This window comes from Microcaecilia unicolor, chromosome 9, assembly GCF_901765095.1.
Source record: "Microcaecilia unicolor chromosome 9, aMicUni1.1, whole genome shotgun sequence".
NCBI lineage: Eukaryota > Metazoa > Chordata > Amphibia > Gymnophiona > Siphonopidae > Microcaecilia > Microcaecilia unicolor.
In genome coordinates this window covers 199,397,344-199,685,701 of record NC_044039.1, presented here as the reverse complement: position 1 = coordinate 199,685,701, position 288,358 = coordinate 199,397,344, and positions in this window count along the sequence as shown.

The following is a 288,358-nucleotide window of genomic DNA, read 5'->3' as shown; positions in this document are numbered from 1 at the left end:
GGCCTGCCCATGCTCTGTTTCAGTATGCACAGTCCCTCGCAGTTGTGTGCTAAACAACTTTGGCACATATTTGATCGAATAGTAGGTGCTAAGTTATAGAATGAGGGGGTGTGTGCACAAATCTTTAACTCTGACCCATGTCCTCCCAATTAACACCCTCGGAACACTTACACAACAAACCCCAGATTCTATAAACGGTGACTAAAATTCCCCATGCAAATCAGCACACTAGTCAATTTGCGTTCGGAACGTAGGGGATCTTTTACTAGGCATTGGTAGAATTTTCAGCTCGTGGTAGCAATCAGCTGGCAGTAAATGCCGAGATGCCCATAGGAATATAATGGGCTTCTTGGCTTTTACCACCAGCTGATTTCTAGCACGGGCTAAAAACACTACCGCGGCTTAGTAAAGACCCACTTAATTGGTTAGAAAGCCAATCAGTGCCGATAATTGAATGCTAACAAGCAATTAAAGGCACTAATTGGGACTATTAGGATTTACACACTAACTCACTAAGGGCCCCTTTTACCAAGCTGACATCAGTGCGTGTTTTTTATGTGCACCGAGGCCCCCTTTTTCTGCAGCGGGTAAAAGGGAAGTCTCTCTTTTCTGCAGGAAATGACCATGTGACAAGTAAAGCACTTGCTGCGTGGCCATTTTGGGGAGGAGCCCTTACCGCCATCCATTGAGGTTTTGTAGCACCGGATATGATAGCGCGCTAGGGGTGGGAAGTACCACTGGGCTGCTGCGGTAGCCCGATGGTACTTCCTATTTAGCAAGCGGTAAGCCCGCATTGGGCTTACCGCCACTTAGTAAAAGGGGCCCTCAGTGGATTCTATAAAGTGATGCATGTAAATCACACTGCGTGGATCTCAAAAGGGGGTGTGGCCATGGGAGGGGCATGGGTGGATTTGGGGCATTCCTAAAATTTACACACAGTATTATAGAATATGCCCAATCCACGCCTAAACATGTTGTGTGCTTTTACACCAGTATGTAGTTGATTCAAATGACCGCGACTAAATTAAGCGCTACACGTATTCTATAAACCATGCCTAACTTTAGGCGAGGTTTATAGAATAGTGCTAAGCATGTTTTATTTTGTCACCAATTTTTTTGTCACCATAGAATCTACTCCTAACTGTGTAAAAGTAGGTGCTATCTTTCATGCATATCTCTGCCTAATGTTAAAATAACCATTTTCTGCTTTTAAAATATGCTTTACATACAGTGGTGTACCAAGGGCGGGGCAGTGGGGGCGGTCCGCCCCAGGTGCACGCTGCTGGAGGGTGCAGAGAGCAGCCGCGCACCTGTCTGCTCCGCTGGTTCCCTGCTCCCTCTGCCTCGGAACAGGTTACTTCCTGTTCCGGGGCAGAGGGAGCAGGGAGCCAGCGGAGCCGACAGGCGCACAGCTGCTCTCTGCACCCTCCAGCAGCCAAGAATGCACCCGGGGGGGGGGGGGCTTGATGCACCGGGGAGGGGGGTGTCATTGCACCGGGGGAGGGGGGCGTGCTGCACCCTGGGGGGACGGATGCTGCTGCACCCAGGGGGGGGGGTGCACAGCGGCGATCCGCCCCGGGTGGCAGCCGACCTAGGATCGCCACTGTTTACATATGGAAATACTTTGTAAAATCTTCCTGATAAGAAGCATTGCCTTAGCAGAGACATGTTAACATTTTGTCTCTCACTGGAATGTATGTTGTTTTACTTAAACTGTTGTCTATCAGTACAGCGTGCATTAGTTTCTCTTCAGTGTTGGAAGCATTCATATTTATGCTTTTTTTTGTGTGCTTATGAAGAATTGTGGTTTGGACCCCTGACGAAGGCATGAGTGCTGAAACTAGGCCAAGTCGGGTCATTCTTCAATAAACCTATTTGTGGTTGGACCTGTGTTTTTTTTTACTTCTCTGGACTATCTCTGCTTTGTTTTGGGTTGCTTGTTGTGTTGGTGCAGAAGTTTTTGCTCCTGTTTCGGTTGCTCTGATTATGGATGGTCAAGTTGTTAACAACTAGGTTTCATTTGCTAATGGCAGATTTGGCAAATAACAGCCCCCCTCTTCTGGCCTCTCATACTCACAGCATCACGGCTCCCTCCATGCAGCCCTGCTGCCCCGTGCCCATTAGCTCCTACCCTGGCGGTGGTCAGCTTTGGATGCAGCTTTGGCCAGGGCAGGAGCGAATGGGCATTATTGGTGTACCAATAGACCCTCAGCTAGATCACCAAGGATCTAGGTAGGTCTGTAAGCTCTATCAAAAGGGGGGCAGAGAAAGGGTACATGGGGGTGGGCTGCAGGAAAGATGTGTGTGGGGGGGGGAGGGGTTTGCTTTCAGACCAGTGGTAAAGGATGTGGAAAGTTGGTAAGAACATTTTCATTTAGTGTTGTGCGGGAACTCGTTGAACAAAACAAACATTTCCCTAAACAACATGAAATTAAACATTTTTGGCTGCCCAGCCCTAGTTTAGACGGGGTGGATAGGCAATAATCAAACCATCCAGTGTGTTTTTCTTTTGTGACCATTATCAAAGAAAAGTCCAAGGGGAAAACACACAAAAAGAGGACATTAGGATGTCTGGGGGGGGGGGGGGGGGGGGGCACTGCAGTGGACTTCACATAAAAGGTCCCAGGTACACATCTCACTGATACCCCTTTATGTTATATGGGGAGCCCTCCAAAACCCACCAAAAACCTACTGTATCCAACTGTACACCACTACACTAGCCCTTATGGCTGCAGGTGTCACCTATATGTGGGCACAGTAGGTTTTTGGTGAGCTTTGGAGGGCTTATATTTTCTACCACAAGTGTAACAGTTAAAGTGGGATATGGGCCTGGGTCCCCATCTCTACAGTGTACTGCACCCACCACTAGGCTACTCCAAGGACCTGCTTGCTGCTCTAATAGGACTGGCTATAACATCTGAGCCTGTCATAGAGGCTGATATATATACTGTTTCTTTCACATCTTTGAGGGTGGGAGGGGGTCAGTGACTAGTGGGGGAGTAAGGGGGTCATGCCTTTAACCCTCCAGTTATCATCTAGTCATTTAAGGCACCTTTTTCTGACTTATGATTGAAACAGGTCTAGACAAACCATCTAACTTTTAGCCCTGGACGTTTTTGCTTTGTTCCATTGTGGCAAAAAAAAAAAAAAGGTCAAACTTTTGGGAATACCCAAATCCCACCCCAGACATGACCCCTGTGATTTGGACGCACTGCAGACAAATTGCATAGAAAAGTATCTTAGAAATGGGTTTCAAAAATAGCAATTTGGACGTTTCGGCAAAATACCCGTCTATCTGAAACTTTGTGCCGCATTTTGGACGTTTTTTCTGTTTCAAAAATGAGCCGCTTAATAGATCCAAGCAGTTCACAAATTTCAAAATAGAAAAAAAAAAACACAAGATCCACGTTAGATCTGATTTCATGACAGGAAAGACCTATTAACATTCATTCAAGCCCAGTCATTCCTTACTAAATTCTGATGCCCTCTTGACGATGATGATACAAAACATTTCCTAGCCTCTAATTGGAAGTGATGCTTAAGTAAGTTAGAAACATCTTCCAGTCTCTTCTTTCTGTCATTTGACCTGCATTTGACCTGCAGAGGTTTTAACAGAATATCTCCAGTAACATAATAAAGAGTTGGACACACATTGAAAAACAGTACATAGCCAAACAGTGACAACCCTATCATTAGGCCAACTGAGGCAGGAGCCTCAGGTGGACTTCTCCAGAGAGCGGCACTTTCCCCTTCCTTCCTCAACCCTCTTCCCCATATTTGCCTTATTTTTTTTTTCTTTTCCAAAAGGCGACAGTGCCAGCAATTCCCATAAGTTGCTTTACCACCGGCACCGGCTTCTTATCCCTACTGTGGCCTGTCTCTTGACTTCACTTCCTGTTTCCTCAGAGGTGGGATGCAGTAGAGCGAAGAGGTCGGTGCTGGTGGCACTGCGGCAGAGCAGCCTATGGGGATTGCTGCAGCTGCTGCCTTTTGGAAAAAAATAAAATAAGGTAAACGCAGGGCAGAGGGTTCATTTGGGGAAGCGATAGATGCCAGACCAGGCAGGGGCAGGGGCGGCATCTCATCCATGCCTCGGGTGGCAGATTGCCTTGGGCTGCCCCTGTGTGGTAAGTAGTAGCATGTGCTAACCGCAGCTGAAAAGGGTTTACCGTGGGACACGCTGAGGCATCCCATGGTAATTTAGTAATCTGTACATAAGAACAGACATAAGAACATAAGAGTAACCTTACTGGGTCAGATCAATGGTCCATCTAACCCAGTATTCTGTTTTCCAAACAGTGGCCAAGCCAGGTCACAAGTACCTGGCAGAAACCCAAATCGTGGCAACACTCCATACTACAAATCCCAGGGCATGCAGTTGCTTCCCATGTCTGTCTTAATAGCAGACTATGGACTTTTCCTCCAGGAACTTGTCCAAACATTTTTTAAACCTAGATACACTAATCGCTGTTACCACATCCTCCGGCAAAGAGTTCCGGAGCATAACTATTCGTTGAGTGAAAAAAAATGTCCTCCTGTTTGTTTTAGACGTATTTCCATGTAACTTACTTGAGTGTCCCCCAGTCTTTGTACTTTTGGAATGAGTAAAAAATCGATTTACTTCTACTCGTTCTACACCACTCAGGATTTTGAACACCTCAATCATATCTCCCCTCATCCATCTCTTTTCCAAGTTAAAGAGCCCTAACCTCTTTAGCCTTTCCTCATACAAGAGGAGTTCCGTCCCCTTTATCATTTTAGTCACTCTTCTTTGAACCTTTTCTAATTCTGCTATCTCTTTTTTGAGATATGGCGACATGAAAACTCAAGGTGCGGATGCACCATGGAATGATACAAAGGCAATGTAGTATCTTCGCTCTTATTTACCATCCCTTTACTAATAATTCCTAGCATCCTGTTTGCTTTTTAGCCGCCACCACACACCGAGCAGAAGATTTCAGCGTATTATTTATATCGACACCCAGATCTTTTCTTGAGCGCTGACCCCCAAGGTGAACCCTAGCATCAGGTAACTGTGATTCGGATTATTCTGCCTGCTAAAAAAATAAATTTTATTTTACTGCAGAGGGGGCGTGTCTGGGGTGGAGAATAGACGTTTCTGTGCTAATCAGTTAGTGCAGCTACATTGCTGCGTGCTAACTGATTAGTACGGAATTAGTGTGTGAGCCCTCGCCACCTACAAAATGGGTGTTGATAAGGGCTCTTGTGGTAATTTTTAATGATGGCCTTGCACTAATGGCAACATTAACACATGGATAACGAAAATCAAAAATCCCTCTGTCTCTGGTACGAATAAATCAATAGCCTCCACAAAGCCAGGACTACTGCTACGTGATGAGATAGTTCATAATTATTCTAGGCCACACTTCATCAACGGCTGAAGTTTTTATTTAGTGTTTTGTATTACATTGTATAAGAGTACCCTCAGACTTTCCCACTCATTTTTGCATCTAGTTTCACAGCTGCTTGGTGGTATAGCACTTCTTTCATCGGGTTACTCTTCTTTTTTAAATATTTTTCACCATATGCGTGCTAATAATATCGGCTAATAATACATTTTTTTACTTTTTGTATATGTATCAATACTTGCCATGCTCATTCACTAAATGTGAAAAGTTGGCATAATCGAACGGGGCCAGCCATCTATATGGCTGGCCATCTTCAAGGCCTACTACTACTACTACTACTTAACATTTCTAGAGTGCTACTAGGGTTACGCAGCGCTGTACAATTTAACAAAGAGAGACAGTCCCTGCTCAAAGAGCTTACAATCTAATAGATAAGAGTGAGACAAATATAGGACAATCAAGCCATTGTGACATCACTGATGAGGTTGGCTCTTAGGCATTGGTGGAATGAGGCATTATGACATCACAATCTCAGCTCTGGTTAAATCACTGCTATATGTAATACTACTACTACTACTTAACATTTCTAGAGCGCTACTAGGGTTATGCAGCGCTGTACAATTTAACAAAGAAGGGCATAAAGCGGCGTCCTGACCGTATTATCAAAACAAGATAGCCGGCTATCTTTCGTTTCGATAATACGGTCGGAGCCGGCTAAATCTCAACATTTAGAGATGGCCGGCATTGTTTTTCAGCGATAATGGAAACTAATGGTGGCCATCTCAAACCCGGCCAAATCGAAGGCATTTGGTCGTGGGAGGAGCCAGCATTTGTAGTGCACTGGTCCCCCTCACATGCCAGGACACCAACCGGGCACCCTAGGGGGCACTACAGTGGACTTCAAAAATAGCTCTCAGGTGCATACCTCCCTTACCTTGTGTGCTGAGCCCCCCAAATCCCCCCAAAATACCACTCCCCACAACTGTACACCACAACCATGGCACCTACATGTGGGTACAGTGGGTTTTTTTTGGGGGGGGGTGGAGGGCTCCCATTTACCACCACAAGTGTAACAGGTAGGGGGGGGGGGAATGGGTCTGAGTCCACCTGCCTGAAGTGCACTGCACCCACTAAAAACTACTCCAGGGACCTGCATACTGCTGTCATGGAGCTGGGTATGACATTTGAGGCTGGCAAAAAACTTTTTAATTTTAATTTTTTGGGTGGGAGGGGGTTGGTGACCACTGCGGGAGTAAGGGGAGGTGATCCCTGATTCCCTTTGGTGGTCCTCTGGTCAGTTGGGGCACTTTTTGGAGCCTTGGTCCTAAAAATAAATGGACCAAGTGAAGCCGGCCAAGTGCTCTTTAGAGACGGCCTTCTTTTTTCCATTATCGACCGAAGCCGGCCATGTGTTAACCACGCCCCCGTCCCGCCTTCCATACCCTGCCGACATGCCCCCTTAAACTTTGACTGGCCCTGCGACGGAAAGCAGTTGAAGCCGGCCAAAATCGGCTTTCGATTAAACCGATATGGCCAGGTTTAGGAGATGGCCGGCCATCTCCCGATTTGTGTCGGAAGATGGCCGGCCTTCTCGTTCAAAAATAAGCAGGATAGTCATTCATAAAAATTGTACTTATCTTTCTCTCTATATCAGCGTCCACATAAACTGGGGAGTGGAGGAGTGGCCTAGTGATTAGGGTGGTGGACTTTGGTTCTGGGGAACTAAGGAACTGAGTTCGGTTCCCACTTCAGGCACAGGCAGCTCCTTGTGACTCTGGGCAAGTCACTTAACCCTCCATTGCCCCATGTAAGCTGCATTGAGCCTGCCATGAGTGGGAAAGTGTGGGATACAAATGTAACAAAAATAAAATAGATACTATTGGAGATTCTACATGGAATGTTGCTACTATTGGAGATTCTACATGGAATTTTGCTTTTCCACTAGCAACATTCCATGTAGAAGGCTGCGCAGGCTTCTGTTTCTGTTAGTCTGATGTCCTGCACGTGCAGGACGTCAGACTCACAGAAGCAGAAGCCTGCGCAGCCACATTGGTGATCTGCAAGGGGCCGACTTCTACATGGAATGTTGCTAGTGGAATAGCAACATTCCATGTAGAATCCCAAATAGTAGCAACAGTGGAGGAGTGGCCTAGTGGTTAGGGTGGTGGACTTTGGTCCTGAGGAACTGAGTTGGATTCCCACTTCAGGCACAGGCAGCTCCTTGTGACTCTGGGGAAGTCACTTAACCCTCCATTGCCCCATGTAAGCCGCATTGAGCCTGCCATGAGTGGGAAAGCGCGGGGTACAAATGTAACAAAAATAAATAAATAAAATAAACTCGCTGAATCAAAGGGCGGAAGTGTGTGCAAACTTCTGACCGCCTTCCCCTGGATGCCCCTGGAGCATGGCAAGTATTGGTACATATACAAAAAGTAAAAAATGTATTATTAGCCAATACTAATAGCATGCATATGGTGTAAAATATTTAAAAAAGAAGAGAAGTGCTATACCACTGAGCAGCTGTGAAACTGGATGCAAAAATGAGTGGGAAAGTCTGAGGGTACTCTCATACAATGTAATACAAAACACTAAATAAAAATTTCAACCGTTGATGAAGTGTGGCCTAGAATAATTATGAACCATCTCATCAGGTAGCAGTAACATTCGCACATGGCCATTACTTTGGAAAATGAAAAATCAGCCATTTTCTGGCTGTGGTAGAAATGACCTTAGCGTGCAGGAAAGACCCACATTAAAGCACGTTACGGCCACTTTTTACGGCAGCTTTGTAAAAGGAACCCTAAGTAACAAAACAAAAAAGTTGTATAGGAATAGGGTTCATTTTGAAATTAAGAAAGTTAGAATTGTAAAACAAATGAATGTATATTTTTTTTCACTGCCAGGTTATTGATACTCAGAAGTACATATTTCATTTTCCACAATTGCAAGAATAATCTGCTTTTATTGTGCCCTAAAATGCCCCAAGAAAGGTCCACTGTGTGGTTACCCTGCTTTACAGCCAGGGCCTCTTGGGCAGCAGTCATTTTCAATTACAGAGTTGCCATAGAGGCCCGGAGAGCCACAGAGCTAATAGAAACCATGCAGGGAAAGTGAAGCTAAAGCAGGGAATTCATCTAGCTTGGTTCAGCTGTGTGAGGTCTGACTACGGCAGCGTGCACTGCCACAGATTGGAGCTGGTACGCACATACCACTAGACCAGAGGACTTGGCATGCAGTGCAGAAACTGGTTCCAACGCTCTCATGTGAAGTGCACCCAAAGAGGCCACTTTTAAACCAACACAATTCATCTGAAAGACTTGTTTAGCAATTCTGTCCTGGTATTAATAACCACAGTACTCACCCTCCCCCATCTGTTTTCAGGCTTTTTTTTTTTTTTTTTTTTTTAGTCTGCTTAAAATGTGGCTTAAGTGTTTTTGTCTCTTTGATTTGATGAGTGATTTGGTCTGCTGGCAAAGTTTGGCATGCATTTTATTTTTTATCGAGCTGGACAACAAAAACACTGTTATTTTTGTATTTTGTTTTCTTGATGTTGCATAAGTTTGTTCTTCAGGGGGAACCAGCTCAGTCTTGTTGCCATGTAGGATGCCTGAGCTTTACCTTGGCTTCGTAGCAGCTACTAACCAGCAAAAGCAAAAAATGTTTTTCTGGACTCCTTAAAAGGCTGGTCAAAGGGTGTTCTTACAACTTCACCCAGGGCGGCAGCAGCTCGCAAACTGTGAGTCAGCTTTTCAAATGGATCTCAAAATTATCCAGTGGGATAATTAAAGGGCCTCAATGACATTTTTAAGTCAACTACACAGTCATTTCTGCAGGGTGAGTTTTTGAGATGTGCAATCTGGGTGGGACTAGAGAATTAATTATATTAACCAATAAAGCAGACCTTAGTTCTTGTTTCCTGATTGGCCCTGTAGAATCATCTCAGGTTAGACTGGAGAATTTCCACCTTGTCTCTAGGCCTGTTTCCTATTCCTTCAGTGTTGTTCTCCTGAGGCTTGAATATTAGACCAGAGTAAGACAAGAACTAGGATACCTTGAACAATTCTGGTTCTTCTCTTGTTCTAGTCTAGTATTCAAGTCCCAGGAGTTCCTGCTAGGGACACTGTGAGAGAATGAACCAGCCAAAGTAAAGGAACGGAAAAACTGACTTATTCAGAAAAATAAAAAAGTTGACATCATGACCTCCGCCGTGATCCAGCCCCCTTACTTACCCACTGACAGGGACCACCAGCTAAACGCGTGGCTGCTCCAGTGCGTGGTCAAGCTCTCTATCTTGTGAGACTTGAGGCAGCTGTATTGCATGGGTGGGTTCCTATGCTGTGGTAAGCCAGCTGGTCAGCCAGTTCCCCTAGGCATGTGCTCGTCTCCGTGTTCCTTTTCTAGGGGCCAGCTGCTCCTGGGGCTTCCTGGTAATGTACCCAGTTTGGCTATTTAAGGGGGTCAGCCCCCTCCTCTCAGCCTTCGCAATGAGTTTTCCTGCATGTCTAGTTCCTGTGCCATGTTTCCATGTTCCATGTTCTGATTCACCAGACCTGCCCCCAAGGGTTCTTGTATAACACCAACTCCCACAAAAATGGTTCAAAATGGGTAACAAAATTCAAAAATAAAGTGAACAACTGGAAAAGTAGAAAATAAGAATTAACCTAAACATTTCTTGAAAAGATAAGTCTTCAAATTCTTTCAGAAAAGAAAAATAAGAGATGGATGAATGTAAAATAGACTGAAGAGATAACCCAAAATGAGGAGCTTGATAACTGAAAGAATTACAAGTAATTTTTATTGGTTATAACGATATATACAACAGAACATACAACTATTGGAACAGTTGAAGTGAGTAAACGGCAAGGATGCATACAGTTCAAACTCCTCTTATTGACCTATAAGTGCATTCACTCTGCAGCTCCTCAGTACCTCTCCACTCTCATCTCTCCCTACATTCCTCCCCGGGAACTCTGTTCACTGGGTAAATCTCTCTTATCTGCACCCTTCTCCTCCACTGCTAACTCCAGACTCCGTTGCTTTTATCTTGCTGCACCATATGCCTGGAATAAACTTCTTGAGCTGGTACGTCAAGCTCCATCTCTGGCAGTCTTCAAATCTAGGCTAAAAGCCCACCTTTTTGATGCTGCTTTTAACTCCTAACCCTTATTCACTTGTTCAGAACCTTTATTTTATCATCCTCACTTTAATATTCCCTTATCTCTTGTTTGTCCTGTTTGTCTGTCCTAATTAGATTGTAAGCTCTGTCGAGCAGGGACTGTCTCTTCATGTTCAGGTGTACAGCGCTGCGTACGTCTAGTAGCGCTATAGAAACGATGAGTAGTAGTAGTAGTAAAACATGCAATTAGCTCAATGATACTGATGTGTCGGCATTAGCACACTGGCAGCCGCTAGTGCAGCTTTGTAAATAGGGGGGGTAAGTAATCATCTAGTATTTTCCATCTGCACATTTTGATAGAAATATATGGGGGATGGTAAATCATAGATTTGCTCATATTTTTTTGTACAACAATATCCAATTCCACCACATATAGATGTCAAGGATCAAATTATTTTTCCAAGCCACTGTAACCAAAAAGTCAAACAATGATTTTTTTGTTATCTGAGAGGGGAAAAGGAATAGAAACTGACTTCCATAAAATGTACTTAACATGCAAATCAGCCTTAAATTGGCAAACAGCTTGAATTTTCAGTCAAACGTCTGCCCAAAATATGGTTAGATTGGGACATTCAAATATGAGATGCAGAAGCAGTACCAGTAGCAGACTGGCAAGACCAAAAAAAATCAGAAGTGCACGAGCCAGCCAGATAGTTTACATTGTCTGGGTGTCCACAATACCCTGTGATGCAGAAAGAACATGGATTGAGTCAGTGAAGCTAATAACGAGGCCCTGGGGCCTGTTAACCAAACTGTTAACCAGAGGGAGTCAGACAATGACGCACCAAAATCCTTTTCTCAAAAACTCTTTTAAACTTAACACCCCAAAAAGATGGTTAAAAACAAACAAAATGGGTCTCTAGTTCTAATAACACTATGAGCTGAGGGAAATTAAAAGAAAAAAATGAGAATATAAACTGAAACAGAACCTTCAAACATTAGAAATATTATACAAACCAATTTGAACAAACAACGAGCTTGAAATGATAACCAGTGAAGAGAAATGACAGCGACCAAAGCATTATCAGACTTTTTAAGTCCCGGTGTAAGTTTGGCCATTGTGTTCTTGCAAAATCTGAAGCTTTGAATGAAGTTTAACTATGAGAGATAAACGCAGAATGTTACAATAATCAAAGTGAGCTAAGATAATGGATTGAACCAAAGTAGTAAAATGAGCAGAGGGAAGATCCTGCCCTGTTGGTGCCTTCCCTCAAATTGGACACCATTGGGGGGGGGGGAGGCTTGATTGAGAGGATCTTTCTCATGGGTGGCACTGCTTCATGGGAGTCTTAATCGGGAGGGCTGTACTTCAGGGAGTAGATCAAGGTATGTCTTATTCAATGAGCTCTACATTGGGGGCGGCAGATCAAGGGACTGAATTGGGGGGGGGGGGGGTTGTCATGGGGAATCAGGATCAGGGGGACCTGGAAGTCACAGGCAGGATCATCAGGCCACCACTTGGAGGCCCAATGTTCTGGGTCACTAGAATAATGCTGTTTGTGGAGTGGTTCACAAGCAGTGTTATCATTTACTGCATTGGTCAGCAACCTGTGGGACTATTATAGTCAGGGCTTTTTTTAAGGGGGTACTTGGGTTACTGAGTACCAGCACCTTTTCCACCGTCTGCTAAAATTGACCCATGGTTCTCATATTTTAATGAAAGAGCTCAGGTTCTACGTACAAATTCTGCCTTGTCATAGATTCTGTGTCTGGTTGCAGGGGGCCTGGCTATTGTGGGGTGGGTCCCTCAATGATCACTCCATCCCTGAAGGGTGTCCTAGCATTTGAGTACCGGCACCTTTTTTGCTAGACAAAATGCACTGATTATAGTGTAGCTGGTGACTCCCACGGTAAGTCAAGGTGAGGTAAACGCTTGCTTGTTACTGCACCTCGATCACTTCTCCCCTTAGTGTCCTTGTCTCTCCACTTTGGAAAAGTCTTCCTCTAGACATTCACTTCAAGTTATCATTTCCAAAAATGTAAGTCAGCTTTGAAAACCTAGAATTCCAACAGATATAAAGAGGTTATCCCTTGAAGTTGAAGAAGGAAGTAGCAGCTGGTGGCACCCAAGTGATGCTTCTATTCTGTCTTAGTTATAGTTTATGTTATTTAGTTGAATTGTTTAATTTAATTTAGGTTTCAAATATGAATTATGCTCTGTAACCTATGTGGTCTATGGTGGTTAATCCTCTCTTGTTAGTCTCTTCACTATGTCTCATGTATTTTATTGATGTTATTGTAAACTGCTTTGACAATATTCTTTTGATTAGCAGTATATCAAATAACGATGATACTTGATACTTGATTGTAGGGGGTATGATTAAAAGAAGTGATCAACTGGAAGGTAGCCAGGGACAATAAGTTGGTTTTATTGAGTGGACTTGAGAGTTCTACTAGGGCAGTAGGGAATGAGAAGTTGGGAAAGGTAAAGAAAACCCATAAGATCAATTACGGGTGGATAATATTGGCATTGCTGCAGAAGTACCTATATATATGGTGAAGGGATAAAAGAAAAATGGGTGGGGGAAGATATATACTTGATAGGAAGATAATTTAATTATTTTGCAATGTGAGTCTTATAAAGACTTAAGAATTAAACAATTAAAATTAATGAAATTGATGTACTGAATTAATTAATTAACAAATTAATTAGCGAAAAGGGGTAAACAAAATAAGAAGGGATTACTGGGAAGAGATGTTGAGAGGTTTAATAAGGCATCCAAATTAGAATAGAAAGAATGGTGACTTCAAAGGGTATGTAAATTTTGGTTTGTTTTTTAAGGTTGGGGGCAGAGCAAAAGAGCACAAGAAAGTCAGGAAAATTGGCGGACTCCGGGCTGAGGAGAATTGATGGGCGGCAAGGAGGAAAGCTGGTTAAGGGAACTGAAGCAAGAAATTTCACCCCACCCAATCCCTCCTAAAATTTAGAAGAGTGAGGGTTGGAATGTTTAGGGATGTTTAAAGGGGTAGTTTAAGTTGCAGCTGCTGTAATTTAAATGAAAAATTTTCAAACAGCCTTCATTTAAGAACAATGAATTTACTGGCTATATGGATTTTACAGTGCATTTTGGTTGTGCGCAAAACCGCCAGAAGCAGAAGTGAGGCCTTGACGTCACCGCAGGTCTCACTTTACAAGGTGGTTCATGGAGTATTAACAACATCATCATCAGACTTTCCTTCAACGGTACATAAGTACATAAGTACATAAGTAGTGCCATACTGGGAAAGACCAAAGGTCCATCTAGCCCAGCATCCTGTCACCGACAGTGGCCAATCCAGGTCAAGGGCACCTGGCACGCTCCCCAAACGTAAAAACATTCCAGACAAGTTATACCTAAAAATGCAGAATTTTTCCAAGTCCATTTAATAGCGGTCTATGGACTTGTCCTTTAGGAATCTATCTAACCCCTTTTTAAACTCCGTCAAGCTAACCGCCCGTACCACGTTCTCCGGCAACGAATTCCAGAGTCTAATTACACGTTGGGTGAAGAAAAATTTTCTCCGATTCGTTTTAAATTTACCACACTGTAGCTTCAACTCATGCCCTCTAGTCCTAGTATTTTTGGATAGCGTGAACAGTCGCTTCACATCCACCCGATCCATTCCACTCATTATTTTATACACTTCTATCATATCTCCCCTCAGCCGTCTCTTCTCCAAGCTGAAAAGCCCTAGCCTTCTCAGCCTCTCTTCATAGGAAAGTCGTCCCATCCCCACTATCATTTTCGTCGCCCTTCGCTGTACCTTTTCCAATTCTACTATATCTTTTTTGAGATATGGAGACCAGTACTGAACACAATACTCCAGGTGCGGTCGCACCATGGAGCGATACAACGGCATTATAACATCCGCACACCTGGACTCCATACCCTTCCTAATAACACCCAACATTCTATTCGCTTTCCTAGCTAAAATAAAATATAACTAATAGTTACTACAATTATTATATAGATATTTAGAAAGACGTATATACCATAGATATCGGTTTATTTTTTGAGCACAGAAAACAGGACATAATAGATTTAACTGTGTCGGTTTCATGTAACATTTAAACAATGTAAGATATAGAAACATCGAACCTTTTTGAAGTTTTATGATACAGGGGATATACTCATCATTCTTCTTTTATTATACAAAATGTACAAATGAGGCATCTCTTTAGAATTTTAACCATTATATTTTTTTAAATTCTTTTATAAATAGTAATTTGCATAAGTGAATACATAATTTATATGACTCATATAATCAATAACAGAGAACAAAAACTTCTATAGCTTGATTGAAAACATCGCTTGTTACAGTCTAAATATCTCTTCCCTTGCCACATAGATTTGTGTCTAATTTTACACACAGCCTTTCTAAAGGCAGAGTGTTTGCGAAGGCACGTTCAATTGAAAACCCTCCAAGGACTGATACCACCAGATAACATTCATATGGTGTAACAGGTAATTTTAGAAATTCAAATATTAATAATTCTTTTTCTTAAACAAGATTAACAAATCATGATTTAATATAACATTTTTAGTCTCATAACGATCTTTCCCTTTAAAAAAAACATTTTTTCAATAGAGAACAAACAACTTCTTTAGAAATTAAGCAGCACCAATAATCTTGATATACTTCAATATGTGATAAGCTACATTAGTTAAATTTTCTTATGAATAAACATAAGTTACATTTTTTTATGTACAAACATAAGTTGTATCAATATACGACTAGCTTATTCATAATATGTACTTTATCCATTTTTTATATTGTCTTTAGAAATTTTTCTTCTCTATATTATATTTAAAGAATGCATTAGACCAATGATTGTAGTTCATATATATTTTCTTAAAATTTTTTATAGTTAATTATATAATAATTTTTGATTAGAATCTAAGACGTTTGTAGATTATTGTCTATTACTGTTTATATTTTATATTTTAATGTATATAAAAATTTTTTTGTGTTTATAGTTTGATAGATTTACAACCGTTTTGTTTTAAAATTAAACTATATTTGTTTCAATGTAGACTCCTGACGCAGGCCAATTGGGCCGAAACACAGCTGTGTCGAGTCATATCACCTCAATAAATCTACATAGTATTTTTCCATTTTTGCTTGTGTCGTCTTCTATTTTTATTTTTTATTTTTCATTTTTAGTGTCGTGTGTTTTTTCTGTTCTTTTTTTCTTCTTTTTTCACGTCATCTTCGCTGTTTGTGACGGCTCATGGAGTATTAATACATTTGATGTAATAAATATGTGCAGCTAGGACGGCACTGACCAGTGGCTTAGCAAGGAGGGCTGCCACCTGGGGCGGTTCGCCGTTGCACCCCCCCCCCCCGGGTGCAGCACAATGACACCCCCCTCGGCGCATCAACCCCCCCCCCGACCCAGTGCCTACCCTCCTCAGCTCCCTCCAGCTCCAACCAGCTCCTGCACCCTACCTTTAAAGAAATTTCAGAATCCATGGAGAGCGAGGCGCAGCGCCTCGCCCCTGCATGTAAAAGAAGCGTGGATCGTCATCGGGCCTTCCCTCACGCTGTCTGTCCCGCCCTTGCAGAAATAGGAAGTTGCATCAGCGGAGGGTGGGACAGACAGCGTGAGGGAAGGCCCGATGACGATCCATGCTTCTTTTACATGCAGGCGCGAGGCGCTGCGCCTCGCCTCTCCACGGCTTCCGAAATTTCTTTAAAGGTAGGGTGCAGGAGCTGGTTGGAGCCAGAGGGAGCTGAGGAGGGTAGGCACTGGTCGAGGGGGGTGTTGATGCGCCGAGGGGGGGTGTCATCGTGCTGCACTCATGGGGGGAGCTGGCAGGGAGCACCCCCCCCCCCGAGCTGACACCCGGGGCGGACCGCCCCCCCTTGCTACACCACTGGCACTGACTAACTTTATAAAAGGTAATAAGAAAAGTGAAGGTTGCATTTAAATATTGATAATACAACTTTTATTTGTGTTGGTTATGAATTTAATAAAGCTGCGGCCAAAATTATTTCTCCAATTTATAAGGTTGTCATAGTATTCTTTGTTCATGTGTTAGTCAGGAACGAACGAGATGCAAGTGCCAATATTTTGTGGTTCATGTGACGACAGTGTCTTAAAAACAAGCAACAGGATTTTGTAGATAATTCGAAGTGTCAAAAGGCAGCATTTCAAAGAGGTGATTTTCAGCAGAAAACGAGACTCATTGTAAAAACAATGCATTGAAGAGGCCCGTTTACAATGTGTTGGTAAGACCAACATGGGCTTACCGCATGCTAACTTGGAACCACCATATAGTAACATAGTAAATGTCAAGCCTCTTAAGACTTGTTAACTGTAAAGTCTCAGTATCTTGAAGTATAACCTTGGCACACCAGAACACACCTGAAGTCTCTTTCTTTTCTGAAGTTTCTTTTATTGAATAAATACAGATAATTTACTCACAGACAGATGTTCAGAAGTGTTGCCCCAGGGCACAGAGACTCCGTAATTCTGACAGCTGTATCAGTGGTTGGAGGTAGAAATCTGAGGAGAGGCAGCTTTATTGCAGAGGTGAGAAAATAGTTGAACAGGAAGAAGTAGCTCAGAATTGGGTGACTGGAGAGTGCAATATCTCATTAGGAAGATATATTCAAGGTAAAAAAAACCAAGTTCGTTCCAAGGAGTGAAGCAGGACAAGTGCTGTCTGAAGCCTCATGGCAAGAGAGACAGGGAGGTCAAGAAGGCTCACACAGGCCCAGGAAGGAGGTAAAGACAGTGGCGTTCCTAGGGAGGCTGACACCCAGGGCGGATCGCCGATGCGCCCCGCCCCCCGGGTGCAGTGCCCCCCCCCCAGATGCAGCGCGACCCCCCCTGGTGAAAGGACCCCCCCACGAAAGAACCCCCGCCCGGGTGCACGCCGCTGGGGGAGTGCCACGCGCACCTGTCCGTCGTTCGTTCCATGCTCCCTCTGCCCCGGAACAGGAAGTAACCTGTTCTGGGGCAGAGGGAGCATGGAACAAATGATGGACAGGCGCGCGTGGCACCCCCCAGCGGCGTGCACCTGGGGCGGACCGCCCCCACCGCCCCCACCGCCCCCCCCTAGGAATGCCACTGGGTAAAGACCAATGGGGATAGGTGGCAAGGGTGGTCCCAGAGGACAGCCCTCGATTGGAGGGAAAGGTCATACCTGACTGACCTCTCAGGACATAGATAGTAAGAATGACCAGGAAATGATGGCAGGTAGACAAAGGAGCCAAGCTTGGCTAAGAAAGAGAGGAGGTCTGGGCAGCAGCACAAACTAGTGGTAACAGTTCTTATACAGACAAGCAAGTGTGGCTGCATTGCCTGTGAACTACATTACACGCAACGCATTGCTCATGTATCTTTGCAGTGAGAACTGCAGCAATGAAATCCTTAGAAGTGAGAATAACAGTGAAAGCATTAAACACATTTTAGGGTCACATTATAGACTAGTGCAAGGCTGTCAGAGGACAGAACAGTAAATGACGGCAGATAAAGACCTGTACGGTCCATCCAGGCTGCCCAACAAGAACTATCACCGGCACAACACAGCCGCTGTGGTAGTTCTGCCTTAAATGCACGCCATAATTGTTTTTATAGTGTGGCGCTAACCTGGCGGTAATCGGTCATCGCCGCGCACTGCCTGGTTACCACTGGGTTACCATGGGAGCCCTTACCACCACCTCAATGGGTGGTGGTAAGTGCTCCCTCCCCCCCGCATGGCCATGCAGTAAGAGTAAATTTTTTTTTAATATTTATTTATTTATTGAATTTTATAATTTGAGAACAAGAATTACTTGTCTCGGAGATACAGCCATAGTTAAAGGAAACATTTTAAAACTTATTTCCAACAGTCTTATACAAACAAGTTATACATGATCCCAATTTCTAAATAATATAATGGAAAAAGAAGTATATCATGTTTAGAGGCTTCCTTAGACCCCAAAAAGCCTGGGGGGGGGGGGGGGCGTTATAAATGAGAAGACTATTAAGGAAAATCAATATAATAAACAATTAAGAGTAATTTTACCACATGGCAGTGGCATTCCTTGGTCGGCTGCCGCCCAAAGCTTATCGCCGCTGCACCCCCCCCCCAGGTACACCATCATCTGTAGCCCCCCGGGTGCAGCACAACACACACCTCCAGCGCATCACCTCCTAACCCCTCCCCCGGTGCATTCTTCCTACCTGCAGGGAGCAGCCGCGTGGCTGTTGGCTCTGCTGGTTCTCTGCTCCCTCTGCCCCAGAAGAGGAAGTAACAGCAGAGGGAGCAGGGAACCAGCGGAGCCGACAGCCATGTGGCTCGTCCCTGAACCCCTCCTGCTGCGTGCACCCGGGAAGACTGCACCCACTGCCCCGCCCTCGGTATGCCACTGCCACATGGCCATTTTTTTAGTGGCTTTTTACCCACTGGGAAAAAATGGCTCCTGCTACTACTGCAGGGCCCTTTTTCCTGCAGCTTAGTAAAAGGATCCCTGAATAACATAATCTACGCTTCATTTGGGTAATGAAAACTTCTAGTACCTCTTCAGTGTACAGAAACCGTTCAGTGGTATCAGACATACATGGTCTCTAATCCTTTCGGTCACATATTTACTCTGGAAGTGTTCCATGGATGGCTTTGATCCAAACCCACATTCTGTAAAAAAAAAAAAAAAAGAAAAGAAAAGAAAGAAAAAGTATAAAACCTTTATGAGTTAGCAGCCAACAAAAATGTGAGAGGTCTGCTCTGCATGTGGGAACAGCATAAAAGAGACTTTGTCGCTTTGTCTGACAAACATCGGCATATGACACTGATATCAAAATGAAATGGCAGTAATTCCCAGTCATATCTTGGACATGCTGGGAGTGATGTGGGTTAATTAAAGGGGACTGGGTGGTACTGTAAGTTCCTCTGTTCTAAGTTTTTTTTTCTCAGTAATTCAAGTTCAAAGCTGTCCCAGTGAGTAAGTTTCTATTAATATGTATTTCTTACAAATTGAAACAATAAGCCTCCAATTTGTTCACGGTTGACAAATCTTTTGTGCAGTTTTAGACAGTAACATAGCAAGTTCTGCTCGTTGCATATTAAGACAATTAGCATCTGAGTGTAAAGTAAGTTTGAAAAACTACGAAAATCTATGTATGTGAGTATATTATAATAGACTGTACGAGGTCGATATTTAACATGATTTAACTGGTCAGAAACAGCTCCTGGACTGTTAAGACATCTGTTCGGGGCTAATCGGTCATTTTCAGCGGAGATGAATGGGCTCCGTTAATCTCCAACCGCTTCAGAACTGTTTGGATCACATAACGCACTGGCTAAAAGATTATAGTTTAGTCTGGAATCCCCAAAACATGGTGGCCTGTTGGGTTACTGGATCACTAACACCACCAACTGTCACTCCTTATTAGTTTGACAGGCACATAGTTCCCATTCCATCTTTTCAATATCTCGGTGTCATTCTGGATTCAGCTCTTTCCTTTGGCACTCAGATTTCACATGTGGTTAAAACAGGTTTCTTTTTTCTTCCGTAAGTTAAGATCATTTCACAATCTGCTGGATTTTGATGCACTTTGTCCCTGTTTTGTGACTTTCTTCATTCTAGGTATGACTATTGCGATGTTGTTTATGCGGGGATTGCTAAATATAATCTTAAAAGACTTCAGTTGTTGCAAAACACTGCAGCCCGTATACTTTGTCAGGCATCCTGCTTCGATTGCGCTTCACCCCCCTTCAGCGGCTCCACTGGTTACCTATCAATTTCAGGGTCAAATTCAAAATCCTTACTTTAGCTCACATGGTTCTTCACAGTGATTGACTCAAAGAAATATCACATTAATTCATTTACTAATTGCTGTTCAGGTTATGTGATTTATGTGTTGCAGTGCCCCTGTTACAAGATATAAAATCATTGGAACCCAATGGTTTGAATACCACGATTCAATGGGCAACTTTTTTGTAAGGCGGTTTCTTTAAAGGACGCCTGGAGTAAGAGCCCTTTAAATTCTTTAGCCAATAGAAAGGTAGGGGAACAAATGAGCGTCATTATATAGTGGGCGCCATTTTGAAACAACCCGCGAAACAAAGTGAAACCACGCCGAGAGAAAAGTAAGTGTGCATATGTTGATTACCACTTCTTTCCTTTGGAACTCCGTAGTGAGCAATCCTACCCTTGGTTTCGCTTCCTTCTTAAGTCCCACCTTTTCCTCCAGGCTTAAACATGGCTTTCCCTTCCCTTGTCTTAATAACATGGGTCCCATGATGACATAAGGAAGAGAAAACAAACATTTTCTGACTGTATATCCCAAGTACAAAGTACTTTAAAAGAAATAGAAGGGAATATTTTTTTTTCATTGAATGAATAATTAAGCTCTGGAACTTATTGATGGAGGATGTGTAACAGCTGTTAGCATATCCGGGTTTTAAAAAGGGTTGGACAAGTTTCTGGAAGAAAAGTCCATAGTCTGCTATTGAGCTAGACCTTTCATTGTCGGCATAAAAACAAACCACCAAACTTTCAATCAAACAAGTTCAAAGAAGAGAGACCAAAATGATAGAGGGAATGGAACTGCTCCCATATGAGAAAAGGCTATAGGGCACTTCAGCTTGAAAAGAGACGGCTGAGGGGAAATATGATTGAGGTCTACAAAACCATGAGAGGTGTGGAGCGGATGGAAGTGAATTGTTTTTCCACTCTTTCAAAAAGTACAAAGACCAGGGGGCACTCAATGAAAGTGCATGGAAATACTTTTAAAACAAATAAAAGGAAATATTTTTTTTTTCACTCAAAAAATAGTTAAGCTCTGGAACTCGCTGCCAGAGGATGTAGTAACGGCAGTTAGAGTATCTGGGTTTAAAAAAGGTTTGGACAAGTTCCTGGAGGAAAAGTCCATAGTCTGTTATTGAGATGGACGTGGGAGAAGCCACTGCTTGCCCTGGGATTGGTAGCATGGAATGGTGCTACTAATTGGGTTTCTGATAGGTACTTGTGACCTGGATTGTCCACTGTTGAAAGCAGGATACTGGGCTAGATGGACCATTGGTCTGAGCTAATATGGCTATTCTTACGTTCTTAACTGTAGTCAAAAAAAACTTTTTCTATCATATAAATAAAATAAAGTGAACTTATGTAGCCTCCTTCAGCAAGGTATAGCAGTCCCCAGACCGACGATGGCCAGCATTTCACACTGCTGTTTCAAGTTCGGGACTTTTCTTAAATCGTGCTAAAAAAACTTTCCTAGAAGCTACTGACTCTGGAAGTCTACTCCAGGCATACAGAGTAGCAAGACAAAAAAAATGGAGTTGGCAGTGGATGAGAAGGTACAGATAAGAAAGACATCAGATGAATGGCGTTCCCAGGGAAGGGTGTAAGGGAGAGAGATAAGAGAGGACAGATACTGAGAAGCTACAGAATAAATTAATTTGTTAGTCAGTAAGAGGAGTTTGAACTCTATATGGAAATGGATAGGGAGCCAATGAAGTGGTACAACAGAAAAATCTCCTCAAATGCCAACAGCTGAGCCTGTAATTGAAGAAAAACATTCTGTCGTAATTCAGTGGTATGAGCCACATCTAGGAATAGCAATACCTTCTGGCCACAGAATAAGGTACCCTTTGCTTTAAAGTAATACTTACCAAACACACACGTATCATGTCAGAAATAAAGGAAACAAGAAGGGAGATGATTCTAAGAAAGCTGATAGATCTAACCCTCTTTCATCCTGATTTTCTAAATGAACCTTTCCCCATAAATAGAAGGGAAATGGGACTTGATATACTGCTTTTCTGAGGATTTTGCAACTACATTCAAAGTGGTTTACATATATTCAGGCACTTATTTTGTACCAGGGGCAATGGAGGGTTAAGTGACTTGGCCAGAGTCACAAGGAGCTGCAGTGGGAATTGAACTTAGTTCCCCAGGATTAAAGTCCACTGCACAAACCACTAGGCTACGCCTCCACTAGCAACATTCCATTTAGAAGCCCACCTTTGCAGATCAGCAATGCGGCCGCGCAGGCTTCTATTTCTGTGAGTCTGACGTCCTGCACGTATGTGCAGGACGTCAGACTCACAGAAACAGAAGCCTGCGCAGCTGATCTGCAAGGGCAGGCTTCTACATGGAATGTTGCTAGTGGAATAGCAACATTCCATCTAGAATCTCAAACAGTACCAACAGAATCTTAAATAGTAGCAACAGAATCTCAATAGTAGCAACATTCCATCTAGAATCTCCAATAGAGAAATGGGACTTGTTATATTCCTTTCTGAGGTTTTTGCAACTGCATTCAAAGTGGTTTACATATATTCAGGCACTTATTTTGTACCAGGGGCAATGGATGGTTAAGTGACTTGCCCAGAGTCACAAGGAGCTGCTGTGGGAATTGAATCCAGTTCCCCAGGATCAAAGTCCACTGCACTAACCACTAGGCTACTCCTCCACCAATACCCTTAGATTTGGGGATGTGAAGCAACTTGGAAAGAAATGTTTTCAACAAAATCTCAGAGGAAAGCGGCGGCATCACAAAAATCAATTTAGGAATCACAGACTTTTAGATCTGGCCTCATTCCCCATTGCCTCAGGTTTGTGACGTATCATTAAGCTTTCCTTTATACTTGATGCCCCAGTGGCCTGTGATCTAGCTATCTGTGCTTTCATATCTAGAAGATGCTTCTCAATCACAGTGGTTCTCACATCAAGTTCCTGCAACTTGCCAACAGCATCCTTGGTGAAATCACATAATTAAGAGATAGTACTTTTAATAGAACTTCACTTATGGAAACTGCATTCCATATATTCACTAAAAATATGAATATACAAACAAATCTTTTACAGAGAAAGGGGAGCAGTAAGGACTAGAGGACCTGAATTGAGGTTAAGGCCTAAAATTAATAACATTAGGAAATACTTTTTCTGGAGAAGGTGGTGGATGCCTAGAATAACCTCTTGGTGGAGGCTGTGGAGACAAAAAACAGTGGCATCAATAAAAAACACATGGGATAAACATAGACGATCCCTATATAGAATGAGGATGGAATGAAAGCAAAACGTAATGATACAACACTATTCAAGGTTGTTAAAACACATGCGGACTGTGAAATATTGCAGGAAGACCTTAGGAAACTGGAAGACTGGGCATCCAATTGGCAGATGAAATTTAATGTGGACAAATGCAAGGTGATGCACATTGGAAAGAATAATCTGAATCAGTGCATGCTACAATTTTATCTAGAGAACCCCTCCATTTGGAAATAGAGATTACGCAGTTTTTTTATTCTTGATACCATTGTCTTTTGATTACCAACCATATATGAAAACCACACAGTTGGTTTGACGTTGAAGATTACATATAGCCCTTTTTGGGTGAAACATGGCCTGTGTTGGGCTTTTTATTGATTGAGATTCTACAATAAAAAAATACGTTGGACCTTTCACTGATCTGCTGTGCTTATTTCCACATTGGATCTTGCGGATCGTTTGCCTTGTTGCTTCTTGGGACTTTCAAAGCCAATCTACTACTGTTCCTTGGATACCCAAAGAGTATAACCTATCAAGTAAGATCTTTTGATGAATTGTATCAAAAGCAACGGAGACGTCCGAAGATATCATCACATATTCATCACTATGATCAAATCCAGGATGAATCGAATCCAATACAGAAATAAGTAATGTTTCAGCTGTTTTGTTATTTCAATATTCTTCCATGCTATTATGGTATTGTTTGTATTATACTGACATCATATTTATTATGCTTATATTTGGTCATTTTTACTACTGTTATATTGTTAACAAAATTGCAAGTTTTATGTTAAACTGGACCTGCTGTACACCTCCTTGGGTGAATCAGTTCAACAAGTCGGTTAATAAACTCCAATAAATAAATTTTAAACAATGTCTTGATCATAAATTTCCTTTGCAGTTGGCGAATGTGCCCCAGAGGTATGTCATACTCGTGTATCCAGATTGTCATTGTTGTTTAGGTCATACATTTTGTAAATGATTTTTTTTCTTTTTTTTGTTATATCTCTGTAATTTCTGTGAGATTCTGTACTGGGATCTACAAGTGGATTATTATATTGCTTGTTGTTTAGTTTGTGTTCCTTTTTTTTATGTACAATAGAAGGTATTTTCCTTCTTTTTTCCTTTCCTATTTTCTGTACAAGTTGTTAATTTACTTAGGGACCTTTTTACCAAGCTGTGATAAAAGGGACCTTGTGCGAGCATCGCTGATTGCTTTTGCCGCGCGCCAAGGCCCTTTTTACCGCACTTGCCACACAGCCATTTCGTGGGGAGCATTCGCTGCCACCCATTGAAATGGCAGTAAGGGTTCCCGTGCTAACCTGGCAGTAACCGGGTAACACGTGGCGCTGCCCACTTAATGTCAGGTAACCCCCTGAATTAATTTTTCAAAAAGTCTGGCGGCAGCTGAAATGCCACGCACTGGGGGTAGAACTACCACTAGCAGCTGCATTGGGCCAGCAGTAGTTCTGGGTTGCTGCGCGGCAACCCTTTGGTAATAATGTCCCTTGGTTCTAACATGTATAATCTAATAAAAAATACAAATGTTTAAAAAGTCAAATGTATGTGCATAAACTTCCGGAAACTCCTAAAGACTAACCTGTTCGAAAAGGCATACCCCAACGATCCAACCTAATGCCTTAACCCCGCAACGCAACAATATAAAAGTTCATACTGGACATAGCCCAACTCTCCCTCCTTCTTACCCCCAATGTGTCTATCACACTGATCATTACTCTGCCATAACCTCACTTTGTATTTGTTCATACCTGTATTGGCGATCGCCTCTACTGTACTATGTAAGCCACATTGAGCCTGCAAATAGGTGGGAAAATGTGGGATACAAATGTAACAAATAAAATAAATAAATCTTGCCCCAACTGTGCTACAGATAAAGCTACCTTTACAGCAGATATATATGTGCGTGAAACGACACCATGTGCATAGCCAAATATAGACTGCACAGTTTTGTTTAATACATTCTTATTGAGGACTCGTGAATCATTTTAATTTGATTTTAAATACAGTTTACTTCTACAGCCTGTGTCCTGTGATCTGCAAATGGCGAATGACAGGTGAAGCTTCAGCAGCTCCAGTGTTGTAGATCACTTTACTGTGCAGTTCAGGAGGGAAGGGAAGACATCTTGACTGGTAAGTTGATTACTGTCAACAATACTTGAGGACGATAAGTGGTTATAACCAACACTCCATCATGTTTGGCATGATGGTTGGCATGGTGGAGACTTGAAAATCAGAGTTTAAGCAGTGGTGGCTGGTGCCCACGCAGAGTAGCAGGCGTGGCTCTGGTCACCTTGTTGGACAGAATGGATGGTCTTTGTCGCCATTTACTGTGTGTTGCATTTGTAGCATTTTCCATTATGCTGACTCTTGGAATATCTAGTTTCCTTTTTGTTGTCCGCATCAAACTTTTATAGGTATTTACGGAATATAAGAGACAGGATTGTGTTGTATTGTAAAACCCGTTTGTGCTTTTTTTTAACCTGTAGAAATAGCTTTGAAAATTATCTTTGATGTGCAATCTCCAGTTCTATCTTCTATTTCATATAGACTCAGCCTAATAAACCCATAAAAATTGGAATAAGTGGAGAGTGAAAGATAACTATCCTTAGCTTTTAGCAGTCATTTCTTTCCTAGAAGTGAAGCCGTAAGCTGTATTATGTGATGAGCTGCTCTTACAAGCAGTGGGAAGATGACCTATGGTTTCTGTAACAACTATTAAATCTATGGGAAAAATAAAATCAAGACCAGCACAAGTTTTGACACTTGGATAAATTATAAATTATGGAAACATAAAATACCAAGCGACTTGTAAACAACAGTTCTGTTTCTTAGCAACAGGCGAGGGAAAGCAGCTTGTTGATAGGGTCGGAGCAGGCAAGCTTGTTTTACAATGATTACCGCCAAGGAACCAGGAACAACATTATAGCACCTGCCTTAGGGCACTCATGCACCCAGCTATCCATCTCTCCGGAGGCCCACATCACACCTGGGCTTTATGCCAAGGGCTTCTCAGGACGTGAGAAAGACAAAGAATCCCCCCAAGGGGGGGAATGCAAATTTATTGTTTCCAGGCACCTTGCACCCTTTTTGCCTAATTTTTAAATAAAGATAGCTCAAAACGTCTTCCATTAAAGACCAGGTATTGCTGTATTTTACCCTTTCCCTTTTAAGTGTTTTCTTAAATGAACTTGTGATGAATGAATTTACACTGGTGTGGATTTGGCACAAGCAGAGATTTTATGGGAGGAGGGGGAAGGATTTAAGGTTGCCAACTGGCTCCCGATTTGTCTAATGGGTTGATCCAGTCCAGGTTTTACCCCACAGCATTCCGGGACTTGTAGTTATGATTTCTCTATTGCATTCCTTAACAAACGCAGGACTGCCCTTCTCTGCATGCCGTAGGGTAAAGCCATTTGGCAACCTTAGGGGTCCTTTTACAAGGCAGCGGTAAGCCCATCGCAGACTTACCACATGCCAATCCAGAACTACCGTTGGCCCAACACGGGCTTCGGCAATAGTTCCACCCCCCAGTTTACGGCATGTCCAGTGTTAGCGGAAATATTTGAAAAATATTTTCAAAGGGGGCAGTAAGCGCTCCCCCTTCATGGCCATGCGGTAAGTTCAATCGTACCACACGGTCATTTCTTTTTTTTTTCGGCAGCAGAAGAAAAAAGAACAAAAGGGCCTCCACAACTGGAACGATGATACTGTCTTTATTAAAAGTGACCCGACACGGGCCGTGTTTCGGCGCTCTATAGCGCCTGCCTCAGGGGTAAGTATGAGTATCTTAAATTCTATAAAATAATGAGTGGAGTGGAACAGGTAGATGTGAAGCATCTGTTTACGCTTTCCAAAAATACTAGGACTAGGGGGCATGCGATGAAGCTACAATGTAGTAAATTTAAAATGAATTGGAGAAAATTTTTCTTCACTCAATGTGTAATTAAACTCTGGAATTTGTTGCCAGAGAAGGGGAAAGGGAATGGGACTTGTATACTGCCTTTCTGTGTTTTTTCCAACTACATTCAAAGTGGTTTACATATTTTATACAGGTACTTATTTGTACTTGGGACAATGGAGGGTTAAGTGACTTGCCCAGAGTCACAAGGAGCTGCAGTGGGAATTGAACCCAGTTCCCCAAGATCAGAGTCCACTGCATTAACCATTACTGAGGAGTAGCCTAGTGGTTAGTAGTGGTGACCAGATTGTGGTAAAGGTGGTTAGCTTAGCGGAGTTTAAAAAAGATTTGGGCGGCTTCCTAAAGAAAAAGTCCATAGACCGTTATTAAATGGACTTGGAGAAAATCAACTATTTCTGGGATAAGCAGCATAAAATGTTTTGTACTTTTTTGGGATCTTGCCAGGTATATTGTGACCTGGATTGGCCACTGTTGGAAACAGGATGCTGGGCTCGATGGACCTTTGGTCTTTCCCAGTATGGCAACACTTATCTACTTACGTACAGTGCAGAATGATAATTCTGAAAAACTTTGTGTTGTAGTACAGAAGAACCGTTCCACAATCCGAAATGAGCAGTGCTGAACGCACAATCCGAAACTGTGTATTATCATTCTGCACTGTAAGAATTTAAGATACTCATACTGACCCCTGAGGCAGGTGCTATAGGGCGCCGAAACACGGCCCGTGTCGGGTCACTTTTAATAAAGACTGTATCATCGTTCCCGTCCTGGAGGCCCTTTTGTGCTTTTTTTCTTTTGCTCATGTACTTTGTGCACTTCTGGACCTTCTCTTTCTCGCTGTTTTTCATTTCTTTTTTCGAACTTTTTACCCACGGCGGTAAAAAGGGCCTCAGCACGTGACAAAAACAGCTGCCGCTGTACAGGGTCTTTTCTTTTTTTACCTCAACTTAGTAAAAGAGCCCCTTAAAGAGGTTAGAAAAATGCAGCAGTAAACGTGAATGAATGTAAATGCTGATTTGTTTGCCAAGGTTGCCGCGGCAGAAGTGAAATCTTTATCAAAAGTAAACCTTCTCAGAAGGAATACATCAGATTAACTTGACCACCCTTCAGGAAGGCCGTCGAGGAGCATGCCGAGCAGCCGCACATAACATGGCGGCTGCCGCACGGCAGCTCCCCGGCAAGATTGCCAGATGGGAAAAATTTTCCCAACCCCAAATCAGCCCTAAACCCGCCCAAAAAACGCCCAAAGTCAAACCCCGCCTCCCACGTCACCAACCCCGCCCCTCATGTCCCCAGCCCCGCCTTCCATGTAATTAACCCCGCCCCCGGACATCGTTAACCCCGCCCCTGACGCCAACCACGCCCCTGAAAAGCTTCTATTGGACCACATCGGACCAATAGAAGCCCCGGGAAAGCTTCTATTGGACCAAATTGGACCAATAGAAGCCCTGGAAAAAAGCGCACAGCGGCCATAGGAAAAAAGCCCAAACCCGCACCCCGCAGCCGCCAAAAATTTTCCGCAGCTGCTCGCAGAAAACCCGCCCAGTGTTGCGGGAAGACCACAACCCTGGCGACAATGCTCCCCGGCCTGAGCGCCCCTTCCCTTCCGGCTTCCTCACTGACGGTCTGGATGACGCGGCAGGAGGCCCTGCCTGCAGTTGGTTGGGAGGCCGGAAGGGGGCGGGGCTCCAGCGGGAGTCCCAGGCACCGCATAAGAGCTGCCGACGAGGCAGGGAGGGCCCCTTTGTCGGCAGCGAGCGGTGCAGGTGTTTTTTTTTTTTATCCTTAGTAAAGTAAACTGTTACCAACTATGATGCAGCCCCCATTATTCTCTCATCAATTTTGTAATGTGTTTGTAGCAAGCGTCCATCTGGTTGTTTGGTTCACTATATTGATTTTGCTTTTTAAAATGGTTATTCGACTTGGAATTGGTACATTTTTTTCCATCTTAAAACTCAATAAAGAAACCTGGACAAGAAAGAAAGAAAGAAAGAAAGAAAGAAAGAAAGAAAGAAAGAAAGAAAGAAAGAAAGAAAGAAAGATCAAGTATTTAAGGGTCCAGGTTTGTTTCATCAGTGTGCTCACATTGCAAATATTGTCTTTTTATTCTCTTCATTGTCTTTGCATGTGCTTAGGCAACTGATCAGAATTATGTTATTAATTGAGGAGTTAACTGTAGGAGAAACTTCTCTTTAACATTCCTCTAGCTGCTGGCTAGACTTAACCAAAATGAATGAACATTGTCCAAAAAAATGTCTGATGCCTGCTAGCATGTCTTTCCGCTGATTGGGCATACTCGGTGTCCTTAAGGTCAAACATGAGTTGCAACTGTAGCCGTAAACTGTAGCTTCAGCATGAATTATTGAATATGCAATGCCATGTTTACGAATCTGCAAACACCAGTAAAAGTGGGATCTGAATTGCCTTTTTCCTGTGACATGGTAAGGGAGCTGATGGATAGCTGTGCCCTTCAGGAGACTGGTGAGGCTCAGAAGTAGGCTTTTGCCTTTACTTTTCCCCCGTTGGGTGATTGGATGTGAAGTCCTGCTCGCTGCACACCCTTCTGTGAGGGAGCTCAGGCAGAGCTACCCCCAGGCTCTTCCTTCCCACAATGCAACGCAGCCCAGGCTGGCACTGGTTCAGCTGAAGACTAAACATTTGACTCCAGAACAGCAGAGCTGCCAAGAGCTGGCAACAGGAGACTCACGGGGAAGCAGCAGGCTGCTAAACCCTTTCACATTTTTAATTAGCTCCGCACACCCATGTCTTTGAGCTATCATAAATATACAGATGACATGGAGAGTATTGGGGGGGGGGGGGGGGAGGGAGGGGAGCGACGGTGATCAAAACAGGGGAAAAAAAGATGAAAATTGTTGTGTGGTACCTGTTATCTTATTAAAATAATTCACCTACAGCTAATCTTTGGAAACGAGGGAGAAAGGGGCTTCTGTGACATTTTGCTCAGCTAAAAAAAACATTTATCGGAACCCAGGGAATGTGTTCATTGCAAGAAATGCAAGGTCCCAGAAATGGCTGACATGAATACTTAGTTGCAGTAAGGAGAAAGCAGATTTGGCAACGGCAACCACGTCTAATTTCCCAGCAGTGTAATACATTCAAGCCTTAAGTATTCTAAAGTGTAGTTTTTTTTTCTAAAGAAATATTTTGTTGTTGTTGTTGGTTTTTCTTTTTTTTTTTTTTTTTTTGCCTTGTGTGCTTCTCTTCCTGTTACCAGAGAATCCTGATACAGAGCTTTCGGTAGGGGTGGAAAAGGTTGGAGGCAGTGGCATAGCCAAGGGTGGGCCCGGGTGGGCCCAGGCCCACCCACTTTGGGCTCAGGCCCACCCAGTAGCAGCAGCACACCTATGATGTGGCTGGCAGGGATCCTGAAGCCCCACCAGCCGAAAACTCCCAAGAACTGTCCCTCCTGCATACTTTGTAAATAGCAGATCTTTGCCTTCAGCAAGCAGTGACTGATACATACTGTTCGCACCGGCACTACAGCCTTCCCTCTGATGTATTCCCGCCTATGTAGAAACAGGAAATTGCATCAGAGGGAAGACTTTGGGGCCAACATGAGCAGTGTGTATTAGTTGCTGCTCGCTGCCAGTGAAAATCTGCTATTTAAAAGGTGGGGGAAGGGGGGGTGTTTGAGAGACCATATGGCATGCAGGCGTGAGAGGGAGAAACCAAATCACTTGTGGGACAAGGCAGAGTTCTTCTGCTCACCCATCTTGGGCCCAGGCCCACCCAAAATTGGGTGTCTGGCTACGCCTCTGGTTGGAGGCCACACAGGGTTGTAGGACCAGTGGGTATTAATGCGTCCTAGCAAACATGAGGCAAGTTTCCCAGTGCATTGACGTAAATCCTAATAAATAAATAAAATAATTGGAGGCTAACAACCAATTATCGAAGTTAATGGCATTCATAAAAATTTTGCCATTCTATAAGGTCTACTAGCACATAACTCAAAAGGGGCATGACCGTGGGCGTGTCGGTGGCAGTCTGAAAAGTTGCACGTTAGTTACAGAATAGTGTCTCAAGACGCCTAACTTAGGCGCCAGCATTTACGGCAGATTTCAGCAAAGCCCGGCACCTACAGCTATGCGCAGGAATCCTTGCTAAACACAATTCTATTTTTACTACAAAAATAGCAAGCTAGTCCTTATTTTACCCTCCTCGAAGGAAAAGACCTCAGAAGCTCAGCCTGTGGAGTTTGATTTCTGCCTCAGTCGCTGAGCGAACTTCCTCACTGCTCCGTTAACCTTCTTGAAAAAAAGAAAAAGAAAAAATATGTACAAAAAAAAGAAGGTTAACGGAGCAGCGAGGAAGTTCGCTCAGCGACTGAGGCAGAAATCAAACTCCACAGGCTGAGCTTCTGAGGTCTTTCCCTTCGAGGGGTAAAATAAGGACTAGCTTGCTATTTATGTAGTAAAAATATCATTTTGAGCACAGCAGCCAGACAAGTTAGCAATTAAACACGATTCTATAAAGAGCGTGCACCCTTTATGGAATAGCATTTGGCCCTGATTTTTATTTTTTGCAACCCTATTTTGAGTGCCATTTGTAGAATACCCCCCTCCCCCAATATGCACATAAAGATCAGCACCTAGTTTTAAAAATTGTGCTGTTACTTCCCCCCTTACCTTCATGATATTACTAGCCATGAATTCCTAGAGGACAAAGATAGTTCTGACAGCTAGACCTGGAACCTATATAATTGTGTTTGGAGAGTCAAATTACAACGTGTTGCTCCTCATTCTTGCATGTGATGCACAGTTCAAACACTGGGGCTTAGGTTTCTAATTGGTTCAAAGCAGGGGTGTAGCCAGATTTCAGCGGTAGGGGGGTCCACTGCCGAGGTGAGGAGGCACATTTTTGCCTCCCCCCCCCCCCCCGCCGCCGCCGTTGCCGCCATTGGCGACTCCCCCCGCCGCCATTGCCAACGCCGACCCCCTCCCCCCGCCATTGCCGACACCTCCAACACCTTTGACCCCCCCTGCCGACAACCCTCTCGACTCCCCACCGACGCCAGATTCAGAAAACAAACGAAGGAAGAAGACTTCGGCTGGCGGGGGCCCCGCCAGCAAAGGTAGCAGACTGCGACGGCGGGTTGGCGGCAGGAGGGGGGGGTTGAGAGGGTCATCGGCAGGGGGTCCAGGGCCAAATCTACAGGGGCCCAGGCCCCTGTGGCCCCATAGCAGCTACACCCCTGGTTCAAAGGATATTTCTAGGTAGATCATGAACCGATTAGAAGAAAGCAAGGAGACGCCTCTCTCTGTGTGCTGATTGAACAGAATCCAGATCTATGTAGAGCTGGGTATATGTCACGATATTCAGGAATGGAGTTAAACTGGAACTGGAGAGAGAAGTGTACGTTAGCCTTTTACATTTACATTTGTTACATTTCTATCCCACATTTTCCCACCTATTAACAGGCTCAATGTGGCTTACATAGTACCATAGCGGCGATTCGCCGGTTCCGGTCTGAACAAATACAAAGTATACATAAGGACAAGGTGTGGTTGTGGTAGAATGGGGACAATATATGCTAGATACATTGGGGGAACATTAGGTAGGAAGAGGGAGAGTTGGGGTGAGTCCATTTATTGGGGTGAGTCCTTCCCACGTTTAAACTTGTACAGCGCTGCGTAACCCTGGCAGCGCTATAGAAATGCTAAGTAATAGTAGTAGTAGTAGAGTCCATTTCCTTCTTGGTGTTGTTGTATGACAGGTACTCTTGTTTTTATGTTGGGTCGGTGGGGTATGCCTTTTGGAACAGGTTCATTTTTAGTTTTTTTCCGGAACTTTAGGTGGCCTCTGCCTCCACGTCTGATGTTCCAGGTATGTGACAGTATAGAAGAAAATTGACTGGTCCAGAGAAAAGCATTAAGCACATGATGAGGCTCAATGTGGCTTACATCACACCGCAGAGATAGACGCCAATGCAGTAAATTAAAATTAAACTAATACAACATAAAACCTACATAAGAAATAATGGAGAGGATGGGGAAGGAATGAAAGGAACAGGGAAACCAGGGGAGAGGAGGGAAGGGTGGATGAGTCCAAAATTGTCATTAGATTGATGTGTATCAAGCAGTGGAGACACATGCTGAGTCCTTGGGGTAGGCTTTTCCAAATAATAGAGTCTTAAGAGATTTCCTGAAATTTAGATGGTTGTGGATGGTTTTTATAGTTTTTGGCAAAGAATTCCATAGTTGTGAGCTGATGAAGGAGAAGGATGAAGCATATGTGGATTTATACTTAAGCCCATTGCAGTTTGGGTAATGAAGGTTTAGATATGAAAGGGATATTCTTAATGCATTCCTGGGTGATTCGATCCTTGACAGGAAGTCAATGCAATTTCTCTTGGAGGGGTTTGGAACTTTCAAATTTGGATTTTCCATAAAAATATGGCCGCTGTGTTTTGGGTGGTCTGCAGTTTCTTAATAAGTTGCTCTCTACATCCTGCGTAAACTCCATTACAATAATCCAAGTGACATAAAACGATTGACTGTATTAGGTGATGAAATACCTCTCTCGGGAAAAAAGGTTTTATACGTTTTAGTTTCCACAGCGAGATGAATATCTTCTTTGTAGTGGAGTAAATGGGGCAGCAGAGGGTAAAATAGCAGAGACATCGATAGGAAGGCTCAAAGAGATCAGGAGAGGGGCAAAGCAGCACTAGCACTGGATCTAAAACTCCAAAGAACCAGAAGAGGGGTAAAATGGCACCAGCATTTGTAATCGTCTGCCCACACCATACCGGATACCAGAGTGGAAAGTTAATGGATGGATATTGCAGGAACGAGTCACTTTGATGTCGGCATTTATTTAAGAAGCTTATAAAAATAGTGATCGTGTATTGTCACAGGGGGGAATTTTCTGGCTTAATTTTCCTTGCAAATGTGTTGTTAAATTTCAATCAATTAAATATGTTTTCTTTGAGAGTGATCAGTTAGCAAAATTCCTGGACTCCAGACAAGAACCAGCCGTAAACTCTCTTGTGCTTCCTCCATTAGTATCTACTCCGTGATAGGATAAGTGGGAACATGTTCTACTCATTTTTTCCTATGTTAACCAATTTTTGAATTGTGCCTTGCCTATAATTGTGGACTTTAGCAGTAATTATCATTTAATAGATTTTCTTTATAAAATATTTTCTTGTATGGTATGGTGATACTCCTTTTCTGTACAAGTGTATCTTGTAAAATTCATTAAAATTACAAATAAATTAAAAAAAAAAGAAGAAGCTTATAAATTGCTTACCCAGGAGCCAGCCTATTCAATGTAGTTTCCAAAATCAAATACACAACATCAAATCAGTGCAAGAAACAATATGAACAGCCACTTCCAAAAATTACAAAGGTAATCAATTTTTCTGATCTGACGAAGAAGGGCAACCTTCGAAAGCTAATCTAAAAATGTATTAAGTTAGTCTAATAAAAAAGGTATCATCTTATTTTCTTTCCTATGATTTATTTTATTCTAGTTCTGTTGATTACCTTTCTCTTTAACATGGCATACCACAAAAATCAACCAATGTGAATATACACAACTCCCCCACATATAGACAGAACTGTTTTACAATATCTGCTTGTTATATTACTACCATGTCCTATCACTATCATGTTACCAAAAATAACTGCTGTAATATTAATTATCTATTTTCTAATATACTTCCATTATTCACGATGTATTGTAAGCCACATTGAGCCTGCAAAGAGGTGGGAAAATGTGGGATACAAGTGCAATAAATAAATAATAAATAAATAAATAAAAGTGAACTAACATGGCTACCACATCTCTCTACTCAAAAATGACAAAGAATCCCTCTGCCATATCACTTGCCAGCCCAACCTCCTCCCCCAGACTCATAGAGCACGCCACATCTCTTTAAGTGACTTGACTGTCACACACAGATAGCTGCAAAGTTACCTATTTCCAAGAGGGAGATTTTAGGCCAGTCCTAGGTTTCCTTATCAGAGGAGTGGCCTAGTGGTTAGGGTGGTGGACTCTGGTCCTGAGGAACTGAGTTCTGATTCCCACTTCAGGCACAGGCAGCTCCTTGTGACTCTGGGCAAGTCACTTAACCCTCCATTGTCCCATGTAAGCTGCATTGAGCCTGCCATGAGTGGGAAAGCATGGGGTACAAATCTAAAAATAAATACATTATTGGACCCGCAGCACTGATGTCACTGGGTAGAATCGGGGACTACAAAACTTTGTGATTCAGTCAGTTCAAAACCAGGGCTGGCCTAAATGTCTTTCTACTGCAAAAGGGTTAACTTGGCAGCTCTCTGCGCACACCAGCTTTACTGGTGTGTGTTCTGCCTACCCCTGTACCTCACCTCTGTCTCTTTTCTATCAGGCTTCTCAGTGTGGAATCTGTCTGCTCTTCACCACAGAGTCTGAATGTTCTCTGATACACAAACTCAGTCAGTACCTAACCCCTCTGTAACCCTCTGTTCTTCTCCCCGTCTCTAAACCTGATCATTTTTACCCCTTTTCCTTGCAAAGTCTACACCTCCCTAGCACAAACTTCTCTCCCTCTGAAATCAAGAGAGAAATGGCAAAAAAATGGTGCTTCTCTCAGACTCACGATGACATCAGCGGTCATGGGATATGAAAGTGAGGCTGGGATAGACTTATTTGGCTGCTTGTCAGAAATGGTCCCTCAAATAACTCTTACCCTTCCCACTCTGTCTGTCTGGCTCACATGACACTCAGGAGTATCCGCTGGAGACCTACAGTTGAAGTGAAAGGAGCTGCACAGAAAGGATAGAAGTCAGTGTAAAATTATTCTCTGAGCAAGAGAATACTCCCCCCTCCCCCTCCCAAGGAACCCACTAGGACAGCATGAGTTGTGTCCCTGGTTAAAGATCTGGTGCTCCCCGGTCCTAAACAGGCCCGTTTGGAATTAACCTGACACCGTGCATTTTTCTTTGCCGCCCCATTTTCCTGGAATTCTCTCCTGCTTGAAATTCGGGCTGAAGCGTCTTTGGATAAATTTAAAACTGCTTTACAAACCTGGCTTTTCCATCTTGTTTTAAATCCTAACTAGAAGGGCTATTGCCTTTCTGTCACTGGGCCACCAACTCCCACCTCTCCTTTCCTCTTTAACTGCCCCCCTCCCCTCCTAGTTTCTCTTCCCAAGTCTCACTTTTCTCTATCTCCTCTAACTTGTACACAGTTTGTATGATCTTGTATATATGGCTCTCTTTCCTATTCACATTTTTTGTAGTTCCTTTTCAAATTACTTTTGGCTTTTAGACTGTAAACCGCCTTGATTTGCTCGTTAGCAAAGGCGGTATAGCAAAATGAATAAACTAAACGTATACGGCCAAAAGGTATCTGTGGAAGCATGAACAACTTTTTTTTTAAATTAGTATTAATAAATAGCACTGCTACTGACCAAATGAACTCCTGCTGCTCCGATAGCTATGTATTAAAATGTTTTTAATGTCTATTGTGTTAACAAGGTGGCATGTATCTAATTCCATATTAATGTATACTCTTAGATGAATATTTTACTTCATTGTAATTGTAAATTCTCTTCATCCAGTTTAAACTAGCTGTATAGCACCCTAAGTAAATGTCTTCAAAAAGTTGATAAATCTTTGTAAATAAATACAGAAACAATGGCTCTGATCACACCTCTTGTATGATATGATGCAAAAGCCAGGATTTAGCTTAAAGCGAATTATTATTGTTTGAAACATACTCCTGTATGGACTATCTTTACAGTAATAATTTCACCATCCAGAGTACAATAAATTCACCGTGTATAAGAAAGACAAATTTCAAAGTCATTTTCCATGGGTTAATTCTTTTTTACCTGCGTAAATTGGCTTCCTGAAAATTTCTCCACTCAGTGCTGAGGAATAATATCTAATAATATCATTGTTCTACAATGCATCTACTTTTTACTCAGGTTGTCAGGAGGCACTCCCAAGGGTGTATTTAAGCTTTTGGAGGAAAATAACATTTGTAGATTGCATTTTCAAATCTATGCCAATTCATTGGCATTCAAGCTTTCCCCACACACACAAAAAAAGGCATAAATATAACATCTACTTTGTACCCCTAATCGTAAGCCAGAAATTCCAGGGTTGGTGCCAATAACGAAAATAAAATGATTTATCTCAGCCCAATCTCAGGACCCACCCAGCCAGTCAGGTTTTCAGGATACCAGCAATGAATATGCATGAGATAAATTTGCATGCACTACTTCCACTGCATGCTAATCTGTCTCCTGCATATTCATTGCTGGTATCCTGAAAACCTGACTGGCTGGGTGGGTCCTGAGATTGGGCTGAGATAAATCATTTTATTTTCGTTATTGGCACAAACCCTGCAGGTGAAAAGTGCTTACTGGACCTGAATCACAGGCTGATGCTCAGAACTCCCTCGGTAAAGCTAACAGCACAGAATCCATACTGCCAGAATGGTTCCAGTTCTAGTTGCTTTAGCCTTTCCTCATAGAGAATTTGTCCCATCACCTTTATCATTTTCATTGCCCTTCTCGGTAACTTTTCTAATTCCACTATATCTTTTTGAGATGCGGTGACCAGAATTGCACACAGTGTTTGAGGTGCAGTCGTACCACGGAGCAACACAAAGGCATTATAACATTCTCCGCTTTCCATTCCTTTCCTAATAATTCCTAACATTCTATTTGCTTTCTTGTGCCATTGAAGATTACTGAGGTAAATAATGTATGGGAGGCGATGATTTTCACTCGTGATTCTGTAAAAAAACGAAACAAAAACAAGACAACGTGGCAAGGACCAGCAGCGGCCTCCACTTTCCACCCTCACTGCAGAGTGGAATAAGAAGGAATTTTCTGCAATCAGAAAAGCTTCCAGGCCAATGGTCTGGTGTATCCTGTCAGAAAATCGGAAACTATTGTCTTAAAATCAATGTGCTGCCCTAAAGGTGAGGATGCATTGAGAGGTCTTGTAGAATGGCAGCTTGACAGGCCTTGCCTATTGACAGGAGTTGCTTAACGACTTACTAATAATCCAACTGCTAGTGACCGTATGCCTTTATCTGTCAAATTTCATTGGCAATCACCTTCTGTATACAATAGGCAGCCCACACCACATTGAATGGTGAGAAAGGTGAAACAGTAATCAAATGACAAGAACACTGCTATAAAATAACAGAAAAGAGATTACAGAGGTGTGCTAATGGCATATTACCATAGCCTCATAAAATTATCACCCAGAAATAGTACCAGCCTATCCCAAACTTATTTAAATCTGCATTATCCAGACTGCAATGGACTTAGATACAAATCAACTTATGCATCCAGCTTTTCTTACATAAGTACACAACTGTGGAACGCTCTGCCCAAAACCGTGAGATCTATCCAAAACCATCTTAACTTCAGGAAACTACTGAAAACCAACTTGTTTAAGAAGGCCTACCCCCATGACCCAAATTAACTTTCTACTTCCTGCGACACAGCAAAATATGGACCGTACTAGACTTCTATCACCACCCCCTCTTTATTTCTTTGTTATTTTATACTGATGTCTGTTACATGCTTACTACTGTACTATGTATTTGTATTATTGAACCGGAGCCTACCTCTGCGGTATTGTGTAAGCCACATCGAGCCTGCAACTAAGTGGGATAATGTGGGATATAAATGTGTTAAATAAATAAATAAATAAATATTTTATGCTGTAGGCTTAAAATCTATGGGCCTAAAATTCAAAGGGGTCTAATCAGAAGGAGAGGCTCCTGCTTGGTTAAACCTATTAAGCTGCCTGGCTGTTGATATTTAGCAGCACTTAAACCAGGCAGTGCCACTGAATATTTCCACTACCCAACCGTTCCTTAACTGGATAGGGAAGTGGCAGTCGGGGTGGAGTTTGATAAAAGCCACAACTTAGCTGGTTCGCTGCAATATTTGGTCTGCTAACCAGCTAAGTAAGCACATAAAGGGGTCCTTTTACTGAGTCCCGTAGGCGCCTATGCTCACCCAATGTGTGCCATTTCAGAACTGCTGCCTGGCTACCACGTGGCTCGGGCTGTAATTTCATTTTTTATGCGTGCCCACTATGGAAAATTTCTGGCGTGCGGTGCTAACTGGCAGTAATCAGCGTTGTATGCACGCTGACGATTACCACCTGGTTAACACATGAGACCTCACTACTAAGTCAATGGGTGGCGGTAAGGTCTCAGGCCCAAAATGAAAGCGCACCAATTTTCATTTTGCCGCACGTCCATTTTCGGCAAAGCCCCCCCCCCTCCAAAACCCCCTTTTTTGCAGGTGCGCTGAAAAATGATCCTGCGCGCATCCAATACACATGTCTACACCTGCACAGGCCACTTTTCAGCGCGCCTTAGTAAAAGGACTCCAAAGTTAGGACAGCAAAAGTATTGGCTGGTGGGGTCAGCACACATACCCAGAAAACAAGGGCCTCATAGCGAGGACCACAAAAATCATGAACTCCTCTCTTTCTAATGTGCAACTTCCAATAGCATCAGAAAGGGCAGCAATGTGTCCTTTGCTAAAGAACAACCTTGATCGGGACACGCTCAGAATAGAACAGTCTGTGTGCTCAACTCAACAGTTAGCTAGATGATCTTCACAGAATCTGAAACGGGAGATTTACTTCAGAGTGGATTTTTCTGCCGCTTTTGACACCGTGGACCGCAATATCATGTTAGCACGACTGGCAGAAGCAGATATCAGTGGCACAATACTTTGTGTGGGTCAGTCCATACTGACTGGCAGCACTTCGTTATCACCATGAACACTGGTCTGCAGGGTACCACAAAGATCAATACTGTCACCAATTATGTTCAATATCTATATCAAGTCACTAGTCAAGCTGATTTGGTTGATGGATACTCAGTTCTACATCTGTACAGATGACTTGAAGCTATACCCATTTAACAACAAATTTTGTCTGTACCCAAGTAAAATTTAATTTAATTTACACATTTATAGTCTGCTTATTCATCAAGTTCAAGGCAGAGAACAATCGCGCATTATGAGCTCCTAAAGTGCTCACAATCTAAGTTTTTGTACCTGAGGCAATGGAGGGTTAAATGACTTGCCCAAGGTCACAAGGAGCTGCAGTGGGAGTTGAACCCAGGTGGGTCCCTAATACAAGTGGACACATATGACTTCAAAATCTCTTTTGGAGATATGAACTCCCCCTTAAATCATGTCAGAAGCATTGAGGTATAGCGAGCTTTAGCACACTGATTTCCCAAATCCAAGTGGCCTTCAGAAACTATTTCTAGAATCTGTGACATCCAAGACTTCCTGCAATATACCCTCAGTCACCTGATGACATCCCCAACTGCTCTCAACACTGTCATGATCCCCCAATCACAACCCAGCTGCTTACAACACAGCCATGATCCCCAGATAGCATCCCTGACTCCACGATCCCAAAACCTGGCCCCACAGATGAAGTCCAATGCTCCAGCAGAAGACCGTGCCCCTCCCCGGATCCTACCCAACCTCCAACCCTCCCCTCCCCAGAATTACCCAGGAGTTCTGGGCAACATCAATCCTTCTCTGCTGCCACCTGGGTCAGTGCCATAATTCAAAATGGCGCCATTACCCCTAGCAATAATCTCGCAGTACTTCAGTACATAAGTAATGCCATACTGGGAAAAGACCAAGGGTCCATCGAGCCCAGCATCCTGTCCACGACAGCGGCCAATCCAGGCCAAGGGCACCTGGCAAGCTTCCCAAACGTACAAACATTCTATACATGTTATTCCTGGAATTTTGGATTTTTCCAAGTCCGTTTAGTACCTGATGACTATTGCTAAGGGTCATCAACTTCATTTTGGTTTACAGTGCCAACCCAGATGTTGCTGCCACCTGGGATCCCTGAATCACCAATGCTGACCCACTAGTAAGTCCCTGGGGTTGGGGAAGGGTAGGACTCGGAGTGGGGCCATGGTCTTCTACCAAGGGGGTAGGGCTTCATCTGGGGGGGGGGGGTTGGGATTGGGGAGTTGTGGATGCTATCAGGAGATCGTGGCTGTGTTGGTGGCAGACTGAGATGTCATCAGGAGATTGGGGGTTTTGTTGGGGCAGTTGGAGTTAACATCAGGGGGATTGGGAGTGTGATCAGAGAGGATCAGTGAGAGCAGCACCGCAACGCCTCTTCAGCATAGGAGCCAGCTCGGTGGGTCCTGTGGATGCTTGAGCAAACTCTTTGTGTCTGGGAAGGGGTAATTTCCATTGGGTTTAGAACTCGTAGTCATTTTGAAATGCTGGCTCGTATGCTTTTCGGTGTGCTGTGTTAATAAGATGACGGTAGCGCAGCTGTACTTACTGCCTCCTCTTGGCAATCCTGAAAGCGAGCACACAGCAATGACCCATGTCACACCCAGATCCTGCCCAGTCCTGCGTTAGGCAACTAACGCACAATTTTTAATGCAAGGACTCTCCTTTTAGTGCAGTAGACATTAGCGTGAGTTTACGCTACTGTCTACCATGCTGAAAACCCTGTGTTAGTGTTTAACGCAGCTTAGTCAAAGGGCTCCTAAAATTCTTAGTTTTGACATGTGAAAAATAAATGGAACATTTTCTTTTTCCCTCTAGGAAAATGTAGCCTGGTCTGACTATCTAGCCATTTACAGTCAAAAAAAAAATCTGTCATTAGTTCTCAGTGGTCATCGCCAAGGGATGCATATTTCCTTCCATATCACTACCCCTTCTGGGCCTGGACAAGAAGCACGATACTGTAACCTTGGTCATTAGCAGCACTGGGATTAAAATGTATTTACCCAGGAGGCAGAGGTTTAATGAGTTAGTGCATTGATTCAATTAAGCCACCACCTTGGTTTTAGCTTACATAAATTTTAACTTAATCGGTTCAACCATTCTTTAAATGAAATTTCAGTCGGCATTACTTAACAACTGAAATAAATTGGATGAGAAAAATGACTGCCCTAGCTACATTTATTAAGGCTTTTTTTTCCTGCCTAATAAAACAAGCAAAAAAGGAAGTTGTTTTTATATATTTGGTGTCATGTTTCTGGTATGTTATCTCATAGTGCAAGTCCTTCTAAGGGCTTAATAAAAATTGTTACTATTTCTGAAGTGTCATCAAAGTAACCAGCTCTGCACAGAAGATATATGGGGGAGGGGGAGGGTCAATTTTTGTACACCACAGTCAGCATTTTTCAATCACGAACCACAGTATTTTAATTATTCATATATATTTAGCACTATGATTTGTGTAGTCAGGGATGCCAGATCTATGTATGGTCACTGAGTTATAAACATGAAAGGCAATTCTATAAACTAAGCTCTAACATTTATATGTGCATTATATCTGTAAATGTTTAGAATACTAGCATATCTGTCATTTGCTATCCAGACAATATTCAGCTTGTGAGACTACCACTAGAGGTCACCATTTTGAAATCCAATGCTAAAAGAATAGGGGTGACTAGACAACGCACTTTACTAGTCATTCCCCTAGACCACCAGGGAAGGTAGACCCATGGGGGTCTTTGGGGGGGGGGGAGCTGATCTTGAGTGGGTGGGGGTTTAGGAGGGTCTATCTTGAGGGGGGGGGGCTGATGTTGATGGGGCAGAGCTAGAAGGGGGACACTGCCTTAGTCTGGCAGAGGTTAGGAGCTGGGGGTCTATTGTTTGGGGGGGGGGGCAGATCTTGGGTAAAGGGCCAGGAGGGGTGATCGGAGGGAACTGGAACCAGGACAGTGTTGAAGAATTGAAGCGGAGGTGGGGGTGGCAGTGGCAGTGGCAGCAACCCAGAAGTTATGTAGATGTTGGTTGATATTTAGTGCCGTCACCCACATAGCTAAGCAGGTAAAATAAGGATTGCTTTTTGTGTGGTCCTTATGTGCCATTTAGCTATGTGGGCACCAACAATGAATTAACTGCCAGCTCCTCCCCTACTCTGTCACCGAAAAGACCTTTCACTGATTGGATATTACATATACAGTTACCGGGGGGTGTAGCTTGGTCAGCGTCCTGTGAAAATCCTTGAAGTGAGTGCTCCTCTTTTTGGAAGGAAATTTAGCCAGTATATCGGTTCTACTTCCATCGAGCATGAAGAGACTACATATTGAATTTTCACCTTCTCATCTATAGCAACTGCTAAAAATATTAAAGTTGACCAGCTAGGCCTATCATCTATGAGTGGCAAAAGCCCCGGGATACAAGACAGACCTCATAGACCTGCCAACCAGAAATACAACAAGATCAGCACGAACATACCTAAATCTCCATTACCCAAGCTGCAAAGGACTCAAATACAAATCAACGTATGCATCCAGCTTCTCCTATTTAAGCGCACAACTATGGAACACACTGTCAAAAACAGTAAAAACAACGTACGACCACCTAAATTTCCGGAAAGAACTAAAAACAAACCTGTTCAGAAAGGCATATCTCACCGACCCAACATAAGAATCTGAGTACCTGCAACACAACAAAACCAAAGATTGTAATGGACACACCCCAACTCTCCCTCTTCCTCTTTAATGCTCATCCAATGTATCTACCATACATGAACCTTATTCTACCACAATTACACTTTTTATTTGTTCATACTGGAACAGGTGAACGCCATTACAGTACTCACGTAAGCCACATTGAGCCTGCAAATAGGTGGGAAAATGTGGGATACAAATGTAACAAATAAATAAATAAAAGGCCTAAACTTGAGCCAAGCATGCCGGAGAAAATGGCGTAGAAGACATCTGACACTCAGCTAGATCTCCTTGTTGAAGAAATGAGGTCCTTCAAATCTATCACGACAGAGCAAATGGAAGCCACAAAAGCTGTCCGATCTGAGATTGAAGCCTTCAGTGCTCAAATTGCTGAAATAGATAAGCGTATTGATATGAGGGAAATAAAATTGTGCTCCTTTGCTGATAAGATTCCTCTACTGGAGAAGCATGATAGAGATATTCATACTTTGCAAAATGGCTTAGAAGACTTATCAAATCGGAATTGACGTTGTAATATCAGGATTCTTGGCCTCCCTGAAATGGCTGAAGGCCTTGACATCATCGCTTTTCTAACAGATTTGATTCTTAAACTGCTACAACTTAAATTGTCAACCCCACTGGAATTTGAAAGAGCACACAGAGTTCCATCAAGGCCTATAACATCAAAGAAGTATCCTAGGCTTAATATCGCCAAACACCTCAGATAGCAGCATGCTCTCGCAATTCTTACAGCGGCTAAATCTCACCCTCAGCTACTATATCAAGATAAAAGACTTCTTATTGTTCTGAATCTGGCCAAAACCACAGTGACCAGAAGAAAAGAATTTCTACAGGTACGTCAATCATTCAAAGATATCAGAGAAAAATTTGGTCTTCTATACCCTGCCAGGGTGCGTGTAACCTATACCACTTGCACCTTGCACGCATACGTATTTAGACCCCGCTGAACTTAAACTTTTTTGGAATCGATACACATTCAATGGAAGTTTGTTCCTACTCCAATTTGACTCTTTAATGCAGCTCAAGAGAAGCTGAATATTCTCATTGAATACTTGTGATCTCCAACTCTTCATATATATTGCATGTCCGCATTGGAAGTAATTTCCCATATTGTTGTCAACATATCTCCTTCACAGCGATCTCTCGGACCTTGATCCATTATCTCACTTGGCATTTCTACACTTTACCACTTATGTTAGGTTTTCCTCATTATTATTAAGGCATAGTTTTACAGATTTATAGAGGAAATGGTCATTTACTATGTGTCTTGCTTAATAATCCTTTTTATTTCAGATATTCACTACTCTTTAGAAACTGGTTGTGGGGCTCATTGTTATTAATATACGCTAAAGTTATATGGCTAGTTTACATATTATTACATATAATATCAACGGATTAAATCACTTGATTAAAAGGAGGAAAATTTCAAACTACCTTAAATCCTTACACCCTGATATTATCTTTCTACAGGAGACTCACTTGAATATTTCTGAATGTAATAAATGTTCTCTTTCAGGTTACTCACATATCTTTCATTCACCTGCTCTTAACAAAAAAGGAGGTGTAACAACTTTATTTTACTCTACACTTCATGCCCAGATTACAAAATCGCTTTCTGATTCTGGAGGCCGACGGTCTATGGTTTGTGCTAGTATCAACGCGCAATGATATACGTTTCTAATTCTTTATGCACCCGTATCTGACTCTTTTGAAACTGTAAGATCTCTTCACCTACTTCAGCACCAACTGGGTTCTTTAATAATTGCTGGAGACTTTAATCAACCTTTAGATTATTGTTTAGATAGAACCTTAACATGTAGACCTTCTAAGTCTAGAACGTTTTCTGAGTTGAAGAATTTGATTCATAATGCCAGTTGACTAGATACATGGAAATACTCCATCCCACTGACAAAAATTAGACGCATTTCTCTCCTCCACATAACACTTATGCCAGATTAGACTATTTTTTCTTATTTCAGCTAATTTATCCTCTTCATTAGCAAAATCTATCATACATCCCATACACTTACTGGATCATCACTCCATTTAAATACACAATCTTTGAATAAATCAAAAAATGTCCTGGAGATTGAATAATTCTATCGTGTGTAATGAAGATCTTATCAAAAAACTTGCCTAATTCCACACAGAGGTTTTTTTTTTGATAGGAATTCCTCATCAGGTATATCCCCACCCACTTTGTGGGAGGCTTTCAAAGCTACCCTTAGGGGTGAAGTTATAAGTATGATGGTATGGCACAGAAAATATATACAGTTACCCCTATTTCTATAAAAGTTGCCAATAATTGCACATGCAAATTTGGGAATGTACCAAACCTGTGTGTACAATTTAAGAACAAGCTAATTAGCGCCAATAATTGGCTTTCTAACAAGCAATTATTGCCACTAATTAGAATAAATTGAAATCTATGCATATAAATTTAGAAGCAGGATCTGAGGCTAAAATATGCGCACAATGTGAAAAAGGGGGCGTGGAAGTGGGAGAAGCATGGGCGTAACGGGGGGCATTCTTAAAATTAACTTGCATTGTTATAGAATAATGGGGCTTTGTGCCTAATGTAGGCACATATATTTACACCACATTTCAGTTGTTGCAAATGGCCGCACCTAAAATTAAGTATGATTCCTAGGCATAAGCGCTATTCTATAAACCGTGCCTAACTTAAGTGTCATATATAGAATTTACTCCTTAGTGCTGAAGTTAAGCGACCCACCTGATTAAGTACCACTGAGTATTGGCAGCTGATCTGATAAGCACAATTGAAGTGGGCAGGAAATTTTCCTGCCTGCTTAAATCACTTTGAATATTGACACCCATACTTTTAGACCTAGAGTGTTGGAGCTTACTGTAAACACAGGGTCTATCTATATCTACCAATTCCTCAACTGTATATAGCAGCATTTACACGTATAGATTTGCATACACTTGAAATGTAATTTTATAAAGGGAATATTTACAGATAGTGATTAACACCACATTTAATTTACTAGGAGGCATGGGAAGGACATGGGCAGGGAATGGTTTCGGTGGCACTAAATTATCAACATAAGTTCCATATTGATGAACCCCTGGGCATGAGTAAGTGCCTTCTTGAAGGGACACGTGTAAAGGCTGCGGTCAGCTCCCTTAATCAATTTTTACCCCTAATTCCCTCCCCCGTAGCATCAGATGTCCCTATTAATCTCCCTTGACATCTGAATCACCCCTCCCATATCAAGAAACCCTATCTGAGCCCCCACAGCATGAAAAACCACCCTAATCAACTCTCCCATGGCAGAGCCTTGACTCATCCCAACCTTACCAGAGTGCCTGATGTCTATTACAAGCTGGGATGATCCCCAGTTGCTCCTGCTCCTTCGTCTCTGGAGTCCAAAAAGACACTCGTAACCCTTATTGGTAATCTTGCAGCACTAACACTAGGGGTCAGGCTGCCCTGGGTTGGCAGTCAAGATAAACAGAGATTTTCTTTTTTAAGAGGAGAGAACCATCAGCTGTAGATTCAAACAGCAGTGAAAGTTGGAATGTCCAGTTGTCTGCTCCTATCTTCACACAGGAGAAACCTGCTGAGAGAGAGGTGGAGCTTAGGCAGGGAGGTGGTTAAATGCCTGTGGGCAAAACAGGTCAGAGAGGTCCAATGGAAGAGAGGGAGGTCCAGAGTCAAGAGGCCTCCTTGAGGGATGTCATAAGTGAAAGAATCCTCCCAGGGTGTGGGCTGGCCTGCATTACCTGATGAAGATCCCAGGAAGTGAGGAATGGCCTTGGTTCTTAGGTTTGTAGCCGGTGTTAAAAAGTAGATACCCAGGAACTGCATGAGAAAAAACACAAGACTGCCAAGGTAAAAGTTGTCTTTATTTATTTGGGAAGACCTTGGTCCTGGGTGTCCCAGCTGGAACCCAGCCTGGATCTATATGTGTGTAATTTGAACTGTGCTGAAGAAAACTGGCCTACAGAACTATTAAGAGATGTGGAAATAATTATCAAATGTGTTTGTTGTCCAGGTTTGAGCCTGAGTCTGTAAGAGGAACAGACTGTGCTCTTGATTGCTTGTTCAGTAATAAAGTTTTTCTTTTGACTTACACTACACTCTGCCTGTGTCTGAGAGGGATACAGGCCTGTCCAATAGCCAAGCTTCCACAAAGAGTCATAAAAGAACATTTCTATTAAGCGTAGTAAAAATTAATTTCTATCAGGGCAATTTTTAAATAGCCCTTATGCAGATTTTCAATTAGAAACTCCTAATGGAGTGTGGTACAGCAGGGAATCTTTAGCCCACACAGGTTCAGGAAGATACTGAAGTAGATGAATCATTATTTGAGGTATTTTCCAGAAACAGAAGAATATGAATGTTTAGTAGACGAGGAGGCTTTGGATAAGTTAGTTGGTAGCATGGTGGGTGCTGAACAGCCATAGAAGGTAGGAGGTGATACTGCAAAGAGCCAACAGCACCTTCTAGAAAGCAGTATTTTACAGCGCACGAGATTCAGAGTTTTGCAGGATGAATTTTCTGTCAGAAGGCCACCAGTAGGGGAAAGCTATTGAGCCATCTTTCCAACAGTGGAATGCTGTGACATTTGCACAAAACAACACCTGTTAGAGCGGGCTTCAGGGGATGCTAGGCTGGGAACTCTATCCTACACTCTTAGTAGATGCGTTAGGAGAGTCACAGCAAAGATTTACAATTCTATTGTCCTAGAAGCTCTGCTTGGAACTGATCAATAGCAGCTTCTTTGTGACAGGGGAACAGTACAGGTGAAACTCTAGGCTGCAGTCCAATCGTCTTTCAAAGTAGGAGCCCTAAGTCCTTTGTGTCAATTATTGTGCATCTGCAAATTGTGTGGGGCAAAGACTCCTTGCAGCACCATGCTCCACCAGGACTTTCACGTTGAAAATGTGCTTGCTGCCCTTATAGAAATTAATACATTCCACTGTGCTTGATATGAACATCCTGTTTTGTAAGTTTGATAAATACAAACAAAAATGTAAAAGAATATAAAGTGATACTTAATATATTTTTGACTAGTTTGCTTTGGGTTAAAATGTCCTTCTTCAAGTTAGGACAGTATGAGCAAAAGATGACAATGAGATCTATTTGCATTCAGGGCTTCCATTGCATGCATATGGATCTCGTACATGTATATTGCGGAAATCCTGAAAACCAGGCATGGTTGTGGACCTAGAGGACTGAATTTGAGGACCCCTGTTCTAGGGGATGCCTCTGCTCAAGAGGCTGCTGTTGCGATTGGGGGGGGGGGGGGAATGATAGGGGGAGTGTTCATCAGAGGGTTGTGATCAGGGGAGATTGCATGATCACAACATTGATCTCAGGATGGGGGTGGGGAGAGGGGAGAAAGTAATTAGTAAGGTGGTATAGGAGGGCAGGCTCTTACCACACTTTACTGATTCTTTTTTTTTTTTTTTTTAGTTGGTAAGTAATAGATTTTATTCACAGGCGGTATATTTCCAGAGGTAAATTTTAGATTTTCAATCAAATATCTTTTAAATATGTCCCGAAAACTCGGGAATAGACACTTCGTTGTCTCTTCCAACGCTCTTCCCACCTTTGCAACCGGCAGTACTCGACTTCGAGTGTGGATCGTTCACCCCGGAAGTCGGTGAAGGCGCTCCACCGCTGGGCCAGCGAGTTGGGTCCTTAGCCGGGGCTACTCTGACATCTGAGCCGAAGGGCAATGCGGCCCTACAGGAGAGGCCAATAACATCTAAGGCCCCACTTGCGAAGGTAACGCTGGCGATATGGGAGGCGCTCCAGCGTTTGGACAATACTGTGAAGACTTCAACAGGCAAGATTGACATGCTTTCAGAAAATGTACAGAATTTAAATGTTGCATTTACAGCAATGAAAAATGAGGTAAATGAGAAAATAAACCTTTTAAATGTTTAAAATGAAAGAAATAACTGCGAAATTGATACAGGACAATACACTGCTTCATAACAGACTTGAATGTTTTGAAAATTACAATTGAAGATTAAATCTTCGATTGTTAACCTTTCCTCGAACACCAGTGTATTCAACTACTGATTCTTGTCCTGCACTTGTTTGTGCAAAAGTTCAGGTTTACCTCCTGTCATTGTGGACACAGGCATGTATTCTCTAAATTAAATAGGGAATTCAAGTCTAGATTTCACTCCTTCCCTAGCCCTGCCCACAACATGCCCCCATCCAAGATGAACGAGCTTGTCATATGCACAGGTAAAAACCCAGCTTTCTAGGATTTCACACATGTATGCTATATATGCATGTAAGTGCTGGGATCTACACATATGTATCATGAATATGACTTCTAAAATAAGAACCTATAGGGCTCATTTTCGAAACAGAAAAACATCTTTAAAAAATGGCATAAAGCAGCATTGGGCTGTTTGTCTCACCAAAACGTGCAAATTGGTATTTTAGTAACCCATTTTCCAGATGTTTTTTTCAATTCTGTTCGTCTGCAGTGCATCCAAATCTCAAGGGGTATGTTAGGGGCATGTTAAGGGTGGGATTTGGGCATTCTTAAGACTTAGAAGTTTTTCAGGCATAATGGAACCAAATGAAAATATCCAGGACTAAAACTAAGATGTTTTGAGCTAGACCTGTTTTAATAATAACTAAGCCATAAAAAAGTTCCCTAAATGACCAGATGACCACTGGAGGAATAAAGGAATGACCCTCCCCCTTACTCTCCCGGTTGTCACTTACCCCCTCCCACCCCTAAAGATATAAAAGAAACAGTACATACCATCCTCTACGATGGCCTCAGAAGTTATAGCTAGTCCAATTAGAGCAGCAAGCAGGTCCCTGGAGTAGCCTAGTGGTCAGTGCAGTGGACCCAGGACCATAATCCATTCTACATTTTACACTTGTGGAAAATGTAAGCCCTACAAAACTCACCAAAAACCTACTGTACCCAACTATACACCATTACAATAGCCCACATATAGGCGTCACCTGCAGCCATAAGGGCTATTGTAATGGTGTATAGTTGGGTACAGTAGGTTTTTGGTGGGTTTTGAAGGGTTCACTATACAATATAAGGGAACAACGGGAGCAATGCGTACCTGGGACCTTTTGTTGAAGTCTACTACAGTGCCCCCTAGGGTACCCCACTTCTCTGCTTGGATGTCTGTGTGTAAGCCAAACCACCACAAGGGTGGAGGTACACAAATTCCTACGAAAAGTTGAGTCGAGTGTATATTTAAATAAAGAGATTGTTCCTATCTACGTCGCCTACTGGTGTTGTTCAAGAGCCTACTCCTCCTACTCCCCCTTTCCTTGGATGTCTGTGTGGCCAGTCTACTAAGAATGTTGGTTCCTCCTACATCCCAATGGCTTGATTTTATGCATTTTTCACTTGAACATTTTTTTTAGTGAACCAAAAAGATAAATGCACAAAGCACAAAAACACCTAGCCAATGGCCATATTAAAAAAAAAAAAAAGATAAATGTTTTGCTGTTTCAAAAATGTCAATATTTGTTATTCGTATTCTGGACGTTTTGAGCAAAACATCCGAAGTCGGACTTACATAGTAACATAGTAGATGACGACAGAAAAAGACCTGCACGGTCCATCCAGTCTGCCCAAGAAGATAAATTCATGTGTGCTACTTTTTTATTTGTACTGTTCTCTTCAGTGCACAGACCGTATAAGTCTGGCCAGCCCTATCCCCGCCTCCCAACCACCAGCTCTGGCACAGACCTTATAAGTCTGCCCAGCACTATCCCTGCCTCCCGCCACCGGCTCTGGCACAGACCGTATAAGTCTGCCCAGCCCTATCCCTGCCTCGCAACCACCAACCCCGCCTCTCAACCACCAGCTCTGGCACAGACCCTATAAGTCTGCCCAGCACTATCCCTGCCTCCCGCCACCGGCTCTGGCACAGACCGTATAAGTCTGCCCAGCAGTATCCCCGCCGCCCAACCACCAGCCCCGGCATAGACCGTATAAGTCTGCCCAGCACTAGTCCCGCCTCCCAACTACCAGCCCCAGCACAGACCATATATGTCTGCCCAGCACTAGCCCCGCCTCCCAACCACCAGCTAGATGTCATCTCAAAAATGCCCCTCCACATCTGTCCGATTATAAAGTTAATGGCAACGAAACACAGGCTACATATATGAGATGAAAACCTAGCATATTTTCATTGTAATATGTTGCTTTTATTGGTTACAGGGATCATGTCCAGGAGTCCATGCTGTTTCTTTTCTGATAATCTCTCTGTACTTAGATGACTTTTTCGCTCTCTTAATATGCCCGAAGCAAGACTTTTATCTAGACTTTTAGCCAAGAGGCACCTGCTGAAATATTCATCTGCAGAAATTGTGCCAGGGCGCTTTTCCCTCATTTGTCCAAATCCATGTCATTAAAATAATGTTGAGTGGAGTGGAAATATGATTTGACACAGAAGAATGACATTCTCTGAAAACTTTATGTAATAGGTAATTAAACTTTTTTTTTATAAGAGTGAGAATTTGAATACTGAAGGATACAGAATAGTAGGCCCTTGTCAGCTAGTGATCAGTAAGATTTTGAGAATGGAGTTCAGTATTACAATGTCACTGCAGAAGGGAATGAAATGATTAAACAAAGTTGCATACCTGTAACAGGTGTTCTCCCTGGACTGCAGGATCCAACAGACTCACATCTGGTGACATCACCGCTGACGGTGCCACTGTCAGGTGTCACTACCAGAATTCTAATATTGCCAAATACACTCTGCAACCTGCACCTACCCTCAAATCACTCAACCCATCCATTATTGCTCAGTCGTCCTCTACCCCCCCCGAGTGTGTAATCGTGGTTCACTACCTTTCTTCATTTTTGTTTTCAGGTTACCAGCAACAGCTAAAGCACATTTATAAAACTCATCAACAAAAGACATCTGTACAGCGGCCACTTGGTCTCCGTATCTCAAAAAAGATATAGTAGAATTGGAAAAGGTACAGCGAAGGGCGACGAAAATGATAGTGGGGATGGGACGACTTTCCTATGAAGAGAGGCTGAGAAGGCTAGGGCTTTTCAGCTTGGAGAAGAGACGGCTGAGGGGAGATATGATAGAAGTGTATAAAATAATGAGTGGAATGGATCGGGTGGATGTGAAGCGACTGTTCACGCTATCCAAAAATATTAGGACTAGAGGGCATGAGTTGAAGCTACAGTGTGGTAAATTTAAAACGAATCGGAGAAAATTTTTCTTCACCCAACGTGTAATTAGACTCTGGAATTCGTTGCCGGAGAACATGGTACGGGCGGTTAGCTTGACGGAGTTTAAAAAGGGGTTAGATAGATTCCTAAAGGACAAGTCCATAGACCGCTATTAAATGGACTTGGAAAAATTCCGCATTTTTAGGTATAACTTGTCTGGAATGTTTTTACGTTTGGGGAGCGTGCCAGGTGCCCTTGACCTGGATTGGCCACTGTCGGTGACAGGATGCTGGGCTAGATGGACCTTTGGTCTTTCCCAGTATGGCACTACTTATGTACTTATGTACTTATGTACTTATCAATGCATATGTTCCCTATGCATTATTGTTTGGATCAGCCTGAACCCACAAATTTTGGACAGGCAGTTCCAATGAAAACAATAAACGGCAAAGATCTGCCAACAAAACTACAAACAATAAGAAAGCAGATCAAAAAGTAAAAAGATAAAAAAAACAAACAGAAGAAGAGGGTAACAGGAGACGTGGGCGAAACGTGGTCACGCCGGGTATCCGTTGTAATAAACCATTTCTCCTGTTATCCTCTTGTTCTGTTTGGTTTTCTTAATCTTTTTGATCTGCTTTCTTATTGTTTGCAGGCTTAGATTTGTAGTTCTTGAGTTACATTTTTTTTTTAAGGTTTACAAAAATGCTTTGGAGTACTAGCTTCGAAAGGGCAGGTGGTGGTTCCAGAGTGTATTTTTGAACAGTAGAAATCTGGTAGTGACATCTGACAGTGGTGCCGCCAATGGTGACATCACCAAACATGTGGCTCTTTGGATCCTAACTGTCCACAGAGAATGTTTTTTTCTGGTAGAAAGTGACCTAAATACACTATTGTGAGATTTAACTACACTGTGCAGCCTTAATGTCAGAGAAAGAAGCCTTTTGAGGCTTTGTAGTTGGACATGTGGATGGCAGTTTTATAACAGGAAAGCAGTGGAATCAAATGCATTTATTGGAACAATACCCGACGTGGCCACGTTTCGCCCTCAGGCTGCGTCAGGGGTACAAACTATCAGTTGGAAGTAGCAGATAAATGGAACTAGATTTTTGGAACTACTAGTGTGTATGATATATTTACATACACTTTTGATAGTTTGTACCCCTGACGCAGCCTGAGGGCGAAACGTGGCCACGTCGGGTATTGTTCCAATAAATGCATTTGATTCCACTGCTTTGTTGTTTTTTATCTACTGTTTTGTAAGCAGTTGTGTGCCTTTTTGTTTTTTTTGTTTTTTAGTTTTATAACAGGGAAACATTTCTGCTCTAGGATTGTTCTACAGTGCTGTTGTGTATATTTCTGATACTGAGGGGCATAATCGAACGGCTCCAGCCATCTTCGGGGCCGGCTCCGCAAAGGGGCGGTGCCAACCGTATTATCAAAAAAGATGGCCGGCCATCTTTTCTTTCGATAATACGGTTGGGGCTGGCTAAATCTCAACATTTAGGACAAATGTTGAGATCGCCGGGTTTACAGATGGCCGGCTTCAAAAAAGTGGAAAAAAAATCCAAGTGCTCATCAGGGACATCCTTTTTTTTTTTTGAGTGAAAGGACGTCCCTGACATGCCAATCACAGACAGGGGTCTCTCTCAGCCAATCACAGACAGCTAAATGCGCTGTGATTGGCTGAGAGAGACCCCTGTCTGTGATTGGCTGAGAGAGACCTGAAGGAGTATAATCAAAAGGGAGGGACATCCAAGTAAGTGGAGCTGTGGCCAAGTGGTTAGGGCACTGGTCTTGTGGCTGGTTCAAATCCCACTGGTACTACTGAAAAAGCCGAGCAAAAATAGTTTTGATTTAGGACGTCCCTTACGAGCACTTCGATTTCTTTTTTTGGGGGTGGGTGGGAGGGGATTGGTGACCACTGGGGGAGTAAGGGGAGGTCAATCCCCGATTCCCTCCGGTGGTCATTTGGTCAGTTGGGGCTCCTTTTTGAAGCTTGGTCGTGAAAAAAAAAGGGACCAAGTAAAACCAGCGAAATGCTCGTCAAGGCCGGCTTTCTTTTTTCCATTATCGGGCGAAGCCAGCCATCTCGTGAGCACGCCCCCATCCCGCCTTCACTACCCTACCGACACACCCCCTTGAAATTTCGCCGGCTCCATGACGGAAAGCAGTTGAAGCCGACCAAAATCGGCTTTCGATTGTATCGACTTGGCCGGTTTCAGGAGATTGCCAGCCATCTTGTGATTTGTGTCGGGAGATTGCCGGAGATATCTTTCGAAAATGAGCTGGACTGTTACACGTTAGTCCGATTACTAGGGTTCAGTTTGCCATTTCCAAGTTTACCTCATTGACTGTATTTATGCTTATATTTGGTCATTTTGGGCTCCTTTTACTAAGCAGCAGTAAGCCTAAATGTGGGCTTACCCGCTCGCTATACAGGAAGTACCGCCAAGCTACCTCAGCAGCTCGGCGGTACTTCCCACCCCTAGTGTGCTGTCAGTTTTGGCGCTACAAACATTTATTTATTTTTGTAGCACAGGAGTGTATCCGGCAGTAATCGGGAAGTGCCGCGTGCCAGAAATGATGGCACGCTAGGGGTGGGAAGTACCGCCGGGCTGCTGCTGTAGCCTGGTGGTAATTCCTGCATAGCGAGCGGTAAGCCCATGTTGGGTTTACCGCCGCTTAGTAAAAGGAGCCCTTTCAGCCCTAACTGAGAGCCAGTGGTGTACCAAGGGGGGTGGGGCGGTCTGCCCCGGGTGGCCGCCGCTAGGGGGGGTGCCGCACGCCTGTCGGCTCTTCGTTTTCATGCTCCCTTTGCCCTGGAACAGGTTACTTCCTGTTCTGGGGCAGAGGGAGCAGGAAAACGAAGAGCCGGCAGGCGCGCAGCACCCCCCCCCCCCAGCGGCATGTACCCGGGGGGGGTTCTTTCATCGTGGAATCGGGGGTTCTTTCGCTGAGGGGGGGTCACGCTGTTCCGGGGTGGGGGCGCTGCACCCGGGGGGCGGGGCGCATCGGCGATCTGCCCCGGGTGTCAGCCCCCCTAGGAACGCCACTGCTGGGAGCCAATGAATCTTTCTCAACGGTGGAGAAGCTAAGATATAACTGGAAGAACAAGAAATTAAACATGCTGCAGTGTTCTGCAATGTTTGAGGTTTTCTAAGAAGACCTTCATTTAGGCCCACATACAAAAGATTGCAGTAATCCAAACGAACTACGACAAGAGATTGTACCAGTAACCTATAAACAGAATAATTGGAAAAAAAATCTTATTCTTCTCAGTTTCCTCATAGTGTAGAAAGCTTTCATAGTCAATGATTTAATATGAGGTTCAATGGAAGATGCTCATTGAAGGTAACACCAAGTATTTTTAATTGTTTTTCTAACTGAAAAAGGAGTTTCTCGTATAATTAAAGTGGTTTCCAAAAAAAATGTCTGTAGGAATTCTCTAAAACCAAAAATTGGGTTTTATCATTGTTTAATTTCCATTTATAAACAATTGCCCAACGGAAAAGAATATTAATACTCTTCTGTATATTACTTGTGATATAGAGTGTAATGATTTATTAAAAGGTATAGTAATGGTCATAACTATGCTAATGATGTGACCATTACTATACCTTTTAATAAATCATTACACTCCATATCACAGGTAATATACAGAAGGGTATCAATATTCTTTCCAGTTGGGCAATTGTTTTGAAATTGAAATAGATAGATAGATAGATAGATAGATAGATAGATAGATAGATAGATAGATAGATAGATAGATTATCTATCTATCTAGAGAGAGAGAGAGAGAGAGCGCTATACATATACCCTTATATATATATATATATATATATATATATATATATATATATATATATATATATATATATATATATATGTTTGATATCCTGCTGACATCAATTGAATGGCTAACTGTGCTATCATCAAGTTGAATAATATGGGAGAGAGGGGAGAGCCCTGCAGAACGCTACACTCTGGTACCCATTCGTATATTATGCTTTATTTTTTTCCTTGATAAGATCTGCTTTTAAAAAAAAAAAAACCTCGAACCCTCCCCCCCCACACACACACACACAGCACCACAGATACCATAATGTGTCATGACCAATGAGATTAAATGCAGCTGACATGACAAACTGCATTATAAGAACCCTGCGGCCCCTACTGATGTCTTTCCTAGCTTCTGAATACAGCAAAGTCAACAATGTCCCAGCGCTTACTTTCCATTATAGAATACTAGTGTAACCAGGTATATACTTGTGTATCTATTTAGGCATCAGTACTTAAACCAGCCATAGAGCTGCCGTAAACGCTCACGCATAGGTTCAGGAGATACACACGTACCCCTGGATTTTATACGGGGGGTCACCCAAATTTGAGCGCATAAACAAATTAGTCAGTTAGGTACTATCATTCAATTATTGGAGTTAACAATCACTTATTGGCAGTAATTATGAGTTATGTGTGGATCAACCCTACACCCTATTCTAAAACATGTATACGAGGAGAGACTTGCCGACCTGAACATGTATACCTTGGAGGAAAGGAGACACAGGGGTGACATGATACAGACGTTCAAATATTTGAAAGGTATTAATCTGCAAACAAACCTTTTCCGGAGACAGGAAGGCGGTAGAACTAGAGGGCATGAATTGAGGTTCAAGGGGGGCAGACTCAGGAGAAATGTCAGGAAGTATTTTTTCACGGAAAAGGTGGTAGATACGTGGAATGCCCTCCTGCAGGAGGTGGTGGAGATGGAAACGGTAATGGAATTCGAACATGTGTGGGATAAACACAAAGGAATCCTGTTCAGAAGTAATGGATCCACGAAATCTTAGTGGAGATTGGGTGTCAACATCGGTAATTGAGAAGCAAAGCAAGTGCTGGGCAGACTTCTACAGTCTGTATGGCAAAGACAAACCAAACTCAGGTATACATATAAAGTATTGCATACCATATAAAATAAGTTTATCTTGTTGGGCAACTGGTTGGACCGTACAGACTGGTTGGCCGTCATTTACTATGTTACTATGAGGCATATTTTCAAAGCCCTTAGACTTACAAAGTTACGTGTAGTAACCTATGGAACTTTATAAGCCTAAATGCTTTGAAAATGACCCCCCATGTTACTAACATGTCTGCCTAAATACCATACTGCCCGAGATTCAAAGGAAAATGGCCACTAAAATGACACTTAAGTGGCTATCCATCAATATTCAGTACTGGATAGCCAGCTCTCCAGCATTGAATGTTGCCGCTTAGCAGCTTAAAGATAGACGGTTATATCAGACAATATAACCGGCTATCTGCCAATTTTTGAAGTGAGAGCAGCCAAGTTTGGTGGCCATATTGGACATGTGCCAAAAATAAAATTACCGCAAGACTCACGTGGTAGCCGGGCAGTAACTCTATGTTGGCACACATTGGGCATGCGTAGACGCTTACGTGGCTTAGTAAAAGGGCCCCTAAAACTTAATAATAGGACTACCATGAAACAATGTCAAAAATATACACATTTAACAGCACTGACATTGAAATAACAGAGATATAATACGATGCCAGCATAATACTAATGAAAGGAAGGTGGAAGGTTTTTCAGCCAGTGATGGATGTTAAACAGGTAGAACACATTTTCTTCTTGTGATAAAACTGAGACTTTTCCTTCCTATCAAAAATAAATGGTCTTGAGAGCCGTCTGAACACAGGACTAGTGAAGTTGTTTGCAGTGGTATTTTTTGCACTTCAATCCCGTAATTGAGTTTGTGCGATAACAATTTATACTTCCAGAATTATCTATTCAGGGTCAAGGATTTTAATTTAATAGTATTTGTTTTAAAAATGTATACCCTGCCTAAAACCTTGGCGTTTTCCAAATATTACTACTACTACTACTACTTATCATTTCTATAGCGCTACTAGACGTACACAGCGCTGTACACTTGAACATGAAGAGACAGTCCCTGCTCGACAGAGCTTACAATCTAATTAGGACAAACAAGACAAACAAGAGATAAGGGAATATTAAGGTGAGGATGATAAAATAAGGGTTCTGAACAGGTGAATAAGGGTTAGGAGTTAAAAGCAGCATCAAAAAGGTGGGATTTTAGCTTAGATTTGAAGACAGCCAGAAATGGAGCTTGACGTACCGGCTCAGGAAGTCTATTCCAGGCATATGGTGCAGCAAGATAAAAGGAATGGAGTCTGGAGTTAGCAGTGGAGGAGAAGGGTGCAGATAAGAGAGATTTACCCAGTGAACGGAGTTTCCGGGGAGGAGTGTAGGGAGAGATGAGATTGGAGAGATACTGAGGAGCTGCAGAGTGAATGCACTTATAGGTCAATAAGAGGAGTTTGAACTGTATGCGGAAACGGATAGGAAGCCAGTGAAGTGACTTGAGGAGAGGGCTAATATGAGCGTAACGACCCTGGTGGGTTATTAGTCGTGCAGCAGAATTTTGAACAGATTGAAGAGGAGAGAGATGGCTAAGTGGGAGACCTGTGAGAAGCAAGTTGCAATAGTCTGAGCGAGAGGTGATAAGAGCGTGGATGAGGGTTCTGGTCATAGACAATAAAAACATATAAAACAAACAGCATCAAAACACATCCACATGTGCCATTTCCCATGTTGTTTCCTGGAATGCTCGTTTCAGTCATTTTCATCGGCCATTTTTTTCTGTCTCAGGAGCAGTCATTCACCCTCTAATTCTGTAAAGTTGCCAAAAATTGCATGCATAAATTTAGGTGCACATCTAATTTGTGTGTGCAATTTAATCGAATAAGCATCTAATGAGTGCCAATAATTAACATTTAACAAGCAATTATTGGCACTAATTAGATTTAATTGGAATTCACACGTAAATTTAGGTGCGGGATCCACATCTAAATTTTACATGAGAATAAAAAGATGGGTCGCAAAAATGGAATGGTCATGGGTGGAATGGGGGTGTTCCTAGCATTTACACGCTTTGTTATAGAATAAGGAGGGTACGAACCCAATTTAGGTGCATTTACATCCTAGTTCAGTTAGTGCAAAATGTCTGCGCCTAAGGTTAGGTACAATTCTCGGGCATAAGCACTGTTCTATAAACCATGCCTAACTTTAAGCACGGCTTAAAGCATAGAACTTTTTTGTTTGGCACCAATATTTTCAGCGCCATGTATAGAATTCACCTCTCACTGCACACTCTTTTGAAAGAGGGCACATTGGGCCCCTTTTACCAAGCTGCGGCAAAAGGGGGCTGGCACTCGTGTCGGCACATGTTTTAAATGCGTGCCGAGGCCCCCCTTTTACCACAGGGGAAGTCTTGCTTTCCTACAGGAAATGGCTGGGCAGCAAGTAAAGCAGTTGCCATGCTGCCATTTTGGGGGGAACCCTAACCACCACTCATTGAGATGGCAGTAAGGGCTCCCGTGTTAACCCAGCAGTAAATGGGCAGCGTGCAGCACTGCTCGATTACCGCTGGGTACACTCCGGCGCTACAAAAACAAATATTTTGTAGCACCAGAAATGATGGTGCACTAGGGGTTGGAGGTACCGCCAGGCTGCTGCGGTAGCCCGACAGTACTTCCTGTATAGCGAACCGCAGCTTAGTAAAAGGAGCCCATTGTTTGGAAAAAGGGCGCACTCATTCTGAAACAGTGAGCACACCTTTCCTCATAGCATGTTCATGCACAGTGTTCACGCATGCTTTCAAACATTAATGCGCTTTTTCTCAGTATGCATTCTTTAAAAAGAGTGCGTACTATTATCGGCAAATGGAAAACATACATTTTTGTGTTTTTTTTTCTTTTCTGCTCATTTCAGATTTTAATAAAAGGCAACCACGTGAAATATCACTGACAGTATCCCAAGTTGTTGCAAACGAGAAGCCCGTCCTTACCTAGCATCATCGTTTAAGTGCTTCTGAATATTGATTTTATGTGTGTTTAAAAAGAAAACCCTTAATTATAAAGGTGTAGCAATTGACAATTACAGCTGCACACAGCTGTAGATATAATTCTGTACATAAGTCAGATCTGTCCACACTTTTATAAATGCTTTCACTTTCCTTTCAAATGAGTAAACAAAAACAATGAAGACAAATGAGCTGAACTCCATCAGTAAATTGCTGTACTTAAGATGCTTGAGTTATCTGATTTTAATTGTAAAACCTAATCTTATCAGAGTGCGGTACATATCCAATAGCCAAGGACATCTCTGGGGAAGAGCCTTTTTTTATTGTTTTCAGTTTTCTAGCTGGAAGTAATCATTTACAGAGTAAATAGGGAAGGAATGTTGACTAATAAGGAAAGGAAATCCTCCTTTCTCACGTTGCCGAAAGAGACCATTTTCCAATATAGTGTAGTACTGAAGCAGCTTTCCATTACACGCTTATGTCTGCCAAATTGGGAAAGAACTGGTACACTATGGAATCATATGCTACTACACTTTCCTGATCCTGGGTGATTACGGTTCAAAAAAGTATTTTCGTTAAGATTTTTATATCTAGTTGATGTTATTTGGAATTCACTACTCATACAAGTTAGGTTGTTAAATAATTATTTGGTATTTAAAAGACAATGAAGTCATTTCTATATATATATGTGTGTGTATTCGCTATGTGTTAATTGACCTAATTATTGACCGTGCCTGAACAAATTTGAAGTTTTAGAACAAGGACAGTGCTGGGCAGACTTCTACCGTCTCTGCCCTGAAATGGCAAGGACAATTCAAGATCAGGTATACATGTGAAGTATCAAAATTGTACACTAGGTTTAAAAAATATTTTTTTTCAAAAAAAATAATAAACAAACAACAAATATACAAAAAATACAAAAATATTTGTGATGATGATGTGCCCAGAAATAATTTGTGAATAATTTAATGTGAAATAAATAACATTTGCCCATCACTGCCATCTATCGTTTCACATTATAGGTCTTTTGTGTCACTTCCTTAATTTAATTTAATCCAAATGTCATTGTTATATGAATCAATCATTGTACAAAATTTCTTTCAATATGGTCGCTAAAGGACTTCTCTGCTAGCAGAGGATTTTAAGATGTTGAGCTCCGTTCAGCGTAATCCGAAGAGCCTTTCCATAACGATAGATGCAGAACTGCAAATCTTCTCTAATATATACACCACGTCCCGACTCGGATCCAAGTTTCACCACCCGCTGGTGGCTTCTTCAGAAGATAACTAAAACAAAAAACTTTGAATTAATACCTTTCCAAAATACTAAATATGTATTATTTTTAAAAGATACATATTATTTGAACATACATATTTTAAACCTGGTATATAATTGTGATATGCTATATTATTCCAGGAAGTGTTTTGAATATAGATTCCCACCTTTTTTAGTGATACATTTGCTATACATTTATCTTGTTGGGCAGACTGGATGGACCATACAGGACTTTATCTGCCATCATCTACTAAGTTACTATCAGGCTTATTTTCAAAAGAGAAGGGCGCCCATCTTTCGACACAAATCGCAAGATGGGCGTCCTTCTTTCAGAGTTGCCCAAATCGGCATAATCGAAAGCTGATTTTGGGCGTCCTCAACTGCTTTCCATCGTGGGGACGACCAAAGTTCATGGGGGCGTGTCGGAAGCATAGCGAGCGCGGGACTGGGGCATGCTTAACACACGGACTTCCTCGGCCGATAATGGAAAAAAAGGGTGTCCCTGATGAGCACTTGGCCAACTTTACAAGGTCCATTTTTTCTTGCGACCAAGCCTCAAAAAGATGCCTAAACTGACCAGATGACCACCGGAGGGAATTGGGGATGACCTCCCCTTACTCCCCCAGTGGTCACTAACCCCCTCCAACCCTAAAAAAAAAACGTTTTAAATATTTTTTGCCAGCCTCTATGCCAGCCTCAAATGTCATACCCAGCTCCCTGACAGCAGTATGCAGATCCCTGGAGCAGTTTTAGTGGGTGCAGTGCACATCAGGCAGGCGGACCCAGGCCCATCCTCTTCCCTACCTGTTACACTTGTGGTGGTAAATGTGAGCCCTTCAAAACCCACCAGAAACCCACTGTACCCACATCTAGGTGCCCCCCCCCTTCACCCCTTAGGGCTATGGTAGTGTTGTACAACCCTACACTATGTTATAAGAAACTCTTTCATGCATATAGAAAGCTGTTTTGCATGCATAGCTCCATTACAAAAGTACTTGCGTAGTATGCATACTTTGGCACTTACTGGGGGAGGGGGGGGTCAAATGACTCCATTTTGATGCAGTCACCTGTTTTAATGCAGACTGGTTCATTTGAAAACTTCTCTCTCTCGGGGTCAGTTTTCGATAAGCTGCCTACTTGTGAAGTGATCGTACTTTTTCTATTAGGTATGTGACATCCGTTTCGTTTTGTTGCACTTACATGTGTATGATCATTTTTAGGGGACACTAAAATGATTTTCAAACACTAAATTAATCTGGGGCTCATTTTCAAAGCATTTCGACTTACACAGTTCCCTAGGTTACAGTCATAAGTAAGTCGAAGTGCTTTGAAAATACGCCTCGTATTGGAATGTTCCAAAATGGAACATCGAGAGGGGGGGGGGGGGGTCATTTGCTAACAGTTAACCCTTGCTAATGCCATTAGCACATGTTATTTACCACAAGACCGATTGCATGTCATGAGCCCTGTGGAAAATAAGATGCATTAACAGCATTAGCGCACACTGTTAGTAAATGATCTAAATGAAACGAAAAACAACTCTGACTGAACCCCCTCCTTCCCATGTTCATGTTTTGTATCTAATGTTCATGATGTAAGGTGATAAACTAAGCTGCACTTAAGTTTTCAGCGCATGTGTCAAAACAGACCCAGGGGGAACCTTAATAATCATTTACCACCAGAACTGAGCAGTGAGAAATAAATCAGGTAAGAATTACCAGCAACACATATAAAGTACTTTCCTCACAAAGTCATTCATCTGCCTACTGTGCTGAGATTAAAAAACTGTTTAGCCCAATAACTAGCAGACTTAAGAACCAAAATTTAATTAGAAGCTGAATAGCAATTACCAAGGAAAAACAGGGAAAAAAGCGTATTATCCGAGTTTCACTGCATTACTTTTGCGTTATGACGAAAACATTTAAAAATACGTCACCGATAAGGCTTTCGGCATGTATGTCGAATTGTAAATGCAATTTTCATTTTTATTTTACACCCAGATATAAATCTGGTTGGTGACTTTGTCACACTGTTTATCAAGTGCGTAAGACTCACTAAAGGAATCTGACAAAAGAATTAATGGCAATATAGGGGCACTGGAAGACTACTACTATTACTACTACTTAACATTTCTAGAGCGCTACTAGGGTTACGCAGCGTTGTACAGTTTAACAAAGGACAGTCCCTGCTCAAAGGAGCTTACAATCTAACGTGCGAAATGTCAAGTTGGGGCAGTCTAGATTTCCTGAATAGAGGTATGGTGGTTAGGTGCCAAAGGCGACATTGAAGAGGTGGGCTTTGAGCAAGGCTTTGAAGATGGGCAGGGAGGGGGCCTGGTGTATGGGCTCAGGGAGTTTATTCCAGGCATGGGGTGAGGCGAGGCAGAAAGGGTGGAGCCTGGAGTTGGCGGTGGTGGAGAAGGGTGCTGAAAGGAGGGATTTCTCTTGAGAGCGGAGGTTACGGGTAGGAACGTAAGGGGAGATGAGGGTAGAGAGGTAAGGAGGGGCTGCAGATCGAGTGCATTTATAGGTTAATAGGAGAAGCTTGAACTGTATGCAGTACCTGATCGGAAGCCAGTGAAGTGACCTAAGGAGGGAGGTGATATGAGTGTATCGGTCCAGGCGGAAGATAAGACGTGCAGCAGAGTTCTGAACGGACTGAAGGGGGGATAGATGGCAAAGTGGGAGGCCAATGAGGAAGACAGGAGGAAGTGGGTTTAGTGTCAGGGATGGGGATTGGGAAAGAAGATAAAAGCTATTTTGCATTCTTTGAACTTCAAATGATGCCATATATGCAAAAGTAATCACTCATATTGGGGTAATGAGATGACTTTCCTGCCAGTGCCCTTTGGACACTGTCCCCTGGATTGAACAACCATAAAATGATTTACCCATGAATTCCCCCCCTGTTTACTAAGTCATTCTAGCGGCTGCTGCGAGTTAATGCTGACACAGCCCATTCACTTTGAATGGGCTGTGTCGGTATTGCCACGCGGTGGCCACTAGTGCGGCTTAGTAAACGGGGTGAATGTTTTTGGTAGGTTGCCAAATGGCCACCAGGCTTCAGCTCAGCTGAATTACCAAATAGGGTTAGAGTGGCAGGCTGCGAATCAGGGAAACAAGAGTTCAAATCCCACTGATGTTCCTTGAGATCTTGGACAAGTCACTTAATTCTCCATTGCCTCAGGTATGAAATTTAAATTGTAAGCCCTCCAGAGACATGAAAATACCTTGCCTCAAGCTATTACTGAAAAGATGTGATCTAAATCCAATACCAGGCATAGTGTGAAGTAATACCAAACACGACAAATGTCACTCAGGACCTACAGAGCAATTCCAACATATCAAAATAGTAGTAATTTCCTCAAGTCACATGACAAGTACCTACCTAGGAAAAGACAGCACCACAAACACAAACCTAGAACATCAATAAACCTATTGGAAAACTAAACTAACCAGATTAGAATGGATCGATCGTGCAGTCAATGCTAACAGAAAAAAACCCCTCTCTTTCACACACGCAGAACATAGACCCTCACCCGGTACAGAATATGTAACTGCAAAATAAAAATAGAAATAAAAACATGAACCTCCTAAGAAAGACCAGAGAAAGAGAAAGCAATGCGTGCCCCCACCCTGTTCTGTGCAAATATAAAGATAGCAGATGTAAATTTCAAAAACTGACATAGTCCAACCACTACATTACAAACTAACAAATGCAAATAAAATAAAAATTGGAAAATATTACACCATTTTATTTGACTAAAATATATTTTTCAGTTAGCTTTCAGAGGCCAAAACTTCCTTCCTACTGTTATGGTATCCTGTCCTGACCTGAGGAAGGAGATTTGGATTTCTAAAAGTTAGTCAAAAAGGTTTTATAATTAATCCAATAAAAACATAACACCTTATCACCATTTTCTATTTTTATTTATTAATGTTTATTAACACAACTACCACACTACTTTTCTTAAACCAAAAAGTGCCTCCACCTCCAATTCCTCCCCCTTCACTTTCTCCCCAGACTATGAGTACTTCCATGAAAAGGTTTACAAGATTAACCTTGAGTTCTCCGCCGAGTCACCTCCAGCTCTCCTTCTTCTAACTCATTCTTTCAACCTTCCTTGAACCCCCCTGCCACTTTTTCTTCCTCTTCTAAAATCATTGGAGGAAACATCTTTTTTTCCTCCTCCTGATCTCATTCCCACCCATCTATTAAGCACTGTCTCTGCTACTGTCATCCCTTTTATCTGTCGTATCCTCAATCTTTCACTTTCCACTGCAATTGTTCCTGATGCTTTCAAATATGTTATGGTTACACCACACCTTAAAATGCCTTTCCTGGACCCCATCTCCCTCCTCCCTTTCTTATCAAAGATATTCGAATATGCTGTTGTCAGGTTCTTAGGTTCAGAGCCCGCGGGGCCGGGCTCTGGAGCAAACGTGAGCCCTTGGGCTGCTGCTGCCAAGGAGCGACAGCAGCAGGCAAAACCCACCAACCAACACTGTGTAAGCACACCGGCAGGGACTGCAGGCACTGCCCAGCGAACCGGAATCCATGGACTGGAATCCCCCGGACTGGAGGACACAGGACTGGAACACTGGACTGCAATCCCCCGGACTGGAGGACACAGGACTGGAACACACACCGGACCGGAACACACTGGACTGCAGCGCACCAGACTGGAACACACACCGGACCGGAACACACTGGACTGAAGCACACTGGACTGCTCCGCACAGCTTCACCTGCGCTTAGCTACTAAGCCCCCCAGGAGTTGAGCTCCTGGGTTCGAGTAGCCGGCAGGACTTACTGGATACCGGATGACACAGGGACCAGGACTGGAAGCAGAAGTACTCCTAAACCTAAACTGATCTACGTGCTCCCAAGCCCTAAACCAGCAGGAGTGTTCCTAACAGTAAACTGACAAAAGGACTTCCTAAGCCCTATACTAAACAGGAGCTCCTAAGCCCTGCTCAACAAAGGGACTTCCTAAGCCCTAAACTAACAGAGCAGGGAACTAAATACACAAGCTAACACAGGTGTTACTAAGCACCAAGCTACAAGCAGTGCTCTACAACTCTAAACTAACTAAGGTGCTCCTATGCACCAAACAACCAAAAGAGCTCCTAGCACTAAAAGGGAAGACAGGGGAGCCACAAGGAAAAAGCAGGGAAGCTAACACATAAGCCAAAAGTGCTTCTAAAGCACCAAACACCAACAGCAAAGACTGCAATGCTCCCAATAGCACAAACACCAGAAGTACTTCTAACAGCAAACTCTGCAGTGTTCCTAACAACACCAAACCCTGAAGTACTTCTATCAGCAACAGAGCTTCCAAAGCCCTACACACAGCAATGCTTCCAAAATCAAGAGGGAAAAGCAGGGGAACCATAAGGGAAAAGCAGGAAAGCTAAACACACAGTCACTAGTGCACACTGCACTAACACTAACCTGGCCCTTAGCAAAAGCAAGCAGGGAAACTAGACACAAAGTCAGAAGTGCACACTGCACCACCCTACCTAAAGCAAACACCACTGTTGCAAAGGCCCTGAAGGAAACAACACCACTTCCTTATCAAGGCCCACCCTGATGATGTCACACTCCCTAGCCCCAGGCAACAGCACACTGACCCAGAGAGGCCCAACCCACACCAATGCAAAACCGTGAAGCACTTGAAGCCAGTACCCCCAAAGAGAGGTAGAGCTAACTCAGTCCACACACACAGGTGCAGTATAGTGAAACAATTAGAGCCATGCTGCTGGAAGCTGCCAGCACAGAGAGACAGAGCCAGCTCAGAAAGGACAGAGAAAAGAAACAGAAGCCAGCTAAGAAGCTGACCCCCAGGAAAGAGGTATGTTTGAGAGGGGTTCTGACCCCAATCATAACAGCTGTTCACTACCATTGTCTTGACTTTCTTTCATCTCAAGCTATTCTTGACCTACTACAATCTGGCTTTTGCCCTCTACATTTGACAGAAATAACCCTTACTAAATTTTTCAGTGACCTGTTCCTGGCTAGATCCAAGGGCCTCTACTCAATCCCTATCCTTCTTAATTTATTTGCTGCTTTTGATCAGGGGCATAGCCAGACATCCAGTTTTGGGTGGACCTGGGCCCAAGATGGGTGGACAGAAGAACTCCACCCTGTCCCTCAAGTGATTTGGTTTCTTCCTCTCTTGCCCGCATGCCATATAGTCTCTCAAACATCCCCCTTCCCCCCCCCCCCCCCATACCTTTTAAATAGCAGATTTTCGCTGGCAGTGAGCAGCAATTAATACATACTGCTCATGTTGGCCCCACAGCTGTCCCTCTGATGCAACATCCTGTTTATGCATAGGCGGGAATACGTCAGAGGGAAGGCTGTGGGGCCAGCAGTGCAAGTAGTATGTATCAGTTGCTGCTTGCTGCAGGCGAAGATCTGTTATTTATAAGGTATGCAGGAGGGACAGTTGTTGGAAGTTTTCAGCTGGTGGGGCTTGGGAATCCCTACAAGCCACATCATAGGTGTGCTGCTACTGGATGGGCCTGAGGCCAAAGTGGGTGGGCTTGACTCACCTGGGCCCACCCTTGGCTACGCCACTGCTTTTGACACTGTTGATCACCACCTACTCCTTGATATGCTGTCCTCACTTGAATTTTGGGGCTCTGCTTTGTCTTGATTTTCTTATCTCTCCAACTACGCTTTTAGCGCATTCACAGATGGTTCTCCTACTACTGCAAACCCACTATCAGTTGGTGTCCTTCGGGGCTCTGTCTTGGGACCAATTCTTTTCTCTATATATACTTATTCCCTTAGGGTCCCTTTTACCAAGCTGCAGCAAAAAGTGGCGTTCGCTGGAGTCGGTGCATATTTTTGACATGCGCTGACGGCCCCTTTTACCTCAGCGGGTAAAAGGTAGGTCTTTCTTTTCTTTAAGAAATAGCCGTGCAGCAAGTGAAGCACTTGCCATGCGGCCGTTTTGGGGCGGAGCCCTTACTGCCACCCATTGAGGTGGCGGTTAGGTTTTCCGCACTAACCCTGCTGTAACCAGGTGGCGCGTGACACTGCCCGATTAGCACCAGGTCCACACCGGATATGATGGAACATTGGGGGTGAGAACTGCCACTGGGTGTTGCAGTAGCCCAGTGGTTCTTCCTTTTTAGAGAGCGGTAAGCCAGCTTTGGGCTTACCATTGCCTTATAAAAGGGGCCTAAAGTTAGGACAGCAAAAAGGCTGTTCTGGCTTTATGCGGAGAAGGTGACCAGGGGACGGTCGAAATGTTGGCCGACCTGTTGAATATCCGGGGTCAGTTCAACCCACAGCAGTGAGCGGCTCAGACACTATTTACCGCTGTGAGATGAATATGGGACGGCTGATGTCTCCGTTTGTCATATTTGCACTGCTGGAGGTAATTTCATAAAAGATTTTTTGTACATAAAACTGGGTTTTACATACATAAAGGACTTTTATAAAAAGGCTGTTTATTTTTTCAGGCAATTTATCGGCTATCTTCTTCTTTACCGACAGACTTAATTCGTGTGTCGTTTAGTAGATTTTCAGAAAGAATAAGTAGCTTGCTACTACTGCGCTCAATTTCTTTGAAAGGTATAAGATTTATGAGGATAGCTAAAACTATATTTTCTGATTTTATGATCCCTGATGGGAACGAACTGCCCTCTTTTATTAGAACAGATGCAGATTATTTTTCTTTCCATTAGAAGATCAAGACTCACCTTTATCGCTGTTTAGGACCCTGTTTACCAAGGCGCGTTTTTAACACACCTACAATTAGCACTCACACTAACCATGTAGGTGCCTATAGGGATATTATAGGTACGTACGCGGTTAAAGCACATACATGGTTAATGCGCGTTAAAAATGCTAACACGCCTATAACGCAGCTTAGTAAACAGGGCCCTAAGTAATCTTATGCTATATCAGTTTTTTCTCTCTGTATGATGTACTGTTTTTATATGATGTATTAATCTGTTTAGCTAATTTTTATAATTTAAACCGCCCTGGACCTGCCGGGAAGGGTGGCAGTATTTAAGTGCACCTTGTCATTGGCATTGACAGTATATACTCTATAAAAAAAACACCACAATAGGTAACTTCTCACCCTTTTAATCTAGTCTTTCCCAGTATTGTTTTTCTAGCAAAAAAGGTGCCGGTACTCAAATGCTAGGCCACCCTTCAAGAGTGGGGTAATCACTGAGGGACCCACCCCATAATAGCCAGGCCACCTGCAACCAGTCATAGAATCTATGACAAGACAGAATTGGTGTGTAGAGCCTGAGCTTCTTCATTAAAATTTGGGTTCCATGGGTCAATTTTAGCAGACAATGGAAAAGGTGCTGGTACTCAGTACCCCCAAGTACCCCCTCAAAAAATGCCCTGGTCTTTCCATTATAAAATTACCCTATACTGGGCAGTACTGTCATAGTTCTCAAGTCTTCTGAACTTTAAAACTCTTGAATCCCGTGGAGGGGCATAATCGAACGGGGACGAGCATCTCTAAGGGCGCCCATCTCTAAGGATGTCCCGACGAAGGGGCGGGGAAACCCGTATTATCGAAACAAGATGGGCGTCCATCTTTCGTTTTGATAATACGGTCGGGGACACCCAAATCTCAACATTTAGGTCGACCTTAGAGATGGTCGACCTAAATGTTGAGATGGTCGACCTTAGAGATGGTTGTCCCTGGTTTTCGGCCATAATAGAAACCGAGGACGTCCATCTCAAAAATGACCAAATCCAAGCCCTTTGGTCGTGGGAGGAGCCAGAATTCGTAGTGCACTGGTCCCCCTGACATGCCAGGACACCAACCGGGCACCCTAGGGGCACTGCAGTGGACTTCACAAATTGCTCCCAGGTTCATAGCTCCCTTACCTTGGGTGCTGAGCCCCCCAAAACCACCCCAAAACCCACTCCCCACAACTGTACACCACTACCATAGCCCTAAGGGGTGAAGGGGACACCTACATGTGGGTACAGTGGGTTCCGGGTGGGCTTTGGAGGGCCCACATTTACCACCACAAGTGTAACAGGTATGGGGGGGTGGGCCTGGGTCCGCCTGGCTGAAGTGCACTGCACCCATTAAAACTGCTCCAGGGACCAGCATAGTTCTGTCATAGAGCTGGGTATGACATTTCAGGCTGGCATAGAGGCTGGCAAATCATTTTTTTAAAGTTTTTTTTAGGGTGCGAGGGGGTTGGTGACCACTGGGGGAGTAAGGGGAGGTCATCCCCGATTCCCTCCGGTGGTTATCTGGTCAGTTTGGGCACTTTTTTGAGGCTTGGTCGCAAGAAAAAAATGGACCAAGTAAAGTTGGCCAAGTGGTCGTTAGGGACGCCCTTCTTTTTTTCATTATCGGCCGAGGAAACCCATCTCCTAATCACGCCCCAGTCCCGCCTTCACTATGGTGCCGACACGCCCCCGTGAACTTTGGTCATCCCTGTGACGGGAAGCAGTTGAGGATGCCCAAAATCGATTTGTGTCGGAAGATGGGCGCCCTTCTTTTTCGAAAATAAGCCTGATAGTCATGTTGTAGTAGATTCAATGCAATATAAAGATTTAAAAATGGATTTTCGTTATTTTTGTCTATTTCGTTTCACATTGGGTTGAGAAACGTCCCAATCCTTTTGACCCTTGCAACAGGGGGCTTAGTTCCCTTTCTAAACCCTAATGTTTTCTACAAATCTAGATAGAGATTGCTCTTTTCTTTCCTTTGTTTCACATCTTAATGAAATTCCAGTTTGTTAATGAATTCATAATTTAGTATATCACGGCTTATACAGCAGAAGAATTATCAAACTATTTGGCATTTAAACAAAAATTGGAAACCCTTATTTCCATTTAATATGACCAAATACGCACATGCCTCATAGTTAATCACTCCAATCATTTCCAGGGTCCCTTGACTTTAAAAAGATTAATTCTCAAATGGCCCTGTACACATGAGACTTGTCAGGTATGACATACATTGAAATAGATCATGGAAAGATCGCTTAGAGATGAGAAATCTTACCACAGTTTTAGTGAACAAAGGCTAAGAGGCAAATTATTCAATTATAGCAAATTTAGCTTAATATCTGATAGAAGTGGCTTTTCTACAATCAGAGCATTTTACTGAAAAACCCTTGAATGGAAAAGAGCTCAGATATAGCACATCTGATGTTTTAGCCAATTATTTAGGGACTTCATCTACAATATCTTAATCTATCACAACTAGTCTTCCACGCATACACCTTAACAGTAATTGTGTCTGGTTTTGCAAGTGTATTGTTCAGTTGTCTACAAGAATCTTGAGTCTTCCTTGCGGCTATTTTACTGCTTTCAATATACCTTCAGTTTTGATTGGGCCCTTTGCCCTATTCCCCGTTCTTCCAACATGAATTGAAACTATATCATGAAGTTTGTAAACCGAGACAATAACTCAGGTGCCAGAATATCAAATCCCCTTCCAGTGCTCAGAACTCAATTGCTCCTGCTACTTACGCCTAAGATGAATCTCCCCATACAATTTTTGCTTTCTTCATATACACTTATTCTAGAAAACGGTCAAGTTCTCCCCTCCTCCTTTCACTTCAGGACGTGGTTATAATTTCTGTAAAGTGTGGACACTTTAAAGTAAATTCTATAATCGCACGCCTGCCCTTAAGCACATCTTTTGACTGCAGGAGCGTAGCCCGACCTCGCCGGGAGGGGGGGGCCAGAACCCGAGGCGAGGGGGCACTGTTTAGCCACCTCCCCCGCCACCGACTCCCTCCCCCCGCACGCCCGCTACTGCCGCTAGTTTTGGACCCCCCTGACGACGACTACGACCCTCTTGAACCCCCCTCCCGCCACCAACCCTCCCTTGCCGCCGCATGAGGTACCTTGTTTGCTGGCGGGGGTCCCCAAACCCCGCCAGCCGAAGAGTCTGCTTCAGCGCCGGAGTTAGTAGACTCCGGCGCCTTCATTCAACGAAGTTCATGTGAAGAAGATCAGCTGGTTTTGACGCCTTACGTCCTGCATGGGGCTACATGCACAGTGCAGGACGTAAGGCGTCAAAACCAGCTGATCTTCTTCACATGAACTTCATTGAATGAAGGCGCCAGAGTCTACTAACTCCGGCGCTGAAGCAGACTCTTCGGCTGGCGGGGTTTGGGGACCCCCGCCAGCAAATAAGGTGCGTCATGCGGCGGCAGGGCGGGCGGCGATGGCGGGGGAGGATTGGTGGCGGGAGGGGGGTTCAAGAGGGTTGCAACAGGGGGCCAGGGCCGAATCTACGGGGGCCCTAGCCCCCCCAGGCCCCACGTAGCTACGCCACTGCTTTTGAGTGTAAATGTGAGAAAAATATGCCACTTAACGTGTGCCAGAACTACTCTAAGAGACACTTTTTCTAAACTTCAGTAAGCGCTAGAACTTGCTTACCACCGCTTAAAAGGACTTACCCAGTGTGCGGCGTGGCCAAGAAAGCAAACAGAATGCTAGGAATTATTAGGAGAGGGATGCAAAATAAGACCAAAAACATTATAATGTCTCTGTATCACTCCATGGTGCGACCTCGCCTTAAGTATTGTGTTCAGTTCTGGTCGCCGTATCTCAGGAAAGATATAACGGAATTAGAAAAGGTTCAAAGAAGAGCGACCAAAATGATAACGGAGATGGAACTCCTTCCATATGAGGAAAGGCTAAAGAGGTTAGGATTCTTCAGCTTGGAAAAGAGACAGCTGAGGGGGGATATGATAGAGGTCTATAAAATAATGAGTGGAGTGGAAGGCGTAGAGGTGAATCGATTTTTCACTCTTTCAAAAAGTACAAAGACTAGGGGACCCTCGATGAAGTTACATGGAAATACTTTTAAAACAAATAAGAGGAAATATTTTTTCACTGAACGAATAGTTAAGCTCTGGAACTCTTTGCTGGAGGATGTAGTAACAGCGGTTAGCATATCTGGGTTTAGAAAAGGTTTGGACAGGTTCCTGGAAGAAAAGTCCATAGTCTGCTATTGAGATAGACACGAGGAAGCTGCTGCTTGCCCTGGGATTTGTAGCATGGAATATTGCTACTATTTGAGATTCTGAATGGATCTTTGGGGTTCTACATGGAGTGTTGCCACGATTTGGTTTTCTGCCAGGAACTTGTGACCTGACTTGGACACTGTTGGAAACAGGATACTGGGCTAGATGGACCATTGGTTCAGTGGCGTAGGAAGGGGGGGGGCGGTCCGCCCCGGGTGTACGCCACTGGGGGGGGTGTTGGCTCCATTGGTTCCCTGCTCTCTGTACCCCAGAACAGGTTACTTCCTGTTCCAGGGCACAGAGAGCAGGGAACCAGCGGAGCCGACGCAGCTCCCAGCGACGTGCACTCGGGGCGGAGCAGCCCTCCTGCCCGCCTTCTTTGGTAAGAATGCGCTCCGGGGGTGTGTGTGCATGCGCCGAGGGGGGGGTGCGCAGCGGCGAACCGCCCCCGGTGTCAGCCGCCCTCGCTACGGCACTGCATTGGTCTGACCCAGTATGGATGTTTTTATATTCTTAAAGAAGATCAGTGCCTAATTTAGGCACAAGGATTATACCAGGGGTTTTTTTTTTGGTATAAATGGTCACACCTAAAAGTAGTCGCGGTTCCTGGCACTAAGCACTATTCTGTAAACGGTGCTTAACGTTGAGCACCATTTCTAGAATAGCGCTGAGCACAATTTTTTTACGTGCTATTTATTCAATTGTCCTTAGTTTATATGTTTATGCCTCAATATGTAAAATCAAATAACCTAGCAACATCAAAAAATAGTACAGTATAGCCATGCAATATAACAACATGAACAATAATAAATGTAGCAACAAGTCCCAAGGCTTCTACTGTGATGTAGCAACAACCAGAACAGATGGCAATATTAGCCAGATATCGACTGGAAGGTTTTTAATGACTGTCAGAAAGACATACGATCTGGTGTGGGTTCGGTGTTTTCAGAATCATAATGTTTTGGGGGTTTTTTTTTTCATTTTTCTTTTTGTGTCTTAGTATATTTTTTTGTATTTATTTGATGCATGTTTACCCCACATTTTCCCACATAAGCAGGTGCAATGTGGCTTACATTAAGTCAAAAGGATACAATGCAACACAGAGATGGCACAGAAACAGAATGTGACAGGAGGGGAAGAAACACGGAATGACATGGGTAAATGAGAGGGGTATATTGAGTTTCTTCTGCTTATTTCCTTTTTTTTATGTAACTGAAAATTCTAATACTGCAGATAAGCACACAAACCAGCAATAATGCAGTGTGCTTTGCAAGGCCTGGGGGCCCCCTAACTATGGGGCCATTAATTCATTTCTGAAAGGTACTTTTCAGTGTTCTCAGGTGTTCCTTGGCTACTAGGAGATTCTATATTTCTTGATATTCTGTAAAAGCATTAACATCGATGAGTCACACTGGCATAATTATGATATATATATATATATATAGTAACATAGTAGATGACGGCAGAAAAAGATCTGCACGGTCCACCCAGTCTGCCCAACAAGATAAACTCATATGTGCTACTTTTTGTGTATACCCTACCTTGATTTGTACCTGTCCTTTTCAGGGCACAGACCGTATAAGTCTGCCCAGCACTATCCCCGCCTCCCAACCACCAGCCCCGCCTCCCACCACCGGTTCTGGCACAGACCGTATAAATCTGCCCAGCACTATCCCCGCCTCCCAACCACCAGTCCCGCCTCCCACCACCGGCTCTGGCACAGGCCGTATAAGTCGGCCCAGCACTATCCCTGCCTCCCGCCACCGGCTCTGCCACCCAATCTCGGCTAAGCTCCTTAGGATCCATTCCTTCAGAACAGGATTCCTTTATGTTTATCCCACGCATGTTTGAATTCCGTTACCGTTTTCATTTCCACCACCTCCCGCGGGAGGGCATTCCAAGCATCCACTACTCTTTCTGTGAAAAAATACTTCCTGACATTTTTCTTGAGTCTGCCCCCCATTCAATCTCATTTCATGTCCTCTCGTTCTACAAAAAGATCTATAAAAAAAGATACTGTATTAAACAGGGATTGTTTTTTATTTTAGAATGGCAGGACTATGGACTTTACACTTCTTTATACAAAATGTATGCATTTTATTATATAATAACCTGAACAAAGCATCAGTGGAAGGAAGTTGAAATTTACATTAAAAGTTGCTGCCCTTTAAATATGTTACAAAAAGCACTTCTATTGACCATGGTTACCAAGGATCGTCCCATATGGATGATAATAAGTGCAGCAGAGGTATTGCAAAAGATACACAAAAATCAAGAGGAAAGTTTTTCTTTTATGATGGAAGGTTAGAGACCAAAGGGGAGGGGAGACTATAACATTGTAGAGGAGACAAAGAAAGAGCCATGAGTGTCATGCAAAGGTCTGGATTCCTCTGTCTCGATAATGGTGTCAGATGTTTAGATGTTTAATTGTATATCATATATCATTCATATTCTACTGTTTGTCTGATTTTCACACCTGCTCTTAGGTCTAAAGTTTAGCTATTAACTTTATGCTGTTCTTTCAAGTGTCTTTATGACAAATTGAACCTTAAGGTCATACGGTCTTTGAAACAGAAAAAGCACTCAGTGAATGTTGATGCCTTCACAAGGAACATTTGTTTGGCCAGACGTCCATGGTGAAAAATCAGACATATTGCTGTCGTCTTGAATCTTTTGCAGTTAATTTTAGAAGGACCGGGGCAGACTTTGATAGGTTACCATGCGTTCTTTGGAGCCTTCTGATAGCACACACGCATGCATATACACACACACACAGACAAGCATATATAAACACAGAGGAGTAGATTCAAAAAAATTGAGCTAAAATTTAGGTGTAAAAATATAGATCCTAAAATATTAGGGGACAGTCATAGAATACCCAAAGTTTAAAGTTATAATTAATTATACTCAAGGGCTCCAGATTTTTTTGTTTTAAATCTCACCTTTTATTATGTTGTCTATATATCTACATACCTAAACATGTAAATATCTACTATACCTTTCATTCAACACACACGCACTCCACACTCACCCCCTGGAAGTCAAGGCTTAGCTGCAAGTACTGTTTAACATTGTGATAAAGTTATACAATAGAGCACACTAGCCATTTATTTATTTATTACATTTGTACCCCGCTCTTTTCCACATACAGCAGGTCCAGTGCGGCTTACATAGTAAAAGAAAGCAATGCCTTTGGTATCTATTCCCAAGATATTTTAGCACCCATGTTCATTGTAATCAAGCTTAGCAATGTGTCCAGATATGTTCTTCACTGAACCGCATATGAAAACAACTCTCCACTTATACGGTGGTGTGTTTTTGAAGTCTGTTAACTAAAAAGCCACGTCGAACCTTTGAAGCCAAGAGATATAACAAGGCTATAACACTGAGGTCTATATCTGGTATTTAATCATTCACCGAGACTGATTTTTGAACTTCAAGCGCTGTATTTAAAGCAACAGGCGATAAGTTTGCAGTTGTGGCGGCGGGGGGAGGCGGCTAAACAGTGCCCCCCACACCTCGGGTTCTGCCCCCCCCCTCCCGACGAGGTCTGGCTACGCCCCTGGCATACAGATTCTGCATGCAGCTCAATACCAGAAAAAACAGAACATTGCTATACATTGCAAAGTAAGACAGCAGATGTAAATTCTCAAATTGGACATATTCCAAACACTAAAATGAAAATAAAATTATTTTTTCTACCTTTGTTGTCTTGTGACTTTGTTTTTCTGATCATGTTGGTCCCAGTCTCTGATTCTGCTGCTCTCTATCTGCTCCCTTAACTCCACTTCCAGGGCTTCCTTTCCATTTATTTCTTTACTTTCCTCCTTTCTTCTTCATTTCTTGCCCTACATCCATACGTAAAAGCTGGGTCCTCCATGGACTTGACTGGAGGAGGTATAGAGTGGATCCAGCTTTTGCCTATTTTCTCTAGCCATGTGCAGTTTTTCTCCTCTTTTCCCATTCCCTCATCTCTGTCAGCATGCATCTCCTTCCTCTTTCTTCCCTCCCCTCCATCCATAGGCATCTCCTTCCTCTCTCTTTCCTCGCCTCAATCCATGTCCAGCATTTCTCCTCTCTCTCCTCCCCTCCATCCATATCCAGAATTTCAACTCTCCCCTCTCCTCCATCCGTGTCCAGAAATTCTTCTCTCCCCTCCATCCATGTGCATCTCCTTCCTGTCTTCCCTCACCTCCATCCATGCCCAGCATTTCTCCTGCCCTCCCCTCCATCCATCCATAGCAACTCTCCTCTCTCCCCTGCCCTCCCCACCCATCCATGTCCAGCAATTCTCCTTTGCCCTCCCCTCCCCTCCCATCTATGTCCAGCGATTCTCCTTTGCCCCCTGTCCTCCCCTCTCATCCACATTCAGTGATTTTGCTCTATTCCCTGCCATCCCCTCCCATGCATGTCCAGTATTTCTCCTCCCTCCCCTCTCCTCCATCCATGTGCATTTCCTTCCTGTCTTCCCTCACCTCCATCCATGTCCAGCATTTCTCCTGCCCTCCATCCATCCATCCATGTCCAGCAACTCTCCTCTCTCCCCTCCCCTCCCCACCCGTCCATGTCCAGCGATTCTCCTTTGCCCCCTGTCCTCCCCTCTCATCCACATCCTGTGATTCTCCTCTGTCCCCTGCCCTCCCCTCCCATCCCATCCCACCCCACCCCACCCCATCGATTCTCCTCTGCCCTCCCCTCCATGTCCAGTGACTCGCCCCAGCCCCCAACTTACCCCCTTTTCACCCCCCCAAGTTTCAGTTCCCAACCCCAAACCCACCTGTGCCCTCAGTTTTCCACCACAGCCCTCCTTTCCTTCCAGCCGCCCTGCGTTTAAAAAGTCGCAGCGGCGGCTGCAACTGCAGCGAAAAAGCAGGCTCGCCTCGCCTTTAAGCCTTCCCCTTCTCTCTCAGCGTGCACTGTGTGCTGCCTTCGCGGAAACCGGAAACAGGAAATTGCATCAGTGCACGCTGAGAGAGAAGGGGAAGGCTTAAAGGCGAGGTGAGCCTGCTTTTTCACTGTTGCTGCGACTTTTTAAACGCAGGGCAGCTGGAAGGAAAGCAGCTGAGAATCAATGGCACTATGGCAGGGAGCGAGAGGAAGCGCCGCAGGGCTCCTGGAGGCACGAGGCCCTGTGCAACTGCTCCTGTCAACCCCGCCTAAGACCGGCCCTGCATCTGTGTGCCTAGCTTTAAGCACATTATCATGTAGTCTCAGCATAACCCCTCATTTATATCTGTACGTAACTATTGAGGCTCATTATTGAAAGAGAAAAATGTCTAAAAAGTGGCATAAAGCAGCATTTGGACGTTTTTCTCACAAACAAAATGTCCAAATCAGTATTTTCAAAACCTATTTTTCAGACATTTTCTATGCTGTTCGTCTGCAGTGCATCCAAATCTCAAGGGCAGGATTTGGGCTATTTTTCAGCCATAATGGAACAAAACAAAACTAAAAATAAGACCTTTTGAGCTAGACCTGTTTTTATAATGAATAATGCACAAAAAGGTGCCCTAAATGACCAGATGACCACTGGAGAGAATCAAGGATGATCCCCCAATACCCTCCAGTGGTCACCGACACCCTCCCACCCCCCAAAAATGTGAATAAAAATATGACTTACCAGCCTCTATGACAGCCTCAGATGTTATAGCCGGATCTATTAGAGCAGCATGCAGGTTCGGAATAGCGTAGTGATCGATGCAGTGCACAATGGAGTGGTGGACTCAGGTCCGTATCTCCCTCCACCTGTCACACTTGTGGTGGAATCTGTGACCCTTCCTAAACTCACCAAACCCTACTGAACCCCAGTGGCATAGCCACGTGGTGCCACGGGGGCCTGGGACCCCATAGATTTGGCCCTGTACCCCCCCTGCTGACGACCCTCTCGACCCCCCTCCCGCTACCAACACGCCGTCGCCTACCTTTGCTGGCGGGGGACCCCAACCCTCGCCAGCCGAAGTCCTCTTCTTCCCGTGCAAGGCTTCGTTCTGACTGTTTCTGACATCTCATACATACAAACACAGATATAGATATAGATAGATATAGATGAGCTACGTGATCTAAATAAATTATCTATCCATCTCCCCCCTCCCCCCATGGTATCCAGCATCTTTCTCCTTCCTTCTATCTCCCCCTCCCACACGGGGTATTTATTTTCCTTACCAACCTTCCCCAGGGCAGGGACTCTACAATCAATATAACAAAAGAGGTATCACAGCCAGTTGGCTTGGGTCCTTGAGCATCTATACCTGTACAAGGCCTGCCAGCTCTCACTCCATCTGAACTTCCTGTTTGGAAGGGGGAAGAAGCCAGCAGGCTTTGAGCTTGCACATATGCTTAAGGCCCCCTGCCAGCCCGTCACAATACTTCTGCAGTTATGCTGACCCACAACTGCAGTTATGGGACCCAAAACTTCTATTGAGAAAGGTAAGTGTTAATTTTAACATTTTTATTACTGTCATTTTGGAGATAAGCACTAAAGGCAAAAATTTTAACATTTTTAAAAATGTGCAATCATTACACTCTTAGAACAGTTGGTCTGTGATGGTCCTTTTGAAAATTTATGAGCACATTAAAAAAAATTTTGTTAAAAGAGCATTGATTTAATTACGTGTATATATTTACTTATAGTAATTGGTCGTTGTAATTTGGTTTGAAATTTTTCCATGAAAGAAAAAAATATGACTCCTGTTGGTCTGTGACAGTTATGCCGATTGTAGTATTTCTATCCCAGGGAAGGAAATAAGAAAATAATATCTCACAAGGGAGGGAAGAGAGATTTGGGGGGTACCATGGCGTCTGTGGCTCCCCCTATGCCTTTACTCCGACACTTTTGAATTCCTCAACAATGATAGCTATTATTGAAATTAACACTTGACTAAAAGAATTAGAGATAATCTAATAGACGTAGAGAAATAAAATAAGAATGTTTCATATTCATTTGTTTATATTAGATTTAATTTACTTTTGGTTCATTAATAAATGGTCAGGGACATAAGAGGATGCCGTTATATTGCTCCATGGTGCGACCGCACCTTGAGTATTGTGTTCAATTCTGGTCGCCGCATCTCAAGAAAGATATAGTAGAATTGGAAAAGGTGCAGCGAAGGGCGACTAAAATGATAGCGGGGATGGGACGACTTCCCTATGAAGAAAGACTAAGGAGGCTAGGGCTTTTCAGCTTGGAGAAGAGACGGCTGAAGGGAGACATGATAGAGGTATATAAAATAATGAGTGGAGTGGAACAGGTGGATGTGAAGCGTCTGTTCACGCTTTCCAAAAATACTAGGACTAGGGGGCATGCGATGAAACGTAAGTGTAGTAAATTTAAAACAAATCGGATTAAAGTTTTCTTCACCCAACGTGTAATTAAACTCTGGAATTCATTGCCGGAAAATGTGGTGAAGGCGGTTAGCTTAGCAGAGTTTAAAAAGGGGTTGGACGGTTTCCTAAAGGACAAGTCCATAAACCACTACTAAATGGACTTAGGAAAAATCCACAATTCCAGGAATAACATGTATAGAATGTTTGTACATTTGGGAAGCTTGCCAGGTGCCCTTGGCCTGGATTGGCCGCTGTCGTGGACAGGATGCTGGGCTCGATGGACCCTTGGTCTTTTCCCAGTATGGCATTACTTATGTACTTATAACTTAGGAGACAAAAGAGGATGGTACCGAGGCAATGCCAGAGAGTAGGAAAGCAGAGAAGAAGAAAGTGAGAGAGAAGGCCAAGGAATTAGCAGAGAATGTGGGACAGAGGAATATGGCAGAGATGCAGGAGTAGAACAGGAGCTGAGATAAGGAGAAAAAAATGGCATAGAAACAGCAGGGAAAGAACATTAGACAGGGATGGCCATGAGTTGGGGAAGAGGGAACGAGACAGGAATGGAAGGAAGAAATACTCCTACGAGGGGTCAAGCTGCTAAAAAAAGCACAAAAGATATCTGCTAACATTTCTTAACCATTATTTCTACATATCATAGCCAAACTAAAAGAGTGAATTAGTGAAATATTCTCCATTAGGGTATATTTCTCCTTATGGAAAAATAATTAAAAATTTGACCTCAAGCAGTAGTATTTGAAACCCGGTGCTGACAGGGGCAGGAACAACTGGGGATCACTTTGCTCTATAACCCCATAGGTCACCAGAGATTGAAGAGGTAGGTCCAAGGGAGTCTATGACTGGGGGTCTGGGGTAGATCAGGGGTGGGAGGGCTTAGACAGGGTTTGGAAAATGCCTTTGCGGTGTTTGGCGGGGTGATCTTTATTTATTTATTGCACTTGTATCCCGCATTTTCCCACTTATTTGCAGGCTCAATGTGGCTTACAGAGATCTGTTATGGCATCACCATTCCAGGGTAAAGATACAATTGGTGTTACAAAAAGGATGACATAAAAGAGCTAGGCAAACAGTATAGAAGGAAGACGTTCAGAATAAGGGAAGAGTGGTGAAGTGTTATAATTAAGCTATGGATTCTCGTGGTAGGCCTTGTTGAAGAGATAGGTTTTCAGAAATTTGCGAAAGTGGGTTATATCGTTAATTGTTTTCAGGTTAGTTGGTAGTGCATTCCACAGCTGCGTGCTCATGTAGGAAAAGCTGGATGCATGTGTTAGTCTGTATTTTAATCCTTTACAGTTGGGGAAGTGTAGATTAAGAAGTGTGCGGGCAGATCTTTTAGCATTTCTGGGAGGTAGGTCCACAAGATCTAGCATGTAGGTCGGGGCATCTCCGTAAATGATTTTATGAACCATCGTGCAGATCTTGAATGTAGTACGTTCTTTTAGTGGGAGCCAGTGCAGTTTCTCTCTTAGGGGTTTTGCACTTTCATATTTTGTTTTTCCAAATATGAATCTGGCTGCGGTATTCTGGGCTGTCTGACGTTTCTTGATGGTCTGTTCTTTACAGCTAACATAGAGTGTGTTGCAATAGTCCAGGTGACTTAGTACCATTGACTGTACCAGGTTGCGAAAAATGGCTCTTGGGAAGAAAGGTTTTACTCTTTTGAGTTTCCACATGGAGAGAATCTTTGCAGGACTATATATGGAGTATCTTCAGAGGACTCCTTGCTGAAAGGCAGGGGAAATGGAGGAGGATGGGTCCATGCTGAAAATTAATAATGTTGCAGTCCCTTTAAGATGGCACCGAGAAGCATCAAGCCACATGTTAGCAGGCTAATATTCCCACACAAGCTGTGTTATTTTATTTGCATCTCGTTACAAAGCCACACTACCGATTCTCAGTGCAGCAAATGAGAGGAAGCCCATTCAATTCCTATGGACTTCCTTTCATTTGCCGCACGGGAATCACTAGCGCAGCTTTATAAAAGAAGCCCAATGTGTGTTATGGTAAAGCAAAATACAATTTTGCTGTTAAACGCATATTAGGACACAAATATCATGCATTATTCCTTTAACACACTAATTACCCTCTATAGTTAAGTTTATAAAATTTAGGAACCGTTTCTGGATTGGAAGAGGAAGATGGGCGTTTCTGTCCTGGCTGATTATCCAGCTTATTTTCGAAAGTGATCGCCGGCCATTTCCTGACATAAATCGGGAGATGGCCGGCGATTTCTTAAAAGCGGCAAAATCGGTATAATTGAAAGCGGCTTTTTTTACAGCATCGCCGCTTTCCTGTCGCCTTGCCGGCGAAAGTTCAAGGGGGCGTGTTGGCAGCTTAGCGAAGGCAGGACATGGGTGGGCATGGGCGTGGCTACCATATGGCCGGCTTTCGCCGATAATGGAACAAAAAAAAGCGGCGTTCAGCAGTATTTCGCCTGGTTTACTTGGTCCTTTAATTTTCACGACCAAGCCTCACAAAGGTGCCCCAACTCACCAGATGACCACCGGAAGGAATCGGGGATGACCTCCCCGTACTCCCCCAGTGGTCACCAACCACCTCCCACACTAAAAAAATAAAACTAAAAAACTTTTTTGCCAGCCTGTATGCCATCCTCAAATGCTGTACCCACTTCTATGACAGCAGATTGTGTTCTATCCTCTGAAAGCCTTTCCCTGGTTGTGATGTGGCTCTCGGGTGAGTGTGACACCTTTTCTGTTCGGTGCACTGCAGAGTCACATCAGCAATGCATTGTGGTGGGTGTAGGGTAGTGGGCTCTACTCCCATGGTGCTTTTCCCCCTGCTAACTGGGTCAGAGTGTGTCCAGTTTTGTTTCCAGTAGTCCATGAGGTAGTGGCCATTTTTGTCAGCCAGTTTTAGATCCCTTTCATGTGTTACCCACGTTAGAGAACTTAGTTCTTACCTTGAATGTGGCTGAAAGAGGGCATTGTACAGCATTCTGCCAGCTCTGACCTACTGCTAATCTCAGTACCAGGGAGACTCTTTGCCAGTGGGGCACAACCTCTGATCTTCAGTTAACTGTGAGTAAACGTGCTTATTCAAATAAAGGACTTTTTCAAAGAGATTAGTCTTCAGGTCTCAACTGGTGTGCCAAGGTTATACAGCAGCAACAAGTCCTAGAGGCCTGCCCAGTTGGTGTCCTGGCATGTGAGGAGGGCCAGTGCACTACAAATGCTGGCTCCTCCCACGACCAAATGCCTTGGATGTCGCCGGGTTGGAGATGGCCGGCAGTTTTTTCCATTATCGCTGAAAAACAAAACCGGCGATCTCAACCCCGGCAAACTTTGGCATTTGGCTGGGCTAAACCATATTATAAAAAAAAAAAAGATGGTCAGCCATCCTTTTCGATAATACGGTTTCGGCCAGCTGTTGCGCCACTGCCAAAATAGATCGCCGGCCATCTATTTCGCCGACGACGTTCGATTATGTCCCTCTATGACTTCTCCAAGTCAAGGTTGTCTGAATAAATATATTATGAGAGAATCTTATTTTGTTTTAAATAATTGTATTCATTTGCATTTTATTTTTAATCTAATTTATTTATAGATATTATTTACTGTGAACTTTCCTTCCGTCATGTTGTTGGTGAGGGTGGGGGAAGGCATTAGTGATATATTTTAAGGTATCATTTGATTGTTTTGCTGAAAAATGTCATCGGTATTTTATTTATTGAACTTCAATCAATATTTATTTAATTATATATGAGAGTTTGATGTACTGCCATATCACACAAAGTGCTGCAAGGCGGTTTGCAATAAAAATAAATTAAAAAGATAAGGAAAGAGTTACATGTGCCACAGAAAAGTGGGGAGAACAGAAAGAAATCAAAGTGAATTAAGGGGCCATTTTTGCCATGTTCCAGGGCTCCTTTTACTACGGAAAGTAAAAATGCTGAAAAAGGAAATGGTCGTGTGGTAAGTTCACTCTTGCCGCACAGCCATTTCATGGGGAAGAACTTACTGCTGCTACCCATTGAGGTGGCGCTAAGGGCTCCCGCGCTAACCCGGCAGCAGTGGCGTAGCTACGTGGGGCCACGGGGGGCCTGGGCCCCGTAGTTTTGGCCCTGGAACCCCCTGCCGACGACCCTCTCGACCCCCCCCTCCAGTCGCCAACCCTCCCCCACCGTCGCCGTGGGCTACCTTTGCTGGCAGGGGACCCCATTCCCAGTCAGCCAAGGTCCTCATCTTCCCGCGAAGGCTTCGTTCTGTTTCTGACGTCCTGCACATTGTTCATGCAGGACGTCAGACTCACAGAAACAGAACAAAGCCATCTTGCAAGGTAGCCCACGGCAACGGCGGCGGGGGAGGGTTGGCGGTGGGAGTGGGGTCGAGAGGGTCGATGGCAGGAGGGGGTCGAGAGGGTCGTCGGCAGGGGTCGTCAAAGTTGGTGGTGGCGGCGGCAGCGCCAGGGGGGGCTAAAATGTGCCCCTCACCTCAGGCTCTGGACCCCCCCTCCCGCCAAAGTCTGGCTATGCCCCTCCCCGGCAGTACGCAATGCTGCCCAAATGCCACTGGGTAACCCCCTGCAGAAATATTATTTAAATATGCCTACTAGCGCCGGGGGTGGAACTACTGCTGGCACCCACGTTGGGTGCGCAGCGACCCTTTAGTAAAAGGGCAGGGCGGAGCAGGACTTAGGACAGAAAATTTCAAACTTTCAGACGAAGAAGAAGAAGTGTTCAGCATACAGCAGCCAGGACAGTGGTTTATGCCAACAGAGGAAAAAGAACCCTGTTTTTGTAAGTCTTTCATGTACTGCAGCCTCACACCATACAAAAATAAAGGACATTTCATGATAGAATATCAGACAATTACGGCGACAACTCATTTTAGGCATCATAAAGGGACACACTTTGTGCCAATTCTATAACGGCGTAAAGGCTCAACTACTTACAACAGGCTGACAGAAGTGGGCGTGCCTCAGTGCACCATGCAATGCACAGAACTCATAGTGTTCCATAAGGTGCACGTACCACCTGGCTACGCGCCCGTAACATGCCAATGCTCCACCCATGTATAAGTTCCCTGACAGTTTGCGTACTGTTTATAGGACAACATCTAGAAGTTGCGTAACTGTCAGTTATTGGCGCCAATCACACACATAGGACCAAATTCTGGAAATGGTGCCTAAAAAATCAGCACCAAAAAATGACACATTAGCGCTTTTTTATAAACCTCGCCTAAAGTTAGGCATGGTTTATGTAACATATAGTATTCTATAATGGCAAATCTGTGTACGTCAGCAGTTATTTATCAACGTATAGGTGCATATGCCATGTCAACAGGAGGCGTAAATGCAGATTCCTACACGTGACATTATGTGCATTCAACCAACAGTATTCTATAAGTTGCATGCTTTGCTCAGTGACATGCCCACGGCCCGCCTGTGCCCCTCCCATTTGAATGCCCCCTTGCACTTATATGCTAAATAACATAGAGGGGCATTTTCGACCTGGGACGCCCATCTCCGAGGACGGCACCTTGAAAGGGCGGGGCGAACCGTATTATCGAACGAGATGGGCGTCCATCTTTCGTTTCAATAATATGGTTGGGGCGCCCAAATCTCAACATTTAGGTCAACATTAGAGATGGTCAACCTAAATGCTGAGATCGCCGAATTTAGAGATGGGCGCCCTCGGTTTTCGCTGATAATGGAAACCGATGGCGCCCATCTCAAAAATGAACAAATCCAAGGCATTTGGTCATGGGAGGGGCCAGGATTTGTAGTGCACTGGTCCCCCTCACATGCCAGGGCACCAACCGGGCACCCTAGGGGGCACAACAGTGGACTTCGCAAATTTGTCCCAGTTGCATAGCTCCCTTACCTTGGGTACTGAGCCCCCCAAAACCCACTCCCCACAACTATACACCACTACCATAGCCCTATGGGGTGAAGGGGAGGCACCTACATGTGGGTACAGTGGGTTTTGGGTGGGTTTTGAAGGGCTCCCATTTTCCACCACAAGTGTAACAGGTAGGGGGGGATGGGCCTGGGTCCGCCTGCCTGAAGTTCACTGCACCCACTAAAACTGCTCCAGGGACCTGTGTACTGCTGCGAGGACCTGAGTATGACATTTGAGGCTGGCATAGAGGCTGGCAAAAAAAGTTTTTAAAGTTGTTTTTTTGAGGGTGGGAGGGGGTTAGTGACCACTGGGGAAGTCAAGGGAGGTGATCCCCGATTCCCTCCGGTGGTCATCTGGTCAGTTCGGGCACTTTTTTGGGACTTGGACCTGAAAAAAAGGGACCAAGTAAAGTCGGCCAAATGCTCGTCAGGGCCGGCCTTCTTTTTTCCATTATCGGGCGAAGCCGACCATCTCTTAAGCACGCCCCCGTCCCACCTTCTGTTCCCTGCCAACACGCCCCCCTTGAAGTTTGGCCGGCTCCGTGATGGACTGCAGTTGAGTCCGGCCAAAATCGGCTTTTGATTATGCCGATTTCGCCAGCCTTGAGAGATGGCCGGCCATCTCCTGATTTGTGTCGGAAGATGGCCGGCCTTCTCTTTCGAAAAAAAGCTGCTTAGGTGCCAAGTTACAGAATAGTGCCTGAGTGCACTTACAGCGTACTTATCATTTCATCAACGTATTGACACATAACTGCTTTTGTAGCACAAAAGTTACAACTGAATTGGCACCTAACTTTTGATGCACTATACATTCTATATATGATGCCAAGATTTCAGCACCGGAAAAAATCAGAGCAGAGCGCTATGTTATAAATAGCGCTCCGGGTCGAGGACCATTGATAGAATAGCGCTTAGAGCCTATTTCCGAGCCAAACATTGGGTGTCAGTATTTCTGCCAGCTGAAACCTGGTGTAAATGCTGGCACCCAATCCAGGCACTTTGACACAGAAACACGTAACTTTTAGGACCGCCCTTCCCCTGGCCCTGCCCCTTTTGAGTTGCATTCTACGGGATTTAGGCACGTGGGGTATAGAATAGGATGCAGGGAGATGTGCAAGCAAATTCCAATTATTTCCAATTAACTTCAATAATTGATTGTTAACATCAATTCATTGCAGCTAATTGGCTTGTAAGCTAATTAATTTGCATGCAGGTCTTTACCTAGGCTCCGAGCCTGTCCTTATTCATGTTACCACATCTTGTTATTGTCTTTGCATAAGTTGCTCCACCCCCTCCCCCTTTCTGAAAATTTTGTTAACCACTTAGACTTATTTTTAAGTACTTAGGGCGAGCCAAGCCACCTTTTCCAGCGCACTGCACTCAGGCCGGGCCTTTCAGGGTTAGGAAGGGAAGGTGAACCTTCACTGTGGCTGGGCTTAGGGAGCATGGTTACCCTGATTGGGCTGTCATGTGTAAGATCTTGCTTTTGGAAATCAACTGCCAATGAGAATGTGAATTCTTAGGGCAAGGGTACGATTGGTGATGCCAATATAAGGCTGACCCCTCCAAGGACCAGGATCCTTGCCCGCCCATTCTATCCTTTGTCTTCCTAGGCACTTGCAAGAAGGAGGGTTGTTTTTGCTTTGTTGCAGCTTAAAGGAGGGGGGGGTACTCAAGCTACAGACTTTGTAGAAAAAAGTTCTTCTGGGCAGGCCCTCAGTGTTCACCAAGCAGTGTACATTGGGCCCCAATTCAATTCAGATGTGGAGATCCACATCTTGAGGGTTAAGCCTGGCTGATATTGTAGTTAAGGAATTGTGGGGTTTAATGCTTTGGCTATGACTCCTAGCTGTTAGATGGTGGGTAGTCAAGTGTTGTATAAGTAATGTATCTGTTCTTTATTAGCTTGGGTTCTATATGTCACCAATAAACAAAGCTGTGGCCTGTCTTATAGCCAAGCAAGTTTCTGATCGTACTTATTGATGTATTGGCATTACATTTAAATGAATGTCATAATTATATCTGGGGAAAGGTGGGTGATAGGTTTCGTATCCCTCCATTCATGCTTTGTGGTATATCAAAAATAAACAGAACCTTAAGCCTTGATAGCTAGTAGGACTCAGGATTTATGCTTTTCGCTGTGGAAGAAAGGGACATTCCTGTGGGTGTTCTCCAACTGAAAGAGAAACGTGGTACGGGCGGTTAGCTTGACGGAGTTTAAAAAGGGGTTAGATAGATTCCTAAAGGACAAGTCCATAGACCGCTATTAAATGGACTTGGAAAAATTCCGCATTTTTAGGTATAACTTGTCTGGAATGTTTTTACGTTTGGGAAGCTGCCAGGTGCCCTTGACCTGGATTGGCCACTGTCGGTGACAGGATGCTGGGCTAGATGGACCTTTGGTCTTTCCCAGTATGGCACTACTTATGTACTTATGTACTATGTACATAAGCACGTTCAATTTCCAAATATATATGAGCTACTAGGTAATACTTGTGTGCTATTTTGCACTACTCTCTTACTCTGCCACCTGCACAAAGAGCCAGTGCAAATTATGCAATTGCTCTTAAAACACATACTTTGTACTTGCTATTTTTTTTTAATTATTATTGTTATTTTGAAGAAAGATTAAAATAATATGCATAAAGTATGTGTGTTAAAAGTGCTGGGCAGTTTGTCATTATACTGACTGAAAGATATTCCCTATAGAACAGACACTTAAACATGTATTCTTCATTTTGATTTGGTAGGCATTTCTCTCAGCCTCTGTGCCCTAAAATTCATGATGGAGTTCCACATAGTGCCTGCAAGAACTCCTCCTAGTCCATTTGATTTCAAATACATAAATAATTTTCAGTTCAATATAAAATAGATGCTACCAACCTGTCACGGTCATTAATGAACGCCCACAGTAGTATCTTGAAGGTCAAACTACTTACAGAATAAAGGCAGGGGAGCTTTCTTCATGCTTTCGGTCACCTCTTGACTTGGATGAGCTGTCTGTATCATCCAGGCTATTATCAGCCATGCACGCAATAACAAGATTATTGTTTTTACAAATGTAGCATGCACATATTACTTATCATAATTGATACTCTTCTTATCTGTCATATTAGGATACAGAATAGAGCTGATGAAAAGAGTTGAGCATGAGTTCCATAGGTTTACATGTCTTTTACAGGCAAATGCTTTATGTAGCAGACCTGTTTCTTTAGCTTCAGTTACTAGTCACTTCAGGCATCTTAGTCAACCTGCTTATGTGCTACAGAGGCACCGCCCTATGGCACAGCCAGTCTCTTTATAAATGGATGGTTCATGGTGGCTGCATAAATTTAGTAAATACAAAAGTGAAGTGAATCCAGAGAGGATGTCAAACAGACTTTATTGTAAGCAAGCTGAAAAACGACCCAACACGGCCGTGTTTCGGCACAAAAGGCCTGCTTCAGGGGTCCGGCAAATCTCTAATGTTCTGGCAAAGCATCTAACGAAAGAGTATGGTCAACATCCAAGTCATTGAATCCTCAATGGTACACAAAGGCTGAGCTGCAAAAAGTCACCTGACCATCTTGGGTCCGTGACACAAAAGATCTTGTATATCTATATAAATTAAATGGTTTTCTTTTTGAATGGTGAGTTCCATGGAGAAACGTGCTAGCTCTGATTTGCATCTATTGTTGTGGAGATAGAGTGTTTGTGGATGCAGAGCATGTTTAACATTTTAATTCATAAGAACTGTCATGCTTTTTCAGACCAAAGGTCGGTGAAGGTCGTGTATACAGTGTGTCACCTATGAGAGCATCACTGTCAGATGCGTCTGAACTGAAAAAAGGTTGAGAACCACTACTGTATAAAAGAGGTTCCTAGCAGGCATCTTTCAGGTACTTGTTTGTTTTTTTTTTAATAACCCTGTATAGAATTGTTCTGATAATGCATAGCAAATAATTTTTCTGTGTGGTAACTTATAAGAACGTATTAGGAATTCCCCCAACGTCTGACACACACTAATGTTTTGCATTTAACATATAGTTAAACTGTTCCACATTTTAGTAAAAGTGTGATGGCCCATTCGCCTTCTCTTTGCCAGTTGCATTTGCTACAGTACTGCTTGAACTCTTGCATCTATTTTCACTCGTTGGTACTAGAAGATACGGCTTCCCCACAGTATCCCAGAAACAATTTGTAGTTTGCAGCTTTGCCTATACTACTGTGTTTTTCATGTCCAATTTTTCAGCATATGCAAATGATCTGGAATTAAAAACTGCTCTTGAAAATGTACCTGAAAATGTTTTGCAACTAGATAATCTTGCTCTACCATCTTTGCACTAACCGGCTGCTGGGGACATTATAGGAGAAATTCCATACATGGCATTCAATTTTCTGCACTGAAAAAAAATAGGCACTGAACAGTGTTCTATAATGAGCAGTCTGGCTTTGGCACCCTTTACAGAATAGTGCAGGATTCACACATAATTTGGGCGTGAGGAGTTACACCAGCTGAAACCAGGTGTAAATCCTGACATGCAACCTTGGCGCAGATCCCCCAAATTCTATAACGCTGCACATTTTAAGGGAACCACCTTGACCCGTCCATGTCCCTCCCATGGCCACACCCCCTCTGCACAAAAACACTTAGGGGTCCTTTTACTAAAGTGTCCTGAAAAATGGCCTGTGATAGTGTAGATGTGTGTTTTGGGCGTGTGCAGAATCATTTTTTAGCGCACCTGTAAAAAATGCCTTTTTAACATTTTTGCCGAAAATGGCCATGCGGAAAAATGAAAATTGCTGCGTGTCCATTTTGGATCTGAGACCTTACCACCAGCCATTGACCTAGTGGTAAAGTCTCACTCAGTAACCGGGCAGTTGTGACCTATGCGCATCAAATGCCACTTGACGTGCACAGCTGATGCGCCCCTGAAAATAAAAATATTTTTTTTCTGACGCGCGTTGTGGACTCACACCCAAAATGAAATTAGCGCAAGGGCCACACAGTAGCTGAGCAGTAACTCAAAATTGGCGGGGCATTTTCACATGGATCTGCCTTGTTTTGTTGCCTTGCATCCATTAGAATGTTTTTGGCGTAGACGTAGTGCCTAACCTTTGGCGCAATATGTAGAATTTCCCCATATTTGTGCACAGATTTGCACAGTGAGTACAGTTAATGAGCTTCTTATGATAAGCATGCATCATAGCAGCTCGTCAACAATTAATTAATACAATTTCATGTGTAGCAATCTAAGGGCCACTGCATTACCGTGCATTAGCGTGATATTTTATTACTTGTAAATGTTCCAATTTTCACAAATGCACTAAATTAAAATGTTCAGACTTTATATATTACTAGTAAAAAAAGGCCCGTTTCTGACACAAATGAAACGGGCGCTAGCAAGGTTTTCCTCGGAGTGTGTATGTTTGAGAGAGTGTATGTGAGAGTGACTGTGTGTGTGAGAGTGAATGTGCGAGTGTGTGAGAGAGAGAGAGTGAGTCTGGGTGTGAGTGTGTCTGTGAGAGAGAGAGTGTGTGTGTGAGAATCAGAGTGTGTGTGCAAGTGCGTATGTGAGACACAGTGTGAGAGACAGAGAGTGTGTTTCACACAGATACAGTGTGTGCGAGAGAGCGAGTGTGTGTGAGACACAGACGCTCTGTGAGACTGAGTGTAAGAGACCAAGAGAGTGTGTGAGTGACTGTGTGACACATAGAGGGTGAATGTGATAGTGTGAGACATAGAGTGTGTGAGAGACAGTGTGTGAGAGTGAGAGAGAGAAAGACATTGACTGTGAGAGAGATTGTGTGAGAGAGAGAGTGTGTGTGTGACAGAGATACCTCCCCCTCTCTCTGGTGTCTGAGCGTTACTGTGCAGGACGCTGCGCACTCGCAATCCTATTTAATAGAATGAACCTCCAACATTCTGAAGCCGAGAAACCTCGTGTGGTTGGTCACTTATGCTTGTGACGAACCCGGAAGTACGTGATGTCAATTCAGGAGATGGATACAGAGAGCAGGAATGCCTCAGCCATGCAGTCAGCTTCAGAATGTTGGAGGTGCCTTTTATTATATAGGAAAGGAACTGACCAATCCTATTTAATAGAATGCACCTCCAACATTCTGAAGCCGAGAAACCTCGTGTGGTTGGTCACTTCTGCTTGTGACGAACCCGGAAGTACGTGATGTCAATTCAGGAGATGGATACAGAGAACAGGAATGCCTCAGCCATGCAGTCAGCTTCAGAATGTTGGAGGTGCGTTTTATTATATATTATGTTCGTGATTACCACTGCAGATCTGTTTATGTTCTTCATCAATCCTAGATTCTTAAGGAAAGTGGTGGCGGTGGTGTGTGTGTGCGTGGGGGGGGGGGGGGGGTGATGGTGGTCATGTAATTTTATCAGGAGAATATACTGTAGCAATATAAATCTTGGGATTCAGTGAAATCCTAGTTTAAAACTTGGAAAGTTCCACAAATCTTTGTGCTGTGCAACGCTTAAGACAAAATGCCCCTGGCTATTTCATCCATTGGTAAACAGAAGTTTCCTGTCTTCTGTTCCTTTTACTTATTTATTTATTTTTCATGTAGGCTGCCGCACTTAAAACAGAATAATACCTTAATATCAGTGCTTAGAGACAAGTCTGTTTCCCCTGTACTGAGCAGCCCAAACAGAGCTCTGCTTTCTGCGTGGATTGTTCCTTAATTACGGAAAATTAAATAGGCAAAGTACCATCTAAAAGTGCCTTGCGAATTCTTTCAAAAAATGCAAAAGGTCTCTGCCTTTAGGACATAACAGCATTTTATCTGGTTTCAAGAGACTGAAAAGCTAATTTTCATGGTGGGAGGTTGGCACATTTGTGTAGAGTGTGGATAATGATATAGGTGTTCTGCAGTTGTGAGCAATGGGGATGATGCCATGGCTATTCCTTGTCTGTACAGGGTAGCAGACAAGTCTTTGATATCCACTTTACACGAAGTTAAGAGGGGTGCAGGGTTATGCAATTATTGATTATTAATGAGTCCTGTTGCAATTCTGGAAAAAAAAAAAGCTGCTTGATTTTTACATATCGGAAGCCTGTGCTGTGCACTTTTCATGAGAAATACAGAATTCTAATAGCTGTGATGATCCTGAAGGAATCTGATTCTTTTCTGGATATGGTACTTTTTATTGCAGTTTACAGCTTATTAATTTTGCTAAACCACATGGCTTTATGCAAGAACACAGTGGTGTACAATATTTGTCAGAAGGCAGAGAAAAGAACTCCACATATCAATAGGAAAGTACTCACTCACTAAGAAAATATTTAAATACTAGTAAAAAAGGCCCGTTTCTGACACAAATGGAATGGACGCTAGCAAGGTTTTCCTCAGAGTGTGAATGTTTGAGAGTGTATGTGCGAGTGTGTGTGTGTGTGTGAGAGAGAGAGAGAGTGAGTCTGGGTGAGAGTGTTTGTGTGAGAATGAGAGTTTGTGCACGTGCATATGTGAGACAGTGTGAGAGAGAGTGTGTTTCACACAGATACAGTGTGTGCGAGAGAGAGAGAGAGAGTGTGTGTGAGACACAGACTTTCTGTGAGACTGAGTGTATGAGACCAAGAGAGTGTGTGAGTGACTGTGTGACACATAGAGAGTGAATGTGATACAGTGTGAGGCATAGAGTGTGTGAGAGACAGTGTGTGAGAGTGAGAGAAAGACATTGACTGTGTGAGAGAGAGAGAGTTTGTGAGAGAGAGAGAGAGTGTGTGTGTGTGACAGAGATATCTTCCCCCCTCTCTGGTGTCAGGCCCCCCTCCCTCCTTCTCTCTGGTGTCAGGCCTCCCCCCCCTCTCTCTCTCTCTGGTGTCTGAGCGTTATTGTGCAGGATGCAGAGCTCTGGCTGTGCTTCAAGGAACTGACCAATCCTATTTAATAGAATGCACCTCCAACATTCTGAAGCCGAGAAACCTCGTGTGGTTGGTCACTTCTGCTTGTGACGAACCCGGAAGTATGTGATGTCAATTCAGGAGATGGATACAGAGAGCAGGAATGCCTCAGCCGTGCAGTCAGCTTCAGAATGTTGGAGGTGTGTTTTATTATATAGGATAGTATATAAATATAATAAAGAAACAGGATGGAAAACATTCAGCACAGCAACACATAGTAGGCTTTGACCTATAAGTGCATTCACTCTGCCGCTCCCCAGTACCTCTCCACTCTTGTCTCTCCCTACGCCCCCCCCCCCCTCTCGGGTACTCCGTTCTGTAGATAAATCTTTCTTGTCTGTCCCCTTCTCCTCTACTGCTAATTCCAGACTCCGTTCCTTTTATCTCGCTGCACCTCACGCCCGGAATAGACTTCCCGAGCCTGTACGTCTAGCCCCGTCTTTGGCCGTTTTCAAGTCCAGACTAAAAGCCCACCTCTTTGACGCTGCTTTTCACTCCTAACCACTACTCACTTGCCCTGTCCTTTTATCCCCACCTCTTTATTCCCTCATCTCTTAGTTGTTCTGTCTGTTTACCTGTCTTTCAGATTGTAAGCTCTTTCAGCAGGGACTGTCTTTTCGTGTATGATGTACAGCGCTGCGTATGCCTTGTAGCGCTATAGAAGTGATAAGTATTAGTAGTAGGCTTTCAGCAAACGCTTAAATTGTTTTAGTGGTCCGTCATCTCGCAAGGACTGGGGTAGTGCATTCCATAAGGTAGGAGCCAGTTAGAAAAATGCCTCCATTCTTGTAGATTATCTATGTAAAGATGGGCCCAACAATCTAAATTCACCTGCAGACCACAACGAGCGGCCTGGTACATAAAGCACTATTAGCTGGGCAAGAGATGAAGGAAGCTTCTGAAGAAAAGCCCCGGTTCAACAAAAAATGATTAAATACAGTACTTGGCTCCTTTGAGTGCACAGGTCCCTTCTTCCGATGTGATTCAACTGACCTATGTGGTATCAAATCTGAGGTATTACATTTTGTTTGCTTGTCCATTAGCAGGTATTGGAGTAAGCTTCAGAAGCCTTAGGTATTATTTGCAGAAACAGGCAGGAATTCTATGTCTTGGCGCTTCATGTTAGGTACAATTGTATAACAAAATCTTGGCACCAGGATTCTGTTATAGAATACTAGTGTCAGTGGCGTACCAAGGGGGGGGGCGGTGGGGGCGGTCCGCCCCGGGTATCAACGGGTGTGGGGGGGGGGTGCTCTACTGGTGAATCCAGCTCCATCCACCCGGCAGCTATGTGGTGCGGCGCCTCGCGTCTGCGCTGCTGTAAAAGAAGAAAATCGCCTCGTCGCCCTTCCCTTACTCTGTGCCGCCCTCTGATGTAACGTCCTATTTCCTCGAGGGCGGGACAGAGAGAGTAAGGGAAGGGCCGACGAGGCGATTTTCTTCTTTTACAGCAGCGCAGAGGCGCCGGGTGGACGGAGCTCGTAAGACAGGTGGGGACTGGGACTGGGAGGTGCTGTGTCGCCTGGGTCGGGGGGGGGTCACGCCGGGGGGGTGCCGTGTTGTCCTGCAGCCGGGGGGGGGGGGGGGGTTGGGGGTGCACGCAGCAGCGATCTGCCCCAGGTGGAAGTGAACCACAGAACGCCACTGACTAGTGTAATCCGATATCAATGTGCCTACACTTACACCAGGTCTATGGCTGTTGTAGGCTGGCACACCTAAGTATATCATGTAGGGCATACAACTTAGGGCATTTGGTGTGCATGTAGGTAGGAGATACGCACATGCCCCCCCCCCCCCCCCCATTCTCCTCCTATGTGTACACCCCCTTGCACTTATCCACCATAACACTTCCATGCTTCTTTATAGAATAGCGCTTATCAGTGACATAGCCAGGGCTATTATTTTTGGTGGACCCACAGTTATGATGAGTGGGCCTTCTGAATCCTCCTCCCTCCTGCACCTCTCTCCTCCACCCTCAGATCCAGCATTTTCCCCCACCCTCAGCCTGGCAACTCCCCCTTTCTGAACCTCCCCTCCCAGATCTACCTCAGCGCCTTCATTGGCAGCAGCAGCGACACACATCCGCTGCTCGATTAAGCCTCTCAGGCACAGAGAGGAAACAGGAAGTGATGTCAGAGAAGGTGGAATGCAGCACAAGGAAGCCTGTAAGGTCAGTGCAGGCGGCAAATGTGTGTCACTGCTGCTGCCCTTGAATTTGCTGAGGTAGACTGGGGAGGGGGAACAAATCCCAGATCTGGGGCAGAAAAGAGGGCGAGAGGAGAGAGGCAGCAACTGTTGGACTGTTTTAGGGGTTCAGACAGGGTGGTCCTAAGCCAAGAATGGGTGGACCTGTGACCATCCATCGCTCTGCCACTGGCGCTTAATGCAAGTTGCCAATTTAGGTTTTACTTATGCACCCAAAGCACATGTAACAACATACACCCTGTTATAGATTTGCCCTTTTTAATAGTGGAGGTTTATGTATTCAATAAAATATACATATTAGTAGCAAATGTATGAAAGATGCTACTTAATGTAGCTGGTAGAAAGCACGATCTGGGACTGTTCTGGGTGGTCCTTTGCAGTGTTTAATAAAGCAAACCCTCCTGGAACAGAGAAATGCTAGTGTACATGAATCTAACTCACCCATGAGCTACTGCTAAAAAGGTGTGATTTAAATTCAAGTAAAGAAATAAAATAAATATGTAAAGGCAGCACTGACACCCATCAGAATTTGCACCTGGTCTAAGTCATGCATAAACCCCAGCTAACTTCTATTTTTCAATCTGCTACTGGGAGCAGTCCTTGAGCGTGGGAACGGGCTTACCTCTCTGACAATTGCAATCACCTCATTATTATTATTAGCATTTGTATAGCGCTACCAGACGCACGCAGCACTGAACATCTGACATAAAGAGAGACAGTCCCTGCTCAAAAGAGCTTACAATCTAAATAATACAGACAGATGAGACAGTTACAGGTGAGGGAAGTAAAAGTGAGAAGGAAGGAAGGGACAAGGGGGAGGGCAATTGAGTAGTGGCTAGGAGCTAAAAGCAATAGTGAAAAGGTGGGTTTTCAGCATAGATTTGAAAACAGGTAGAGATGGAGCTAGACGTATAGGTCCAGGAAGTCTATTCCAGGCATAAGGTGCCGCGAGAGAAAAGGAGCGAAGCCTGGAGTTAGCAGTGGAGGAGAAGGGGGATGACAAGAGAGATTTGTCCAGTGAACGGAGTTCACGGGGAAGAATGTAGGGAGAGATGAGAGTGGAGAGATAATGGGGGGCTGAGAGTGGATGCATTTAAAAGTCAGTACGAGAAGTTTAAACTACATGTGGAAGCGGACAGGGAGCCAGTGAAGTGACTTGAGGAGTGGGCTAGTATGGGTATAACGATTCTGACGGAAAATAAGTCGTGCCGCAGAATTTTGGACAGATTGGAGAGGAGAGAGATGGCTGAGTGAAAGACCAGTGAGAAGTAAATTGCAATAGTCTAAGTGAGAGGTGACAAGGGTTTGGATAAGGGTTCTGGAGGCGTATTCAGAAAGGAAGGGGCGAAGTTTGCTAATGTTGTAGATAAAGAAATGACAGGTTTTGGCGATCTGTTGAATATGTGCAGAGAAGGAGAGAGAGGAATCAAAGATGACTCCAGGGTTACGAGAACTCCCCTTTTATCACATATATGTGTATGTGTCACACTCATATGAAACCGTTTATATGTTTATTTTCTGTATTTAGGGAAAGGCAAAAGGGAATCGATACACCACCTTTCTGTGGTTTTTGCAGTTGGTGCCTAATTTTTGGCGCACTTTCTTGAATTTCCCTTTATTGATTACTAGCGTAACAAAGAACATATATGCCTATAAGTTTGGTGCAAGCCTTAACGCCAGTCATAATATTCTGAATGTTATGTGCATAAAATGTGAGAAACCAATATTCAGACCGTGGGAGGGAGCCTAGCTAACTCCCACAGTTGGTGCTCAGCCCAATATTCAATGCCAGGCCATTTCCGGTGACTGGAATTGAATATTCGGTTAGTTTTTTAGGCAGTTTAAAGTCACTCACACACATAAGCAGTGACACGGGCTGCACCTACCGTAGCAGGACATGTTTATCCACTCCTACCCTAGCTAAGATATTTAACCATCTCTCTGACCTCATGTACCTTTCTTTAAATTAGTCACCTTACTTTCTAACTCTTCTTACTCTCTTACCTATCTATATGTTCCATCTTTGCTTTACCCTTCACTATCAATTAAAATGTTCTATTACATATTGTGTTGACATTGTAAGTAGTATACTATTGGGCTCATTTTCGAAAGAGAAGGACGCCCATCTTTCAACATGAATCGGAAGATGGTCGTCCTTCTCCCAGGGTCGTCCAAATCGGTATAATCGAAAGCCGATTTTGGACGTCCCCAACTGCTTTCCGTCGCAGGGACGGCCAAAGCTCAAGGGGGCGTGTTGAAGGGCGTAGCGAAAGCGGGACTTGGGCGTGACCAACACTAGGACCCATAATCAAAAGAAACAAAGACATCCCTGATGAACACTTGGACAACTTTACCTGGTCATGTTTTTCTTACCAACAAGGCACAAAAAGATGCCTGAAATGACCAGATGACCACCGGAGAGAATTGGGGATGACCTCCCCTTACTCCCCCAGTGGTCACTAACCCCCTCCCACCTTCAAAAAATGTTTTTAAATATTTTTTGCCAGCCTCTATGCCAGCCTCAAATATCATACCCAGCTCCATGACAGCAGTATGCAGGTCCCTGGAGCAGTTTTAGTGGGTGCAGTGCACTTCAGACAGGTGGACCCAGGCCCATCCCCCCCCCACCTGTTACACTTGTGGTGGTAAATGTGAGGCTTTCAAAACCCACCACAAACCCACTGTACCCACATCTAGGTGCCCCCCTTCACCCATAAGGGCTATGGTAGTGGTGTACAGTGGTGGGTCGTGGGTTTTTTTTTTGGGGGGGGGGGGTGTTGGGGGGCTGAGCACACAAGGTAAGGGAGCTATGTACCTGGGAGCTTTTTGTGAAGTCCACTGCAGTGCCCCCTAGGGTGTCCAGTTGGTGTCCTGGCATGTTAGGGGGTCCACTGCACTACGAATGCTGGCTCCTCCCATGACCAAAGGGCTTGCATTTGGTTGTTTCTGAGATGGGCATTCTTAGTTTCCATTATCACCAAAAATCAGAAACAACCAAGTCTAAGGACGACCATATCTAGGTACGACCTAAATGTCAAGATTTGGGCGTCCCCGACCGTATTATCGAAATGAAAGATGGATAATACAGGTTTCCCCGCCCCTTCGCTGGGACATCCTATGAGGACGTCCTCAGGAAAACTTGGGCGCCCTTTTCGATTATGCCCCTCCATGCTAACTGCCTTTACCACATTCTCTGGCAACGAATTCCAGAGTTTAATTACACGTTGAGTGAAGAAAGAGTTTCTCTGATTCGCTTTAAATTTACTACACTGTAGCTTCATCGCATGCCCCCTAGTCCTAGTATTTTTGGAAAGCATAAAAAGACTCTTCACATACACTTGTTGATCTCCACTCATTATTTTATAGACCTCTATCATATCTCCCCTCAGCTGCCTTTTCTCCAAGCTGAAGAGCCATAGCCGCTTTAGCCTTTCCTCATAGGGAAGTCGTCCCATCCCCTTTATCATTTTTATCATCCTTCTCTGCTTTTCATGACACCACCCATAAAATCTCCAATAGTTTGAGTTGGCTCATATATACTCAATCATATTTCTCATAAGTTTACACAAAACTCTAATTACTTCTCTGTTGCTATTGTTTGAACTAAAATGGTTCGATTTAACTCTTAGCTAGAAATTTGTTCCATTCAGTACAGCAGCCTTACGGCTTCTTCACCTAAACTTCATGTTATGACCAAGTGCTCGCTCCATTTTGGAAATTAATAGTTGAGTAAAATAAATAATTATTTAGCTTATGTATGTAACATAGTAAATGTCAGCTTCCCTGGACTGTCCATCCAGTCTGCCCCACAAAGTGGCCAGAGTTGAATTTGACACTCTGCGCAGCTTCCATTTCTTCATGATTAAACACTGGTATACTTACCCCCGATATGCAGCACTATTTAACCGGCAAGAATGAATCCTGGCCGGATAAATAGCATTTAACCGGCTATTCACAAATGTTCAGCAGGGGATAGCTGGCTATCTCCTGCTAAATATTTGAGGCAACCACATAGCGATTAATCAGCTATATCGTGTGATATAGCCAGCTAGCTGTGAATATTCAGCACATCGCTGGCTAAGTGGTCCTTTGACTAAGCCGCATAAGTGCCTAAGTGCGCCCAATGCGGCCAATTCTGAGTTGCCACCCGGCTACCGCGTGGTCCGGGCGGTAATTTCATTTTTGATGCGCGTCCGATACATGCATCAGAAAATATTTTTATTTTCTGGCGCACAGGCGGTAATCGGCATTGACCATTACCGCCCGGTTAAGGCGTGAGACCTTACCGCTAAGTCAATGGCTGGCAGTAAGGTCTCAGACCCAAAATGGACTCACGCCAATTTTCATTTTGCCACACGTCCATTTTTAACCCCTCCCCCCCCCAAAAAAAGGCATTTTTTATAGGTGCACTGAAAAATGATTCTGCACGCAGGCAAAACACGTACCTATACTAGCGCAGCCCATTTTTCAGCGCACCTTCGTAAAAGGACCTCTAAGTTTGGTGGCTAAATCGGGCCACCAAGATAGGTTTATAGCGACCAAAGATAGGCCTGCTATCTGTCCAGCGCTGAATATTGGCTTGGCTGGTTAAGTTTAAACTGGCCCCAAAATAAACTGGATATGAAATGCCAGTCACCAGAAATGGCTTACCATTGAATATCTGGCCTCATCGCCAACCATTGGAGCTAGCTGGATTACCTTCTGCGATCTTAATATCAGCCCCTTAATCTCTATCTCTCCCCACCAATTTTGGGGCACAGACCCTAGAAGTCTGCCTAGCCCAGGTCCTACTTCCCAACTACTGGATTTGCCGCCAAAGCCCTTTTGATCTTTGACCCCGATCTGTTTTATGCCATTTAAAGGACCCTGACTGTAGAAGTTTGCTCGGCATTGATCTAGATTCCAAGTCTCTGTCAAAGCTCAGTCCAGCTACGAGATCATTGAAGTTTAGTATTAATTAATTTTCTTTAATAATTAGAAAAAAATGGCATGTATACCATCAGTACTTCATAAGGGGGGGGGGGGGGGAAAAAAGAGGCTCCATTGAAGCTGTTTCTAAGATTTGTCTGTGAAAAGATATAATTTATTCTGGAGACTAGTAAATGCCTTGCATTCTTTTGGTTGTTCTTTAAAAGCTGAGTGAGATTAATGTTGGTCCATTTAGTGACATAGCACAGTAATTTGGCTTAGACAAGTTGGTTTATTGAAGGAAAGTCCTTTTCTGTCTGCATTCCAGGATTCAACAGAAGAAAAAAAGATGGGATTAGACCCAGACTGGGGAGGACTGATGCAGTCTGTCAGCAAGCCCTCAGGTAATATTATCAAATTTTTTTTAAATCCAAGCAACAATGGGGCAGCGATTAAAGATGTGAGTTTCGCTTTCCAAGCCTTATTTTCACTTTTCAGCAGCAGATCCTATGAAGCCTGTGTGTCTTTGTGTGTGTGTTTCAAAGCAAGGATTTCTTCAACAAAGAACAGGGAGCAGAAAATAAGCCATTTCCCCCTCTGTCACAACTTGTCTTTCTTTGTCATGTTTTAGAGGGACATTACCAAGCTGAACTGACACAACCTATACTGCTGTCATTAGTCTGCACCGTGCACCAATACCTGCCCATCCCTCGTCCAGCCCAAGGCAGCAAGTAAAAAGAACAGGAGAGGTCTCAACTGCCTTCTAAGCACGGGAAATTTTTGCTCGCTGTGGGTTGCGGTTTTTTGGGGCTCGTTTCGTTTTTTCTGTGTGGGTTTTTGTGCGGTTTTACGGCCGGTGGGAGGTGGGGCTAATGGCATCAGAGGCGAGGTTTGTGACATTTTGGGCGGGGTTTGCTGACGTATTAGGTGGGGTGATGACGGTGGGGGTGGGGCTGATGACGGCGGGGGTGATGATGGAAGGGGTGGGGCTGATGACGGCGGGGGCGGGGTTGATGACGGCGGGGGTGAGGTGTGTGGTTTTTGGGCGGGTTTTTGACGGTTTTGTGTGGGAATTTTTTTTTTTTATCTGGCAACCTTGCTCCTAAGATGTCCAGTTACCAACCCTCTACCACTCCCTGGAGCTCTTTCATGCAGCAAAAAAGAAATCTGTGTCACTATACTGGAGGCCATGGCAGATCCTACAACCAACCACCCCTATTTGGACAGGTGTCTTCTACTGAGTTCCAACAGTACTTTAGATGTGTATTTTCCCTAAGCAAGATTTCTGTGCCTCACATTAGAAGACTGCTAAATAGAATATTTTCTTGATTACTTTATTCATTTTGTTCATTTTTTAATTAAAATTAGTTTGTGTGTGTTATAGTGGAAAAGCCTTAGACACACAGGGGTCAATATTCAAAGTGATTTAACTGGCTGGAAACGGCTGAACTCTTATCCAATCTCTTTCATGAATCCTCTTAAAGTGAAACATCCATTGTGTGAGAATTTTAAGACTTGAACAGAACCTGGGAACTGTCCGGGTGGGAACTCGCCTGATACCGGCTATTCGTATGCTCTTATGTTCTTAAGCCCATTTCTATGGGTTAAACATCATTTTACCCATGGAAAAGGCTCTGACAATTGCCTTCACATTGTCTCAGTTTAGGCAGCTGGACAAATTAATCCTGTGTGATTTTTACACCAAGCAATTTTACCTTTATGGTAATTAATCATGCTGAAAATGTATCACAATAGAGGTTCTAGAATGTTCTATGGAGCATTTGTTTTTCAGAGTCCATGTGCCTCTAAGACAAAACGTCTTTTTAAAAAGACAATGCAAATAGGAAACAACAGAGTTTTTTTCCAGAGCATAATCCTTGATTAATAGTTTCTTTTCATGACCGCCATCCTACCTTAGTATAGGCAAAGAAAAATAGCCTAATGAGAATAAAATGAAATCGTATTCAAGGCTTCTGCTTTATCAAAGAGGGTCAACAGACCAAGGAAATCTTCCATCTGCCTCACATTTGGAACAGGCTTTGAGGGATTCTGAACTCACTCATTCCCTGTTACAGTCACAGGTAAACCATGCATTATTCCATCTACCTAGTATTACTGATACACAATAACCTCTTTCCTTTTAAGTTGAAACATATATTGTAAAGGGGTCCGCTTCCTCCCCCGGGGGGGGGCCAGCTGGCCACCAGGGCTCTTCGGGGCCCGAGACAGAATACTGCGGATACGGGAACTCAGGGCCAAAAGCCTTTTATTATCCAGGCAATTTCCCTGCCAAAATCATAACATCTTCTTCAAAAGAAAAGGTCCAGCCTGCCTAACATAGTCTTCCAAAGGAATAAAGATACAGTTCTTATACGATTATCTCCAAAAGGAAAGAAGAGAAAAAGGTACAATCCAGGTTCCAAAATCCCTTTAGCACCCGCTCAGTTTCCCTTTCCCCTCCTTCAGGAGGGATTAGTCAGAGTCCAGCATACTTTTACTATAGCCCAATAAAGCAGAAAACTCTTCATTCACAGTCTTTGCACAGCCCCCAATATCACCTGCTCTTTTACACAGTCCTCAGGAAACCCTGCGAGGACCAGGGTGGGCAGTTTCTCCCACCTCTCAGTAACACCTCCGGTGTGGCCTCCTCCACTGCCTTCATGGGCTGGGCTGGGCTGGGCAGGGCAACCTTTGAATCCTCCCATTCCATGATAGCTGATTCCTCTCCCTTGGGCAGCTCTAGTGGCAGGCTCCTTCCTTCCTCCACGTACTCCGTGGAATCTCCCTCTCTCCTCCTATCTCCTCTCTCCCGTGGACTGAGAGCCTCCAGGAACTCAGCTCTCTCCTTCCCACAGCTGGGGGGAATTATATACTGATGGCGAAGCCAGGGAAACTGAGCTTCAACCTTGCATCTCCCCCTAGTGGGGAAGAGAGTAATAGGCTCACTCTGCCTCGAGCCCTGGCTCCCCCTGATGGGGCTGGGAATCCAATTCCCTCTTTTCAGGACTACTCCCCTCTCTCCTTTTTGGAGGACTTCTAGGACCCGTAGTTCTGGGCTCAACTGCTTCACGGGGTGATCTCTGGGGCTTGCCTTGCTACAATATACATTATGGCCCTCATGTACTAAGCTTTTGTTCCCATTGACAGAAAATAGGACTAAAATCCTTAATTTACTGTAATTATACATATGAATATGTTTATGAGGGACAAAAACCTTTAAAACAAAGAACACCTAGACAAAGCCTGCAAAATCTTGCATTTAAGAAACTGTAGTATGTATACCATTCTCTGTCTATAATATAAGAACATAAGAATAGCCATACTGGGTCAGCCCAAATGTCCATCTAGCCCATTCTCCTTCCAACAGGAATATTCAATACAGAGCAATGCAGCCTTTTATACAAATGTCTCACATATCTCTATACAGTTGTAATATTACAGTCTAGGAGCCTTATTCACGATTTGTATGCTTAAATCCTGCCATTTACATCTGCATATCAAATGTAGAAATTTTGGAGTCGTTTTACTAAGGTTCGCTGAAAAATGGCCTACGCTGTATTGGACGTGCACAGGTCCATTTTTCAGCACACCTGCAAAAAAGGCCCTTTTTTGTGGCAGAAAATGGACGTGCGACAAAATAAAAATCGGCACGCTTCCATTTTGGATCTGAGACCTTACTGCCACCCATCGACTTAGTGGTAAAGTCTCATGCGTTAACTGGGCGGTAATCGTCAGCGCGGGTACACTGCCGATTACCGCCTGGTTAGTGCCATGCAGTAGAAAATAAAAAGATATTTTTGGATGCGCGTTTTGAACGCACGTAAAAAATGGAATTACCGCCCAGGGCATGCGATAGCCAGGTGGTAGTTCCAAATTGACACACATTGGACACACGTAGGCGCCTATGTGCCTTAGTAAAAGGGTCCCCCTTGATTTTAGAACGTTGGGATTTATGCATGCAAACCATGAATACGTGTATGGGGCTGGGGGTGTGGCTGGAGTGTGGATAGGAGGGACTTGGGCGGGGCCACAATATAGATGTCTATTCCCTGTTTCAGAAAAGAGATTGGAGGAGGTTGCCTCCTTAATCTTCCTGCTCCCTGCCCCCCACCCCCCAAAAAAATTTAGTTTTGTTACTGCTGAATGATTACGAGCTCTATTCTACATAAGTACATAAGTAATGCCACACTGGGAAAAGACCAAGGGTCCATTGAGCCCAGCATCCTGTCCCCGACAGCGGCCAATCCAGGCCAAGGGCACCTGGCAAGCTTCCCAAACGTACAAACATTCTATACATGTTATTCCTGGAATTGTGGATTTTTCCCAAGTCCATTTAGTAGCGGTTTATGGACTTGTCCTTTAGGAAACCGTCTAACCCCTTTTTAAACTCCGCTAAGCTAACTGCCTTCACCGCGTTCTACAGCAACGAATTCCAGAGTTTAATTATGCGTTGGGTGAAGAAACATTTTCTCTGATTCGTTTTAAATTTACTACACTGTAGTTTCATTGCATGCCCCCTAGTCCTAGTATTTATGGAAAGCGTGAACAGACGCTTCACATCCACCTGTTCCACTCCACTCATTATTTTATATACCTCTATCATGTCTCCCCTCAGCCATCTCTTCTCCAAGCTGAATAGACCTAACCTCCTTAATCTTTCTTCATAGGGAAGTCGTCCCATCCCCGCTATCATTTTAGTCGCCCTTCGCTGCACCTTTTCCAATTCTACTATATCTTTCTTGAGATGTGGCGACCAGAATTGAACACAATACTCAAGGTGCGGTCGCACCATGGAGCGATTCAACGGCATTATAACATCCTCACACCTGTTTTCCGTACCTTTCCTAATAATACCCAACAGTCTATTCGCTTTCCTAGCCGCAGCAGCACACTGAGCAGAAGGTTTCAGTGTATTATCGACGACGACACCCAGATACCCTAGCTGCAGAGGACTAAAATATAAATCAACTTGCGCATCCAGCTATGGAATGCACTACCAAACGGCATAAAAACAATGCACGACCTAACAAACTTCCGAAAATCACTAAAAACCAACCTGTTCAATAAGGCATACCACAATGATCCATCCTAAATGCCAGACAACGAAACCTATACCAGGAATGTACAAGACCGAACTCTCAATACTTGACTGCGTCACTTACTCTGTCACTAATTAAACTTTATTTATTATTATTTATTTATTAAGTTTTTAACTTTATAACAAGAATTCACTTGTTACTGAAATACAGCATGATTCAAAAAGATAATAGGAATTTAAACTGAAAACAAAAATAAAGAAATACAATTGCATCAATTACATCAGCTTAATCCAACAAATAACATTAATGCTTTCTTAGACCACATTAAATGGGGAGGCGGTAAGAAGTAGAGAAGTTAAACTTAAATAATAAAAATAATAAATGACATAGGGCGTATTATTTCCACAAATATCTTATATTCATTTCAGCTGCTTCAACTCAAGAAATGATTTTAAATGTTCTGGTGAATAAAAAGTATATTTAACCTGGCCCAATTTAACAATACATTTACATAGAAATGCTAAGAAGAAAGTCCCTCCTATATCTAATGTTTGTGATTTCAATGCCAGGAAGGCTTTCCTTCTATGTTGGGTTGATTTCGTTACATCATGGAAAATCTGAACCTTCACTCCGCCGAAACAAGCTTTTAAATTTTTAAAGTATAATCTCATTATATTGTTTAGGTCTTGTTCAAATATAAATGATACAACCAAAGTAGATCTTTCAGAGTTTTCATCTAATGTTTGTTCCAGAATTGCTGAGATATTTTTTAAATCCAAATTGACATCTCGGGGGCCTTGTCTTTCTCCCCCCCCCCCCCCCCCCTCACCTTTGGGATTAGGAATATAAAATATTTTATTTATAGGCGGAATAGCATCAAGTGGCATCTTCAAAACTTCATGTAAGTAGCGTTTAAACATGTCGTAGGAATTAATCCCTGGAAGGTTAGGGAAATTTAGCAATCGTAAATTTAATCTTCGATTGTAGTTTTCTATCTGCTCAACCTTTTTCCGGATGTCAAGATTGTCTTTAACAACAGATGTTTTAAATTCTTGAAAAGAGTCAACATTCATCTGAATCTTTTGAATTTTTTCAGCAATTTCTTCATTAATTACATCCACTTTAGCATTTAATTCTTGAAATTTAATATTAAAGGCTCTGACCTCTCCCGATGTCTGCTGTAGGGTATTATCCATTTCATTCAGTTTCTTGCAAATCATCTCGAGGTTAATTCCCGGTTCTTTCTTAGAGACCTCTGTCTCTACTCCAGGCGTCTTCCGTGGCGCTACCTGACCCTCACTGGGAGCAGCAGTCAAAACACTTCCGGTAGACTGGTGCAATCCACCCAGGCACGCCGCCGACGCCGGGCACGGGGGATTCAGCGTTGATGGAGGTGAAAGAGAAACTTCCTCTCCCAGCAGGGTCTCTGCTTCTCTCGGCTGCCCCGCAATGGGATCCACTTCTCCTGTAGTGTGAGAAATTGGCGCGAAGAAGCGCTCAAGGCCCGAATGAAGCGGCGAGGATGTTGAGGTAGGTGGGGGAACTAACCTCGCAATCCCCTTTCTTTTAGTATGCGGCATCTGAGTTAAGTAGTAAAAAATCTCCAAACGGACCTCCGAGCTGCCTATCAGCGCTACCAGCTACGCCGCCATCTAGGTTCCGCCTCCCACTAATTAAACTTTAACGCAATATCACTTGATTTCTCATTCCGGAAATGAACCTTTAAAACTTGACTGCGTAATCTACTCTGTCACTTATGAACTCTCATGTAATACCACTTTGTATTTCTTATTCCGGAAATGGCGATCGCCACTACGGCATAATGTAAGCCACATTGAGCCTGCAAATAGGTGGGGAAATGTGGGATACAAATGCAGCAAATAAATAAAAAAATCCCTTTCTTGGTCCGTAACTCCTAACGTGGAACCTTGCACGACGTAGCTATAATTCTGAATTGATTGCATATAGATGTTTAGGTTTCTAAAATAGCACACATATGAGGCCAATATTTAGACCGTGGGAGTTAGTGGGGCTAACTCCCACAGTCAACGGTAAAACAGGATATTCAATACCGGGCCATTTCTGGTGACCGGTATTGAATATCTGGTTTACTTTTGGACGATTTGACTTTGACCGGCCAAGCCAATATTCAGTGCTGGCCGGTCAAAGTCAAACCAGTCAAAGATAGGACTGCCTTGCACACAGCCAAACATGGTTGCAGAAGTTAAGAGGTGATGCACCAAAAATCAGCGGATAACTAATTATATCGCCTGATATAACCGCTTATCCACCAACCACTAATATTCAGCAGGACATGGTAGGCCATCTACCACTGGATATCGTCAGACAGCCGGCTATGTGGCATTTATCTGGCCAGGTGTCGATCCTGGCCGGTTAAATGCCTTTGAATATCAGGGGTATGTGCGTCTGTGTGACAACTTACATGTGTTAAATATTGACGTACACATATAAGTATGTTGATTAGTTGGCCTTTGTAAAATGGATGCTCCCACTACCCCTATCCAGCATATACTCATCTTTTCTTGAATATATTTAGAAAAGGGTCTACGTTGGCAAATCCTTTCCTAAAATACTAACAAAACTTGACACATCACGAGCTGGATGTCTCATTTCCTATTTCTACATTCTACCTAAAATGGGGCTACACATCTTTGATCTAGACTGGTTCTTATTTTTATTTATTTATTATTTATTAAAGCCCTTCTATTCCGCACTATCGCAAATGTTTTAGGTGGATTACAGTTCTTCACATAATAATACAATAAACATAAACTAAACAAATAAGCATTTATAGAACCTCTTAGACATCATGATTCCCTAATACAATTCTGAGTTTACACTTTGACCCTTTCATGCCGCATTGAGCCTGCCATGAGTGGGAAATGTAACAAATGTAACTACAACTACAATACAATAATCACCGCCGTTAAAAAAAGCCATCAAACTTCTGTAATATAATAAAAGAATTCTTTTTTTCATCAGACCCCTCATATGCTTGTAAAAATAAAAAAAGATTTCAATTCTCTCTTGAATTCCCCCAAACTCTGAATCCCTCTCAATCTCATGGTCCGTGCATTCCACATTGGAGTCCTGCAATATAAAGAATCAAACTTTGATACCCAATTTGATCACATGGTGTGACTGTACTGCTAACGAAAATGTATTTGCTGACCTCAGTGATCGTACAGGTTGGTAAATATGAAGCTTAGCTGCAAGCACCCTAGTGGTCTGCCCAGTTAATGCTTTAAAAATTGCACAGAGGATCTTAAACCGTATTCTGTACTCAATAGGGAGCCAATGAAGCCTCTTCAGGATAGGAGACACATACTTATAACAATTACAGCTCATCAATACTCTAGCCACTGAATTTTAGGCCACGTGGAAGGCCTTGAGTTGGTTTTTATGAATCCGCAGCAATACACCATTACAGTAATCAAAACAGGGTCTGTGATTGGACCACTGCTTTTTAACATATTTATAGATGATCTAGAGATGGGAGTAACTAGTGAGGTAATTCAATTTGTTGATGACGCAAAGTTATTCAAAGTTGTTAAACAGCAAGAATCTTGTGAAAAGTTACAAGAGGACCTTACGAGACTGGGAGACTGGGCATCCAAATGGCAGATGATGCTTAGTGTGAGCAAGTGCAAAGTGATGAACCCGAATTATAGCTACGTCATGCAGGGTTCCACTTTAGGAGTCACCGACGAGGAAAGGGATCTAGGTGTCATTATTGACGATATGATGAAACCCTTTGCTCAGTGTACGACAGCAGCTAAGAAAGCAAATAGAATGTTAGGTATTATTAGGAAAGGAATTGAAAATAAAAATGAGAGTGTTACAATGCCTTTGTATCTTTCCATTGTGCGACCACACCTCAAATATTGTGTTCAATTCTGGTCACCCCATCTCAAAAAAGACATAGTGGAATTAGAAAAGGTACAGAAAAGGACATCAAAAATGATAAAGGGGATGGGATGACTTCTTTATGAGGAAAGGCTAAAGCGACTAGAGCTCTTCAGCTTGGAGAAAAAATAGCTGAGGGGAGATATGATTGAGGTCTATAAAATATTGAGTGGAGTGGAACGGGTAGACATGAATCGCTTGTTTAATCTTTCCAAAAATACTAGGACTAGGGGGCACGCAATGAAGCTACAAACTAGTAAATTTAAAATGAATCGGAGAAAATATGTCTTCACTCAACGTGCAATTGAACTCTGGAATTCTTTGCCAGAGAATGTAGTAAAAGAAGTTAGCTTTGTGGGGTTTAAAAAAGGGTTGGATAACTTCCTAAAAGAAAAGCACATAAGCCATTATTAAGATGGACTTGGGGAAAATCCACTGCTTATTTCTAGGATAAGCAGCATACAATGTACTGTTTTGGGATCTTGCCAGGTACTTGTAACCTGGCTTGGCCACTGTTGGAAACAGGATGCTGGGCTTGATAAACCTTTGGTCTGTCCCAGAAAGTATGGCAACACTTATGTACTTAGGGTTCTGAATGGAATGTTGCTACTCTTTAGGGTTCTAAATGGAATGTTGCTATACACTTTGAAATTCTGTATGGAATCTTGTTATTCTTTAGAATTCTAGAATCTTGCTACTCTTTGGGGTTCTACATGGAATGTTGCTATTATTTGGGTTTCTGCCAGGCACTTGTGACCTGGATTGGCCACTGTTGGAAACAGGATGCTGGGCTTGATGGACCTTTGGTCTTTCCCAGTATGGCAATACTTATGTTCTTATGTACTGTACGTTCTCCAGCAACTATTCTTTATTCTTTGAAAAAAAATATTTCCTCCTATTTGCTTTAGAAGTATTTCTATGTAATTTAATTCAGCAAAAGTTCCCTGAAGGATCAGTGGGTTCTGGACCCCCCCCCCCCCCACCCCAACCCCTGGCACTCCCAATCCTTCTTCCCCTACCTGGTGGCCCAAGTGTCCCCTGGTTCCCAACCCCCTCCCCCACCTACTACTACCCCTGGTCCCTGACCTCTGACCCTTAAGTTTACCCTGATGGACCTAGTGGCCCCTTGAACATCCCACCCCCTCCCCTGATTCTATAAAAAGTGTTATGGGGTCCATGTGGACCCCCAATACCACCCATATTCCCCTAAACTCCCCAAGTCCACCGCCAGAATTGGAAGGCAAGATTGAAGCCCACTTGCTCTTGCCTACATACTATCTTATTGGAAAATGATAGTGTCTGCCAATAAAGCATTTATTCTCTTGTTTGGCAGAAAGACCCTATGAACCCAATGCTCCATGCACGATCAGGCATCATTATTTTACTAGATGGCAGAACAGAAGCAGAAATAAGTGAGCTTTGTCCATGCCTTCTAACTCTAGAGGTGGGCTTGGGGATTCTGAGAGTGGGGTCAGGGAGCTCTGATGGGGGAAGAGGGGTATTTTCCATAGGGTCAGGAAGTAGGTGGGATGTGCAAGGGGGCCACTTGGTCCGCACTCCTGTCGCAACTCCCACCGTGCTGCAACTCCACATACCTTGACTCGCGGGGCTCCCCAACCCCCGCCAACTGAAGCCTTTCTCTAGTGCTGTTCTCTGCGCATTGCCTGCCCTGCTTCCCTTCATGTTGCTTGCACGCTCGGTTTTAGTGAAACAGTATGCGCAAAGTCGCGCATGCTCAACTGAGCATGCACGCGAAATGAGAGAAAGCAAGGCAGGCAATGTGCAGAGATGGAGAAGCCAAACCAGGGGCCCTGGATCCAATTTGGGGGTCCAGGCCCCCAAGGTCCCCCATAGGAACCAGGGGACACAGCTAAGAAACATCTCTGCATTGCTGTGGATTAGCTAACGGCCTCTTTACCACGTTTCTTAATATGCTATGCGCTGTCTGCTAAGTGAGAAATCTACAGCGCTAAAATGCTAAAATGCTGGTGTGCTGCATTCTGTTTGAAGTGTGTCGCTTCTGTGAACTTAATTGTCAGTTGATGCATTGGAACAGTGTTCGGATTCTAACATGTAACTATTTGGACCCGTTTTTTGACAAATGTTAGAAAAGACACAGCTACATATTGATTTGCAGGTTTGAACAGGAGTGCTGGGCAGACTTATACGGTCTGTGCCGGAGCTGGTGGTGGGAGGCACGGATAGTGCTGGGCAGACTTATACAGTCTGTGCCAGAGCCGGTGGTGGGAGGCGGGGCTGGTGGTTGGGAGGCGGGGATAGTGCTGGGCAGACTTATACGGTCTGTGCCAGAGCCGGTGGTTGGGAGGCGGGGCTGGTGGTTGGGAGGCGGGGATAGTGCTGGGCAGACTTATACGGTCTGTGCCAGAGCCGGTGGTTGGGAGGCGGGGCTGGTGGTTGGGAGGCGGGGATAGTGCTGGGCAGACTTATACGGTCTGTGCCAGAGCCGGTGGTGGGAGGCGGGGCTGGTGGTTGGGAGGCGGGGATAGTGCTGGGCAGACTTATACGGTCTGTGCCAGAGCCGGTGGTTGGGAGGCGGGGCTGGTGGTTGGGAGGCGGGGATAGTGCTGGGCAGACTTATACGGTCTGTGCCAGAGCCGGTGGTTGGGAGGCGGGGCTGGTGGTTGGGAGGCAGGGATAGTGCTGGGCAGACTTATACGGTCTGTGCCCTGAAGAACACAGGTACAAATCAAAGTAGGGTATACACAAAATTAGCACATATGAGTTATCTTGTTGGGCAGACTGGATGGACCATGCAGGTCTTATTCTGCCATCATCTACTATGTTACTATGTTACAGCGCTAAAATGCTTTTCTGTATCACGCTATCCTTAACAAGTGCATAGACAGCTCATTAACTGCACACCTCCGCCCGTGGTAGCTTTCTGCGTCGGCTTCTGTGTGTGCTGTTTGGCGGTCCTCCTGCCTGTTGTAGGCTTATGCTGACATTAGAAAAGTGAGCTTGCATACCTGAGAAGCACTTATAAGCTCCATGCATCCTATAATGAAAGGAATAATACAATTCACAAAGCACAGAAGGAGCAGGCCTCAAACCTTATTTAAAAAACCTGTGGTATCATAGATGGTGAATATACTTCTGAATACAATTTTTTTAATGTCCCAAGTTGGGGGGGGGGGGGGGGGAATAGGGGTGGAGGTGAGGCTGGAATGTACGAGGACAAAAATTAACCCCAATATACCGCATTTTCTATGGAATCTGATAAATCTAATAATGTCATGCTATATTGTTGGCTTATCAAACTTTTTGTGATTTGCATAATATGTTACCCTTTTCTCAAATTACCAAGCTTGGCTTTTAAGCACATGAATGAATACACTCTGCCAACATTTCTTCCTTCTCCATTGTGCATTCAAGCATTATTTGACTTACAAAACATCTCAAGAGACCAGGGCTTCACTCTCCAGCTCCGCAGAAATTATAGTATGTCAATCTGCAACATAATAGGCGAAACATAAAGTAGTTTACCAATGCACTCAGCAAGAAACGATCAACAATACATAAAGACCTCTTTTTAAAAGCAATATACTTTACTTCATCTGAACTTAAAAAAGTCCGAGTTTACATATTCACATTTCTTGTCATGCTGAGACGTGAAATAGGAGTTGTAGCTGTGATTCTGGAACAGTAATGCACTGTAAATGCCCTTTTCCTGTGCATGTTTTCTAGCCCTGTGCTACGCTGCCTCCATACAGGTATGTGATAAGCTTGTAAGGGACACTCATCGGCCTGTCACATAAAACCAAAGGCAGACGACATGCTTTCTGGCTTTCCTGGCTATTACTCTACTTGCCTGTTCTGCCCGCCTTTGCTCATTCACCGTTCCAGTGCCTCCATCCTCACCACCGGGGCAGGGGACCAGCTGTTCCTAAGTGGATCAGCCTGAAGGATAGCAAGGGTTTATGATGAACTTGAAGCTACCAGTTGGCAGCACAGCATGGACAGTTTTAGCTGGCTAGCTAAAACAGTTTCAAATATTTATATGATACTTCCCCAGATCTATAGATAGGCCACCCAAAGTGGTGTATGACACAGGGGCGTAGCCAGACATCGGCGGGAGGGGGGTCCAGAGCCCGAGGTGAGGGGGCACATTTTAGCCCCCCCTGGCACCGCCGACCCCCCCCCTGCCATTGCCGACCCCCCCGCCGCCGCCACCACCACCAACTTTGAACCCCGCCCGGCCGATGACCCTCTCGACCCCCCTCCCACTGCCAACTCTCCCCCGCCACCGTCGCCTACCTTTGCCATCGGCAGGGGTGTCCAGGGCCAAATCTACGGGGGCCCAGGCCCCTGTGGCCCCACATAGCTACGCCACTGGTATGACATAAAAGGAGGAACTTATCAATACGGGCCATCATTAAGACTGGTTATTTTAGCACAAGGTCTCATTGCTAGTCTACATTGATAACTCCCTGCCCCCCCCCCCCCCCCAAGTTAAAATAATAGCAGTGCTTATCTGGGTTGAAACGGTTTCTACTAGGTAAGTTCAACTCATTGGGTCCATATTTCGTTTTTCAGATAATGCCCCTAGAAATCCAGATAGACCATCTCAGCACTATCCAGGTATTGCTAGGGCAGCCCGGGGTGGGGGTGGGGGGGTGTTAAGGTGGAGCCAGGAGTTACCTGGTTAGCAGCGATTTTCAGTCCACTAACCAGATAACTAACTGGGCAAAATTAGGACAGCAACAAGGCTGTACGGGTCTGAATATTAGTTATCTGGAAGGTAGTTTTTGTCTACGTTTCTTGTCCAAAGAAAGAAGAAATACCAAGATGTGTCTCAGTTACAGGGACAGCAAAAAGCGGAGGTGGCCAGGAGGATAATGATGTCAATAGAGCCATGCTCTGGTTATAAATTTTCATTGTTGACTCGAAACAGACATGTTTCAGGAAGTGTCTGCATCAGGGGTCCTTGTTTTTCAATGTGAGCAAACATAATCCCCCTGATATTCAGCCAGCAGAGTCAGCATTTTAAAAAATGCTAGCCATCACTGGCTAGATTAGCCCCCAGTATTCAGTGCTAGACCATGTCTGGACACTGGCACTGAATACTGGGGGCTAATTTCTGTAGTGCTGGTTGTTGGAGCCTATGTGGGTGCCGGCCGATGTTCAGCTGAGGCCCACATAAAAATAGTTAAAATGCCCCAGCTGAATATTGGCCGGATACCACATAATTATTTTCTAACTTGAACCCCCCCAATCCCCTTCCCGGCCTCAAAATAGCCTCCCTCCCTCCCACCCCTTCCCCCAGTCCGCAAGAATCAATGGCTCTCCCCTCAATCTGTGTCCCTGTTCTTATACTATCTCCATGCCCAGCATCTGTTTTCTGTGTCTCCGTTCCTCCCCTCTCTTCCCTTCCTCCCACACAACCCACCCTGGAGCCAGCATCTCTTCCTATCTCTCCCTTGCCACCCCTCAAGGTCTGCTGGCATCTTTCCCTCAATCCCTGGGTCCTGTGCCTCTCCCCTTCTCCAACTCCCCCCCCCCCCCACCCGTCTTGTCTTTCTCTCTCCACCTCCTCTTGTCCCTAACACCTGGGTCTAGCATCTCCCCCCTCCATCAGTCTGATTTCTCTCTCTCTCTCTCTCTCCCCCCTCCCTGAACAGATCCAGCAGTTCAGTTTTCCTCCCACCCCACATGGCAGATTCAGCATCTCCCCTCCCCTTTTCCCATATGGATCCAGCATATTTCCGTCCCCTTCCTCTCTCGGTCCAGACAACATCTGTTCCACTGCCTCTGTCTCCATTCCCCCCTCTGCGTGGCCTATCTTCCAGAGTCTTACCCTCTCCTTGTGTATCTCCCAAGTCCTGAAAGTGCCTTTGCTGACAAGTGACACAGCCGCAGTGAATGAAGCAAGCAGCTTCTGTCTGCATTCAGGACGTTTGAGGGTCTGCTGGCAGCCAGCCTGGCCATTGAAATAATGGCCTGGCTGGCTGAAAAGAGGCTAGTTGGCAACCCTACTTGACCTCTCATAGCAACTCATGGTACTTTGTGTAATACTGCAAGCTGCAGTGAGAGCTCACAGCAGCCATTTTCTAAATGAAGCCGCAAGGGGCAGGAGACAGGGGGCTGTGTTCCAGCCCCCAAATACCCCCATGGACCATCATTGATACCAGGTAGGCCTAGAGGGGCCTACCTAGAGCTCAAGGTTTTGAGGGTGGGAGGAGCTGATTCTGGGGGAGAGGGGAGGGTTGTTGATTTCACAGGCTGGGGATGGGGGTAGGAGTGATGGGGGCTATTTTGGAGGCCAGGAAGGGGATTGGGGGGGGGGGGCTTTCATATAAGAAAATAGTTATGCGGGTCCCAGATGATATTCAGTACAGGGGCCACATAGCTATCTTAGTTAATTTAGGACAGCTTTTGAGCTGTCCTAAAGTAAACCACTTAGCTATGTGGGTCCTGGTTCTGAATACTGCTGGTACCCACATAGCCCCCAACTCCTCCCTAATGCTTCCCTCAATGCCACCCCTGACCTGCCCACTTTTTTTGTTGCATGGTCTGTGGTGATATTCAGTGGCACTGTCCGCTTAAATGCTGCTGAATATCACCAATTAGATGGTGGTAAGTGCTTTAAGTGGGCAGGAGATGGACTTGTGGAAAATCCACTGCTTATTTCTAGAATAAGTAGCATAAATGTCTTGTACTGTTTGGGGATCTTGCCAGGTACTTGCAATCTGGATTGGCCACTGTTGGAAACAGGATGCTGAGCTTGAAGGACCTTCAGTCTGTCCCAGTATGGCAACGCTTATGTTCTTACGTGCTTATAAATCACTTTGAATAACGGCCAGAATGTGTTCACAAAACTTAGCCTCTCATATTTATTTATTGATTTATTGATTTATTTATGGTTCATTTATATCCCACCAGTGGCGTTCCTAGCGTGGATGGCACCCGGGGCGGATCGCCGATGCGCCCCCCTCCCGGGTGCAGCACCCCCCCCCCCACCTGCGAAATGACACCTTCCCAGCTCCCTGGCGAAATGACACCCCCCCGGGTGTACGCCGCTGGGGGGGGGGGGTGCCGCGGCGCGCACCTGTGGGCTCCGACTTCGCGAACTTCGCTCGTTCGCTGCAGCTCCCTCTGCCCCGGAACAGGAAGTAACCTGTTCCGGGGCAGAGGGAGCTGCAGCGAATGAGCAAAGTTCACGAAGTCAGAGCCCATAGGCGCACGCTGCGGCACCTCCCAGTGGCGTGCACCCGGGGCGGACCGCCCCCACCACCCCCCCCCCCCTTGGTACACCACTGTATCCCACATTTTCCCACACATGCAGGCACAATGTGGCTTACAGAAAATTAGGAGGAATTACAAATTATGAAGATACAGAGAAAGCGAGAAAAGGTGAAACAAGAGGAGCATTGACTGGCAGTGGATAACTAAACAGGGTGGGGAACGTAAAGGGGAATATCAATCCGCAGGGGAACAAGGGGAGTAGGTTTCAACAAAGAACTAAGTCTTCAGTAATTTCTTGAAGAGGGTGTGGTCCGTTTGCATTTTGAGGTGTCTCGGCAGAGCATTCCACATTTTTGGGCAGCAATAGCGGAAAGACGAGGAAAAAATCTTCTTGTATTTGACGCCCTTGCAGTTTGGGAAGTGGAGTTGAAGATATGACCGGGGAAGCAGGCACAGAATTCCTGAGTGGAAGAGCAATCAAGTTAAACATGTATAATTAGTAGATCCAACAAAATACTGCTACACCATTCAAAATGGCCCTGAGACATTTGGGAGGTTTTGGGGATCAGTGATTACTTTTTCACTGTGTGCTCCTAAGTAATTTGTGTTTCGGTTGCCACAGTAGGATGAGATCCTCTTTCCTCCTGTAAATAAAGAGTGTTGTTGAATCTTCACGTTTTCAATGCGAGTTGTCTCTTGACTTCAGTGAAGTAGCACCAAGTGGGGTTGTACTTTCAGTATGGGTATTCTTTTGGCATGTATATTTTGCATGTTTGTTTTTTATATTTTTAATATTTGTATGTATTTTGATGTTACTTGATATCTTATAGTGGACTTTGATCCTGGGGAACTGAGTTCAATTCCCACTGCAGCTCCTTGTGACTGTGGGCAAGTCACTTAACCCTCCATTGCCCCTGGTACAAAATAAGTACCTGAATATATGTAAACTGCTTTGAATGTAGTTGCAAAAACCTCAGAAAGGCGGTATATCAAGTCCCATTTCCCTTTCCCTTATGACATCACAATATCAGAAGTGAGCCAAGTATCGGGCAATCAAGCCATTGTGACATCACTGATGAGGTTGGCTCTTATTGGTGGAATGAGTGGAGGAGTAGCCTAGTGGTTAGTGCAGTGGACTTTGATCTTGGGGAACTGAGTTCAATTCCCACTGCAGCACTTTGTGACTCTGGGTAAGTGACTTAACCCTCCATTGCTCCTGGTACAAAATAAGTACCTGAATATATGTGAACCACTTTGAATGTAGTTGCAAAAACCTCAGAAAGGCAGTATATCAAGTCCCATTTCTCTTTCCCCATTTCCCCTCCCCTTATAGGTGTTATTGGCATTTTTATAGACACATGTGTTTTTGACTTTTGTTTTATCTTTGTAATTTAAAAGAAGAATTTAAGGTATAATGTATATATGTTTTATGTGTTTTTAGACTCCCGAAGAAGGCATCTTTGCCAAAACACCGTGCTGTGTTGAGTCTTCAACCTTCTATAAACATTACTTCTCAGAATCTTTGAAGTGTCATTGGTTTGTCCTTGAAGAGCTGTTGTCCATTTCCTACTGTTCCTTTTCTCTTATGCTTGCTCTGGGATTCCAGTGTTCCTCCACTTCAGTGGACCTTCTCTTTTCTTGGGAAACAAACAAAAGTGCTGGCCAAAACTCCTGCCTTTCCATTGTTGATTGAAACTTAGCGGTTTGCAATCATCACGGCAATATCGGAATGTTTGAAAAAACTGATACATAAGTTGGATAGTGGGGAGTGGACATGTGTTTTGATTTTATGTTGATTGAAGAAAAATAAGTTTAAAAGCAATATTTAGACACACACACACACACATATACATATGAACTCTTTTTGAAAAATAAGGAAGCTAATGATGTATAGAGCTAATTAAGTGAGCCTGAAATTATCAGTGTTTCTCACTAAAAGTAATCTTGGCTGATTCATACACAGCCTATACTGAAGCCTCCCTTATACTTTCTTTGCTTTCAAATTTTGCTGCTCCTTCGTTTCCTCTTATTGCAGTGGTGTAGCTATGTGGGGCCAGGGGGGCCTGGGCCCCCGTAGATTTGGCCCTGGACCCCCCTGCTGATGACCCTCTCGACCCCTCCTCCCGCCACTAACCCTCCCCTGCCATCGCCGTGGGCTACCTTTGCTGGCGGGGGACCCCAATCCCCGCCAGCCGAGGAGGTCCTCTTCTTCCCGCGAAGGCTTCATTCTGTTTCTGACGTCCTGCACGTACAATGTGCAGGATGTAAGAAACAGAACGAAGCCTTGCGCAGCCCCGCCAGCCGAGGTCCTCTTCTTCCTGCGCAAGGCTTCATTGCACGTTGTACGTACAGGACATCAGACTCACAGAAACAGAACGAAGCCTTGCAGATCAGCCAGCAACGTGCAGGACGTCAGAAACAGAACGAAGCCTTTGCGGGAAGAAGAGGACCTCCTCGGCTGGTGGGGATTGGGGTCCCCCGCCAGGAAAAGTAGCCCACAGTGACGGCGGGGGAGGGTTGGTGGTGGGAGGGGGGGTCGAGAGGGTCATTGGCAGGGGTCGTCAAAGTTGGCGGCGGCAGCGGGGGGGGGGGGGGGGTCGGTGGTGGTGGGGGTCGATAATGGCTGGGGGGTCGGCGGTATCGGGGGGGGCTAAAATGTGCCCCCTCACCTCGGGCTCTGGACCCCTCTCCCGCCGAAGTCTGGCTACGCCCCTTGGTATCACAGATACAGAGGGATTGATTTTACTCTTTTATATATTCTTATACATATCGCTCGCGTTTATTGCACACTAATCATTAGCATGTGTTAATGCACGCTTAATGTGGGGAAATCCGTATTATCGAAACAAGATGGGTGTCCATCTTTCGTTTCGATAATACGGTCGGGGATGCCCAAATCTCAACATTTAGGTCGACCTTAGAGGTGGCCGACCTTAGAGATGGTCGTCCCCGATTTTCTGCCATAATGGAAACCAAAGACGTCTATCTCAAAAATGTCCAAATCCAAGCCCTTTGGTCATGGGAGGAGCCAGCATTTGTAGTGCACTGGTCCCCCTGACATGCCAGGATCCCAAACGGGTACCCTATGGGGCACTGCAATGGACTTCAGAAATTGCTCCCAGGTGCATAGCTCCCTTACCAACCCCCCCCCCCCCCCCACACCCCAGGTCCCCCTTCCTGAAGTACACTGCACCCACTACAACTACTCCAGGGACCTGTATACTGCTCTGATGGACCTGAGTATGGCATTTGAGGCTGGCAAAAAAAGTATTTTTAAACTTGTTTTTTATGGTGGGAGGGGGTTAGTGACCACTGGGGGAGTGAGGGGAGGTCATCCCTGATTCCCTTCGGTGGTCATCTGGTTAGTTGGGGCACCTTTTTGAGGCTTGGTCGTGAAAAAAAAGGGACCAAGTCAGCCAAATGCTTGTCCGGGACGCCCTTCTTTTTTCCATTATCGGCCGAGGACACCCCTATCTTAACCACGCCCCAGTCCCGCCTTCGGTACACTGCTGACACGCCCCCTTGAACTTTGGTCGTCCCCGTGACGGAAAGCAGTTGAGGGCACCCAAAATCGGCTTTCGATTATGTTGATTTGGGCGACCCTGAGAGAAGGACGCCCATCTCTCGATTTGTGTCAGAAGATGGGTGCCCTTCTCTTTCGAAAATGAGCTGGATAGTAACATAGTAGATGATGGCTGAGAAAGACCTGTATGGTCCATCCAGTCTGCCCAACAAGATAAACTCATATGTGCTACTTTATATGTATACCTGACCTTGATTTGTATCTGCCATTTTCAGGGCACAGACCGTAGAAGTCTGCCCAGCACTAGCCCTGCCTCCTAACCACTAGCCCCGCCTCCTAACCACCGGTGCTGCCACTCAATCTCTGCTAAGCTTCTGAGGATCCATTTCTTCTGAACAGGATTCTGTTACTGTTCAAAAAAGCATGGGATAAACATAAAGGAATCCTGTTCAGGATATTCAATGTCGGACTCTTTTCGGTGGCAGGCATTGAATATCCTGGTGTTTTTTGACCGGTTTAAATTTAACCGGCCAAGCCAATTTAAGTTGAAACCAGCCAAATTTTGTTTCAGCAGCCAAACTTAGCCAGTGATCCACTTAATATTAAGTGGATAACCGGTTATATCACATGATGCAACCGATTATCTGATAAGCGTTAACCAGCAATATTCAGAGGGAGATAACCAGTGATCTCCTGCTGAATGTTGCTGGATAGCCAGTTAAGTGCCATTTAAAAGCCAGGAGTCGATCCTGGCCGGTTAAATGGTTTTAAGTATCGGGCAGAAAAAATGCCCTGTCTTATCGATGTACCTGAAATGGGCTCAGCTCATGGGAAAGTCCCACATTAGAACACACAAAGTACATTTTGCAGTGAATCTTAGTAAAAGGGGCCAGTCCCTGGAGAATAATTCCCTTCCCCAGAAGGGAATCCACATCTGGACAACGCGAGAATAAGTCCTGGTATTGAGTATGGGCCCTCACATTAGAGAAAGACTCAAGACAAGGTTAGCGCAGTAAACCCCCCAAAACAGCATACAAAACTGTAATGTACATAACAAAACAGCTCAACAGATCATTCATAACAAATTATTAAATCCCACAACCATACAAGATAAATCAGGTGTTTGCACTGCATCTTTTCTTCAAAATACACTCACTATTGATAAAATATTCTAGGAGAGTTGTACAAACAGTTTGATAAAAGGAAGTTGTAAAATTGTATTTTGATTCCACATGAAGGTTATAAGATCTTTAAACAACTACTAGTATTCCTGTTCCATTAAGAGTTTTATTGTGAAAAAAAAATAAAAAAAAACAATGATATGAATAAACTGCATTAAGGTTTGAGGTTTATTCATTTATATTCTGCTTATATCTAAGTGGAGAATATAATAAACATATGTAATCAGAAAATATCAAGCAAAAATATAAATGAATAAAATACAAGCTGTTTAACCAGCCAGGAACTGCTCCTAGCCAATTAAATAGCATTTTAGCAACTAACCACGGATATTCAGCAGGAGATAACCAATTATCTCTGCTGAATATTCGCAGCTAGCTGCTAACCGGCTATATCACACAACCTAGGCGCGGATATTCAGTGCCAAACTGGCTGTGTTTTGCATTTAAAATAGGCCGAATAAATAGCAGGCCCCTAACCAATAATTGGAACTAATTGGCTCATTGTTCAATTAAATTGGGCACACAATTTTGGTGACTTTTATAGACTTAGGGGATCAATGTACTTCTATTTTATCCCTCATCTTCTTTTTCTATAATAAACGATTTTTTGATTATTCAGACCACAGGAGATAGCCGAGCTGTCTACTGCGGTCAGTGCTAAACACAGATATTCAAAGCCGGTCCGTTTCCGGTGACCGGCACTGACTATCCAGTTTAGCTTTGGAGGTCCGATTTTAACCGGCCACGCTGATATTCAGCGCTGGCTGCTTAAAGTGAAACCGGCCAAAGTTAATTCACCTGTTGTGGTGGCCAAATATGATGGCCAAACTTGGCCAGTTGGGTTTTAAAAATCGAGGGATAGCCAGTTATGTCACGCAATATAACTGGCTATCTTTAAGCCGCTATCCGGCACTGAATAGCTGCTTAAGTGCCATTTTAGTGGCCTTGTTGTTTTAAATATTGGGTGGAATGTAAATTAACTGGCCAGAAACAGCTCCTGATCAGTTAAAAATGTCTGTTTGGAGCTAAACTGGTCATTTTCAGCGGCACTTAAGTGGTTAGCACTTCTGAAAATAACCGGTTAATGCCAAACTCAAAACCAGCTATTTTGAAAGCATTCAAGGGGCGGAATCAGCGCTTGGCAGGTCAAGTGCTGATAATTCAGAACTTAACCAATCAGGTTAACCACATAAACAGGACAGCAGAAAAGTCAGTCCTATCTTTATGCAGTAACCCGTAGCCTGTTAAGTAGCCCTTTTACTAAGGTGTGCCGAAAAATGGCCTGCGCTGGTGTAGGTGCGTGTTATGGACGTACGCTGGTCCATTTTTCAGCACACCCTGTAAAAGAGGCCTTTTGTTTGTGACCGAAAATGGACGTGCGGCAAAATTAAAACGAGGAGGCATCCATTTTTGGCCTGAGACCTTTCAGCCACCCATTGACTTGGTGGTAAGATCTCACATGCTAACTGGGCGGTAAGCGTCCACATGCGTACACTACCGATTACCGCCCAGTTAGTGCCACACGGTAGAAAAGAAAAAAATATTTTCTGCCACGGGTATTGAATGCGCGTAAAAAATGGAATTACCGCCCAGGGCATGAGGTAGCCAGGCGGTAGTTACAAATTGACGCATGTTGGCTCAGCAAACCTGGAAAATCATTGTCCGTGCCCAGACAAGGCCCGTCATCGAATTTCCGGGTTCAGCACCAGCAGCAGTCACAAAAATGCTGATCGCTGCCGGCTGAATATCGGGTCCATAATGTCCACTTATGTGTGTTTATAGAGTTGGTTCGGGGTGGTCATGATCATGATAATTAAACTCTACAATCTTTTAGGAGACGGGGACAGGTTAGGGACCTGAAAATTAAATGGGGGGGGGGGAGCAGTGGCGTAGCCAGGAATTTTGAACAGGAGATGCATTTCATGACGCATCTCCCTCCCACCTCTCCCCTCCCCCTTCCCCTCCCCCTCCACTGTACCTTAAAGTCATCTCCAGTCTTCACCCGGGAAGCACCAGCGGCATTTACAGGCTGCCTGCGGCCTGCACCGAGGCTTTCTCTATGAACTGTCCCGCCCTTCAGAAAACAGGAAGTTGCATCAGAAGGGGTGGGATGGAGAAAGCCCCGGTGCAGACCACAGGCAGCCTATGAGTGGGACTGACAGGGGGTACGTATGCAACTTATGCACCTTGAACGGATATGCCATTGGGGATGGGCACAAGGCTGAAGATTCACCTAGGGCACCCAATACTCTTGCACTGGCCCTGTGGCCACCTTACTGTAACTTGCAATTGTTCCCTGTTGGTAGCTGGACCTAGGTTTTGGAATTTTCACTGTATTTCATTATGGAATGAGTATGATTATCCCTCATTTAGAAAAAAATTTAAAAGACAAGTCCACAAACCACTACTAAATGGACTTGGGAAAAATCCAGAATTCCAGGAATAACATGTATAGAATGTTTGTACGTTTGGGAAGCTTGCCATGTGCCTTTGGCCTGGATTGGCCGCTGTCGTGGACAGGATGCTGGGCTGGATGGACCCTTGGTCTTTTCCCAGTGTGGCATTACTTATGTACTTATGTTTATGGAACCGTTTGGATCAGGTGATTGAGTTGATTTAATTGTATTATTTTGTAATCTGCAGAGAATAGTACATTAGGGGTTGTTTTAAAGAAATATCTCTCCTTGCCAATAGTGGCATTTACATATGCAGCTTGCATTCATGTGAAAATGGTAATTTCAGAAAGCCATTATTTACACGTGAAAATCCACACTATTCAGAGATTATATGGAGGACTGTTTCGGGTGTACCACCTTGGACAGGACAAAAATCCACATTTGTATTCCCCATCATACTAAAGGAATGCATGCTCATTAGAAAAAAAAAATCCCCACCGGGTTTTACATCAGCTCAGAGGTAGGCATAGATTTTTTTTTTTAAACTGCTTATTTCAACTAGAGCTTTTACAAGAGGGATCAAGAGAGTAATTCTCCTTAATCCCCTGTTATTTATTTCCACCTACAAAATGAGGAGGAAAAATAAAAATTGCCGTCTCATCATTTAATTGACGACACTCATCTAGTTTTGCAAAATGAGACAGCTATACATGGAAGCAATGACGACCTAAATGGCGAACAGACACAGCAAAGATGACAACGAAGACGACAACGAAAAACACACACAGTCAGTGCTGGTGCTGTAAAACCATAATCAAAGCACGGTTTGACTCGACACGGGCCTGTGTTTCAACCACTTGGCTAGCCTACTACTACTACTACTTATTATTTCTATAGCGCTACCGGACGTACGCAGCGCTTCACACTTGAACATGGAGATACAGGCCCTGCTCAATAGAGCTTACAATCTAATTATGACAGACAGACAGGACAAGTAAGGGATAAGGGTTAGGACAGACAGGACATTTCAGGGATAGGGGACAGTTGAAGGTTTAGGTTTAGGAGTTAAAAGCAACATCGAAGAGGTGGGTTTTTAGCCCATATTTGAAGATGGCCAGAGATGAGGCTTGGCGTACCGGCTCAGGAAGTTAATTCCAGGCATATGGTGCAGCAAGATACCTTTCTGGTTTCTGATGGGTTCCCCTCCTGACTCACTGCGATTGCAGGGCACGGAGGGATCATAGAGTTCGGCGGGGGAGACAAAGATGTTTACATTAGGAGTCCGATGCCACTGAAGTTGTATGCTCCAAGCATCATTAATGTTATTGATTTAAAATCACTGATGAGCCTGCTATAGGGTCACTCATCTTAATTGTCGCTCGTTGAAGTGTTTAATGAAATTGGCACAGCAAATGTAACGAAGCCCATATGAATGGAATGGGTTTTGTTGTATTTGCTGCATCAGAATTGCTAGCATGGCTTTGTAAAAGGAGCCCTCTGATTTTGCAGAGTCGTTTGTAAAATACTGCCAGAACTGAGCATGTCTTGACCTAGACGTCTGAATTCCGATCGCAACATTCTATGTAAAATGGACCAAGCAGCCATTAATAGCCAGGTGGTAACCTAATGGTTAGTACAGTGGGCTGTAAACATGAGGATCTGGGTTCAAGTCTCACTTCAGCTTGGAGCAAATCACTTAGGGCTCCTTTTACTAAGATACGCTGAAAAATGGCTTGCGGCAGTGTAGGTGCGGGTTTTGGGCGTGCGCCAATCCATTTTTCAGCACGCCTGTAAGTAAGGCCTTTAAAAAAATTTTGGCTGAAAATTGCTGCGGATCCATTTTGGGTCTGTGACCTTACCGCTAGCCATTGACCTAGCGGTAATGACCTATGTGCGCCAAATGCCACTTGGTGTTTGTCTGATACGTGAGTCAGAAAATAATTTTTCGGATGCGTGTATTGGACACATGCCAAAAATGAAATTACTGCAAGATCCACATGGTAGCTGTGCAGTAACTTCATTGTTGCACACGTTGGGTGCACGTAGACGCTTACGCAGCTTAGTAAAAAGGGCCCCTTTATTATCCCAGGTACAAAAATAAGTACCTGTATATAGGGCTAGATTCTATATATCACACCTAAAAAATTGCCACAGAAAAAAAATATACTCGGGTGTATTCTGTAAAGTATGCCTAAATTTAGGCGTGGCTTATAAAATATACCTAATGTCTATCCGCGCAACTAAATTTAGTCATGGGCAGTTATGCCGAGTAAAACTTGGTGTAAATGCCTACGCCTAAATTAGGTGCAGATTGGGTGTATACTATAAAAATGTGCATAGAAATGCCCACGACCCGCCCATTCCATGGCCATGGCTATACCCCTTTTCTACTATACACCTTAGGATTTATGCATATTACTTTACAGATATGCTTGTGTGCGTAAATTCTAATTAATACCAATCAGTATCAATAATGGCTTGTTAATTGGCAATTATCAGCGCTGATTGGCTTGTTAGCTAATTAAGTTGCACATGTAAATCCAGAATGAGACCAGATTTGCAAGCACAACTTAAGTCGCACTATATAGAATCACAGGGATAATGTGTAGATTGTAACCCCAGGAAGGTGGTACATCAAATCCTATCTCCTTTCCCTATTAAAGTCATGTCTTTTTCCCTACATAAGAACACAAGAACCTAAGAGTAGCCATACTGGGTCAGACCAATGGTCCATCTAACCCAGTATCCTGTTTTCCAAACAGTGGCCAAGCCAGGTCACAAGTACCTGGCAGAAACTCAAATTGTGGCAACATTCCATACTACAAATCCCAGGGCAAGCAGTTGCTTCCCATGTCTGTCTATGGACTATGGACTTTTCCTCCAGGAACTTGTCCAAACCTTTTTTAAACCCAGATACACTAACTGCTGTTACCACATCCTCCCGCAAAGAGTTCCATAGCCTATTTGTTGAGTGAAAAAAAATTCCTCCTATTTGTTTTAAAAGTATTTCCATGTAACTTCCTCAAGTGTCCCCTAGTCTTTGTCCTTTTGGAGCAAGTAAAAAATTGATTTACATGTTCTACACCACTCAGGATTTTGTAGACCTCAATCATATCTCCCCTCATCCATCTCTTTTCCAAGCTGAAGGGTCCTAACCTCGTTAGCCTTTCCTCATATGAGAGGAGTTCCATCCCCTTTATCATTTTGGTTGCTCTTCTTTGAACCTTTCCTAATTCTGCTATATCTTTTTTGAGATATGGCAAACAGAACTGAATGCAATACTCAAGGTGCGAACACACCATGGAGTGATACAAAGGCATTATAATATTTTCGGTCTTATTTACCATCCCTTTCCTGATCATTCCTAGCATCCTGTTTGCTTTTTTGGCCACTGGCAGAAGGTTTCAACGTATTATCTATGGAAAAGAAAATAAGATGATACCTTTTTTATTGGACATAACTTAATACATTTCTTGATTAGCTTTCGAAGGTTGCCCTTCTTCATCAGATCAGAAATAAGCAAACATCCTGCTAGACTATGGAATGCTTTGAAGTCCCCATACACATCTCCTACCCACCTTGCTAGACCATCTATGAGGGACTGATAAATACACTGTCAGTTAACACATTTGCTTATTTCTGATCTGATGAAGAAGGGCAACCTTCGAAAGCTAATCAAGAAATGTATTATGTCCAATTAAAAAGGTATCACCTTATTTTCTTTTCCATGTTTTAATTTTGTTTGATTTCTATTGATTATCTTTAAGAGTGGACTAACACGGCTAACACACCTCTTTACTTAACGTATTATCTACAATGACACCCAGATCTTTTTCTTTAGTGCTCTCCCCAAGATGGACCCTAGCATCATGTACCTATGATTCAGATTATTCTTTCCAATATGCATCACTTTGCATTTGTCCACATTAAATTTCATCTGCCATTTGGACGCCCAGTCTTCCAATTTCCTAAGGTCTTCCCTGGAGAGTGCAGTGCAGCTTATGGAGGACATTATGTCCTCAGACATGGAGCACATCTGGCTGATAATCAGCCCGTGGCAGTCAATGTTTTGTAAATGCTGACCACTGTGGGCAGAATTAGTTATGGATATTCATTGCTGGACCATGTCTAGGCACTGGCACTGAATATCCGGGGATAATTCGAAATGAGTTGGCCGCTGGAGATTATGTGGGTCCCAGCTGATATTCAGCCTGGACCCACATAAGAATTATGCAGGCCTTGGCTGAATATTGGCCGGGACCCATGTAAGTGCTTTCAGTGTTTTCCCTGGTTCCAATCCTCCTTCCCCCTCTCCCTCCCCCTCCCCCCCCAAAGAAAAACAAATCTGGCCCTGAGCCTCCAAACCCCTCCACCCCTGTAGGAACCCCTCTCCCTTGGGCCTACCTCAAGGTCCGTAGTAGTCAATTTATTTATTTATTGGGATTTATTATTCGCTTTATGAAGAGACTCACCCAAGGTGGTGTACAGCAGGTACGGTTTAACAAAAAACTTACAGTTTTGTTAACAGTATAACAATATTAAAATGACCAAATATAAACATAAATATAATACACATAAACTAGAAAACAGCAAATTGAAACCTAATAAAAGGACTACCCTGAAACAGTATCAAAAATATACACATTAACAGCACAGAAATTCAAATAACATAGATATAATACAATGTCAGCATGATACCAATAAACACCTAATAAACACACATTAGAACATTCAAATGATATAGATATGATGCAAATGCTTTTCTACAATACAGTTTATGATGTAGTCAAGGGGCAAGTGCAGATATATAGGTGGTGACAAAACAGATAGGCAAGCCTCTGAAGTGAGAGGGATAAACCACCAAGATGACCGATGTGGTGAAAAAAGATATTTTTATTGGTTGATGTATATTCAGGCCTGATCATACACAGGTACAATAGAGCAATCCCAGACAAACTCACTCAACACAGGTCATATTTCAACTATGCGCCTTCATCAGGCGTTGACTGCTATTATAAACTGTTGTCAAAATTTCAAAGAACTCAAGCGACAGAAGAAGATTGATTAAAAGCTGCCGTGAAGTTGTAGAACTCCAAGCTACAAGCTAGATATCCAGAAACTTCATGGCAGCTTTGTCTTTTACTATGGTAGTGAATACCAACTTTTGTGGATCTTGTATTTGCCATCGGGCCCATTTTCACAGACTCACTGAACAGGAGAGATAACTAGGTAGGTTTTTGCTGAAATTTTTCCTAATGCTTCCCAAGAACAAGTGTTTAGATAGATTTAGGGTTGTAACAATTTTGGCTGGTACTGAAAATCACAGTGTTATAAATAATGGTATGAGATAAAGTCCAAAATGGCCCATTCAATACTCTTCTGCAATGATCTATCCACATTAGATAATGTGCGTCCACATTTCCAACATCGAACCCCAGTGGCGTAGCCAAGGGTGGGCCCGGGTGGACCCAGGCCCACCCACTTTGAGCTCAGGCCCATCCAGTAGCAGCACACCTATGATGTAGCTGGCAGGGATCCCCAAGCCCTACCAGCCAAAAACTCCCAACAACTGTCCCTCCTGCATACCTTGTAAATAGCAGATCTTGGCCTGCAGCGAGGAGCGACTGACACATACTGTTCACACCACCCCCATAGCCTTCCCTTTGATGTATTCCCGCCTATGTGGAAACAGGAAGTTGCATCAGAGAGAAGGCTGTGGAGTCAACATGAACAGTGCATATTAGTTGCTGTTCGCTGCCGGTGAAAATCTGCTATTTAAAAGGTATGCAGGGAAGGGGGGATGTTTGAGAGACCATATCACATGCAGGAGAGGGAGAGACAAAATCACTCGTGGGACAGGGTGGGGTTCTGCCCACCTATCTTGGACCCAGGCCCACCCAAAATTGGGTGTCTGGCTACGCCCCTGTCAAACCCAGTATTCTTTTCCCCTGTGTCCTTAGTTCACTCATCCAATTCAAGTTTTTAGGGTTGTGACTGCCGCTCCGTGAAAATTACCTCATGCTTTTTTGGAAGAGTTGCCGCTGCAGCTCCCTGTAGACTACATCAATGCTTTCTTAGAAGCCCAGTGCAGCCCAGTCTTTCGCTTTTGGACACATTTTCTCCCAAATAGGGCATCTCAAATGCCACATGTAATCTGTCATTATAAGCTTTCCATTTTCATGTGGTATCAATACATTATATCAGTTGCAATATGAAGTCCGGTTTTTGTGTGCATGGGGCTTCTTTTATTTTGCCAACAGCTGAAATAAGATGTTTCAAGATGTCTTGCAATTTCAAAACATTATGAATGCTAGTTGGAAAAAAATATTAAAGCCAATGAGTAGATTGTGTGATTGCATTACATCTGGCATTTCTACAGATCCACTGTAGGGAAAAAAATATGAACCATGTGGTCTGTACCATACATTTATCTTAAAATCTGGAACGGGTTATGCTGGAGACAGTGTGCCCCTGAAAAGGCTATGAAGGAATTCTTTGAGCTGATTTAGGAATTTATACCTAAGAGTAGAGTATTAGATATGCCACAAACCATCTACTGCAGAGGCGAACATGCCAGATCCTTGAAGAGCTACAGATAGTTCTGATTTTCCAGACAACCAAGTTCTGTAAATTGATCTGAATGTCAGGTCAAATATAGGCAAGTTTATCTGATGAGTAATCAAAGTGGAGAATCTCAAACCAGGTTGTGTGTGTACCTCAGCGCTTAGAGTTGTATAACTCTAGTTTAAAGGGCCAGATTGCAAAGGCACAAGTTTTATGCTTAGCAATAAGCTTTTATATAAAGGACTTCCTGATGCCATATGTTTCCTATTCCACACCCTCTTTTCAACTATACGACTTAGAATTTACCCTCATCACATTATAGAATATTCTTAATTGGCAATTGTCTGCGCTGACTGACTTGTTGGCTAATTGGGTTGCATGTGCAAATTCAGAGTGTGACTGTATTTGCGTGTGCAACTTAAGCTGTACTGTGTAGAATCTGGGGGTTAGTGACATTTTGAGTATCAGTTTAGGCACTCAGCCCTAGCAAATTTTCAAGAAGGACAATTTAGAAGCCTAGCTCTCAAAGTTCGAAGAGGTGATCTTTAATGCCAAATAAATATTAAATTGTAATTACAGCAAGTCAGCCTATTAACCTAGTGTCACGATTGTGCCCATGTTTCAGGCTCTCATGCATCTCGCCACCTGGTGTTTAGACCTGGTGGCTGCGATGGACTGTCTGTTTCCTGTTTCCCATGTTCCAGAAGTCATGCCGGTCCGGGTTTCACCCTATGCTTGGAATAAACTTCCTGAGCACTTACGCCAAGCCCCCTCCTTACCCATCTTCAAATCCTTACTCAAAGCCCACCTCTTCAATGTTGCTTTCGGCACCTAACCTTTATACCTTTCAGGAAATCCTGACTGCCCCAATCTGATGACCCCAACTTGACTGTTTGTACATTTGTCCATTAGATTGTAAGCTCTTTGAGCAGGGACTGTCCTTCTATGTTAAATTGTACAGCGCTGCGTAACCCTAGTAGCGCTTTAGAAATGTCAAATAGTAGTAGTAGTAGTAGTAGTAGTTGATTTATGCATGTAAAAGTTCTATTCTAAAATGATGTCATACGTAAACATATGCTATGTGGTTTCACAGCAAAAAGAAGAAACTGGCTTTCAGGGGGGAATTCAGTAAGGGGGTCTTTTACCAAGCCATGCTAACGTTTTTAGTTTGCGATAGAAACTACAGACCGGTAAGTCTCACGTCGGTGGTAGGAAAAATAATGGAGTCGCTGCTGAACGAAAGGAGAGTTAACTTTCTAGAAGCCGACGGGTTACAGGACCCGAGGCAACATGGCTTTACTTCTTTGACTGGGTGACAAAAGAACTGGATGGAAGCTACAAAAATGGTATGGGATTTGCATTGCAAACCGTGCGAGGAGAGACTTGCTGACCTGAACATGTATACATCTTGGAGGAAAGGAGAAACAGGGGTGACATGATACAGACGTTCAAATATTTGAAAGGTTTTAATCCGCAAACAAACCTTTTTTGGAGACGGGAAGGCGGTGGAACTAGAGGACATGAATTGAGGTTGAAGGGGGGCAGACTCAGGACTAATGTCAGGAAGTATTTTTTTCACTGAGAGGGCCGCCTGTAGTGGAGCTAAGATGCCACCCCCCCCCCCCCCCCCCCCAGGCCGAAATGCCACCCCCTCATTTGTGGCGTTTATCGGAGCCTCTGATGAAACAGGAAGTTACATCAGAGAGGCGGCCACAGTAAAAGGAAGAGGTGGGTGCCGGCGGCAGGGCAGCATATGGGAATCACTGCCGCAGCCGGGTTTGGAACGTGATGAAACAGATAAATGCCACAAATGAGGTGACTCTGAAGAGTGCCGCCTGAGGCCCCTGCATAGCGAGCCCTTATGTGGGTCATTCCTATGCGCTAAGGCCATTTTTACTGCTGGAGTAAAATGGCCGATTTTCCTCTTTGTTTTATTAATGGCCACACCCTAATTTCCACATTAGCACGTGACCATTAGTGCGTGAGCCCATACCGCCACTTATTTTGTACTAGTAAAAAAGGCCCGTTTCGTAAACAAATGAAACGGGTGCTAGCAAGGCTATAGAGAGAGTGAGAGTGTGTATGTGTCTGTGTGACACAGAGAAAGTGTGTGTGTGTGTCTCTGTGTGAAAGAGAGTGTGCACAGGTAGGGTGAAAATGAAGAGACAGCAGTGAAATTTTACATAGGACAGCTGAACCATTTGAGGCGTGTTTGTCTGTCTGTCTGTGTGAGAGAGTGTGTATATGTGTGTGGGTGTGTATGTGTGTGAGATAGAGACAGTGTAAGTGTGTGTGTGTGCGTCTGTGTGAAAGAGAGTGCGCACAGGTAGGGTGAAAATGAAGAGACAGCAGTGAAATTTTACATAGGCCAGCTGAACCATTTGAGGCGTGTTTGTCTGTCTGTCTGTGTGAGAGAGTGTGTATATGTGTGTGGGTGTGTATGTGTGTGAGATAGAGACAGTGTAAGTGTGTGTGTGTGCGTCTGTGTGAAAGAGAGTGCGCACAGGTAGGGTGAAAATGAAGAGACAGCAGTGAAATTTTACATAGGCCAGCTGAACCATTTGAGGCGTGTTTGTCTGTCTGTCTGTGTGAGAGAGTGTGTATATGTGTGTGGGTGTGTATGTGTGTGAGATAGAGACAGTGTAAGTGTGTGTGTGTGTGTCTGTGTGAAAGAGAGTGTGAAAGGGTAGGGTCAAAATGAAGAGACAGCATTATAATTGTACACAGCACAGCACAAACATTTGAGGCAGTTCTTGCCTTATCTCCCCTGCCGCCCCCTCCATACCCAACGATTCGTTCCTTGTCTTCCATCCCCTCTGTGTCCTGTGTGTGTGTGTGTGTGTGTGTGTGTGTGAAAGAGAGTGTGCACAGGTAGGGTGAAAATGAAGAGACAGCAGTGAAATTTTACATAGGCCAGCTGAACCATTTGAGGCGTGTTTGTCTGTCTGTCTGTGTGAGAGAGTGTGTATATGTGTGTGGGTGTGTATGTGTGTGAGATAGAGACAGTGTAAGTGTGTGTGTGTGTGCGTCTGTGTGAAAGAGAGTGCGCACAGGTAGGGTGAAAATGAAGAGACAGCAGTGAAATTTTACATAGGCCAGCTGAACCATTTGAGGCGTGTTTGTCTGTCTGTCTGTGTGAGAGAGTGTGTATATGTGTGTGGGTGCGTATGTGTGTGAGATAGAGACAGTGTAAGTGTGTGTGTGCGCGTCTGTGTGAAAGAGAGTGTGCACAGGTAGGGTGAAAATGAAGAGACAGCATTATAATTGTACACAGCACAGCACAAACATTTGAGGCAGTTCTTGCCTTATCTCCCCTGCCGCCCCCTCCATACCCAACGATTCGTTCCTTGTCTTCCATCCCCTCTGTGTCCCGTGTGTGTGTGTGTGTGTGTGTGTGTGTGAGAGAGAGAGAGGTGCTAGCAGTCCCTGTGATAGTGACAGGTCAGTTGCTCATTATAGCCAGTTAAGAGTGAGAGTGTGTGTGTATGTGCTGGTTTTTTTCCTTCCCTCCTATGCCCTCCGTGTCCGTTGTTTGTGTGGAGAGCAGAGATCTATATGGTCCTTTTAGCATTGCTGTTGACGTCACGTAGCAATTGTGTGCTGCTGGTTTTCATTGTTTTGCGATGTGTCTTATGTCACGTTCCGTCGCTTAGTAATGGGTTCGCGATGCGATTGGTTGAGTGTCATTGGTCTACCCTCAACGTCATGACGTTTGACGCAGGGGGCGGGGCCAACACTCATGGGCGAATTCCGGGTTTCACCACCATGCATTTAGAACGTTGGGACTTGTGGAAGCTTCAGAGCGTTGGAGGTGCGTTTTATATAGAGAGATGTGGTAGGAACTCACGCGTTAAACTTGCCATGTGCTAACTGATAAGTTGTGAACACACCCACTCTCCACCCACATTTTCTCACCTATTTGTAGGCTCAATGAGGCTTACATAGTACCGGAGAGGCGTTACAGACTCCGGTGTAAACAAATACAAAGTGATGTTGTGGTGAGATAAAGTTCATATGGCACAGCCACACTAGGGAATCGTACAACGGAAGAGTTGTGTTATGTCCATTACGGTCTTTAGCAGGGCCGCTGAGAGGGGAGGGGCAGGGGGGACAAAATTCCTGGGCCCAGGCCTCCAAGGGGGACCCGGCGCCATGGTCAGGCCGCCGGCGATGCAGTTCCCAGTCTCACCTGCCTGCCTCCTTGGCTCCGGGCCCCCTGCATTCGAAGCAGCAGTCACAGATCGCCTCCCTTTGGGCCTTCCCTCCATGTGTCCCGGCCTCGCGGAAACAGGAAGTTACATCAGACAAGGGCGGGACACAGCGAAGGAAGGCCAGAAGAGAGGCGATCTGCGACTGCTGACTTGAATGCAGGGGGCCCGGAGCCGTGGAGGCAGGCAGGTGAGACTGCGGACTGCAGTGGCAGGGAGAGCAGCAGGGGGCGGCAGCGGCATGGGGAGCGATGGGGGGGGCGGCAGTGGTGGGGGCGGAGGCGGGGCGGCCTTGTCCTGGGCCCGGCCTAGTCTCTCAGCAGCCCTGGTCTTTAGTTTTGTTGTGTTGCAGAGATCAGGCATTACTAGTACGTCCATTATGACATTATTGGCTTCACCAAGTCCAATTTCTGCACAGAAACCGCTCCAGATATCTTCGGGGGGAAGAGCTCACTCTCCAATTCCCCAGTTGGTTTATTATCCAAGTCGATGCTGGGCCAGGACCTCCTTGGGTCACATGAAAAACCTAACCCACTTTGGGCGTTTCCATTATTGACCTCCATAGTGAAGCATTACTATTTCCGGGTCTTGGAGGGGTCGTGCCAACAGGGGGACTCAAAGTCACTCCCTCCACTGAGATTCTGCAATAAAGCCTTGCTGTTCCCCGAAGCAAGAACCGATATCCCCGACATTATGACCCCAAATCTCTCCAAAATAGACTAAGAAGTGGTGGGAACCCCAGCCGTGTTCGAGGAGGACAGCACCACGGCTTTGCCTTTTCTCTTCCCCATTCTCTGGGGAGCGCGCCCTCTTCTTCAGGCATTCTGCTGTAAAACGGGAACTCTACTAGCATACGTCCTCCCTCAACGCCATCTTGGATCCTCCAGATTGGGACACTCTTTGTCTGGTTTCTCCTCAGAGGCCTGTCTGATATGGGTAATCCTACAGCATAGCCCTCTGAGTCATTGAAACACGGAAGCCCCTTCACCACTTACAAGGTGGTGTCCCTTCGGAGGGGGACCCCTGTGGTTTTAAATATGAAACTTTATTTTGCAGGTAGAAGAAAACACTGGTGGTTCTTTGAGTTTGTGTGTCTTGATTGCAGCAGCTTTTAGCTGCCTCCTTAAAAGTTGCTGCTGTAGGTGGTCACCTAGTCTTGCCTAATGGTTGGGCTGGGCCCTGGGTAGCCATCATGTAATGAAGGAACAGTAAGTTGAGCACAGTGTCCATCAGGAATACACTGTGTGGAGGGGAAGTGAATTAATGGTTAGTGCAATTGGTTGAGAACCAGGAAAGTCAGAACTGAAATCCTGCTTCTGTCACTATCACTCCTATCCTTGGACAAAGCACTCTGGGACTTTTTTGCTAATCTGTGTTAAGCAGCTAGCATGAGTAAAGCCAGCCAGCAAGGTAAAAAAAAAAAAAAAAAAGCAAGGAGGAAAGTGGGAATGAAAACCAAGATTTCCAAAGACAGGACCACAGAAGGTCTAAAGTGAAGCAGTATTTATTGAAAATCAAAATGACTCAACACAACGTTGTGTTTCGGCCAGGTGTGTGCTTGTTTCAAAGAATTAGAGTCCAGGAATAACGGCAATTGGTTGTGATCAGGGGCGTAGCCAGACTTCGATGGGAGGGGGGTCCAGAGCCCAAGGTAAGGGGCACATTTTAGCCCCCCCCGGCGCCGCCGATACCCCCCCGCCCGCCCCCCCCGGCACCGACATCTTTCACCCCCCCACCCGCCGCCACTGCCGTCACCTTTCACACCTCCCCACCGCTGCCGCAACCCTCTCGACCCCCCCTTCCCACCACCAACGTGCAGGACGTCAGATGCACGCACAGAAACTTGATCAGATCATTCAGCAAGCAATGCTGCGCGGCCGAGGAGAGAACTTTGGCTGGCGGGGGTTGGGGTCCCCTGCCAGCAAAGGTACACAACGGCGGCGGGGGAGGGTTGGCGGCAGGAAGGGGGGGGTCGAGAGGGTCGTGGCAGGGGGTTCAAGGGCCAAATCTACGGGGGCCCAGGCCCCCGTGGCCCCATAGTAGCTATGCCCCTGGTTCTGATGGTCTTTAGAAAGACCGTTGGTGTAAAATTACAGCTGGATCGTGAGAAAAGCAATCTAGTAAAAGATGTTGTAATTTTAGACCAACGGTCTTTCAAAAAGACCATCACAACCAATTTCCGTTACTCCTGGACTCTAATTCTTTGAAACAAGCACACAGACTCCTGATGCAGGCCACCTGGCCGAAACACAACGTTGTGTTGTCATTTTGATTTTCAATAAATACTGCTTCACTTTAGAACCTCTGTGGTCCTGTCTTTGGAAATCATTCTCTCGTTCCTCCTTGTTTTGAGTTTCTCTGCGGGATTTCTTGAGTTCTCCACGCAAGTGGATTCTCTTTAAAAAAAAAAAAAAATGCAAGCTGCTTAAGACAGGTAGGGGAGGGTCATGGGGATGGCATAAGCAGATAGGAGGAGGATCCACCTGTAACAGCTACCACCACACTGTCAGAACTGCTTATAGCACGACTGTTCTTAAGCCACATCAAGAAGTAATGGTAAGTGAAGTTGTGCTACTGGCAGTCCAGTAGCACAGCCACAACCCTTAAGATTAACTCCCTAAAACAGCCTAATGATGGCCCCCCACACAAACACACACACCTTGATCCTAATCTCCCAATCATACCCCCAACATCACCCCGATCACTGGATCCCATTGTCAAGCCCCGCCCCATGGTAACGCTCCGTCCCTGTAGCCAGGGATGCCAGTTCCACCCCCCACGTACTCTCAATCCCACCCCAGCTACTTACCAACACATTCCTTTAGTGTCTAGTGCATAAGGCAAGTGGTCCCCTTCCACTCCAGGCCTGGCCAAGCCCCAGGTTCAAAATGGCAGATCCGACCCCTAGCAGTAGTTTTGCGGTACTACCACTTACGATCCATCTCCCATGCAAGGGCAATCAGGCACATTGTCAGGGAACTGTGCATTTTATTTACAACACTGGGTAAAAGCCCCAATATCTGCTGTCATTTTGGACACACAAAAAAAAATATGACACACAACCCATTTCCGATGCTATTTCAAATGAATGAACAGAATGTAACTAATATTTCTTTCTGCAGGTCCCTTGCCTCTTTAAAGAGTGTATCGTACAGCTCAGATATTCCATGTAGATATTTACAGGAGCTAGATGGGGAAGGTATGGAGAAAACGAGGGATTAATATGTGATTAAGAGCGAAGGCTTTTTCTTCATATTCCTATATTACTTACTCCTATTTGGCTTTGTGATTTCTTTTTCTTTCTTTCTTTTTTTTTGTTATTTTGTAGACCACAGACAAAGGGTGCTGAATCAAGTAAAGAAAGGGATAAATCTGGAAGAAGCAACCTGAGGGCTTGGCTCACTTTGCCCTGCAAACTGTGATTACATTGAAGACCCGCCTTGGAATGTCGGTTTGGCAAGAGGTTAAATGGACATGAACGAATCTGTCTGTATACTTAGATATGAACTGTTTTCTAGCTATATAATTTTTTTCGGGGGGGGGGGGGGGGGAGGGAAGCCCTGGCTGTTCTGTGAAGTACAAATGCCACTTTCATGTTTATTTTTCCTTTGCTGACGTTCCAATTTCCTACTAATAAGTCTCCTTTTACTGTCCCGTTCTCTCTGTTCCTGGTTAGCTCTTAATACCTTCTATTCACATGCCAGTGAATTATACAGAGCACACTATATTTAGACACGCCGTAGAATTACTTTTAACACTTTATTTGCCAGAAGCAGGTAAAGGAGGGCTGATTTATTTGGATAGATTTGCTCACAGCTGTTTAAATAGTAGCTCAAGGTGAGCTACAGTTGGTATTTCCCTGTCCCTGGAGGGCTCAAAATCTAATTTTTGTAACTGAGGCAATAGAGGGTTAAGTGACTTGCCCAAGATCACAAGAGTGGAGTGGAGTAGTGGCCTAGTGTTGAGGGTGGTGGACTCTGGTCCTGGGGAACTGAGGAATTGAGTTCAATTCCCTCTTCAGGCACAGGCAGCTCCTTGTGACTCTGGGCAAGTCACTTAACCCTCCATTGCCCCATGTAAGCCGCATTGAGCCTGCCATGAGTGGGAAAGTGCAGGGTACAAATGTAACAAAAATAAAATAGATACTATTGGAGATTCTACATGGAATGTTGCTACTATTGGAGATTCTACATGGAATGTTGCTATTCCACTAGCAACATTCCATGAAGAAGTCTGCACGACCACATTGGTGATCTGCAAGGGCCGACTTCTACATGGAATGTTGCTAGTGGAATAGCAACATTCCATGTAGAATCTCAAATAGTAGCAACAGTGGAGGAGTGGCCTAGTGGTTAGGGTGGTGGATTTTGATCCTGAGGAGCTGAGTTTGATTCCCACTTCAGGCACAGGCAGCTCCTTGTGACTCTGGGCAAGTCACTTCACCCTCCATTGCCCCATGTAAGCCGCATTGAGCCTGCCATGAGTGGGAAAGCACGGGGTACAAATGTAACAAAAAAATAAAATAAGATCCCACAACAGTGGGATTAGAGCCAGGCACACCTGACAACATGCCCAGTGCTTTAATCCAGTGGCATAGGTAGGTGGGGCCACTGGGGCCTGGACCCCCTCAAATTTCTTCTGGGCCCGCGCCGGTCTCCGGCGTTGCCTGCCCTGCTCTCTCTTCCCCTCACATCCGGCACAGTCCTTTTAGTGAAACTGAGCATGCTGAATTTCACTAAAAGGAGCGTGCAAGACGTGAGGAGAAGAGAGAGCAGGGCGGGCAATGTGGCGGCGCCAGAGACCGGCGCTGGACAAGGGCTTCAGCTGGCGGAGGTTGGGGACCCCTGCCAGCCAAGGTATTTTCAGCTAAGAGGCGGCAGGGAACGGTGGGATGGCGAGGCGGCGGAGAGAGGGGTGGTGAGGCGGCAGGGGGCAGCACACCAAAATGTATCCCCCTCCACCTCGGGCTCTGGCTCCCTCCCACCGTGAGGTCTGGCTACGCCCCTACTTTAATCACTAGGCTACTAGGAGTGGCCTAGTGGTTAGGGTGGCGGACTTTGGTCCTGAGGAACTGAGTTCAATTCCCACTTCAGGCACAGGCAGCTCCTTGTGACTCTGGGCAAGTCACTTAACCCTCCATTGCCCCATGTAAGCTGCGTTGAGCCTGCCATGAGTGGGAAAGTGCGGGATACAAATGTAACAAAAATAAAAACCTACAGCTTTATTGCTATTCATGATCTTATAGGAAGAAAATGTTGTCGGTTTAAGACACAGGGGCTACATAACATCTATTTTGTTCATATGGTAGGATTTTGCAGTTAGCCTGCATTAATTGCCAAAATGAGCACGCAGTAGCTGCAAAGCCTCTATGCTGTTGGGGTGGGGGGGGGGGGGGGTGCCCAGCATCTTCCCTTACAGTTAACACAGAGACAGAACATTCACTGTGCATTAAGGAGGTGATTCTATAAAGGGTGGTAAACATTAGGCACCCAAAATCTGTGTGTTAATATAGTATTCTATAATGCAGGTGTGTAGTCAGCAGCCCATTTTTGGGGTGGCCTGAGACCAGTGGTGTGCTGGAGCAGGCTCTCACAGGCTCGCAAGAGCCGGTTGTTAATTTTTTGAGAATTTTGGGAGCCGGTTGTTAAAGTAGGGCCCTCCATGGCTACTTTAACAACTGACTCCCAAAATGTGGGCTTGGGCCCCCTGCTGAATTCTCTTTTACTTTGCTGGTGGGGATGCTGAGCCCTGCCAGCCAAGTAAGTAGACTGCTGCTGCTCCCCGTTAAGGTTACCATATGGCTCCAGAAAAAGGAGGACACATTGATCCAGTCCGGGTTTTGCTTCCATTGAAAGCAATGGAAGTAAAACCCAGACTGGCTCAATCTGTCCTCCTTTTTCTGGAGCCATATGGTAACCCCCGCTCCTTGTTTCTAGCTCTGAGCAGCAGGCTGGGACTTCTCGAGCATGTAAGAGAAGTTCCAGCATGCTGCTCAGAGCAAGACGTTGGCTGTCAGTAAAGGTATGCCTAGCGTGCCCGCACGAAGGGAGGGAGGAGAGAGGGGCAAGTGTTGCTCCCCCCCCCCCCCCCCCGGCCACCCCTGGCCCTTCCAACTGCAGAGCTGGCTACGTCCGAAGAAAGAGCCTGTTGTTAAAAATTTATCAGTACACTCCTGCCTGGGACCACGCATTTCCGCTCTGCTCCCCGCCCCCCCCCCCCCCCCCCCAGCATTAAAAATCTTACCTTTGCTTATGGGTATGCCCAAGCCCCATCAGCCAAAGAGTTCTACTGCCCGGGCCCCACTGGTGCTGCTTTAGCAGGGGGGAAGTTGGCGATGTGTTTTCCAACCACCGACACCGGCACTCTCTGCTTATGCTCAGTTCACACATAAATTTTTATATTGTTTTTACTAATGTTATATTTTATTATTTTAAATTTTTAAATCATATATGTCATGTTGTGTTGCAGAAATTATTTGACTGCTGAGGCAGGCACATTTGGCACTGAAACGCAGGCGCCGTCGAGTCATTGTTTCAACACTGCATTTTATTACCAATAAATATTCCAAGTTGGAACCACGTTGATCTACCCCCTTCTTTTCATTTTTCCTGTTCGATTGGGGGTTGCTTCTGCATTTTGGACTACATATATACTGCATACATAATTTCGGAAGCCGGTATTCACACATGGAGATGCATACCGCTCAGAAGTTTCAAGGGAGTAGAGTTTGGGTGGTATTAAAACCTACACGTGCATTTTACAAAGGGAATAGACACATATGGGGAACATTTCCCATGTCAGGTTTTATACCAGCTCAAAGGTAAACATAAGTTTTGAAAAAAGTGTGTTTCAGCCAGGGATTAAGGGAGTCAGTCTCCTTAACTTCATGTAGTTTATTTCCACCTGCAAAATTAACCCATGTAAAAATTGAGACCTCACTACTTAATTAGCAGCACTGTCATGTGTAGATTTGAAAAATGCTGAAGCAGCTATACATAGAAATGGTGCCACTTATATGTGAAAGTTGTAAAATTGTCACCCCAATGTGCAAGTGTTGACACCTCCACCTGGAAGCAGTGGTATAGCCCGAGGTGGCCCTGAGCCCAAAGTAGCTAGGCATGAAATTTTCTCTCTGCTTCCACCCTCCCTCAGTCTGTACCGCATCCCTGCCCCCACCCCACCCCCAGTGTCACTCCTTTAATTCAAAATATAAATATCTGAGCTGGTGGGGATTCCTTTGCCAATGAATACTTCTTCCACATATTGAGGAGCAGTAGACAGGCACTTGTAGAAGACAGTCCAGGAGTAGGGGCTGCAGTGGCAGATGACAGATAGCCCTTGGTGGCTCAGGCTGAGCTGTGGAGTGCTGCAACACAGAAATAGCGTGGAAGTGCTCATTCCAGTTGGGAGGGAAGTCCAGCAGTGAAAAGGCAATGGAGCAGCACCCCCTTCAGGTGGGAGGGAAGATGGCAGAGCAGAGGCAGTGAAACAGCACCTCCTCCAGGCAGAAGAAAGGATCAGCAGCTGAGAGGTGGTGGAGCAGCAGCCCCTTCAGGTGAAAGGAGTTTAGCAGTAGAGTTGAGATCAGCCAGCGTGTCAAAAATGAAAGCGGTACCGGGTGGTAACTCAGAATTAATGCGCGTTGGGCGTAAGGGCTTACGTGGCTTAGTAAAAGAGCCCCGAAACATATTCTATATATAGTGCCAAATCTAGGCACCGCTTATAGATTACGCTTAGTCATCACTGTTTTCCATGCCGATTTTTTAGGAACCATATATAGAATCTCCCCCTAAGACTCATTCTATAGAATGGGACCTGCACTAAAATTTTACGAGTTAGTGGTAAAATAACTCGTCTTAACAGTGGTCCATGTTTGTAACTATGCCCCTTAATCAACTTTAGCCCCAGATAAGCACCCAAAATAAATGGAATGGGCTCAAGTGATTTAATTATTGGAGCTAACAAGCACTAATTACGATTTGGGCGCTGAATTTGTTACCAGGGCCGTCGAGAGACTAGGCCGGGCCCGTGGCAAAGCCGCCCCGCCTCCGCCCCCCCGCCGCTGCCGCCCTCCATCACTCCCCCCGCTACTGCAATCCGCGGTCTTACCTGCCTGCCTCCACGGCTCCGGGCCCCCTTCATTCAAAACGGCAGTCGCAGATCGCCTCTCTTCTGGCCTTCCCTCCCTGTGTCCCGTCCTCGTCTGATGTAACTTCCGGTTTCCGCGAGGGCGGGACACAGGGAGGGAAGGCCAGAAGAGAGACGATCTGCGACTGCCATTTTGAATGAAGGGGGCCCAGAGCCGTGGAGGCAGGCAGGTAAGACCGCGGACTGCAGCGCCAGCGGCCTGACCACAGCGCCAGGCCCCCCTTGGAGGCCCGGGCCCAGGGAATTTTGCCCCCCTGCCCCCCCCCCCCTCTCGGCAGCCCTGCTGGTGACATGCTATTCTGTAACAGTAGGCATCTAAATAGGATCACGTGCAACTCAAAAAAGGGAGTGGCCATGGGAGGGGCATAGGTGAGTCAGAGGCATTGACAAAAGATGCATGCATTGTTACAAAATAGCAGGGATCAGTGCCCGATTTGCCTGCCAGGATTTATACCAGGTTTCAGCCGATATAAATCCTCACACCCAAAGTTGAATGCCGAATTCGGAACTTAATGCTTGTCTATAAAGGGTGCTCATCCCAGATCACCCTTCATACAATGGGTGGTGGTAAGGGCTTCCCCTGAAATGGCCGCATGGCAAGTGCTCTTTACTTACTGCAAGGCCATTTCTTGCAGTAGAGACTTCCCTTTTACCCACTATGCTAGAAAGTGTTTCCAAGTCCTGCCTGTACATATATTTCCTAATTGCTTTCTCCTGGAGGCAGAGTCCTTTACTGTGGCCTGTGTGCAATATCCCCCAAATTCTATAAAAGGCGCTTAATATTGCATATGCAAATTTGGGCACATGCACAATTTCATTGCGTAATGAACCAATCAGCGCTGATAATTGGGTGCTAATAATTATCAATGAGGAATGGACAGCTACTGTATAATTTTTTTTCTGCAGTTTGCTGGCCAGATATCTGAATAACCTTCATAAAATACTACTACTACTACTACTTAACATTTCTAAAGCGCTACTAGGGTTACGCAGCGCTGTGCAATTTAACATAGAGGGACAGTCCCTGCTCAAAGAGCTTACAATCTAATAGACAAGTGAACGGTCAGTCCGATAGGGGCAGTCAAATAGGTTACAAATGAAAAAATGTCATAAATGTGAAAATTACATATATATACAGTATATAAAATCTTTAAAAAATGTTTATTAATGATGATAAACATTTTTCTAATATTTCAAATATTCTAATGATGATTGGTGACTGATGAGGATGTCAAGATTTAGAGTGGCTGGGTGAATTTGTATTATCGTTAAATAGTCCATGCACATTGATTTTTGTCCTATCGATTGGAAGAATTAATTATCGGCATAATTGGCATTTATCGACATGTACAAACACATTTTTAGTCACAGGGATCTGCACTTAAATTTTACGCATGGCTCCAAAAAGGGGACACGGCCATGGGAGGGAAATATATAAACGAGAAAGCTTTTGGGGTTTTCTTTCAGCTGTTTTTGAGTTGAGGCTCCGGGTTTTGGACCGCACAGTTAGCAGATAACTTGAGTAGGCTCACCCGCCACCTTTTCTCTCTTCATTTCTGTCTTTATTCATCGGTTGAAGTTTCATTTAACATTAATTTTTCTAGTTCACATTATTTTAAAGTTTCCTGCTTTCCAGGGCATACAGATGACATGCCTTCTGAAATAAAATATTTCCATATACACAGTGAATATTTATGGAGTACAGTGGCCTACAGACAAACATTGGGGGGAAAAAAGTTCCCTTTAGTCACAGAGATGAATGACTGATCTTCATCTGAATCCACAGCCCTGAAATAAAAAATAATATATAAAACTTTGACCGCAAACCTCGCCTACTGAGCAATGTATAGTGCAGTGAATTTCTGTACATCTTTAAATGTTTTATATGCCCTAGTCATATATAATTTATTATGTTGTGAAGCTGAACGCTTCTTTGAATGAGAATGTCACTCTTAAAGCCTAGGGTGCTTGATTTAAAACTCCCAATGCACTTGTAGCAAACAGCACTTTTCATTATAACATTTGACCAAGACAACCATTCCAGCACGGCGAGTTTCCTCAACTATGGGATGATTATTATTATTTTGTAAAATAAAATTCTTGATGCAGATATCGATGTGGTGCTATGTGCAGGCCTCATACTCGATGTCTCCACTCGGTCATAATTTAGACGGTCAGTCTGCTACTGAGGTAAATTACTTAAGTACATAAGCATCGCCATGCTGGGACAGACCAAGGGTCCATCGAGCCCAGCACCCTGTCACCGACAGCGGCCAAAAGCACAAGCAATTTGTCCCGCCCATCCTAGAAATACTGTATTATCCCCTCATCCATTCAATAACATTCTATGGCTTTTTCCTTCAGGAAGCCGTCCAACCCTTTTTTGAAGTCCGCTAAGTTAACCGCCTTAACCACCTTTTCCGGCAGCGAATTCCAGAGTTTAACTACGCGTTGAGTGAAGAAACATTTCCTCTGATTCATTTTAAATTTACCACACTGCAGCTTAGGGTTTCATTTTGATTTTTCCATGCACCTCTTGACTTTGAGCAGGCTTTGAAAGCTTGTTGGGTTCAAACTTGGATTAAAAGAGTGGCTCCTAATTTCTATCCTTATGAGTCGCTTGTTTTTAGGACTTACATAATTAAAGTTACATATATAGAGAGAGAGGGGGATTAAAAAAAAAAAAAGCATAAGTCCAAAAATAAACATCCTGCTCATAATGCCCAAAAACTGTCCATCTTAGAGATTTAAGGGCCCTTTTACTAAGCCACATAAGCATCTACACACACCCAACACGCACCAAAATGGAGTTGCTGCCCGGCTACTGCGTAGCTCTTGCGCTAATTTCATTTTTGGCGTGCGTCTGATACGTGCATCCCAAAAAATAAATTTTCTTTTCGGATGCACGCCAAGTGGCATTTGACGCGTGTAGGTCATTTCCGCCCAGTTACCGCGTGAGAGTTTACTGCTAGGTCAATGGCTGGCGGTAAGGTCTCAGACCCAAAATGGATGGGCGGCAATTTTCATTTTGACGCACATCCATTTTCGGTGAAAATGTTTAAACGGGCATTTTTTTTTTGCAGGCGTGCTGAAAAATGATTCTGTGCATGCCCAAAACACGTGCCTACACTACCTCAAGCCATTTTTCAGTGCAACCTTAGTAAAAGGACCCCTTGTGAGATAGGCATTTTTGTACTGACAAAATCCAAAATGAAGAGCCATGTTCCAAAGTGAAACATCCAATTTTAGAACAGCAAAACATCAGGGACATGAACATATGTCTGACATAATTTTCAAAAATATGGCCACACAAATGTCCAAGAGCTGAGTGTGAAGACTACTAGATTAGAAATACGCTGGGGTAACAGTTTAGTAACCGAGCAAATATCTTTTATGGAAACACAACAATATGACAGCTGCTCATCATGTCTACTCATTTTCTCTGCATACTGCTGTTTTGTCTTAATAACATGATTTATCCATTTCCTTTATCATTTTTGCCTTCTTTATATCCACCAGAACAGCGTTTTTCAACCAGTGTGCTGTGGCGCATTGGTGTGAAGCTGTTGGTCCGCAGGCATGCCGCAGGAGTTGAGGGTCATTTATTAGTAAGGCCAGCTTAATTTGTGTCAGAACAGAGTATACCTTTTAAAGGTTTCATTGTCCCTAGCGGGCGACGGAAGAGAGCGCGATTCATACAACCTGCTCATACCAACTCCGGATCCTTCTCTCTGATGTAACTTCCTGCTTCCACATAAGCGGAAAGCAGGAAATTACATCAGAAAGAAGGCTCTGGGGGGAGGATCAAGAGAGACAAGGGAAGATGCCTGGTCGCTGGCTGGAGAGGGAACAGGAGGGAGAGATGCTGGACTATTTGTGAGGACGGGGAGGGGGGAGAGAAGGCAAATGCTAGACTATTTTGGGTAGGGGGAGAAGGTAAAAGCTGGACCATGTGTGGGGATGCAGGTGGTGGGGGGGAAGAAGGTAAATTGCTGGACCATATATGGGGGTGTGCCTTGACAATTTTAGTGCCGTGTAAATGTGTTGTGAGACAAAAAGGTTAACAATCTCTGGACTAGAAGGATGTTTTGTGCATCCGTCAACCTTTCTGTGAAAACCAACAACAAACACAAAACCAACACCTCCCCCCTATTTTTTTCCATATTTTTCTCCTAGTTCCAGGCCTACTCCACTTCCAACACTGTATCACAACCAGGGGCGTAGCCAGACCTCGCCGGGAGGGGGGGCCAGAGCCCGAGGTGGGGGGGCACTGTTTGGCCACCTCCTCCCGCTTCCGAACCCCCCTCCCTCCGTGTGCCCACTACTGCCGCCAGTTTTGGACCCCCCCGACAACGATGACGACGACCCTCTTGAACCCCCCCTTCCACCACCAACCCGCCGTCGCCGCCCACCCCACCACAGCATGAGGTACCTTGTTTGCTGGCCGGGGTCCCCAAACCCCGCCAGCCGAAGAGTCTGCTTCAGGGCCGGAGTTAGTAGACTCCAGCGCCTTCATTCAACGAAGTTCGTGTGAAGAAGATCAGCTGGTTTTGACGCCTTACGTCCTGCACGGGGCTACACCAGCGCAGGCCACTTTTCAACGCACCTTAGTAAAAGGACCCCTCTAGGCACATCCATTTGCGCCAAATAAAACTTGGCATAAATACCAGCGCCTAAGTTAGGCACAGAGCAGGTGTATTCTAGAACCATACGTGTAGGTTTTTGGAACACCGATGGCTCATCCATTCCACGCTGATGGCCACACCCCCTTTTTCAAATATCCTTTATTGATATACTGCAGTAGAGTGCATTTCATCACAGTGGTTCACAATATCTCTAAGAAAAAAAGAGCCCAAAGACGGAAAATAAATACAATTTCTATAGGAATTAGAATTTGCCACGTTAGAATTTACACGCACCACTTACAGAACATGCCTAGCAAGTTGCGTGTGTAAATTCTAATTAATGCCAATTAGTATCAATAATTGCTTGTTAATGGTGATTATTGGCGCTGATTGGCTTGCTAAATAATTAAATTGCACACATGTCTTACCTTTAAAAAATGGTATAAGATATGCACTTACCAGCCTGTTATAATTTTATTTTATTTTATTTTTTTGTTACATTTGTACCCCGCGCTTTCCCACTCATGGCAGGCTCAATGTGGCTTAAGATGACCCGCCCTAAAAGCACACATGACATTTTGTCATAATCAACACATAGCAATTGCATATTATACTATCGAGGTCCCACAGATCCCCCTTTCATATCTGGGAACCAGAAAGTGAGCAGAACAATAAGAGGTGAACCTGCAGTCAGTTAACCTGAATGATCCATCACGCTGTCAATCTCATCCACATACATTTTATGAACCAATCAAATCTCATTCCGTGTAAGGCCATTTGTGGCTTCCCCCATGGGCTCTAGGGAATTGCAAGGCAGCAGCTTAAAAAGAATTTCCAAAATAACGATCTAGTTAAAGTTTCTAATTGCTAGAGGAAACTTTTGGTGGGTGGGGGGGTACTTCACCCACCGCAGCTGTTTCTTCAAACCACTTGAGGGTTAATGTACCAGCACCAGTGTCCTATTAACACCCACTTCTATATCTCTTCCCTTTGTGGGTAGATCCTTCAGAGCCTATTATGTTGGCATCAGCTCAGCTGGTCCTTCATAATAGTACACAAACTCTCAGAGTATAGCAGAATTTCTACTTCTGTCCTCTTACCTGTCACTTCACTCTCCTTTTACTGATGTTAAAAGAAAGCTTTGCTGCCAGTCATATAACTAATTCACTTTGTTCACAGGCATTGACAGCCTTGTTTTGTTTCTGCCACCACACAACCGGCTTCTGTGAATTAGTATTCTCAAAATTTATACCACCTCATTAGGCTGAATAAATTTTAAAGCAGTTGTTCCGATTTTAAAGAAGTGACCTGACGTTGCTTTGGATATAACTTTGCTGTTTTTTTTTTCCCCCTTTCAAATTAAACCTGATTTCTAGGGTGTTTTTTTTATTGTTTGAGAGGCAGAAAGATTTTATTTTATGATTGCACATGAGCTTCAAAAATTCTTTCAATAAATGAAAAACAACCAAGAGCATGTCAAAATTTAACTGACTCTGTCTGTCTAAGGACATAGCGAAACATGGCTGTGTTTATTAGAGCAAACTTAAATGTGGGTGCTGTTCCTGTAAAACAAATGCAATTATGTCGACTCTAGAAGAATTTTTGCTTTTGTTTTGCTTTTTGTTATGTGTTGTTTTCTTTTATTACAGCTATCCCAATGCATCTTCTCCTCTTGATCAAAATAGAAACCTCTCTTGGGGGTCCTTTCACCCTAAGCTGCAGTAAGCACTACTGTACACTTACCGCAGCTTAAAATGGAGCATGTCCCGTGGTAAGTTCTAAATCGGGATGCTAAAAAATATTTTTTAAAATCTTTGTTGGAGCAGATGTGTCGGGAGGGACAGAGAGTGGACGTTTCTCACTAATCAGTTATCATCTCCACATTACTGTAGACAAAAGAAAAAAGCACAACTGGGCCTTCAAGACTGAGATAACAAGAGTCCTTAATTAAAATGAGACCCGGCACGGGCTGTGTTTCGGTGTCAACAACGCCTGCCTCAGGGGTCTAGATTATAATTGCAAGATATACAGGGAGGGAATTCTGTTCCCTACCATAATTGTTCAAAGAACGCCATGGGTCAGCGAGGACAGCCGTCGGCGTTTTCTCGAGAGTATCATTCATCACTGTGGCTGTCCTCGCTGACCGACGGCATTCTTTGAACAATTTTAGTGGGGAACTGAATTCCCTACCTGTATATCTTGCAATTACAATCTAGGCCCCTGAGGCAGGCGTTATTGACGCCGAAACACGGCCCGTGTCGTGCCTCATTTTAATAAAGGACTCCTGTTGGCTCAGTCTTGAAGGCCCGGTTGTGCTTTTTTCTTTCTATGCTTTATGTGTATGCTGTATCACCCTCTCTATTTGCTTTGTTTTCACATTACCGTAGAAGCAGTACGTTGAAATAGATCTCATGCATGTTCATTGTGGAAATCTTGATAACCCGACAGGGTGATGGACCTTGGGGACCATCATTGCCTACCCTTGATCTAAGCAGTGGATAGCTATCTCTGATTCCCATTGCTCTGTTTTCTGGCTCCTGGAATGCCTGCAACCATGTACACATCAAACCCTTGTGGGCATCACATACTGTTGACCATCTCACAAAGGTGTCCTTGAGGCCTTTGTTGTCCTTTACTACTACTATCACCTCTGTAGTAGATGCTTGATAGCAAGTTTTATGCACGTGTGCTTAAATATGGATGGAAAATCCCAATCTTTGAGTGCAAAATTGTTTTTCCCATCAAATTTAATGGATTGAAATGAACTACCTAAACTTTAGGAAATCATTGAAAACAGTATTGTTCAAGACGGCTTACTCCCCAGGTTCAACATAATCAGAACTATCCCTTACTATTATAAGATCCAATAGACTCTAATTACATCTTATCTTTCATATTTACTACTGATTAATTGTTATTCATATCCTACTTCAATACCCATCGCTTTTTAATTGTTATTTTTTATTCTGCTAAATTTGAAAAAATTGTACTTCTCGCATTGTAACTTACTACAATATTTTTGTAAGCCACTTTGAGCCTGCTGTCAGTGGGAAAAGGTGGGATACAAATGTGATAGATAAATAAATAAACAAATAAATAAATAAATTATTTAGAGTCCGAAGATGAATCAAACAAGTGATTGACCTAAAAACAAACTAAATCGAAGAATGTTACTGCACATATCCCTAGTTTCCTGGCTTGCTCCAGACAGCTTTAATCTCCGACATGTGCATAGGCTTTGGTAAATGGTTCCTGATTTTTTTTTTGAGCTGGTCCCTTTAAGTCAATGGCTGGCGGTAAGGTCAAAATGGGCGCGTGGCAATTTTCATTTTGCCGCACAACCGTTTTCGGCAAAAGTTTAAAAAAGGCATTTTTTTATAGGTGCGCTGAAAAATGATTCTGCGCACGCCCAAAACACGCGCCTACGCTACCGCAGGCCATTTTTCAGCGCACCTTAGTAAAAGGGTCCGTTAACCCTCCATTGCCTCAGCTATAAACTTAGATTGTAAGCCCTCCAGGGACAGAGAAATACCCAGTAAACCTGAGTGTAACTCACCGCAGTGGCGTAGCCACAGGTGGGCCTAGGTGGGCCAGGGCCCACCTACTTGGGGTTCAGGCCCACCCAACAGTAGCACACATTTAGTGGTAGCTGGTGGGGATCTCGAGCTCTGCCACCTGAAGACTTCCCCCCTGTTGGTAACAAAAACGCTACTGTCCACGATACCGGCACCTGCACATATTCAGTTTTCAGCGCACGCCTGCTGCAGACTGCCAAGGTGGAAAGAAGTGTTTTCCCACCAGCTGAGATATATATATATTTTTTTTTGGGGGGGGGGGGAGGAAGGAAAACACTTGGTGCCCACCCACTTCTTGCCTAGGCCCACCCAAAATCTGTTGTCTGGCTACGCCCCCGACTCACCGTGAACAGCTACTGAAAAAGGTGTGAGCAAACTCCAAATAAAGAAATACAACAGGTTTTCCATTTGTCTCTTTGTGAAAAAAAAAAGCAAAAGTTGCCCAGGAGTGGCCTGGTGGTTAGGGTGGTGGACTTTGGTCCTGGGGAACTGAGGTCGATTCCCACTTCAGGCACAGGCAGCTCCTTGTGACTCTGGGCAAGTCACTTAACCCTCCATTGCCCCATGTAAGCCGCATTGAGCCTGCCATGAGTGGGAAAGTGCGGGGTACAAATGTAACAAAAATAAAATAGATACTATTGGAGATTCTACATGGAATGTTGCTACTATTGGAGATTCTACAAGGAATGTTGCTATTCCACTAGCAACATTCCATGTAGAAGGCTGCGCAGGCTTCTGTTTCTGTGAGTCTGACGTCCTGCACGTACGTGCAGGACGTCAGACTCACAGAAGCAGAAGCCTGCGCGGCCACATTGGTGATCTGCAAGGGCCGACTTCAAATAGTAGCAACAGTGGAGGAGTGGCCTAGTGGTTAGGGTGGTGGACTTTGGTCCTGAGGAACTGAGTTCGATTCCCACTTCAGGCACAGGCAGCTCCTTGTGACTCTGGGCAAGTCACTTAACCCTCCATTGCTCCATGTAAGCTGTATTGAGCCTGCCATGAGTGGGAAAGTGCGGGGTACAAATGTAACAAAAAAAAAAAATCAGTAAAGTCATACAAAGAGAGAGAGACAAAGAATGAAATAGTAGCAGAGCTACCTTCCAGGCTAAGAGTTTGAGCAGCACCACTCATTCAACACAGAAACTTTTCAGAGCAAGAACAAAGAACGTTATGAGTCTATTCGCATAACAATTTGCAGGATAAGCAAATGGTCTGTTGCTGTCACCTCTACAGTGATTTTCTTCACAGGCGGGAATCAGTGTAAAACAGTCTTACACAATGCCAGATTTCTGTTATTGAACATCCCATACGCGTGCAACAACAAAAAAGCAAGGACTAATGGCCTTGATAAATGATGTTTATTTCTGTGTGTCAATGCAGAAAGAAAACCCTGCATACCTATAAAGATTTGCATGTCCATTTAGAGAAATGCGCAAAAAAACGCTAGCCTGAAATACATATTGTTCTTGAAACAGAAGCGTGAATGCGGTTGTAATTGTAATGTTCTTTTTTTTTTTTTTCTGCAAAAAAAGGTCACCTTTGGCGAGGCCGGGTATTTCTTAAGGTCATTTCACATTGAGATATCTGCCTGTTTCTGACATTTCATCTAGCAAAGGCACAACAGTTCTGACACATGAAATGGGTTCTTTATGAACCCAATGGCGATTCTATCAACATCTGTTATTCTTACATAAAAAGAGAATATACATTGATCGCAAACAAGGTTTCTGTTTTATTTGAAATATGAATATATATTTGTTTACTTAAAGCAAAATCCATCTGAAATAAAAATGAAAGAAGGCATTGAAGCAGAGACGATGGTAGCGAACCCCCCCCCCCCCCTCACACACACACACTAAAATGCATCTTTGCTAAACAAAAGTTAATTAGATACGGTCAAAACTAATAAAAAATGTTTATATGTTTACAATGGAACAACAGAGTGCTTAAAATTAATTTTATCCCTATACTTTCCATTTAAATGGTAGGTGTTAACATTTTCTTTCCACGGTCACTTCTGCTTTCTAATATCTTATAACATCTCTTTAGACAAGCAGGTCAGCAGATCCTGCTATTCTTATCTCCTTTAGAAAGGGAAGGGGAGTGATCACCAAATTAAAGGGTCCTTTTACTAAGGTGAGCTGAAAAATGGCCTGCGGTAGTGTAGGCGCGTGTCTTGGACGAGCACAGATCCATTTTTCAGCATGCCTGTAAAAAATGACTTTTTTTGCTGCAAATGGATGTGCGGCAAAATAAAAATTGGCGCACATCCAATTTTGGGTCTGAGACCTTACTGCCACCCATACACTTAGGGGTAAGGTCTCACGCATTAACCTATGCGTGTTCAAATGCCGATTACCACCCACGTGCTGGAAAATAAAATTATTTTCCGGTGCTTAGTGGACGTGCATAAAAAATGAAATTACTGCCCGGGCAACGCGGTTGCCGGACGGTAATTCCAAATTGATTCACATTGGGTGCACGTAGGCGCCTATGCGGCTTAGTAAAAGGCCCCTAAAATATTAACGGTTGAATACATCCGCTTGTATTTCATTTTGAGCCTCTTTTACTAAAGCGCACTAGCGATTTCCAGCGCAGCAAATGCACCACAAACCCATTCATTGTCAATGGACTGCATCGCATTTGCCCTGTAGGAATCAGTAGCATGATTTAGTAAAAAAGGCCCTTTTTGATGTACCTACATACTACTACTGCTACTAGTACTTATCATTTCTATAGCGCTACTAGACGTATGCAGCGCTGTCATTCAACATAGATGAATGACAGCATTTCCTGCCAAAACTATTCACTCTTTGTCCTGAAAGTCACACCACTGTCTGGCAATTGTACTAAGCTGCCCTATGCTTCACAGAAGTGGTAATGGAGGGAGAACCTCAAATAACCCACATGCCCCCTAATTCTATAAATTTGCCAAAAATTGTGCACACAAATTTGGGCGTGAGGGCAATTTAATTGAATACTGAGCTAATTGTAATAATTGCCTTTTTAAATAAGCCATTATTGGCACTAATTAGATTTAATTGACATTTATGCATATAAATTTAGGCACGGGATTTGCACGTAAAATTCACACGTATCTGAAAAAGGGGTGCGGAAATGGGAGGGTTATGGGTGTAATGGGGCATTCCTAAAATTAAAGCATGTTGTTATAGAATAACGGGGATAAATGCCTAATACTACTACTACTACTACTTAACATTTCTAAAGCGCTACTAGGGTTACGCAGCACTGTACAATTCTGCAACACAATGAAACTAAAGCATGTAATGGACATAACACAACTCTTCCGTTCTCCGATTCCCTAATGTGGCTGTGCCGCATGAACTTGATCTTACCACAACATCACCCTGTATTTGTTCACACCGGAGCCTGCAAAGGCCTCTCCGGTACTATGTAAGCCACATTGAGCCTACAAATAGGTGGGGGAAATGTGGGATACAAAGGTAACAAATAAATAAATACATGCCTAATGTAGGCTCAGATAGTTGCACCACGTTTCAGTTGATGCAAATAGCTGCACGATTCCCGGGCATAAGGGCTATTCTATAAACCGTGCCAGAATAGTGCTTTTTTCAGCACCATTATATAGAATCTAGCCCATAGGGGCAAGTTTATTAACATGCAAAACATATGGTGCAGAAAGTGCTAAGCCTGTGCAGGGCAGTTAGGGGCAATTCTGTAAGTGGCACCTCTATTCGTGAGTCATGACACCAGGGGCGTAGCCGGACCTCGACAGGGGGGGGGGCATAGCCCAAAGTGGGGAGGCACATTTTGGCCCACCTTCCCACCGCTGCTGCTACACCCCATGCCGCATCATCATACCTTGGCTGGTGGGGGATCTCCAACCCCTACCAGCGGAAGCATTTGACCTGCATTGGTCTCGCATTGCCTGCCCTACTTTTCTCAGTCACGCTGTGCCTGCTCATTTTAATGAAACCGAGCATGGGCGACGTGTCACGCGTGCTCAGTTTCACTAAAAACGAGCATGCACAGTGCGACTGAGAAGAGAAGGGCAGGCAATGCGGTGAGAATAGCACGGGACAAACGCTTCAGCTGGTGGGGGTTGGGGACCACTGCCAGCCAAACCAGGGGCCCCAGAGCCAATTTGGGGGGGGACCCAGGCCCCCGTGACTTTCCGTAGCTACACCACTGCCTGACACCACATGACGAGAGTCTATTCTATGATGGCATCTGGGCACCCAGATTCTGTTATAAAATAGTAGCATAACTCATAATCAGCGTGCCTTACATTTAGACACCAACTGTTGCACCAGCTGTAGACCTAACATAGTTGTAGTTGCATACATGCAACAGGGGACACACCCAAGTCCCACCCAAACTCCACACGTGTGCATTCCTCCTTGGATTTATTCTATGTCACTTGTGCATGCCATTACAAAACAGTTCTTAGGTGCTGTCAGGCTTTCCAGGCAGAAACTAGGTTTGTGAGCCCTTGGGCCACTGCCGTGGAGCAGGAGTGGCAGGCAAAACCACCCCACACCACAGACAAGGCAGAACTCTGACAGAAACAGCTAGACTTCACCTGCGCTTGACCGCCCTTCCCCAGGAGTTGAGCCCCTGGGTGCAGGTGGCCGGCAGGACTTACCGGACAGGGCAGGAACTGGATACCAACTAGGCTGAACAGGGACTGAGGGTCAGAGGGGAAAGGAATATACATGGGCAGCAAGGCAGGAAACTGGGCTAGGACTCACAGACAGGCAATACTACACAAAGCAAGAAATGGACAAGCTAAAGAACAGGAACTGAAAGCTGCCAAGCAGCCACTGAAACAGGGTACAAATACTGACAGACAAGAGACAGGACTGAAAGCTGCAGAACAGCCACTAAAACAGGGTACAAATACTGACAGACAAGAGACAAGGCTGAAAGCTGCAGAACAGCCACTAAAACAGGGTACAAATACTGACAGACAAGAGACAGGACTGAAAGCTGCAGAACAGCCACTAAAACAGGGTACAAATACTGACAGACAAGAGACAGGACTGAAAGCTGCAGAGCAGCCACTAAGCAAGAGACACAGACAAACAGAAACTAGACAAGGAATACAGACCAGAAACAAGACTAGGGAATTAAGCAAATAAACCTAAGCTAAACTACACACAGATAACTAGAATCAGACAAGGAACTAAACAAGAAACCAGACTAGGCAGAAGTGCAACAAAGCACCAACAAACCAGGGACCTTAGACGATGCAAAGGCCAACTCAGAAGGTTTCCAGGTGGTAATAAACCCATCAGCAGCTGTAACTCAGCTGCAGGAATCATGAGGCAGCTACGGGTGAGGCTAGCTGCCAAACTTCAAACCAAGTCTGGAGGGCTGGAATATCTGGACCGGACCGGACCAGAAAGAAAGTCTGGAAAGTCTATGGCAGCCACCGGTTCTGGCCACCAGAGGGCAAGAGGAACACAAACCAAGACACAGGCAGAAAGCATACTGAAGCACAGAGAGGCTTAACACACACGTGTGCAGTACAGTGGAGTAGTCAGAGCCATGCTGGAAGCAGCCAGCACTCAGAGACAGAACTAACTAACTAACTCAGGAAGAACAGACAGAAGCCAGTTCAGAAGCTGACCACCGGAAATAAGGTGAGTCTGAGAGGGGTCACGACCACAATCGTGACAGGTGCCTTGCTGACACTTTCATGGGTAACTGTATACTTACTTGCATAGTACTAAGATTCTGTACATTTTCGTGCACAAGGGGCATGTTAATGCGAGCTCCCATTTTTGGAATTGCCTTTCACATGCGTGGACCCACATCAAATGCTTTAGCGGATAGCTTTAATGCATCAGTGCTGTCCCCTAAAGTGCTTGACAGGGGCCCTGTGCTAACCAAAAATGAAACAACCAACTCAAGGCCACTGATCCTATTTCCTCTGCCTCAAATTCCCCCCCTACAGACCACCCCAAGTCAATGTTTCCCCCCCCCCTCCAACTACCCTGCATTCTCCTCTAAGCCCAATCCTGAGGCAAGGGTTTTCCTTCAAAGTCCATCCGCAATGATGACAATCTGACCACATACTCATCCCTTGAGCTGCCTGGGGTCTTTACTAGGGCTATCCATAGTTGTATAATGAACAGGACAGGACTGATTCCCCTCCTGTCCTGCCTGGGTTCAAAATGGCAGATATGACTCCTTTGTGGAGGGGGGGGTGGGAGGTTGTCTGATATAGACTATGTTTCGCTTTACAGTTGTATCAAGGCATACCCCTACTTATAACGACGACAACTTTTGTCAATCCGTATTTCTTTGAAGACGACATAGTCTATGTCAGACAAAAAAAAGACCCCGGCTGAAATATATTTTTAAGATAAATATTTATAAAAATCATAAAATGGAGTAAAGCAAACACACAGAAAATAGAAAGAGTGAAGATTTTTTAAGAATCATTTTATTTAAAAAAAACTTATTCTTGAAAAAATCTAAAGTTAAAAATTTAAAATTTGACATTAGAAAAGTGTTTCACCATGTACCAATGAGGAGGTAGGTGTGTAATTCTTGCTAAACTAAGATGTGAATCAGTGAGTAACACTGTTGAGGTTCATGGTAAATTTATAATTTATGGGAGATTGAAGTCTTTTGATTTATAGAGAGAACTCCCTAAAAGAATTTGATGTCTTTAATAGGTATAAAGTTTTGGATATGCATGAGGCCAACCTTAGGGGAGTAATAATGAATTACTTGACAGGCAAAGTGAAGTTTGGAGAACTGGGAAGCTTGACAGGCAAAGGAGGAGCTTGGAGAACAGGGAAACTGGAATCATATCCTTTGAGTAATAGTCTGCCAGGTTTTTGTGTCCTAGACAGGATACTGGGCTACATTTGCCCTTGGACTAGATAATAAGGATACCCTTCTCAACCTCCAGAAGCTTGAATTCCATAAATTCCAACACAATGTCCTTATGAGCCAATCTGGTTGGGCAGGAAGTATAAGGACGGTTCTGGAGGAAATAAAGCTGATAGATTATTAGCTATTTGAAGGCCAAACAGAGGGATAATAAGAACCATGCTATTAAAAAAACCTTCTAAATTTTTGAGTCAGTGTTTTTGAAATATTACTCTCAGCTATATAGTTCAGAAGTTAACTCCACTGACAGATTTTTTAGCTAATTTACCTTGTCCATCTGTAAACTCTCACATTACAGTAGACTTAATCCATCTTCTCAAAACAGATAAAATGTATATCATCAATCCAAGCTTTCTGTAAGGGGAAGGCACTGGGTGATAATGACCTAACAGCCTCATTGTTTCAAAGTTTTGCCAACTTGTTTTCACTATGACTTGCAAATTTATTCTTTGAATATTTAGAGGTATGCTGCTTGCTCTTTCTTGAATGCTCTTAAAATGTTTCTTGAGAAGCCACTGTGGGGTAAATTCTACAAGTGTCATGTAAAACTTAGCGCCAAACGTTTACACAGAAAGCGCTATTCTATAAAGGGTATGCATCCTCTATAGAATAGCACTTAGGGCATAAGCCCCCCCCCCCCCCCCCCCCATGTCAGCATCAAAATTCCCTCTGCTTCTGCCAAGAACAGTCAATTAACATATCTGAGTCTAACATATCTGCTCCTTATGCCAGACCCAGATCAAAATCAGTCAAAAGAGCATAAGGAAGAGCAGGCCATCCCAGCTAACAATTAAGAATCTAGCTGCATGCCCAGTGTGGTATCACACTCCAAACAAGGTCCCAGATCTTCTGAAAGGCAACCCAACAAGCAACATCATTCCATCTCACTCTGTTTTGCTCATGGACCATCATAGCATAGACAAGATTCAACCACTGCATCACCATACACAACTACAGTCACACAATCCTAGCTAGTCAAATTTTGACCAGCTAGATTTCCATAAATATTCAGCTGAACAACTAGATGGTTAGATTTAGCTGAATATTTACGTAAAGATAACTGGCTAAAACTAGCCAATAACCTAAACGGCTCTGGGGATATTTGAATATCCATCTCTTAGGCTTCTAAGATCAATGACAAATTTAGGAATTCAGATTCTTTTGAATATTAACTTCGCTGTGGATTTCCTAAATATCTGATTAGGAAGGATTAGCTGAGGAGAGATTTGGAACCCACTGACATGAGCATCTATAACCATAAGTACATAAGTACATAAGTACATAAGTAATGCCATACTGGGAAAAGACCAAGGGTCCATCGAGCCCAGCATCCTGTCCACGACAGCGGCCAATCCAGGCCAAGGGCACCTGGCAAGCTTCCCAAACATACAAACATTCTATACATGTTATTCCTGGAATTTTGGATTTTTCCAAGTCCATTTAGTAGCGGTTTATGGACTTGTCCTTTAGGAAACCGTCCAACCCCTTTTTAAACTCTGCTAAGCTAACCGCCTTCACCACTTTCTCCGGCAACGAATTCCAGAGTTTAATTACACGTTGGGTGAAGAAAAATTTTCTCCGATTTGTTTTAAATTTACTACACTGTAGTTTCATCGCATGCCCCCTAGTCCTAGTATTTTTGGAAAGCGTGAACAGACGCTTCACATCCACCTGTTCCACTCCACTCATTATTTTATATACCTCTATCATGTCTCCCCTCAGCCGTCTCTTCTCCAAGCTGAATAGCCCTAGCCTCCTTAGTCTTTCTTCATAGGGAAGTCGTCCCATCCCCGCTATCATTTTAGTCGCCTTAGATCTACTCATGAACTGCCACAGAAAAACAGTTTACAACCTTCCTTTACTCTCTTTCTCTACAATGTGAAAAGTTCTTTCAAAGCACTTGAGCTCATTTGTTTATATAGTTTATTTAAAAAAAAAAATTGATGATGTCTTCTAGGAAATAAAGTTCATATAATCAGCAGTTACAGTTGTGACTCAGATCCTGGAAATGTATGTACATATTGTATGTCCAAAGCCTCCGGGGCATTCTATACAACCACACAAATCTACAGTTCTTTTGTAATTTCTGAAACAGTGCGTTCAGAAGTGTTTTCATCCCACCTGGGAACAGCATAGACAGGAAGTATAATCTACAGCAGCCATGTTAACTGTTTTATTCACAGGTCATGACCCCTGATCTCTTGTTTATTTCCTCCCATGTTGACCTTTCACTGAAGCATAAGGTTAATTTTGTGCTCCAGTGACCAAGAATAGGAATTCATCACTTTATTCAAAAAGTAAGGGATACAAGTGTGTCTGCCTGTCTTATCTGCTTAACCCTTCCCTTTCTAGTATAGTCTGGCCATCTGACAACAGTTTTATTAGCGATAACTGTTAGAAATGTATATTAGTATTTTAATTGAATAACATTTTGCTCCTTAATAAACCATTTCATGAACAAGGAAGGGTCTTTGGGATCAGCTAGGAATTCAGAGGACAATACGCCATAGGTATTGCTATGGGGTGGCGTAGGGTGGGAAGTGTCACCCCAAAAAGTGGGCTTGCCACACCAGTTTCACCAGATATGTGTTTTTGGCATCTTTCACCCATCTTCCCCTCAAGGTTCAGCATCTCTTCCTCTTTTTCTCCTCCCCTCTCTGGAAGAGACTGCCATCTCCTCTCTATTCCTTTCCTCCTCCCCCCCCCCCCCCACCCCAGTCAGTACTCCAAAATATTTGGCACATTGCCAGTAGTGTCAGTGACTGAGGGAAGCCACTGCTAGCTTGCTCTAGAAGTCTTCTTTCCACTGCATCCTGTCTTCTGACACAAATTCCTCTTGAGAAGACCTAAACCTGGCCGGCGGTGACTTGCCTCAGTTGCTGACACTACCAGCAATGTACTGATTGGTTGGAAGACAGATTGGGGAAAGGGAGGAAATAGAGATACCAGACCACATAGAGGAGGAGGAAGAAAGGAAAACAGAAATGCCTGACCACAGAGGTTGCAGAGATGAAGAGAGACCAGTTTTGGGGATGGGAGGGTGGAGTGGAGAGAATAAAGAGATCAGATGAGAGGGTGGGGAAGGGAGGGGCAGTGGCGTACCAAGGAGAGGGCGGTGGGGGCGGTCCGCCCCTGGTGCATGCTGCTAGGGGGTGCCGCGGCGCGCGCCTGCTGCGAGAGTTCGCTAACTTCTCTCGTTCGCTGCAGCTCCCTCTGCCCCGGAACAGGTTACTTCCTGTTCCGGGGCAGAGGGAGCTGCAGCGAATGAGCAAAGTTAGTAAACTCGCAGCAGGTGCATGCTGCGGCACCCCCCCCCCCCCAGCGGCATGCACCCGGTGGGGGTCTTTTGCCGGGAGGGGGTCCGCGCTGCATCGGGGGGGGGGGGGGGGTGCTGCACCCGGGGGGCGGGGCGCCACCCCGGGTGTCCGCCCCCCTAGGAACGCCACTGGGGAGGGGGGACAAAGTTGGAACCACAGAGGGAAGGGGAGAGAGAGATAGAGAGAGGGATGCTGGGATGGGAAAGGGGGATGAGAAGAGGGAAAAGAGAGAGAGAGAGAGAGTGGATGAGAGGAAAATGAGTGGAAGACACTCTTGACCCAAAGATAGACAGATGGATGAAGAGAGAGATGCTGGACTGTGTGTGTGTGTGGGGGGGGGGGGGGCAATGGAGAGAAATGGAGAGATGCTGGCCCTGGGATGGGGTATGCAGGAGAAAGTGAAGAGAGGGGGAGACACTGGATATAATGAGGGTCAGGGACACATGGGTAAAGGGGCAAAGAGGGCAGATGTTGAACACGGGGGAAGGAAAGTAACAGGGACACAGAGGGGAGTTGTTAGACAGGACAGATAGGGACACCAAGGGAATTAAAGTGGTTATGAAGAAATGTCAAATGGACTTGAAACCCTGGAAAGAGCATAAAATGGATGGGACTCAGGGATAGGGGAACAGAGCATAAAATAGATGGGACTCAAGGGTAGGGGAACAGAGTATAAGATGGATGGAAATCGGGGATGGGGGAACAGAGCAGAGGATGGATAGGATTCGGGATGGGGGAACAAAGCAGAAGATGAATGAAACTCAGGGAGTGTTGGGGGGACAGAGAAAAAGATGGATGGGACTTGGAGATTGACTGGGAGAATGTGTGTGTGGGGGGGGGGGGGGGGAGCAGAGCAGAAAATTATGGATAGGAGAGATGGAATTTTGAGGGGATAGTGTGGACCTATAAATTGCTAGGTATGATTGTGTTGATGGGTAGGAAGAATGAATGGGGGTGTGAAATGGGGTAAGAGAAAAGGGATGACATATGGGGAAAAGTTGAGACATTACCTGGAAGACCAGAGAGAGAGGATGAAAGGCACTGAAAAGGGATGAAGGTACTGGGAAGAGGTATGATTGGAGGGGGATGGATCTTAAAAAGATGAAGAAAGAGAGGCAAGAGGTTAAGAGGCAGAAGTATAGCCTGGAGGCAAGGGAAGGAAGGAGAGGCAGGGATGGAGCTGGAGTGGTGAGGGAATGAGAGGCAGTGGAGGGTAGGTGAGGGCTTAGAAGTGAGTACAGAGGATGGAAATGGAAGACCAAGGAGTGGGTGAAAGATGGGGAGGAGCGATTAGGAGACAGGGGAAGGAGAGAGATATAGGAAGCAATGAGAATACTGGTGAGGGATGAGAGGGAGATGGGAAAAGCTGGTATGGAGATGAGAGATGAAAAGGAGAAGACTAAGAGGGTGAGAGAATTAGAGTAAAATTAGGAGACAATTAGCACAAGGAAACTGAAAAAACTTAAAATCAGTTCTCTCTCTAGTTTTTATTTGTATCTTCTCTCTCCTTCTGGGTACTGTGTTTGTGGTATTCGGTCTAGACTTCTTCCAGCAACTGAACCACAACACGTTGGTACGTTAAGCTTAGCCCAGGAGTGGGGGAGGGGCTTACAATACCTAAATCTAGGTGCCACTTATAGAATACGCCTAGATGTTTACTGTGTGGAATTTTTTTAGGTACCATATATAGAATCTGGCACTATGTGTATAAATTGCGGCTCTGCTTGAACTATGCCCCTGAGAATACTTGTGTGTGATCCACATGCATGATCTTTTGTGATGTGTACTATTTATGTACATATACACATATTCAGCAGGGCATGTTTATCCACTTCTACCCTAGCTGAGATAACATTTAACCATCTCTCTAACCTCAGGTGCAACTTTCTTTAAATTAGTCACCTGATTTTCTAACTCCTCTTACTCTTTTACCTATCTATATATTCCATCTTTGCTTATACCCTATGCTATCTATTAAAATGTTCTATTACATATTGTGTTGACATTGTAAGTAGTATACTATACCATACATTGTATTGTTATTTGAATATTTTTTTACTGCTGTAATTGTCTATTGCTCATGTTTGATTTATTCTTATTGTATACTGCCTTGAGTGAATTCCTTCAAAAAGACGGTAAATAAATCCTATTAAATAATTAATAAAACTACTACTATTAAACATTTCTATAGCGCTACTAGACTTACGCAGCGCTGTACAAATAAATAAATAAAAATAAATAAATAAATATACAGCCACATCATTGTATAAGAGCTTTTTCTTCCTGTAAAACAAGCTTCACACACAGTCAGAAACCCCTTTTCAAAATTGCATCCTGTAAGTCAAATAGAGCATCCTTAACCCCTACAAGCTGACTCAGAATAGCACTATCTAACCTAGATCAGAATCAACAGGTCCTCTTGACAAGTTAAGAGAGTAGGCGGGATTTGCTAAAGCTGTTCTCCCTTTCTGTGTCTATGAGGGGGGAAAGCCTAGTAAATCAGATCCTTCATCATCTTAAATCTGACCTATGGCAGGTCTGTTCCCTAGACAATAACATGGATGTCTACAGATATAGCAGGTATAGTTTTGCCATTAGTGGATTTGCATTAAATCAATTAAGGGATCATTGAAATAGGATTACTGCTTGAATTCATTATTGAAAGTGAACCATTTCCAAAAGGTTGACATGTGCCATTTCCTAGTCACACTGAACAGGAGGGGTTATAAGACTTGCAAATTAATTTCTAATAATCGATGGGCAAACCTAGCACCAAAATGGGCCGCATTCATACAGTACTTCCTCTAGTCTTACAGAGTTCATCCTTTAGACACTGGTCAAAAATCTGCTCACAGATGCTAGAAATTCAATTATGCTGCTATACAAACGATGCCTTTCCTTTGGAAAAAGGTGTTAAGGAATGTGAACACCACATGCTTTCACGTCTGTAATCAAGTGATCCTAATGACAGTGGTGAAGGCTATTTCTTGTGGTTTCTCATTGCAGTAAAACCGCATTTGACTTCAACATGAAGAAAAGGGCAGAAACCACTAATAACCCCTTTTTTGATCACTAGAAACATTACAAATTTGCATTCTACAACTGCCAATTTTAGTCTCGTTAGTTTTACATCTTATAACAGTGAGGGCCAGCAATTTATTTCAATGAATGCTGACCTCGTGATGAACTCTCATGGCTATAGGAAGACTTTGTGCATAACATGAGAAAACAGATTTCCTTTTCCAGTCAGACTACAGTGACTTGTCAACTTCTATAAACAGGGTTACAGAGTCAGACTGGAATTAGAGGTGCATGGAAAGTGTTGCCTTGGCTCAAAAGAGCTTTCTATGGACCGTGTTTGTCAAAGATCACAGTGTGGTACAGGTCATTACTGTCTTTGATCAGCTACAATCTGGTACAACAATACTCAGTTTGGGTATTCTAATCACCAAGCAATTATGCTGTCCAATGGCCATCCCGAAAAGCTGAAAGTATGGTTGGGTACTTCCTTCTCCAGTAAACCATAATATCAAGTCACTCCATACAAATCTTCTATCTCCTGCTACATACACCCTCATCAGGATGGGAGCTCACTAGGCCCTACCCACAGTCCTAAAATTTCTATTTTGACCTGTCCCACTAGCCATTCTTGACACAACATAGTAACATAGTAGATGACGGCAGAAAAAGACCTGCATGGTCCATCCAGTCTGCCCAACAAGATAAACTCATATATGTATACCTTACCTTGATTTGTACCTGCCTTTTTCAGGGCACAGACCGTACAAGTCTGCCCAGCAGTATTTCCCGCCTCCCAACCACCAGTCCCGCCTCCCATCACTGGCTCTGGCACAGACCGTATAAGTCTGCCCTCCACTATCCTCGCCTCCCAACCACCAACCCCTCTTCCCCCACACCTGCTCCACCACCCAGTTTCGGCAAAGCTTCACAAAATTGCCCATATCTTCTCCAATGTGAACTAATGCTATAATGCTAACCCAAGTGTTAAGCTTCACCCTACTCATTGAAATAGGATTACTGCTTCAATTCATTATACTCTATGGTTGCACTACTTATTGTTATAATGTTATATTGTATAATATTCAGGGCTTTTTGGGGGGGAGTACTTGGGGGTACTGAGTACCGGCACCTTTTCCATTGTCTGTTAAAATTGACCCATGGTCCCCAAGTTTTAATGAAAGAGCTCAGGCTCTACACACCATTTCTGCCTTGTCATAGATTCTGTGACTGGTTGCAGGGGGCCTGGCTATTGTGGGGTGGGTCCCTCAGTGACCCTGAAGGGTGGCCTAGCATTTGAGTACCGGCACCTTTTTTACTAGCTAAAACACACTGATAATATTTATTGTTATAATGTTTAATGTTATGATGTAAGCCGCATTGAACCAAATATGTTTTGGATAATGCAGGGTATAAAAAACAAATAAATGAAAAAAAAAAAAAAGAAAAGAAATGAAAAGGTGGGTCGCCTAGGCTGCAGTGTCTGCTGTTGTATGGTCTACAGCTAGCAGACACTTTGTGAAATTAACTAGAGGGGCCTGTTTACTCCTGTTGCCTCTGCTAAGTCACCTCTCCCCAGCCTGACACCATCACCTCTATCAGGGACATTTGACCCTCCAACTACAGCGTTAGCGCCAGCCCCAACGTAAACTCGAACCCAGCACTCTCTCTGCATTGCTATCTGTCCCCAGTAGTAAAGCTTGCTCTCAAACCACCTCCTCAGCAGTCACTCTCATTCATTCTTTTAATACCTCCCCCAGCCCATGCAGTCACTTTCACTTTATCAAACCAAACAACCTCAATCCAGTTCCCCTAAACAGTCACTCTCATCCTCTCAGTTTCTTCATCTGCCAAAAGTCACTTTCTCAACCATCTATGGCTCTACTCCTCTTCTCTCATTACTACCCCCTCCCCTGGCCTTAGCCCCAGAAGTCATTCTTGTCTTACTGTTAGGGCAGCACAACGAAAGACTGCCCACCTCCTTCTGAGACTGCCCTGATGAAAACAGGGTATCTTTTACTACTACTATTACTACTACTACTAGTATTTATCATTTCTATAGTGCTACTAGACATATACAGTTCTGTACAGTGGACATAGGACAGACAAACAGGACAAATAAGAGATAAGGAAATTACTACAACGGAAATAATAAAATATGGGTACAGAACAAGTGAGTAAGGGTTAGGAGTTAAAAGCAGCATCAAAAGGTGGGCTTTTAGCCTAGATTTGAAGATGGCCAGAGATGGAGCTTGACGTAACAGCTCAGGAAGTCTATTCCAGGCATATGGTGCAGCAAGATAAAAGGAACGCTGGAGATAGCAGTGGAGGAGAAAGGTGCAGATAAGAAAGATTTACCCAGTGAATGGAGTTCCCGGGGAGGAGTGTAGGGAGAGATAAGAATGGAGAGATACTGAGGAGCCACAGAGTGAATGCACTTGTAAGTCAATAAGAGGAGTTTGAACTGTATGCAGAAATGGATAGAAAGCCAAAGAAGTGACTTGAGGAGAGGGCTAATATGAGCATAACTTCAGGCACAGGCAGGTCCTTGTGACTCTGGGCAAGTCACTTAACCCTCCATTGCCCCATGTAAGCCGCATTGAGCCTGCCATGAGTGGGAAAGCGCAGGGTACAAATGTAACAAAAATAAAATAGATACTATTGGAGATTCTACATGGAATGTTGCTACTATTTGAGATTCTACATGGAATGTTGCTATTCCACTAGCAACATTCCATGTAGAAGGCTGCGCAGGCTTCTGTTTCTGTGAGTCTGACGTCCTGCACGTTCGTGCAGGACGTCAGACTCACAGAAGCAGAAGCCTGCGCGACCACATTGGTGATCTGCAAGGGCCGACTTCTACATGGACTGTTGCTAGTGGAGGAGTGGCCTAGTGGGTTAGGGTGGTCGACTTTGGTCCTGAGGAACTGAGTTCGATTCCCACTTCAGGCACAGGCAGCTCCTTGTGACTCTGGGCAAGTCACTTGACCCTCCATTGCCCCATGTAAGCCGCATTGAGCCTGCCCTGAGTGGGAAAGCGCGAGGTACAAATGTAACAAAAATAAAATAGATACTATTGGAGATTCTACATGGAATGTTGCTACTATTGGAGATTCTACATGGAATGTTGCTACTCTATTCCACTAGCAACATTCCATGTAGAAGGCTGTGCAGGCTTCTGTTTCTGTGAGTCTGACGTCCTGCACGTACATGCAGGACATCAGACTCACAGAAGCAGAAGCCTGCGCGGCCACATTGGTGATCTGCAAGGGCCGACTTCTAGTGGAATAGCAACATTCCATGTAGAATCTCAAATAGTAGCAACAGTGGAGGAGTGGCCTAGTGGTTAGGGTGGTGGACTTTGGTCCTGGGGAACTGAGGAACTGAGTTTGATTCCCACTTCAGGCACAGGCAGCTCCTTGTGACTCTGGGCAAGTCACTTAACCCTCCATTGCCCCATGTAAGCCGCATTGAGCCTGCCATGAGTGGGAAAGCGCGGGGTACAAATGTAACAAAAAATAAAATAACGACACTGGCAGAATAAGTTGTGCAGCAGAATTTTGAACAGATTGAAGGGGAGAGAGATGGCTTAGTGGGAGACCTGTGAGAAGCAAGTTACAATAATCTTCTCCACTGTATCCCCCACAAGCATCCCAATCTGATTAGACAGACTTTTGGAAGTCAATGCCTCAGATAAAGTGCACTTCAGAAAGACACTCAAGACCCACCTGTTTAAAAAGGCATACCCTACTGATCCAACGTATATGCCTGATCTCTGCGACACAACAACGCAAAAGTTCATAAGGGCCATCACCAAACTCTCCCGTCGAACGATTCCTCTATGTGGTCCTACCACATGAACCCTACCCTATCACAACCTCACCTTGTCTTTGTATACACCGGAGTCTGCAACTGCTCTCCGGCACCATGTAAGCCACATTGAACCTACAAAGAGGTGGGAAAATGTGGGGTACAAATGTAACAAACAAAGTGGGAAAAGCACCGCTTAACTTGTAATATACAACAACAACAGTAGCGGGTCTAATCGAGCAAATTGCACGATGGTGAAAAAATGGCAGAAGGGGTGAAGGACCTCAGACTGGTGACGATCAGCCAAATTAATGGAATTACTCATGCATTTATGCACAGTCACCGTACTTCAATCACTGGTCCTCAACCAACCACCTCCCTAGATGTTAAACAGTGTCCATTTTTATAATAATGATTTTTTTGTGCAAAAATGTCACAAGCACCTATTCAGGATATGAAGAGCAAAAAGGCTACTTATCTTGTAGCAGCGTCAAACGTGGGCCTCCCCAACTGTCCGTTTCGCCGATAAAGGCTTCGTCAGGGAAAGGACGCCCTAACACAAAATGTTGCTCAGATGACGAGTGGCAATGTCGGCTTGCCTGTCCTGCCGTAGGCTCAACTAAGAGCCTGAATAGGTGCCTGTGACATTTTTGCACAAAAAATCATTATTATAAAAATGGACACTGTTTAACACCGAGGGTACAAATGTAGCAAATAAATAAATAAATAAATAAATAAATATGTCCAGCCGGAACCTCCCACTGGTATAATCTATGGGCCTGATAACAAGTTAATTAGAGCCAATAATTGGCTTTTTAACAAGCAATTATTGGCACTAATTAATTGAACTTTACATGCGTAAATTTACATGTGATTAGAAAAGGGGCATTGAAATGGGAGGGTCGTGGGCGGAATGGGGGCCTTCCTTAAATTTACATTCATTGTTATGCTATTTCTAAAGTAGATGGGTATATATGCACCACATTTCAGTTGATGCAAATGGCCATGTCTACAGTTAAGACAAAAAAAATAAATCCCTGACTTCACTGGGTAAAAACTTAAATAGAACAAATCAAAACCAGGAAAATGTACTGATTCAATAATTAAAGTTAATATATTGAGAGGAACACCCTCAGAGATTTAAACACTCACGTGACAGTCACTCAAGATCACTATCGGGTGAAACATAGCACTTCATTCATTGGGTCGCTCACTCACTTTCTGATATTTTATGGGCAATAATGTGCTATTTTGTGCTTAGTGCAATTGTGCCCATGAATGCTCAAGATCCGCCCCGCATCTCTTCCTATTGAATTCAATTTCTCTTTCCGTATTTCCCCACCTCTGCTATTACTCTCTAGCCTCTTTCACTACAATGTTGTTGACTGTTTGTTGTAGAATTGATGTATAATTTTTGTAAATTACTGTAAGCCACATTGGGCCTGCCCGTGGGTGGGAAATTGTGGGATATAACTGCTATAAATAAATAAATAAATAAATAAATAATCAAGCAAATGCACTGCAATCAACCATCTTAGCCAGCTTCAATAACAAATCAAATAAAGCTTGGAAAACGTATCACTTATCTTCTGAGCCCTGCGTTGATGAAACCAGACACTAAGGGCTCTATTGGCAGAATCACTCAGCCATCGTGGGGAGCAGTCTTTTCGTCAAGATGGCTGAGCGATTCTGCCAACGGAGCCCTTAGCATCTGCTTTCATCAACGCAGGGCTCATAAGATAAGTGATAAGTTTTTCAAGCTTTATTACTGCAGCTGGTAAAAGGGAAGTCTCGCCTTCCTGCAGGAAATGGTCATGCGGCAAGTAAAGCACTTGCTGTGTGGCCATTTCGGGGGGGAGCCCTTACTGCCACCCATTGAGGTGACGGTAAGGGCTCCCGTGTTAGGCTGCTGTGGTAGCCCAGTGGTACTTCCTATATAGTGAGCATTAAGCCCGCGTTGGGCTTACTGCTGCTTAGTAAAAGGAGCCCAGAGTGTGATAATGCTTGAGATGCCCATATATTCCTATGGGTGTCTGTAGCATTTAGCGCATACTAAAACACTCCTGCACCTTTGTAAAAGACCACCCCTAGTGATTTATAATGAAATTTGGGCACCTGGATGCCATCATTTATTTTATTTTTTGTTTATATGACATTTATATCCCACATTATCCCAAACAGGCTCGAGTTCAGTGTGGCTTACATCCAAATATAACCTTGAAAGGGTAGAAGACAATCCAGTTACGTAGAAATTTTGTACAGCTAATACAATATAAAATGTGAAATTAAGACCTACTGGACAAAGAGCCTGATGATGTATATAATTCCTGTGTCATTAGACTTGTTGCTCGGTTTCCATTGATAGGAATTTCCTGAAAAGAAAGGTTATGAACTTTCTATAGTTGATTGTCTAACTTATTCTATAATTCACTTTATCATTTAGGAACTTCAATGCAATACCACTTGTATTTCTCTATCCGGAAATGGCGATCGCCATTACGGCATAATGTAAGCCACATTGAGCCTGCAAATTGGTGGGAAAATGTGGGATACAAATGCAACAAATGAATAAATAAATAGAATTCTAGAATTATTTATTTATTTGTTGCATTTGTATCCCACATTTCCCCACCTCTTTGCAGGCTCAATGTGGCTTACAATACATCATGAGTAGTGGAAAATATTTGAGAAAGTATACTTTTAGTGATAACAGAAGGATTTTGGGTAACATGATAATGACATAACATGATAGTATTTTAACAAGCAAACATAATAAGAAATATATAAGAATTATATAAGAAAATATACATTTAGTAATAGCAAAAGGATCTTGGGTAGCATATTCTATATATGTCACCCTAATTTACATGTCTAAATTTGGGCCGGTGTCCAAGATGTGTGCGCAAGTTAATTGATTAACAAGCCCTTAAGTAGAAATAATAATAATTATTATTATTACTAGTAAAAAAGCCCCGTTTCTGATGCAAATGAAACGGGGGCTAGCAAGGTTTTCTTCTGTGTACATGTGGGAGTGTGTGTATCCCTGCCCTCTGCCCTCTCTCCCCTCCCCCCTCTGAGTCCTTCACTGTTACAGAGAGAGCGATTTGATTTGCTGCTTTGCTGTGTTTTCCTTCACTGTTTGTGTTACAGAGAGAGCGAGGGCAGGGCAGACACTCATGGGGAAACCGGATATCTCTGTCCCTGCCCTCTGCCCTCTCTCCCCTCCCCCCTCTGAGTCCTTCACTGTTACAGAGAGAGCGATTTGATTTGCTTTGCTGTGTTTTCCTTCACTGTTTGTGTTACAGAGAGAGTGAGGGCGGGGCAGACACTCATGGGGAAACCGGATATCTCTCCCCCTTCACACTTCCGGCTGGAGGCTTCATAGAACGTTGGTGGTGCCTTTTATATAGAGAGATTTGTTGCTTTTGCATCCCACATTTTCCCACCCATTTGCAGGCTCAATGTGACTTACATATTACCGTTAGCGATGTTAGCCGATTCCGGTCTGAACAAACACATAGTATGAATGAATACAAAGTGATAATGTGGTGGAATGAGGTACAAGTAGTGTCCATCGCGGTCTTTGGTTACATTGTGTCCAATTGTCCAGGTTTTTTATGTTGGGTTGGTGGGGTATGCTTTTCTGAACAGTCCCGTCTTTAGTGCTTTCCGGAAGTTTAGATGGTCGAACGTAGTTTTTACTTTTTTGGCAATGCGTTCCATATTTGTGCGCTTAAGTAGGAAAAGCTAGATGCATAGGTGGATTTGTACTTGAGTCTCTTGCTGCTTGGGTAGTGGAGGTTTAGGTATGATCGTGTGGATTTTGTAGTGTTTCTGGTTGGCAGGTTGATGAGGTCTGTCATGTAATCAACTTTTGCAGTTAATTGGCATCATTCAGGATTTCAGCGCTCATTTTGGTGCGTGCTATTCTATAACACACAGTGCCTAAATCCCATGGCACATGTCTGAAAAGGGGACATGGCCAGGGCCAGTTACGTAATACTGGCTGAGGGTACCGAACTTGTGCACCAGTATTTACACCTGGTTTTCAACAGGCGTAACTCTGGTGCCCAAAATTAGGCGCAAAATCAGCGCTGAAGCACAATTCCACGAAGGGTGCTTAGAACCGATCTTATCCATTTTGTTGTCTAATTTTTAGTACCCTTCATAGAATACCTGGACCAGACCTTTTCTCATTCATTGTGTTTGTGCTTCTCATTTATAATGTTATTATTTTTATTTGAAGTAAATGAATTAAATGAACCAAGAAAAATGAAAAAAAAAAACCCCACAATTAAAGTAAATTATTTTCTCTGCACACCTGTATGGCAATAAAAAAATTACAACCTTAATTTCCCTGACCTGTCACTCCAACACGCTTTACAAAACATATACTATAAAATGTTTTGTTTTGTTTTTAAATAAAAGAAATTTAGAAATCATAAAACCGGAATGCTTAATAATAAAATATATTAATGGAGCTACATAAAGTGTCATATTGGTTATGTAAATTACAGAATTAATTGCCACACCAGAGCCTGTTGATTTGCAACTACCCACTCAGGAAAAGTAAAAAAAAAAAAAAAATGAAAAAGAAACGTGAGCCTTTGATGCCCTGAACCTGATCTAGTGTTTGCAAGAGCCGGCAGGGTGTGTACTGCTCAAAGAATCCTGTGGGGATATTTCTATCAGCTGATTACTGTGCAACAGTCACAAATACCCCCGAGAATAAGAGAAGTGGTCAAAACATTTAAGAACACACACAAGAGGATTTGATTATAATCATAAATATCTGATTTTATTTCATAAACTTGATCTTCGGAGGTATAGCTTTTATATAGACAGAGCTTGTTTGAAATAAGAACTTTTGTTTATAAATGAGGGGAAAAAACAAAGAAAAAACATTGAAAGGAAAGCAGCGACTATTATTTCTAGAAGAAAGACATACACTAATTTCACAAAAGCATGGAAATATGAGCAGTTAATTGTACTTAACTGTTGGTACGGAGCAGGTATTTTAGAGTTCAATTAATATAATGGATTCAAAATCAAAGACCTTGTACGTAGCAGATATAAAAGTGCTAGATCATTTGACTATAACAGTTACTGATCCATGTTTTATTTTTGCTCTCTCAATAAGTCAAGCTCAGGCGTTCGAAACACAGCTAGTTGTCTATAAGTTGAAAAGGTGCAGAAGTTGTACATGCGAACATGACGGCAGAACAACCTGGGATCTCTATTGCACCGACTGAGGCTTTTTGCTTGGTGAATTGAAGTCTTCTTGATGAGAAGAAGTTACGGGTAGCATCTTGTCACAGTTAGATTAGTGCAATGTCATTTATTTCGGGGTCTCTGCAAACTGATGAACAGACCAAAAGGTTAACACATGCAAGAGAAAACAAACACTCCCATAATAAAAATAAACAAAAAAACAAGCAGGGCAAAGGCTAGTGGGAACGACCATGCAAACAAAGCAGGATGGTATTTAGATGTAAAACAAAGGTCAAAACTTGTCAAATGCAGACCCAACACAGGCTGTGTTTCGGCTATAGAGACTTCCTCAGGAGCTCTATTATATAACAGACAACTACTACTACTTAACATTTCTAGAGCGCTACTAGGGTTATGCAGCACTGTACAAATCAACAAAGAAGGACGGTCCCTGCTCAGAGGAGCTTACAATCTAAAGGACGAAATGTCAAGTTGATGCAGTCTAGATTTCTTGAGTAGAGGTATGGTGGTTAGGTGCCGAAGGCGACACTGAAGAGGTGGGCTTTGAGCAATGATTTGAAGATGGGCAGGGAGGGGGCCTGGTGTATGGGCTCAGGGAGTTTGTTCCACGCATGGGGTGAGGCGAGGCAGAAAGGGTGGAGCCTGGAGTTGGCGGTGGTGGAGAAGGGTACTGAAAGGAGGGATTTGTCTTGAGAGCGGAGGTTACAGGTAGGAATGTAAGGGAAGATGAGGGTAGAGAGGTAAGGAGGGGCTGTGGATCGAGTGCATTTGTAGGTTAGTAGGAGAAGCTTGAACTGTATGCGGTACCTGATCGGAAGCCAGTGAAGTGACTTGAGGAGAGGAGTGATGTGAGTATATCTGTCCAGGCGGAAGATAAGACGTGCAGCAGAGTTCTGAATGGACTGAAGGGGGGGATAGATGGCTGAGTGGGAGGCCAGTGAGGAGTAGGTTGCAGTAGTCAAGGTGAGAGGTAATGAGAGAGTGGATGAGAGTTTGGGTGGTGTGCTCAGAGAGGAAAGGGCGAATTTTGCTAATGTTATAGAGGAAGAAGCGACAGGTCTTGGCTATCTGCTGGATATGCGCAGAGAAGGAGAGGGAGGACAAAACTAGAATATATAGGCAATGCAGATGATAAGATTAGAACAGAGAAATAGTCTTCTCAGTCAAATTCTCAATCAATTTCTTTAACAAGAATTTGGAAAGAAAAACATGATATCCTCCATTGACATAACATTACACTTCACCCATGCTTTGCCCTCAGGGATACGTTGAAAGTGTCAATTCTCTCCCTCAATTGCGTTCATATCTTTTTTTTTTTTTTTTTTGGCTAGCAGCTGTCCTTCTGGTCACAGTTTCGCTGTGCTGGCAGGTTGCAGATCTGACCTCACCGGTGTCCAGTCTGTGTTTGGGGAAACTCCTTAGCCTCAGATATGCAGCTCATACCTCACCAATCAGCATGCTTCAGGGCTGTGCTAAGCTCACAATTGTGATGACTATTAGGAATCCTTTTCTGGGGTTTTATTATGACTATTGATGAGTGGGATTTAATTACAGTTGTCTTATCTGTTTATTGTATTATCCTTTTTTTTTTTATTTATTAGTGTAAACCGCTTTAAATGTTTTGTGTAAGGTGGTATATCCAGGGCTTTTTTTGAGGGCGTACTTGGGGGTACTGAGTACTGGCACCTTTTCCATTGTCTGCTAAAATTGACCCATGGTTCCCCAAGTTTTAATGAAATAACTCAGGCTCTACACACCAATTCTGTCTTGTCGTAGATTCTGTGACTGGTTGGCCTGAGCCCATACGCCAGGCCCCCTCCCTGCCCATCTTCAAAGCCTTGCTCAAAGCCCACATCTTCAATCTCGCCTTCGGCACCTAACCATCATACCTCTATTCAGGAAATCTGGACTGCCCCTACTTGACATTTCGCCCATTAGATTGTAAGCTCCTTGGAGCAGGGACTGTCCTTTTTGTTAATCTGTACAGCGCTGCGTAACCCTAGCAGCGCTCTAGAAATGTTAAGTAGTAGTAGTAGTGGTTGCAGGGGGCCTGGCTATTGTGGGGTGGGTCCCTCAGTGATCACCCCGCTCCTGAAGAGTGGCCTAGCATTTGAGTACCGGCACCTTTTTTGCTAGAAAAATCACACTGGATATCAAATTATTAAATCAAATCAAGCCTTTCCTTCTCCAGGGTTGAGGAGGAGGAGTGAGATCACCAAGGAGTGAAGGAGTGGCCTAGTGGTTAGGGTGGTGGACTTTGGTCCTGAGGAACTGAGTTTGATTCTCACTTCAGGCACAGGCAGCTCCTTGTGACTCTGGGCAAGTCACTTAACCCTCCATTGCCCCATGTAAGCCGCATTGAGCCTGCCATGAGTGGGAAAACGCAGGGTACAAATGTAACAAAAATAAAATAGATACTATTGGAGATTCTACATGGAATGTTGCTACTATTGGAGATTCTACATGGAATGTTGCTATTCCACTAGCAGCAACATTCCATGTAGAAGCCTGCCCTTGCAGCCGCGCAGGCTTCTGTTTCTGTGAGTCTGACGTCCTGCACATTCGTGCAGGACGTCAGACTCACAGAAGCAGAAGCCTGCGCGGCCACATTGGTGATCTGCAAGGGCCGACTTCTACATGGAATGTTGCTAGTGGAATAGCAACATTCCATGTAGAATCTCAAATAGTAGCAACAGTGGAGGAGTGGCCTAATGGGTTAGGGTGGTGGACTTTGGTCCTGAGGAACTACTTCAGGCACAGGCAGCTCCTTGTGACTCTGGGCAAGTCACTTAACCCTCCATTGCCCCATGTAAGCCACATTGAGCCTGCCATGAGTGGGAAAGCGCGGGGTACAAATGTAACAAAAATAAAAAATAAAATAAAATAAGCCTATTTGAGGGGAGGGATAGCTTCAGTCTAAATAAAGCTCACGGTCCCTCCTCTCTCCCTCTACCACAGGAGCACACTTTCACAGTCCTTCACTAGCAGCAGATGCCGAAATACATTGCCACTGCTCAGTAATATAGACAAACTATCTGTTGTTAGACAATCTTGGCAGATATTTTTTTTTAGCTGTATAGATTAGCCAAGTGTTGGTAACACTTAACGATCTTTGAAGGAACAAAGGACTTACATTGAAGACCCCTGATGTAGGTGCTTTGCCGAAACACTGCCCATGTCGGGTCCTTTAATAAACTTTAGATACCAACCCGTCCTTGGAGGCCCAGTGTTCTTTTTTTCACTTGTATTCACTGTGGGTATCCTGAAAACCTGACTGGCTAGGTTTGTCCCAAGGAGAAGTGAGACTACCACTAGGGGGTGCCATTTTGCAAAAGATGCCAGACTGGGCAAGAGGGACAGGGCATCGCTCCTGCCTGAAGACTCCCCTAGACCACTAATGAGGTACCAGCTCACAGGTTTTGGGAGATGTGGGGGAGGGGGAATATGGGGATTGGACCTTTTTTGAGGGGTGGGGGAATAGGTCCTTGGACCTTTTGGAGGAAGAAGGGCAGGGGGGGGTCATCGGAGAGTGAAGGACAGCATCGGGGGGTGGGAACTTCATTGGAAGGGTGCCAGAATCTCTATGGTTGCCACTTTATATTCTAGCTGGGAGCATACCTCATACGGTAATTTCATTTTGACTCACATCCGCTAGGCACACCAGAAAATATATTTTATTTTCTGACATGCAGTGAAAATCGGGTGGTAACTCTGACTTGACACACGTAGGTGATTATCGCATGGCTAACGTAAGAGACCTTACCGCTAAGTCAATGGACGCGCCAGTTTTTATTTTGCTGCACATCCATTTTCGGCAAAAATTTTAAAAAGGCCTTTTTTACAGATGCGTTGAAAAATGATTCTGTGATACCGCAGCCCATTTTTCAGCGCACCTTAGTAAAAGGACCCCTTAAATACCACTGCAGGAAATTAAGTGAATCAGCATTGGGGCCCTTTAAGTCACTTTAAGGGGCAAATAATACAGCTTAAAGTCCTAACGCTGCTTGATAATTACTCCGTTAAGTTTTAGAGCACCTAGGGAATGGAATGATTTACTAAATTATATGTAACACTCCCTTGGGGGCGGTGGGGCCATATATAAGAAGTGAAAACATTCCTATGAGCTTCTTTTACAAACCTGCTCCAGTGATAAGCAGCACACCAAATGCGACAAAGACCATTCAATTACTATGTGCTTGGTCACATACAGCGAGCGATAACCACTACCGCGGTTATGTAAAAGGAGCCCTATGACTATTAAAGGCTTCTGGAAACGCAGCTATTTGAGAAATATTTTACTTTAAATTAATTAAATGGTAGAAACGAGATTGAAGGGGGGTAGACTCAAGAAAAATGTCAGGAAGTATTTTTTCACGGAGAGTGGTGGATACTTGGAATGCCCTCCCTCGGGAGGTGGTGGAGATGAAAATCGTAATGGAATTCAAACATGCGTGGAATAAACATAAAGGAATCCTGTTCAGAAGGAATGGATCCTCAGAATCTTAGCGGAGATTGGGTGGCAGAGCCGGTGGTGGGAGGTGGGGCTAGTGGTTGGGAGGCGGGGCTAGTGCTGAGCAAGACTTCTACGGTCTGTGCCCTGAAAATGGTAGATACAAATCAAGGTAAGGTATACACAAAAAGTAGCACATATGAGTTTATCTTGTTGGGCAGACTGGATGAACCATGCAGGTCTTTTTATGCCGTCATCTACTAGGCTAGAGATGCTTTTATGATTCTTTCTGTCCTGTATTTTATTAATTTTATTTTCTTAATGGTAGGTAGATATTATATAAACTGTGTTAAAGTATTGTTTTAAATCTGTTATTTGCAGTATATATCCCATGTTTTCACTTTTGGATTACCTAAGGGACTCTTTTACCAAACCATGCTAGAGATTCTCGCTCGGCAATGCCGATGAAGCCCATTCAAAGTGAATGGGCTTTGTCGGTATTACCGCGCCAGTAATCGCTAGTGCAGTTTGATAACAGAGGCCCTAATTTTGACATTGTAGGAGGGGGGGGGGGGGAGGTTGTTCTTGTTATTCACTTTATTTTGTTTGGGGTTAGGTAAAATAACCCACCAAGCCCCACCTAATACAAATCCGAACAGAATGAGCCCAAAGGAATCTCATTCTCCTCTTATTTCAGGAGACTCCAGCTGGAGTAAGTTTTCTGAAAAGAATTTTTTTTAAAGTAAAATAATCTGATTTATTGTAATACTGCAGGAATTATTATTATTATTATTACATTTGTACCCCGCACTTTCCCACAGAAGCAGGTACAATGCGGCTTACATAGTTAACAGAATTACAATTATTAGATTCATTAAGAAGAATGAACTATAATGTAACATAATAATAGAATGCTTTAAGTATATGTTAATTGACATGGGAAAGAGTAATGAAGATAGATAAGGAAATGGGGATGGTTATGATGAAGAATCGAATGGGGAAGGGAAGACTAGGATAGTATGGAGTATCTAGGGGGACATGGTTAATATATAGACATCGTCATAATAAGAGAAATGTGTAGGGTTAGGTCGGGTCATTTGGGTAAGCTAGCTTAAAGATATGGGTTTTCAACATTTTCCTAAAAGGTAAATGGTCATTAATTGCTCTGATGGATCTTGGTAATGCGTTCCAAAGCTGGCTGCCCAGAAAGGAAAAGCTGGATGCATAGATTGTTTTGTATTTGATTCGTTTGAAATTGGGAAGGTGCAAATTAAGGTAAGGACGTGAAGACACTGAGCTGTTACTGATAGGAAGGTCGATAAGGTTATTCATGTAACTAGGGGATTCTCCGTGTATGGTCTTGTGAATCTGAGTATGTATTTTGAAGGGATGTAGGAGATTCCCACTTTATGGTGCTGAGGATCTCTGCTGGGATATGTTTCAATTGTCCCTATAATACCTAGGGGTCCTTTTACTAAGCTGTGGGAAAAAGGGCCCTGCAGCAGCAGCTGGGGCCAATTTTCCCGTGCTCCAGGGCCCTTTTTACTGCATGGATGTGGCAGTAAGGGCTCTCGCGGTAACCTGGCGGTGACTGGGTAGCACGCGGCGATGCCCGATTACCGCTGGGTTAGCGCCGCACTAGACGAAAAAAAATTTCTGGACAGCACAGTAAATGGCACACGCTTAACCTGCAACTACTACCAGTGGCTTTGCGTTGCCTCAGTGGCGGTTCAGTTTTAGTGTGTGGTAAGCCCGCGTTAGGCTTACTGCCGCATTGTAAAAGGGCCCCCTAGACAGCAGAAAAATTGAAAGGGAAGGCCCTACTACTCTTTCCACAATCCCACTATTCTGCATAGCAGGGGCGTAGCCAGACTTCGGCGGGAGGGGGGGTCCAGAGCCCAAGGTGTGGGGGCACATTTTAGCCCCCCCCCGGCGCCGCCCCCCCCACTGCCATTTTTGACCCACTGCCATCGCCACCACCACCTTTAACCCCCCCCCCCGGCGCCAACCCTTTCGACCTCCCCCTTCCCACCGCCGCCAACCATCCCCCGACGCTCACCGCTGCCGTCAGGTACCTTTGCTGCAGCCGAAGTCCTCTTCTGTGGCGCAGCCGCGTTGCTGATCTGCAAGGCTTCTGTTTCTGTGAGTCTGACGTCCTGCATGTACAACGTGCAGGACGTCAGACTCACAGAAACAGAAGCCTTGCAGATCAGCAATGCGGCTGCGCCGCAGAAGAGGACATCGAGTGCAAGATACATGATGGTGACGGCAGCAGCGGGGGAGGGTTGGAGGCAGGAGGGAGGTCGAAGGGGTTGGCGGTGGGGGGGCCAGGGCCAAATCTACGGGGGCCCATGCCCCCGTGGCCCCATGTAGCTATGCCCCTGCTGCATAGGCATCATTATGGGGTCACATGGAGTGGCAAGAGTCACCCCATAATATTGCTTGCCACCTTTTTACCATTTCAGTTTCACCCATTAGATTAGGCTTGGGGTAACTGAAAACTCTGCATAATCCATTGGCTGTCTACCCTGTTTGTTTTCGCATTTTATACCCTAGCATCAGCAGCAGAGGTGTAGCCAGGTTCGGATCTCAGGGCGAGCAGACTTTTATAAAATAGGCGCCAGTTGGTGTCAGCTAGACAGCAGTGTCTGTGTTGTTGCTCAGGCGCTATGGCGGGTAATGATTAATACAGGCTGTGTCTATTGCATCCTGCCTACAAGGAAACAGTAAGTTACATCAGGAGGCAGGATGCAGAAGAGGTCCCTGGACTGGCCAGAGCAGGCAACCTGTCTTCTTAACTACAAAGTAAAAATATTTAGGAATAGCACACACATTCCTTCCAGTGCTAGACACCTTGTTTAAATCAGATGGGCTTTTGTTTGTGTGGTGACTGGCAAGGGAGTACTCCAGGACTGCCCTAGAACACAAAACTTACCACAACAGCCCTAACCCACCTATCAGAAGACAGTGCTATATATATATTACACTGGACTGTGGAGCACCAATATACCTACTATTGGGAAAATGGAACAAACTGCACTGTTACACCAGGGGCGTATCTGGACTCGGGCGGTAGGGGGGGCCAGAGCCAGAGGGAGGGGGCACATTTTAGCCCCCCCCCCCCGGCGCCACCGATCCCCCCCCCCCGCCATTTCCGGACCCCCCCCTCGCCACCAATGACACCCTCCCCCGCTGCTGTCACTTACCTTTGCTGGCGGGGGACCCCAACCCCCCACCAGCCGAGGTCCTCTCTTCCATGCAGGCTGCGCCGCTGCAAGTTGCAACGCTTCCTGTTCTTCTGAGTCTGACGTCCTGCACGTACAACGCGCAGGACGTCAGACTGAATTCCAAATTCTGAGTCTGACGTTCTGCACGTTGTACGTGCAGGACGTCAGACTCAGAAGAACAGGAAGCGTTGAAACTTGCATCCTGCATGGAAGAGAGGACTTCGGCTGGCAGGGGCTTGGGGTCCCCCGCCAGCAAAGATCGGCGACGGGTTGGTGGCGGGCGGGAGGGGGAGGTGGAGAGGGTCTGTGGTAGGGGGGTCCAGGGCGAAATCTGCGGGGGCCCAGGCCCCTATAGCCCCACGCAGATATGCCCCTGTGTTACACATTCCTACACAGACACTACATGCTAGCAGAATCCTTCACCTCAGTCACACATGCAGAATATGGACAGACCCTCATCTAGATAAACATAAGATTAGCCATACTGGGTCAGACCAATGGTCCATCTAGCCCAGTATCCTGTTTTCACAAGTGACCAACCCAGGTCACAAGCACCTGGCAGAAACCCAAATTGTGACAGCATTCCATTCTACCAATCAAACATATAAACGGCGAGTGACCGACTCACTCGCAAATGCGCAGTAGAGACTTCCCTCTCTGTCCCGCCCCCACGTCAATACGTGATGACGAGGGCGGGACAGAGAGGGAAACTGCGCCGCTGAGGTTGATACCGCTCCCCCCCCCACCCGCCCACCCGAGGTCGCCGCTACCGCTACCCCCCCCCCCCCCACCCACACACACACACACCCGGCCCGGGCCCTCTCTCCGCTACTAAACTTACACATCCATTCGCCGGAACGCAGCACGCACATCAGCTGAGCTGCCGTTGGCCTTCCTTCCCTGCCTGTGTCCCGCCCTTGCTGACGTTATGTCACAGGAGGGCGGGACACAGGCAGAGAAGGAAGGGCCGACGGCAGCTCAGCTGATGTGCGTGCTGCGTTCCGGCGAATGGATGTGTAAGTTTAGTAGCGGAGAGAGAGAGGGCCCGGGCCGGGTGGAGGGATGGCAGCGACTCCGGGGGGGGGGGAACGGTAGCGGTGGCGACCTCGCGGGGAGGGAGGGAGGGGGAAGGAAGGAAAACCCCAATACCAGCCCGTTTTTACGGGCTCAACGGCTAGTCTAATACAGAATAGAGAGCTACACCCCTCCAAAATGGCTGCTCAGCAAGTACTTCACTTGCTGCATGGCCATGTCTTAAAAAAAAAAGCAGCCTTTTACTCGCTGCAGTAAAAGGGGGCCTCAGCTTGCGTCAGAATCACGTGCTGATGCCAGCGCAGGCCCCCTTTTGCTGCAGCTCAGTAAATGGACCCCGTACTGTTTTAAATGCAGTTGTTTTGTGTTTGAATTAATTATTATTTTGTAATTTATTACACTTTTTACAACATTCACGTGTCATCTTACTGAACTCCTTCCCCACATTAAGTGGTCAGCTTCAAGAGGAATACATTATTTAAATCTCTATTTAGGTCAAAAGTATTGTTTTGTAAACTTCTTTCATACAAGAGCTCATTGTGTGTATCTGGAATTTTCTCTCCCCAGTTCCTTTACAGAACAGTATTGGAGCTTAACTTTAAATGGCAGCGTGCACGGATACTTTTCATTCTCTGGCTGCATGGCTGCAGGGTGCTGCTCCATCATTATATGCTGTGATGGATGAATTAGCAGCCCTTTTATGACATTAGCAGCTGCTTATTCCCTGAAACCTCAATTTGGGGGTGTTGCTATTTTCAGTTTCATGGAATCACAGTAGCGTAAGCACAGGAGGAGGTCCTTCTTCTGGCTTATGCCAGTAAATTCCCTCTTGGGACCCATCAACATCTGTAATGGTGTGATCGAGCAATCCACGAACTCAACAACATAAAATGTTGCTTCAGGCTTGAGCTAGTTATAGTTACGTGTGGTGCTGGTGGTGGAGATGGTGGAAGGAGTATCAACTGACTTCATCTATCCCTAACCCCTATTCACTTGTTCAGTACACATGTCTGTTTTAACATTCCCATCCTGGTAATTCCCTTATCCCTTATTTGTCCTGTATGTTGGTCCTGATTAGATTGTAAGCTCTGTCGAACAGGGACTGTCTCTTCATGTTCAAGTGTACAGCGCTATGTATGTCTAGTAGCGCTATAGACATGATAAGTAGTAGTGGTAGTAGTACTCTTTGGGATTCTAGAATCTTGCTACTCTTTGGAATTCCGGAATCTTGCTACTCTTTGGGATTCTGTGCGGAATCTTGCTACTCTTTGGGATTCCGGAATCTTGCTACTCTTTGTCCTTATCCCTTATTTGTCCTGTTTGTCTGTCCTGATTAGATTGTAAGCTCTATCGAGCAGGGACTGTCTCTTCATGTTCAAGTGTACAGTGCTGTGCACGTCTAGTAGTGCTATAGATATGATAAGTAGTAGTACTCTTTGAGATTCTAGAATTTTGCTACTCTTTGGAATTCCAGAATCTAGCTATTCTTTGGGATTCTGCATGGAATCTTGCTACTCTTTGTCCTTATCCCTTATTTGTCCTGTTTGTCTTCCTGATTAGATTGTAAGCTCTATCGAGCAGGAACTGTCTCTTTATGTTCAAGTGTACAGCACTGCGTACGTCTAGTAGCGCTATAGAAATGATAAGTAGTAGTAGTAGTACTAGATCAACTGAGTAATTCCTGATTTCTGATCATTGCCTGCACAGATTTGCAGTCTTGCTTTTCCAAGAGTCAGGCTGCCAACTGTATCCAGAGTCACAAGACAGGGTTGATCCAGACCTGGGTTTACTATGTTGCACGCAGGGACTTGTATTGATTTTTCCATTGCATTCCCTAAGAAAAGCAAGACTGCAAGTCCCAGCATGCATTGGAGTGAACCCAGAACTGGATCAACCTTGTCCTGCGAATCTGATCCAGTTGGCAGACTTATTCTAGGAAAAGCAAGACTACAAGTTCATGGTTGTGATTGTTCTGTCCCCCGACAGCCTCGCACTAGTTTATAACGTGATCCTAAAATGTGTGTAATGCTTTTACTGTTATTCTCAGTTCTAAGGACTATCATTGCTGCAGTTTCTCACTGCAAAGATACGTGAGCAATGCACTGTGGGTAATGTAGTTCGCAGGCAGTGCAACCACACTTGCTTGGCTGTGTAAGAACTGTTATCACTGGTTGTGAGGCTGCCCAGACCTCTTCTCTCTCTCTGCCAAGCTTTGCTCTTTTGTTTTCCTGCTATCATCAGTGTTGCCAGGTGGAAAATTTTTTTCCCACCCAATCCAGCATAAAAACCGCCCAAAACCCGCCCAAACTCAAACCCCGCCCCTGACACCCCCACCCCCGCGTCATCACCCCCGCCCCCGCCATCATCAACCCTGCCCCCGCCGTCACCGGCCCCGCCTCCCACGTCATCGGCCCCGCCTCCCACATCACTAACCCCGCCCAAAACATCACTAACCCCGCCCAAACACGTCACTAACCCCGCCCCCCGCGGCCGAAAAAGCCGCCCAAAAAAACCGCCCTGAAGCCCAAAAAGCAGCCCAAAAAAACGCAACCCGCCGTGGGCAAAAATTTCCCGCGGCGGGTTGCGGAAAACCGCCCAATTGGGCGGGAAAACCGCCCATCTGGCAACCCTGGCTATCATTTCCTGGTCATTCTCACTATCTCTGTCCTCCTATCGAGAGCCGTCCTCTAGGACCACCCCTTGCTACCCGATGGCAGGCTCTGTCCCTATTGGTCTCTATCTGCTCCTCCCTGAACTCACGTGAAGCCTCAACACCTCTTTGTCCCTTCAGCCATGAGGCTTTCCCACCACCTAGCCAGAGACATGGAGCATGTATCATCTTATTCCAGACAGCTCTGTCCTGCTGAAACTCCCTGTAACGAACCTGTTTTTTTTTTTTACTTTGAAAATATCTCCTCTCTAATGAGATATTGCACATTCCAGTCACCCAGCTTCGGACCATTTCTACCTGTTCAACTATACTTTCCCCCCTGCAATACATCTACCTCTCTTCAGATCTCCACCCCCAACAGCTCTCAGATTAAGGAGTCTCTGTGTCCTGGAGCAACACCTCTGAACAATCTATCTGTGAGTAAATTATCTGTGATTTATTCAATAAAAGAGACTTCATAAAAATAATAGAGACTTCGGGTGATTGGTGTGCCAAGGTTATACTCCAAGACATTGGGGCCTCAAGTTATCAAGCCTCAAGAGTCTTGACAGTGATTGTTAAATCCAGAACTGGAAACCAAAGAAAATGGAGCTGGCTGGCAAGTCTGGATAGAGGAGATTCTTTTCTAGGATCGGTGAGGGGAAGAAGAAGACAAAGGGAAAGGACAGTAATGTGTGTAGTTTTAACCTGACAGTAAACCCTATAACAGAACCGCTGAGAGGAGGGAGTGGGGGAGGGGGGAGCTGGGCCCGATGCCGGAAAGCTTCTTCATGCCTGCCTGCTTCTGGGTCTATCCTCTCCTGCTCCTGCATGCTGCCCAGGACCCAGATAAGTGCATAAGTAATGCCACACTGGGAAAAGACCAAGGGTCCATCGAACCCAGCATCCTGTCCACGACAGCGGCCAATCCAGGCCAAGGGCACCTGGCAAGCTTCCCAAACGTACAAACATTATATACATGTTATTCCTGGAATTGTGGATTTTTCCCAAGTCCATTTAGTAGTGGTTTATGGACTTGTCCTTTAGGAAACTGTAACCCCTTCAACGTAACTCGAGGTACCTTCAGCTAGGCTAATGTTGTGAGGCTCCAATGATATTTAAAATCCTTACCACAGTATTTGCAAACAATGGTTGTTCTAGCTTTGAAATGAAAGTAGCCATTTAACTGTCATTGACCCTTGGCATTTTTCGTTCTATAAGCCTTCTGGCCAACATTATATACATGTTATTCCTGGAATTGTGGATTTTTCTCAAGTCCATTTAGTAGCAGTTTATGGACTTGTCCTTTAGGAAACCGTCTAACCCCTTTTTAAACTCTGCCAAGCTAACCGCCTTCACCACATTCTCCGGCAACAAATTCCAGAGTTTAATTACGCACTGGGTGAAGAAAAATTTTCTCCGATGTTTGCATTAGCGCAATATCACGTTAATGCAATCATCTGGGTTCCAACTCCCGATATGGACAGGAGCAGGAGAGGATAGACTGTGGGAACAGGCAGGCAGGAAGAGGGTTGCCGGTGCCCCCCCCCCCCCCTTGGAGGCAGAGACAGAAAGGTAAGGGGGCGGGTGGGAGGCAGCGGTGGTACGCGGTGTTCTGGTTTTGCCCCTGCCCCAGAACCAGCAGTGTCTGGAGTGGAGGAGTAGCCTAGTGGTTAGTGCACTAGACTTCAATCCCAGGGAACTGAGTTCAATTCCCACTGCAGCTCCTTGTGACTCTGGGCAAGTCACTTAACCCTCCATTGCCCCTGGTACAAAATAAGTACCTGAATATATGTAAACCGCTTTGAATATAGTTGCAAAAACATCAGAAAGGCAGTATATCAAGTCCCATTTCCCTTTCCCTATTTGAGATTCTAGATGGAATGTTGCTACTATTGAGATTCTAGATGGAATGTTGCTACTATTGAGATCCTAGATGGAATGTTGCTACTATTGAGATTCTGTTGCTGCTATTTGAGATTCTACATGGAACGTTGCTATTCCACTAGCAACATTCCACTTAGAAGCCTGCCCTTGCAGATCAGCCGCGCAGGCTTCTGTTTCTGTGAGTCTGACGTCCTGCACGTACGTGCAGGATGTCAGACTCACAGAAACAGAAGCCTGCGCGGCTGATCTGCAAGGGCAAGCTTCTACATGGAATGTTGCTAGTGGAAGAGTAGCCCAGTGGTTAGTTCAGTGGGCGTTGATCCTGGGGAACTGAGTTCAATTCCCACTGCAGCTCCTTGTGACTCTGGGCAAGTCACTTAACCCTCCATTGCCCCAGGTACAAAATAAATACCTGAATATATGAAACCACTTTGAATGTTGTTGCAACAACCTCAGAAATGTGGCATATCAAGTCCCATTTCCCCCTCCCCCCCCCCCCCCCTGGCAGCAATGCCCTATAAAAACATGTTAATCTATAAGTAACTGTTGCTATTGCTTTAAAAGGAAGAAATCCTTTATAGTCCCCCTTTCATATTCAGATTTAGTAAGCAGATGTCCCTGCTGATAAATATCTGGAAAAATCTTCCAAATAAGTCCAGCTCACAATAATGTGATAACTGAACGTAAGAACATAAGACTAGCCATAGTGGGTTAGACCAATGGTCCATCTAACCCTATATCCTGCTTCCAACAGTGGTCGATTCAGGTCACAAATACCTGACAGAATCCTAAATAGTAGCATGAGTCAGCTGCTGATCCCTGGGACAAGCAGTGGCTTTCCCCATGGATGAAGGCAGGATATAAATAATAACACATAAAACATATCTCAATAGCAGACTATGGACTTTTTCTCCAAGAACTTGTCCAAACCTTTTTTAACTCAGATACATACATAGTAACATACATAGTAGATGACGGCAGACAAAGACCTGCAAGGTCCATCCAGTCTGCCCAACAAGATAAACTCATATGTGCTACTTCTTGTGTATACTTTACCTTGATTTGTATCTGCCATTTTCAGGACACAGACCGTAGAAGTCTTGCCCAGAACTAGCCCCACCACCCAAACACCAGCGGCTAAGCTTCTGAGGATCCATTCCTTCTGCACAGGATTCTTTTATGTTTATCCCACGCATGCTTGAATTCCGCTACCGTTTTCGTCTCCACCATCTCCCGCGGGAGGGCATTCCAAGTATCTACCTCTCTCTCCGTGATACACTAACTGCTGATTCCACATCCTCTGGCAATGAGTTCCAGAGCTTAACTATTCGGTGAGTAAAAAAATATTTCTTGCTGTTCATTTTAAAATAGTGCATGTAACTTCCTTGAGTGCCCCCTAGTCTTTGTAGAGTAAAAAATCGATTTACGTTTACCCGTTCTACACCACTCAGTATTTTGTAGACCTCTATTGTATCCCCCCTCAGCCATCTCTTTTCCAAACTTAAGAGTCTTAACAAGTCTTTTCTCATATGAGAGGAGTGTGGTAGCCATGTTAGTCCACTCTTAAGGTTATCAATAGAAATCAAACAAAATAAAACATGGAAAAGAAAATCAGATGATACCTTTTTTATTGGACATAACTTAATACATTTCTTGATTGGCTTTCGAAGGTTGCCCTTCTTCCTCAGATCGGAAATAAGCAAATGTGCTAGCTGACAGTGTATATAAGTGAAAACATTCAAGCATTACTATGACAGTAAAATAGATACTATTGGAGATTCTACATGGAATGTTGCTACTATTGGAGATTCTACATGGAATGTTGCTATTCCACTAGCAACATTCCATGTAGAAGGCTGCGCAGGCTTCTGTTTCTGTGAGTCTGACGTCCTGCACGTACGTGCAGGACGTCAGACTCACAGAAGCAGAAGCCTGCGCAGCCACATTGGTGATCTGCAAGGGCCGACTTCTAGTGGAATAGCAACATTCCATGTAGAATCTATAGAAATCAAACAAAATAAAACATGGAAAAGAAAATAAGACGATACCTTTTTTATTGGACATAACTTAATACATTTCTTGATTGGCTTTCGAAGGTTGCCCTTCTTCCTCAGATCGGAAATAAGCAAATGTGCTAGCTGACAGTGTATATAAGTGAAAACATTCAAGCATTTCATTGATAGTCTAACACGGTGGGGATGGCTAGATTGTCAATGAAATGCTTGGCTGTTTTACTTATATATACTGTCATCTACCACATTTGCTTATTTCCGATCTGAGGAAGAAGGGCAACCTTCGAAAGCTAATCAAGAAATGTATTAAGTTATGTCCAATAAAAAAGGTATCATCTTATTTTCTTTTCCATGTTTTATTTTGTTTGATTTCTATTGATAACCTCATATGAGAGGAGTTCCATCCCCTTAATCATTTTGGTTGCACTTCTTTGAACCTTTTCTAATTGTGCTGCATCTTTTTAAAGATACAGTGACCAGAATTCAACACAGTACACAAGGTGTAGTTGTACCATGGAGCAATATAGAGACATTATCATATTCTTGGTCTTATTTTCTATCCCTTTCCTATTATTTCCTAGCATTCTGTTTGCTTTTTTGGCCGCCGCCACACACTGGGCAGAACATTTCAGCTTGGGTGCTGTCTCCTAGGGTGGAACCTAGTATCAAATAACTGTGATTTGGATTATTCTTCCCAATGTGAATCACTTTGTACTGGTCCACGGAAAAGAGAGGAGGAGGCATAGCTATAATCGATAGAACCCAATTCTCCACAGAAACCATTGCTGAATCCATAACACCCCAACTAGAAATTGCACCACTTAGAATCCATAACAAATCCCTGACCGATCACCTGAACTGCGTCCTGTTTTACAGATCGCCCGGTAACTGGAACGAAAGCCAACCTATTTTCACGGACTTCATCTCAAACACTTGTGTAAACAACTCCAATACACTAATACTAGGTGACATAAACCTTCTCCTAGAAGACCCCAACTCCACCAATTCACGTGAATGCAATGACTTCCTACAGTCCTGGGATCTCAAATGGCCCCACATGCAGGCTACCCACATCAAGGGACACACACTAGACCTCTTATCATACAAACTGTCCACAGATCAGAACCTATTAATAACAGACATCAAATTGACAGAAACACCTTAGACTGCCCACTACAAATTGAACCTATCCCTAAACTGGTGGAAGAAGGGACTAAACCATATACCAGCACACACAACTTACACCACGAGAGGGCAAATAGATTCACAATTATTCTGGCAACTGATATATGACAATGAATGGAAAACACGAACGGACTCCATACACTACCTCAATCAGTGGGATGATAGATGCAGAAGAGTACTAAACGAAATAGCACCACTAAAGACAAGAATATCAAGAAGACAAAACTCGATACCATGGTTCAATGACAAATTTAAAAAACTCAAAACACAATCCAGGAAACTTGAACGAGCATGGAAAAAAACAAAACACACATTCAATGCATTGAAACAAACACATAGAAAATACAAATTTGCAATAAGACAAACCAAAAGGTCCTATTACAAAACTAAAATAGGACCGGATTACAAAGACCTGAAGAAACTATTTCAATTCATAAATAAGTTACTAGGCACCACTCCTATCACCATGACCAACACAGATATCCCACCCACAAACAAACTCGCTAATTACTTTAACAAAAAAATAATAAAATTACGCAGCACACTTCCTCAGCACAACACCGACATCGAAAACTTCTTCAATGACCTGGACCTAATCCCTGGTGGATGCTCAGCTGACCTTATCTGGTCAACAATTACCCCCCTCACCACTGAATCAGTTACAAAAGCAACTCATAGGTTTGCCAACACCCACTGCAAACTGGATATATGTCCCAGTCATCTACTCAAATTCGCCCCCGACTGCTTCATGGCAGACCTCACATCACACCTAAACTTCAGACTACAACAAGGTCTCTTCCCTGAGGAATATGGTAACATCCTACTCACCCCAATACCTAACGACGCCAAGAAAAACACAAACGACCTAACCATTTACTGCCCAGTTGTGTCTATCCCATTAGTAGTCAAACTGATGGACAGCTTGGTGACCAAACAGCTTACGGACTACATGGACAAGTTCTCAATATTACACGACTCACAATCAGGATTCCAGCCCCATCATAGTACTGAAACTGTCCTAGTCACTCTCCTGGCCAAATTCAAGCAAGAAATAGCCACAGGTAAAAGTATACTTCTCCTCCAATTTGACATGTCGAGCGCATTCGACATGGTCAACCACAATATACTACTAAGACTCCTTGGCCACTTCGGGATTGATGGAAATGTACTTAACTGGATAAAAGGTTTTCTAACCACCAGAACTTACCAAGTAAAATCAAACTCAAACATATCACCACCGTGGAAAGCTACCTGTGCAGTACCTCAAGGATCACCATTATCACCAATACTCTTCAACATGATGATGATCCCACTGGCAAAGTCCCTATCCAACCGAGGCCTCAACCCATTCATCTATACAGATGACGTCACAATCTACATTCCCTTCAGTCATGACTTAACAGAAATAACCAATGAAATCAATGACGGCCTGAACATCATGGATTCCTGGGCAAACTCATTCCAACTGAAACAGAACACTGAAAAAACACACTGCCTCATCCTCTCATCTCAACATAACAAGTACAAATCCACATCCATAAACACCCTAGAACACACCCTCCCTACCTCAGACAGCCTAAAAATACTCGGCATCATAATCGACCGCAATCTGACCCTTGAGAGCCAAGTAAACTCCGTAATAAAGAAAATGTTTTACTCAATGTGGAGACTCAAACGAATAAAACCTTTCTTCACAAGGGAAATTTTTCGAAACCTAATACAATCAATGGTCCTAAGCCATACAGACTGCTGCAAAGGAATCTATGCGGGATGTAAAGAACAACTCGCAAAAAAAAACTCCAGACCGCCCAAAACACAGCTGCCAGGCTGATATTTGGTAAAACACGCTTCAAAAGCGCTAAACCCCTCCGAGGAAAGTTACACTGGCTCCCAATCAAAGAACGGATCATCTTCAAAATCTGCACCTTGGTCCACAAAATTATCTACGGCGTAGTCCCAGGATACATGACAGACCTCATAGATCTACCAACCAGAAACAGAATCGGATCATCACGATCATACCAAAACCTACATTACCCAAATTGCAAAGGACTGAAATACAAAACAACTTATACATCCAGCTTCTCCTACTTAAACGCACAACTATGGAATGGACTCGCAAAAGCAGTGAATATAATCCATGACCATCTAAACTTCAGGAAATCACTAAAAACCACCCTCTTCAAAAAGGCTTACCCCACTGATCCAAAGTAAATCCCCACACCCAGCAATACAACATAACCAATGATCATAATGGGCAATATACAATCATCATCCCTTCCATCCTCATGGTGCCTGATACATACCTACCTAATTTCAACTACAATATAACCTGTATTTGTTATAAACCAACTGGCGTACGCCTTTACGGTACTATGTAAGCCACATTGAACCTGCAAATAGGTGGGAAAATGTGGGGTACAAAAATAACAAATAAATCTCATCTGCCATTTGGATGCCCAGTCTTCCAACTTCCTAAGGTCTTTCTGTCATTTTTCACAATCCCCATGTCATTTTTAATATATGGCGCTGCCGCCCACAGCACAGAGGAACAAAGGGAGACGGAGGAGTGGCAGATGACAGGAAAGAGTGGGATTCTTTCCTGCCGCCGCAGCCACAGAGGCCACTACACCACCAGGTCGGCCTTCAAGGATCAAGGTAGGTCTTCTTGGGAGGGCTATAGTGTAGCGTAGAGTAAGCATGGCAGTTTCTGGCGGCCCTTGGATGTTCACGCCCTCCTGCCATGCATACCCTGCTTACTGCATTCTGATGGCCCTGGCTGGTTAAGTGCTATTTAACCCTCCAGGAGCCATTCCTGGCTGATTAAATAGTGCTGGATATCGGGTGGTTTGCTTTTTGCACCCCTTCCTCCCACTCCACTCAACCTGACCTGAATTTTAAAATAAAGTTAGTCCCTGGTGATCTAGAGGGCCATAATCAAATGGTGCCGGCCATCTCCGTGGCTGGCAATCTCCGTGGCCGGCTCCGTAAATGGGCAGAGCCAACCGTATTTTCGAAAAAGATGGCCGGCCATCTTTTTTTTCGATAATATGGTTGGGGCCAGCTAAATGTCAGAGATGGCCAGGTTTGAGATGGTCGGCTTCGGTTTTTGCCCATAATGGAAACCGAGGCTGGCGATCTCAGACCCGGCCAAATCCAAGGCATTTGGTCATGGGAGGGGCCAGCATTTGTAGTGCACTAGTCCCCCTGACATGCCAGGACACCAACTGGGCACCCTAGGGGGCACTGCAGTGGACTTCAAAAATTGTTCCCAGGTACATAGCTCCCTTAACTTGTGTGCTGAGCCCCCCAAATCCCCCCCAAAACCCACTCCCCACAATTGTACACCATTACCATAGCCCTTAGGGGTGCAGGGGGGCACCTACATGTGGGTACAGTGGGTTTTGTGGGGTTTTGGAGGGCTTAACATTTACCACCACAAGTGTAACAGGTAGGGGGGATGGGCCTGGGTCCACCTGCCTGAAGTGCACTGCACCCACTAAATACTGCTCCAGGGACCTGCATACTGCTGTCAGGGAGCTGGGTATGACATTTGAGGCTGGCATAGAGGCTGGCAAAATATATATATTTTTTTGTGTGTGTGTGGGAGGGGGTTGGTGACCACTGAGAGAGTAAGGGGAGGTCATCACCGATTCCCTCCGGTGGTCATTTGGGGCACCTTTTTGAACCTTGGTTGTGAAAAAAAAGGGACCAAGTTAAAGTCGGCCAAATGCTCGTCAAGGCCGACTTTCTTTTTTCAATTATGGGGCGAAGCCGGCCATCTTAAACCCCGCCCCCGTCCCACCTTCGCTACCCTATCAAAACGCCCCCTTGAACTTTCGACGGCCCCACGACGGAAATCATTTGGCGCCGGCCAAAATCGGCTTTCGATTATACCAATTTGGCCGGGTTCAGGAGATGGCTGGCCATCTCCCGATTTGTGTCGGAAGATGGCTGGCGATCTCCTTCGAAAATAAGCTGGCTAGTGTGCCCTCTCCCTTCCTCCGCCCCAACTCGCCCACCCCAACAAAAACAAACAAAAAAAAAAACCCACTCCGTCTTATTTAGTGGCACCCATCCACCCTGGACCCCTTTCAGAAGCCCCCCTTCCAGACCCCCCAGACCTGATGAGGCAGGAGCAATGCCCACTCACTCCTGCTTTTGGTGCCATCATCTACAAAATGGAAGCCATCTTGCCTTGCATGGTACATTCTGGATGTACCAGGCAAGGCCTGTCTGCCATATAAAGGACCTTCCTTCTGGAGTTCATAAGATGTAACCTCCATAGACAAGTTTTCTAAGTGTGCTTGAAATTTTCTTTTAATGAGGCTTGTGGTACCCCAAATAATGAAAATCTTTCTGTGTCTTTCTTCCATATTTTCTTAGTCCCTGACTGCATTTCTTATATTTGAGGATCTTATCTCTCTATATACAATTCACAGAGTAATCACTTGGGGCTGACACCTCTACTGTGAAAGGAAAATTATGCAGAAACTTTTGCATAGGGGCTTCATATGCTAATTAATGTGCAAAATCTCTAGAATTTTAGGTTTCTTTTCATGTGGAAGTTTCCACACTGTTTTGCATCGGCCTTAAGGTGTTTTATTTCACAGATGTAAATTTGGGAGGGGGAGGGAAAACATTTTTTTTTTTATTGCCTGCTATTTGTATTCTGATATATATATTATTTGCTCTGATCAAAATCAGGGTTTCAGAACATTTCCACTATTCTGAGAGCTAAGATGTGAGAATGATTTTACCTTAAAAGCAAACCTGATAACATTTGAAAAAAATGATCTGTCTCAGGTTGAGCTTGCGTAACTGCTTAGCCTTTCACATTTTGCCTTCATTCATAGAAACGTACAGTCAGTGGTATCTCTAAACTCACTTTCAAGGCTCTTAGAGTCGGCATCCCTATCTCGCAAATTGGATTATCCCATATTCCCCTGCTTGGCTACCACTATTCCCTCTCAGCTGAGCAGGATTCTTCCATCTACAATCCTGCAGTGGGGGGGTACTATCATATTTTCAATAGTGAGGGGCAGGCAAGTTCTGCAGGACTCCAGAGAACCTGCTTGTCGCTAGAGATTGAAAACACAATATCAAAGCAGCACCCCCTACTGGTAGCAATGCAGTTGGAGGACTCCCGCTCTGCTTAGAGGGAACAGTGCTTAACACACACTTAGCACAGGAAAAACGCTACCACAAAACACATTAAAGTATTTGGTGGTATTTTCCCTGTTTCTGCATGCTAACTGGCGCATTGTCTATTTCTAAAAATATTTTTAGAGAGGGTATGCCATGGGCTGAGAATACCAATTTAAACAGACCCACTCAAAGATACTTCTTCTTCAAAAGACGTGGGCAGATAAAAGTGGCATAATCAAGAAAATGGTCCAGTGTCTTACAATTATTCAAAAGTTCTTTATTTTCCCAATGCTTGAAAACATTCATAGATAAAACAAGTTTTTCATTCTTCCTTAACTTAATATAGTCCACTTGATTACTCTATGTAAGGACCATTGGCCAACATGCGGCATGTTTCGCTATTGCTGCGTCAGGGTTTGGTCCACTAAAAGGGTAAACAAACAACACCAAATTACAGATATTTTCTACAAACTTTTGTTTAAAAACAAAGCATATCACAGAAAATACACAATGCTTACCGCATTGAATGCCATCATCAAAAGTCTTACACATGGCGACAGCGCCGGCGTATTCTCACTATGTTTATATTACGATCCCCCAATGAGAACTGGCTGATACAACACAACAACGAACTCCAATCTAGTTGGTTAAATAAACCCTGAGGATATAATGTGTCGAGTGAATATCCAATGTTGTTCCTTGCAATTCAACAATTTAGACACATCACCACCCTCCCTGCCCATAATTACAGTATCAATAATTCTTCAACGTATATCAGTCACATGATGCATTTTATCAATCCAATGTTGTACAATCGGAGCTTATACAACCTTACATAAGGGCAACTGGCAAGCTACCCAAACGTACAAACATTTTATACAAGTTATTCCCGAAATTGTGGATTTTTCCCAAGTCCGTTTAGTAGTGGTCTATGGACTTGTCCTTTAGGAAACTGTCCAACCCCTTTTTAAACTCTGCCAAGCTAACCGCCTTCACTATGTTCTCCGGCAATGAATTCCAGAGTTTAATTATGTGTTGGGTGAAGAATTATGCGTTGGGTGTTAATATAGGATTTATGTTCAGTTAACCTATTTTTAATAGGACGCAATGAACGTCCAATATAAATCAAATCAGAAGGACAGATTATAGCATATACAACATTGCTGGTATCACAAGTGGAATTGGCTCGAGAGCTAATAATCCTATTTGTACCAGGGAGCAGCAATAGCAAAACATGCCGCATGTTGGCCAATGGTCCTTACATAGAGTAATCAAGTGGACTATATTAAGTTAAGGAAGAATGAAAAACTTGTTTTATCTATGAATGTTTTCAAGCATTGGGAAAATAAAGAACTTTTGAATAATTGTAAGACACTAGTGGGCTCATTTTCAAAAGAGAAGGATGCCCATCTTTCAACACAAATCAGAAGATGGGCGTCCTTCTCACAGGGTCGCCCAAATCGGTATAATCAAAAGCCAATTTTGGGCGTCCCCAACTGCTTTCCATTGCGGGGTTGATCAAAGTTCACGGGGGCATGTCGGAGGCGAAGCGAAGGCAGGACTTGGGCGTGCCTAACACATGGACGTCTTCGATCCATAATGGAAAAAAAAGGGCGTCCCTGATGAGCACTTGGATGACTTTACCTGGTCCTGTTTTTCTTACGGCCAAGGCACAAAAAGGTGCCCAAACTGACCAGATGACCACCAAAGAGAATCAGGGATGACCTCCCCTTACTCCCCCAGTGATCACTAACCCCCTCCCACCCTCAAAAAATATCTTTAAAAATATTTTGTGCCAGCCTCAAATGTCATACTCAGGTCCATCACAGCAGTATGCAGGTCCCTGGAGCAGTATTAGTGGGTGCAGTGCACTTCAGGCATACGGACCCAGGACCATTCCCCCCACCTGTTACACTTGTGGTGGTAAAAGTGGTCCCTCCAAAATCCACCAGAAACCCACTGTACCCACATCTAGGTGCCCCCCTTCACCCGTAAGGGCTATGGTAGTGGTGTACAGTAGTGGGTAGTGGGTTTTGGGGGACTCAGCACACAAGGTAAGGGAGCTATGTACCTGGGAGCAATTTCTGAAGTCCACTGCAGTGCCCCCTAGGGTGCCTGGTTGGTGTCCTGGCATGTGAGGAGGACCAGTGCACTACAAATGCTCCCACGACCTAAGGGATTGCATTTGGTCATTTCTGAGATGGGTGTCCTTGGTTTCCATTATCGCCGAAAATCAGAAACGACCAAGTCTAGGGCTGACCATCTCTAAGGACGACCTAAATTTCAAGGTTTGGGTGTCCCCGACTGTATTATCGAAACGAAAGATGGACATCTATCTTGCTACGAGGATGGTATGGGATTTACGTTCCAAGACGTATGAAGAGAGGCTTGCTGACCTGAACATGTACACCCTGGAGGAAAGGAGGAACAGGGGTGATATGATACAGACGTTCAAATATTTGAAAGGTATTAATCCGCAAACGAATCTTTTCCGGAGATGGGAAGGCGGTAGAATGAGAGGACATGAAATGAGATTGAAGGGGGCAGACTCAGGAAAGATATCAGGAAGTATTTTTTCACGGAGAGGGTGGTGGACGCTTGGAATGCCCTCCCACGGGAGGTGGTGGAGATGAAAACGGTAACGGAGTTCAAACATGCGTGGGATATGCATAGAGGAATCCTGTGCAGAAGGAATGGATCCTCAGAAGCTTAGCTGAAATTGGGTGGCGGAGCAGTTGGGGGGAAGAGGGGGTGGTGGTTGGGAGGCGAGGATAGGGGAGGGCAGACTTATACGGTCTGTACCAGAGCCGGTGATGGGAGGCGGGACTGGTGGTTGGGAGGCGGGAAATACTGCTGGGCAGACTTATATGGTCTGTGCCCTGAAAAGGACAGGTACAAATTCAAGGTAAGGTATACACATATGAGTTTGTCTTGGGCAGACTGGATGGACCATGCAGGTCTTTTTCTGCCGTCATCTACTACGTTACTGTGTTACTATGTTTCGATAATACGGGTTTCCTCGCCCCTCCATCGGGACATTTTGCAAGGACGTCCTCAGCAAAACTTGGGCATCCCTTTCGATTATGCCCCTCTAGGCCATTTTTTAAATTATGGGCTGAGAATAGGCATGAAAGCCTTAACTAGCTACCATGTTCGCTTTATCACGTGCTAACTGGCTAACAGAGTTAACATAGGGGCACTTACCACCTCCAAAATAGGAGGCGGTACAGGTACAGCACATTAATGCAAACCTTAGCGCATGAGCTAAACTTTGAAAAATGGAAAATGCCCTTAAAAAGTGCTGTGTTAAAGCTGGGCTTAGCATACGGGAAAGACCCACATTAGAGCGCATTAAGCTTTGATATCTGTGTACTTTAGTAAAAAGGCCCATTAGTTAATTGTGCAATTCTGGTCACTGGATCTCAAAAAAGATATAGTGGAATTAGAAAAGGTACAGAAAAGGGTGACGGAAATGATATAGCGGATGGGATGACTTCCCTAGGAGGAAAGGCTAAAGCAGCAGGGCTCTTCAGCTTGGAGAAGAGATGGCTGAGGGGAGATATGGTAAAGGTCTATAAAATAGTGAATGGAGTGGAACGCGGGTAGACGTGAATCGCTTGTTTACTCTTTCCAAAAATACTAAGACTAGGGGGCACACAATGAAGCTACAAAGTAGTAAATGTAAAACAAATGGGATAAAATATTTCTTCACTCAATGAGTAATTAAACTCCAGAATTTGTTGCCAGAGAATGTGGTAAAACCAGTTAGCTTAGCGGGCTTTAAAAAAAAAGTTTGAATCACTTCCTAAAAGAAAATTCCATAAGCCATTATTAAGATGGACTTGGGAAAATCCACTGCTTATTTCTAGGATAGCTCCCAGGTCAATGCAAATTTCTAATCATCGAATACCTCCAGCCAACCGGTAGTGTTTTATACTGATACTCTAATTGCGTTTCAGCTGTAAATAGCTTCAAACATCCTACCGTTCAAAAAATCAACATTATTGCAATGTAAAAGCAAATAATGCACAGATATAACTTAGCTTAAATGCTCCCGCCTTGGTATATTGTCTTCCGTGGCTGGGACTTAGCTGGTTCCATCAAAATTCTAGTGAAACCTCATTGGCAACACCGATACTGTGATTAGCCCGACAGGACCCTGTTTCGCGGTCTCATGCTTTGTCAAGGGCATCAATCTAGCAACAGTACTTCATCCCTAAGGTACGCCGGGATGAAGTACTGTTGCTAGATTGATGCCCTTGACAAAGCATGAGACCGCGAAACAGGGTCCTGTCGGGCTAATCACAGTATCGGTGTTGCCAATGAGGTTTCACTAGAATTTTGATGGAACCAGCTAAGTCCCAGCCACGGAAGACAATATACCAAGGCGGGAGCATTTAAGCTAAGTTATATCTGTGCATTATTTGCTTTTACATTGCAATAATGTTGATTTTTTGAACGGTAGGATGTTTGAAGCTATTTACAGCTGAAACGCAATTAGAGTATCAGTATAAAACACTACCGGTTGGCTGGAGGTATTCGATGATTAGAAATTTGCATTGACCTGGGAGCTACTGTATAGGTTGATATGCAATGTCCTAAAATGATATGAGATTACCTCTACAGCCTATATAAGTTATTCTCGATGTTATTTGCAATATAACAGTTTTTGTCTAAATTGACGTTGTGTATATTTACAAAGTGCTGAGACAAAACTGAGCCATTTAATTGAATAGTTGTATTTCTAGGATAAGCAGCATAAAATGTATTGTACTGTTTTTGGATCTTGCCAGGTACCTGTAACCTGGATTGGCCACTGTTGAAAACAGGATGCTGGGCTTGATGGGCCTTCAGTCTGTCCCAGTATGGCAACGCTTATAGTAACATAGTAGATGGCGGCAGATAAAGACCAGTCATCCAGTCTGTAATGTTGCGTGTGTGTGAGTGAGTGTGTATCTATATTTTTATTCCTTTTTTAATGAAACCAAAGCTCGTAATGGACTTATAATAACTCTTCCTCTCTACGATTCCGTAATGTGTCTGTACACACAAATCTTATTCTACCACAGCATTACTGTATTTGTTCATACCGGGATTGGCAAACGCCTTTACGGTACTATGTAAGCCACACTGAGCCTGCAAATAGGTGGGAAAATGTGGGATACAAATGTAGCAAATAAATAAAATAAACTTCAGCAAGCAAGGTCTGATGTTGGAAATGGCATCTGATTCAGAAAAGAGTCTCCAATTCAGTACAGCGCTACTGGTAAGTTGGCCCTTTGTTACCCAGGCATGAAATTCCCACAGTGACATCACTCTGGTTTTCTACAGGGAGGCACATTATTCCTGCCGTGGCATCAACAGCCCTTTCCTCACCATCTTGATACTATTGGAATCAATGTCCAAGCACCCTCCCTCTGCTCGCCTCCCCACCAACACCAATAAAACACCCCAAAAAAGGTGACATCCTGTCTACTACTACTACTACTACTATTTAGCATTTCTATAGCGCTACAAGGCATACGCAGCGCTGCACAAACATAGAAGAAAGACAGTCCCTGCTCAAAGAGCTTACAATCTAATAGACAAAAAATAAATAAAGTAAGCAAATCAAATCAATTAATGTGAACGGGAAGGAAGAGAGGAGGGTAGGTGGAGGCGAGTGGTTACAAGTGGTTACGAGTCAAAAGCAATGTTAAAGAGGTGGGCTTTCAGTCTAGATTTAAAGGTGGCCAAGGATGGGGCAAGACGAAGGGGCTCAGGAAGTTTATTCCAGGCGTAGGGTGCAGCGAGACAGAAGGCGCGAAGTCTGGAGTTGGCAGTAGTGGAGAAGGGAACAGATAAGAAGGATTTATCCATGGAGCGGAGTGCACGGGAAGGGGTGTAGGGAAGGACGAGTGTGGAGAGATACTGGGGAGCAGCAGAGTGAGTACATTTATAGGTTAGTAGAAGAAGTTTGAACAGGATGCGAAAACGGATAGGGAGCCAGTGAAGGGTCTTGAGGAGAGGGGTAGTATGAGTAAAGCGACCCTGGCGGAAGATGAGACGGGCAGCAGAGTTTTGAACCGACTGGAGAGGGGAGAGGTGACTAAGTGGGAGGCCAGCAAGAAGCAGATTGCAGTAGTCTAAACGAGAGGTGACAAGGGTGTGGATGAGGGTTTTGGTAGAGTGCTCGGAAAGAAAGGGGCGGATTTTACGGATGTTGTAAAGAAAGAAACGACAGGTCCAAAATGTTTGTCTTCTGTGGTAAGTCAAAGATGAGATTCATTTATGGCAACATTCTTTACAAGACAGAGAGAGAGAGAGAGAGAGAGATGTACATGGTAGCCCCTCTTCCCTCCCCCCCCCCCCCCCAATGCTGAGGACTTCAGGCTCTTCACATATTATGTGAAATGACTTGAAACAGGAAGCAGCTGCCAAGAACCATCATTGCTCCTTCACTCAAGAGAGACAAAGGAGGCAAAGGGAAAAGGGAAAAATACCCCGAGTGGAAGGCACAAGATCATGTTTTCATTATCGCCCCGTGTCAAGGAACTGTGCAGCGTTCGTTGTGCATACATAGTAAATTACAATTTACCTGCCAGCGGATTTGATAAGTCACTTTTCCTCCTTATTTTCGTCCATATGGAATGGAACAGTGAAAACTCTTTGCTTATAATTCTTTTTAAGGTGATACCTTTACTGAATAGGAAAACGCACACTTCCAAATCAGGCATCCTCAAGGGCTTAGGAGGGCCATTGGTTTTATTGTTTTTCTTTTATTCTTCCATCCTGCTGTGTTTTAATGCTATAGTGACTTCTGTGTGTACGACTCTCATATTGAAATGTCTGCTGCCGATATATGCAATATTAAAGAGTGCTTATGAATTCTTGACATCTAATTAGTCGCTACCTAGTTAACATGTCAGGACTCTGAGGGGCTAGGGAGCCAGCCCTTTCTGAATAAGTTAAAGCTATACCCCATCCTTTCATGTATTATTCTTTAATGTAGGTGGTGATTATTTTGTTGTGATTAATTGATGAAGCTCATTGGTCTGTCAAGTGTTACAGAATCCACCATTTCTCACTTTAATGTCTCTCCATAGGGCTTTTCCCAGTTATTTCAGAGGACTTGAGTGCGATCCAGTGTGTGCTGTGCAGTCTTTGCATCTTGTACACATTGATTTTCGCAAGTCTTTATGCATTTCATTTGACATTTTCTAGCTTTAATTAAAGCTGAATTAAAAATGTTACTGGCTAACATTAAATCTTCATTTTTTTATCAGCATGATTTGGCGAAATGTGCTTTCATAGCTACCTAGAGAAAGCTAAGTGATGCATACTAATGATTGTGATGGTTCATAAATGCGGCAGTGTTCTAAGGACATCGCTGGCCTCTGACCTAAAGGCAGCAGCCTTCATTAATGTTGGAGTTCTTTTGCTAAAGTGTGTTAGGCACCAAAAAAAACTGCACTTAGAACTATTTTATAAACCTTGCCTCGAGTTAGGTGCAGTTTACGGAATATGCGTACACCTGTCCCTGCAACTAAAATTTAGGAGCAGCCATGTACACCAATTAAAACCTGGTGTACATGCCCACGCCTAACTTAGGTGTGAATTGTGAAAAATTACACTACGTGTAAAACCTGGTATAAATATCCACACCTAAATTAGGTGTGAATCGGGCAAACTTACACTACATGTAAAATCTGGTGTAAATGCTCAACTAAAACCTGGTGTAAACGCTCATGTCTAACTTACATGTGAATTGGGAAAAATTACAGTACGTGTAAAACCTGGTGTAAATGCCCAACTAAAACCTGGTGTAAATGCCCATGCCTAAGTTAGGTGTGAATCAGGCAAAATTACACTATGCATAAAACTTGATGCAAATGCCCAACTAAAACCTGGCGTAAATGCCCACACCTAACTTAGGTGTGAATCGAGCAAAATGACACTACGTAAAACCTGGTGTAAATGCCCAAGCCTAACTTAACTGTGAATCAGGAAAAAATTACACACAAGTGTAAAACCTGATGTAAATGCCCAAGTAAATTCTGGTGTAAATGCTCACGCCTAAGTTAGGTGTGAATCGGAAAAAAAATACACTACTCATGAAACCTGGTGTAAATGCTCAACTAAAACTTGGTGTAAATGCCCATGCCTAATTTAAGTGTGAATCAGGAAAAATTACACTACACGTAATTTATAGGAACACCCATGGCCTGCCCATGCCCCTTCCATAGCCACACCTCCTTTTGAGATCTACACTTTAGAATTTACATGCACCACTTTACAGAATACGCTTAGAAAATTGCACGTGTAAATTCTAATTAGTGTCAATTATCATCCTAAATCAAGTACACAAGAAAAACGGTGGAATATTTTTCCTTCATTTTTCTTGATGCACTAAGTGGAACAGAAAAGACATTTCTGATTAATTTACTCCTTGTGAAAGCCTGACACTGATCACAAGCTGCAACTGCAATGGCCACTTCTCGAATTGTTACCACATTACTTTATGGAGGTCATACTGCTCACTGAGCACTGAAACTGCCTCTAAACCTCACACATTCTGAAAATCCTCTCTGCAGCATCAGGAAAGGAACAGGTCAAACCAACTATAGTGTGTACTTATTGTGTGGGTTGAGTGAGCAATGACCTACATACGTGCATTAGAGGCTCTAGGTCAAACTTCTTCAAGTCCTCAAGGGGAATCAGACACTTATGGGTGGAGTGATAGTACTCCTAGCAGCTGACTTCAGTCAAACACTGCCCATCATTCCAAAGGGAACAAGGGCCAATGAGCTTAAAGCTTGCTTGAATGTTTCATATCTCTGGAGATATGTACAAGTTGGAGGCTGGAGCTCACAAGCAATGTGTAAGTTCACTACTTGGTGAATTGTCTGCTGGCTGTTTTGCTCATCAACTGCTCATTCGTTGTGATGGAAAAGTGCCAGTTGATCTGACACGTAGACTCATCACATCCAGAGAACGTTTGCAATACCGTGCAGTCAATGGAAGATCTCAAAATATTCGATACCCTTTCAGTGATCACAAATGGCTTTGCAAAAATGCCATTCTTGATCCTGAAAATGATAGTGACAAATTCAACAACAGCTTCATGGACAAACCACATCACACAACTCAATTGATACAGATGCGCATGTTAACAAGGGAGTTCAATATCTCACCATGCTGCGGTAAAGGGGGACCGCGCTGGCGTTGGTGCATGCGTTTGCCGCGTACCATGGCCCCTTTTACTGTACTTGGTAAAAAGGCTTAAAAAAAAGGAAAATGGCCATGTGGCAAGTTAAACAGCCATTTCCTGGGGGATCCCTTACTGCCACCTATTTAGGCTGGATTATATCGAATGGAGATTTACCATTTGCCTTTTACCGGATGTTTTTTTTTTAATTATTATTGATATTTTAAATTTTACATCAGACAAGCTTAGAAAAAAACTTGAAAAGAAAGTTCAGTTAGTTACAATTAAATTTAGTTGAAGATAATTCTAATAGTACATAGCAAAATGGCCGCTGACAAACGGGCTTGGAAACCGTTGGCTCCTGATACCATCTCGGAGCTCGCCCGTTGTGTGTTACTAAACTGGCCCAATTTTGTCCGCGTCGGTTCCCTCGGTTACTGCGGAGCCTGTGATTCATCTTTTGGCCTGTCTGCTTCGCCGGTGTGGTCGCGGATGCCGGAGTGCGAGGAGCGGGTTTCCCCTGTCCTTCTGGGGTGTTGCTTCGGGTCCGCTTCCGTCCTGGGTCTCGCTTGCTTTATGGTCCGATCAGCTGTGGTCCTCTGCTGGCCTCCGGTGTTCCCTGTGCGCCGGCTCACGTTGCCGAGGCCGTGTTTGCTGCTGTCTGGTGCTCCTGCTTTTCCAGCTCTGCAGGACGGTCTCCTGGGCCGTTCGCCTCTTTCTTCTGCCTGACCAGTAATGGCTCTTCTTCAGTGCGCCATCAGCTGACATGCTTCTCGGCCGTTCGTAACACGGCCTCCTGCACTGCTGCTTCTCCGCTTGATAGGAGAAGTTGGACAACGGCTCCCTGCCACGACGGGATTATCTATATTGTGTGGCCTTCTCGGCTCAGCTGCTGGCCTTTGATGGTCGTCGACGGCGATGCTGGCTGCTGGTCTCCTCCTTTGTGGCTGCTTCGTGCCTGGAGAGTGTTGCTTGCTGACGGGGCCCTGATTCCTCTTGGCCGCAAGTTCCGATTTCTTGTGATTCGGCGAGTCAAGATCTGATTCAACTCTGAACTTCTTCTTCCTTCCCTTCTCTTCTTTCTGCTTCCTTTCCCCTAACTGCAGTCTATCTGCTTAAGTATTGTATTTCTCTTCCCTTCCCTTATGCCCTCTTCTGTCATTGTAATTGTTTTTCTTTAGTTCATTGTAAGCCGCTTTGGGGCTGCTTTACGTGGCAAAAGGCGGGGTATAAATGTTCTAAAATAAAGAAAGAAAGAAAAACATAGGGAAAAAAAAAACTTAACCTCACAAAAGTCCACAAGTGCAGTCCATCAATGCTATATTGGAGATATAAGCAAAATACTTCAAGATATAAATCGGTTGCAACAGATTCACTATCAAATAAACAAAGGTTGTTACTCAATCTTATTAGTTTTAGATGTTATATAAGAGAGTTGACTTGGATCATAATATCCATATTTCATTGACTGATACGTGACCAAACATTTATAGGAATACTTAAGAAAAAACGTAGCTCAGATTTTTAGTGTCTCTTGTTTCATCCGAAGAAACTTCTGACGTCATTTTTGCATTTCCCTCGAGACGTCTGGAAATACTCAAATTTTTAATCCTTTTTGAAAGTTTTATCCTTATTTTTTAAAAAAACATCTTCAATATCCAGTTCTTGTCTGGAGTTAGAGCTACTGTCGCCACCAAGGTGGTTGGTATTATTTGACCTAATTCAGAAGTTTTCAGCAAAGCTGTTAACGTTAAGCTCTTGATTATCACTGGTTGTTCTGTGTCTCTTTTTTATCGGTTCGGTTTTGAACACAAAGAGTCAACATTTGACAATAAAGACTCCTGATGCAGGTATTTTGCCAAAATACAGACTGTTCCAGGTCTTTTAATAAAGTATCATCCTGATGCCAACACACTCCTGGAGGCTCTGTGGGGGTTGTTTTTTTTTCACAAATCGGTCTACATTTTGGCACCATTTATTGAATTTACCCCAAACTCTTTGTAAACAGAACTCCATATTCCTTTTTTTGTTTCTTTTTATGGAAATACTTCACTGTAGTATGGGTTTCACGCTATGGGGTCCTTTTACAAAGGCACGCTGAAAAATGGCTTGCGGTAGTGTAGGTGCGGGTTTTGGGCGTGCGCCGATACATTTTTCTTAGCGCGCTTGTGAAAAAGGCCTTTAAAAAAATTTTTGCCGAAAATGGACATGCGGCAAAATGAAAATTGCCCCGTGTCCATTTTGGGTCTGAGACCTTACCGCTAGCCATTGACCTAGCGGTGAAGACTCATGCGGTAACCAGGCCATAATGACCTACGTGTGCCAAATGCCACTTGGCGCGCGTCCGTTACGCGTGCCCGAAAATAAAAAATATTTTTCAGACGCGCATCTCGGGCATATACCAAAAATGAAATTACAGCAAGAGCCACGTGGTAATGGGGTGGTAACTCCATTTTGGAACTTGTTGGGCACGCGTAGACTCTTGCGCGGCTTAGTGAAAAGGCTCCTATGTGTCTGAAACAGGGCAAGGTCTCACTCATATGTGAATATCACTTCTCACAATTTCTGTCTCGCTTTCCTATGTTATAACTGTGAATCATATTTTCTGCATTTCTAATTAAAATGTACGCCAGAGAAAAAGAATTCAGTGAGAAAGCTGATGATTATCGTTATTTCATCTGCCATCTTAATAACTGAAACGACGTTGATACTTTAAGCCCTTTAGTGTTACTATGCTCATTTTCACTTTATCTCCGTGCTTCCTAAATACTAAAACAGAAAAGAAGTTCTGCGTCTGAATTCTTTTTGGAGTTGAGGAGTAGCCTAGTGGCTAGTGCAGTGGACTTTGATCCTGGGGAACTGGGCTCAATTCCCACTGCAGCTCCTTGTGACTCTGGACAAGTCACTTAACCCTCCATTGCCCCTGGTACAAAATAAGTACTTGAATATATGTAAACCGCTTTGAATATAGTTGCAAAAACCTCAGAACGGCAGTATATCAAATCCCATTTCCCTTTCCCTATTTGAGATTCTACATGGACTGTTGCTACTATTGGAGATTCTAAGATGGAATGTTGCTACTATTGGAGATTCTAGATGGAATGTTGCTACTATTGAGATTCTGTTGCTACTATTTGAGATTCTACATGGAATGTTGCTATTCCACTAGCAACATTCCACATAGAAGCCTACCCTTGCGGATCAGCCGCGCAGGCTTCTGTTTCTGTAAGTCTGACGTCCTGCACATATGTGCAGGACGTCAGACTCACAGAAACAGGAGCCTGCGCGGCCGCGTTGCTGATCTGCAAGGGCAGGCTTCTACATAGAATGTTGTCAGTGGAGGAGTAGCCTAGTGGTTAGTGCAGTGGACTTTGATCCTGGGGAACTGCGTTCAATTCCCACTGCAGCGCCTTGTGACTCTGCGCAAGTCACTTAACCCTCCATTTCCCCTGGTACAAAATAAACCACTTTGAATGTAGTTGCAAAAACCTCAGAAAGGTGGTATATCAAGTCCCATTTCCCCCCTTCTTGTTAAAACACAGGCACTTTGCTTTTGGGAATTCCCAAGCTTCAGAGCAGATGTGTAACTGTCTTTCATGGGACCTTCACAACAGCAGGAAATGGTAACTTTTTAAAAGGCTATCTCCTTCCATAATTTGAGAATAAAGGTACCAAGAAAGGGAAAGGGGACGGGAATTTGATATACGGCCTTTCTGTGGTTACAGTCAAAATGGTTTACATATTATCTACAGGTACTTATTTTGTATCTGGGACAATAAAGGGTTAAGGGGCCCTTTTACCAAGCCGTGTTGGTGCCTATGCGCACCCAACACCTGCCAATTTGGAGTTTTACTGCCCGGCTACCGCGTGACCCAGGCAGTAATTTTATTTTTGATGCGCATCCACTGCGAGCGTCTGAAAAATAATTTTTTGGCATTCTACATGCGTAGGTCATTACCGCCCAGTTAACACGTGAGACCATACTGCTAAGTCAATGGCTGGTAGTAAGCTCTCAGACCCAAAATGGACACATGCCAATTCTTATTTTGCCGCATGTCCATTTTTGTCAAACATTTTAAAAAGACACACTGAAAAATGGATCTGTGTTCGCCCAAAAACCCACGCCTACACTACCGCAGTCTATTTTTCAGTGCACCTTAGTAAAAGGACCCCCAAGCGACTGGTCTAGAGCAGGGGTAGGTCCTCGAGAGCCGCAGGCAGGTCAGGTTTTCAGGATATCCACAATGAATATGCATGAACTTGATTTGCATACACTGCCTCCATGGTATGCAAATCTATCTCCTGCATATTCATTGTGGATATCCTGAAAACCTGACCTGCCTGCGGCTCTCGAGGACCGGAGTTGCCTACCCCTGCTCTAGAGTCACAAGGACCTACAGTAAGAATCAAACCCAGCTCCTGTGGTTTGTAGGCCATTGCACTAACCATTAGGCTACTTCTCCTCTCCAAGCTTTTCATCCACTTGAGACGATCACTTCCTGCTGAGTCTTTCGGACTGAACTCTACTCCCCGAGACAGCTCTGAATCAGTGTTTCCCAAGTCCAGTCCTAGAGTACGCCACGCCAGTCAGGTTTTCAGGCTATCCACAATGAATACGCATGAACTTCATTTGCATCCACTGCCTCCGTTATATGCAAATCGCTTCATGCATATTCATTGTGGATATCCTGAAAACCTGACTGGCAAGGGGTACTCCAGGACTGGACTTGGGAAACACTGCTCTAAATAATGGGAAGCCATTTTGTTTCCATTCCATAATTCTGTGACTTACTATCACAAGTTCCTCAGAGAAAGGACACCCCAAGAAGAACCAAATAAATAGATCATTAAGGAGTCTTTTTTTCTAAGCTGCATTAGGCATTAATGTACACCTAACGCAGCTTAAGTGTCTGTGATAGGTCATCAATAAAATTGTTTAAAACTAAAGTGGCATACTATCCAGCTTATTTTCGAAAGAGAAAAACGCCTATAGTGTGACCTAAATCGGGAGATAGACGTTTGTCTCGCAAAGGCGCCCAAATCGGTATAATCGAAAGCTGATTTGGGGCGTTTCCAACTGCACTCCGTCGCGGGAACGAATAAAGTTGACGGGGCGTGTCAGAAGCGTGGTGGAGGTGGAACTGGGGCGTGGTTATCAGCTGAGGAGAGATGGGCGTCTTTAGCTGATACTCGGAAAAAAAAGGTGTTTTTACCGTGATTTTGGGTCACTTTTTTTGGACCCTTTTTTTTCACGAACAAGTCCCAAAAAGTGCTCCAACTGCCCAGATGACCACTGGAGGGAATCGGGGATGACCTCCCCGGACTCCCCCAGTGATCACTAACCCCCTCCCACCAAAAAAACCCCCGCTTTAAAAACTTTTTTTCCAGCCTGTATGCCAGCCTCAAATGCTGTACCCACCTCCATGACAGCAGAAAGTGTTCGATCCTCTCACAGCCTTTCCCTGGGTCAGATGTGGCTCTCGGGTGCAGTACAGGGTCACATCAGCATTGCATTGTGGTGGGTGTAGGGTATTGGGCTCCGTGATTTCATTAGCTTGTGTTACAGTCTCATGATGTTGGTAGTTGGTAGGCTCTTCTCCCATGGTGCTTTTCCCCCTGCCTACTGGGTCAGAGTGTGCCCTTTTGTGTTTCCTGTTGTAGTCCATGTGGTAGTGGCCATTTTTGTAAGCCAGTTTTAGTTCCCTTTCCTGTGTTAGCCACGTTAGAGAACTTAGTTCTTACCTTGAATGTGGCTGAAAGAGGGCATTGTACAGCATTCTGCCAGCTCTGACCTACTGCTCATCTCATTACCAGGGAGACTCGTTGCCAGTGGGCACAACCTCTGATCTGCAGTTAACTGTGAGTAAAGGCGGTTATTCCAATAAAGGATGTTTTCGGAGAGATTAGTCTTCAGGTGTCAACTGGTGTGCCAATGTTATATAGCAGCAACCAGTCCTAGAGGCCTGCGTTTATGCAGGTCCCTGGAGCACTTTTAGTGGGTACCGCAGTGCACTTCAGCCAGGTGGCCCCAGGCCCATCCCCCCCCACCTGTAACACTTGTGCTGGTAAATGGGAGGCCTCCAAAACCCACTGTACCCACATGTAGGTGCCCCCTTCACCCCTAAGAGCTATGGTAGTGTTGTACATTTGTGGGTAGTGGGTTTTGAGGGGAGGGGGTTGGGAGCTCAGCTCCCATGGTAAGGGAGCTATGCATGTGGGAGCTTTTTCTGAAGTCCACCGCACTGACCTAGGGTGCCTAGTTGGTGTCCTGGCATACACTACCAATCCTGGCCCCTCCCACGACCAAATGGCTTGGATTAGGACATTTTTGAGCTGGGCGTTTTTAGTTTCCATTATCACTAAAAAAAACAAACGCCCAGCTCAAAAACGTCCATTTTTTTGAAAATTCGGTTCGGCCCGCCCCTTCACAGACCCGTTCTCGGAGATAAACGCCCATGGAGATGGCGTTTCCGTTCGATTATGCCCCTCCACGTGACCTGCTCAGGTGTCCTATGGTACTTGCTTGCCAAATGTGTTTACACCCCTATGTTATGTACACATGTAGCAATTTTTTTCAAAATGAGAGCACATTAGGTAACATTAGCGCATGGCCATTAATTTAAAAAAAAAAAAAAAAGGAAAAAGCCCTTTTTACAGTTGTGGTATAAATATCCTTTGCGTGCCGGAAGACCAGTGTAAGGGCGTGCTAAGGCCGCTTTTACCACAGCTTAGTAAAAGGACCCCTAAATTATTTAGATTTTGCTCACACCTTTTCAGTAGCAGCTCAAGGTGAGTTACATTCAGGTACACTGGGTATTTCTCTGTCCCTGGAGGGCTCACAATCTAAGTTTGTACCTGAGGCGATGGAAAATTCTGTAACTCACACAAAATCACAAGGAGCAACAGTGGGATTTAAACTGACCCTCTCTGGATGTGTCTACGTTTTCGACCATTTTTGGAAAAAAAAAAAAAAAAAGTTCAAGGGGAAAATACACAAAAACAAGCCATTGGGATGTATGGGGGGGGGGGGGGAGGGGAGGCGAGCATTCTTAGTAGACTGGCAGCATAGACATCCCAGCAGAGCAGTAGGGCACCCTAGGGGGCACTACAGTAATCTTCATATTAAAGGTCCCAGGTAGACATATCACCGCTACCCCCTTATATTGTATGGAGAGCCCTCCAAAACTCACCAAAAACCTACTGTACCCAACTGTACACCACTACAATAGCCCTTATGTCTGCAGGTGTCACTTATATGTAGGTACAGTAGGTTTTTGGTGGGTTTTGGAGGGCTCACATTTTCCACCACAAGTGTAACAGTTAGAGTGGGATATGGGCCTGGGTCCCCTTCTCTACAGTGCACTGCACCATCCACTAGGCGACTCGAGGGACCTAATTGCTGCTCTAATAGGACTGACCATAACATCTGAAGCTGTCATAGAGGCTGGTTTGTACTGTTTCTTTCACATCTTCATGGGGTGGGAGGGGATCAATGACCACGGGGGGGGAGGGGGGGTGCTCATGTCTTAATCCCTTAAGTGGTCATTCGGTGATTTATGTCACCTTTTTGTGACTTAGTTGTGATTGAAACAGGTCTATACCAAACCAACATTTTTAGCCCTGGACTTTTTTGCTTTGTTCCATTATGGCAGAAAAACGTCCAAGTTTTGGGATCGCCCAAATCCCGCCCCCAGCACCCCCCCCCCCCCAACATCCCCCCTCCCCCCCGTCTGATTTGGACACACTGCATATGAACTGCGCAGAAACCCACCTTAAGATGGGTTTTGAAAATAGCAAGTTAGACGTTTTGGCCAAAAAAAAGTTCCTCTGCTGCTTTATGCTTTTGGACGTTTTTCTGTCTTGAAAGTGAGCCCTAGTGCCACTAAAGACTCAACCAGCACACTTGGGCACAAAAAGATTGTAACCCTGATAGACTGAAGGGCACCAGCTGCTGCAGTGGGGTTTTCTGTGTGTTATAACAGCTCTGTTGGAACTAGTGCTGGAACCGCGAGTATTACGTAAATTTCTGGTCAGCCTATCTCAAAAATAAATTAGAATTAGAAATGTTAAAAAAAACAGGGCAGCCAAAACGATAAAAGGGACTGAGTGGCTACTCTATAAAGAAAGGCCAAACAGGTTAGAACACCTCATGGTAGAGAAGAGACAGCTGAAAAGAGATATGACAGAGGTTTATGAAATCAAAATGGGGAAATAGATGTTCCCTAAGTTTATGGGGCACTCCTTGAAACTAATAAGCAGCACACTTGCATTTTTTTTAAGCGTTGTGTTTTTTTTTTTTCACTCAACAGATAAATAAGCTGCAGAACTTGTTGGAGGATGTGTTCAAGTCACTTATCGTAACTGAGATTATAAGTGTTTTTGAAAAGTTCTTGTAGGAGAAGCCCATAAACCATTAATAGCCACACCCTGTACATCCGGAAATGCCACTGCTCATCACTGGGAGGAAGCAGTAGAGAATGGAGCTTGTCCTTATCAGCTGCATGGGTTGTGGTTGGAGAGAGGATGTTGAGCTTAGTCTGACTCAGTATGACGCTCCTAATATTAACTTAAAACTATTTTAATAGACACATTGGGGACATTTCAACTCAGTTTAGACTCCCTGATGTTGCATGGTGAAAACCTATTTTAAATTGGCATCTGGGCACCTAGTTTCCGTTAAAGAATACTAGGGTAACCCAGTGTCGACACGCCTTACATTACACACTCACAGTTACACCAATCACAGACCTGGTCTAACTGCAGTCTCATAAATGTGGCAGGAAAGTACATAACCAATAGCATTCTGTATATTATACACGTAAGTGGAAGCCCCACCCATGTCCTGCCCATGCTCCACCCATGTGCATGTGCCCTCCCATTTACCTGCTATGCCACGTGTGCACACCACTCCCGAATAATGCTTAGGTGTCTTGTCAGCTCTTTTGCAGGTATGTGTACATTTACATAAGTACATAAGTATTGGTATACTGGGACATACCAAAGGTCTATCAAGCCCAGCATCCTGTTTCCAACAGTGACCAATCCAGGTCACAAACACCTGGCAAGATCCCAAAAAAGTGCTAAACATTTTATACTGCTTATCCCAGAAATAGTGGATTTTCCCCAAGTCCAATTTAACAATAGTCTGTGGACTTTTCCTTTAGAAAGCCGTCCAAACCTTTTTTAAACTCTGCTAATCTAACTGCCTTTACCACATTCTCCGGCAACAAACTCCAGAGTTTAATTACACGTTGAGTGAAGAAACATTTTCCCCGATTCGTATTAAATTTACTATTTTGTAGCTTCATCGCATGCCCCCTAGTCCTAGTATTTTTGGAAAGAGTAAACAAACGATTCACGTCTACTTTTTCAACTCCACTCATTATTTTATAGACCTCTATCATATCTCCCCTCAGCCGCTTTTTCTCCAAGCTGAAGAGCCCTAGCCGCTTTAGCCTTTCCTCATAGGAAAGTTGTCCCATCCCCTTTATCATTTCCGTCGCCCTTTTCTGCACCTTTTCTAATCCCACTATATCTTTATTGAGATGCAGCGACCAGAATAGACACAATATTCGAGGTGCGGTTGCACCATGGAGCGATACAAAGGCATTATAACGTCCTCATTTTTGTTTTCCATTCCTTTCCTAATAACACCTAGAGAAGGGCGACGAAAATGATAAAGGGATGGGATGACTTCCCTATGGGGAAAGGCTAAAGTGGCTAGGGCTCTTCAGCCTGGCGAAAAGGCGGCTGAGAGGAGATATGATAGAGGTCTATAAAATAATGAGTGGAGTTGAACAGGTAGATGTGAAGTATCTGTTTACACTTTCCAAAAATACTAGGACTAGGGGGCATGCGATGAAGCTACAATGTAGTAAATTTAAAACAAATCAGAGAAAAGTTTTCTTCACTCAACATGTAATTAAACTCTGGAATTTGTTGCCAGAGAATGTGGTAAAGGCGGTTAGCTTAGCGGAGTTTTAAAAATGTTTGGACGGCTTCCTAAAGAAAAAGTCCATAGACCATTATTAAATGAACGGGGAAAATCCACTATTTCTGGAATAAGCAGTATAAAATGTTTTGTACTTTTTGGGGATCTTGCCAAATATTTGTGACCTGGATTGGCCACTGTTGGAAACAGGTTGCTGGGCTTGATGGACCTTTGGTCTTTCCCAGTATGGCAATACATATGTACTTATGAGATGCAAGACAAATATAAAGGTGAACCAGAGTGATGTACTTTGTGTACCATGATTAGAATTTTAAATGTGACTCTCTGGCAGCCTTTGCCCCTCTCCTAGTAAGAGGAAACATGATCAGAGGCTGATGGCATATTTTATTTAAGTTACATTTGTACCCCGCACTTTCCCACTCATGGCAGGCTCAATGCAGCTTACATGGGGCAATGGAGGGTTAAGTGACTTGCCCAGAGTCACAAGGAGCTGCCTGTGCCTGAAGTCAGAATTCTCAGTTCCTCAGAACCAGAGTCCACCACCCTAACCACTAGGCCACTCCTCTTGTAAACATCTTCTTAAGGGCCCCTTTTACTAAGCTATGTAGGCACCTACGTGCACCCAACGCACGCCAAAATGGAGTTACCGCTCGACTGCCATGTGCCTCTTGCGGTAATTTCATTTTTGGCACGCGTCAGATACGCGCGTCTGAAAAATATCTTTTATTTTCTGGTGCGTGTAGCAGACATGCGCCAAGTGGATTCTGACACGCGTAGGTCATCACCGCCAAAATTTTTACCACTAGGTCTGTGGCTGGCGGTAAGTTCTCAGACCCAAAATGGATGCATAGCAATTTTGATTTTGCCGTACGTCCATTTTGTTTTTTTTTTTTGGGGGGGGGGGGGAAGGACTTTTTTACAGGTGCGCTGAAAAATGATTCTACGCAGGCCCAAAACCTGCGCATACACTACCACAAGCCATTTTCAGCGTGTCTTTGTAAAAGGATCCCCAAGTTTCTGTAGCATCTTATGTAGCATAATCCATGTACCTTACTTTTCCGCATTTAGATCTATGATTGGGGGGAGGGGCATTAACAGAACTGTAATCGATTTATCTGTGCTCAAACATATGTAAACCATATGAAAAATGTATAATTACGAATGTTTTTCACCTCCATAGACAGTGAATTTTCCTCCTATTTTAATGCCGCCTGTCAATCTGAACCACAACCAGGGAGTCATATGGGAGGGGTATATCTGATAAGTGAAGAAAAATAGATAACAGGCAAAAAATATTTGATTACTGCAATCTCCTTTGAACCAAAAGGGTTATCTTAATGCAATCCATATGTGAAGAACGGTAGGAAATAAGGACGGGGAATTGGTAACATGATTCAGCTTCTGATCCTGTGCAGTACTTTCCCCTTAGCCAGAAGGAGCAAATTATTCCTCTCATTCTCCTGGATGAAAGGGAAATTGTGCCAGGTCCAGGGAAGAAGAGAAGAGGGGCTTCCCCGGGATTCACAAACTCACCCCTATTTCTTCAAGGAATGTAAACTGTCCACAGGCCTGGTGGAAGACTAGATTCGGCAAATGACGCTCAAAAAACGGTGCCGAAAAATCTGTGTGGATCGTTATTCTATAAACGGCACTTCAAGTTGGACGCTGTTTATAGAACAGAGAGGTTAGAGCTGATTTCCACACCAAACTTTGGGCATGAGGATTTACACCAGCTATAACCTGGCGTAATACTGCGCATCCCTGATCCTCCCTTGCCCACCCCCCTTTAGAGTTGTGCACTATACGATTTGTGAGCGAATCTTTATAGAATTGCGCTTAGCAAGATACGTGTGCAAATCCAAATTGTTGCTTATTAACACCAAGAATTGATTGTTAGCAGCCAAGTATAGGTGCTAATTGGCTCAGTACTCAAATTAGCTGTGCACACATCTCAGGATAGCGCACAATTTTGCACGTGGAAATTTGTGCAATTATGCACCAGGATTTCCACAAGGTTTCAGTTGATGTAAATCCTCATGCCAAAGTCTGGCACAAACATCAGATCTAAGTGTGATTCTATACACAACGTGCAACTCAGAGTGCTGTTTATAGACTGCCAGTGCAGTCCAGGGATGGAGTCCGTATGGAGCCAGTGGTTGCACAGGGATCCTTTTACCAAGTTGCGGGAAAAAGGGCACTGTGGTAGCGGTGGGGGCTGTTATTCCCATGCGCTAAGGCCCTTTTTACCACAACGGGTAAAAAGCCCCCAAAACAAAATGGCCAAGGGGTTAGAAAACACTTACCTTGTGGCAAGACAGTGAAAGCCCTCACTGCTACCCATGGAGGTGGCGGTTAGGACTCCTGCGGTAGCCCAGCAGTAATCGGGCAGCACTCAGTGATACCCGATTACTGCCAGGTTACTGCCACGCTAACCATTTCCAGGGGGTCGGGTTCCCCCAGAAATGGTGCGAGTTTGACCTGGAACTACTGCTGACGGCTGCATTGGGGAGGCAGCAGGGGCATAGCTAGGTGGGGCCAGGGGGGGCACGGGCCCCCACAGATTTAGCCCTGGACCCCTCTACTTTCGACCCCCCCACCACTTTCAACCCCACCATCCCGCTGCCGCCACCACCACCCCAGGCACCTTTGCCGGCGGAGGGTCCCCAACCCCCGCCAGCTGAAGTTCTCTTCAGCGGCGGTCTCCAACGCATTCGCTGATCTGTTTCTATGAGTCTTGACTCCTGACGTCCTGCACATTCCTACGTGCAGGGCGTCAGGAGTCAGGACTCACAGAGACAGATTGGGGAACGCGCTGAAGAGGATTTCGGAGGTGGGGGGGTCGAAAGTGTGGGGGGGTCGTTGGCGCTGCGGGGGGCTAAAATGCGTCCCTCACCTCGTGCTCTGGACCCCCCCTCCCGCCGAGGTCTGGCTAGGCCCCTGGCGGCAGTAGTCCCAGAATAGCGATCGGTAAGTCCGTGTTGGGCTTACCGCCGCTTTGTAAAAGGGCCCCACCGTGAGCAGCTATATTCAGTGTGCTAACTGGTATCTATCTGCTCGTAGTTAGGTCAGCAAAAAAGGCCATTTCTAACTTTATCCAAGAAGTTATCTGGCTACTGGTCTGATTATCACCAGCACCTGGAAAAATGTCAACGGTTGCATTATTCCGGACAATTCAGCGCCAGTACCATGTACAACTTGGTTCTGAATATCTGCGTTTCAAAAGCTGCCATTTTAATAACATTCTGACTGCTATGGGTGAAATATTGGCATGGTATTTAGAAGCTGCTCCTGCCCATTAATTCCTTTTGAATATCGGGAGGGGCGGCACAGCAGAATATTCCCTTTGACCACTACTGCACTATCTGGGCAGGTCAGTGCACCAGCATAAACAAAAAAAAACAGTGTCAACAGAGAGAGGAGAAGGTGAGGGTGTGGAACAGTAGGGGAAAAGCCTGTGAACATTGAAGAGCCATGTGTAGTGGAAAGAAGCTGAGGCAGAGAGCAGGGAGTGCAACAAGGAAGTTGCAGGATGCTGTGAGCTTAGAAGAGTAATGAAAGAGGCAGCACAGGGACCTTGTCTCTTTTTAGATCAGGGTGTAAAACAGGGGCGTAGCCAGACCTCGGCAGGAGGGGGGTCCAGAGCCAGAGGTGAAGGGGCACATTTTAGTCCACCTCCCCCAGCCACTGACCGTCCCCCGCCATTTTGACCCCCCCCCCCCTTGGTGCCAGCGCCCCTCCCCAACAACTTTAGACCCCCCCCACCTCCACCAATGCCACCCCCTCCCCTGCTGCCGCCTGGTACCTTTGCTGGCGGGGGTCCTCAACCCCCGCCAGCCAAAGTCCTCTTCCGTGCCGGTCTCCGGCGCGTTCGCTGATCTGTTTCTGTGAGTCCTGACTCCTGACGTCCTGCATGCACTTCCTGACTCACAGAAACAGATCAGCGAATGCGGGTTAGGGACCCCCGCCAGCAAAGGTACCTGGCGGCGGCAGGGGAGGGTCAGCGGTGGGGGGGGGTCAAATGTTCAGGGGGCCAGGGCTAAATCTGTGGTGGCACATGCCCCCATGGCCCCACCTAGCTACGTCCCTGTGTAAAAGTGTGAGTAGACAACCTGAGGAGATCTAAGGTGGTAGAAATTACAAGAGAACCAGAAAAGAGCTTAACTCTGTATTTTTAGTGCATGCTAATGATTAGCACATGCTAAACGCTAGAGACACCCATAGGAGTTTATGGGCGTCTCTAGCATTTAGTGCACGCTTATTTTTAGCGCGCACTAAAAATGTTAGCACACCTTAGTAAAAGGACCCCTCTGTGCCAAACGAATCTCATTGACTTCTTTGACTTGAGTACTTTTTATAGAATAGTGTTTAGCCCCGATTCCCGTGCCCAGAATACTGATGAATGCTAATTTTCCCTGGAGCCCAATTTTTGCACGATTTACTGAATCTGGTCCTATAAGTAGAGCTAAGCAGTCTAATTTAGGGCTCCTCTTTTTCAGACCTAAATTAAGCCACATAGATATATGGTTAGCAGTTAGTCATTCCACCTTCGCTCTGCTCTCTCTGTGGGGTAGTACCATGGTTTTTGGACAGATTTTCACTGGCACTATCTAAACAGTTGCTTTCAAATTCCATGGATAGAAGATTTTTAATAAATCGTAAAATCAGATGTTAGACCCTTACCCTGGTCTGATGTAAATATCTGTGAAGCACAAATTTCTATTCCATTAAGGAAGCTTGTCCTTGAACTCAAACAGGTTAGATCCATTATTTTTTTTTAAGGGTTTCTTCCATTATTATTTTTTTAAGGGTTTCTTTGCGAGTATGCAAGTGCCCTTGAGAACTGCTGGCAATTTAACCAAGCAGTTGGCACTGCCGTTCACAGGAACCTGGGTTCCGTTGTTCCTGGGTCAACTGTGGCTGAGAACACTATAGAGTCAATACTCATTGGGCAACAGTGACACCTATCAGCCAGATTTAGGGTCCACAATTGCAGGGACACCAGAAGGGGCCTTTGGGGTCCTTTTACTAAGCCACATAAGCATCTACGTGCACCCAATGTGCGCCAAAATGGAGTTACCACCCGACTACCGTGTGGCTTTTGCAGTAATCTCATTTTTGGCGCGCGTCTGGAAAAGATTTTTTTACTTTCGGGTGCGCGTAACGGATGCACACCAAGTGGCATTTGGCGAGCGTAGGTAATTACCGTCCGGTTACCGCGTGAGTCTTTACCGCTAGGTCAATGGCTGGCGGTAAGGGCTCAGACCCAAAATGAACGTGCAGCAATTTTGATTTCGCTGCACGTCCGTTTTTGGCAAAAAAAAAAAAAAAAGACTTTTACAGGCGCGCTGAAAATGGATTGGCGCACGCCCAAAACCTGCGCCTATACTGCTGCAAGCTATTTTTCAGCGCACCTTAGTAAAAGGGCCCCGTTTGATTACCAGACGAAAATATCTGTTCAGTGATTAGATTAAAGTAAATCGGGAGATGATATACAACAGATTTTTTTTTTTTAAACCCAGGAAGCTGGAAAAGAAGGATCTTGGTTTCAATATCCCAAGAGTGCTTGTGAACAAACCGGAAATCAGAAAGAAGCAGGCAGAAATTAGCAGCTAAAAAACAAAACAAAAAAAATTGCTGGCAATTTCTCACAACTCCATCAATTTCGCCTTAGGCATCAAAATTTTTTTTGCCTGTCCCCACATGACTATCAGCCCAAAACATTTGTAGCAGCTGACAGAAAGAAAGCTGCACCCTTTTAACAGGTCTGCTCCACTATACCATCCTTCCCGTTCAAAAAGGCTAGGTGTCTTCATGGGTTAGAAATCTGGAGGGAGAGAGGGGAGGAAGGGTTGGGGGTTCAGAGTCAGACCAAAAAACCCCAAAACCCCAAACAAAATGAAACAATCATTTGAAGCACATCCACTTTATCCCACACTCTTGTATCCCACCGGAAGAAAATGTCGAACTTTGGAGCGTTTAACTGCAGCTGAAATTTAGAATTATTGTTTCCTTCTAACAGAAGAGTCATTTTCCACGGCCACATTTGCAGCATAATACGCTTTTTGTTATTTTTTCAATTAGAGTCAATTGACCTAACAAAATGGTTGGCAATTAAGTGATTTTTGTAATGGTCCGGGGGTAATTTAGTCGAGCTTGTCAGCTGTGTTTCATGAAGCAGCCGAAACATCTCTGCCCCCCCTCCCCCCCATGCCTATCTCTTTCTCACTCTCTGTCTGTCTCTCTCTCTCTCTCCCTCTGGAGCATAATGGCTCATAATTTCAAAATCTTTTCCTTCTGTTTCCCTCACAATAATTCGCAATTACGGGAAGTTGTTGGAGGTGATTTTCTCTCTCTCTTTCTCTCTCTCTCTCTACCTTGCCTTTTTGAATCAGTAATTTTAAATAAAATATACACGCTCATAAAAAAGGGGAAGCAGGAAAAAAAGAGCTATTACCAAAATCACTTTATATGTAAACTCAATTATTTTATGAATAGTGAGACATGCTTCTGTTGAGTTTCACTCCTAAATACGACAGATTACTATATTCAGGGGAAAGGGGTCTTCAATGTTCAGAACAGTCTTTAAATTAAAGTACCAATTAATGAAGCCATGAAAGATGTAAATGACCAGAAATTATCCTGAAAGTCTTAGATGCAGTAAATGAAATGGAAAGACACACTAAATTTTTTTGTCTTCGTATTTTTTTTTATTGGTTTTCAATAGAAAGGTAAATCAAGAAATAACAACTATGAAACAATGAACAATTGTACAAAATTGGTAAGAAATCAAAGGGAAGGAAAAAAAATGTGGAGGATACATAACAAAGTATGTTTCATGAATAAGCCATAGATACCCAAAGAGCAGTGGCTAGTGACATTTATTTGGATTTTGCTCACACCTTTTTCATTAGTAGCTCAAGGTGAGTTACATTCAGACACTCCGGATATTTCTCTGTCCCAGGAGGGCTCACAATCTAAGTTTGTACTTGAGGCAATGGAGGGTTAAGTGACTTACCCAAGATCACAAGGAACAACAGCAGGATATGAACTGCTTACCTCTGGATTACAAGACCGGTGCTCTAACCACTAGGCCACTCCTCCACTCAGCAATAGTCCATGTAGAATCTCAAATAGTAGCAACGGAATCTCAAATAGTAGCAACGTTCAGTGTTCCACTGCACTAACCACTAGGCTATTCCTCCACTAGAAGCCTGCCCTTTCTGTGAGCCTGACGTCCTGCATGTGCAGGACGTCAGACTCACAGAAACAGAAGCCTGCGTGGCTGTGTTGCTGATCTGCAAGGGCAGGCTTCTACATGGAACGTTGCTAGTGGAATAGCAACATTCCATGTAGAATCTCAAATAGTAGCAACATTCCATGTAAAATCTCAGATAGTAGCAATAGAATCTCAAATAATTTATTTGGATTTTGCTCACACCTTTTTCATTAGTAGCTCAAGGTGAGTTACATTCAGGTACTCTGGATATTTCTCTGTCCCAGGAGGGCTCACAATTTAAGTTTGTTCCTGAGGCAATGGAGGGTTAAGTGACTTGCCCAAGATCACAAGGAGCAACAGTGGGATTTGAACTGGTTACCTCTGGATTAAAAGACCAGTGCTCTAACCACTAGGCCACGCCTCCATTCAGCAACATTCCATCTAGAATCTCAAATAGTAGCAACGGAATCTCAAATAGTAGCAAGGTTCAGTGTTCCACTGCACTAACCACTAGGCTATTCCTCCACTAGAAGCCTGCCCTTGCAGATCAGCAACGCAGCCGCGCAGGCTTCTGTTTCTGTGAGCCTGACGTCCTGCACCTTTTTCATTAGTAGCTCAAGGTGAGTTACATTCAGGTACTCTGGATATTTCTCCGTCCCAGGAGGGCTCACAATCTAAGTTTGTACCTGAGGCAATGGATGGTTAAGTGCGCCTGCTCCGAATTTGCTAAATTTCACTTCACTGCAGCTCCCTCTGCCCCAGAACAGGAAGTAACCTGTTCCGGGGCAGAGGGAGCTGCAGTGAACGAGCGACGAAGTTTAGTGAACTTGGAGCAGGCGTGCACCACGGCACCCCCCTGCAGCATGCACCCAGGGCGGACCGCCCCCTTGCCTGGTACCTCTGTGCAAAACAAATGGATTAGAGAATTCACCATTAGCTACAATTCGTGCAGAAGGTGATGAGTATAATAACTGCAGCATGCAGACGAAAGGTTCAGGAAGTCCAAATTGTCTAAGGACAATAAACAGGTATTTCCACTCTACCCAGTCAAAGGCTTTTTCAGCATCTAGAGAGACAGATAGTATAGGACAGTCCTATGACCGGGCAAAGTAGATAACATGACATAATAACCTAGTATTATCAGCACCATATCTAAACTTAATGAAGCCAGCCTCGTCTCTGTGTATGAGCGAGTGGATGATGTTCTCAAGTCTACAGCATAGAAGTTTTGCATAAATTTTATAGCATGTATTTAAGAGTGAGATTGGTCTATAGTTCTGTACAAGAGTGCAGTCTCTAGTAGGCTTAGGCAATACTACAATGTTAGCATCCAGGAATCGGCCTGAAGAGGACGACTCAAGTAAAGCTTGGAAGTACAACAATAGATGAGCTGATATGGAGGATGCTAAGGACTTGTAGAACTCTGCAGGTAGACCATCTAGACCTGGCGCTTTAGCTAAAGGTAGCTTTTTGATTGCAGAAACAATCTCATCATGAGAAATAGGATGATTAAGTTGGTTAATGTGGTGCTCCGAGAGATGAGGCAGATGCAATGACGAAAGGAAATTGGTGATTTCAAAATCTTGAGCTACAGCTTCTGAACAATACAGTGACTTGAAGAAAGACTCAAAAGCCTCAAGATTTACGAAAAAGAGAGGTCAGAGAGGAACCCGTGGGTGACCGAACAGCAGCTATATGCTGTTTTATTCTTTTGCCTTTAAGATAAGATGCAAGCAATTTACCAGCTTTGTTAGCTTCCGAATAGTATACAGCATTTTGCTTGAAAGTGATTGCATTAGAGATGTTTGACAGCAGTGAATTATGCTGCATTTTAAGCGACCTGAGCTTTTGAAGTATAGATTTAGACGAGGATGTATATAAAGTGACTTCAAGCTGGTGGATTTCCTTTTCAAGATTAGAGATTTTAGCATTATTAGTCTTACGAAGATGAGACGAGTAACTGATTATCTCACCTCTCAACCAGGATTTACATGCTTCCCAAACTGTTACAAAAGAAGGTACAGAGTCTTTATTATTATCAAAAAAGTCCGTAGATTTTTGAGAAATGTGTTGAAGAAATAGGGCATCCGACAACAGAGTGGTGTTAGGTCTCCAGTGGGAGGATTAGGCTTTAGTAGGAGACCAATTGAAGTCACAAGATATTGCTGCATGATCAGAAATCGATATTACGTGAATCTTAGCAGAAGATAACATAGGGATCAAATCCTTGGTATCCAAATAGTCTAATCTTAAGTATGTGCAATGAGGGGCTGAGAAGAAAGAATAATCTCTGGATGCTGGAAGAAGTAATCTCCAAAGATCAGACCATCCATTGGAATGCATGAGTTCATTTATCGTGTTCCTCACTTTGAGCTTAGCAGGCCTGCACTTTGAAGACCTATCCAAATAGGGATCAATTGGAAAATTGAAATCACCTCCAATGATAGTGTGGCAGACGAGAGCATTCAGACCAGACGTATTAACTTTATGAAAAAAAAATTGGGATCATCAGAATTAGGAGCATAAATATTGATTAATATTATGGGATTGCCTTCAAGGATTCATTCTAACCGATACCATCTGCCTTCAGTATCATCAGAATGAGAGACTAACTGGAAAGGCAAGGACTTTCTAAGGAGGGTAATGACGCCATTTTTCCTGCCTTTTGCAGGGCTGACATAACATTGGTCAAACCATTTACCCAAAAGCTTATAGCTTTCTTGTGCATCCAGATGGGTTTCTTGTAAAAAAAACAGATATCCGATTTTTTTTCAGATTTATTATAAGCTTCTTTCTTTTAATGGGATTGAGATTCCTTTTATATTAAGGGTGAGAATTTGCAATAACATCACAGAGGCAGTTGAGATATGAAGCAAGCCATGTTGTGCCAGCCCAAAAAGCATATGCATGAAAAGAAAAAAGGAGATAACAAACAAGATTAAAGTCCTCCAAAAAAGGAAAGAAAAACCAGAATGATATAATTTATTTTTGTACCCCGCACTTTCCCATTCATGGCAGGCTCAATGCAGTAGGCAATGGAGGGTTAAGTGACTTGCCCAGAGTCACAAGGAGCTGCCCGTGCCAGGAATTGAACTCAGTTCCTTAGGACCAAAGTCCACCACCCTAACCACTAGGCCACTCCTCCACTGTTGCTACTATTTGAGATTCTACATGGAATGTTGCTATTCCAACATTCCATGTAGAAGTCGGCCCTTGCAGATCACCAATGTATGTGGCCACGCAGGCTTCTGCGAGTCAGGATGTCAGACTCACAGAAACAGAAGCCTGCGCAGCCTTCTACATGGAATGTTGCTAGTGGAATAGCAACATTCCATGTAGAATCTCCAATAGTATCTATTTTATTTTTGTTACATTTGCACCCCACACTTTCCCACTCATAGCAGGCTCAATGTGGCAATAGAGGGTTAAGTGACTTGCCCAGAGTCACAAGGAGCTGCCTGTGCCTGAAGTGGGAATCGAACTCAGTTCCTCAGTTCCCCAGGACCAAAGTCCACCACCCTAACCACTAGGCCACTCCTATTGGGCCATCAATAGACAAAAACAATTAGAAAAGGAAAACATGCTCCAATGAGGAGAAAAGAGAACAAAAAAAAAAAAAGATAGCCCATTAAGGGGCACATGAATCCAGTACAGACAGCAAAAAGGGCTTAAGCCAGCATAAAATCTTCTATTAGTTGGAAAAACATTCACATAGCAGCCATGAGAACAAGACTCAACTTCAAAATATCAGTTTGTAGAACGAGAGTTGCTATCAAGAAATTTCTGCAAGTCGGCAGGGTCATTGTAGTGCTTAGTGCTATTTTGAAGAGTTACACGCATGGTTGCAGGGTACAGAAGACCATATTGAGCTCCCAGAGCCTTCAACTTAGGGCGTATTGACAAGAAAAGTTTTAGCTTTTTAGCAGTGGCTTTAGAGAAGTCAGGGACCAGCAGAAGTTTTGCCCCTCCATGAAACACAGGTGATTTAGATCTAACAGCATTTAGAATCAACATCATCTGGTCATAACGCAAAAACTTGACAATTATTGGGCGGGGGTAGTTTTACCCAGGAATAGGTCGCAGTGCAATGCGGTGAGCATGTTCTATATCAATAATGGAGTCAGTTGGAAGCGCCGCAATTTTTATGAAGAGTGCTTTTAAAAATTGAGCTATGTCATTACCCTCGGACTGCTCAGGAATCCCCAGTACCCGGATGTTGTTTCTTCTCAGGCGATTGGAGAGGTCCTCAATCTCCCATTGCATCAGGTCCCGTTGCATCATCTCCCCTTACGTTCCCGCCCGTAACCTCCGTTCACAGGATAAATCCCTCCTCTCAGTACCCTTCTCCACACCGCCAACTCCAGGCTCCGCTCATTCTGCCTGGCCTCACCCTATGCTTGGAACAACCTTCCTGAACCCTTACGCCAAGCCCCCTCCCTGCCCGTCTTCAAGTCTTTGCTTAAAGCCCACCTCTTCAATGCTGCGTTCGGCACCTAACCCTTACCGTTCAGTGAATCCAGACTGCCCCAATTTGACTGCCCCTATCGGACCGACCGTTCACTTGTCTATTAGATTGTAAGCTCTTTGAGCAGGGACTGTCTCTCTTTGTTAAACTGTACAGCGCTGCGTAACCCTAGTAGCGCTCTAGAAATGTTAAGTAGTAGTAGTAGTAGTAGGTCAATTTTATTCAGTTTACGTGACGTCTCTTGCTGAAGAGCATCGTGGGCTGACATGTGATCCCCCAGGAATTCAATGCAGGCATTAAAAACTGAACGAGCTGAGTAGAGATGCTCCGACGTGATTTCAGCAGCAGTAGTGAGGTTTTGTTGCATCGTAGCATGCAACGTTTTGATATCTTCAGCATGAGATTCTGCTTTTTCATGAGGCAGTGGCGTCTGGAGGGCTTTGTCAGGAGCGGAGAAATCCGATTTGCTCCATTTGGAGGCTGGATGGGGAGGGAAGGAGCCATCATTTCTATTTGTTTTAGACGCCATCCGTTCAGACATCAAAAGCTCTAAGGCTGGGGCGAAATAGAGATAAAACGCTGGCTGCTATGAATCCTTTAACACTAAAGCTGGCGAGAGAAGTAGCCCTACGCGTCCATGCTGGTTAAGGTCACGTGACCACCATCAAGACACACTAAATTTTTTTTTGGGGGGGGGGGTTGTTGCATGTTTTAGGTGGGTTTTATTTATTACTCTTTATATCTATATCAATTATTTATTGTTACGAGCTGGGGCGTATCTGAAGTTCGGCGGTAGGGGGGGCCAGAGCCAGAGTGAGGGGGCACATTATACCCCCCCCCCCCCCCCGCCGCCGAACTTCAGATACGCCCCTGGTTCACGGAATTAAAAAAATTAAATATTAAAAACAAGTAAACATCAATTAAAACATTCTCAGAAAACAAGATTGACCATAGAAAGGAACTCCATTGTCTGATAGGAAGGAGACACTCATTCATGCAAGAAAAATGTAAAGATACATCAGTCCAATCTTACCCTATGCTCTCCAGTCTGCCCACCATCCTAAACAAGTCTCATCAACAGTCATAGACAACTGAAGGCGAAGTTGTCTAAACATTGTGCAACGCGAAAGCAAAAGAAAAAAAAAAGATTTCAGCTCTTTCTTTCTCCGCTCCACCCCCTCCCGTCCTTCTGCGTTGAAATGCAAACGTTGCAGTCGGATTTCCTAGTTCTTCTTCGTCCTCCGTATCCGACCATGTTGTTCAAAGGAGCTGCTGAATCCCGGAGTCTGACGTCGCTGCACGTTGTATGTGCAGAACGTCCTGCATGTACAACGTGCAGCGACGTCAGACTCCGAAACTGGAGCTCCTTTGAACAGCATGGTCGGACACAGAGGATGAAGAAGAACTTGAAAGACCTCGGCTCGGCTGGCGGGGGTTGGGGTCCCCCGCCAGCTGAAGGCATATTTTTTAAAGCAGCAGCAGGCGATGGTGGGGGAGGGTTGACGGCAGTAGGGGGGTCCAGGGCGAAATCTGCGGGGGCCCAGGCCCCCGTGGCCCCACGCAGATACGCCCCTGGTTACGAGGACAAAACATCTGTCTTACCCTTTTTTTACAATAAATTTCTGACTGTGATTCCATCAGAAACGTAGCTCTGATGTTCCATTTCTGTCATTATGCTTTATGTATCTAATTACTATTAATAAAATAAGTGAGTTTACACAATTTTGGCAATAATCTTTTTTATACTTCATTTTTTTACAAGCAAACAACTCACTAGATATCACTAGATATATAAAGTAAATATAATATATCATATTATATTATACTAGTAAAAAAGGCCTGTTTCTGTAGGCAAGGAAACGGGCCTTAGGCAGGCAATTCTCCCCCCCCCCCCGTGCTACGACCCCCTCGAACCCCCCCTTCCGCGAACCTGTCGTTCCCCCCCCCGTGCCAGTGAAAACCGCCGCCACCGCCGCCGTTGTTGTGCTACCTTCCCTTCCCGTAGGTTGTTCAATCATCTTCTTAGAAAGTTTAACTCCGTGCGTCTGACGTCAGACGCACGGAGTTAAACTTTCTAAGAAGATGATTGAAGAACCTACGGGAAGGGAAGGTAGCACAACAATGGCGGCGGCGGTGGCGGCAGTTTTCGGCGTTCCAGGGGGGGGATCGACAGGTTCGCAGGAGGGGGTGGGTTTCGAGGGGGCCATAGCGTGGGGGGGGGGGGGGGTGCCAGCTGCGCGTGTTTCCCTACTCCTCTCCTTGCCTTGGAATCAGCTGTTTTGACGTCATTGACGTCCGTGCGTGTCTGCCTCGCAGTCCACCTGCAGCCAGGGAGCCACGGTCCCAAGCATAGAACGTTGGAGGTGAGAATTATTATATAGGATGATCTGCATTGGGGTTAAAGAAGAATCATGCAGATTCCTTTTACTTTATCACAGTTTTTAAAAATATGTAGTGAAGAAAGCCACATTTTCTTGCAGTCTTTTTTCTGCAAGTTCGTGAAATAGGGTGGCACTCCTGACATTGTAGTGTTTGGGCTTAACAATATTTAAATGTTCATTATACATGGAAACTGACCCATTTATTTTACCAAGTAAAACAAGGGGAAACACTTTTAAAAAGAAGAAAACAGACAAATCTAATATGATGACTTTGTTTTAACTTCCCAAAAAATAAAAGTGGTGAATTTATCTACTCATTCATTGATGGGTAACATTGGTTTCCTCCTAATAATTCACCCCACTGTGAGCTGGGGCGTAGGGTAAGGTTCAGGGTAAGGCTGAATTTTATCTTTCTTTAAAAATATATACACCACCACTCCAATACAAATTTGTTCACAGTGGTTTACAAAAAGCACTTACATAATATCCAGAAACACGCATTATAAAATATCATTAAAATACAACAATAAACATAACATAAATCCCTCCTATTCCTACCAACTACAACCATCTAGTCATTTATTTATTTATTTATTTATTTATTGCATTTGTAACCCACATTTTCCCACCTCTTTGCGGGCTCAGTGTGGCTTACAATAAGATATGAATAGTAGAAATACATTTGTAACAACTTGAATATGGAATACATTGTGCAGAGTTGTGTGAGACATTCGATTATCATTAGGAATATAACAATGGGACATCAACATAGAAACATTGGGAGGAGACAGTGGGACAATTGATTACAGGATGAGGGATCTGAAGTAGATGTATGTTGCATTGATGAACAGTGAGTATGGACTCTATGTGTTTTGGTTCTTTCCGTAAGTTTGTTCAAACAGGTACGTCTTCAGTAGTTTTCGGAAGGAAGCTTGTTCGTTAATCATTCTTAGGTTGCGCGGTAGTGTATTCCAGGCCTGCGTGCTCATGTGGGAAAAGGTTGACGCATGTAGCGTCTTGTATTTCAGGCCCTTGCAAGTGGGGAAGTGGAGGTTGAGGTATGTTCGGGATGACCTTTTAGCGTTTCTGGGTGGTAGGTCTATTAGATCAGACATGTACGCTGGGGCTTCGCCGTAGATGATCTTATGGACTAGTGTGCAAACTTTGAAAGTAACGCGTTCCTTAAGTGGAAGCCAATGTAATTTCTCTCGTAGTGGTTTCGCCCTTTCGTATCTTGGTTTTCCGAGGATGAGCCTGGCTGCTGTGTTCTGGGCTGTTTGAAGTTTCCTCATTATTTGCTCTTTGCAGCCCGCGTATAGTGAGTTGCAGTAATCCAGGTGGCTGAGGACGAGGGATTGCACTAGGCTGCGGAAGACGAATCTTGGGAAGAATGGTCTTATCCTTTTAAATTTCCACATGCCGTAGAACATCTTCTTGGTTGTATTGTTTGCATGGGTTTCGAGTGTTAGGTGGCGGTCGATGGTGACTCCAAGGATTTTTAGTGTTTCTGAGACTGGGAGGTTTAGGGTTGGTGTGTTTATAGTGCTGAATTCATTTGTGTTGTATTGGGAGGTGAGTATCAGGCATCGGGTTTTTTCTGCGTTTAATTTCAGGCGGAATGCGTCTGTCCATGTGTTCATGACGTGTAGACTTTGATTGATTTCGCTGGAGATTTCTTTGGTGTCTTGTTTGAATGGGATGTATATTGTTACATCATCGGCGTATATATACGGGTTGAGCTTATGGTTTGATAAGAGTTTTGCTAAAGGGATCATCATTAGGTTGAAAATGGTTGGTGAAAGAGGTGATCCTTGTGGGACTCCACATACAGGTGTCCATGCCTTGGACGTGGTTGAATTAGATGTGACTTGATACGAACGTAGGGTTAAGAACCCCTTGAACCAGTTCAGGACATTTCCTCCTATGCCAAAATGTTCGAGTATGTGTAGCAGGATTCCATGATCTACCATGTCGAAGGCGCTTGACATGTCAAATTGTAGGAGGAGTATATTGTTGCCAGTTGCGATGATTTGTTTGAATTTGGTCATAAGGGTGATTAATACTGTTTCTGTGCTATGATTCGATCGGAATCCTGATTGGGCGTCATGCAGTATTGAGTGTTTATCTAGGTAGTTTGTGAGTTGTTTAGTTACCATACCTTCAGTTAACTTGGTTATTAGTGGTATAGATGCTATTGGCCTGTAGTTGGTTATTTCGCTCGTGTTTTTCTTTGTATCTTTAGGAATAGGGGTGAGCAAGATTTTTCCTTTTTCTTTTGGGAAGAGTCCATTTTGTAGCATGTAGTTTATGTGGTTTCTTAGGTCTATTATGAATTTCTGGGGAGCGGATTTCATGAGGCTGTTTGGACATATGTCTAGTTTGCAGTTGGATTTAGCATATCTTTTAAGAGTTTTAGAGATGAGGTCTATTCCCATTTTTCTCTTCCTAAACAGGGAACCACCTAAAGCTCTTCACCTCTGGCTCCAGTTGAATTTCTCTCAGCAGCACATAGGGTCCATGACAAAAAATATCCGATTCCAGTACCACATCCCTTTCACCTCTTTTATGATTAGTATTTCCAATAAGAAATCCTGGCTAGACTTTCAGTAGTGGCACAGCTTATGCCAACATAGCGTCAATCAAATTATCCAATCAACCACTGAAAACCTCCATCACTCCGCTCACAGATTTGACCATGTAACACTGCTTATAAATTCCGAACACTGGCTCTCTGTCTCCTCTCAGACTAAATTCAAAATTCTTTGCTTAGTCTTGAAGTCATGGCTCATCAATGCCCCCTCTTATGTACACTTGATTCTTCTCCCTTACAGCTCAGCCCACGGTCTTTGCTCCTCTGGCTTCTTGTGCCTCCTCTTCCACCATTTTGCTTTACGATATTGTGTGTCATCTTTCAGTTTCCTAGGTCCTTCTCTCTGGATTTTGCTTCCTTCTTCCCTTCATTTAGAAACCTCTTATCCTTAGTCCAAGAACCTGCTTAAGACATTTCTGTTCATAAAGGCCTTTGGCTAAATCTGCAAAATGTTGTCTACCCTTCCCTTTTGTCTCATCCCTCTAGATTTGATTTTACTATTGTAAACCACGCAGTAACCATGTTTGAATCACATGTGGTATATCAAGTACCTGGAAAAATAAATAAATAAATCCTAAAGATCTGGGTTTATAAAATCTAGAAGCAAGCGGGAAGAGACAGATTTCTTAATACAGCTAAATCATTAGCATGGAACAAACCCATTCTCTGTTGATACACTCAAGCTTCCTTCTTCCTGCTGACCTTCTACCTCCTCTTCCTTCTCCACCACCATGACCTTCTCCTCTACCATATTCCTGCTATCAAGCACAGTGCTGTCAGTGTGCCTGTAGAGAACCTCACTCAGTGCTGAAATAACTCCTCTACCAGGTTCTTCTAACTTCAAGCAATCCATCAGTTCACGTTTCTAAAAAGTTGACTTTTCCAAATGAGTGACTTTCCAAATGCCTACCACATATCTGTTCTGTTACTCCCAGAAGACATTATTTGGTTGGCTTTGCTGAAGAGGTGATGTTCTTCCTCTTTGGCAAAACATATTCCTATAAATTCTGCAAAATGATCCATGAAATATAGTCAGGTGTTTGAATCACTGGGCTAGGATTTCAACAACTCAGAGAAGTGGACCTAATGGTTAGAGCAGTGGGCTGAGAACCAGGGAAGTTTACTTCAAATCTCACTGCAGTTCCTCAAGGGCTTGGCCATGTCACTTAAACATCCATAGCCTCAGATACAGAATCAGATTGTTCGACCTCCAGGGACAGAAAAAATACCTATAGTTTATGAATGTAGACCACTTCAACAGCTTTCAGTCTTGTAACATAGTAACATAGTAGATGACAGCAGAAAAAGACCTGCACGGTCCATCCAGTCTGCCCAACAAGACAACTCATGTGTGCTACTTTTGTGTATACCCTACTTTGATTTGTACCTGTGCTCTTCAGGGCACAGACCGTATAAGTCTGCCCAGCACTAGCCCCGCCTCCCAACCACCGGCTCTGGCACAGACCGTATAAGTCTGCTCAGCGCTATCTCCGCCTCCCACCACCGGCTCTGGCACAGACCGTATAAGTCTGCCCAGCACTATCCCCGCTTCCCACCACCGGCTCTGGCACAGACCGTATAAGTCTGCTCAGCGCTATCTCCGCCTCCCACCACCGGCTCTGGCACAGACCGTATAAGTCTGCCCAGCACTATCCCCGCTTCCCACCACCGGCTCTGGCACAGACTGTATAAGTCTGCCCAGCGCTATCCCTGCCTCCCAACCTCCAGTCCCGCCTCCCACCACTGGCTCTGGCACAGACCGTATAAGTCTGCCCAGCACTATCCCCGCCTCCCACCACCGGCTCTGGCACAGACCGTATAAGTCTGCCCAGCGCTATCCCTGCCTCCCAACCTCCAGTCCCGCCTCCCACTACCGGCTCTGCTATCCAATCTCGGTTAAGCTCGGTTAAGCAATACATACAATAATAACAAATCATACATCACTATTACTTATTTCTACTTAAGCATGACCTGAGGCTCTTGGTCTTGGAGAACAGTTCTTCCTCCTTTTTCTTCTCTTTCTTGATGTTTCTTAGTCTGCTACCGCTAATATTTCTTTCTCATTCACAGGCTGATGCTGTCTCTGATTAGGGAAGGAGGTGCATGGCATCTACCATGATCCTTTTCAATTATGCTCTCTTGCCTTGCTTTGCCAGCTGGGAATATTTCAAACACAGTGAATCCAGCACAGCTGTTCCACAGGTCCTTCTTCTGTTATTCCAACCATGACTAAGGGGTCCTTTTCTAAAATACGTTAAATTTTGCAGCTACCACACCATAACATAAGAAATTAATGCGTGGTAACTGCAAATGTAACACGGCACCTATTTATGGAGGTGTGACAAAGCACTGTGTTTGCAGGTTGCATGTTAAAATATCCACTAGCTTGTGGCACCCTTGTCGCAATTAGTGTGGATGCACCTAGCACCTCTTATTTGTGTCACTCACCGTAAAGTTGTCAGTTATCATGCTGTAGTTGCCATGCGCTAATTACAATAACCTCCCCATTCTCTACTCTTGCCCTATCGGTTATGCACCGGATACAAAATGCTATTAAACACAAATTAGCACATGCTAATTGTAAAAATAATGCAAAAACATTGAGTGCATTTGGGCAGTAGCTGTTAACATGCACCAATTTTCATGTTAACCCCTGGATTCCAAACAGTTCGCTTAATGTAGGGCATGCGAATTTGACCGTGCAGGGCAGATGCGTGCACAAATTAATGAGGTTACAATGCGTGAACAATCAATAATAGGAGTGAATTGGCATCGATTTGGATTTGCATGTGCATTTGGTGCAGACACTATTCTATAACACCCGTGCCTACATTTTATAGAGCACAACTCAAAAGGGGGTGTGGTCAAGGGAGGGGCATAGACAAGTCAAGGGCATTCCCAGGAATTAGGCATGATGTTATAGAATACTTGGATTTGCATTCCCAGCTGCCATCAGTTGGGCATGAGGATTTAGGCAAGGTTTCAGCAGGAATAAGTCCTCATGCCAAGTCCTCATGCCTAATTCACTCTAAGCATCCTATATAATAAAACGCACCTCCAACATTCTGAAGCTGACTGCATGGCTGAGGCATTCCTGCTCTCTGTATCCATCTCCTGAATTGACATCACGTACTTCCGGGTTAGTCACAAGCAGAAGTGACCAACCACACGAGGTTTCTCGGCTTCAGAATGTTGGAGGTACATTCTATTAAATAGGATTGGTCAGTTCCTTGAAGCACAGCCAGAGCTCAGCATCCTGCACAGTAACGCTCAGACACCAGAGAGAGAGGGGGAGGTATCTCTGTTACACACAAACTCTCTCTCTCTCTCTCACAGTCAATGTCTTTCTCTCTCACTCTCACACACTGTCTCTCACACACTCTATGTCTCACACTGTATCACATTCACTTTCTATGTGTCACACAGTCACTCACACACTCTCATACACTCAGTCTCAAAGAGAGTCTGTGTCTCACACACACTTTCTCTCTCGCACACACTGTATCTGTGTGAAACACACACTCTCTCTCTCACACTGTGTCTCACATACGCACTTGCACACACTCTCATTCTCACACACACACTCTCTCTCTCACAGACACACTTGCACCCAGACTCACTCTCTCTCTCTCACACACACACACACTCGCACATTCACTCTCTCTCTCACACAGTCACTCTCACATACACTCTCTCAAACATACACACTCCGAGGAAAACCTTGCTAGCGTCCGTTTCATTTGTGTCAGAAATGGGCCTTTTTTACTAGTTATTCTATAAAGATCACATAGCGCTAAGCGACCTTTATAGAACACATGGTTAGTGCAGATCTTAACGGTGCCTAACTTTGGGCACCATTTCCTCCTGTATCTGGCGCTATGTGCTTAACACACTTTAATAAAAGGGCCCCTAAATCTCTATCCTGTCCTGTCCTTTCCCTAAGTTTAATGCTTTAATGGATTAGTGAACATTTTTTCACCAATATCAAAGGTCCACCAGATCTCATCCTGATCTATGTTTATGCATCCTCACATTAATACCACACAATTGTTGTACCAATTGCCCATTCCCGGAGCGCACGCACTCTTTTCCCAAAAGTGCACGTATGTGTGAACCATTGCGTATGTGCAAATAATGCTTGCATGCGTTCACACTATCAGAAAAGAAATGTGCATTCTTTCAGAAAGGGGGGGGGGATGGGACTTGATATACTATTTTGCAACTACATTCAAAGCGGTTTACATATATACAGGTACTTATTTTGTACCTGGGGCAATGGAGGGTTAAGTGACTTGCCCACGGTCAAGAGTGCGCACTTAGCAAAAAATGTTCATTCTTTTCAAAAAGTGTACATTCCTTTGGAGGAGTGCACATTCTTGTGGAACAGTGCACATTTTTGAAGGAGTGCACATTCTTTTGGAGGCGTGCACATTCTTTTGGAGGCGTGCACATTTTTGAAGGAGTGCACATTCTTTTGAAAGAGTGCATTTTTTTCAAAACAGTTTGTGTACTTTCCAAAAGAGAGTGCACACTCTTTAACATTTTGCTCAACTAATGAAAAAATGCAAACAAAAAAAAAAAGAAAAGAAAAATTTCTGGAAATAATATGGGAAGAGATAGAAAATGAAAAATTCTGAATTGTACACCCCTACATTTGCAGTTCATCTTATGTGGTTAAGGAATGAATATTGCACTTAACTGCAGCATTCAACGTGATTTAATCAGGCAAGAGAGCCAGTTAAACCGCTTGTAACTGCCAATCCACTGATATTCAGTGGCACTTTACTGTACCCCTGAATACCAGCATTAGCTTTCCTGCATTGTATGATTAGTGGAGCTGATATTTAACTGGGTTGATCTGTACAGAATGGGTGGAGCTGGTATTTAACCGGTTAGCGGAGATATTCAGACCACTAATCGGTTAAGTAAGTGGATACATTTAGAACTGCAAGAGGCTGCTCTGAATTTATCCACAGAGCTATTTACGCAATGATGTGAATATTGGCTAATAAGGGGTTAACTTCTGGCTGGCCGCTGTAACTGAATATTCAACACCAGAGTCTGAACATTGACCAGCACTGAATATCTGCTCTTTGGACCTGTAACTACAACTACGCTCGCTATACGTTGCACTGCTATTGTCTTTGAAGAGTATGGTGCGACTGATTTGCTGCAGCATGTTGATTTTGGACTGCTGAGTGTGCTATTGGCTGACTCGGTGGGCTGCTGGGTGACTGATTTAAAGGTGGGGGCCACCTGAGGGATGTCTTGGGACCCAGAAGGAACTGAACGTTCTTTGGATTTGGTTTTTCTTGGAGTATCAATCTTTTAAGTATTCGATATACTGTTGGAAGACTCCTGAAGAAGGTGCTACGGTGTCGAAACACAGCTGTGTTGAGTCAAACCTGTTATAATAAATATTACATTTTATTATAATATACGTCTCCCCTATTGATTGGAAAGAGCCTATTTCCCCCCCACTCTTCTCTCTTTTTTTCAGCTGACTATTACCCCCATAAGTGACTAAAATACCTCCATTTATGTCTTTTTGCTGCCTAAAATTAGGCACCTCCTTCTAAAATTACCCCCAAACTGCTTAGTGCAGCTTAGTAAATAGGACCTTAAAGGCCCTGTTTACTAAGGTGTGCTAGTGTTTTTAGCGCATGCTAAAAATTAGCACACGCTAATGCTAGAAACATCCATATACTCCTATGTGTGTCTCTAGCATTAGCCCACCCTATAGTGCAGCTTAGTAAACAGGGCCCTAAGAATGCAAATGAGAATGTTAGGTTAAGGTATGATGCATTCATAGATTGCTGTCCCTGAACAAAGTGTAACCCCAATCATTTTATAGCTAAAAATAATACAATAGCCATATAGTAAAATAGAATAAATATGTCAAGGCCCTATTCAGGATTGAATTTACACATGTATATAACATACACATCTAAAATCTGATTTTAAAAAGTCAGGGGCCCTTTTACTAAGCCGCGGTAGGCTCTACGCGCGCTCAACGTGTGGCCAAATGAGACTACCTCTAGGCCAGCATGCCCCCTGGTGGAAATTTCAAATTTGGTGTGTGCCCGTAACGCTTGGATGAATTCTTTTATTTCCTCCCATGCGCGCAGTTTACTGCGGTAATTGGTAGTTGTCGTGCGCTGACCAGTCACCACGTGTTTAACGTGTGAGCCCTTTCTGCTAGATCAATGGGTGGCGTTACGGGATCAGGCCGTTTTTAGATGCGTGCTGGTTTCAGTTTTACCGCATGTCCTGTTCCCGTCACTTTAAAAAAAAATCCCTTTTTTTGAAGTTGCAGTAAAAACTGGCATGGCTTGCGCCTAATACACGTACCTACTCTGCTGCAGGCCACTTTTTACTGAGGCTTAGTGTTTACATGTGCGTATCTGTATTACATGTAGATTATAAGGGGCATAGTTCAGGTGAGATGAGGGTGGAATTTGGTTAGGACTACAGTCCCCATGTGTATTCCCTGTTTCACAACGGGATTACACGTGCATGTGTGAAAATTTGCACGTAAGGAATTACACCTCTTTCACAAGTACATGTTTTTCAAAAGTGCTCTTGATTCAGCCAGTCATTTACTGGAAGGATAAAGGGTATCATCCTTAATCCTCAATTATTTATTTACCCCTCAAAATTAGATGACAATTCCAGCCTCTAGATCTAAAAGCAGCAGTCACGGGTTTGCAAAATAGCAGACACACATGTAAGTAGCTGTGTTTTCCATGTTTACAATTGTAAATCGGATGCTTGTGCAGCATGTCGGCCACATACCAGTGGCATAGCTAGATAGGGCCACGGGGGCCTGGGCCCCCCCAAAAAAAATTTCTTCTGGGTCCCTGGTTTTGCTGGTGGGGGTCCCCATCCTCCACCAGCTGAAGTGTTGTCCAGCGCCGGTCTCCTGCGCCTCTGCGTTGCCTGCTGGGGGTCCCCATCCCCCACCAGCTGAAGTGTTGTCCAGCGCCGGTCTTCAGCACCTCTGTGTTGTCTGTCCTGCTCTGTCTTCCCCTCACGTCCGGCACGCTCCTTTTACTGAAACTAAGCAGGCTCTATTTCACTAAAAGGAGCATGCAGGATGTGAGGGGAAGACAGAGCAGGTCAGGCAACACGGAGGCGCCGGAGACCGGCACTGGACAAGGCTTCAGGTGGTGGGGGTTGGGGACCCCCGCCAACCAAGGTATTTGCTGCGGCAGTGGGTGGAGGGGGGCGGCGAGGTGGCGAGGGGTGGCAGACCAAAATGTGCCCCCCCACCTCGAGCTCTGGCCCCCTCCCACCGCGAGGTCTGGCTACGCCCCTACCACATACACGTGCTTTCCCGCATACATTTTAGAACAAGCTCTCAAGTTGGCAGATCCTTTTCTGCTCCAACAAAAAGGGGGCAACAGATATACCAGGGAGGCCAAGCTACGAAACCGGTATAAGACTTTGTCACTTTACATTATCTTTATGGAGAAAGCAAACAATTGACTTCTAGAATTTTCTTTCTTATCCTTAGAATCTGGAACTCATGAGACTTCTGTTAACATCTAAAAGGATTAATCCTGTTTCTTCTTAGTATTATCAGGATATGTGCATTTTCTATGGCATGTCTTGCTAAAGCTCTTGAGTCTCCCTCCCTTAATTTTGCATATGATCAGGGACAGACTCCTCATGTCTGAACTGGGCTTCCCACTGGTCTACCATCCAAAGGCTCTGATCAATCCAGTGCAGTGAGCACCTCTTAGTTCTGTGACAATAAAAGGGGAAGTTAGAATTCTGTAAACACCCTGCTGCAGAAAGAACCAAAAGCAAAGAAAAAAAAAAGTATTAAACTTTCATCCAGCACCATAGGAGAGATGTAGTTATTAAATTTCAGCTGCTTATCAAACTGATGTGAAAGTCATTTTGCATGATTGCTTTGCATCCTCGACTCCTCTGCTTGTATTTGCAGTGCAGTTCTGTTGCTTCCTTATTGGAAAAACAATACTCAGAGGGGAAGAAACAGATATTATACAGCTTTTGACAATTAGGTAGAGAAAAACATTTTAAGAAGTGCTCTATTACTGCAGAGGGCTCCAATACAGAAGCAGCCTGTGCTAATGTTATCTAGAGATATCCTAGTGCACTGCTGTTACTTGCCTGCTCTGTCAATACGGGCTGTGCTTAGAGTTGACAATTTTTTGCAGACAGGTGAAAGCTACAACAACATTTTGCATAGGTAATGATGCCAGAAATCACAAGAAAACAATTTTTTTCCAAAAATTTCCCATCAATTAACAAAAACTATCCTGGCCATTTAAGTCACTTGTCCATGGCTAACTGCAAACATACAATGGCACTTAACTGGCTAGTGCAGCTGAGAATTTGTGGTTAGCGCGTGTGCTGAAAGCGGCTAATTTGTGGACAGAGTTGGTACCTATACGCTTAACCGCATAAATTTGGCCATATGAAAAGCAGTCCTATCATATGTAGTTAATCTTATGTGGTTAAGGACTGAATATTGCACTTAACTACATAAGTTTAGGAGCCAACCTACAACCCGATATTCAATGTCAGTTCCCAGACATGGCCCGGCTTTGAATATCTGGGAGTACATCCAGTAATGGACATAAAAACACTGACCGCCGCTGGCTGAATGTAAATATTACAATGGTAACTTCCTAGCAGCTTCTACTTGAACATAACCGGTAGTGTTCCATGGTCAGCTGCCACCCTGGGCAGATCGCCGCTATGCACCCCCCCCCCCCCCCCGGCGCATCACCTCCAAGCACCCCCCCCCCATGCATTGCTCTTACCTGCTGGGGTGCTGGGAGCAGCCGCACGGCTGTCGGCTCTGCCGGTTCCCTGTTTCCTCTGCCCCGAAACAGGAAGTAACATCAGAGGAAGCAGGGAACCGGCAGAGCCGACAGCCGCACGGCTGCTCCGTGCACCCTCCCCCTGCAGTGTGCACCCACGGTGGACCCCCCCCCCTCCACTGCCCCACCCTCGGTACGCCACTGAACATAACTCAAATAGCAGTGTCAATATCACTTTAAGATACTAAAGTATTTTCATTGATTTTCATGTAACGATATCAGGATCATCAGAGTTCACAGCAACAGCCTTGCTATTCAAACATTTTAGGCACTGTTGTGCAAATCTTCATCGATCCAGTATTTTAACTTTTTTTTTTTTTTTTACTTTTTTTAGAACAGTATAAATATATAAAACTATTTGTGACCTAGCACCACTTAGAATGAAGGAGTGACCTAGTGGTTAGAGCATGGGTCTTGCAATCCAGAGGTGGCCAGTTCATATCCCACTGCTGCTCCTTGTGATCTTGGGCAAGTCACTTAACCCTCCATTGCCTCAGGTATAAACTTAGATTGTGAGCCCTCCTGGGACAAAGAAATACCCAGTGTACCTGAATGCAGGGGCGTATCTGCGTGGGGCCTCAGGGGTCTGGGCCCACGCAGATTTCGCCCTGGACCCCCCTACCGCTGCCAACCCTCCCCCTCCGTTGTTGTCGCCTACCTTCACTGGCGGGGGACCCCCACCCCCGCCAGCCGAGGTCAGCGTCCTCCTGCCGCTGCCGGCTGCCGTTAAAAGAATTCCGTCAGCTGACGGGGGACCCCCAACCCCCGCCAGCCAAGCCGAGGTCCTTTCATTTCTTCTTCCAGTAAAGCTGGCGCCGAAAATTTCTTCTGAGTCTGACGTCGCTGCACGTTGTACGTGCAGGACGTCAGACTCAGAAACAGAATTCTGTTTCTGAGTCTGACGTCCTGCACGTACAACGTGCAGCGACGTCAGACTCAGAAGAAACTTTCGGCGCCAGCTTTACTGGAAGAAGAAATGAAAGGACCTCGGCTTGGCTGGCGGCGGTTGGGGGTCCCCCGCCAGCTGACGGAATTCTTTTGCCGGCAGCGGCAGGAGGACGCGGACCTCGGCTGGCGGGGGTTGGGGTCCCCCGCCGGCGAAGGTAGGCGACAACAACGGAGATTGGCAATGGCAGCGGCTGGGGGGAGGGGGATCAGCAATGGCGGCGGCGGTGGCGGGGGGGGGGCTATAATGTGCCCCCTCACTCTGGCCCTGGCCCCCCCCCTACCGCCGCAGTTCAGATACGCCCCTGCCTGAATGTAACTCACCTTGAGCTACTACTGAAAAAGGTGTGAGCAAAATGGAAATAAAATTAACTTCCAACAGTTTCCAGTACAATGAGAACCTCCACAGACATGGCCAAGTTTTGTTACTGCTTCAGGGAAGAGGTCCAATTCAATATAACTTGCATACCTCCTCACACAAGGAGAAAATGGCCAGTTACCATGTTGCCTCCATTTTGGATGTTGACCATAGTAAAGTGGTTGCTTCCACCTCACGTAACCAGGACATTCATGTGAATTGATTGCATGCACTTTAGAAAAGGCTCTTGATCACATAAAAGCAGATCTTTTAGTAAAATACGACTGGAACTGGACACATCCCAACCATTGTTCCCTCTAAGCTGAGCGGGAGTCCTCCAATTGCACTGCTACCAATAGGGGGTGCTGCTTCAATATTGTGATTTCAGTCACTAGGGGCAGATAGATTTCCTGAAGTCCTGCAGAACTTGTCTGTCCTTCACTATTGAAAATGTGATAGTGAAACAGCACCTCCCCCCCCCCCCCCCCCCCCCCCCGGCAGGATTGTAGACAGAGGATTCCTCAGCTTAGAGAGGAACAGTGATCCCGACCTGAACGTATCAATTCTGATTTCTAAGTCCAATCTAAAATGGGGCTGATAGTGTGCTTTCCATTTGGCAATTTAAAATATATAAATATGCATGCAGGCAGGCACTTGTGCAGTTGATAGCAGCATGGCAGCCTCTTTCTGTTCACTAGACTAGAAGAAGGGGAAGATCAGAGCAATACCCTAATGCAATAGAAGGCTAGATGTAAGAGTTTTGTTACGAGCACTCAAACCAATGCACTTTGTAAGATCTATCATTCTGCCCATAATCACCGAGATTCTTTTTCACTGAAATATATTTTAGTTTTTGACGCAGTAAAATTAGCAAACTGATGCTACAATAGAAATGAAAAAAAATAAATTATATTTTCTTTCTTGAAAAAAAAGAAAGAAATAATAATAGGTCGCACATATCATTTAGTAAATGCAAGCTGCGGTGCAGCTCTACAGATCATGATTAGGGTTGTGTGAAATTCTGACTGACTGGCTCAGGTTAGTTGGATATGAAAGCTAGATTTTGTATTTATTAATGATTAATGCAAACAGAAGCTTCTCCTCTGTGGTATATCAGAACTTATAGGGTCCTGTTTACTTAGGTGCACTTGCATTTTTAGCACGCGCTAAAAACGTTAGCGGGCCTTTAGCACAGCTTAAGGTAAAAAGGACCCATAATAAACCTGGAATAAAATTGTAATTTTATTTATAATTTTGATGTGCTTAAAATGTTTTTCAAGATTGCGAACTGAATGGTGTTTTACTGATTTTATTGACTGACTTTAGCTATTTTCTTTGTAATCCACTTTGAACTCTTTTGGTTTAGCAGGATAGAAGTACTCAAATTAACTTAATTTCAATTAAATTTACAGCCCGATGTACTGGGTCAATGATCAATACATTTGTTTGTGGAGTATCCTGAGTCTGCTCCTTCTCTGGACTGCCTCTGCTTTGTGTGGTTGCTTCTGTTGAGTCTGCAGCAAGGTTGCCAGGTCTGCGGGGCGGCTTTCTGCGGCACGTTGTGGGCAATTTTTGCCGGCTGCAGGAAATTGGGCGGCTTTTAAAAAGCCGCGTTGCGGGGATTGGGCGGTTTTCTGGGGCTTCTATTGGTCCAATTTGGTCCTATAGAAGCCCCGCAGAGGCTGGGTTAACGATGTCAGGGGCGGGGTTAGTGACATTGGGGGCGGGGTTAGTGACATTGGGGGCGGGTTAGTGATGTTGGGGGCTACATCAGGGGCGGGGTTAGAGACATCGGGGCGGGGTTAGTGACGTCGGCGCTATGTCGGGGGTGGGGTTGATTACATCGGGGGTACGTTGGGGGCGGGGGGTTGATGATGTCGGGGGGGGGGGTTTAACTTTGTGTGGGTTCTGGGCGGGTTTTGGGCTCGTTTGTGTGGGGAAATTTTTTTCAACCTGGCAACCCTGCAGATTGTTTTGCTTCTATTTTGTCATACTGGTTCACAGTTTTGCCCTGCTCAGCAATACAATTTATTTGATTTCTGCTTCCGAATCTACCATAAGTTTGACTTGGTTCTGACAAAATTCGTAGCCAATTCGGCAGCATGCCATGCTTCAAAACATGGTTCAGTGAAAGCTGCTGTGGATTTCAGCTTGGAGAAGAGACGGCTGAAGGGAGACATGATAGAGGTATATAAAATAATGAGTGGAGTGGAACAGGTGGATGTGAAGCGTCTGTTCACGCTTTTCAAAACTACTAGGACTAGGGGGCATGCGATGAAACTACAGTGTAGTAAATTTAAAACAAATCGGAGAAAATGTTTCTTCACCCAACGCGTAATTAAACTCTGGAATTTGTTGCCGGAGAACGTGGTGAAGGCGGTTAGCTTGGCAGAGTTTAAAAAGGGGTTAGACAGTTTCCTAAAGGACAAGTCCATAAACCGCTACTAAATGGACTTGGGGAAAAAGCCACAATTCCAGGAATAACATGTATAGAATGTATGTACGTTTGGGAAGCTTGCCAGGTGCCCTTGGTCTGGATTGGCCGCTGTCGTGGACAGGATGCTGGGCTCGATGGACCCTTGGTCTTTCCCAGTGTGGCATTACGTATGTACTTATGGTTCTGTCTGGTCAGTTTCACACATCCTTAATCATCATCTCTGAGCTTTCTAGCAAGTGGTGCATAAATTGTTTGATTTTTCGTGCTGGCCCAAGTGGTGATTTCACAGTTTTGTGTCTCTTGACACAAAAGAGGAATTTAATAAATATGGAGTCATTTTGTTTGAGTCTAATTTAAACAATTAAACAGCCCTTTTACTAAAACTTAGGGTGCACTAAGGTAACCTTGCCTAACCCTATTTTCTGTTAAGCTTTTAGTATGGAATCTGCTCTGCACAACAGAACCTGACTTTCCTCTGGCACACAAACTCCATCAGTGCCTAGTCCTTCTGTACCTGCTCGTTCTCTCTCTCTCTCCAGCACCTGATAATTTTTACCTCTTTCTATCTAATGCTTACATCTTCCTAACACATGCTTCTCTCTTACTGAAATCAAACAGCAAAATGGCAAGAAAATGATGCTGGTCTCAAATTAATGGTGACATCATCAGCCATGGGTAGAGTTACCATATTTTGTCCCCCCAAAAGGAGGACACATGCCCGCCTCCTTTCACACCCTGTCCCAGCCCCCCCCTTTCACACCCCACCCCACCCCCTTTCACACCCTCGCTCCGCCCTGTCACATTTTCACCTCCCCCCTGTCACACACCCCGTCACCCCCCCTCCCCTTACCTTACTACTGCCCTGGTGGTCTAGTGACCTCTTCAGGGCAGGAAAGAGCCCCCTCTTTCCTGCCTGGAGCGATGCCCTGCATGCATCCTTCCTGTTCCTCATCTCGGCGCTGATTCAAAATGGCCACCGAGAGTTGCAGGTCTCGCAAGGTCACGGCAACTCTCGGCGGCCATTTTGAATCGGCGCCGAGATGAGGAACAGGAAGGATGCATGCAGGGCAGCGCTCCGGGCAGGAAAGAGGGGGCTCTTTCCTGCCCCGAAGGCGGAAGAGGTCACTAGACCACCAGGGCAGTAGTAAGTAAGGGGAGGGGAGGCTAGCAATCTGCCATTTGTCCAGAATCTGGACAAATGGGCAGATTGGCAAAACCCACCCAGTTGCCAGGACGTCCTCAAAAAGAGGGACATTGTCCAGGTAAATCCAGACATATGGTAACCCTAGCCATGGGACTTGGAAGATGCCTAGTGAACAAACATAGTAACATAGTAGATGATGGCAGAAAAGACCTGCATAGTCCATCCAGTCTGCCCAACAGATAAACTCATATGTGTATACCTTACTTGATTTGTAGCTGCCTTTTCAGGGCACAGACCGTACAAGTCTGCCCAGCAGTATTTCCTGCCTCCCAACCACCAGTCCCGCCTCCCATCACTGGCTCTGGCACAGACCGTATAAGTCTGCCCTCCACTATCCTCGCCTCCCAACCACCAACCTCTCTTCCACCACCTGCTCCGCCACCAATTTTGGCTAAGCTTCTGAGGATCCATTCCTACTGCATAGATTCCTTTATGCATATCCCACACATGTTTGAATTCCGTTACCCTTTTTCATCTCCACCACCCTCCCGCGGTGAGGGCATTCCAAGCATCCCACCCACTCTCCGTGAAGAAATACTTCCTGACATCTTTTTTGAGTCTGCCCACCCTTCAATCTCATTTCATGTCTCCTCGTTCTACCGCCTTCCCATCTCCGGAAAAGATTTTTTGCGAATTAATACCTTTCAAGTATTTGAACGTCTGTATCATATCACCCCTGTTCCTCCTTTCCTCCAGGGTATACATGTTCAGGTCAGCAAGTCTCTCTGCTCATACGTCTTGGAACGCAAATCCATACCATTCTCGTCGGCGGAAAAGTTTCACACCTAGACAAACCAGGGCAATAAAGTCAATCACAAAGAATTCTCTGAAATAATACACAGTGTAATCATCTAAGTCATATAATTACCAAATTATCAAAAGACCCTCAGAAATAGAACTCACCCATGCAGCTAACCAGAAATCGGTTGCTAAAGAGGGTGGACAAGTGTTTTCATTCGTCAGGTCCTCACACTGCAAACCAAGGCCCTTAACTGATCTTTCCTTCACAACAAGCAGTGTGGGAAACACATAAAACTTAATTGAATACACTGTGAACAAATCACTTATACAAATAACATAACATAACACATCTTAAATGTAGCAATAGTCCTATACAATAAATCCTCTCTCTATGAGATCACAATGTAGGAAAATCTCAAACCCATATTTGTCTTCATGCTGCTAGGTAAGGAATTCTCATACCTGGCAGAACCACATTCAAAGCGCCTTGAAAAAAACAGAAGTCAGCAAATGTTCTTGATGCTGAACTCCACAACCTCCCTGAACGTATACGTTTATTGTATTCATAGGGGTGTTGGGATTTGTGATTAAGTCAAAATGTCTCAGCATAGGAGGGTCAAACAGCTCTTGTTTCTTTGTTGTTCCTACTCAAGATAATTCACTCTGGGGCCCTTTACTAGCCGTGCCGAAAAGTGTCCTGTGTTAATGTAGGCGCGTGTTTGGATGCGCGCAAGTCCATTTTCAGCGCGCCTGGAAAAAATATATTTTGGGGGGCCGAAAATGGACGCGCGGCAAAATTTAAAAGCCATTTTCGGCCTGAGACCTTACTGCCCACCCATTGATTTAGCGGTAAGGTCTCACGCGCTAACCGGGCGGTTAAGCGTCAGCCACGCGGTAAACTGCCGATTATTGCCGGGTAAGCGCCACATGTTAGAAAATAGAAAATATTTTCTATTATGTGATTTTGACAAACGTCAAAAATGGAATTACCACCCGAGGCATGCGGTAGCTGGGCTGTAATTCCAATTTGACGTGTTTTGGACGTGCATAGGCATTACGTGCCTTAGTAAAATGGCCCCTCTATTTGGCCTATAGACTCTCTGGGATTCTGGGCAGAGGATGGAAGATTATAGCTGAACCAAGTAAAAGCATGCAGAAGGAGAAACCACCCCCCCCCCCCCCCCCCCACACACACACACACCCAGCACCACCCCCACACACCCTCAAGGGGTTCATTGCATCATTCTAGGATGTGTCCTTAATTTCAGTTTCAAAGAGAGTGAAGAATTTTTTTTATTTTCAAATTGTTGCTTACTGGAATGCAGTTTTGGTTTTATTTTTGATGTATTTTAAAATCAGTGATGTTAAGTCCTAATATGTTCCAGCTCTTAAAATTTGTGAGTCTGCATAGAACTGCAGTAGGGTGATTGCAGACTATAAGTACTGTAAAGTAAAGTAAGTTAATTAGAGACCAAGTGGAATGCAGTGGTCTCCTCCAAGGGATTGTCCCCTTCCACTAACTAAAGAATAACTATTCAAATAGTTTCTACATAGCTTATTTTAGTTATTTATTTATTTATTGTTTGTTACATTTGTATCCCACATTTTCCCACCTATTGGCAGGCTCAATGTGGCTTACGTGCAGTAGAGGCAATCACCAATACTGGTAGGGACAATACGTGGTGAGGTTATGGTTGAGTACTGAACAGTGTTATAGACACATTAGGGGCATAAAAAGGAAGAGTTGGGTTATGTCCAGTATGAACTTTTATATTGTTGTGTTGCGGGGTTAAGGCATTTAGGTTGGATCATTAGGGTATGCCTTTTCGAACAGGTTAGTCTTTAGGAGTTTCCGGAAGTTTAGGTGGTCGTATGTTGTTTTCACGGCTATGGTAGCGTGTTCCATAGTTGCGTGCTTATATAAGAGAAGCTGGATGCATAGGTTGATTTGTATCCTGAGTCCTTTGCAGCTTGGGTGTGGAGATTTAGGTATGTTCGTGTTGATCTTGTTGTGTTTCTGGTTGGTAGGTCTATGAGGTTCTGTCATGTATCCCGGGCATTGCCATAGATGATTTTGTGAACCAGGGTGCAGATTTTGAACGCAATACATTCTTTATTGGGAGCCAGTGTAGTTTTTCACGTAGAGGTTTGGCGCTTTCGAATCTTGTTTTTCTGAATATAAATCTGGCTGCTGTGTTTTGAGCAGTTTGGAGTTTCTTTATGATTTGTTCTTTACATCCCGCATAAATTCCATTACAGTAATCTAGATGGCTTAGTACCATGGATTGTACCAGGTTGCGAAATATTTCCCTCGGAAAAACGGTTCACTCGTTTGAGCTTCGACATGGTAAACCATAATATACTACTAAGACTCCTAGACTACTTCGGGATTGGTGGAAACATACTTAGTTGGATGAAGGGTTCCTATGCACCAGAACATACCAAGTGAAACCTAACTCAACATATCACCCCCGTGGAAAGCAGATTGCGGAGTACCTCAAGGATCACCACTATCACCAATCCTCTTCAACTTATGATGACCCCATTAGCAAGTCTCTATCCCACCCAAGGTTTCAACCCATTGTCTATGCAGTTGACATTACAATATACATTCCTTTCAAACATGACCTGACAGAAATCACCAACGAAATCAATCTCCAGCATGGAATACCATGCCCTCATGGGCAAATGCTTTCCAACTAAAACTCAACACAGAAAAAAGCACATTGTCTCATCCTCTCATCCCAGCAACAACAACCACAAACCCACTAATTTAAATACCCCCAGAGCACACTCTCCCTATCTCAGATAACCTGAAAATCCTCGGGGTCACAATGACCTTACACTCAAAAGCCAAGTGAACTCCAGAACCAAGAAATGTTCCACTCAATGTGGAAACTCAAAAGCGTGAAACCATTCTTCCCGAGGGAAACATTCCGCAACCTGATACAATCAATGGTACTAAGCCATGCTGACTACTGCAATGGAATCTATGCGGGATGCAAAGAACAGCTCATAAAAAACTTCAGGACCGCTCAAACAGAGCAGCCAGACACATATTTGGAAAAACGTGATTCGAAAGCGCCAAACCCCTCCAAGAAAATTGCACTGGCCCTCAATCAAAGAACGTATTGCTTTCAAGATCTGCACCCTGGTCCATAAAATTATTTATGGCGAAGCCCCGGGATACATGACCCGACCTCATAGACCTACCAACAGAAACACAGTCGTATCAACACATACATACTTAAATCTCCACTACCCAATCTGTAAGGACTCAAATACAAATCAACTATGCATCCAGCTTCTCCCTACATATGTACACAACTGTGGAATACATTACCAAAAGCTGTGAAAACAACCATATGACCACTTCAACTTCCAGAAATCACTAAAGACCAACCTGTTCAATAAGGCATACCCTCTCAACCCAACTTAAGTGCCTGTTCCCTGCTACACAATGTAACTAAAGCTTGTATGAACACTATATAACTCTCCTTCTCTACGATTCCCAATGTGTCTGTAACATATGAACTTTATTCGACTATAACTTCAATGTATTTGTTTCTCTACCGGAGTGGCAAACGCCTTCACGGTACAATGTAAGCCACATTGAGCCTGCAAATAGGTGGGAAAATGTGAGATATAAATGTAACAAACAAATAAATAAATAAATATGGCCAGATTTCAGTGAGGATATCCTTTTACTGACGGGTTCATCTTAACTGTTGTAATCTGCCTTGGGAAGCCTGGTGTTAGAAAGATTGGAAGTAAAATTAAACTCTCCTTTCATTGGGGCACATGGAATCACATCTTCAACTCATCTGTTTTGTACAAATGGATTATTCTGGGGTTTTTTTTTGTACAAATGGATTAATCTGTTTTGAACATGTTTCAGGGACAAATGGTTTTCAGAAGTCAAAATAATAAAATAAATATTTTCTTTCCTGCAGATCTCTCATTTGCTTAAACATTACCAAATGGATTATAAGCCTCTAATGCAGTCCATTGGTTTTCTTATATTTTGTCCTTCTGATGACTTACACTGTGCCAAAGCCCCCCCCCCCCAACACCACCACCGTCGCTGCCACCATAGTAATGCTGCCATCCCCCTCCCGCATACTACAATCCCCTCTCCCGCACAAAATCCTCCCAAGAACACCTACTTTGATCCCTGAAGGCCGACCTGGTGGTGTAGTGGCCTCTGCTGCTGCGGGGGCAGGTAGAATCCTACTCTTTCTGACCTCTGCTGCTCCTCCATCTACGCGTTGCTCTTCTGTGCTGCGGGCGGTGCCGACGGGTTTCAAAATGGTTGCCAAGACTTTCTACATGTTATTTTTATACTTTTTTTCCCAAGCAACAAACACATGCCTGCTCCCCAATGTCCGACTATGTATGGATCCACAGAAGCTTAGCTGAAATTGGTGGCGGGGTGAAGAGGGGTGGTGGTTGAGAGGCTAGGATAGGGGAGGGCAGACTTATACGGGGTCTGTGCGGAGCCGTGATGGGGGCGGGACTGGTGGTTGGAGGCGGGAAATACTGCTGGACAGACTGATACGGTCGCCTGTGCCCTGAAAAAGACATGTACAAATCAAGGTAAGGTATACACATATGAGTTTATCGTGGGCAGACTAGATGGACCGTACAGATCTTTTTCTGCCGTCATCTACTATGTTACTATCAATGTTTTCAAACCAATCCAATATTGCCCATGATCATTGCAAACTGCTAAGTTTCAATTAGGGAATGGAAAGACAAGGAGTCAAAATAACACTCCTCTTTATCTGTCCATGTAATACAGCACTAGTAAATAAATAATCAGCTAATAAACTTACCTTGATTGTTGGTTCGCTATACTGCTATTTCTCTTCATCCGACAGAGCAACCTGTTTCCATAGTTCCTTCATCAGGGACGCCAGTGGCTTGCTTCTGTGTCTATACTGATCCTCCCCTATACTTTCTTGGCCTTTAAAATTTAGCTGCTCCTTAGTTCCTTCATATTGTTATCATTGATACAGAGGGATTGATTTCACCTTTTGATATTTGATTATATATCTCTCCCTATTGGGGTTTCTTTTAAGCCCAAGTAGTATATTCAGCATCAATGGGTTCTTATGAACCACTTAGATACAGCTGTGATACAGTTCAATGTACAATAATATATGAACCTAAGAAACACCATATTGAGTCAGAAGTACCCAACAGATTCTAATGGGACCACGACGCATGCTGTTAACGTGTGTCCACTGATGATACTAGAGGGCGTGCTTCAGAAACCTCACTTAACCACTGCCCTCAAATATAATTAGGGGCCATGCATCAATAATGTGGGTCATAATCCTATTAGAATATACAGGGTACTTACAAGTGATCCAAATTGTTTATTATAGGAAACAAGAACACATGGACCAATGGACTAGGGGGCATGCGATGAAACTACAGTGTAGTAAATTTAAAACAAATCAGAGAAAAGTTTTCTTCACCCAACGCATAATTAAACTCTGGAATTCGTTGCCGGAGAACGTGGTGAAGGCGGTTAGCTTAGCAGAGTTTTAAAAAGGAATTAGATGGTTTCCTAAAGCACAAGTCCATAAACCACTACTAAATGGATTTGGGAAAAATCCACAATTCCGAAATAACATGTATAGAATGTTTGTACGTTTGGGAGCAGGCAGTGGCGTAGGAAGGGGGGGCGGGAGGGGCGGTTCCGCCCCAGGTGCACGCGCTCGGGGGGTGCCGGCCCCGCTGTTCCCTGCTCTCTCTGCCCCGGACAGGTTACTTCCTGTTGCGGGGCCGACGCAGCTCCGAGGACGTGCACTCTGGGCGGATCGGCCCTCCCACAGGTAGGAATGCGTTCCGGGGGGGTTGCGCTCCGGGGGGTGCGCCGCGCCGCAGAGGGGGGGGGGGGTCGCAGCCGTGCTGCACCAGGGGGGGTGCGCAGCGGCGACCCGCCCCGGGTGCCATTAGCCCTCAGTATGGCACTGTCGCCAGGTGCCCTTGGCCTGGATTGGCCGCTGTCGTGGACAGGATGCTGGGCTCGATGGACCTTTGGTCTTTTCCCAGTGTGGCGTTACTTATTACTTATGTACTTATAATATGAAACTTCTTAGTTCATATATTAAGTAACATTATACCAGAATGTGAAACTATTAAGAATAACAAGCTTCATTTTCTTCTTTACCAAATGAGACTAATGTTTGGTTCAATTGTCAATGCACACTACGATAATATTGCTATATATTTACAGAGCCTGTGACACTAGTTACAATTGCAATACTGAATCTGCCTCTCACCATGACATTTGTTGGTTTGTAGGACGACTGACCTTCCACGAAGCTTACCTTCTAAGAGTATTGCCTCAATAATAACTAGAAGCAAAACAGACTATCCTGCAGTTTGACTTTGGCTCTCTTCCAACTGCAGTTAATATGCAAAAAACTAAAAAATAAGAAAAGCAATGTCAATCATCAGATATAGAGACGATGTCAGGATGGCATCATATCATTCACGGGAGTTATAAAGAAGTGAATCCAGTATAAATCAGTGTATTTATTTAACTCTCTCACTAACTCTCTCTCCCTGAGTTAACACCCCTAGCACACACATGCTAGCGAAGGTGATTATCTCTGCTAGTATAATTCCTCCGTAACATCTGCTTTCCGCCCATAACACTCCACTAATTTTTCCCTCATTTCATTACACATAATTTTCTTCACACAATCTACATGTATTAGTGGTAATGACTTTCCAGTTAAGAGCAAATCGGACGCCAAGGGACCCCCCCGATTGCCTACCCGTGCCTGACTCCGACTATTAAAGATAATTTGGTGCCTCAGAAAGCTGCAGTAGGCCAATCAATCAATTAAGCGGTTAGGACATACATTATAAAAATTCTACAGTGCCGGGGTGTATGAGAGCATGCTGATAGACTTGGTATGAGTTTAGGAATTTGAAAAATTGAGATCAGTCAAGCATGAATATGATTTGATATTCAGAGGCAGTGTTTACTGTCTTTTATGTCGAAAATTAGAGACATCGAGCATTTGATGTTGTATTGTGCATTTCTACAGGATATATTTGTAGTGTAGAAAGGAGATTCTGCTATGATGAATTTTCTTACTTACTTTGCCTTTCGGCGTGCATGTATCTCCTCTTGAATTCTGCTTTCTTCCAAATACTTCATTGAGGCGAAACCATATTCTACTCAGTAGATCTCACGTTGTGCTCACGAAACAGACCTAGGCCAATGGAAATTATGTTAGTACGACAGCATATACTTTTTTAAAATACTGTACTGGGTGCAAATCTTTAAAATAAACATGATAGTCCTCTTCTGCAGTAATTGTGGTAGTTCTGAGGGTTTTTTTTAAAATTTCTGTTAAACTCTTTTGTGAATCTTACATTTCGTTGCTTAGCAGTGACAAAAGTGGAGTCCTTTTAACTATTGCCCCATTTTGAATTTCTAGGACAATGTCTGTGAATCTGGAATAGCATTTAGGGGCCGTTTCACTAAGCAACAGTAACCCTGATGCATGCTTCCCGTGTGCCAAAAGGCAGTACCACGGGACCGCTAAGGCGCCCAACGGTAGTTCAGGCATCTACAACCTGTTTTCCTTGTGTAGTTTTTAGCACCGGGGGTGTATTGGAGAATAGAGAGTAGACCTGCCCAGCAATAATTGGTTAACGCATCTATATTGCCACATACCAACCTCTTACCTGCGGATTTTATACAGCGTGCCTAGAGATGTGCGCCAAAATCCAAGCGGATTCTATAACAATGCATATAACTTAATTGGTTTAACAAGCACTTAACATGCAATAATGTGCACTAATTGGTAAAAAGAAATTACGTGCACAAATCCCTAGCGGGCCCTTTTACAAAGGCGCGTAGGCGCCTATGTGCCTCCAATGCGCACCAAATTGATACTACCACCCAGCTACCACATGCCCCTGGTGGTAATTCCATTTTTTGACGCGCATCAAAAACATGCGTAGCGCCTACCCGGTGGCAGCAGTTTATGTGTGCTGGCCATTTAGCACCCGGTTAGCCTGTGAGAACTTATCACAAGTCAATGGGTGGCGGTAAGGTCTCAGCTGAAATGGACGCGTACTGGTTTTAATTTTGCCGCACGTCCATTTTCAGCTACAAAAAGGTCTTTTTTCCAGTCATGCTGAAAAACTGACCTGTGTGTGTCCAAGGCACATGTAGGTCACTTTAAATTATTTAGATTTTGCTCACACCTTTTTCAATAGTAGCTCAAGGTGTGTTACATTTCAGGTACTCTGGATATTTCTCTGTCTCAGGAGGGCTCACAATCTAAGTTTGTACCTGAGGCAATGGAGGGTTAAGTGACTTGCCCAAGATCACAAGGAGCAGCAGTGGGATTTGAAACGGCCACCTCTGGATTGCAAGACCAGTGCTCTAACCACTAGACCACTCCTCCACTCAGCAACATTCCATCTAGAATCACCAATAATAGCAACATTCCATGTACAATCTCAAATAGCAACGTTCAGTGTTCCACTGCACTAACCACTAGGCTACTCCTCCACTAGCAACATTCCATGTAGAAGCCTGCCCTTGCAGATCAGCCGTGCAGGCTTCTGTTTCTGTGAGTCTGACGTCCTGCAAGGGCAGGCTTCTACATAGAATGTTGCTAGTGGAATAGGAACAGTCCATGTAGAATCTCAAATAGTAGCAATAGAATCTCAATAGTAGCAACGTTCCATCTAGAATCTCCAATAGTAGAAACATTCCATGTAAAATCTCAGATAGTAGCAATAGAATCTCAAATAATTTATCTGGATTTTGCTCACACCTTTTTCAGTAGTAGCTCCAGGTGAGTTACATTCAGGTACTCTGGATATTTCTCTGCACCAGGAGGGCTCACAATCTAAGTTTGTACCTGAGGCAATGGAGGGTTAAGTGACTTGCCCAAGGTCATAAGGACCAGCAGTGGGATTTAAACTGGCCACCTCTGGATTGCAAGACTGGTGCTCTAACCACTAGGCCACTCCTCCACTAGACTTCACCCCCCCCCCCCCCTATATTTTTCTATGTTGTTTCTCCTTGTCTTTTTCCAGAAATGTTCATTTCGATCGTTTTCATTTGGCTATATTTTCCTCATGGGAACAAGTCATGTATCCTTGGATTCTATACATGGAGCCAAAAACTTCAGACCAGATCCAAGATGCAGAACTAAATTAGTTAACAAGCTATCAATACGAATGAATGGGCCTTAACTATCAATAAGTGTGCTTCATTGGCACTCATTTGGATTTGCACACACATCTGCTCCGCTCAGAGGGCAGTGTAGCCAGGGGAGGGGCATTCTGAAAATTTGCAAGCAGTGTTAATTAGGTGCCAAAATGCCAGAATTTTAGGTGTGCCTTAGTAAAAGGACCCCTAAGTGTATTCTGTAATGCACTGCACCTACATTCTAATGTGCACAGGCAAAAAGTGAGCATTGTTATAGACGGGGAAACGGGCAGTTCATGGGCGTTCCAAAATTTACGTGCGTTGTTACAGAATATGGTTTAGTGCAATGTAAATCTACATGCAGGTATTTATGCAACATTTTCATTGGTATAAATAGATGCACGAATTGAATTCCATCTAGGCGTATTCTATATACCATGCTCAAATTTAGGCACCGCTTATAGAATACATCTAAGCGAAAATGTTTATTGCGCAGACTTTTTAGGTGCCATATATAGAATCTGGCCCTTAGTACATGGTTAGCATGTGAGCCCTTTCCATCTACTAACTAGGTGTCGGTAAGGGCTCATGAACTAATGGCCACGTGCTCATTTTGGAAATTAGCACCTATTAATATGAAAAATGTAAATGTGACCATTTTACAGCCACGCTAATAGTGGCCTCAGTGCACAGGGAAACCCACGTGTTAATCATAGTGCAAGGCCCCTTTTAGCACAGTTTTATTAAAAGGGCCTCTAAGTCAGTCCAAGGTAGGGTTACCATATTTTGTCCCCCCAAAAGGAGGACACATGCCCCGCCCCCACCACACACCCCGCCCCTGCCCCTTTCACACCCACCCCACCCCCTGTCACACCCTCGCTCCACCCCCTATCACCCCTCACTCCGCCCCTGTCACATTTTCCCCTCCCCCCTGTCGCATACACCATCACCCCCCCTCCCCGTCACCCCCCTCCCCTTACCTTACTACTGCCCTGGTGGTCTAGTGACCTCTTTGGGAAGGAAAGAGCCCCCTCTTTCCTGCCCGGAGCGCTGCCCTGCATGCACCCTTCCTGTTGCTGATCCTCGGCTCCGAGTCAAAATGGCCGCCGAGAGTTGAAGTCTCGTGAGGTCACTTCAACTCTCAGTGGCAATTTTGAATCGGCGCCGAGGATCAGGAACAGGAAGGATGCATGCAGGGCAGTGCTCCCGGCAGGAAATAGGGGGCTCTTTCCTGCCCCGAAGGCAGAAGAGGCCACTAGACCACCAGGGCACTAGTAAGTAAGGAGTGGGGAGGCTAGCAATCTGCCCGTTTGTCCGGATTTTTGGACAAAAGGGCAAGCTGGCGGACGGGCCGTAGGCCTGCCAGCCTGCCTGTTTGTCCAGAAATCTGGACAAACGGGCAGATTGGCAAAACTCGCCCGGTTGCCCGGACATGCCCTCAAAAAGAGGACATGTCGGGTAAATCCGGACATATGGTAACCCTAGTACTTGGGGGTACTGAGTACTGACACCTTTAACATTGTCTGCTAAAATTGGCCCATGGTCCCCAAGATTTCATGAAAGAGCTCAGGCTCTACACACCAATTCCGCTTTGTCATAGATTCTGTGACTGGTTGCAGGGGCCTGGCTATTGTAGAGTGGGTCCCTCAATGATCACCTCAACCCTGAAGGGTGGCCTGGTATTTGAGTACCAGCACCTTTTTTGCTAGAAAAAACGCACTGAGCATTATTCATATAAGACTCAGTTCTATAGTGCCCAAATTTGGGCACTGATAAAAATTAGTGTCGGGTGTGAGGATTTACAGCAAGTAAAACCTGATGTACATTCTTGCTCGGATCTCCCTTATTCTATGAAACTGCGCAAATTCCAGGAACACCCCTGATCCACCCATTCCTCCCATGGTCACACCCTTTTTTCGGATGTGCATGTAAAATTTATGCATGGATCCCAGCGCCTAAAGATGTGTGCGCAAATTTTAATTAATACCAATTAGCACCCATAATTTATTATTAGTGCCCAATTATTGGCACTAATTGGCTCGTTAATCAATTAAATTGGCATTCAAGTTGGGTATGTGCCCATATTTGCACATGCAATTTTGAGCACCTTTATATAGAATTAGGGTAATTACCCTGCTTATTTTCGAAGGAGAAGGGTGCCCATCTTCCGACACAAATCGGGAGATGGGCGTCCTTCTCCTAAAGTCGCCCAAATCGGCATAATCAAAAGCGTCCTCGCTTTCCATTATCAGCGAAAAACGGGGACGACCATCTCTAAGGTCAACCTAATTTCATGATTTGGGTGTCCCTGACCGTATTATCGAAACGAAAGATGGACGTCCATCTTGTTTCAATAATACAGGTAGCCCCGCCCCTTTATGGGGCCGTCCTTAGAGATGGGTGCCCCCGTTTGATCTCCCTCTATGTCAAAAAAATGTTTTGCAGATCGATCTAGCGCAATCTGGATATTACCAGGAGGTGCAGGGCAGAGGCAGATATTAGCTGGTACTGTCGATATTCAGCACTGGTACCCAGATAACTATCCAAACAGGTTCATACAGCTGAATATCAGCAGTATTATTCAGATAACTGCCATGGCTGTTTTCTAACTGAATATTCAGGGCGGGTATCCAGGTACAACCCAGCAGTGAATATCCAGGTGTAAGCATAAACACCAAGGGGTAGATGTGGGAAAGAGGAACCCAAACTACAGCTGCGTGATGCAAGGTTCCACGTTAGGAGTCACTGACCAGGAAAAGGATTTAGGTGTCATTGTTGATGACACATTGAAACCCTCTGCTCAGTGTGCTGTGGCAGTAAATAAAGCAAATAGAATGTTATAAATTATTAGGAAAGGAATGGAAAACAAAAATGAGGATGTTGTAATGCACTTTTATTGTTCTAAGGTGCGACCGCACCTTGAATACTGTGTGCAATTCTAGTCACCGCATCTCAAAAAAGATGTAGTGGAATTAGAAAAGGTACAGAGAAGGGTGACAAAAATGATAAAGGGGATTGGACAACTTCCCTATGAGGAAAAGCTAAAGCGGCTTGGGATCTTTAGCTTGGAGAAAAGATGACTGAGAGGAGATATGATAAAGGTCCAGGGGCGTAGCCACGGGTGGGCCTGGATGGGCCTGGGCCCACCCACTTTGGGCTCAGGCCCACCCAGCAATGGTGTACCTCATAGACGCCCAAACCGAGCTCCAGCGAAACAACGCACTCTTGTTGAAGATCATCCCGAACTTTCCTCAATCTCCACTTCCCTAACTGCAAAGGCATAAAATACAAAGTACTGCACGCATCAACCTTCTCTTATATGAGCACGCAACTCTGGAACACACTACCACGCAACCTGAAAACGATCTACGAACTAACCGACTTCCGCAAACGATTAAAGACTTATCTCTTTGAGAAAATGTATTGCAAGGAGCAAAACACATGAAGTCCATACACACTAACAGAAATGCATCAATACCCTTTCTTCTAAATTCTCTTACCCCGAATACTCCACCCACATATAAAATTGCTACACCTTAAGGTTTTCGTGCTATTGTTCTATCGCCCTATCTTTTCCCCATTGTAACATTCCATAGTTTCTACGCTCCAAATGTTGTTTTGACTTGACTTTGTCTTCCCATAACTCCTCATAATGTAACCCATAATTGTACTGTAACACATTGTATTTCCATCATTCACAATGTATTGTAAGCCACACTGAGCCCGCAAATAGGTGGGAAAATGTGGGATACAAATGCAATAAAATAAATAAATAAAGATTATCTAGCTTTAAGTTTAAGAAGCAGTGTATTGGGCAGGAACAGGAGGGCTCTATGTTGAAAAATTCCAGACGATATTCAAAAGTCGAATAAGTACTAATTGGTGCACCTTTACTGATGTGTTTTTCATGCAGGCTTGCTTAATTGTTTTTTGTTAAGATTTAGTATCGCCATTGTTTAGTATCTTAACATTTTCTTGTACAGTTATAGTTTTTCAGGGATTTTTAACAAGGGTTTTTTTTTTTTTTAATCAATGCTTTTTCTCCTTAAGGAGTTTTTTTTTTTGCATTGGTTATTTTTTTATCACCTTGTTTTTATATAAGTCAGTGATATGAACTTGCTTCAAAGGCAGTTGAGGTGAACAAGGTAATAATACCAGTATTCAAAACTGAATGCCCTCACTGGAAAGCTTTGAGGCTCATTATGTTTAAGAATGATATTCTTGATGTAACTGGGGGGGGGGGGGGGGGGTGTAGGTACTTTATACAAACTGACAGGGGTTGGTAGCATTGACGATATTTCAGTTTGTTTTCCCAATAAGTATATTTTTGAGTTACATTGTTGTCTGATGGCTGGCTAATTATTCAAAAAAAATTCCAACCCCCCCCCCCCTAAAAAAAAAAAAACAAAGACACTTTTATTTACAACTTGGTGGTTAATAGATAATTTTTGTGAAATCAATTGCTGGACTCTCATCGAGTTCCCAGTGGGCAGGTTCCATATGTGGCTACAAAGCCCGACCACAACTGACAATAATTGGCATTCTGTTTAACAGTCTCTCAGACAAGAGGCCAGAGATTGAATATAGAAAACCTGAATGGTTCGTAATCTCCCAGAGGTTAACCCTCCATGGTAAGGTGAAGGCTCCTTGCAGGATCATTACTGGGAGAAAGATGGCCCGGGTACAGGGTACACCTGTCCTACCTTGCTGGTTGGACAACTCCCCTGCCCATCCCCATGTCAAGATGCATTGGGCTGCTCTTCACTAAGGATGTGCATTTTCATTCATTGAGTCTCATTTCATTATATTTAATTTCATATATGCTGAACAGTACATGCTCAATCAATTTCAAAATACCCTTATCTTGTAGTGTGGGGATCCACCTAATCAAGAATTCAAAATCTATCCCAAACACTCTTCAGTTTCATAGATTTACAAATCATGTCCGTAACAGCAATCTTATTTACTAATAATTACACATCTTCCTTAACCGGGGATCATCAGAATAATTCATCCACTCCACCATCTGGGGAGATCCCCAATCTTATAGTGGTAACAACCACTTTTTCATTGATCAACCCGTTTCTTTTCAATTTTATCACTCTTTTTTTTTCATACTTTGTTTTCTATAAATGGTGCAATTCATTTTCCAAAATCATAATCTTCGTTCTCTATCAATAGTGCCATACAGTTCATAATATTATTCTTCTTAAAACAATAATCCAACTTCATCCAATAGTTCGTATACAACCAGTAATTTATACTACTTAGCTTTTTGATTAACTTGCAGCAGCGATGTTTCTCCCAGACCAAATCTCTGCCAACATGGCCAGGTTTCGAAAATCTTCTTCAGGGAAGAGGCATTCATCACTGAAATCGCTCCAGCAAACAGAGGAAAATGGCTGTCATAAGAGACAGAGACATTATAGTATTTTCGATCTTATTCACCATCCCTTTCCTATTAATTCCTAGCATCCTGTTTGCATTTTTGGCCGCCGCTGCACACTGAGCTGAAGATTTCAGCATATTATCTTGAGTGCTGACCCCCAAGGTGGAGCTTAACATCAGGTAACTATGATTCAGATTATTCTTTCCAAGGCGCATCACTTTGAATTTGTCCACATTAAATTTCGTCTGCCATTTGGATGCCCAGTCTTCCAATTTCCTAAGGTCCTACTGCAATTTTTCACAGACTGCATGTATTTTAACAACCTTAAGTACATAAGTACATAAGTAGTGCCATACTGGGAAAGACCAAAGGTCCATCTAGCCCAGCATCCTGTCACCGACAGTGGCCAATCCAGGTCAAGGGCACCTGGCACGCTCCCCAAACGTAAAAACATTCCAGACAAGTTATACCTAAAAATGCGGAATTTTTCCAAGTCCATTTAATAGCGGGTCTATGGACTTGTCCTTTAGGAATCTATCTAACCCCTTTTTAAACTCCGTCAAGCTAACCGCCCGTACCACGTTCTCCGGCAACGAATTCCAGAGTCTAATTACACGTTGGGTGAAGAAAAATTTTTCTCCGATTCGTTTTAAATTTACCACACTGTAGCTTCAACTCATGCCCTCTAGTCCTAGTATTTTTGGATAGCGTGAACAGTCGCTTCACATCCACCCGATCCATTCCACTCATTATTTTATACACTTCTATCATATCTCCCCTCAGCCGTCTCTTCTCCAAGCTGAAAAGCCCTAGCCTTCTCAGCCTCTCTTCATAGGAAAGTCGTCCCATCCCCACTATCATTTTCGTCGCCCTTCGCTGTACCTTTTCCAATTCTACTATATCTTTTTGAGATACGGAGACCAGTACTGAACACAATACTCCAGGTGCGGTCGCACCATGGAGCGATACAACGGCATTATAACATCCGCACACCTGGACTCCATACCCTTCCTAATAACACCCAACATTCTATTCGCTTTCCTAGCCGCAGCAGCACACTGAGCAGAAGGTTTCAGCGTATCATCGACGACGACACCCAGATCCCTTTCTTGATCCGTAACTCCTAACGCGGAACCTTGCAAGACGTAGCTATAATTCGGGTTCCTCTTACCCACATGCATCACTTTGCACTTGTCAACATTGAACTTCATCTGCCACTTGCACGCCCATTCTCCCAGTCTCGCAAGGTCCTCCTGTAATCGTTCACATTCCTCCTGCGACTTGACGACCCTGAATAATTTTGTGTCATCGGCGAATTTAATTACCTCACTAGTTATTCCCATCTCTAGGTCATTTATAAATACATTAAAAAGCAACGGACCCAGCACAGACCCCTGCGGGACCCCACTAACTACCCTCCTCCACTGAGAATACTGGCCACGCAATCCTACTCTCTGCTTCCTATCTTTCAACCAGTTCTTAATCCATAATAGTACCCTACCTCCGATTCCATGACTCTGCAATTTCTTCAGGAGTCTTTCGTGCGGCACTTTGTCAAACGCCTTCTGAAAATCCAGATATACAATGTCAACCGGCTCCCCATTGTCCACATGTTTGCTTACCCCCTCAAAAAAATGCATTAGATTGGTGAGGCAAGACTTCCCTTCACTAAACCTTGAATAGTTTCGTATCATCTGCAAATATAATCACCTCACTCATCATTCCGATTTTCATATCATTTATAAATATGTTAAACAGCACCAGTCCCAGTACAGATCCCTGCAGAACTCCACTGTTCACCCTCCTCCATTGAGAGAAATAACCATTTAACCCCACCCTCTGTTTTCTGTCCAATAACCAATTCCTAATCCACACCAAAACTTTGCCTCCTATCCCATGACTCTTTCATTTTCTCAAGAGTCTCTCATGAGGAACTTTGTCAAAAGATTTCTGAAAATCTAGATACACTACATCAACTATCTCACCTTTATCCACATATTTATCCATGCCTTCAAAGAAATGAAGCAAATTGGTTAGGCAAGACTTCCCTTGGCTGAAGCCATGCTTATTCTGTCCCATTAAACCGTGTTTATTTATGTGTTTTGTAATTTTATTCTTTATAAGATTTTCCACTATTTTATCCAGCACTGACGTCAGGTTTGCCAGTCTGTAATTTCCCGATTCACCCCTAGAACTCTTTTTAAAAATCGGCGTTACATTAGCCACCCTCCAATCTTCAGGTACTACAGATGATTTTAATGACAGGTTACATATTACTAACAGCCGCGCGTCCATTTTGGGTCTGAGACCTTACTGCCAGCCATTGACCTAGCGGTAAAGAAGCCGGGCGATAATGACCTATTCACGTCAAATGCCACTTGGCGCACGTCCGTTACGCGCACTAGAAAATAACAAATATTTTTTGGACACGCATAGCGGATGCACGCCAAAATTGAAATTACCGCAAGGGCAATGCGGTAACTGAGCAATAACTTCAATTTGACATGTGTTTGGCACACGTAGGCGCCTATGCGGATTAGTAAAAGGGTCCCTAAAACGTTATTTAACAGGCCATGAGCTATTCCTGGCCTTTTAAACAGTTTTTAATATCGACCAGATATGGGAGATGTTAAAATGAGAACACAGTACTGTATTAATTACATCATGGGGATTTATTTAAAGAAATCACTTTAATGACCTTTTCTCATATTCACCTTCTCAACAGTTACTGTTTTGACTTTTCAGGGCACTATATACCTCATTAGGCTAGTATTTTGTAAAGAAAGTAGACACCTATTTTCCTTTATAGAATAGACACCACATAGGCACCGTTTTAGAATTTCCCCCTCTATGCTAGTGATTTTACATCTATAGCAATCCAAAACACGGATCTAAGCATTCAAGACAGAATACAGAAAATAAACTTCCAAAGTTAAAATTCTTATTGTCCTGATGATCATTTAACTAATGCAAACTTAAGAATTAAACTTCATAATTTTTATTATAAATCCTTTCCCCCTTTACATCGGTGCCATTGCATAATTATCAGGTTTGGCTCCTAAGAACGGAGCATGGTTCAAAATGTATGTATTCATTTTTTTTTATGTTGCACGGAGACAATTTATTCAGTGTGACTGCTCGGCAGCAAAAGCAGTAAAACACCTTAATCCCTGGTTGAAGAAAGGTAATACCTTGACAGATGTGTGCCTCCTGCTTTCCTTGCGGCCATGTTTCAACAACAAACCTTTATTTCTGCTTCTCGGTTCTAGCAGGGAAAAAAAAATGAGAGGGAAGGAGCAGTAAAGCAGTCAGTGAAATCTCAGGAGTCAGGCAGCAATACAATAGTAATGACAGATTTTTAATGCGGCAGGAGAGACTGACAGGCAAGTGTCTTCAGAGCCAGTGTGCGCCAGATGGAATGCAAACGGTTTATTGGAGTATGTGTCGCAGCTGAAGCGTGGAGGGTGGGTTTAAGGTGGGTGTTTTTTTTATCTGCTTCAGATGAATGAGAAAACAGGTATTGTGGAGCCTGCCTCTCCAGGGCTTTACCTGATTTTCCAGAATCATCTGCAAACTTACATGTTCTGAGTTCAAGTGTTAGCTCCAGCGGGGAAAAGGCAGAGAGAAAAATTCCTTAGTTTTTATGATTGCATTCTGATTATTGTATTGTACAGATCCTGTGTGAGGAACGGAGTTGAGAATATTGGAAAACAACACTTTTCTGTTTGGCCACACAGCTAGCACATGAGAAGTGGAGCAAAATAACATCCCGTGCACTGTCTTACCCAGGTGTCAGGGCGGTCACAAAGAAGGGGAATGTACACAGGCAATAGATTTTTGGTCCTGTGTAGCTCACTTCCTGCTTTTGGGGTATTTTTTCAGTTCATTTCACTGAGGGGCCCTTTTACTAGGGCGCGTAGACGCCTGTGCATGTACAAGGCACGTCAAATTAGAACTAACACCTGCCCCGGGTGGTAATTCTAATTTTTACACGCGTCCGATACGCACGTCGGAAAATATTTTTTATTTTCTGTCGCACAGCGCTAACCGGCCAATCCAGGCCAAGGGCACCTGGCAAGCTTCCCAAACGTACAAACATTCTATACATGTTATTCCTGGAATTGTGGATTGTTCCCATTTAGTAGTGGTTTATGGACTTGTCCTTTAGGAAACCGGCTATCCCCTTTTTAAACTCTGCTAAGCTAACCGCCTTCACCACGTTCTCCGGCAACGAATTCCAGAGTTTAATTATGCGTTGGGTGAAGAAATATTTTCTCTGATTTGTTTTAAATTTACTACACTGTAGTTTCATCGCATGCCCCCTAGTCCTAGTGTTTTTGGAAAGCGTGAACAGACGCTTCACATCCACCTGTCTCTTATGCATCTGTTCACGTTTTGTTGATTCTTCATGAGATTGTGACCTCACCTTGAGTATTGCATTCAGTCCAGTCTCAAAAAAGATATAGAAGAATTAGAACAGGTTCAAAGAAGAGCAACCAAAATGATAAAGGGGATGGAACTCTTCAGCTTGGAAAAGAGACAGATGAGGGGAGATATAATTGAGGTCTACACAATAAAAAAGGTATATAAAATTTTTTTGAAGTCCTTATGATAAATTTTTTTATACAGCTTTTTATGAAGATATTATGACATTTAAATTTATGTTTATGTAATTATATAAATGTATATTTTTATGTACATATTATCCATACACATGTTCAACAATATCCCTCTTGGATCATCATTTTATATGTGCATTTATCTAATTGTATGTATTTCAAATTGTTTTATATTTTTATACTCTTATGTTTCATATCTCATTTTATATTATGTTTCATGCTCTACAGACCCCTGAGGCAGGCACTTAGTGCCGAAACACAGTGCCTTTGTCGGGCCTTGCATATTTTTGCATGTATCAGCAATAAAGTGGGTTTTCATTGGTGACCATCTTTCCTCCCTGATCTTTCTCAAGCCTTCTCCAACTTCCCACTTTTGTCTGCTGACTACATTCACACATGGGATTTTTCTTGGTTCTTCCTTTTTCCTCCTTTGCTTCACGTGATTGTACATCCCTAGAAATATGCATTTACAAAATTGCCTGCTATGTCGGTAAAAAGATATATGCCCAGCTTGCATTTGTTATGTTTACCCACAATGAACAGATGCCTTTCAGTGTGCAGGGTACAGAGGAGTTTGCATTTGCAAACATACTACGGAAAAATCAAGCATGTGCAAGTAATCTTTCACGGAAAAGCTGCACGCACCAAATAGCAGGTGAAAACATTTGCACAGCATTTTCTTGGGGTAATATTGAGAGCAAGAGTATATGAATTCTTGTTTTCAAAATCCAAGCACATCTGTGGAGAGAGAAGCATATGCATGCTTTCCCATCAGTTCTGATGATTATAAAACCGCCCCTCATAATCGGGCTTTGTGGTTTAGTGGAGCAAACCATTTTTGAAAGACATTACATCTCTATGCACCTTGAGAACACCCCATCTCGGTACAGCTAAAAACGTGTGTGCTAGAGAACCTTACCTCATTGCTCATCAAGCTTTCTATACCGAGATCCCAGCGTCCCTTCGTAGCTTGCTTATACCTTACCAGCCTCAGCAATCTGTGCGATCATCCCGAGCCAGTCTATTGAAAGTTCCACCACATAAGCAATTACGGCTAGATGAAACAGAACAAACAGCTTTTGGTTCTGTTGCAACTGTGGAACTTCTTTCCTCTGGAAGTCCGACTAGAAACTTCCGCTCATAAATTGAAAATAACCATTAAGACATTGTTATTCAGGCAAGCTTTTAATGTAAATTAATATTACCTATGTTGGATTATTTCACTGTTGTCATTGTTAGCAAAAATGTAAGCAGTACCTGCTGTACATTCACTGCCTTTGGTGAATCTCTTTGTAAAGGCGGTTAATAAATCCCAATAAATAGAATAAATATTACACTTTTCGGCTCTACCCTTACCCTTTTGTGTGCCAAGTTCCTTTTTGAAATTATCTTGTGGTGCTAAACATTCAGAACCCTTTCACTAAGCTGCGGAAAAAGTGGCCTGCCTTATTGGGGTGCGTGAAATTGGCGTGCACTGGGCCAATTTGTTTAGTTTTAATCTTTTTATTGATTTTCAATACAAAGATAGGACAAGAATTATCAGCCATATAACAAGAAACACTGTACAAAGTAGATTAAGGGAAGTGGAGGGGAGGAGGATATACAACAAAATACATTGAATGCATAAGCCAATGGGTGGCAGAGCTGGTGGTTGGGAGGCGGGGCTAGTGCTGGGCAGACATATACGGTCTGTGCTGGGGCTGGTGGTTGGGAGGCAGGACTAGTGTTGGGCAGACTTATATGGTCTGCGCCGGGGCTGGTGGTTGGGCGGCGGGGATAGTGCTGGGAAGACTTATACGGTCTGTGCCAGAGCCGGTGGTGGGAGGCAGGGATAGTGCTGGGCAGACTTATAGGGTCTGTGCCAGAGCTGGTGGTTGGGAGGCGGGGATAGTGCTGGGCAGACTTATACGGTCTGTGCCAGAGCCGGTGGTGGGAGGCAGGGATAGTGCTGGGCAGACTTATAGGGTCTGTGCCAGAGCTGGTGGTTGGGAGGCGGGGTTGGTGGTTGGGAGGCAGGGATAGGGCTGGCCAGACTTATACGGTCTGTGCACTGAAGAGGACAGTACAAATAAAAAAGTAGCACATATGAATTTATCTTCTTGGGCAGACTGGATGGACCGTGCAGGTCTTTTTCTGCCGTCATCTACTATGTTACTATGTTACACAAGATGCATCAGCTGAATATACTTAACATTTTACACTAGACATTGTTAAAATAAGATTCCTTAACATTTTACACTAGACATTGTTAAAATAAGATTCAAGTGGAAGCCACTTTTTCTCATGCAAGGCAAAAGAAAGTGATTTTTTTAGCAAGATATGTTTCATACTTATACGCTTGAAGCAGTAAACTCCACCATTCATGGTAGGTGACCTGATATAAGGTCTTCCAATGCGAAAAAAAATTACTTTCAAAGCTAAGGAAATCATAGTATTAATAATGTTGCATTCAGTAGATGTTGATATATTTTTTAAGCAATGGCTTTTAAGTATCACATATTTGTAAGTTATTGAATCAGCAAGATGAAAAATATCCACTATAAATGACCATCCAGCTTATAATCGAACGAGAAAAACGCCCAAGTTCCGACCTAAATCGGGAGATGGGCGTTTATCTCACAAAAACGAATAACGCGGTATAATCAAAAGCCGAATTTGGGACGCTTTCAACTGCACTCCGTCGCGGATGCGGACAAAGTGGACGGGGGCGTGTCGAAGGCATGTCGAAGGCGGAACTGGGGCGTGGTTATCACCCGAACAGAGATGGGCGCCCTTCGCCGATAATGGATGCGTTTGTAGCTAGAATTTAGGGCACTTTTCCTGGACCCTGTTTTTTCACGAATAAGGCCCCAAAAAGTGCCCTGAATGACCAGATTACCCCCAGAGGGAATCGGGGATGACCTCCCCTGACTCCCCCAGTGGTCACTAACCCCCTCCCACCACAAAAAAAATGATGTTTCACAACTTTTTATTTTCACCCTCAAATGTCATACCCTCCTCCCAGGCAGCAGTATGCAGGTCCCTGGAGCAGTTGTTAGGGGGTGCAGTGGACGTCAGGCAGGTGGACCCAGGCCCATCCCCCCTACCTGTTACAATTGTGCTGCTTAATGCTTATTAGTCGTCCAACCCCCCCAAACCCACTGTACCCACATGTAGGTGCCCCTCTTCACCCCTTAGGGCTATAGTAATGGTGTAGACTTGTGGGCAGTGGGTTTTGAGGGGGATTTGGGGGGCTCAACACACAATGGAAGGGTGCTATGCACCTGGGAGCTCTTTTACCTGTTTATTTGTTTTTGTAAAAGTGCCCCCTAGGGTGCCCGGTTGGTGTCCTGGCATGTGAGGGGGACCAGTGCACTACGAATCCTGGCCCCTCCCACGAACAAATGCCTTGGATTTATTCGTTTTTGAGCTGGGCACTTTCCCTTTCCATTATCGCTGAAAAGCAAAAACGCCCAGCTCACACATTGGCGAATAAAACATGGGCGTCTATTTTTTATCGATAATACGGTTCGGTCCGCCCCTTCACGGACCCGTTCTCGGAGATTAACGCCCATGGAGATAGGCGTTTCTGTTCCATTATGCCCCTCCATATATCTTTCCAATATCTTTGGATACATATACAATCAAATATAAGATGTTTAAGATTGCCTTGTTGAGAACGTCAAGACCAACACAAGTTGGAATTGGAAGAATCTATTACATGCAATTTAAGAGGCGTCCACAAAGATCTATGCATAAAGAAGTACAAAGATCGTAACGTTGATGAAGATCTGGAACAGTTAAATAGGGAACCCCACATCTGTTTCCATGCCTTATCTGAGATAGGTTGCTGGATATCTTCCTCCCAACATTTACTATTTACTACTATTTAACATTTCTAAAGCGCTACTAGGGTTACGCAGCGCTGTACAATTTAACATAGAAGGACAGTCCCTTCTCAAAGAGCTTACAATCTAAAGGACAAATGTACAGTCAGTCAAGTAGGGGCAGTCAAATTGGGGCAGTCTAGATGTCCTGAAAGGTATAAAGGTTAGGTGCCGAAAGCAACATTGAAGAGGTGGGCTTTGAGCAAGGGTTTGAAGATGGGTAGGGAGGGGGCTTGGCGTAAGGGCTCAGGAAGTTTATTCCAAGCATAGGGTGAGGTGAGGCAGAATGGGCGGAGCCTGGAGTTGGCGGTGGTGGAGACGGGTACTGAGAGGAGGGATTTGTCCTGTGAGCGGAGGTTTCGGGTGGGAATGTAAGGGGAAATGAGGGTAGAGAGGTAATGAGGGTAGTCACAGACCTGTACATTTGAGAGGAAATTTACTTAGCATTGCTTTATATATATGGGAGGCAGCATGGCCTGTGTGCTGAAGCCGCAAATTTATATCAACAAGCTCTGGGGCTTGAGGCCTATGCTGAATTTGAAAGTTACTTTTTTTCAACATAGAGCTAACCTGCAGCCATTGATAGAATTGAGAGTCAGATAATGAAAATTCAGCTTTCATATCCGAGAAAGATTCCCAGGCTTGGTTTCTCTGATCAATAAAGTCTTTAAGTGCCATATTCCTATACGCTGCCAATGAGATCACAGCGGGTAAAAAGGCCTTTTTTTAATGGAGCAATAAATGGCCATCTACTAATATTAAAATTAGCGCACGGCTATTTACTACCTGAGCCCTTACCACCACCTGTTTACTTGGTGGTAAGGGCTCACACGCTAGTCATACAGTAATCAAGCAACATGCGTCAATGTGGCCGTGCTGCTGATTATCACCAGGAACACTGCAAGAAACAGCGTACGCTGACTTTGAAACTACCACCGGTCGCTTACACTATCTCGGTGGTAGGGTGGCCTAGTGGTTAGAGTACCAGTCTTGTAATCCAGAGGTGGCTGGTTCAAATCCCACTGTTGCTCCTTGTGATCTTGGGCAAGTCACTTAACCCCCATTGCCTCAGGTACAAACTTAGATTGTGAGGCTTCCTGGGATGGAGAAATATCCAGTGTACCTGAATGTAACTCACCTTGCGCTACTACTGAAAAAGGTGTGAGCAAAATCCAAATAAATTATTTGAGATTCTACATGGAATTTTGCTATTCCACTAGCAACATTCCATGTAGAAGCCTGCCCTTGCAGATCAGATATGATAGAAGTGTATAAAATAATGAGTGGAATGGATCGGGTGGATGTGAAGCGACTGTTCACGCTATCCAAAAATACTAGGACTAGAGGGCATGAGTTGAAGCTACAGTGTGGTAAATTTAAAACGAATCGGAGAAAATTTTTCTTCACCCAACGTGTAATTAGACTCTGGAATTCGTTGCCGGAGAACGTGGTACGGGCGGTTAGCTTCACGGAGTTTAAAAAGGGGTTAGATAGATTCCTAAAGGACAAGTCCATAGACCGCTATTAAATGGACTTGGAAAAATTCCGCATTTTTAGGTATAACTTGTCTGGAATGTTTTTACGTTTGGGGAGCGTGCCAGGTGCCCTTGACCTGGATTGGCCACTGTCGGTGACAGGATGCTGGGCTAGATGGACCTTTGGTTTTTCCCAGTATGGCACTACTTATGTACTTATGTAACACAGCTGCGCAGGCTTCTGTTTCTGTGAGTCTGACGTCCTGCACATATGTGCAGGACGTCAGACTCACAGAAACAGAAGCCTGCGCAGCTGATCTGCAAGGGCAGGCTTCTACATGGAATGTTGCTAGTGGAGTAGTAGCCTAGCGGTTAGTGCAGTGGAACACTGAACGTTGCTACTATTTGAGATTCCGTTGCTAGTATTTGAGATTCTACATGGAATGTTGCTATTATTGATAATTCTACATGGAATGTTGCTGAGTGGAGGAGTGGCCTAGTGGTTAGAGCACTGGTCTTGTAATCCAGAGGTGGCCGGTTCAAATCCTGCTGCTGCTCCTTGTGATCTTGGGCAAGTCACATAACTCCCATTGCCTCAGGTACAAACTTAGATTGTGAGCCCTCCTGGGACAGAGAAATATCCAGTGTACCTGAATGTAACTCACTTTGAGCTACTACTGAAAAAGGTGTGAGCAAAATCTAAATAAATAAATAATTTGTGCACATACATCTGCCCTAGGTGCCCATAGTCGGGCAATTTATATAGAATCCGGAGAGATTGGAATAGAGACATCCAGGCTGGAATATGCTCAATTCGAAGGGAACTTTAGAAAAGGCTCTGCAGATGCAGCCAATTTACCTGCATTCATCACATTTCGGCAGATATTGATACATCAGAAGGATACAATGCAACACAGCACAGAAACAGAATGTGACAGGAGGGGAAGGAACACGGAATGACATGGGTAAATGACAGGGGGGGTGAAGAGCCAACATGTGAGAGAGGTCAAACAATGGAGGAGCCAGGGGAATAAGCCTTGGCGAATAAGAAGGTTTTTAAGGACTTCTTGAACTGTTGATGGTCGATGAGCTCCTTAAGCTGCCTTGGCAGAACATTCCAGGATTGTGGACTGATGTAGGGGAAGGAGGAAGCAGAAAGAGTAATCATAACCCAAGTTGATATAGGCATAAAAAAGTGAATGGAGAGAGTTTATATCCACATATTAATGGATCGCTCTGACAGCCTCTTTTACCAAGCTGCAGGAAAAAAAGGGGGCCTGCGCTGGCATCGGCGCATGTTTTTTGACGCGCACCGAGGCTCCCTTTTACCGCAGCAGGTAAAAAGCAGGTCTTTCTTTTCTTCAGGAAATGGCCATGCGGCAAGTGAAGCACTTGTCAAGTGGCCATTTAGGTGGGGAAGCCCTTACCGCCACCCATTGAGGTGGCAGTAAGGGCTCCCGCACTAACTCAGCGGTAACCGGGCAGATTACCACCAGGTGCACACCGGCGCTACAAAAATAAAAATATTTTTGCGGCGCCGGATACGACGGCACGCTCGGGGTGGGAACTACCGCCCGGGCTGCCGCGGTAGCCTAGTACTACTTTCTTTTCAGCAAGCGGTAACCCCGCATTGTTCTTACTGCCGATTTGTAAAAGGGTCCCTGAGTTGGCACAAGAAATAGAAACCTGTTATGAGTATTGAAGAACCTTGAGAACCAAATGTACTTATTATTCTAAAGAGCAGATGATTCTGCCTGTCTGTAATATTGCTGGATATGAATTGAGCTTTGCTACGCACAGCTCTCCTGTAAGACTATCATGCTGTTGACCTGTGTGATGTCGAGAATGTACTACTTGTAAACTGTGACATGACAAAACACTGGTAATACACAATACACTGAATTTTCCTTCAATGGCATCTCAAATCCATTCCATATGAGTACACAATGCATTTTCAACTAAACTGGGAGAATTTTCAATCAAACCAACTGTACAACTACCTAATAGCTAGATAAAAGGTAACCATTAGGCTGATAACCCTTGGGATAATATGACTGGACCCCCCCAAAAATCAGGGAAAGTTCTTCTAACATGTTATACCCTGATTAACAGTGCTCAAACATGTGTTGCACAGATTATAATCAAAATTGCTTAAAAGCAAAATAGGTCTTCATATAAATAATTTTATCGGATAGTGTTCCTGAATCAAAATGCTCAGGTCTAAATGTATTAACTTTTGTTAGTGTAGTAACAAGCATTATTGGCACTTTAATGTGTTATATTTAATGTAGGACCCATTAGTGTCGGTGGGACCTATTTACTAATAATGCAAGTTAAATAGCAAAAGTGTGTGTTAATGTATTAGAGTGGCTTAGTAAATCCAGCCCTCAGGTGGAACAAATAATCAACCAAATGTATTGTGTAAACAGAAAAAAAATAACAACAATGACTTCAATACAGTGTGATATAATGATGTGCTGTTGCCCCTTCCTATGTTCACAGGCTGAGGTACCTCTGTGAGCGGCACTGCAAAATGGGTCTTGATTGGATTGTAGAGACTGTGTGGGAGGAAGGGTCTGGAGAACTGTTTAAGGTGTGTGAAGTAACTGAGGGTGGGGGGGGGGGAGTGTGACTTTTGGGCACCACTGTTTGGATGTTGCCTTGTGACTTCTGGGCACCACTGTATTGGTGCAAGGCTTTTGGGCATCCAAACAGACCACATCTAAAAATCTGTGATTGGCTCAGAGACTTCCTGATCTCTCAGCTGAGTGAAGCACTGCCAAAAAAGACGTTTTTATTATTGCAAGGGGGGAATGACGGCCAAAATAGACTTTTTTTTTTTTGGATGGGCGTCCTCAACTGCACTGTCCTCTGGATCGAGCCGCATCGGAGGGGGTGAGCAGCGCGGCGTCTTCGGGCGGCACAGGGAGGCGTATTTGGCATGCGCAGAGCAGACAGCATAACGCTTGGCTGCTCTGCGCATACTCGACCGGCCGATTGGCCGACTGTTTAACGATGGAATAGAGAATGCAAGTGAGCTTCAACGAGCAGCTCATTTGCATGCCCTTTCCTTAATGCATGCCCGTTCCTTACCGATTCGCTAAGGGAATCGGTAAGGGAAGGGCTCTAACGATTGTTTAGTGCATCTGGCCCTGGGTTGACGAAGGCACAGTGCTACAGGTGGCGGTGGTCTGCTTCCTAACTTGCCAGCAGCAGTGAAAATGTCTGGCACAGTGCTGTGAGTGATGGCAGCCTGGACTGGTAGTGCTGCACCTCCCTTCTGTAGGGCGGCAGTGGTCCTGGGGAGATCATAGCTGACCCAGGCACTGCCTGCAAAAGGAAGTGCACCACTGCCGGCCCAGACCGCTACTGCCTGCACCACTGTGTCAGACTTTTTCACCATTGCTGGCAAGTCAGGAAGTAGGACTTTTGGGTGTTCAAAAGTCTTATGCAAATGTGTATAGGTGTCTATAAGGGGGTCCCTATGTGACAGCTCCTGATAGTCCTGCTTGGAACTGCAATGTCTACGTGTGTGTAGATGTGTTGGGTCTATGAAAAGAGTGTAGGTGTTTATGTGTAGGACTATGTCTGTGAGATATCCGGGGGTGTTTAGATGTCTGGATTTCATTTGGAGGCCTGAGATTGTATGATGGGTATGTATCAGGCAGTGGGTTTCTTTCTGTAGGTGTATGGGTGTTCTCTCCCCTTCCTCCTATTAACTTTATTTTATTTTTATTACATTTGTACCCCGCGCTTTCCCACTCATGGCAGGCTCAATGCGGCTTACATGGGGCAATGGAGGGTTAAGTGACTTGCCCAGAGTCACACCAATGTGGCCGCGCAGGCTTCTGCTTCTGTGAGTCTGACGTCCTGCACGTATGTGCAGGACGTCAGACTCACAGAAACAGAAGCCTGCGCAGCCTGCTACATGGAATGTTGCTAGTGGAATAGCAACATTCCATGTAGAATCTCCAATAGTAGCAACATTCCATGTAGAATATCCAATAGTATCTATTTTATTTTTGTTACATTTGTACCCCGTGCTTTCCCACTCATGGCAGGCTCAATGCGGCTTACATGGGGCAATGGAGGGTTAAGTGACTTGCCCAGAGTCACACCAATGTGGCCGCGCAGGCTTCTGCTTCTGTGAGTCTGACGTCCTGCACGTACGTGCAGGACGTCAGACTCACAGAAACAGAAGCCTGCACAGCCTGCTACATGGAATGTTGCTAGTGGAATAGCAACATTCCATTTAGAATCTCCGTTAGTAGCAACATTCCATGTAGAATCTCCAATAGTAGCAACATTCCATGTAGAATCTCCAATAGTATCTATTTTATTTTTGTTACATTTGTACCCCCGAGCTTTCCCACTCATGGCAGGCTCAATGCGGCTTACATGGGGCAATGGAGGGTTAAGTGACTTGCCCAGAGTCACAAGGAGCTGCCTGTGCCTGAAGTGGGAATCGAACTCAGTTCCTTAGTTCCCCAGGACCAAAGTCCAACACCCTAACCACTAGGCCACTCCTCCAAACTTTGCCCTACCCTCCTGTACTCTGCCTGAACCTGCCCCCCTCCACACTATCTTCCAATCCCCCATCCCTCTTACACCCCCCCTTCTAATGTCCCCTCTCTCTTCCCCCTTGCACTCTATCTCTTTACACTCACTCTTCCCTCCTTCCCCCTCTTCCCTTGCATTCCCTTTCCTCTCCCCTCTCCCCCTTCCCTCCGTCCTTCCCACTCATTCTCCCTCTTACATCCTCTGCCTCCTTAAAACATTTGAGGGCAATTCTATAACTTAACATGAAGATACAGGTGCCACAAGTGGGCACACCAAGTGCCAGTGCTTTCGTGGCACTGAAGTGGTTTATGGTTAACGTTATTTGCTATACTGCTCTTCTTACAAGCAATAACAGCGCAGTTTACAAAAAAAAACAAAATTAAAAAAATAATAGTACAAAAAAAGAACGCCAGGCATCAGTTAAAAGAACAGACCTAGAAAAAGCAAACAGCTAGAGCAGTAACGAAAGAAGTCTACCTAAAATGTTATGAGAGAGCGAGAAAGAAAGGAAAAAAAAAATCTCAGCAGAATGATTTGCACTTTCAATGAATTCCAGGAGGAACCGATCCATCAATGCGACTATTAAAGGCCTTCTCAAACAAATAAGGCTGGAGACCAGTTTGAAATCTTAAACAGGATGGCTCCAAACATAAGTAAGGATGGAAGGAAGGAAGGAATTCTGTAAGGAAGGGGCTATTTAGAAAAAAAAGCCCTAGATCTGGTGGTTTGATACAGTGGCATAGCCACATGGGCCTGGGTGGGCCGGGACCCACCCACTTAGGGCTCAGGCCCATCCAACAGTAGCACATGGTAATGAAAATGCTGCTCTCCACAATACTGGCACCTTGGCATGCTCAGTTTTCAGCGCATGCCTGCTGCAGACCACCAAGGTGGAGACTGGAGAGAAGCATTTTCCCACCAGCTGAGATATTTTTTGGGTGTGAGGGTGGGGGAGAGAACATTTGGTGCCCACCCACTTCTAGCCTAGGCCCACCCAAAATCTGCTGTGTCTACGCCCCTGGTTTGATAGCGCGCTTGTTGTAAAGATGGAAGTCTAAGGCACAGATCATTAAGGGAACAAAGAATTCTAAAAGGGGTGTAACGTTGGATTAGCAAAGAAAGACAGGAAGGGGTAACAATTAAGGATCTTAAACTGGATATGAGAGGAAATGGGAAGCCAGTTATGATAAATGAGTAGGAGAGTGACCCTATGGAATCTATTGTGTGTGTGTGGGGGGGGGGGCACATTTTGCCCCACCTTCCCGCCACTCTCAACACTCGCCGCAACCCCACATACCAGGTCTAGCAGAGGACCCCAACCCCCACCAGCAGAATCCTTCTGGCAGCAATATTTGACCCTGCGCTGCCTGCCCCGCTTGCCTGCCCTGACATGCATGCTCGGTTATAGTGAAATTGACCATGCGCGAAACATGCGTGTGGGCGGGGGAAACCAAGACAGGCAGAATATTGCTACGGGAAATCTTCTGCTGGTGGGGACTGGGGACCCCCGCCAGTCAAACCAGCAGACCTTGGAGGCCCGAACCCAAAGTTGGGGGGCCCAGATACCCAAGGACCACCCCCATGACTACACCACTGGGCCTAAGTTAAGCAGCCATAGCACACTGCATAATAATCAGTCCTATCTATATAATATGTCGCTTAGGAATTTAAGTGCTGAATATTGCCCTTAACCGCATAAGAGATAGCTGGCTATATAAACCCAGATATTCAATGTCAGTGCCCGGCCATAGCCCAGTATTAAATATTCAGGAATAACACCAATGATTACTAAAAAAATACTTCACCTCTGGCTAAAAATCTACCCTTTTTAAACTCGTTCTCAATAGATGCACCTGAAAAACTACAATGCTATAATACTTTTCAACAATAAGAAGCCTGCATCAAAGGGAACAGGTCAGATTTTGCTCTGTGTTGTATTGCTCTGGGTTCCCTTCAACTAATAGGCCATCGAGAATTTAAAGTTGTGGGGTTTTTTTCCTCTTTACACTCATTCCATCTTTTTTCTACTCAGCTTAATTTGCAATGCAATTATAATTCATACAATGCAGAGCTGCTGGTGGGGTTGCCAGCTCCCCAGGACTGTCCTGGTTAAAGGTCAACCCCCCAGATCACTGCTGTGAGCAATCCTGGAGGAAACTCAGAGGGAACTCTGAATAAATCAAAGAAAATAAAAACAAGAAAACAAGAAGGGCTGAAGAATCAGGCTGGTCTTGTTATCAGCTCGCCTTTGTTTCAAATGTTCCAAGAGATTCCAATTCAGCCATTATAAGCTTTATCTCTAGGTTTAAGGAGAAGACCAGATGGGCAATGGTGTTTAATTACAGGAGACCCACATTTGCAAAATGAATCCATCAGCATGTTTGTTTTTTTTTTTAGTCCTAATGAAATCATTTTTGGATGCATTAGTCATTTTGGGAATAATAAGTGAATTAAGCAAATATTATTATTTAATTTGGATTTTGCTCACACCTTTTTCAGTAATAGGTCAAGGTGAGTTATGTTCAGGTACACTTGGTATTTCCTTGTCCCTGGGGGGCTCACAATCTAAGTTTGTACCTGAGGCAACGGAGGGTTAAGTGACTTGCCCAAGATCACAAGCAGCAGTGGGATTTGAACCAGCTACTTCTTGATGTCAAGCCAGACTGGTGCTCTAACCACTAGGCCACTCCTCCAATAGGTAATCCATTTTGCAGGCTCTTGTAGGTTCATATAAAATTGCCCCAGTTTAAAGACACTTGGTATTCAATAAATGGTGCCTACAATTAGTTGATAATTCTGTGCTCAAATTTAAGTGCATTCCAACAGATACAAGGTACCAAAAAGGGGCTGAAATGACAGATTAGTGTGGAAATACACTTAAGTGTATCCACGCGCAACTGCAAAGGAGCATTCCCATGGGAGGGCATGGGTGGGTTAGGGGTATTCCGTAAAATTGTCCACAATAGTATAGAATATCCTGGGTGCACCCAACATGCGCACTAGGATTTCCACCTGCTCTCAATTAGTAGAAATCCTCACGCCCAAAGTTGGGTGTGGAATTCGGCACCCAATGCTATTCTATAAAGAGTGATCATCCTTGAGCCAGGGCCACCGAGAGGGGGCAAGGGGGGCAAAATTCCATAGGCCTGGCCTCCAAGGAGGGTCCAGCACCAGACCCCGTGGTCTATCTCTCTCCTGCTTCTATCAGGAACCAGTTCTGGCACACTGGAGGAGTGAGAGACAGAGCATGGCATCAGGCCCCCCTTGGAGGCCAGGGAGCAGCAAGCACACTGACATAGGGGGCGGGGGCCCCCCACGTCAGTGCGTCTACTCCTCCATGGCTTCCAAGGGGGGCCTGGAGCCGGGATCTGGTGGTAGCCCGAGAGTGAGTGTGGGGCAGCAGTGGTGTCTGCATCCCAAGTGTTGGGAGGCCCGGCAATGGTGGCCCTGCCCTGGGTCAGGCTCTGTCTCTCAGCGGCCCTGCCTGGAGCACCCTTTATAGAATAATGGTAGGCGATGATTTTTTCGATTCCTATATTTGGGCACTATTCACTGAATCCACTTATATTTATACAATATGGTGGTAATTGTATTACAGTTCACCTATATATAAGCACCTGCCCCTGATATTCAAAACCATTTAACTAGCCAGGAAAGACACCTGGCCGATTAAACAGCACTTCTGCTAACCGTCGATATACAGCAGGGGATAACCGATTATCCCCTGCTGAATATTCTCAGATAGTGCCTAGGAGATAACTGGCTATATCGCGTGATATAGTCGGCTATCTCCGAATATTCAATTCATATCCAGCTATTGTAAGCAGCCACATCGGTTTAAAGTTAGCCGGCTATCTTTGAATATCGGCTTAGCCGGTTCACTTTGAACTGGCTAAAAATAAATTGGATATTCAATGCCGGTCACTGGAAACAGCCCGGCATTGAATATCCAAGCTGACCGCTGACCGCGAGAGTTAGCTGGGCTCCTTCCATGGTTTGAATATCGGCCTCCTGTTGTATAAAAGAAAATAGAACACTAGCTTAATAGGTGAAATATCCACATATCGCTAGCCACAGAGCTGGCAAGTGTGCGCTTGAAACACCAGTGATACGTAACTTATAATATTCTTCAAGTTACATGTGTAATTGAGTGCCTTGTCTGCACTCCTCCCAGATTCCACCCATATGCATGCCCAGTGGTAAAAGAGCCATTATCCCCTGGATTCTGGTCACCTAAATTTGGGCACGGAGCCCAGATCCACGTGCAAACGAATTAGTCAATTAAGCGCTAACAATCAGTTAATGGAGTTAACAAATACTAGGCAGTAATTAGGAGTTATCCATGTGCTTAAATTTCATAGCACGCAACTACAAAGGGGGCATGGCCATGGCTGCGTCGGGGGGGGGGGGGTTCCCTGAAATTAGGCGCAACATTATAGAATGCCCAGATTTGAGCGCCTAACTGCGATCAGTTGGGAGTCTTTGGTAGGCGTTAGTGCTTATACCCAAAGTTAGCTGTGGAATGTGCGCTAAGCTAGTATTCAATAAAGCGTGCTCCACGCAGAGCGCAGACCATCCTGGTGCCCGACTTTCAACACTGTTTTTCGAATCTAGTCTTATGGAAATTCACACGGATTTACAGAATAATGTATGGGCATGTATCCAGAATGTACACAAGTATTTGTAAGTATTCAGAACATTCACATGTGTGACTAGCACATAAATGTTAATGCCTTATTACCCTCTATAAGGGCAATTCTATAACCTGGGGTGGTGGCATTTATATACACCTTATAGCATAGGCGGTCAGTGGCCCTACTGTTTGAGGAGGCTAAAGGGGGTGGGGTTAGGGATGGGGCCAGGGACGGGGTTTACCTCCATAATTGTCTGACAACACACAGAAAAAAAAGTAAAAATAAAATAATCACAATACCTTTTATTAAATTTAGATATTAGATATGTATCATATGTCAAAGAATAAAGTGGTTGCTCAAAGCATCTTCTAAGCACAATCGCTCAACTGCAAAACACTATGCACAACTTTGTGCAAAAACACACTCAGAACCTTACTGTACCATAAATATTACACTGGGCAGAACCTAATACACCAATATACCACCCATATGGAAAATGCAGACCGTCAACAATATGAAACAAGGGATCATAATACCACAATTCTCATGTAGAGCCACAAAACACCCTTTTAGGGTGGATAGTAACATAGAGGCATACTATCCACCCTAAAAGGGTGTTTTGTGGCTCTACATGAGAATTGTGGTATTATGATCCCCTTGTTGTATGCAAACTCCTGATTCTTTCTAGAACATTTTTAGAGAAAGAAAATCTCTGCATCTATGAGAAGCTTTAACAAATCAGGACTTTGTAGTCTTCTTCAAAAGGCTCCATAAAAGAGAACAGAGCTGAAAAATGTCCTGAGAAAATTAATTAGTAAGCTTTCGGGAGGACACGGGCCAGTAAAAAAAAAAAAGGATTTTAATCCAAAGCAACAATAACTAACAGCAACGGAACTCGCCTGACCACTATAAAGTTCATGCTGCCATTCCTCTGTCAGCAGCGGATGCTTGAGGAGCACGCACGTGCGGTAGGAACACAGATGGACAGTTGGCGTGCGAACCAAAGCTCCCTACCACCACCACCCCTCAGTAAGCAGCCACGAGAGTGGAGAAGTAGCACTACAGTTTGTCCCAGCACGAATAGAAAAACTCCAAGCTAGGGTTACATGATAGAAAAAAACCACCACTCTTCTTTCTCAGACGGCAGGTAGCCGGTAGCGGCACTCCACCCTTATTACAGCTTGCTTCGGGGCTTCGTTCTCGGCCTGACGGCATGACGTGCCCCGCCTCCTCTGACCAGCCTTCCTGCTTCCGCGAGGGCTGGACGCATCATAAGGAAGGCTGGTCAGAGGAGGTGGGACACGTCGTGCCGTCAGGCCGAGAACGAAGCCCCGAAGCAAGCTGTAATAAGGTTGGAGTACCGCTACCGGCAGCGATGGGCGATCTAAATCACATTGGATGGAGTGAGAGGGATAGAGACGCTAATTATAGGGACTGCACTGCAGGGAGGGAGTGCGAGGGGTAAACGGTGTATCGGGGGGGGGAGGCGGGGGAATGAGAGAGAGAGAGAGAGAGATGCTTGGGGCTTGTGGCTGGGGAGGCTTAGCCTCCCCAAGCCTCTTATACCGGGCACCTATGCCTTATAGGGGGAATTAAATAAAAGGCACTCACAATTTCGGTGCCAAAAATCCCCGGCACTGAACAGTATTTTATAACAGGGGCGTAGCCAGACTTTAGCAGGAGGAGGTCCAGAGCCCGAGGTGAGGGGGCACATTTTAGCGCCCCCCCCTCCACCGCCGCCACCAACAACTTTGACCCCCCCTGCCGACAACCCTCTCGACCCCCCCCCTCCCGCCTGCAACCCTCCCCCGCCGTTGCCTACCTTTGATGGCGGGGGACCCCTACCCCCGCCAGCCGAGGTCCTCTTCTTCCGGCGCAAGGCTTCGTTCTGTTTCTGTGAGTCTGACGTCCTGCACATTGTCGTCAGACTCACAGAAACAGAACGAAGCCTTGCAGATCAGCCAGCGGCCCAGCCGCTGTCACCCTACCATGTAGATCTGCCAGATCTCAGTGCATGTGGCATCCAGCCCTGCCAACTCATGGACCTCTGCCCACAAGGAGTCTGGTCTCCCCCCAGGAGAACTCTGCACAGGCAGGTCATGCTGCTCCTCCTCAATGAGGTCATCCAGCCACTCTTGTTTTAGATGAGGCATATCCGGTGTCTGAGGGCTGCTATCAGTCGCCATCAGTATGCGGTTAATCTTCTAACACTACCAAAAAAAGTTACTGCAGCACTTATTAACTGTGCTCTGTGTCTGGAGGTTACAGGTTTAAAAAAAAGTCTGAACCACTCAAATGGATGGTGGCCCTCACTTCATGCACTGAGCCTGACAATGCCACCATGCTGCCACAAAAAAGAAGGGCAAGGTCTGTCATGAAACACCTAGCACCCGTCTGGGGTTAACCCTGCGGCCACTGCACTTGGGCACATGCTCTATACTAGCACCCTCCTCCCACTGACTGTGTCCCGCTTGCCTCTGGGCTTGTCTCCCACTCTCAGGTTATTCCCCGGTGATTTCTAGGACACTGGGCCACACTCCAGGGGTCCCACAGTTCCCAGAAAGCACCCACAGACCAAACACACAAACACCAGGATTCTTAGTCAGTCCAGGACAGCAGAGTCAATAAACTGAAAAAGGTTTATTGTCACAGAAATCGACCAGTGAACAGAAAAAAAATGAACTCAGCAAACAATAACAGGTAATTGAATATGGATCAATTGTAAAACTTTCTAAACATTTGTTTACTGCCTGGGTAGGACCTGCGAAGGAAATAATTATATTTAAAAAGCCCTAAACACTGCCATGTTAAATCTGAGCTTAGTGTGGCAAAAAAACCTCATGTATTAAAAGTGCGTTAAGACCAGATTATAAACCCTCCTCCCTATATTCAGCGCTATTTAACCGGTCAGAATGGATGCTGACCAGTTAAATAGCGCTCAACCGGCTATCTGCTGATATTTAGCGGGGATAACCGGTCATCCTCCGCCGAATATCCCCGGTTAGGATAGCCGGTTATATCGGCCGATGTAACTGGCTATCTGCTGGTTTTTAAACCGGGTTTTGCGGCCATATTTGGCTACATGAAAACCTAGTATGCCTTTGGCCGGTTTAAAGATAACCGTCTAAGTCTGAATATTGACATAGCCGACTCTCTTTCAACCGGCCAAAAATAAACTGGATATTCAATGCTGGTTACTGGAAAGTGCTTTAATATCCAGGCTTAGCACCGACCACGGGAGTTAGCCGCGGTTGGTGCTAAGCCTTTTTTTTTTTCTAAAACAATTTGGGGCCGATATTCAGACCACAAAAGTTAGTCTGAATATCGGCCCCAAAGTGTTTTACTTAAAAAAAAAAGTCCCTTTGTAAGTTCTACAGCTTCTTAAGGAGCAGTACTGAACCGAATGTATATTAACAAATGTATATCCCTACTTCCATGTATTTTCAGGACATTACTACAGTGGCGATCCTAGGTCGGCTGCCACCCGGGGTGGATCGCCGCTGCACACCCCCACCCCCAGGTGCAGCGGCATCCGTCCCCCCAGGGTGCAACATGACACCCCCCCCCCCGGCGGAATAACACCCCCTCCCTGGCGCATCAGGCCCCTCCCCCGGCACAATGACACCCCCCGGCACATCAAGCCCCCCCCCCCCCCCCCGGTGCGTTCTTGGCTGCTGGAGGGTGCAGAGAGCAGCCGCGCGCCTTTCGGCTCCGCTGGCTCCCTGCTCCCTCTGCCCCGGAACAGGATGTTCCGGGGCAGAGGGAGCAGGGAACCAGCGGAGCCGACAGGTGCACGGCTGCTCTCTGCACCCTCCAGCAGCGTGTACCCGGGACGGACCGCCCCCACCGCCCCGCCCTTGCTACGCCACTGCATTACTAGCTGAAATACGGAAGATTGCTACTTTAGGATTAGAGTAACGGGTGGCAGTAATTGGCTTAATTTCTCCTAAGCTAGATACCAGTAAGAAACGTGACTAGAACAGCAAGAACCCAGTGGCGTACCAGTCACAAGAGAATTTAAATGCTTTACTTTTTGTCTATTAGATTGTAAGCTCTTTGAGCAGGGACTGTCTTTCTTCTGTGTTTGTACAGCGCTGCGTACACTTTGTAGCGCTCTAGAAATGTTAAATAGTAGTAGTAGTAGTACCAAAGGGGGGGCAGTGGGGGCGGCCCGCCCCGGGTGCACACCACTGGGGGGTGCCGTGCGCCTGTCGGCTCTTCATTTTCATGCTCCCTTTGCCCCGGAACAGGTTACTTCCTGTTCCGGGGCAGAGGGAATATGAAAACGAAGAGCCGGCAGGCGCGCGGCACCCCCCCCCCCCTCCCCAGCGGCGTGCACCCGGGGGGGGTTCTTTCTCTGGGGGATTGGGGGTTCTTTCGCCGGGAGGGGCGTCGCGCTGTTCTGGGGGTGGGGCGCATCGGCGATCCGCCCCGGGTGTCAGCCCCCCTAGGAACGCCACTGCAAGAACCTACCTAACCCTTCACCACCCCAATTGCAAAGTTATAAAATACAAATCTTCACATGCCATCAGCCTTTCCTTTATAGGCCCACAACTTTGGAACTCACTACCCAAAGACCTGAAACTCACAGAAAACTACCTACAATTCAGAAAAAAACCTGAAAACATCTCTTTTCAAGGAGTCTCTCCCCCCCCCCCCCCCCCCCGGAATCTGCCTAATACCACACCACCATACATCACGAAAAGTTCAGAAATGGAAAACAATAATATTAACCTCTCTCTCAATATGCTAATATATCAACCTAAGCGTTTATTGTACTTCTACAAATCTAAATTTTCTACCCGCCTTTTAGCAATATTTAAGCCACATTGAACCTGCCATACGGTGGGGAAAATGTGGGATACAAATGCAGTAAATAAATAAAGTGTCTCCTCTTCCTCCTTCCTGCACATTTCCCTCATATACACCCTCATCAGTTAAAGCTAATATCTCTGTCATTTTTGGCTTCTAACAATAACTACAAATGTTGCGGGCAATGGGATTAGCAGGACCTATGTGTATTCTAAAACATTTACAGGTAACAACGGGAGAAGGAGATGGATGCTTTATTCTTTTTCCGCAGTCAGCTGAGTAACAACTTGATATGCACGGGCATCTAGTGAAGTCTTGCTGGACTTTCCTGTAAATCAGCTTCTGACACGGATATGTGCTTTAATGGGGCAGTTCTTTAAGAGGGATTTCAAAACAGATTTGCAATAGTGCAATGTTGACGACAGTGGCGAATGGTTTGCATAATACAACCCTCTAAGGTTTAGCTGTCTCCGATCCATTCTCGGTGGCTTTCTGCTTTATCCGATATATTCGTGCGTAATGTCTTCCCCTCAGACATTACTACAGAATGCACCACCTTATTCTGTGCCCTTAGCAGCAAATGCTGGGAAGATATATTTTAAACATTTCTTGATTCTTTTCGTGCAATCAGTTTTTCAGCTCAGAGTTGTATCCACAATACGGCCAAAGCCTTGCAAGCATAGGTTCTGAATTAAAAGCTTAAAGCCCACGTTATTTCTGCATAAAGAACACCACGTTTTCCTTAGTGACCATTTTTGCAGGTTCCCAAGATGCTACAGGCTAATGTATATATCGTTAACCAAAAGAGCAATTTTGGACAGTCTAGTGGGAAGCTGGTTTTGTGGCAGGCTATCAAGAGGGAATTGAGGTCTCTGGGTCAGTGAGGGTCAGGCAAGACTGAGAGGATGCTTCTGAATCCAAGAGGGAGGAACAGAAAGGAAGTCAAGGACAAACCTATTCTGAAGGTTTACTAATCTGTCTTCGTGACTACCTAATAGACTCTTAATTTGCTTGTAATGGTCAACTGCTCTTCTAGTCTACTGTAAATGACTCAAGTAGTCCAAAGTATTTCAGAAGTGATCAAAACATTATTCTTGGCTGTCCTCTCTCATGCCTCATAAAATAGCCTATTGTAATGATTTTTGATCTTATTTATTTATTTATTGGGATTTATTAACTGCCTTTGGGGCATGCTTACCAAAGGATGTTACACCCTTAATGCATGCTAACAGGGGTACAGATGACAGCATTAAAGCATAATATGCCTGTTAACTTGCACATTAGAGAATTTTTCTACATATGAGTCGCCAAGTGCTCCTGTATTAAATCTTCCAGTTAACAAGTGCTAACGATGGAGGAGTGGCCTAGTGGTTAGAGCACCAGTCTTGTAATCCAGAGGTGACCAGTTCAAATCCCACTGCTGCTCCTTGTGATCTTGGGCAAGTCACTTAACCCTCCATTGCCTCAGGTACAAACTTAGGTTGTGAGCCCTCCTGGGACAGAGAAATATCCAGTGTACCTGAATGTAACTCACCTTGAGCTGCTACTGAAAAAGGTGTGCGCAAAACCTAAATAAATAAATACATTAGTGCATGACCTGCAAAAAAGATACACTCAGATGACTAGCATTGGATTTGCAGTTAACACACGCTAAAATCCATGTTAACTCTAAATCCTAACGCCGTTTAGTAAACATACCCCTTTATGAAGAGATTCACCCAAGGTTAACAACTCTGCTCCCTTTGTCCAGTAACTCTGGCCATGTAATAAAATCTTCTGCCTTAACCAGCCTTAAGAAATACAGTCCTTAAAAGAAATGCATGAGAGAGGGTGATTTTTATAGTAGATCACCTAGGTGAGGCTATTTTATAAAGTCACATGGAGGGGCATTTCAACGTGACATCTAAGTCCAACTTTGGACAATTTGCTAAAAATGTCCAAAATTCAAGTGGGGAATATAGCCATTTTCAAAACAGAAAACCAACTTTTTTTTCTCCAAAAATGGCAATTTGCTAGATGTGTTTGTGCTCTGTGCACTTACCTTTTTGTTTCATTTTCGAAAAAAAAAAAAAAAAAAAAAAAAAGTCAAAGTGAAAAACACACAAAATCAAGCCATTGGGATGTAGGAGGAGCCTGCATTCTTAGTAGATTGATCCCCCAGACATCCCAGGAGAGCAAAGGGGCACTGTAGGGGGCACTGATGTGGACTTCATATAAATGCTCCCAGGTACATATCTCACTGTTGCTCCCTTATCTTGTCTGCTGAGCCCACCAAAACCCACTACCCCCAATTGTACACCACTATCATAGGCCTTATGGGTGAAGGGGGCAGCTCTATGTGCGTACAGTAGTGTTTGGGTGAGTTTTGGAGGACTCACAGTCTCCACCACAAGTGAAGCAGGTAGGGGGAGGTATGGGCCAGGGTCCACCCATCTGCAGTGCACTGCACCCACCACTAGACTACTCCAGGGACCTGCACACTGCTCTAATGGACCTGAGTATTACATCTGAGGCTCACATAGGGCTGGTAAGTAATGTTTTTAATCATATTTTTAGGGAGTGGAAGGGGGGTCAGTGACCACGGGGAGAGTAAAGGGAGGTCAACCCTGATTCCAGTGGTCATCTGATCATTTAGGGCACCTTTTTGTGCTTTATTCATTATACAAACAGGTCTAGCTCAAAACAACTTAGTTTTAGACCTGGACAGTTTTGTTTTGTTCCATTATGGCTGAAAAATGTCCAAGTGTTAGAAACGCC